Here is a 288,358-nt window from a genome sequence, read left to right on the forward strand (position 1 = left end):
GCATGTGGAATACAGCAGGAGTGAAAAAGCTTGAATGTACAGAAAGTCCTGTTGAAGTCACGGTCCAAGTCTAGCAGTGGAACACAGAACAGGATCAAGTAGCCTTGACCATGGTTAGAAATGTATTGATGATTTTGATAATCTAAGAAATACCGTACATGGATCAAGTACATTTATGTAAATTACACCCCAACATTACGAGTTTGAGATTAGGATATATAATCCCACATTTAATGGTTAAAAGTATAAGAACAGTAGCTGTAAATTTTGATGATTTTTTCACTTCTTGTTCTGCTACCCAAAGTACTGAGCTTGTCAACTCGGCCTGAACATGTGTAGACTGCATTGTTGTTGTTACGGTATTTTGTGCCTCGAAAGTGAGCTATAATCTTTTGCTCAAACTGTCCTCAAGGAATCTTTCAACCACTCTCTTTCAAAATCAAAAACAAAAATGGGCGTACCTGTGCAAATTTTGATACCAGAGAAACAAATAACCAAAGATTTACCGATATGTGAAATTCAAAATGGCTGCCAAACTTGTGTTAACTCCATGGAGAAAAAAATCAAATTTTTGATTTTTAAAAAACTGAGACAGTGACACTTTTTCTTTCACCAAGTCTTTTAAAATGAGCCTCCACAAAGTAGTAGATCAGAAAAGAATTTTAAAAGTTTGAGAATCCAAATATCTGTCCTCGAGGTGCATTCTACCTCAGCAAATGAACTTTTAGATTAGAATTCAAATGGAAACGTAACAGTGTATTTTACACATACAGACACTGTGTTGACAAGCTGAAATGTGGGTGGTTTCAACATCTTGGAGTAGAACAAGAACTTGCAGATGACTTCAACAAAAGAAAAAATAGTGGAAAACATCAAAAGTTACAGCTACTGTCCCTTCCACTGTGCAATCACAAACAAAAAAAGGACTGTAACAGAAGTCTGGGTTAAAATTACTTTTTTTTTATTGCATAAAATACAGGTTTGTATAAATATGAGTAATTCTCAACATGAAGTGTGAGTCTTACTTTAATACGTTATAAGTACATGTAACAGTTCTGTCAGAATTCCCAACACTGGTTCCTGTGAGAACTTTCCAAAACAGGGAGGATGAAGTAAACACAGGTCACAAGAAGAAACATCACAGATCACAACCTTTGTCTCTCAAAAAAGTGACAAAAACATCCTCTTTTTTCACAAAAAAGGGGGAAACTATGATAAAATATCCACCCTCCCTTTCCCTAAAGCTAACACTATTATGCCAAATTGTTAATTTTGAAAATTCTGATTTTTTGCAAAACATTTTTATGAGCGTCATTTTGAAATTTTATAACATGGGAGTTGTTGTGTCATGATTTATATAATGGCCAAAACAAGCGGCAAAAACAGTTTCAAACATTATGATGAGATCTCTTTTGATTGCTTGAAATTAATTTAGTAAATACTGGCAAGGATAATAGGATATGTGATAAATGTTTATCTACAATTACAAAACATATTTAATGAGATGTCTAAAGAAAATGTACATATCGTCTACTTGTTTTGATGAAGGCCTAAACTGATTTCATGTGTCAAGTTTTCAGACTTATGAAATGCTTTTCGTCTCCCTTTGTTCTCCGTTTTCACCGTGATACAGAAAAAAAGAAAATTGAAATTCTATCGTAATAACAGCTCGTTAAATCAGGAAATCAAAAGTCATTTTCAACATTGGCCGAATAATTTTAAACACAGAATTCACAGATTGTGATGGTTTATGGGTGAATTGACAGGAATTTCAAGGGCTGGGAACATACAGCACATGATTGCTTGACTTGTGACTGAAAAGTGAAAAATGTGTGGTGTAAAAGATTATTACACACAATTCTCGGTGACCATGCTTTTTTGTCATGCAATTTGCACTAATTGTGAATGCTGAGGTATATTTTGAAATGTTTTGAACTGTTTCCAATCAATTTTTTTAATGCAAGTTAGCCATATTTTTAACTTGCAAAACAACATGATGACAGGTGGGAAAGAAATATTTAAATGGAGCAGTGTACCTTTTTGACTAAATACTTATCATTTTTTGATACATATTTGAAATGAAATAAAGAAATACAATAATTTGTCCGTCAAAACAGATAGTACAGGCTAAAGGATATGTAAAATGAATATATTAGTGATATGGGTGGTGGAAACTGACAGATTAAACTCCAGTAACATATAGTCATGAGAATTGTTGAGAATTGGCAACTATATTCCTGTCATTTGCAGGCAAGGTCTGTGACCATGCGCCAAGCATTGGAGCTTTCAAAGAACACTTACACTACTGCTACAGCTAGCCTTATCATGAAATGTTCTGCACAGACTGTGACGGTACGACAATTAAAAGTCTAAGATGACTGTGCTTGTATCCAAAATCGAGCAATTACGCAAAAGATTGTTTTAGCTTTGCATATATCATAATTCGGCCAAAAACTGAAGTTTTCTGATGTGAAAGCGTCCCACTATCTGTGCACTTTTGTTTCACTATAAAGTCACCTGTAACAGAAGCGTAAGCCTTCTTTGAGTGCTGCAATTGCTTGGCATGGAGCGACGACCTCAGGAGGAGCTGGCGATCCTCTCCCATAATGCCTTGCAGATTTCAATTTTATATGTTTAAACATGCCATGTCATGTAACTGCACTAAATTTATATGTAAACAATAGAAGTTTTTAAAATATCTCCACGGTATTTAGAGTACATGTTAATATAGGTTGTCATTTAACTCATCCAAAATTTTATTCCTGTAGAGAGCAGCAAGGGATGATGGGAGAGAATTCCACCTCCAAAACCAAGTTTTTTAAAACTATTTGCTACATTTGTACTTGATATGAACTAATCGTTTTCTAGTTTAAACAATTTTACCTGATTTCTAACCATTGATGTGATAAACAAAGAAATCGTAAGATTACAAATGTATAAAAGGGTAAAATAGGAATAGCAATCATTTAAGATTTTGTAAAGATTTGCTTCTTAAACACAATTACGAGTTCTGATTTCCTTTATGTTGAAAGCTCATATACTGTAAAAATGTTAATTATTGGTAAGGATGAAATTTCATTGATTTTTGTCGGTAAATGATCCCACTGAATGTAATTGCGGTAAGTGAAAATGATAAATAACAATAGTTTTAATTGTTGTACTGGCAAATCATTGAATGTAAATCCTACTGAAGATAGATGGCACATTTAAATGGTGAAATTTGATCCCTGTAACAATCAACGCTTTTACAGCTTTTCTGCAGACTACAACTTACAATCAAGATCCTCAAAACAGCAGTGACTAGCAGAACTGAACACCTACACCAAGTCTTTTCATACAGACTATATCTGATAATTCAAGATACGGCAAAATTGGTCACTATATAGTGCTAAAAAAAATGCGAGATAACATTGCCATGCATACCGAGGCACAAAAATTGCAAATGTTCTTTGTTAAATGAAACTGGTAAAATATCTAGATGTCGACAAAAATGTATAAAGTTACATAAATACAGTGTAAAATTGACCAAAAAATATGACATTGTTGCAGTATTGGTATCAACATTACCATATTGAAATATCAACATATGAACACTGAGGTTTGTAAACCCCACCTTTCCAAAAAGAACACAAGAAATATTACATGATAATTGGGTTCTTACAATATTGAAGCATAAATGTTTGCCACCAATTGAAAATCATGTGGCATTTGGTATATAATTGTGGAATTGCATTTTAGTAATAAGGAAAAATAGATTGATTCAGGAATTTTTTTATAATTTTACCACAAATAGTAGAATTATCCATCTCTGGTAACAGCCATGACTAAATATAGCAAGTTTTAAAATTTTAAAGATGCTTGCATAGTCAGCGTTATGTATGTCTTCTGTGTGTTTATCTGCATATGTGTACACTAACTGTGGCATTAGTTACCAGACAACACAAATCTACAGTTTGCTGGCAAAAATTTTCATAGTTCAAATCAAAGGTCCAATACCTATCCTCCCTCAGCATTTGAAATAATTTCCACCATCAGAAAGAAACTACAAAATTGTCCTACAACATCCTATGTTGTTGCTAAATATTTACAAGAAGTTCATCTTTGCATACAAATCAGATTCATATAACTTTTTTTTTCTCACGTTCAACTTAATTACAACTTTAAATTACAACAATAAACAATAGTAAAGGTTATTATTTCATTGGTGGTAATAATTGATCAATTAGTGTATCAGATGTTAAATACGATGATATTTACTACTGGTAATCCTTCTCTTATAAAAAATATTCCAAATTTGACCATAATGGTTGCTTGATTTATTGCTTTTGATACAGAAATTGCTAAACTTGGAAATAATATTGCTGTTCAGCTACTATTTTTTTTGTTTTTTTTAATTCTTTTTTTAACAGTTGGAGCTATTGTCTGCTGCCAGTGAAATCCTCCTTATTGCACACAGACACTTTTTTCATCAGTTTTATATGAGAAAATTACTTATAATACATTACTACTAAGATGTTCTCAGCTAAAATAAATGTTACACTACTTTTTTTTGTTTCTTATTGTTATCTAATGTAATCATGATAACTTTTTGTAGTTTTACATGACAAACGAGATGTATTTTCTGGTGCAAATATTAACACCAACAGAGAGCATTTCCATCCCTTTCTTCCTTAATATTGAAACAAACATATCAATAAGATAATAAATTCTATTCAACACAGACTCCTTCAGTATGTACAAATACTAACACTACGAAAGGACTGGCCTAATTGTAATATTGGCCGAAAGAAAAGTTAGTTCAGCAGTATCAACTGTATCTTTGTACCGGTATGGTGTCTTTTTGATTAATTTTAGTAAAAAAATGTGGTATAATACTGAAATTGTTAATCATCATTAACACTATTGTAAATGCTGTAAAAAACATCGCATGAAAATGATTTCACTTTTCCAAAATTATGATGAGGCAGTATCTGAGCCTTTTAAGAATTTAAACAAAATACTTGTCAATTGCGTTCTTCAATTATACACCTAATCAAATCATCAGATAAAAATAACTACAGCCATCAGATGAAAAGGTGACAATGCTGCTCTCTGACAACAAGCAAATTGGTCCTCCTTAGAAAATTAACATGATCAGCCAGGGTACCGTTTCACATATCTTCATTTCACATATCTTCATTTATGTACAATATGTAGAAATATACCTTCAGTCAAAAAGTTTGCCTGAGAAAGTAAGCCCAAAACAAATAACTGTGTAGAGATCTTTAATGGCAACGGTTTAACACTTTAAGTCTAGTTCAAGAATTTTGTCACCGTTTAACAGTTTAAGTCTAGTTCATGAAATTTTGTCAAGCCAGGGAGGTTGGTGTTTTGGCAATCGTTTTTTTTTCTTTTTTGTTGTTTCATCACCTAAAATCTACCCAGAATCTCTGCTTATAAAAAATAAGGCATAATAGGTGTCTTCCTGAGAAAAGTCAATGCTGTTTAACTCAATACAAAATGATAGAATTCACTTGAAATTTACAGATGGGAATTGTCCTGGTTCTGTGGTTGCATGGGCAAATTGCTTTGCGTAGTGATGATGCTTGCCTGGTTACTTGGAACAGGTCCTTGAATTTGCAAAGTTGTATACGTAGGTTGCATGGCGACTGCTGCCTGAAGTGGTACTTGTACTGTTGGTGCTACCATCGGTGGCTGGACAACCTGCATCGGATAAAAGTTCTGCAGTGGGATGCCTGTTGGGTGCATGAACATGGGTTGCTGAGCATGAAAGACTGTTTGAGCTGGACTTGCTGCATACATTGCCCCTTGCATGACTTGACTTGTTTGACCTGTCGCTGGGATTGTTGTAGATGTTGTCGTCGTTTCAGTGGCAGATGCCTGCAACTTCTTCATTTGTTCTTGTAACTCTGACATCTGTCTCTGTTGCTCTTCAATCAATTTGTGTAATTGTTCTGGTTCCATTTTCATGTAATGCCCAACTTCTGCTGCATTTAGAGAGACTCCATCATCTACAGTTGGTGTAGTTGAGGTTGGTGGTGGTGGTAGGGTTTGTGGTGCGGTCTCTGATGGTGCATCATCAATGAAGACTGGTTTTGCATGCACAGTGACCATTTCATCTGGCTGATTAGTGTCTTTCATGTCAAACTGAGGTATCCATACATCAGAACTTTTCTCAACAATTGAAGATTCCACTTCCGTGACAGGGTCTTGTTTTCTCTTTACTCTCCGAACTCGTGTAGGGCTGCGCAACATCACTTTTACCTTTGAAATTCCTACAACAGTTGGTATCGGTGAACTGGAAGATTGCCTCTCTCCGTCTGACAGCACTTCATGGGATTTTGTGCTGCCACTGTCCACGCCAATAGGTGCAGCTGCAAAGGACAATGACACCATTGAATCATCCGTTGATTTGTCAAGGCCTTCATAACGTGGTTCAGCTTTCGGAGGCGATGACATTGCTACAACACTGCCAGATTTAGAAGCCCGCTTTTTACGAGAATGTTTCTTGTTTGATTTTCTGTCTGGTTTTGAGTCCTTTGGTAATACTTGTACATCTGCCTTTTCTTCAGGCCCTGAGGTTGTTCCAAGGTTCTTTTCAGCTGAAACCTGTGAAGTGCTTGGATCATCTGATGTCATGTCGCCATCTGTGTGCTCTGTGTTTGATTCACTGGTATCTTCATCCTTTTTAATACGAGTCAGGACCTTATTGGCAGATGCGATTAATTGCTCAAAATCTGAGTATACAGCAGATTCCTCTTTTCCGTCACTTGCTTGCTTTTTACTGGCATCACCATCACGGGTTAGGAGGTCATCGTACAGGGTATGTCTTCGATCACCATGTTTTGAAAGGTTGATACCGGCTAGGAGTGCTAACGTTCTTTGACGGACCTGGTGATATCTATCAGAGGGTGCAACCCTTTCATCACTTGACATGGGCCTGGCTTTCTGTCTTCTTTCTGCTGCACCAGGTCTCCTGGTGACTCTGGCTAAGGATGGAGTTTCTGATTTGGGCTCTTGATCTAACCTCTCATCTGCCTTTACACTGGTCCCATCAATGTCTTCACCTTTTGTGTCAGGTTTCACTTCAGCATGTGTGGCCTTCTGAGCATCATTTGCATCAGTTTTCTCAGTGACAGCAACTTGCAGTGCATCAGCTACTTTGATTTCAGCAGTAGGTACTTGTGTGATAATTTCCCCGGCAGGGATAATTTCATCTGTTTTATCTTCCACCATGGTATCTGCAAGATTATCTTCTGGTGTTGACTCTGGTTTTACAGACTGGCCATCTGCAAGACCATCTGACATTGTTGACTCTGGTAGCATTCCAGGCGCTCCAGTTTCAAGCTTATTTAAAGATGTTGGCTCAAGTGTCGAAGGTGCAGGAAGTTCACTATTATCAGATGAGATTGGCTCGGGTAATGCAGAAAGAGTTATCTGAAGATTATCTGGTGGTGCAGACTCTTGTGTTACTGTAGAAACAGCACTAAAAACAGGCTCTATAGATGTGCCAGTATTTTGTGACAGTGATATTTGCGCATCATCATTTGGTTTTGTTTCTTCTGTCGCTGATGCTTCCTTATAGGTCTCCAGGAGTTTTTCTAAATCCACATCAACTAAATCAGCGGACCATCTCTTTGGCTTTGGTGGTGGACTTCCATATGGTAGAGGCATATCTTGGACAACTTTACTAATATTAGAGATGTCAACTGCTGCCTCTGGTCCTTCTTGTACCTCTGCAATTGTCACATCTGTTGTTTCAGCCGTCTTACCCTCAAATACATCATCGCTCAGGTCAGAGTTGGGATGATTACCAGTTTCATTGGGTTTAGTAATTGTTTGGGCAAGATACTCATCAGGAATTGTGAATGGCTCAAAGTCAATACTGTCATTTGCTTCAGATAGTGCTGTTCTTGCATTAGGTGATGCCTCTTCATTTTTAAACGCTGGATTTTCAAGTTTATTTTGTGATGGTGGCATGGGTGCCCTTCGTTTTTTCTTGAGTGTTCCGTGTTGTTTTGCACTTTCCTGATTACTTTGCACAGGTGACGCCATGAGATCACTCTGACCTGACTGCAGAATAGACGGAGCTTCCTGTTGGATAGGTTCAATTTGAACTTGAACAACCTGTTTAATAGGTATGTCACCAGGAGTTTCATTCTTGTTTCCATGACTGAGAGGTGATGATTGTGTTGGTGGTGGTGGAGCCCTTCTCTTTTTTGTGCTTGGTCTTACGTTGGCTATGGTACCAGGACTTGCTGTAGTATAGAGAATTGGTTGTGCTTCAGTTTTTAAGGGTGTCACAGTTGGTTTTACACTTTCTTCATATGAGACGGGAACCACAGTTACATTGCTATTTCTGTCCATATTTTCAAGTGTCGGTTGTTCCTGAGGCTCAGCAAGAGTTTCTGATTGCTTCTTTGCCTTCTTCTCTTTCTTAAGCTTTTTGGACTTCTTCATAGAAGATTCACCCTTTTTGTCTCTTTGTACTTCTTCGTTGTCAGCCTCCCTCGATGGCTTCCATTTTAACATTCTCATAAGTGCACCACCTTTAAATTCTCTCTTCTTGCCAGATTTATCGTCACTTGTTGCTTTTTTCTGTGAAAGGTGTGGGGTGTCCTTGTTTTTGTCCTCATCTGCATCGCTTATGACATCACCAGCGTCAGCCAACTCCCCTTCAGTATATTTTGCAGTTTCAGCCTCAACAATAACTGTTTGTTCATTAGGCACTTCACTAGTCACACGTAATGCACTTTGATCTGCATTTCGGCTTGCTTCAGCATTATTATTTAGAGTGACATCATCACTGCGGTCATTCTGTTTTTCACTAGGTGTAGATTTTGACATGCTGAAAAGTTTAAAAGTTTTCTTCTCCTTCTTTGCTTTTGGCTGTTTGTTGTCTTCTATTGGAGTCAAAGTATAGCTGCCTTTATGGCGTCCAGGTCTTCTTGCATTATTGTTAGTGTTCTTATATTCGTTGTCCTCAGTTCCATTTTCATTAACATGATCATCAGCTTGAAAATTATCATCATCACCACCACCATCATCATCATCATCAATATTTTCCTCGGTAGTTTTATGTAGTACCAAAGTGATGTGCTCCTGTTCGGTATCTGATGGTCTAGGTTCAAGTGACATTGAAGGGCGTTTCTGTTCACAATCTTTTGATGATTCCAATTTCTCAAGAACTTCCTCATATTTATCATCTGCATCCACAACTGCCTCAACACTGATGGATTCTGTGATGTGAGGTTCAATAGCAATTTTCTCTTCAAGTTCACTGTAAAATGTTGATTGCAAGCTTTTGGTTTGACTCCTTACTTGAGCATCATTTTCATCTTGTTCCACTTTGTTGCTATTTTTGTCCACAATTTCTGTTGTTTTCTCTTCGTTCATAACAAGCGGTTCAGAATCCGAGGGTGCTAACAATTTCTCCTCACTACCATCATTATCTACAGGGTAAGTGGTATTCATTGCTTCGGTATATGTGACAAAAGTTGACTTAATGGAAATCTCTCCAGAAGTAATATCAACAGTGGTGGTTTCACCATCAGCAGCAGAAGAGCCTTGGCCATTTGCAGTAGAATCTCTTGTCACATCCTCTTTGTCAATTTTTTCATTTCTTTTTGCTTGAGGAATGGATGTTAATGGTAGTGTCATTGTTACGGTTTCTCCTGAGTGTACATTGATTTCTCTTGCAGCTGAGAAGATATCAACACTTTTTGGCAGGTTGCTGTTGTTGACACGAGTTGTGAAGGTAGTTGTCAATATTTCCTTGGGTATCACATCATGGCCTTCATCAGATACATCATTACCATTCGGGTTGGTTTGAATGCTTTCAACAACGTCATCCTGGAAATCAGCTGGGGGTGGTACCGGTGGCAGGTTCTGTATTTCACTATCAAAATTTGTAAGATCACCATTGATTTCTGCATTTCCATCAAGTGTCACCTGTTAGAAAGTCAAATATATGCTAATGATTATGTATGGTGCTTCTAACCTTAAAATGAAAGGAGACATTCCTGAGAAGAATTGTACATGTACTATCGGAACAAACCATGAAAGATATAATCAAAATAAGTGACTTGTAAAAGTTGGAAAGACGGAAACACTATTGGGAAGACTCAACAGTAGACATTGAAATGATTAGAGAAATACAATGTTCATGCACACTGCATCCTATAATTTCTAAGATGTGAAATATTTGTACCTGACATTGGCAGTCTTTTTGATAGAAAATCAATCATGCTATCATCACTACAAATGTGTTTAACCTAGCAATTATGTGCATATTGCAGAAAATCAATGAAAATGTGATTATATTGTCTCAGAAGTTGTAATTTGCTGACCCAGAGAGTTCGTCACCGGCATCCCTCAATGCAAACTGAGCTATGAAGTCCAGACATGTTTGACAGAAAAATTGAAAGCATGCCACAGTACAGGAAATTACTCACTGAAGCACATCCGCTCAAAATTGGCAATCATAGCGGGGTCAAATATTGACCCTCAACATTAAAGTAAAATGCTTACATATGTTATAAAAAAAGCAACATCACTTAAGAGTATTGTATTATCACAAAACATGATATCCTGTGTCATGGACCTTATCAAGAAAGAATTATATCTGATTGAGACTTTCACATCACATGTATCCTGAGATACTATCAAATTTAACAAATCTTAAAGCAAATGATGGGTGCCATCTCAAAGTGGACATGAAATATGTACAGTATGTTTCAAGATGTTATTTGCTCTTTACTATCAACCCTTCAAAAGTCAAAGGCAATTTTATTAATTGGATATGTACATTGAATTTAATTAGTGACTGACCTTTGGTTTTTCAAAGCTTTCTTTGAGAGTGCCTCCAGTTTGATCCACTAAATCTGGATACTCCTCTGTGGGTATTAGGGTATCTGATGTTGCTCCAAAGTTGTGGCCTTTAAGGAACTTTTTGAGGTAGTTACTGTTGACTCCTGGAGGGGGTGCTGTAGGAATAGGTGGTGGTGGTTCTTCGTCGTCGTCATCATCGTCATTATCATTGTCATTGTCATCATCATCATCTTCAACATTCACATTCAGAGCCAGTGTTATTTCATCTTTAGCATCATGTGTTTCTGATGTTGACAGTTCTGTAGGTACAATGTTTTCATTTTCAACATCAGCAACTACTGGAAGTGACATCTGTGACAATCCTGGTGATTTTGCTCTTGAGACCTGTTCAACTTCTGGGCCAATATTTCCTTCAGCTGTCTCAGATAGAATTGTACCAGTATCAGAATCTGGTAATGTAGTGATTACAGGAGCATTGGTTTTGATCTCAACTTTAATTTCTTGAAGAGTGTTTGAAGTTTCCATCGGTACTTTTGGAGATTCTGCATTTTCACTGTTCTCCGTTGCAAATGCAGCAGGGGAAACACCAACAGTGTATTCTTGCCCACCATCTGCCAGTAGTTGTGGTTGTAATTCCGCTTGAAGAGATTCTGTGGGAATATTTTCTTCTGGGCTGGATTCACTGACATTAACTGATTCTTCATTGGCATGATATTCTTTTGATTCTTCAGTTTCAGGTACTTTAGCAGGGTGAATGTCTTCAGTGTCAGGATATTCTACAGCCTCTGGAATTTCAACTTCTGCAGGTTCTATTTTGAAACTGGCACCAGTACGTAATATTATCTGGCCAAGCGCCTGTTTGTTATCTTCAGTTTCCTCTTCAACTGCACTGATGTCATGGTCCATTTCATTTCCTACTTCTTTTTCTTCATGGTGCCTTTCCAACGCAAGCTCTTCTAGCTTGCCTAATGGTTCTTTGTCATCATCAGCTTCATGTACCTCTGGCATTTCAAGTTCTGCTGACTCTACTTTGAAACAGGTATCAGCTCTTGCTGCCATTTGTTCAACAGCCTCTTTGTTATCTTCAGCATCCAATTCAACTGTACTGGTGTCTTGATCCATTGCAATTTCCTCTTCCTGTCTTTTATTTGCAGTTACATCAGCTGCAACTTCAAGATGTCCATCCAACAAAAGCTTGTCTGGTGGGCTTGATGGTTCCATGTCATTTTCTTTTTCTGTTATTTCACCTACAGGGACTCCAGCTGGCTGAATTTCTTCAGTGTCACGACATTCAAAAACCTGTGGCATTTCAACTTGTGCTTGCTCTACTTTGAAACAGGTATCAGCACGCACTGAAATTTGTCCAACAGCCTCTTTATCATCTTCAGCATCGACTTCAACTGCTCTGGTGTCTTGGTCCATTGTACCTTCCACTTCTTTTTCTTGATTTGCAGTAAAATAACCTGCAACTTCAGGTTTTCTGTCCAACAAATGCTCTTCTGGTGTGCTAGATGCTTCCATGTCATTGGCAGTTGCTGTTGATTCAGCTTCAAGGACTCCGGCTGGTTGAACTTCTTCAGTGTCAGGACATTCAAGAACCTCTGGCATTTTAACTTCTGCCTGCACTATGTTGAAACAGGTGTCAGCACTCACTGTGATTTGTTCAACAACCTCTTTGTTATCATCAGCATCCATTTCAACTGTATGAATGTCTTGATCTATCTCATTTTCTTCTTCCTTTTCTTCATCTGCGGTTAAATCTGCTGTAACTACAGGCTGTCCATCTGATGAAAGCTCTTCTATTGGGATAGATGGTTGTATGTCATTGTCAGCTTCCATTACTGGTTTGGAATGAATTTGCTCTTCTTCACTTGATTGTATTTTATCAGCTGACAATCCAGGGGATATGGTAACACTTACAGGTGGCACATCCCCTGGGAAAATGTGATCAGTGCCACCTGCTTCCGCTAAAAAATGCTGCTTATGTAATTTTTTTGCAGAGTCATCATCTGTCTCTCCTTCATCTGGTGGTGGAGGAGTTGGAGGCTTGTCTGGTTCAACATTGACAGGTATTTCAACTGCTATTGATGCTGCTTTTTCTCCCTTACCATCATCTGAAGTGTGAAGTTTGGCATCTAGTGATGGCATGTTGTCTTCGTTTTCAGCATCTATAGTGGGCATTTCGACATCCTGCTGTTCCTCAGTAGGCTTGTCCTCTTCCTGCACAGGTGCGCCTTGCAGTGTTGAGTCAGTTTCTGAAGTAACTTGTAGTTCTCCTGGTACTAAACCAGCATCTATACTGACTTCATATTGTGGAGAACTTTCAATATTGACGGATTGTGTTGGTACAATGCTAGCTTGGCTTATATTTTCTTCTACTGAAACAGAGAGTTTTTCTTTGTCATCTGCTTCAATCTTCTCCATTGATGTGCTGGCTGTCAGATCATCCATAGACAAGTCCTTGGACTTTCGCTTTGAAAAGAAACCTTTCAAACCCTTGCCTTCTCTCTTTTCTTCCTTTTTCCTTGTTTTCTTCTCTTTTGTCTCTGGACTTTGAATATCACTTGTGTCTAAAACAATAGATGTATCCAAATCCTCATCACCCTGTTCAGTATGATCGGTACTTGAGGAATCATTCCTCTTTCTTTTATGTTTCTCTTCTTTTGGTTTTTTCTTGAACAGTTTTGCTAATACACCTTTCTTTTCCTTTTTTACACTTGGTGTCTCAACTTCAATGGCAGTTTTGCCTTCATCAACATCCGGTAATTTGATTTCAGCTGCAGCAGGTTCATGTGACAGTTGTAGCTCCTGCTCCTCAGATTGAACTGTAGGAATTACTGGGTCCACAACATCATCAACCCGCAAACTTTCACTAGATTCTTCATCTCGAGGTAGTGACTTTTGCTTTTTATCTTCTGCTTTGCCTTTAAATAATTTCTTAAAGCCTTTTTGTTTCTTCTTTTTGTCTTTCTTCTCATCTTTTATCTTCACCTCAGGTATGTGTTCTTCAACATCTGACACTTTGGGAATATCAAATGCTGCTCCTGCAGTGATTCCACCTTCTACCTTTGTATCTAGGTCTTGTGGACTGTCTGTCTCTTTAAATTCTGCAGTCACATCAACAGCCTCCTTATCAACTGGTTTGGCCTGTGGCATAGTGACAACACTGACAGTTAAAGATCCATTGACATCAACATCTGGTGTCACTCCATCAGTGCGGTCATCTGAGACATCCTGGCCAGAAAGTGCAGTCATTACATTGTCATTTTCAATTATTTCTAATTGTTGTTCTCCTGTAGCAATATCTGTGACACTTGCTTCCATTGAGCTTTCACCTGTAGCAACAATGTATTCAAATCTAGGAATTTTATCTCCCTCAGTTCCATCAGTAGAGGGATCATCTTTTTCTGTTTCATATTCAAAAGTGTTCTTTTGTGTTATTTCAACAGGTGTTACTTGAACTGTGTCACTGACTTCTACTTTTGTTTCAGGTTCATGAGTTTCTATATTTGGTATGGCATTTTCATTTGATGCTATTGTAATGTCTTGAGGTTGATTCTCAACTGACATTTGAAAACTATTTTGAATGAGTGCTTTCATTTCTTTCATTGCTGAGTCAGTGTCTTCTGCATCAGATGTACTTTCACTGCTTTCTCCATGCTTTCCAATATCAGCCATCTCCTCTCCTGATGGTGTTCCAATACCTATTTGCACTTCCATCTTTCCTATACCTGTGACCTCGTCTGCTCTATTCAATACTGGAAGGTCAGCTGCAGTTGCAGTCTCTGCTTGCTTGACATCCATATCTAGGTCCATGCCTTGAACATTTTCTGGTAACTCTTCATCGTGTCTCAGACTTGTAGCTTGATGATCATCCGTCATAGTGTCATGAGGTTGAATTTGTACATCAGACTTTTCAACAGAAATATCTTTTGCCATCTGGGGAAGATCAGACTTAGCCATGGTGTCAAACTCTAATGAAGGAGAGCCTACTGCTATCTGCACTTCTGGCGATTTTGCATCATCATCATCAAGTGTCACTGAAGTAATGGTTGCAGCTTCAGCCAGATTTTCCAATTTGCCGTCTACAGGAACAGGTGTTTGTTTGATGGTAGGTGTATCATCTTCAAGAGATACTTCTGGTACAAGAGCATCAGCATCTACCTTTAGGTTTCCAAATGCGTTAATGTTAGTATTTTCATCCACTTGTAAGCCATCATCTATCTCTCCAGGTGTGACTTCTGTAGTTAGGTTAACATTTCCAGCTACTTGAAGATCCCCAGTGGTGCCATCTGTTACTGTTATATTGGGCAGTCCAGGACTTCCATCACTTACTGCCACATCATCTTTTGTATCATCTGATACATTTTTTGGCTCCTTGTCATGCTTGAAGAAAAAGCGAAACAGACCTGTACTGTGTCGTTTTTCATTATCTTTCTTTTGCTTTCCTTGCTTTTTTGTCTTCTCCTTTTGCTTCTTGTCATGCTCAGCTTTCTCCTCCATCAGATGTACCTGTGGCTGTTCCCGGCTTGTATCATCTCTTTCTTTCATATTTTCAATTGACTCTCCCTTTTTAAGGTCAATTCCAACTGCAAATGAGGATGCTCCCCCTACGAGTAGCTCTGCAGATTCTCCAGCCTTTTTACTCTCGGTGGGAAGTTTGCCTTCAGTGTCTACCTCTAAAGAATCTGTAATTTGTTGTACAGGTTCTTCAAGGCGAGATTCTTCATTTCCTTCAGTCACTGATTTGGTATTCCCAAAGGAGACTTTTGGTAGATTTTCTCCATCTTCCTTGTTGACTATCTCTTCATCTATCCCTACACTAACATTATGTGTTTTATCTTTGAGATCCTTGTCCTTGTCTTTTCCCCTGAACAACTTCATAAAGCTTCCCCTCTTCTCCTTTTTGTCTTTGATTTTAGACTTGTCATCTTGAAGGACTGCATGACCACCGACTTCAGCTGAAGGTAGTTCTACCTGTCGTGTGTCTTTGATTGAAGCTTTCTTATGGCCTTTCTTGTCTTTCTTTCCTTTCTTTTTCTTAGGTTTCTTGTCGTCATCCTTGTCATCTTTCTCACTCTCTTCAGGAAGTGCAATAGTAGTTTGTGTTGGAATTTGTACTTCGGCCTTTATGCCAAAGGTTGTGCCCTTCTCAGAACCAGGTTCTTCTCTGGAAGCCGTATCTTCATTTTCTTTCTCATTGTCAGCTGACAAATCAGTAGCTTTACCAACACCCGTAAGAGTCTCACGTTCATTAGTTTTCATTTCATCATCAGCATTGATATCTATTTGCCCATCTAGATTAATAGACTTTGTATTCTGATTATCAGAAGTGTCAGTGTTTACTGTGTGTGATTCTTCTTTTCCATCATCAGTAATTTGAGTTGAAAGGTCCAACGATACCGTCAAATCCATCTTAGTGTCATCTTTCTTCTGAGAGAGATCTCTTGTTTCATCAGTATCTTCATGAACTGGTTTTGACAGTGAAAAACTTCCAAACATATTCCCAATGTCGGTCCAAGATTCCTCACTATCACCGGAAATCAGTTTTTTATCTTCATCTTGATTTTTACTTTCCAAAGAAGGTGACTCTATGGTGTCTATCGTTGGAAAGTGTCCAATTATGGCAGTTGTAACATTTGCAGAATTGATTTCAGGTGTATCTGTGCTTTGTGTGTGCAATGGTATGTCTGAATGTGACTGTGTTAATGATACCGATTTTGCTGAGCTTTCTTTTACCTTACCAGCTGAGCTTTCTACGGTCACCATTTTTGGTTTTTCTTCCATTACTTGTCCTTCTGTTTCTGAAGAGAAAGAGGAGTTTACATCATCAAGAAACACATTCCCCACCCCAGATGTTTTCAGATTTACATGCTCAACTGTAGGTAATATAATTGTATCGGCCTTTTCAACTTGTTTTAAATTTGGATGTTCCAATGCATCAGAATTAATAGGCACTGATTCCAAAGATACATTCACATTAGTTTTGGTGATAGAAAGAGCACTTTCTGAATTATCATCAACCATCAAAGGATAGTTTTGTGTTTGTTCTTGTCCATCAAGTCCTTGACCTGGGATAGCAGATACCTGAAAAGAAATATTGTCAGTGCGTACTACCTGAGTCTCTGGGGCATCCTCTGATTTCAATTCAATACTACTGCCTTGCATGGCATTAATTTTATTCCAAATATCATCTGAATCGTCATTTTTCTTTATTTCTGGGAGCTCTATGGGCTCTGCGACTACATTACTGGGCACCATATCATTGCTTTCTGGTTGTGAAAGCTGGTCTTCCTCTAATGACAAGGAAATATCCAATTTGTCAGCATCTATTTCATGGTCTTCAGGTTCCATCAACTTGAAACCACCAAACGCTTTCATCAGTTTGTCATCAAACTCTTTGTTTGAGTCATCTGGACTGATAACCACCGAGGTTACAACTGTTTCTTCCATTTCTATTCCAGCATGATGTAATTTGACTTTGTCTTTTTCTGGAGGCTCATCTTCACTGCTGCTACTAGAACTGCTGCTGCTGCTGCTGCTGCTAGTACTTGATCGCCTTTCTGACTTCACTGATATCTTTGGATCATCAATATCTACAGCTGATTTTGGTAGATTGGTCAACCCTGAGTCAAGGTTTGCTATTGCTTCAAAATCTCCATCAGCAGAAACTTCAATTTCATTATCTTCTGATGGTTTAGATACACCAAATACACCATCTGCATCTCCAGTAGCAATGCCTTCGATATCAACGTTTGGCGTGTCGACTGAAATGCTTCCTGGTGTTTTTACAGCTAGACCGCCTTCAACACTGACAGATCCAGTCTTATCATCATCTTGGTCTTCTTGTTCAATATTTAATGTAACTTTTATGTCATGTTTGTCATCAGGCTCTACTTCAACTGTATGGTCCATCACAGGGATTGTTGCTGTGACGTCTGCACCATCTTTTGCCAAGTGTAACTCGTGATTCAGCTCTTTTGCATCAAGAATAGCTTGTGAATTACCATCTTGTGTGTCTGCTAACTCCAAAGCAATAGTAGTTGTTGGTAAGGACACCTCCTGGTTGTCTGGCGAAATCAAAACATCCACCACTTTGTCATCTTTCATGATGGAAACATTTTCATTGATATCCCCTGTAGTTAGCTTCTTATCTTTCTCCTCTTGGTTTTCTTCATCTGAACTACTGCTACTGTTACTACTGTTGCTTCTGCTGCCAACCATTTCAGTTAATTGATCATCATTTTCTGGCAAGGTTACATCATAACTGCCCTCCACATGAGCAGACAGATCACTGCTAGAAGCACTGCTGGCACTGCTACCACTTCTTGATCTTGAGTCCTGTTTCTGCAGCACCCCACCTAAACCCCCAATGGAATTCCCACTCCCAGGGTTGAAGTTATTTTCAGGTTCAATTACTGATGTTTCAGCTCTTGGCAACTTGCTTCCCACATTCACATCTAATTCTAGTGGTACTGCAGTGACAACTTTTACAGCATCTTTTTCTGTATCGTCGTCACCACCATGTTCACTATCTGAAGTGCTGCTGCTGCTACTGCTACTGCTGCTGCTGCTGCTGCTACTGCTACTAGACTTTCTCTTCAGGGCAATTTCTGGCATTTCAATGTCCGCATTGACATCAAGTTTGACATTATTATCTTCAATATCATTGCCTTCTTTAGTTTCAACAGCTGGTGTTTCTACACTTATCACCTGAGGTTTGTCTGACATATCAGTACCTTCTGTTGTGCTTAGGTTGATGGTTGGTGTTTCTGGTTTTGTCACTTTGATTCCGCCTAATGTATCAAGGTCAATATCTTTCTCTTCAGCAGCCTTGTCATCTTGTCCACTTTCTGAACTGCTACTGCTAGTGCTAGATTTTCTTTTCAGGGTAAAGCCAGGAATGTCAATGTCTACAGCACTATCCGGTTTCACAATATCTGCTGCACCTTCAATACCTTCTGTTTCTCTAAGCTCTATGGTTGGTGCTTCCGGTGTAGCCACTTTGAATACTTCTTGCATATGAGGTTCCACATTTTTCTCTTCAGCAGTCTTGTCATCATGATCACTCTCTGAGCTGCTACTGCTGGTACTAGATTTTCTTTTCAGGTCAATAGCTGGAATGCTGATATCCACAGCTCCATCTGGTTTCACAATATCTTCTACACCGTCACTAGCTTCTTTTACTTTGAACTCTATGGTTGGTGCTTCTGGCGTGGTCACTTTGAGTTGTTCTGGATTCTCATGGTCAATGGTTTTCTCTTCAGCAGTTTTGTCATCGTGTCCACTCTCTGAACTGCTACTGCTGGTGCTGGATCTCCTTTTCAGGTCTATGCCTGAAATGCCAATATCCACAGCTCCATCTGGTTTCACAATATCTTCTACACCGTCACTAGCTTCTTTTACTTTGAACTCTATGGTTGGTGCTTCTGGTGTGGTCACTCTGAGTCCTTCTGGATTCTCAATGTCAATGGTTTTCTCTTCAGCAGTTTTGTCATCGTGTCCACTCTCTGAACTGCTACTACTGGTACTGGATCTCCTTTTCAGACCTATGCCTGAAATGCCAATATCCACAGCTCCATCTGGTTTCACAATATCTTCCACACTGGCACTACCTTCTTTTTCTCTGAACTCTATTTTTGGTGCCTCCGGTGTGGTCACTTTGAAACCCTCAGGCTTATCAAAGTCAATGGTTTTCTCTTCAGCAGCCTTGTTATCGTGATCACTCTCTGAACTGCTACTACTGGTACTAGACTTTCTTTTAAGATTAATTCCAGGAATGCTGATATCTACAGCTCCATCTGGTTTCAAAATGTCTGTTTTACTGTTAGGATTTTCTTCTTTAAGCTTTATGGCTGGAGCCCCTGCTTCCAGTTTTAATTCTGGCACTGCTCTGATTACAGTGTCTGACTCTTGTTGCCCACTGTCACTTGGGTCCTTCGCTTGCTGTTTATCTTCTGAATCGTTACTGCTGCTTGTGCTCAATTTTCTTTGAAGACCAATCTCCATAGATGGCATTTCTGGAATATCAATTCCTGCCTCGAACAGTAAAGGTTTATCCGGTTCTGTAGCATCATCTTGTTTGGGTACAGTGACATGACTTTCTGGAGATTCCTCATTGTCAGAAGAACTGCTGCTCTTACTTGATCTCCGTTTAAAATGAATAGAGCTACTGAGTTCTGGTAGTTTTATTTTATCTCCATCAACATCTGCATGAATTTCAACTTCTTTGACAGATTCCTCACTACTAGAGCTGCTACTTGAACTACTGCTTCCCCTGCGTTTAGGCAAACTGACTGCAATTGGTTCTGTTTGATCATGTGTTGCCGTGTCTTCTACTTTGTTTTGAGCTTCTGACACGTCTACCCCAGGAGATAATGAGCCTGCTGGTGTATTGCTATCAACAGCAACCTGAAATCCAACGTCAGCATGGAGCTGTAGTTTGTTTTCAGTACTACTATCACCGCTGCCACTTGCAGAAGATTCAATGTCAATATCAAGCTTTTGAGAGTCAACTATTTCTGGTTCGTCTCCTTTACTTCTTAGTTTCTCTGTGATTGCTGATTCAATTTCACTGACAAAGTCCACATCATCATCAGCAGCTAATATAACATCATCGATGGGTGTTTCTATCACATCAAGTTTGTCCGAAAATGAGCAGATTGGATACTGTCATTGAGACTTTTACTCAGTGCATCCTTATCGACACTGGAAGAGGATGAGGAGGATGAAGATGATGATGAAGAACTTGAGGACCTTCTTCTGACTTTTGCATCAAATTTAAATGATTCTGTATCAGGTTTTTCATCTTTAGATTGAACTACATTATCCTGAGAAAAATCCGCATTTGTGCTTGCAGACAAGGTTATGACTGCAGGTGAACTCTCTACACCTGACGATGAGAGCACTTTTTGTAGTTCCAGACTAACTTCATGGTCACTCTCAATGTCTCCAGTATCATAGTCAAATATTGAATCTTCAGCGTTTATAGATAAATCATGTTGCGAAACATCTTGAGGTAGTTGCTTTCCTTCAACTTGTGGAAAGTTCACAATTTTGTCCTGAGTTGAAGTTGGAGAATCAGCTTCGCTCAACACAGTACCACTATCAATAGAGTCTTCTCTTCCATGTTTTCTTGGTAGGATGTCCTTTGGAAGAGAAGCACTGCGTTCAAATGTTGTCTCACTGGAGCCATCTTCTGATAGGAGGACATTCGGCAGTGAACTACATCTAATAGAGTCACTGAGGTCTGCATCTTGATTTGGCAAATCAGTGATGTCACCTGGCAGCATTGGTGTCTGTGGAGGATATGGTGATTGTGCAACAAACTCGACATCTGCAGCGGAAAGTCCCACTCTGCTTGGCCCTGACTTTTCCAATTCAAGTTGAACTTGATACCTTGCAGAATAGCTGAGAATGGTTAAGGCATCTTCATATGCTATGTCTTTGAAGAACACTCGCACACTCAGAATCTTGTCACCTGCAACAAATTAAAAGAACAGATAATCATTACATTGAATGAACTTTAAACAATGTAACATATAGCAAGTTAAGAATACACACACACACACACACACACACACACACACACACACATATATATATATATATATACATATATACATATATACATATATAGAACAATTTACAGTCAAGTGATAATCAAGAAATACAAGAACTATTCATGAACTTGTTCTGTCATGACTCAAAATTTAATATTACTCAATCATCAGACAAAGGTAATTCATGCAGTTGGCATTGAGATGGTAGGTAAATAATTGTAAATAGAGACAGGTATGTTGTTCTAATTTGGATATGCAAAGATTTTGCCTTGCAGAACAAGTCATCGCTGATGACACACTCCCCGCTCGCACTATTAATTGACATGCACATGCACACTACAATACAATGTCTGTGTGCCAAGTTTGAACGAAATCTGTTCAGGGATAGTTGAGTTATGGTTCAAAAACATGAAAAAATTGCAACAATTTGGCCGCCTGGTGGCCATTTTGGATTGTACCACGAAATAAGTTGGCGTGCATGTATATGCCATAGTACGTTATCTGTGTACCAATATTGAACGACATCAGTTCAGGGGTAGTTGAGTTATGGTTCAAAAACATGAAAAAAATCATAACAAAATGGCAGCTTGGCAGCCATATTGGATCATATTGCAAAATAAATTGACGTGCATATAATGCAATAGTTCTTTATCTGTGTACCAACATTAAAGAAATCGGTTCAGGGATAATTGATTTATGGTTCAAAATCATGAAAAATTCGCAACAAATTGGCCGCCCGGCGGCCATATTAGATTGTATCGCAAAATAAATTGACGTGCATATGTATGGCACAGTAGTTTATCCTTGAACAAAGTTTAAAGAAAATCGGCTCAGGAGTAACAGAGAAACAGCAGCTGACTGACGGACGGACGGGACCCAATCTATAAGTTCCCGCCGGACTGTGTCCGCAGGGACTAAAAACACAAAAACTCCATATTTTGAACCCTGAAAGAAACAGCAGATGATGGAAACACTGGCTGTCTAATTAATGATTGTGTAACAGTGTGAAACTTTGAGTCACAATGGAACAATTAAGGTCATGTTTATCACCCGATTCACTGAATTATAATATATATATATATATATATATATATATATATATATATATATATATATATATCAGCTAGTGTTTTGTGTTGGATAGATGGTTTATACTGAATCATACCTTTATCAACACCTCCTGATTTGTCAGCTGCTCCTCCTGAAGTCACATTATTGACAAATATTCCATCTTCTTGACTTCCAGCAATGTTCAGACCGAGGGAAGATTCCCTGCGGTTTTCATTGAGCAGCACGGTGACAATGTTTCCACTCTTGGTCCACTGCCCCGGATCCAAGTGACCATTTTGAACTGTGACCTGTGCCATGTGCTGTGACGTGTTCTCGTCGTCCTCCTTGAAAAAAATGAAAATGCACTGAGTATTCGTTGTTTTTTCCATATATTTTTACAACAAAATGTAAAGAACTGGACATAATTTGCAAAAGTTTACAAATTTCTTCAAAATCTTTAAAAGATTATGACATGGAAAGGATTTGTCTATCCCTTGAACGGCTGACGCTGAAAATGATCATCCTTTCCATGTTTACGGTTTCCTTTGACCTACACTAAAATAGGGACCTAGACTGATCGTTAAACAATTAAAAATAATAAATGAAATGACTGTATGATGTATTCATGCAAAGTTAAATTCTAAAAATTTAAAGAATAGTCAGATGGTACATGGAATGTAATCACAGATTACCTCCCTGAACAGGAGATGTTAGATTTAACAGTGGCAATGATAACGGTAGGAGTAGTTGTTTCTGTGGATGGTAGAGGTAATAATAATAATAATGCTGCAGCAGTAAGGGATATTACCACTGCTGCTGGTGATTGGCGTTGTAGTGGTGGTAAAGAATTCAGCAGTAAATTCTTGTCCTGCAAAGTTCATATTTTTTACGATCACATCAAGTCGGTAAAAATCAGAGAAGTGTAACATGTCCCATAATCGTATGATGCATTTTAATAAAAAGGAGAATATTTGATGGAGCATGAAAACAGAGATTCTACTGACATAACGTGCTATAACATATATCAAGTATGTGGAAATACATGTAGATTTGGCTCGATACCGCAGTTTACAAACTTGGCACATAAGGAGTTGACAGACCTGACAGTGAATGGGTTTAGTGTAATTACTCATGTACCATTTATAATGATGTCGTGATAGGAAAGTAAGGATATTAACTAGTAAATATTGGAATAATAAATATCTATGTTATGTCGTTAACGCTGATATCTGTGTATTCAAAAGACAGCTATTACAACTTGCAGTTGTGGCAATGACATGAAAGAGGATAAACACGAGGACAGTAAATTGGGGCAAGTTCGTAGGGCATATCAAAATTGAATCAGTATATATTCAAATGTATACATATTTAACAATAATTGTTTATCAATGCAATCGAAATTTGGTGCTGCAGCAATTATTGTAGACAAGTTCTAAAAAACATACCGCGAGCTATTAAGTTTTGAATGTTTATTTGCAAACCTATCCCACCTGCGTCTAAGCAGCCTTGCTACCAATAGCTGAGCTGTATTCTGCTCCTTAAAAAACTAAAAGGAATCAGAACGTGGCGGCCAAATCAAATACCAGACAACTGAAGCGGCTATTCTATTATTTTCTGGCCACAAAAAATAGTAGTATCAAAAATAAAGGTTTTGACAACAATGTCAGAAGCCAAAGAAAGAAATTTGTGTGAGCACATTATGAGAACGAAACATATAAAATTGGCCTGAAGCTTCAACATGCTAATTTCATCATCATTTGATCAATTTCAATAAAGGCACATCAAAGAAAATGCAAATAGGAATATGAAAGACATTGGATAAACAATTTGGGGAATAAGTTTTGAACACAAAACCTAAAATGCGCTTCAGCAAATTTGGCAATGTTTTGCACAAATCAGAATGTTGGCATACCCAGGAATCTATAAAGCCAAATTCGAGAGCTATTTGATGAGCAATTGAAGAAACGAAACACTTTCAATGAAAAGTGAGAAAACTGCCCTTAAACATACATGTATATGCAAATTTCATTATCATTTTTTAAAATCAATGAGTTCACCCGTAGAAGCCTACAAAAAACATCAAGCAAAGCTAGTGGATTTAGTAGTTTCAAAGAAGGCCTTTGCAAAGCAGGGGCAAAATATCGTAACAGCTTACATATGAAAATCCTATGCTTTATTAAGCATACTGGTTTGTAGCGCCCTATGATGGGGAAACTACTGGCAAATGTTAAGCTACCTGGCCAGCAATGTCAGAAAATGTTAGATCAAAAGAAGAGACAGTTGGCCGAAATTGCGCATGCAAACTTTATCATCATGCGAACAAAGTTCGTTTCAATCTTTAGTTGTAGAGGCTGATGGAGAGTCAACTTGTCTGACATACTCATTTTTGCCGCCTTTTGAACTAAAAGTGCTTGTCTTTTTCTCAAACAAAGCATATTTTCCATGATAAAAGTTTGCATGAAAGTGTTTACATTCGAAGGCAAACAAAGATTATCTAAGACTGAATTTCTGCTCCAGAGGTATTAATAAATGCAAAATATATATGTTTGTTTATGACATATTACAAGTCTGAATGTTTTGTGTGCTGGAATAAATAAAATGCTCGGATGTAATATTACATCTCCTTGATGTTTTGGTTATCCAATATAGCATAGAAACAAAGAGGTTTACACGAGGTTTTTATTAAAGCCATGCTGGTCGTCATTCTAAGTGAATTCAACGAAAGCAATCGCGGTTTCGTTAAAATGTACATCGCATGGTATGTTATAGCAGGTTTAGTCCGTAAAAATTTAAGTTGCAATCAGCACGCTATCCGACTCCATTTTTCAAATATTTGTAAAATGGACGCATTGGACATGTTAGACCTCACTGGTTTTAACCAACTTGACCAGATGGGTGACATATGAACAAGGCAGAACACTGGTTAAACTGGAGGTAGTCAATATATGAGAGGCGAATTGCTTTTCATTGCATTCGTTTCACTGCATTGCAGCAAAGCTTACATTGGAATCTATGTAGTACTTAAAAATTACTGAAATTTTATTTTGCTGCTTCATTGCTCAACACAAATTTTATCTTTCTTTGCTACTGCCACTGTATGACCAGACTGTTTCTCTATTTAAGGATGTAAAAATTCTCCAGTTGGCTTTCGAAAAAACAACAAAATGTATTTGCCTTGTGTGTAGATTTTATGAAACTGTGTACTTCTTGGATTGCCATATATTTCTAACTCCTTTGATCATGTAATATACCGTCATGCGCCTATGGCCTTTGAATTCTTCCACTGTAAGTTTTGTTCAGCCTCCAAACAATTTCAGAAACGTCAAGATTCATTTCCTGGTATAGTAATGTTATTCACTGCTCTTTCGTACTCATCAAACATCCACCAGCTTCGATATGCACGCCAAAATTCATGATTTTCACATTTCTATGATTCACATTAGAGTGAAAGTTGTGCCAAGTAAGCACATCTGCGTTATGAGGTGCCGTGACCAAAGTGCCAGTAGATAAAGACAGAAAAGGGAAATGTTCGTTGTCATCACTACCAAGCTCAGAAACAAAATAGCTCACTTGCGATGAATCAAGACACTTCACAAGTGATAGATATATAATCATTTGTAAAAGGCCAACGAGCAGTAATTTTGAATTTTGGGGGATTTTTTGTGTGTTTATTTTGAAATTCGGTTTCTCGTTTAACCCAAAAATCATATCGAAAAGCGTAGTCTTCAACTGTCACAACAACCTGCAGGAATGCAATCTTATACACTGTTGACAGCTGGATTTTAGTCGGGACAAGAATTCGTTCTTTGCAATAAGATTCCATATAATTGTACAAAATATGTAATGTTTGGAAGCTGGTACTTTAAATTTTAACATGCTTTAGGGAGAAGCAGAAGAAAGTGTACCTGTCTTCTAAATCAAATTATAAAATATCATCAAAAGGTAGACACCACGATCAGTGTCATAAATATATGCAAGGAAAGATCGCGATTTTGAAGGTATATATTACAGTACTCTATCACTGTTGATAAATTGACTGTTTCGAACTTGAGTGACACGTGGTACAACACAAGGACCAATGGAGACTGCAGAGGAGACAATTATTAATTAATTCTACGTTACAAGAAATATTTGACCCTCAACAAAAGACATGATTGTAACGTCGCCTATGGAGTGACGACATTCAAGGATGGGATTTTGATGCCACTTATATTATTTTCTTTGGTCACCTGTCGATAGGCATGATAAAAGTATCACGGCACAACGACAGCGGCAATGCCTGTGTACTTTGTGGACTCAAATTACTGTTGCAAAAAAATTACACATACAGCCCGCTTGTCACTCACTGGCTGCCCTACCAGATAATACTTTGCCTGCGCAGGGACGTAAAAATGCCGCCGTGACGTCATTCGTTGCGTAATAGGATATTTATCGGTTCAATCACGGAGATACCAGCTACACCTTTCTCGCTAGTCATATTGCAACCTAATTTAGTCGTAAGTGGAGCGCGCATGTGATGGATAGATTAAGAAAAGATTCATCGTACGAAAATTTGTACATCTTGACAAAATCATGCCATTCTCGCGAGCCAGAGCATAATTTCCGCTCCGCTGACCTACGCAAAAATCAAGCGCCAGTAGCGCTAAGCTGTTGCTGTAAAGAGGCATGTGGTTTACGACGATGAATCATGCCTATCTGAAGACATGAATTACATTGACCGATCGACCTGATATATTATATAAGGTGTATTTACAGTTTGATAACACGTGAGAATTCACTCATAATGCTCAACAGGCTGTAAATGCGATTATGTAGAACTTCGTCGTGAAATGTTACCGCAAATATCAGTGAGGGAGGCACACGCAACGTATAAAATGTTACTTACTTTCCATCACCGAAGACTTGGCAATGAGCAAGTACACCAAATAACCGAAAATGCCACGGTTTCTATGTAGTTCTTGTTGTTTGGCCATACCCTGCTCTATAGCTATCGGACCCTGCCAGTCTGTCTCATTATAACATCACACGGTCTCTTTCAACGCATGTGCGACGTAAAAACTTTCCTTACCTCGTTTGCGTGTACATTCTCTATGACGGCACTGGACGCTACTTCCATGCCTTGTTCATTGAGGCTTGACATAAATACTTGATAAGCCGTACACTCTGTATAAAGTGGAAGAAAAAGAATTGATTTTAGTGATCATAGAGGGCGTTTCGACGAAACTTTCGGGCGGCTACTGTGCAGCGGCTCGGAAGGCTGGTTACAATTTACGGAGACTAAAATTAAGACTATTGAGTAGCGAATTGACGGTTTTGAAATGTTTGTATAATAATACTGATATTCAGCCAACTGTAAGTTACAGACTTCCGAGGCGCCACACATTGCCAGTATAGCACTTTTTTCTTAAAACAATGCCAAAGATATTGTGTAGTCTACAACTGAAAAAGAGCTCCCATCAGTGCTGGCCAACGGGCATTCACCTCCCTTCGATATCGTAAAATTGATCAGTACACAGATAACCATTAGAATAATGGACACAGTACGGCAAAACGCAGCCGGCCGGATTGACAATACGTGCGCCCAAGCTCGTCTTTGCAGTGATTTTTCACTTTCGTTGCTTCATTTTATGTTAAAGACACGGTCACTCTACGGAATTCTGTAGAGTGATCTTGTGGTCAAGGTTAGAGGCGTTCTTCCACATAACTCATGTTGACAAGTTGAAGAAGTCTAATATAGAGGTGCGGGGACCACCTGTTGATTGGTGTTTCGTCAACGTGGTCGTTCCTCGGCCATTTACGTAATGGGGTGTGTAATTGGGCGTAACAAACGCCCTCACCATTCGACAATTTACCATTCCGTTTCACTTGAAAGCTACCAAAGAAAAGTTCAGACGAACGGTCTAATCCATAATCAATTACAATCTGTTACAGTGATTAACAAGCAGCAAAACCTAAACCTTGTTGAAAATCGCTCATTGTCCTTCGATAACGGGTCCACTATCCCTTTGAACGCGTTAATTTTGTTTTTGAAGTTTCAAATATGTCGCATGAAAACCAATCACATGACATAGCATAGTTGTGGGTGTACTGGTAATTGGTGGGCTTACCCTGTAGATCTTTACCATTCGTCTTTACCATGCATTTCGAAAAAAACCATCATTAACTTATGTTCAATAAGAAAAAAAATTGAATTGAGTGTTCTTCTGCATTTCATTATCTCATGGGAGACAACAAAGCAGACGCTTTTATCATGTTTCCATACAACCGTGGAAATACTTCGTCAATACCCGGTGACCCCAAAAAAAGAATACTTCACACCGGCGGATGAAGTTATTAAACCGCATCCTCGTAGAAGTCGTTGCCAACATGTTTGGTTTGGGTGACGCAAAGCAGGCAACATATTTGAACTGTCTCATTCCATTATGACCGTTTTACGTCAGCTATTTCGAGAGGAAGTGCCAATTGTTCTTGTCCACAAAGTTCGCACTGGTAATATTTGTACGCCACTAGTCCTTGACTTGTGTGCCGTACCATTTTCATATTATGCAACCTTGACAAGAAGTCCAAGTATTCACAACACACGCCATTTCAAGAAGGCGTTTACATAGGGAAGGCGTATAAATAGAAGCAAACTCCCTGTCTGAAACGTCAAGTTCGATTGGACAGTCTTGGTGACAGCCTTCTAAACTTGACATTGAGAGTACAGCCCGTAAAATGGTTTTGTATCTCGGCGTTCGACAGATGTGTAGATTCTCATAACCATGTCGGGAGTATGGCCCAAAGTTCAACGAACGTTTTATCAATTTTAGGATCAGATAGCAGCCTATATTCCTTACTGTATTACCTGACGTCACCAGGTATTTCACAAACTGATACTAATAATCATTTAGAGGGATTGATAAGGATACAAATCGTTTAAAATTTCCCCTCTCACCATGTTACAGGTTTGGTGTTGTTGTTTTTTTTTCGTGTCGACCCTCTTGACATACCACACGATATATGTCATACTTTATGGTATGTGAGAGTGTTTTGTCTCGGACGAGGGATATTGAGCACAGTCTCATGCAAATTACCGATCTACTGTTTTTTTCCCACCTTGACAGAATAAGCAGCTCACGAGTAGGTTAGGGCCAAAATTTTGCCGAAAAGCAGGCATTCGAAGACTGGGAACGCCAAAGTTGACAGCGTACTTGACGGGACAATAGTGACAAAAAATAGACCCCATTCCATGGATCCGTGCCAAGGCCCATCAACTTCCCGTGAGCATGGAGGTAGTAGTACTACTTCCATGCCGTGAGGGACTCAACAAAAGAGGGGGGTCAAAGACAGACACGTGTGGCAGGTAGCTACTAACGCAGCGCACGCACGCTGGTATGGAGGTCATGGAAGACACCCTCCTTTCTTTTCATTCCATTGAACAGTCTGGCAATAACCTTTGTAAGATGAAGTCAAGACAGACCGCCACCCATTCAGTGTGTGCTCTATTGCTGCATCCGACAACAAACACCTCCAAACTTTATGACCTGTTTACATATACACGTACGCGTAAGTGAAAAAGAGAAATCAATCGAGCCTGTGCAAAGACACTCTACACGGCAATTCGATATTGCAAACTTTCTCATATTTATTTCGCTGTTTTAACTAGCTGGTTCTCGCGCCTTCAGATTACAGCCTTTTTATTACGTGCATTTTTAACCGCCCCTCCTTCCCCTTTTATCGATTTTCCTGTTTTGTTTTGCATCTTGTGATTATATTGATATAGATATGCTGTCAAATGTCCCCGCCCTGCCCATTTTTCTGTCTGCGTCTCTTGCAATGTCCAGCTCTTAGAAAACAGACTCTATGTCAACGACTTAAGGACGCATTAAAATGAAGTAAAGAGCGTCAAAAAAACTTGTGTAGTCTACTTTCCTGACCAACATGACTTGAGTACGGAATGCCGAACAAGAACGCAATGGCCTTCTCAGACCATGATCAAACTCTGCTCCGAAGTCACGACGCCAAAAAAATATCCGAACATGGCTGCTGCAGGCGAGCAACTTTCGATTCGAACGCTCTTTAATACAAGGTCGAACACGTATCATTTGTTTCTGATCAGCCTCAGTGAATTTTTGATCAAAATTTAAACACACATGAATACAGATATCCACAGATATCGGCCAGTTTGCACAAGAGGCGTGTTTCAGGCCCGACATGTTAGGTAATGGCGACTTAAACCTCTATGCTGTGACATCATTGAGCGCTCCAACACCGCTTAATGTGTTGACTTACTCGAAGTTTGAAGTTGACAGATAGGATCGTACGCACTGACTGCGATCTAGTTGCCTGGTTGCAATCGCTAACCCAAATCTTTACTCAAGAAGTTAAAGTGAGGACGCTTCCCCCTTTGGACATAAAAAAATGTATCCTCCTCCTAAAGCACACCGTAATTACCTTTTTACGAGTTCTTTAGCGTTCTACCTATTGCGTAACAGCCTACAGATAATCCCATTATAAAAATTTACACCACAGTTAAATTTTCGCAAAAATATATGAGATATCAGGGTTTTTTTTATCGGCGATGGTCTTATTCTGATAACGGGTAAATCAACAATGTTAACTTGGTGACGTAATTGGTTTTCGAACATCGCCATCCTACAACTTACGTCTTCATTGTTGGTGATAATCAACATGTGCTACAGACATTGTACAATGAATAGTTGTACCAATGTAAGCACCATACTCCCAAGTGCCCCGTCGCTTATTTTATCGCGATATTAGTATTTCAACACCAGCCATTTATTTCTTTCATTCAGCGCCACTTGTTCAATAGGTACAGAGGAGGGGTGGGGGAACGTTCACTTCAAGAAATGGAACTACCGATATTTAGCAAATCGGGAGACTTGTTTGGTTTTGCTCTCTCACTGCACGCCGGCGAGAAACAACGAATAACTTGTTCGGCGTCAAAATACAGGGACCATAACAAAGGGAACCTGTGGTTGTTCAGTACTAGTTTCCTCGATCATCGACTCCGTGAACTAACACAATACAAATGCCTTCTTGGCACGTCTGTAGGAAGTAGCTCGCGTAACAAAGGCCACTCTTTTTTTTTGACTGGTGTAACGAAACACTCCACTCCACAATGGCGGACCCAAAGTAACTGCCGTTCGTCCCAGTTTAGACATAATAACTTCTTTGTAAACTTTAGAGTGGCGTGACGTGTTCCATCCTGATATCAACTCGATATTTGCAAACGGCTTTGATCTTGACATGAACTTCAATAGAGTCGAGGGATCACTTGTCAAATTTATGGGCTTAGATGTGTAAAGTTAGATAAACTTATAATGGTACAACATGTCGGACTTGACATACTTGAAGATAAGTGACAACATCGCGTGATTAGCTAAAAAAATCCGCAGTCTCATTTATGATGGATTTAGGTCGGCCTATTAAAACGACGACGATGGCTGAAGAATATGAAGCGATGCGGCGCTAATACAGTATTCATGGGATGTCGCACATGGGTGATATGTCAAGATCTGTACAACCTGCACCCGCATACTTGCCCTCCGCATTTCCCCCCATGTCAACCACCGCTCAATGTTGAATATCGAAGGTGAACCTAGATATCGGTGGTGACTTTGAGCCCCAATGTCGTAAAGCGGTATAGTAGCCACCTTGACCAAGACCGTACACCTGTCGCCAGCACACGCCTAGCGGTAGGTGTGTCAATGGAGGTAGCGCCTCGAAGGAATGCAAAAAAGGAGTGGTCAGTTGACAAGGTTAAGAGATCGGACCAAGCTAACCTGTTTTTCCGTCTTACCTGACAAACGAAGCCGGACTCTTAACTTCTGACTCTCCTCATAGTGTCATTTAAAACCCGCTTGCACCTGTGTCACCCGTTTTTTTCGTGGAGCTTCCTTTTCTCTGATGTGCACCAAACTTTTGTTTCGCGCGAGTAGGTGCAGTCGGATAATCAGGTTGTAAATACATGCATAGTGTTGGGGGTCACGTGACCACACGCTTGGAGAAACAAAGCTGGGGTTGGCTAATTGGTCGCGAAATTAGCGGCAAGTCACTTCAGAGTACTTAAGGAGGCTCACACCTTTATCTGACAGGTCGCCTGTTTCTTACACCAGAACTTTGGTCTGACCCTTGGTGATAGCTTCCACCGTTACCGAAAGAAACGCCGAGGCCGAGAGACGGGAAAGAAAATGCACAGCCCGGCTAGCTCGCCGTCGTTGAGTATGCATGACTACGTGTGGACTATGCTTTGATCTGGTCCTATTAAAAGCTATGGTAGAGTTGATAATTTCAATGAAAATCACTGGAGCAAATCTTTTGGGTCAAATCTAGATAATCCGACCGTACACACAGTCTTCATAAACCCCCGTGAGGAACTCTGAACCCAAGCGAAAATTCATCATTTATTTTCATTTGGAGATCGTTGTTGGCTTCGTTGGGTCGTCGACAGGTTCAAATCCCCGCTAAAGTGCCCAACGTGTGTGAAAATGCACGGAGAGTTAAGACTATTTTGGTTGGGCTTTTGGATTTTTCGATTGCGGCATGCGGTTTGGTTATGGGGGCATTAATATTGAAAATAGTATGAGTAATTTTGACCAATTAGGGCCTATCCTCTTGAATTCAACAAAAGCGCATGTCACAAATTACTCTAATATGAGCGGATTTGCCTGATATATCAGATACGACTTCCAACTATCCAACGCGGCTCTCATTCCATCGGCAGTGAACATGATTGCAAAATCGGCCATTTTGCCCCACTTCATGTGTACCTTTTGGCCGTATACCCCAGGCTAATCACTACCACCCCATCATACGGTTGACATCGCGTTCTTTAAGTTTCCGTCTCCACCGTTTTGAGGAAGATTACTCGAAGCTGCTGAGGAATTTTTTCCAATTGGGGATGCACCGAAGTAATCTGATTTGGCCGGGGAAGGATTACTTTCAAAAACATGTATGCAGGGTATAGGTGTGTCGACCACTGACGTTCTGACAAAAGTTACAACACGAGTTCAGTGATGAGGGTATGCTTCAACCGTGAATCTTAGATAAAAGCGTGCAACAGTCGTTGTTAAAATAAGTTTTCAGGTGCGTAAAAGAGTTCAAGCACGTTCACTTTCTTTGCGCGTTTCAGATAACTGGGCGAGGTGGTGCGCTGTCGTAGTATGAGGCTCTGCATCACCTCTTGCGTTTTGTAGAAACGCTGCATCGTTTCGAGTTCGATGCCTTTGAACGCTGACGATTAAAATAAAAAGAATCTTCCATACCGTCCCCTTTTCATTACGGGGTCTGTTAATTACCATTTCAAGAGACCAGCCTACGCTTAAACCATAGTTATTCAAATTTCCAGTGTCTGATTGCATGTTCAGAGTTGGATATTTACAGATATCTCTATTGTTCAGGGTTTCTTTTCAAGTCGCTGTTGTCACGTGTTCAGCCTGTGTATTTTCCCCACTCTCCCCGAGGGCACCCAGGACTTTGTCGCAGATATTTGAATCAAAATGGCGGAGCGAATTTAAAACAACATACTTCAACGAGGGACCATTCTTGTTGATTGGTGTACTGTGTCGACCCGTGCGACATGTACATGCCAGCGGAGAGCATCGAAGTGAGACAGGGGAATCGAATTGAAAGATAGTTTCCAACTTCTTTACTCGTAGTTCATAGCTGTCGGCAATAGAGCTGTTCAGTTATTAATGGCCGCAGTATCGCAGATATTTGTGCTTATCGTGCATGAATGTCGTTTCAGATAAAATCCTGATATAGTGCCTACACTCGCTAACTTCTCCCCGCAGGAATGACGATACATATTTAGCGAAGCACTCTGTCATTGAGCCCTTGAGGAGGCCGAAAAACGAGGTCAGTGATGCCATGCAATGCCCTGTCAAAAGTACAAATACACTCAGTTTGAAGTCGGACAGGCTCCCCGAATTACTTGCAATAAAAGCTATTACAACTACCCGTTGCTTTGTGCTGAACGTCCATGAACGATGCCGTGTTGGACACCAAGACTGCGTGCCTCACTTCAAGTATGATAAAATACAAACCAAAGCCTTCGGTTGCTTGAAGTTTTTATACATAATCATTAATAATTGCATTTGATAGCCGACACGTTATCTCAGTGCAATACGCTTGAAATGATTGAAACATTCCAAAATGTCAACGTGAAATATTTTGCACGCTACATTCAATGCAATAAATGCATTCTATGGCGTACTTGCATTCCTCTTCGTCCCTAGCAACAGTAAACGCCGGTATTTCTTATAAAAACTGACCCGATGACCGTCGGTGTGAATCAACGAAGACCTAACGATAAGTTACGAATCACGAAAATGTAGATTAATCAAAGGTGTGTTAATTGGCAAATGTCTTTGTTACAGGTGGTGTAAGATTTGCAAATCGTAGATTTTTGTCAGGAACAAACATCCAGGACAATGAGTCACGTACTGAAACGGGAGCGAATGCAAATATTGAAATATTGCGGATATTTGAAAGCACACAAGGACCCTAATTCTACACGGTGAATGTATGCGCTGCGATGCCAAAACGACGGTGTGAGTTTCAGAGATCTCCTTGAAAAAACCTTTGAAGCAGTAGAGATAGAATTGAATTGTGGGAAATCTCCAGTAGAAAGTTTTTCATCAAGGTACAAATAATGGCCGTTGTGGCCGGTCACGTTTTAGAGTGGTCCGCCGCGATTTGTGAAATTTTTGCCCAGAATGAGCACATAAACCCTGACTTTGTAATTTAATTTACGACGTAGGGCCAGCGGTGAAGCAGAAGGGTTTTACTGGGTCATCGGTGGCTCGTTTCGCCTGTTGTCCGCAGTTCGTAAAAGCAAAGCGCGACCTTGGCAGCGTGGTGACGTCGTCGTTTATCACGACACCATATCAGCAGAAGCATTTCGCAGTTATTTACACTTGGTCCACACCTTTATGGCCGTCGATGACCATGCTGTCGTTGTGAAGCAGATAACGTTGGAACGCACATCGTGAACTTTTTTTTTCGATATGGGCTAGCAGATCAGCTGCGGCGCTGAAGGTGTAGACGGGAGCCAACGGCAACAGGTGGCTACGTGCTCAAAGTCACGAACTATAGGCGCGCGCATACGCAAGGAACGATTGACCCAAACATAGCCTACATGTATACAAAACACGATATGTGTAATCAATACAACTTCCAACGAGATGATTGCAAGTAGCTCGCTCTGTTTAGCGCTTTACCAGTAAACGCTAGTTACCGATAGCTACAAAGGCAAGCACACTGCATCCAGATTGTTCATTTCCGTGTCACTCGCTGCGAAACTAGTTTTAACGTCAGTTCGCAAAATGTCCATGTGAACGAGCGATTCCCTAGACGAAATCATTACACGAAAGATATTCAAGCTGTGTATTGTATAGATTTTTCTCAGTCAATAATTGTTGAAGGACCGTGATTTACACATGCTTTGCATTGTCCAAATAATACTAATCAAACAGCAATCTTCACCCGGGGTCTACATGAAACATTTATCACGACATTTATTGAATCAAATCAAAGCAAAGCGGCATTTATCCCGACAAACACAAAACGCTTAGGAAACACGTCTACCATGTAGGCAAATGACACAATCTCCAAGTATGATAATACCAATTAAAAGTGCGCAGGGCTCTTATTTGTTTTAATCCAAGCGAGAACAAAGCGTGGTCGATATATGTTAAATTTCAAAAATGGGTAATTTGATGTCGTGTTTCTTTGCAGGTGGAACGATTGCTTACCAAAAGCCAAATGGTGGCGTTCAACTTATGTATTTATAACACTTTGACTACTGTAATTTTCAAACCGAAATATAAATGAAATAATTTACCAATTTTTGTGAATTTTTCTTTAAGAGTTTTTTTCAGAATTTTGGACCATATAGATATCACATTTCATCAGCTACATTTTACCAAAATTTTGGCACAAATCAGAAAAAATATTGACTGTGGTAAATTTTATAAAGGTGACAAAAATAGACTTTGGCGATCAAAGGTATAATATGAACTTTGACACGCGGTGATATCCAACTGAAATGCCCATGTATAATAAATTTACGGACTTGTTGTCAACATGTAAATACCACCAGATAAATCAGTGTTAATCTTCCACGCAAATATAACAAAAGGTTGTATTTGAGATCAGCGGTTTTACGATGTGGCCCAATGATGCTTACGCATGATGATGATCCATGGAGTAAAATTTAGTTTACCACTTTATAATTCACCTCATCGATACCAACAAACCTTACGGTCCTGGGCGCATATGAAATGTACAGGAGTTAAAACTCGTACCTATATGCTTAAAAACACTTTAACCGCGAGACCAGACAACAATCGCCAGAGGAAGCACCAGCTTTTTACTGAGGAGATGACGTGGGTTATGACGCTTGGAAACCCCCAAACACTTCACAACGAACGTTTCATAAACCAACATCGGGTTCTTAAATAGTTGAGAGGTGCAAGTGTGAATTTAAATCACAAATAAAAATTGAGGCGTTATTTTCAGAAGTCAGAAGACTCTTTCGCAATGTGACATCCCAGGCTGTTTACTGCACTGTGATTATCGAAACATTCTAAATTGTTCAGTTGGCAAAAATACCCCGTTCCTTTGGCGTGCAGATATAATACACAAAAGGGAGTTTTACATGAGAGAGAAAAAAACTCGTGTTATTTTAGGTTATACATAAAGCGGATTGAGCTTTTCGCTCTGTTGTCCGGGGATTCAGCATGACGTAAGGCCAACCCGGTACAAGTTGGTACACACCCCTACAAAGGATGAATTTTCGTCTTTAAAAGGCAAAAGAAACGGCAAATCTGTCCCCCTTGGGACGACCGCAAATGTGTAAGAAAATTAACCAACGATCACTGGGTATCATTTTGGTGTTTCTGTAATAATGGTGATAATGTCCCGATGATAGCGAAGAAACTGTCAATTATCGCCGACAAAGGGTATTAGCCCAACCCCATCATCCGCTGAATCCTTGCACAATTTAAGAAAAGGGGATTTAATTTCAAAGGACATCTTTTGACCGACTGCAAAAGCTTCGCTTTTCCTCTGGGCTGCCCTGCTGTTCTGTGTACGTCTTTGTACGATTCGCACTCTGAAAAAACAGTTTAAATGACATTTAATGGCTGCCTACGGGAAAGAACGACGCAACCTGCAAAGTAGAGTATCGACAGACGGTTTTTGTTGTTTAGCTTTTGGTGTAAAACGCGTTTCGGTATTTGGCAACTTTTCAGCGACTACGTGTTAATTATGAACAATAGACGCCATCGTAATGACAATGGAGTTACCGATGATGCCTGAAAAAAGGGATTCATTGTCTGGTACTCCAAGAACACGATTTCTTATTCTTGTCGAATGAATAATTACCGAGCGGGTATTGCGTCGACGCGACGCTGACAGACATACTTCAACAGGATTTGTTTGAACGATAAGACGTCTCGCTGAAAACAAAATCAAATCGCCAGCGAGAGTTACTATTCCGCTCACTTCGAAGCGAGCCTGAAAAAAGCCAATAACAGACGAAATTCTCGACATTTCATGTACAAGGTTGGCGCCAAATTGCCATCTTGTGAGTCGACCATATCATGAAACCACAGCGTCTAGCTGATGCAAATGCAAACGCCTTCAAGAGCGATACCAAGAAAGAATGCCCAATCTGGAAGAGGTGGTATGCGTACAGAAAAAAAATTCCTGTGCACACTTCGCCGTAAATCAGTGGCAACTATTATCACAGATGGAGCTCTCCTTTTCAGCGTGCAGCCTGTCAGATTTACTTGATCAGAACAAAACAAAACAAACTTTAACGTGGTCACCGAAGCGAGCACAACATTCGCAGTTAGTTTTAGAGTGACTGTAAGTGAAGCTGTTGTTCTTTGGAACACCACACCACTCCCAGTTTATCCATCCCATGCGGGGACCCTCAGAAGTGCCCGGGTTTCTTGACCACTGGACATTCATATGATAGTGGATGGAATCGAACTGCCTATAAATCACTACCCTGAAAGGCATACATACTCCACGGCTATGACGCCTTATATACTTTTATCTAGCAATTAGCAACTCTTGCGGAATCCGAGGTAAAGATATAGGTAACGGTTATGAAGCCAACAACAGAAGAAACCCTTGCCCCGGCAGACGTCTCTCTGCAATGTGAAGGTGGTGTTACCCGTAGCGTCGTAGCCGTCAGCGCTACCGGCGTTCACTCAAAAAAAGGTATCTGACACTTCTGGGAATGCGAACTATTCAAAAATGAACACCCTTTCCAATTTACCTGTCGATCGGTGGAGCGGAGACCACTGGTAAATACATACCTTGAAAGCTCTACCTGTTGACAAGTAAGAATTCCAACTAAGACATCTTTCCACCTTTTCGGAATCGCAACATGATTGGTATATGGCACGGAGATCTCGTCGGCTCCCTGGTGACGGGAAACTTTTACGCTACGGCGTACAACTCCATGCGCCGAGCAGGTTACACCTTGTCTGGTGGAGTTGGCTATACGATTGTCCGAGGCGGCCACCTCCCTAGATTCCGCAACTATGAATGGAATGGCTCGATTGTTTGCTCGTTTACAAATAAAAGCTCCGATTGGTTGATTATGCAGGCCAACCTGTGCAGCTCCCATTTCACGGGGGCAAAGGTAGCATTTGGTAGCTCAGCTCATTTAAATTCATGTGATCACAAAACAACCTTGGAGGGTTTTAACATACAGTGGGGGAGGGGGGGGGAGAGTAACCGTTCCAAAGACACGGCGAGAAATAGACAAGTGAAAACGCGGGAAAGAGACAGCGATTTGAAAATTCTTGTAATCTGTTCCCGAAAACTGTATATCCTTTGTCATGGGATTCCACCCACAATAGGCGAATCAAGAGCCAGGCAGGTGATTAAGTATTTTCGGATTATATTGAGTGAATTTTATAGACCAAGAATCGGCCATTCATCATTACAACGAAAGAATTATTGTTGTGGCCCAGGCTCTGCTAGCTACAGTATATGATACGATTAGACGTATTTCAGAAATAAACGCCATGTGTTTGGGGGTCAAGTGATAAGGCTCCAAAGTGTGATTGAACTGTGAGTCTGGCCATGGAAGCCTTCCTTAGTGAGTCAGTGAGTCAAGAACAACGCTCTCAGGCATTTGGTTTTCCTTTATTAAAAGTCGACAAAGAGCGTCTCTATGGTAACAAGGAAATGATGCGGAAAATAAGATGTGTGACATCAAATGCTTGTGTGCCTAAACAAGACTTTTTCCATGCAATTTAAGTTTTTGCGCTATTTAAATTTGGACATCGTGAACGGGCCTATGCGTCGAAATTGCCACAAATGTCGCGAAGAGTGGTTGCGTGTTCATTGCAAAAACTATTTGCAATGTTTGTTTGTTTGTTTTCTCTTTTCCATTGCGAATGATGTCTCAATTCACCGCCGCCATCCAGCTCCCACTGCTTGGCGAGGTGGAACTAACAACAACACACCTTTCAAAGGAATCGGAGTAAAAAAAGACGTAAGGTCATATGCAATGTTACATAATGGAAGAAAAGGGGTACAGGAATAGACGAATGACAATAAGTTTGTACTATTGTCAGCATCTATAAGCTAAGTGATGTAAGCAAGGCGTCTCACGCTGCAGCGCTGTCTGGTTCGCGGAGTACGCTCTGACTCGCTGTATACAATATTGGCGTGAAAACGCCGTCGATGTCGAAAATGTCAAGCATAAAGAGCAACAAAGCAACCAGAGTGATGAAGAGGACGCGAGTTCATCCACGTGATGTGCAGTGCTTCGTTTAATTGTGTTTCCCTCTTTTTCATTGTGCATCGCTCCACTCCTTTCTCATAACGTATGTGTAAGTTCGCAGTAAAAAGTACCGAAGAATGTTTAAGTTGTATAGCTGCAGTTGACCGCCCACACGTCGGAACTTGGAAAATAGCCAGGAATAACGGATGGAAAGGCTTCATTCCTTCGCTTTACATTTGCATGCATATGGTAGCTTTGTGATCACGAGTGCTACCGGCCCTCCGTTAAACAGTGAAAATCAGCCCACGCAGAAGACCCGGAATTCCGCATCGTCGATAGCTCTCCCTCCATTTCATTCACAGCATCACAGTGACTATACGATAACGCACAATTTGGTATAATCCATCATGTGTCTATACCTTTGTCTTCGCATACCGTAGCACTCCCGCATTGTTTTAACCATACTCGACGTTCCAAAATCTACCCCCGTGGTGAACGCACGCCTTTTTTTAGAGTTTAGTGGCCGGCAGTGACCCTTGACCGTACCTGTTGAATGGTCATTCGTCCTTGTCGAGCGCGAAAACGCGTCGTGCCTTCCGAAATTTTGTTCTCGACAATATAAAGGAATACAGTAAATACAAATTTCCGTCTCAAAGTGATGTTGGTAAACGATACATACTTCCCGTGGAAATTGTTCACCGAGAAGACAAACACGTTACCCTGACCAAAGAATATGTGATGAAAAAAGGAAACTTTTAGAGGGCCTCTATTTGGCGTTTGATTAACCGACATTTCAATTTAGGGTTCAATATTTGCCTATGTTCATACATTTTAGCGATGGACAGGTGTTTCCATTCCATGGGACGGAAATTAAATTGTTCCCTGTGAGAATTATCGTTTCATTTCTTCCTACCCAATTAAGATATGCCATATCGTGTACCTCACAAAACTGTTTGCGGACACCGCATTAATTAGATTGCATGAGTTTACGAGCGCTCGGAAGAGCTCAATTTACTAATACATTAACGAAAAGGAAATTTAAAAAAGCGCAGAATTGACGATTTATTTGAAAGTGTCTGGCACTTACACTGTAGCTAAAATGCTCCTTACAAATTGTATTTGAGCATTTCAACGTAGACAGTAGAAGCGAGAACTAACTCGTGAAGCCAGTGACTAAAGTTCGTTTCGGATCTTGATTGAATTAAAATTTCAATACCACCCATCCTTGGCTTTTTTCTCCATTAAGATTCCTTCTCATCAGCGGCAGTTGAGAATCCTTACCAAGAACCTGTCTACCAAGCACCGAGTAACTTCTGATTTATAGTGGGACTCATACGGCAACGGATGGTGCTGAGGGTACAGTCCATTTATTGCAATCGACCCCGTGTCTTTATGCAGTAAATAGAAGTCAAGACTCGAGACTCCAACAGACTGAGTCCTGACATCATAAACTTATGACCTATATACAAAGTTAAATTCTCAACGCGACGAAATCGCATATACCCATACAAAAGACAACCGCACTCATTTGCATAAAAAATGATACTTGTCGTGCATACATATATGATACATACATACATACATACATACATACATACATACATACATACATACATACATACATACATACATACATACATACATACACACACAGTCCGGACTGTGATAATACATACATACATACACACACAGATAGACAGAAAGGTATTTTTGAAATGGAGCCACTTTAACGAAGCACGCCGGGTATTCTTTCGAAATTTGGCAAGATTGTATATTTCTCACCACAATGGCACGCCTGTGCGTCACACACTCTAAGACTAATGTTTAACCGCATAAAGATTAAGCAGGTTCATTTAATGGACATTCTGACGTCAATTTAGAGTAGCAATAAATCCACGTAGACATAAATACTACGATATCCTACGACACTGTTTTCTTACAGATCAGAGTAATTCTGATGCTGATTTGATAAACTCCACACAGTATCCCGTGCGTATACGGCGCTAGTCTATTTTACTTCCATAGCATCTGAACAGTTGAAACGCTTGATCCGTCTCATGCCAAATGCTGCAGTTAATTGTACGTTAGTACAATTTTTGAGACCCGCGCACTACCGGTCAGTCGGTACGCTTTAGACCTTTTTCAATAATTTTGTCTTAATTACCAAAGTTCTTTCGTTTCCCCCGACCATTATGGAAATATTTTATGTATTAAACTGTCTGTCTTCCGCACCACTGTCTACAGTCTATTTTTATCTTTCAGTTAGTCAACATACATTAGGAAGGTTTCATCGTCGCGAATGATTCGCGACATATCGTATGGCCACTTGTCGCATGTAAAACTAGGTAAGGCCAAAGTGGGCAAATTCGTGGATTTGCGTCCGCGCATGCGTAGGTTTTCGGAGTTTTTACGAAAAAAAATGAAAACCATTATCGTAGAACTTTTCGTCTCTGACGGTATTCTGTAGCAAAGCTGAGCCATGACTTTCACCGCTGCAACACTGTTCCTTATCCAGAAGTCATATTACAACAATTGAATCACGTTGTGTCCTCTGGAAGCCTATAGTTACATGGATGTATAAAGTTTTAGGAGAAATACTCAATTTGAAAGCATACTGATTCGTGAGAAAAATTTTTCGTTCGTGTCGTTTAACCGATTACCCGCCTACCATTCGAATTTTTGAGTAGGCGTAAACACAGAATTTACTCGCTTTGGCCAATATGTCCAGCGGCACAGAGCTAGAATATGCTCGCTGAGAACTCTACATAAATTTTTCTACAAAACTTTTGATGGCTAAAAAGGCATTGTCAGGAGAAAAGACGTTCGGAAACCGACCTATCAACGAACAAATTATGTCATTTACCTAGTATTTGTCTTTCACGGTGCCCTTTACAATCGGGTGCCCAGATCTCACGATATGAGAAGAAGGGTAGCTGCTCAGGATCGACTGTTCTACCCTCCGACACACCCTACGGACCAGGTCGCCAGTCGTGTCATGCTAACGATACCTTTTCATGTGTATATGGCGGGAAATTAGGCCATCTTACGTTCATTGAGTTGACATAATAACCGAGTTTGAAATATGTTGAATATTGGACTGATCACAGTGCCTATACCTGGTCACATGCACTGGGTTATTTACGTGAACGAAGTCACGGGAGATGCCCGAGGGTGTTGATGCAACGACCCTGCCAACACATAACCACAATTGCGTAAGTATTTGTTGAAGATTTTTCACACGAAAGAATCGGCACGTATAGGGCCTGCACCCACAAAAATCTTTTTTCCCCTGTGTACCAGTGACTGCAACCCTTGATTTTGCTAGACTTCCAGAGGTCGAGATAAAAACGGGCATAACTGTTGCGGTGAGTTGTGTGGATTTGTTATATTTTCGCGCAAAAAATATTCAATTCTTTTCAGCAAGCGAATTACATCAATTGCTTTGTTGTTTCAATGCGTCTTTCTTTGCCTTGGCTGATCTTTAGTCTTCCCTCTCGAACGTATATCTTCAGACGCGGATGAACAAATTTTTAGGCTCTTTCCCGTTCGCCACAATGTTGGATTTCACTACACGGCCGAAAGAATGAAGCCAACTTTGCGCAAAACTCTATTCTGTCCACTTTCTCATCTCAACTGACGCTAACCTGATCACCGATATAATAAAAAGACGACGCCGTTTCCATCGGGAACAAAGATGTTTCAAGGTTTCTATAGACAAACATCCCTAAGCACCGTTCCTTGTCGAAATATTTGAAATATCTTTGTCGAAAATTAATCATCGTCACAAATTAGATTCTGTCTTTCAACTGTTTTTACCTGCTTTGACGTTCTTTTCTGATGTACTGAGAACTGATGGCAACAGGTAGATGAGTAACTCCGTCAGAGTTCGTTCAGAAAAACAAAAACAATAATAGATAGATGAATAAATAAATTGTTTAAGTCAATCAGACTTCAACTTTGAACCCCGGCCGTTTTTTTGGTGGATTGAAGTGGACCACCACAGTCCTCTTCCATCCACCAAACAAAACAACAAATTGCATTCTTGTAGGACAGTGCATGAAACGCATGGCATCGTCACCTGATGCAAAGAGTGTGTAGGAGTGGTTGGACTTGTAAGGTTTATCACTGGGAATAGTGAGAATGGTTCAAGTCGATTGGGGGCGTCCGAGATTGGTTCCTCGTGCACGGCGTACGTAATGAAAACTATGAAACGGCGTACGTGATTGGTCCCGGATGTATACGACGTGCGTGACTGGCTGGCGAATGTGATTGGTCTGAAGACAGCAGTGATTGGTTTCATGGGGACAGCATGAGCGATCGGTTCAACGTAAATGGCGTGCATGATTTGTTTCGACGGGAATCTTGTTACCTTTTAATCTATGGTATATCTTCTAAAAGTTACAATAAGAATTTAAAAATCTGTACAGTAATCTATTTTAATAGAAAGAAATAACCTGTTACATTTTACTACTCATTAAACAATACCCAACAAGAAAGAGTTGATAAAAAATTAAGGATCTGGGTGTAATGTTATTTTAGCGATTTGAGTTTTTTTCTGCTCATGTCTCTACCAGCATCAGTTACAGTAAGCTTTTCGCATGCTTGGTTTTATTAAACTTAAGCGCAATTGTAATACTTTCTCCAACATCAACTCCCTGAATTCACTGTATATTGCTTATATAAGAAGTATTTTAGAATATGCGTCTGTGATGTGGTCTCCTTGGCAAAAACAACAACAGGACATAGAGCGAGTCCAAATGACATTCATAAAGTTCCTTTGTTTCAAAACCAAGCATCCTTACAACCGAAATAATTATGAAGAATTGTGCCAGCGTTTTAACCTTTCGCCTTTATATCATCGGAGACGATTTTTAGATACTATATTTTTGTACAAATATGTCAATGATATGTATGATTGTCCCCAAATCATTTTTCGTATTAACGTAAATGTTCGGCCTCATAAAACTACTAGAACTCGCACTGTTTTCAGACTCACGGTTAGTAAACTCAATGTTTTTAAGTACTTCGCTCTTAAAATATGTATGGCCACTTTTAAATAAATTGTGCACTTCTAACCCCGCCATTGATATCACTTCATCTTATGGAAGTTCCAGACGCATGCTCAGAATGTCACGCTTAAAATTGTAGATAATTTTAATGGTTTCATAAAGTTAGTCGTCTGTATGTTGCTTATTGTTTTATTCATTTATATTTTATGGAGCCTGTAAATGTGACTTGTTCCCGTTGGTCTTCTTTGAAATAAATAAATAAATAAATAAATAAATAAATTTTAATTGCCCTTACCATCATCATTAATTTCAAAATTCACAAAAAATTGCTTCACTACGCTATTCCAACATGGTTTCTAACCCAATGATATGGTTTTTTATAGTATACCATCTGCACTACTAAAGCCTGGGACAATGTTTTGACGTTAACGTTACGGGTGCCACAACATTGTGTTCGTAAATTCCAACATCGAACCCAGTATGAACCACGTTATTGTCAAACTTATTACACGGTCGGCCTCGAACAAACGGTGCCATTCTGAACTAACCAGCTCCTTATTCACATGGGAGCAAGTGCACTGTGTGCTTTATGTCTGACGAACTGCATTCATCTCAACGAAGCTATTCTCATTCGATAACCCCATCGGTGATTTCATGCCAATCGCCGTAATATCCTGTTAATCTAGCAAAACTGCGACGGCAAAACTACGGTCCCTCTATCACATGGTGGAGGGAACTGTCGTTAAACCATGGTTGGGGAGGAACTTATGTTAGACACAACCCTCTCCTCATCAATATAAACCTACTTAAGGTAGTATGCGCCTCGAAAGTGAAAGCTTTTTTCAAACTTTTCTCAAGGAACATTTCAACAATTTTCTTTAAAAATCAAGACTAAAAATCAGGGGTCTCCGTGAAAATTTTGGCACTAGAAATACAAATTAACCAAGATTTACCGATTCTTGAAATTCAAAATAGCCGCTATCCCTGCGTTTACTCTATGGAGAAAAATAAAATTTTCGATTTTCGAAAAACTAAGACGGTGAAAAGTTTTCTTATACCAAGAGCTTTAAAATGAACCCCCATAAGTGGTAGATCAGAAAAGAATTGTAAAGTTTTAGACTCCAAATATCTGTCCCCGAGGCGCGTTCTTCCTTCATAAAGAACTTCCCGGTTTCTCCACAAGAGAATTTCGAAAGATGGGTCATCCCATGTTTTTCAGCAATCCATTCATATTAATTCATATTATTAACCGAACAAAAGAATAATATTTTCACCAAGAAAAATACACAAATTATGCATTGTTATGCAAATTGGTCGCCCTTTTGATTTGGAAGGCTGTGGAGAAAACTGAAAATATCACTTTCATTAGGCCTACAACTCCCGCCCACAATCTCGTCAAAATTAAATAAACACTGATTACACAGCGCGAAAAACACTCATCTCATCGAATCAATGGCATAGTTCTCACCGAACGACGTCACTCATCTCACGAAACCAACCGCGCTCTCTCATCATCCAAACCACACGGCTTCCACGGTACAGCCTGCTTACCATCGAACTACCTAAAATCATTACCTTCAAAAGTTGTCACTGCATCGCGCCGCCCTCCGGAATTATATTTTATTGTATGATCAGAATTACTTTTCCCGTGAAAAAATTGACCACTGGTGTCGTTCAAATCAGGCCATTCACATTCGTCACACCAAATCCTTCGAATTGTACTCAGAAAAGTATATTAAGGTAGTATGCGCAACGAAATTGAAAGGCGCCCACTTTTTCTAAATTCTATCAGTTAGAGAACTTTAAACCACATCTTTTCGAATTAAAGATAAAAATCAGGGTCACCGTGCCAATGTTGGTACCAGAGAAACAAACTACTTTAAATTTACCAACATTTGCAATTCAAAATGGCTGCAATCCCTGTGTTGAATCGGTTGAAAAAAATAAAAAAAATAAAGTTCGATTTTCACAAAGTTACGCCAATGAAAACGTTATTTACTCCATGAGCGTCAAAATGAACCCACACAGATGGTAGGCCAAAACAGTATTCTAACAGTCTTAGAGTCCGAATATCTGTCCCCGATGTGCATTCTAACTTAAACAGTACTTTTCGATAACGAAATGTAACAGCATTGATTTTTCAGACATCTGTCTGGTCAAAAATATTTAATATGAGAGTGATTGCAACCATCTAAGTGACCCAGATGATGACCGACAACGTATGAACGGAGAAGTCAAACATGGCAACGGAATGTGGTTGAGTGACTGATAGCCAAACTTATAATAGGTACATGCTCACTGTACATATACATCTTTACACAGCCATCGCAAATTGTCTGAGACTTTTATCTAACTGCTCACTGGTTTGCCGAGCTGGTGCATATGACTGAACCATGGACCATACACAATAAATCTATATATCATGCGTCGGATAAATTCTTCTCAAACTTTCTGAGCTACCCTTGCTTACTCAAACAAGAACGTGATTGATGTGACAATAAGCTTGCATATCAGGCAAATATAATAGTATAACAGAGATTGAACGAAGTAACGGTCATGTACCATACTCCGTTGATAGGGAAAACTTGTGGCGATATTGAAGTTTTACATCACATTTGGCCAATTACAGAACGTCACTGTACAATTAATTTATTATTTTAATTGTGTTCCAGTGGAGCAATTCCACAGACCTTTATCGATATTAGGTACTTTATGAACTTTGGCATGTCTTTCTCATGTGAACACTAAGCTTACATCCAATCAGCCCACAAAAGTCGTCTAGTCTTCTCGTGTGCCACTGAGTCGACGGAGCTCCGTCCATAGAATCCCCGTGACGAAGGGACTCTGATAGCTGTTAGAACCAACCTACCCTCATCTAGCAGGTATCATACAGCCAGCCTTCCCGACCTGCTAACGACATAGCAACCACGGAAGCTACTGAACGGCTACCACTGATCACAGACTGGCGTCCTCAACTATACGTCGCTCCAATCCAGACAGCAACAGGGCGCTCTTTTCCCGGTAACCATAGTACCCGGCCACATTTGCTCGAGGACCAACTGATTAGTAAAGTTTTGTTTGTAAGTGAAATTTCAATTTCCTATCGGAAACCGCTATGCATTTCCATCAAAACAGTGTTCATTATATCAATTACATACCCTGAGGCAAGTCCAACTACATACTCCATTGTTTTGCAAACAATGAACTCTTCAAATCAAAGATTCGGCTACAGTGTTTCATCGGTAGTTATTTGCGCAAACAATGAACTCTTCAAATTAGAGATTCGGATACAGTTTTTCATTGATATGTGTTTGCGTAACACCTCTATTTCATTTCATCCAGGGATTAAAATAAGCGATAAAACCTGCTGGACCAGAACTGCTGGCCTATGGAATCCAACTGCACTGTTTAGCATTAAACTTCATGTACTTCCTATTATCAACGACAAAATCAATACTTTAAAACACTGGGAAATGACATGATGTCCTGCCAGTATCACAGATCCATTGGCAATATCATATACTGTTATTTTTATAAGGTTATTGACTGCTTAGAGAATCAGACAGTGTGCTATGCCTGCAGCATAATTCAAAGTCATTTGCATGTCATCAAAAGCATAAATTGGTACTAATACTCCGAAATTAGAATCTCTTTCAATCTAAAATACATAAATATTTGTAAAATATGGGGGTCATTCATACAACTTCAAAAAACAGTCGGCTACAAAAGACGTCGTATTTTTTTTTATCTTTGGACGGCATCAAATTCTTCAAACATTTGACATAACTTCATGTTTCTTGTTCATATATCATTTCTATGATTTTTTTAACTTTTAATGGCGTTTAACGGCGTTTAAGAAGTATCGCTTAATCACAGAGTGACACTTTAGAGAACAATTTCAAGCATGTAACAAGCGGCAATATTCGTCCTTTCAATTCCCTCTACGACCTTTCCATTTACATATATGACCCCTAATACACACGTATAATAAAAGGATGATCATTGTAACAATTTTGATAACATTGTCATTGATTTTATTCCATAAAACTAAAATATTATCTTACTCCTCCCTTAAAGTCTTAAGAAGTACAAACTATTTCCGCCAACACGATTCATTGGGTATTATATGCCTTGTTATTGTTGAATGGCGAATGGATTCTAGTCTGGACCAGAATACAATTGTGAAATACATCGGACATAACTCGCATATACTTATGTTGAACTGCTATACTGTACGTTACAGACAGAACAAAAACACTGTAAATACCCTTTTCCTGCCAAGTCCATATTTCACCATCAAGTCAAGATGGTTTAATTAATGAAACACAACATATTCCATATGGTGTATTTAACATAATACTGTACATTTGAAGGCTGTTAAAAACATAAATACTGTAAAGTTGATTTTTTTGGACTAAAGATACTATAACATACCAAGCCAAGCGGGTGAAAATACGTCATGTTTGGGCTCAATACCGCTTTTTACTGACTTGGCTGATGGGGAAGTAATAGTCTTAATACTGTCTGGCAGGAAAAGGGATACATAAAAAGTTAGGGCTAAATTAGCTGTAAGTCCAGTTCTGGAGGAAGAAACGTTCAAACCAAAAATACTTCAAGTTGCGCTTAATCCCTAAGTGAATCGATCGAAGAACTAATCTCACTGTTACAGTAACGTATAGACAACGAATCGAGCACATCGACGTTCTACGTTTATGAACCGAAATAATTTTTCAAACACTGAATAACGTCATTCCCTTGGTATGTGAGCACAGTCCCCCTCCTTATGAAGGAACAGTGATTTAAGACATCGAAGGACCTATCCTTATAGAAGTCTTCTGAACCGATCAAATAGCAACAGCATTTTTTAACACTCCTACTGGCTAGACACACACGACCTGCAGCGCTATATAAATTATCCGTGGGGAGAAACGCCCGCCATGTTGTGTCTTGTTGCGCAAGTTATAATGAAATTTATGCGACTGTTGCAAATGTACAAAGTCGGAGACTTGGTCTGTCATAGAAGTAAAAAAACGTAATCGAGGTTAGCCTTGTAAAACCTCTGCGGGTCAGATGATTGTATCTTCACTGAATGTATAATATCTAAATATGCTTTGAGGAGGAGTTCTTAACAGGAAACTGCTATTGACATTAAAAGCAAAAAATATTGAAAGAAAAGTCATCAAAAGCTACAGCGGCTGGCAAACTTTATTTTGCCAGCCGTCCGATCTCAACTTATCCCTCACCGACCAAACGTATTCCCGTTAGAGGATGCTGCTGTTCTGCGTTGTGACAATGATTTTCACTCACGGATCGTGCTGCATTGCGCTTTTCACATACAATTCAGGCACTCGCTGGTCCCACAGTCATGAAACCACGATATTAATAATTCTGCACTGACTGTACACTACTCCAAAATCGATTTAGGGCCCATCCTCGCCCGGCGAGGTCGTTTCACTGGGATCATTTCAATGAAGGAACAGATTTAAAAAAAAACAGGCCTAAATCAAACAATGTCAAAACCTACAAAAGGAGATTACTTGCAAATTCTCCATAAATTAGATCATGCATGAACCCGGAACCAATCAGAATTTTCAAGAGAAATGTCGGTCCGACTCCAAAGAATTTACACGATTTACGGTCGTGAAACCAGTCTGTAAATGAAACAGGTGTGATATGTCACCTTTAACCCTTTTCCTGCCAGACAGTACCACTTGCCCATCACAGTGTCAAGTTAGTAAATAAAAAAGCGGTATTGGGCCAAAACCATATGTATTTTCACCCATTTGGCTTAGTCTATTATGGCAGCTTTAGTCCGTAAAAAATGTTTCTAGTATCTATGCTTTCATGGGCCTTCAAATATTCAATATATCGATCAAATACATCATATTGGACATGTTGTGCTTCACTAGTTTTAACCAACTTGACCCGATGGTGAAATATGAACTTGGCAGGAAGAGGAATAAGAGCAGCAGGTCTCCCCACGAACCATTCCTTCCGCACTAGCTTTACCATGAGGAACCAAAAAATGAGACCACTGTGCAATATCTATGCAGAGCATATTACAGTCTTTATTCTCTACAGAACAGATCCCGTCACTTCAGTTGGACAGTCAACATCGCCCAAAAGATCCAGACCATGGTCGTTTCCGTTGGAGCTACACATAGTACCAGAGGAAGAAATAAATGACTGCAATATTCACAAGAGACTACCACGACGTCCAACTCTGCTACTGAATGACATTCGAAAACGGGAAGCAAAATAGGATTTAAATCACCATGCACCAAAATAGTGCAAAAATCACAATGACAGCAAAACAGTATACTAGTAGTTCTTTCAAAACTCTCCATCGCCCTGAAGGAACCAGATACCTCTTTTTCGCGGGAAACAACACCTGCATAGTGCATATAACTGTCTCCATGAAAGTGATCTTTCAAGATAAGAAGACCACATTTAGCACTGTTTAAAACTCGGGAGTCATCGAAAATGCAACTAAATTATCCCCCACAAACTATACATCGTTGACCCATCAAGTGCGTTCACGCAATGAAAGCATAAAAAGTATAGTTGCTGTGTTGGAGTAAGCTTCTGTGACACCCATAGTTCAAGAAATCAACAATGCGGTATGATAAGAGCGTCATTCACACATATATAAGATGTTTACTTTTTCGCAAAAGTTAACATAATCTTCCAACTTTCATTTTGGTTCATTAAACTGGTATAGATATTTTAACGCATCGTTTGGAGGAAAGGTTATCCCCGCGTGCCTCGTGCACTGTGTAATTTCAGTCCATTAGGGTGATTCCGCTGTGCGGTTGTGATTATGGGATCGGTGAGATTTGTTTTAACATACAATTTCTTGACACTTAACTGCCCCTCGGACAGGTATATGTCCCATAAGCAGGGCAACAAGGCCGTTGTTGCTGACTCATCCGACCACGTTGTTCCTCGTTAATGCGCACTATGGGACTTCAAACCGTCGACTACTCGTCCCTCGGGAAGTTAGTGTTTGAAGTATAAAGAAAAGGGCCACGCCGTCCTTTAGTTGGAACCCTAAACAGAACGACTCGACTGACTCACACGTCTTTCACATATATAACAGATCTAAATCATCCGCCGACACAGGTATGCAATACCGAAATAAATCTTTAAATCTCTCGTGACTTTAGCTAGCTTGACAGAAGTGTCAATATTCGAATATCACGACCGAGTTTTTTGTGCGTGTTTGCCGTGTATTTAGATAAAGATGCCGTTGATTTCAAATCTCCGTGATCTGTAGGGACGATTAATCAGTAGTTTCCCGGTAAAACGCCTCAGGCTTGATGACAAACACATTCAGGCAGACTGATTTAAATCATGGGTGCTACATACACACGTGCCATCCGGGTTACGATCAAAGACGGCTCCTGCATATAATGGTCATCTATTGCACCCTCGAGAAAAAATTACTCACCTTGTTCGATTGTGACTTCATCTGGCTGCTCCGATACAATGTTAGGGTTAGCGATGGTGTGATTTGGTTGGTAGTCGCGAGCTGCTGACAAAACAGGAATAGAGATAAAGAAATTATGTTTTGACTTGTCAGGAATGCGTCTGTCTTTTATGAACAATATAGTATAAAAATCTTCATTCAAACTTATAAACTATAGACAATCAGACACAATGAGACACATACCACGAATATAATAATAATTTCAGTCTTATTTCAAATATTTCATGATGATGTGTGAAAGTTAGGAACCTAGCTTGTTGTTACAGACACGCATTAAGGTCAACTGTCTGGGGCTTTGCCCTGTGTTTCAAAGTAACCCTGAGGCACACGAAACCCATAGCACAATTGGCACTTTCAACTTTTCGCGTCCCTCCTCCCTTCAGCAGTGTCTTCCTGTCTGCATCTAGATCTGTTCCATTCTCATTATTCTAGGTTTTTTTTTTTCAATTTATCTCTCAAAACTCCAACGATGGATGACGAGAATCAAGGTACAAAAGAAGTTCTACTCTCCACCAATAAAAAGAACACCTCATGAATAATTTTGAATATATTAAAATCCGACGGGGCATGCCAAATGGTAACGAGTTGTGACAAGACATATCACGCAAATTATTCACATTGCTTCTTCAAAAGTATCTTGATGCTTACAAATGTCTCATCCATTTAATTTCTTCTGCAACTACGGTTTATTCAGCGAGTGAGACTGAATAAAGAGGCGAAGAAAATCGAAAGCAAATGTTGTCGACCTATTCAGTTCCTTGCTATCCAGCACACCATTCAACTTGTAGTGATACAACAAAATCACTGACAAATATAACTTGTTTCTGCGTCAGAATAACGTAACTTGATGTTTGTGCGATTTTCCCAACAAGGAATATTCCAAAAGGCTCTGATTGGCGCATGTAGAAGACACTGACAATATAGTCGAAAGCACGACATTTCCTGGTTTTACATAAAAACAACTCCCATAGTTCCCTACTTTGTTTGGCGAAACAACTAACAATGGCTTCTTTCCTTCTTTGAATGAATACAGAAGACAACCCTCTTCTTGTATAGAGCAAAACTTGCACTCATCTTCAAGGACAGACAGAATCGAACTTCAAGTTTAATGTTAACTTCATGAAATCGAATTATAAAGTTTTTTTATCGCCTTAGATTTTGTTCTGTGTTTAAAATGCAAAAGAGTGTTATCATCCCTACAGTAGTTACAGATATAGTGTATTGATCGGAACCATCTTTCGACACACACCGAACTTTACAGCCTTGTAATATGGACTGAGGCTGGGTCGATTTAAATATGTTTCGTAACCGGTATTGCTGCATTATGATGGAAAACAGCTCGCTTGTTCCGCGAGGGCGACGACGGCTCAAATTAAATTGTTTGAGTCCGTTTCTATTTCGCTGATGCTTTGCGAAAGCTGACACCGAAAGAATTTAAACATCACAAATACCTATGTTTGTTTTCGTGTTGTATGCCTATGGCTAACACATACACGTTTACCTTATTGCGTGTAATGTTCGTATACTCTCGTTTCCCACTATGCGTATTGTTATTGCCCCTTTTTGCGTCAAGTGGCGCTGTTTGTGTGTTGGTCTGTAAGCTTAGTTTTTGTTTGTTGTCGCTGATTTCACTCTAATTAACTCGCCCCGGGCGAAGTTCGCATGAGGATGTACTCGGTTATTACCGCGTGCACCCAAAATAGTTCTGACTCGGATGCACGCAGCACAGCAATTTATCTAAACATATTTGTTCAAGGTTGGCTGCTGTAAAAAAGGACCGATCCATTGTGCTCATAATGGCGGACTATATTTAGACGCCCATTTTTTCCCATAAAAATTTAAATTTTAATCCGACGTGACTTTGAACTCAACAAAAACAGCTATTGGGATAGAGTAAAGGGGTGATTCCGATTCGATTACGAATCAGAAGGGAGTTTCGACGGGTCAGAAGAATTCTGAAAACCGTGAGCACGCCCAACGAAGGGTAGCAACGTGCTAGTACCACTCGTACGCACCTCCTGCATAGTAATGCGTATAGCAAGGTCCTCGCAACGTGAAGGCATGTCAACGTCTGTGTTATCGTGACGCACATCAGACACATATGTGAGATGTGCAGGTAACTTTACTAGCCACTGTAGCCAGGTAAATCGATACCCGAGTACACCCGATTGTTCCCAGCGACTGTTTTTTGTAGCATGTCATGTGAACTTTGGGTATCATTTGTCGGCTATTATCTGTTTTGTTCGCGAGGGCTGAGAATGGCTGCTATACAGAGAGACACGGAAGCAGAACTGGCAACTGTGGAACGCACCTCACCCCATTAGAATTCAGTAAACAATGCGAACAAGCCACATGCATGCAACTAACGAACAAATGCAGGAATAATGCCCTTGTTCGACTTAGAGACTTTGTTTTCCACTAGATGCTAATATCAGGTGTCCGTTGGCAAAAAACGCTGCTCCGTCGATTGTCGTCTCTTAACGTGTGTGCGTTTTTATAACATATAAACACGGGTGCACGTGTTTCGGCCCTGCAGCTAACGTTATAATATCCAGACGACAGAAATCACTGACGGCTCCGAAAAAAAAATCTGTGCCGTCTCAAGGGCCCCGACTGTGTGGATTATTATTCGTCAAACAATGCTCTGAAAAAAGCGTGTCTGCATATTCAGCACTGACACTTAAATCGATAAAGCTATTCACCCTGGAGGGGCTTTTACTTAGCGTAATTTGCAAAAACTTTCTCCCACTACATTATGGTCTGCAAATCCCGACTTAAGAAGCTGCTTAGAGAAAGTGAAAGATGCTACCGAACGCATCTACTACTTGAAAGTGCAATACAAGTGATATGGGTAGCTGGTGACGTGCGTGTAGGAAGTAAACCTTGTTCAACTGTTGTACTTGTGTACAATACACTAAAATAGTTTTTTTTTTCCAAAATAAGGAAGGTTCGCGTGCCTTTAATAAACCCCTTTGTGGATGCTCTCCATTTCCGGGATATGTTGTGATAAAATTACCGAAGTTAGACCACAGACATACACGGTCTATCTGTGTCGGATGGTGGCATTGACCGGCAACATGGCGATCAGCTGACACACAAACCAAACACAGGTCTTAAATTTTTGCAAATGAGCCTCGTTTACATGCACTCACCCTTCACTCGACGTCGGTAGAGCATAAATAGGAAAATGGCGATGCTGACAATAAGTAAGGTGCCCAGCACACACCCAATCGCAACCCCAACGATGGTACCAGTGCAGTCTGACCCACTATCCTGGGTCTCCACGAGCTCGAACAGGCATATCAGGCAAACGACGAGGCCGGCACGGGAAGCCATTGCTGTGCTAATTTCAGGACTACTGTTATGCGGCTATGGGAAGTTTTTGAACAGGTCACTTGGTCACCACTGGCTGGCTATCCATTCGCCTTCATTCATTTTCTCGTTGAATAGAAATAGTCGGAATGCCAGCGGAAACACGCAGCTCTGAGCGCAAGGGCTTCCGTATTTGCATATGAAAGGCCCGATTATCACGGGTTGACTTTGGACAGGAGGGCCAGTTGTGTCTCTCGATCGTCCATACCATCCATCTTCACATCGATGACACACACGATATCGCACACATTTGACCCTGTCAAAGGTAAACGGTGATCGGTCACCCTCATCGCTCGCCGCGAAATTGCCCTTCAAGCTGGCGCTTCGTCGTAAACTTTACTTTTCTACCCACAATCCAACCACGCTGACCACCTGTTGATTGGTTTTGACTGCGGGGAAAGCATTGATCACGCCCTAATTGCCACGCTGCCATTTTCAGGCCTTCCCGGCCTGTCTGCCCTCGATGCGCGTAACTCCGTCAAACCGCACATCAGGTGTACACGTTAAAATGTGAAAACACCAGCCAGTGTATTCAGGTTTAATTTTTGTTTTCAGTAATGAATAACTCCATAGACGAAACAATTCAAACCTATCCAGACAGATATCTCATTATTTACAAGAATGAAAACGCGTTTTTGTTTCCCTATCACTATAATCGTGATATTGCTATTACGTGAAGAACAAGAAGTAATTATTTCAATATCAACCTCTGTCGTCATGGTACTTTGATATTTGCGAAACACGCCCAAAAAGACAACATCCCACACACTCAGCTGTTGCCAGACTGCTACGTCACACGGGGACGTTGTCCGCTTTTTTTTTTTACGCGGCAGATGCGCCGCACGCAAGGTCGGTATTATGACGTAACGACAAAAGCTGCCAATTCGGTTCCAAAGAAGTCACGGCACATCGGGAAGATGCCTTCAGAGAAACGTTTTGATGGATTTTTTGTTGTTAGCTTGACTGCATACCACACACGTACATGGTGGAATGGGTTCGGAGATCTCCAGTAGAAAAGCGGTTCATATTTGGGTGTCCGCCGAAATCATCTCGTCATTAAAACGAATCATACATGAGTAACAGTGTGAATATCATAAATTATCTCTCCTCTACTGCAAAGTGAAAGCACGTGGTTGTGCGAATAGCAAAGGATTACGGAGCTTTGAATAAAACATACTTTAAAAACTATGTTGATGTAGTAAATCCGAACTCTACTTTGGTGTTTTAAGTACCAAGCTGTAGTTCTATAAAATATTATTGTCTATCCATACTGTACCAAGCGGGCGATACTACTAGATGTCAATACTCAAGAATATGACATAATACTTTTACACCTAGCTTGCGCACGACAAAATCGATCACAATAGGGTTAATGCTCACACCTTATGACACGATGTTCAGATAATCCTACTGACGATCGATGCAAAAATAAAAGTTTGAAACATGGAGGTATACACTTGTGCTACTTCAATGGTTTGAAGAGCAGGGAAATCGTATCGGCGTGGAGTTGCGCAGAATCACGGACAACTTTTTCTCCTTGCCTGTGGCAGAATCGACCATAGACGGGTTGAGCATGCTTTGTGCAGCGTTGTTTACGTATGCAAATCCTTCCCTGGACGATCCTTATTGCCATTTCCATTCTCACTCTTTTTTCTTCCATAAGTCTGAGATCATCGCCAAAGTTGTGATGCAAGAAATACGCAGAGACACCAAAATCTTATACAAAAAACCTGCAAATAGTTAATAGCCGCTGACTGCAATATTTTACGCATTACTACTGAAAGATTAAATTTCATTCAGGGCTAGCTGAACCGTTTGAAAACGCTCCAGCTATCGTTTTTTAAAAATTAGGTGGGAGTTTCCTTTGCGATACACCCTGATGTTGATTCGGCTGTATCACGCAAAACTTCTTGCCCATTTCCTAAATTCAAAAAGTATACGAGAGCATAGACCCTCGAGAAACTCGAAGGTCTATAATGAGAGTGGCCATCCTTAAGGTAATACTAAGATGTATGCCACTACTGAGCAAATTTTAACTTGTAATTGCTGAACGATGGGAAGCGCAAAGTACCAGAGACTTAAACAAGAAGAACAGAATTTCGAAGAAAACTCGCATCTATCTTATAGGATTGAAACTAACAACGTTGTCACTTTCTCCCTTTCTTTTCAATGACCGATGAAAAGCTCAAAATGAGAACAGTGGACTGTTCAACTCGTTACCTTATCCAGAAGTCGGCGGTGAGGCGTTGTTTATGAAATCCGAGAATCTTTCCAACTAGACTGGAAATGTTGACACATTAGCAAACACAAGGAATGTTTTAAAATAATCCACAGTTAAAAAAAAACCACTTTATCTATGCTGGTGGCGAGATGCACCGCATGACCTGTGTGCCATACGTGCGGGCGCGTATATGGAGCACAGTTAACGAAGTTGTCGATGAGTTGGCAGTGCTTGGGGTGCCACTGGATATCGTTCAGGGTTTCGTGGTTAATGGGGTATTTGGTGTACGAATTCAAGCGTTATGTAGGTCATCGCGAAATATCGCCTTTCAGTTGAACATCGGAGAGGTATATCATGCACACACAATACGCCCAAAAAGACGTCTACAAAATAAAAGCTGCTTCCCCAACACTGAGAATCGTGTTTTAGTCATTGTGCGGAACCTGATAACATCAGATAAACAGTTAACCCGGCATGAACCCTGAAAGCAACTGCCCGGTTTCCTAGCAACGAGTACGGAACATAAGGATGGTTGCCTGGCAACTGGTGTCACCGTACGCAACGGAGCTGAATAACTAGTGGTCGATTGGGATGTATACAAGTTAATTCACCGAAGAAAACATTCGTACGATAAAGTTCACGGCAAAATGTAAATCTCGCCATTCTTCCAAGTCCATTTAATTCATATACGTTCACTCATTTTAAATACGCCGTAGGCGACAAGGAGAAGCTGTTAATACGGTTGAACCAGCGCCACAGTTCAAATTTCACAAACCTGTGCAAAAGTCCGACGAACAAAGACTTTTTGTTCTCGCAGGTTGTGTTAGAAGTAAGTCTTTCAGGGCGCTATATATAACACCATAGTTCTTTGAAGTAGGTCGTACGGTAGTAGTTCCGGACAGCCAAGCTTCTCATGTCACCTTGAATGGATTATTTACGACCGCCTCGTTTCATTTACTCCTTGCTTCTTCCAAACTTTCTTTAAAAGACTCTATTGTATTGTGTTGATGTCAATCTACCCTTGAAATTGTAAAGCTGTGTGCAAAATAAAAAAATGTTCTTGGTGCTAACGCTAGTTGATTCGTTTCTTGTCCATGTAGTTCTGAGTTCGCCATGACACATTTCAATATCAAAAGATGTGTATACACACATGTACATATTTAATATGAGTATATATAATGTGCGCATGTACCGTATGTGTGCAATCCATGTATGTATTTCACCGTATATAACATGTGTATATGTATGTATGTATGTATGTATGTATGTATGTATGTATGTATGTATGTATGTATGTATGTATGTATGTATGTATGTATGTATGTATGTATGTATGTATGTATGTATGTGTGTGTGTGTGTGCGTGCGTGCGAGTGTGTGCATACAAACGTATATGTGTGCTTTGTCATATATGGAATGCATGACAATATATACATATCAAGTATAATATCCATATATGAATGTGTATATATATAAATATATACATACATACGTACACACGTAGACACACGCATATATATATATATTATAATATATATATATATATATATATATATATATATATATATATTATACGCGCGTGTGTGTGTGAGTGTGTGTGTGTGTGCGCGCGCGCATGTATGTACGTGTGTGCGTGCCTGTGTGCATACATGCACTATATGTATGTATCGTCATAAATCGAATGCATGACAGTATATGCAAATCGAGTATAATAGAATTATAAACTACTAAGTATGTGTGAACCATGAAATGTGTGTGAAAATATATATACATTTGAATGTGATGTGATATGTTATGATATAATATGTCATTACTTAATATCACTCGTTCAAGGATAAACGTTACGATTTCGTCTTTTGCACTGAAGTTCCAGGACATCGGCAAACGCTTCCCGAGTAGTGAGACGGGTACCTTATAAACTGCAAGGCGGTTTTTTTTTATTTGGTGTTCTTTTCAAAGGGAGTGTTAATTTCACCGAACAATGAGCGGTGTCAATGTCCGGAAAGGAATCGGGGTCGTTTGTTTGGACCTTAATCTTCATTAGTTTTATAAAAAGGGGGCCCGTAACGTAACAGTCATTAACCTTTGTGTGGCAGCCACATACCAGTAAGTATCACACAACGGCAGACAATGTGACACTCACAATATTTGCATACTTTTTAACATACGTGGCACGACTTACGCATGGAAAAGTGCACCATCTTATAACAACGCGTCATGTTTTAATAGGGTACAGTGATGTGACAAACGAAAAGGGATGTTGGTATGACTTCATGTGACCGAAAACAGTGTTGAACTTCAGAATTGGCAGAACAAGCTGTGAACTGTGCCGTGGGAATGTAGTGCCTCTACTACACACGGGCCGCAGGTATAATATGGGCTTGAACAGAATTGCAAGATTGGGGGCTAGTGTGGTTTTTCGTTTTATTTATTATTTATTTATTTATTTATTTATTTTTTTTTTGGGGGGGTTACCATTTTTCATGCAACTGCTTTGGAGAGGGCCATTTCATTTCATCATACATGAATCGGGGAGGGGGAGAAAATCATTAATTTTTGTGCAAGGATATCGTAAAGACGGGCCGGCATTCTAGGAGTCCCCGTTGAAAGTGAATTCACAAAAAACACCATTGGAACTAATTTGGGATAATTGGGTCTTTATATTATTCAATTTTCTCAAAAGTGTTAGGTGCCCTATAGCTTAATGTTGCAATATTACAAATTACTCATAAAAACAAGAAACGCTGATGATGTTACACTTGCAGATTATATCGACATCACTTTACCATCCAATTATCCCAAATCAGTTCCAATAGTGTTAAAAGCAAATATCTTTTAAGTGTGTAAGGAAATTATGGAATGTCCACAAGAATGGATAGATAGGGCACAGCAGTTTTGACTGTCCTTGTCCTGTCAAATACATCCCCTGTATAACAGACCAAAAATACATGTACATGAATTTTCAAGGTATAAATATTACTCTAACAATTCTTTTATGAAGACTACTGTCCAAAAAAAAAGGAATCGTCAAACAAAATTTAAGTATAAGAAAATCACCTTTATTTTTGCACGAATAAAATAACCCTTTTTGAAGTCTTTGCCTCATTTCGCACTGAACACGTCTTTTGTATTTGCTGTACCATATGCAAAACAGCCATGGATTTTTTTTGTGTGTTGGGGAGGCCATTTTATTCCCCTTCCCCTCCGTTTGCTATGAGAGCTGCAGAACACTGGAATATCATTATCGGACACTATAAGATGTAGCACTAATCTTAATGTTTTTAAAAGTCAATTAAAAACTTTTATCGTGTCAAATGTAGAAAAATAACTTTTTATGTTGCTTTTATTCGTAGTTGTATTTCTTTTGTCCTCACAGTTAATATAGACTTTAACTTTTAGTTTTACTGTTATTGTTTAAAGGACCCCACGGAAGATTACAACCTTCTTGGGTCATCTCCCCGATCTGTGCTTTTAAATGGGAAATCCTTCATTGTGAATAAATAAATAAATAAATAAATAAATATAAATAAATAAATAAATAAATAAATAAATTCTTGATCAAGGAGAAGGGCGAGTTCACGATTTTGGGGCAAGCAATTGGGGGACGACCAGCGTTTGTCATGAATCCACTTCTTAAAAGCACCAGCCCCACCCCCTCCGTTGATTATGTTCAGGCCCTAAGTATACAGTCAGGGTAAGGTTTGAGTGTTCGCGTTAACAATCGAAACCATTAACCAAATGGTGGCGGGCGTTTGTCATGGTTGGACAGCCAATCTGTCGGTTATCGTCCCCATCTTCTTAGGGTCTTTCTACAAGCAGGTTTATCTCCTATTTGAACGCCGTGAGTAAAACACCGAAAAGTGTCTTTGGGACGTATCACTGCCACTTTGGTTCGAACAGGTCTTCCGTTTGCATCACTTTCGTCGAGGTAAGATCTAAGCAACTGTATTGCCAACTTCCTGAGACCAACAAGAAGGTCGAACACAAAGAAACTTGTGTTCTTGCAAAAATCCGGACACCAATATTAACATGTTTAGTATCCCCCTCCACCAAGGACCGCTAAGGTTAGGGTGTTCCAGTTACGTGAGGTCGATCACATCACTGTCACATGTCACTGACAAAGTAAAACGCGACAAGGTGTACACAGCTCATCCTTCTCCGGCAAATTGAATCATTTAATATTTTGGCACGTTACCCGAGGTACTAGGTGCCAAATCATTTATTCTTTGTACAATCTGGGTTCACAGGTATTGGTATGCAGCAAGCAAATGTTTTCGGTACAGTGAATTGAACTCGGCGGTCTATTATGCATGGACGACCATGCAGAGTACATGATGCAAATGGACGGAGAGGCATTTTTCTAGTTTTCTAAATCGACCCCAATCTACAACAATACTGGAACGACAGGTAACGTGTACTTTTCAAGCAAGGTGTGGTGAAAACACTCTCAAGGGAATCTGGGTTCTTTGTATAGGACTCTCACAGTAAAAGTGCCACTGAAAATGCAATTGAAGGGGCAGAGCGGAGATCACCAGGTAATGGCGTATGTGAGTGAAAGTAGTTGGTTGTGGCGACAGTAATGTTACAGGACTAAAATTCCTTTTTTCAAATGATCAACAAACATGGCTATGGGAGATTCTCTGAGTGATATTAGGATGTATCAGAGGGGTTGAAATCCCGGTATGTGGAAGTGGATTCCATAATTTTTGTCAGTGTTTTGGAACTCCTGAACATGGAGTGCATGATTTAGGCACAATCCAATTTCTCTTCAATCATGTGGCATTCATAATTTTTCACAAGGGTGGCAGTTATCGATGGTACTGATTTTCTGGGGTTTAGATAGCTACACAGAATCCAGTGAAGTCATGCCCTTTTCTCACTACACAAGGGCAAATCTTACCATAGAAAACAGGGTTGCGTCAGAATTGGGACACAACACGGTTTACGGAGCAATACCTGAATACACATCTTAGCACCACGGTAAAACTCTAGTAGTTTTAAAGCAAGATGTCCACATTTGCTGGGATTACAAGGCAGGAAACAAAATGTGCAGCCATTTAAAAACCATGCTGCCATCTTGTACCAACGAAGGGTACCAGAACTAGCTGGCTGCGTATGTACAGTTTGTGTGGGGGCAGAGTTTACACCAAGAGGCCAGCAGCATCATATTACAACAGTTTCTCTCTCCTTTGTCTAGTGACATTTTCAAATGAAGGGTCAACAGCTTTAACAATTATTTCCCCATTTTTGTTTTGTATGCTGACTGCAAGTTCCTGTTCTACTTCTCAATGCATACTGAAACACCCACATTTTAGCTTGTCAACACCGCACCTGTGCATTTAAAATGCACTGTTATGGTTTACATTTGGATTCTAGTCCTGACCCAGAGTTCACTTGTAAAACAAAAATAATACTGTCTACACATGTACATGCTGAGTTGACAAACTGAATACTGTGTATTTCTCAACATGCTTTGGATAGCAGAGAAACTCTATTTAACATCAAAAACAAAATATTGCACACAAGTCATCGTTGATGACACAGTCCCCACTTGCTAATGGGTACTTTGATTACAGGTCCTCAGAAAGGATAGCGTCCTCTTCATTAGGTGTGTGATAATAACACTTTTTAATAAATTCCCTTGATACATGTCTGTACATGAAAAAATCGTAATAAAATGGCCGCCTGGTGGCCATATTGGATTGTATCACAAAACAAATTGAAGTGCATATGTATGACATAAGTCAATGTCCTTGTACCAACTTTGAATAAAATAGAATGACACATGCCTGAGTTATGGCTCTGTATATGAAAAAATCGTAACAAAATGGCCGCACGGCAGCCATATTGGATCGTATCACAAAACAAATTGACGTGCATCTGTATGACATATGAAGTAATCCTTGTACCAAGTTTGAATGAAATCGCTCCAGGCATCTCTGAGATATCTGCGTGAACGGACGGACGCACGGACGGACATGACCAAACCTATAAGTCCCCCCGGACTGTGTCCGTGGGGACTAAAAATCATCAAAAGTCACAGCTACTGGCCCTTTAACACCCTGGGAGATAATGGGTTATGATGAATCACCCAAGCAATATTAAAACACACAGTCACACACGATAAGTACAGTAAATCCTTCACTTTATTTGTAGTCACACCCTACGGTGCTGCTGTTTCTGCAGTCTCAGAATCTGGTACATTTTCTCCGGAGAAAAAAAGTTCCTAAAATCTTTGGGAGTCTCCTGCACTGCCGAAATGTATGGTCAAGTACCCTGCACAGTGATGCCATGGTTACGAGAGCACGAAAATGCAATGGCCATATTCCAGAGTTTGAACGAGTTCAACGTTTCGAATTGGTGTTTGAAAAATTGAAGTCTGACATTCAACCACCATCCCACCACTTTCCTTGATATAATGAAACACACTGATGAAAAAGTGGATTTTTTTTTGGTTTTCAATGCAAGAAAAGGGATGATATGGTGGAGCAGGTCCTTTCTTTGAGTTTTGTTTTCTTTTTTAGGGGTTCTATTTGAAGACTTTTCCTTGATTCACTTCCTGGCCATCAAAGTCTCCCTCCTGCATGAAGTATTCCTTGACTTTCTTCTTGGTGTCTTCCGCATCCGGGTCCAGTTTGGTCCAGCTGTACGATTCGTAGTCAATCTGCCAGTCCTCAGAGAGCTGCAGGAAAACGAAAAGCGTTGTGATTTATACGACAGTGAGATTCAGATGATGCTGCTCTCCTAACAGCAGCTATGCTCCGGAACAGGGAGAGGCAAAACCGAAGTGTACTGGGTCCACTCCCTTCCAGTTTGATATCATCCTATGGGGCATTCTAGTATTTATTTTTGTGAAGGGGCTATGGCCAGATAAGGTGACTACCATGAGATGGTTTGTGGGAGTGACAGTAAGAATAAGATGTTTCACAACCATTTCTGACTTGGATAGTATGCGCTCGAAAGAGGCAGTTGTTGCCGTACTTGAAACTAAGATGGTTGTAGGACACACTGAAACAAGAGTGATGTGGTTATTTTCTGCCCAATACTGGCTTTGGTTTTTTCTCCATGAACTCCCTTTCACATCTAAGACCTTGCAGTACTCTGTAAAATGTTGCACTAAAATCTTGGCGGGAAAAATTACAGCACTCAAAGGGTTAATGACAAGTCACATTGGGAATGGCAGCTTCTTTTATCACTGACCCTTATCCTACCAATTTCATATCACAGGGTTTTCGTTAAGGCCGGTAACCACTGTAATTCACAAGGGTTCACCGCAGAATATCCATACTATATCATAAGCGGACAACAGAATAGGTCCCGGTGTTCCAACACCAATTACCTATCTGTAGAACCCTGATATGTTACCATCAGATCAAGTTGCTTAAGGTAGAATGCACCTAAAAGACAGATATTCAGACTCTCAAACTTTTACAATATTATTTTGGCCTACCACTTGTAAGGCTACTTTTGAAGCTTATGGAGTAAATAAAGTTTTTCACTGGTGTAGTTTTGTAAAAATCTGGAATTTTATTTTTACCGAAGAGATATACCACAGGGATGGCAGTCATTTTGAATCATGAAAATCAGTTTATATTGAGGAATTTGTTTCTTTAGTGCCAAAGTGTGTTCAGTGAGCCCCCGATTTTTTTCTTAAGTTTGAAAGAGAGTGGTTGAAAGTTTGCTGAGGAAAAGTTTGAGCAAAAGTTTACATCTTTCATTTTCCAACTACCTCAAAACCAGTGAGGCATAACATGTCCCATATGCTGCATGCTAACAAAAGACTTGAATATTTGATGGCCCCTGAAAACATAGACACAGTAAACATACCATGCCAAGTATGTGAAAATATGTATAGGTTTTGGTTCAGTACCACTTTTTACTGACTAAGCTAATGGGGAAGTGATAAGCCTGGCAAGGTAAAGACAAAACTTGACGACAGACAGACAGACGCACACACACACACACACACAGAATTTTTGCATCAATGTCACACACTGCAACATTTACCCATGCACTTCTCAAAGTTACAGGTTAAAGCTGTTGCACTCTAGGCATCTGTGAACTCTGCATGCAATATTTAATGTCACCCTGTGTAGTTCACGGCGGTGATAATTCATGAAAAGCAAAAAAGGACAGGAACAGTTCTAAAATGGTGCAAAAATCTATTAATGAGTTCCAAAAACATTTTTGAAAGTTCCTTGGAATTGTAGAATGGCCCATGATGCTGGAAGTCCTGACATTGTAACAGAGTTCGACATTTTTTGAAGAGTTGGGGTGCAACACTGGAGACTGCTGGTACATAAATCCCCAGAGATTTTTTACATTTTATTGGAGCAATGCTATTTTCGATTCATCTTGAGAAACACAAAAGGAAAGGTCACCAAACTCTTGCCTAGGTTCCCACTGCGTCATTGTCACTGACAATAACAACACTACAATGCATGAAACCGTGGCCGTATTGAAGCTGCAGGCATTTTCAAAGCACGCCATGCAAACACTTTACATCTCCTTGAAAAGTATGCCATACACTCATTTACACCGGCACAAATGAAATCAAGTCTAGTGCCACACTCTCACATCAATGACTTCAACAGGGGCAAATTCCACGACCATAGTTTTCAAGTGTCCTTGAGCAAACAAAATGGACACAATGGAAGCAGGCTGGGTGACGTATTTCAAACTTTCTGTCGAAAAATACTGTATGGGAATCTGCAGATGTCCAATACCATTAGAAATACGACTTTTTCAGTTATCAATCTCCTTATAGCAAGACATCAATCTCAAACTCCAGTCTCAAAATGGTTTTTCATCACAGCCACCTCAAAGTTAAACATTTGAGAATACAATTCAAACATTTAACAAAAGACACCTTGCAACTACTCTTTGGCGGGGCAACAAAGAGAAAAGCCAATAAAAAAGTATGGAATGCGGCATTATTTAACCAGCATATACGCTGATCATTGCCTTATTTCCAGTTTGTAAATGCTCACAGGGCTTCAAACTAGGTGCTTGAAGACCCACTTCACGGGAGACTTTTATTGCAGTAACCAGGAGTGCAAAGGTTTACTATGCATCCAGCACCTACTTTTTTTCATTCAACCCACTCCTCGAGTTGTTTACGTTGACACAAATGGTGACAGGGTCATATGGGGCAGTCCCTCCTGTCAAAAGCGCCGACAACCTGCAGTTAGAATCCGAGCAAGGTGCCACTCTTTTGGCTTCCTTGTTGTTAATCCATGAAATCTATAAGGCACTAAATAACAAGACAATCCCTACCTGTCCTTCAAAAAGCCACTTGTATTGTATCAGGCATTTAATGCAGAACGTTGGAAGCCGAAAGAATTTATTTAGACTCCCTTTTGCCCAGCTCCCCCCCCCCAAAAAAACCCCCTCTATCAGTCTTTCACAATGTAGGCTTTTGTCAAAAGAAATTCTTATGAAGTATTTCATAACAGAGTAGTTTATCACGACATGATTTCAATCAGATGATCTGAGAAATGTTTAAATTTAGCAGGCCGAAAATGTTCCGTCCTAATTTTTGCACTTTGCTCATCAAAAAAATTACAAGCATATCACTGGTAGCCAAGGTCACAGTGAGACTATTGTTTCTTCATTAATGTACAACCTGCAAGTTTATAAACAGAGCTTCTTATCGCCATCTCTATAGATTTTTTTTCTGTTTCTGTCACAGCACATGCCTCCTTCCACCAACAGCCACTCTTAGTAGCCGCAGTTATCACAATGACCTTGACAGAGTTGGCCAGGTAGGTAAACAACCTGGTTTTTGTTTTTCAACTCTACACTCAATCCGTCAGGTTGTCACTGTGTCACGAGAGGCATCCTGTAAGAAGGTCAATCAAGAACCGACTGACTCACAGAGATCAACTTATTAGGGAAGCTGGGCCAGTGGAACTGAGTGATAGATTTTCTTGAACACCAGCAAATTACTCATCGACTGACAATACTTGTGTGAGAATAGCTTTGATGTGTACCAAAGGCTTCACTGAATGTTGTTCCAATTCTGATGTTATTTCTCCATCCTTCCACCCCTATTTCCTGCCAATGGATTTGTCCATCAGTATCACAGGCAATGAGGTTGTACTCAAAAATGTACAAGTCAATATTGGGGATTATGGGAATGCTATAGATGATACACACACCATTTTGACTGATGATATTTGAAATTTCATCAATAAAAGACGAACATGTACAGGACAGCAATAAACCAGTAAATTGCAGATTGGGTGAGCAATGATCTGTATATCCCTTCTGTTCAATGTCACAACAATGAACACAAAAGTCTTACCAACATGGTAAATTGAGAACACAGGAAGGACACACAAAAGAAACTGGCTAAAGCCAAACAACCTGGTTTTACAGGTCCCATAGTTGACAAACAAACTTGACAGCGTTAGGAATTCTAATGACTACCACCTATGATGAATGTGCCATCGGGGATTCCTGGTGACCTGGTTTTTTTTTTAATCTAAAGATGACACAAATAGCAGCTAACCATTTTCAGAATTCCTGTTGTCAAGTCATGAAGTAGGTGACCTAGTTTCAGAGTTGACGACTTTACGACAAAACCACAGTTCACCTATGATAATACTGCCTTGGTGGCAACATGTGTTATGGTCTATGTATTTAGAGTTGCCAAGGTAAGGTACTCAGCAATGTATGTCTGTCAGACAGTTTATCTTAATAGCATAGCATTGTTCATGTGGTAAAGACATCACAGAATCAAATGCCAGAGCCAGGTTTGTTCTTCCTGAGTATGAGAGGTCCTCAACCCAACTACAAACAACTAAGCTTTCCAGTTACAGTGAGTGCAATCTTAGTGAAGTACTATCAAATAAAATCTGAACTGGTATAGTTTACTTCTCCAGCTGTAGTTGCGACATCAAAGAATGTATGTCACAACACACTGTAAACTACAGAGCTGTAGGGAGCCCTCTACAGTTCACAATAGGTGATGAGAGCTTTGAATATTCAATCACATGAATCAAGATGGCTGAAAATTACACAGGCTGTTGAGTACTTCCAATATACAAAAACATTTTATATCTAGTCATAAAAACGAGATTGATATCACTTTGGCACTTGAACTACCGAGCATCTGAGAATTAAAACAAATTTGCAGTATCTTTTTAGTGAGTGATAAAGGCTTGGTTTCAACCAGGTAGAAACTGCTTGAAAAATGTTTGCGATCACAAATTACTATTGTAGATTGTATATTGATTGGATATAACTAAATCTCTAAAATGGAATGCATTCATACATGTTGGCATTTTACAGAAAACTCACAGATATCTCATTTACTTTATCACCGGCAAGAGTTGGCATTTGGAAGCTAACAAGCACATATGGTCTTTTTCGTAACTTAAGGCACAATGCCCTCATTGACAGTTTTACGGACACTCAAATCATTACACTTCTGTGGTCTGCTGCTTGTGTGATACGTTATGAAGCATGTAGAGTGAATGTAGTTTACAGTCTTGTTTTTCGTGAAAATCAAAAGTTGACCCTAATTTTGAATCTTAAATGTCACCCAATTTTAGTTTTCTGCCATCCAAAACTTTAAACAGAGAACACAGACTGTTGTTGTCGCTCACTACAGACAACAGAATACAAGCTTCTCTGAGCCAAGTACGAGTAAAAGTTGAAAAGATTCAGTTTTGAGGCCTGCTTATTAGTTACAGCTTACCTCAAATGCAAGTTTTTGTCCTCTCCAGAACCAGATTCCAGATATCGTGCTCTTGTTACTCTCACCAAACAGGCATACGCTGGCGAATGCATTTTTGCGCAGTTTATCAAGGCGTTGGAACATGCCTGCAAAGAACATGAATAAAACGTTATGTAGACAGCGACAGCCAAGGTAGTGCAATGAATGAGCCACTTCAAATGGTTATTGAATTTATGGCCAAATAATAGACTGTCAACTTTCCTGTAATCTCAACAATTACAACTATACTGATAATGTGATATGGCACTTCTTACACCAACAACATATTTTCAACATCTTGCAGTTAGGGCTTTCAATTTGTATCGTCGATGCTGAAAAAAATCAAGGAAGTCTTCCCTACTACAATCTGTTGTTTATGTAATAAACAAAATAGGAAAACAGTAGCATATCCACAAAGTAAGTATGCATGCATGTTTGATCATTGAGGGCGCTGTTCTGACAGAATTTGGTCAGCTACAACACATACTACATCACACTAGTATCAGTATATTGATAGTCCAAATACAGTGGTCTGATTGGTTGAGATGTGATGGTAACTGTGCTATATGCGCAGTATAACATTACTGGAACATGCACAGGTACAGAAAAAATTCTTTTTCAACATTTAATGCCAAAAGTTTAATAACCTTTAAAGTTAACCACCCAAATGGTTTTACCACTCAATATTGACCTGTTCAGTCCATATATGCACTTGTTATTGCTTGTGAATATATGTCATGAACTTGTCAACATCTCACAGTGAACCCATTGCTGGGTGTGGTTTATTGCATACTAGTAAGTAACTGTATTATAACACCTACAATTGCATTTGCCAATGCTGCAAAAATTGCGGACTTATCGCCGGAAAGTAATGCATTACTGACAATTTGGACAAGACTCTTACCAATCCAAGTCTTAAATTTTCGCACGGAATTTTGAATTAAAATGCGACACACACATTTTTCTGTGAAGACTAAATGTCCTACAAAGTACACCAGACATGCTTCGGTAGAAACACACACTATGGCATAGTCATCCTGCCATATTTACATTCACATCTACATTCACATCCAGACATAGTATTCGTCCAATTACAAGCCCTAAGACATGGGGGCCTCCATATATGAGCAACCCCATTTTTTGAAAATCCCATGAAAGTTGGGGTAGGTCTTACACTCAAGCAGAGTGTTAGAACTGGACGAACACAGAAGCTTAACAATAAAGATGCCTTTTACTTTACTTCAGCGTAATGGATTGCAAAAGTGACTCTATGTTCAAATGTAACATTAACACAAACCTGCAATCAGATTACAACTCATAAAAGTCATTTTGAGATCTTCTGGATATTTGTACTCGGAGTACCAGATTGAGTAGCCCTCCTTGTCGAAGTGTTCCCAGAAATACGGGATGGCCACCGTGAGTGTGTCTTGGTTGGAATAAGTACGCTTGAACTCATCCATGTCAAACTTGCTGTTGATGGAGATGCAGAGAAAAACATGAACAAATCCCATCAAGGGCATAAAACTTTTCATTAACTGTAGAAATTCCTTGACTAGTGATTGTCATTGAATCAGCACTGACAAGACTGCAGAATGCTGGGCCATCACTAACCAGTGATGCATATCAACAATTCTAGGGGGTAAAGTTGCAACACAAAGCTGTGGGAGAGCCCCTCAGAAAGTAAATTATTTTCATAACAAAGATTGATAGAGTGTTCTTCTGGTGCTGGCTAATGTGCAGCATCTCGGAAGCTGTTATCCAATTGGTTGGCTGAATCTAACCATTAAAATTTAATTTTACAGACTCCTTAAGTTGCTGTGAATAGTGACAATCAACCAATCAGATATAACCTTCCGAGTGAGCTGCACATCAGCAGAAAAAACAAAAGTGAAAAGCCATTGTAGATATGATTGGCAAATGCCGATTACATGGTGCCCCAGCCACCACTACAATACACGCTACTAAGTCACCCAGTTTCTGCAGTTGTAAGGTTCACAGCCTCTTTCTAAACAACTGCTCATGCAAGAGATTCAGGTTTGTGACATCTACAGAAAGTCTGATTGGAAATTCACCTTTCTGGCAAATCTAGTTTATCAACAGAGGGTAATGAGACTGTCAAAACAAATTCTCTACAGACAGTCTCATCAACCTAAAAAAATATTAAATAAAGAGATGAGGCAAGTTTGTTGTTTATCGAAATCCTATTCTCTGCAGCATTGTGGACAAACTCACACCTATTTGACATTCATAAGTGTATATCAATACCTTTGTGGTAAATCAGCAAATGGATCTTTCTTCTTTTCCGCTGGTGGGGGAGCAGCGGCCTCCGCTTTAGGCTTTTCTTCAACTTTTTTCTCTTGTTTCTTTTCAGGTTTCTTCTTTTCTTCTTTCTTCTTCTCCTTCTTGTCTCCGCCACCCTGAAGATCCTTGAACTTTTTGGCTGAGATCCATAGGAAAAAAGGGTGATGTTAAAGCCCCACTTGCAGTATCTTGTAGCATTATTTTTATGATTTTACTTTCAAGCTAAAATAAGTTTATGAGAATGTACTAATTTAGGTGTGTGTACACACTTATTATTAACTACCCGCTGGGATTGTGTATGCAATTTTGAACAAGATAAGATTATACTGCAATTAAATGATTGCCCAAACATCAAATAGCAGCCACATGTGGAAAAGCAAAACCATGGATACTGTGCATATCTGCACTGAAATCTTCACATGAACTGAACAGAGTAGTCCAATGTAATGCATAGGGTGAATGTTTTCAATTGTGACATTGTATGTCTTGTTTCCTTTGTAATATTACCGGATTTTTCTGAGAGTACGCCCAGGGCCGTTAAACAGAAATGGCTACATTGTCTGCTTCACACCTGTAGCTAAATAACGGCCCAGGGCCGTAATTCGGTAAAAATTTACCGCCAATAAACTAAAAAATACGGGATTTATTCTCTGGTCGTTCTACGTCACGACAACCCGCGTCTATGTCATCAATTTTAGTGCGTCGGACCTTTTTTTTGTCGATCTTCGGTGTGCTCGAAAATATGTAAACAAACAACATGGCGGCCGATGTTTCTCCCGCGATCAAAAGTCATGTAACGAAATCGATATTTTCACAGACTACGACATTACTCATCCGAACAATGTAAACACAAGAGTGTACCGCCTGTATATTCCGAAGGAATTACGTGAATAATTTGCGGAAACAACGAACTCGAAGTTGGTCGCGTATACCGTGGGTTCCGTACGCATTGCAAACAGGGTCAGGCGCGACGTTTACAGTGTTCGCGCCGTCGAGATTCAGTCGATATTTGTTCCCGAAAAATAGCGTATCTTCGTCTGTGATAAATTTCTAGGACTATACTACATTTGAAATAGAGTATAACTTTGCGGAAGGTAGCCTACGTGTAGACCGAGAGCTGTCATTTGCTCCACACACAAACGAACGTGAGCGCTAACGCACACGACGGACGACTGGAAATGATTGACAACTTGTGCACGGCGTAGTGATATTTATTCCTAAAGTAGTTCAAAAGTTTAAACGCGGAATCGTCATGGAAAACTTATTTTATTTTGCAAAAAATAACGAATTCTTGGCTTGTGCATGTGATAAGTATATTATTCCCTAATATTTTTCTTCGTTCAGCTCGGAAAATACTCGTGACGTAATGACCGTGTCACCACTCGTCTTCGACTCGTGGTGACACGGTCATTACGTCACTCGTATTTTCCTTCGCTGAACGAAGAAAAATATTAGGGAATAATCTAATTATCACATGCCTCCATGGTTTGTCGAACGCATTCAAATTTAAGCGAAGAAAATCATCGATCAGATTTTGACGTGTGCACGTGTTCTGAGGTTGACCTAGTTTGTAAGTGTGACAAGTTAATCAAAGTAGTCGAACGTGTGAAAATAGATACAGTGTTTCACATTCGTTGCACGCAGAGAGGTCAATAATCGTAACAATTGTGGATCATACCATTTCTACTAGGGATTACTACTACTGTTACGTTTGTGAATGCAACAAATTTACGCGAAGAAAATCATCAGATTTTTGTATCAAAGCGAAAAAAAACCTCAAAAGTAATGATGTACATTAATAAAAAATAATGAAACAGAGTTATTTTTTATGATAGTCATTTTATTTATTTCACGATCCCCATCGTGCAGAATGGAAAATTCCTGGCTCCTGCTTCATCTGTCAATCATTGTTGGCATTGTGTGGCAAACTCTAACGTTGACTTTGCGTTCTTCTGGATCATTCCACCTGCATTTTTAGTAGCATAAATAGGGGGATACGGACATATATCGCCGAAGTAATTATCTTAGAAGTGTAACTTATTTTATTTTGTATGCTATATAAAACTTTTTGACCTTTGCTTAGGTAATTTTTTTCAAGGGGAGTCAAGTTGAAATGCCGTAGACAAAGGTTGAGATGAAATTTAAAATTCTTAATAACGGCCCACCCCCCAAATAACTGCCCATGGGCGGTTTTTTGAGTGGGCGTACTCTCAGAAAAATCCGGTACCAATTTTTGAAAATGGCAGGATATGGCCATTAGAATTTGAATTTACTTGTCAAATGTTTCACAAAGGAATGGTTTCCTAATGCAGTAAAATCCCATATCCTTTCGGGGGGTAGAATTCAGAGAAAACCAGGAGAGAATAGGAAGATATTCTGAGGTCAAATATCAAGAGTAACAGCTAGTGGTGCTTTAACGTCCAGGAGATCAGTATCATTTCCTACCGTTTCATGCACTGGATTTGTATTGACAGTTTGAAGACCAAAATTTCTCTTAATTCGGTTTCAAGCGACAGCATTTTCTTGTCCAAAATGCAGAAGACTACGCTTGTACAGCTTATAAAAAAAGCACAGCATTCTGATCACTGTCATGTACTAATCAAGTTCATGTTGACATGCTTCAGTATGCTGAGCTACTGAACACAATCTTTGATGGCCCAATTCAAAAAGCTGCACATTTGACTATTTACGGTATGAGAGCAAAGGCTTGCCTTTGGTGGCCTGCTTACCGTCAAACTGTGCCATCTTCTCACAGAGTTGAACGTCGCCTAGAACTTCCTTGAACTCCTTCTGGTTGATGAGTGTTGTAAACCACCTATTCACATTGCCATAGGATTGACGGAAGCCTGGTTCTAAAACCTGCCACAGCAGTAGAAAGAAACCTTTACTTACGACTGAATTAGGACCTTGCTTTGGTATCATAGTGCAAAAGTTAAAGAAAAGGGCAATCTGCAGTAATCTGTTAGCATTGTGTATCAATTACATTCTTTTAACTACACAACTTCATATGTTTATGGTTTCTAAACCTGTTTACTGCCAGACAATGGTATGACCCGGATTGTTTTCAACACATTGGCTGGTCCTATTATATGTCTACAAGGAAATATGAGGTCGAAAGGGCTGAAAACGTATCGAGAGAAGAAATTGTAAATATTTAGTAAACAATGTCAAGAGCAAGAGGAAGGTACATTTGGGAATCCCAGATCCTGCTACCTCTTTGGTGGTAGTCCTGCAGTGCCGTCTAAGCTGAAGTTGACATGCCACTGACTTAAGAAATTTCTCTGTGTTACAAGACGATTTTTACATGTTATAGCATGGCACTGCAAATACATTCCAAGAAAATCTGTAACCGACTCACAAACAGGGAAACCTGCCTGTATTTTTCTGTATAAATCTGAACCGGTGATAAAACAACTGTGATAAGAATATCTTAGAAGAGTCTCTACAGCGTACAAGATGAAAGTACGTTCTGAAGACAAATACTGAAATAAAAATTCTTAAGGTAATGTGACTATTCTGTGCTCTCGCTGTCGCTCGTAACTTTCGTAAATTACGAACAAAAATGAAAATTTACGAAAAAAAATGAATGCTCGATCGGCCATTTACGAACGATTTTTTTATTTTTTGAAGCCTGATTTTCGGTCAAGATTGTGAATTCCGGGGAAATACTGTCATACCTCGTCTTTCAAACCTACGCTGCCCCTATCATCGGCGCATTGACACATGGTGATAGCTGGCTTTGGACTTTGACCTGTAATAACATGAGCATGCGCGAAAAGGTTTCAAGATCCCCGGGTCTTGTAATCTCCTAGTGATGTGTCATGCATTACCACCCATCACGGTAGTTTCGAGACACCCAAACACTCACATGCTGTCAACTTTCCGAATGGACTGTTGAAGCGGATCGAGGGAAGCGGGCAGTTACAAATACTTTGGATTGATAGTATCCAGTTGGGAAAGAAAGTTGGGCATAAAAACGGCAACTGATATGAAAAAAATACGAAACAATGAAACCGCCGAGCTAGAAGAGATCAAGAACAGTCAGCCTGAAAGACAGTCGAACTACAGCAGAACTGCAGTCCGGACCGCGCATGGTTGAACATGTACTGCAAAGTGTTTTCTGTGCATGGAGTTCCACGTGGAAGCGAGCCGGAAATCTTAGATGTCGTAGATTTGTCATTTGACGATCTGCAAATTGAATTTTTCAGTCAGCTTGCCAATTTTAATAGGTTTCCTTCAAAATATTTTACAAGAAACTGTCTCAGCAAATGTTATGAATACTGATAGTTTTCTATGATCCAGAGAAAATGCTGTGCACAGTCCCATGACCAAAAGTTTATCCAGACAAAAAATAAATGACGATCATCTGCAGCGTTTTAAAAGTATAACTGTCTCTAAGAAAACATTAGCAGGATCACCAGTCTCAGTTTGCGTACTTAAATTTGATTGAGATGAGACAAAATTTGTGCGAAACCACAGACTGCCAAATGTTCTGATCAGTGGTTGTTTAAAAAGAACTTTAGAGATGAACATGGCATAATGACTGCAGCTATAGAGGCACCACCTAGTACCTATGGATGACATGCATACTTTAAAAGTAACAGAGCTTTCCAAATATGAAAAACAGGAGACAGATTTTCCAGCATCTAAAACTTGTGCAAATACTGATAATATTTGATAATATTAATGACCGCTTCATAAAATAATATATATAATCATCAACCACTGACTACACACACAAAGGGAGTTATGATTTGTGTCACAATATACTTGAACATGTTATGTTGTGTAATAAAGATAGAGTAACTGAATAACATTCATTGGCCGTTGACCAAAATTACACACTTTATTGAGACAAGGAAGAAATTTCAATGTTACAAGCATTCATGACCCATGATGTACTGTGTTATTCATAAATCTTTTGAAATGCGTATCAAAATATGAGTGTTCATTGTCAAAAAACTAAAAGGGATTTTTCATTTTCTTTTGTCTATAATGAAATCATTCATCATTTCTATCCCCTTAAAATCATCTATTGAGTACCAGAAGTGCTTGTTGAAAGTTGGTGGGTTCAGAATAACATAATTTGTGCTTACTAATATTTTTTGAACCCAATTCGTAAATTTACTAACAATTTCGAAAGGCCAGGGAGAGCACAGCTATTACAGGGTCCATAAACTCAAAGTAACTGAAAAGTCCAGGACTTTCGAGGACTTTTTCTGGCAATTTTCAATGACTGTTCAGGGTCCAAGATACACAAGCTCCAAGATACTACATTGTATCTATCATTTTACTTTCCAGGAGCAGGCAGACCTGCTATTATGGCTGTCATTCAACGACACGATAAAACCTGTAGGAAAGTGGCCAACAGACAGTAGATTAAAAACTTTGTAATTAATCAACATTGTACACATGTAGAATGGACTATTAGGTTGGGAAAAGGTAATACGATGGAAGGACAACTTACTTGTTTATAGAGCATGAGTAAATTACATGCTACGGCGATATCGGCCAGAGTTACACGCTCCCCGACAAGGTATGTCCTCGTTTTCAGGTGGTTGTTTAAGACGGTCAAGACGTTCTTGATGTCTTGTTTTGCACGTTCAGTGTTCTACAAGGAAAGAATATGAATGAGTGTGACTGCGCCAGACTGAAGCCGTTCACTGCTGTTTTCCTGAAGAGGTCACACCTCAATGAAATGAAAATGAAAATTTTCTAGTGCAAACGAAAACTTTCACAGGCAAGTAATGGATAGCTGAGACTGTTCACTGGAAGAGTAGGCAGTAGACACTTCTACAGTTTTATTAGCTTGGATGAAGCAGGCATGTACATGTGTGTTGGTGTAGAAACATTTGATGCTTTTTCTAGCCTCCTTACAAACATTTTTTTCTCAACTGAAAGGAGTTTTTGGGTGATTTGTTGACTGCATAACTAGCATACATGTTGAACATTAACCCTTAGTGCTGTAATTTTTCCCACCAAAATTTTACTGCCACATTTTGCCAATTTTTATGAATTTTTCTGAAATTGTTTTATAATTTTGGACCAATTGGACATCACATTTCATTGGCTACAGTTTATTATCAAAATTTTGACAAAAATCTGAAAAAAATTGACTGGAGTATATTTTCTAAAGGTGACAAAAATTGACTTTGGCGCTCAAAGGGTAAAGGACACTTCAGATACTGTCTTTAGCAAGTACAGACACTACATGTATACTTGCTTCTCTGTAGGATTTTCACACTCAACGAACAGCTGCCGTGAGCCAATATTTTTCCAGTCATGCCTATATCATGACTGGGTGTGCATACACTACTTCAACACACATTAAAGAAATCTTACCTGCTTGTTGTATTGCATAATTCCAAGTGTTGGAAACACCCATGTCGCCGCAGAAGGCAGAATTTCACCATCTGCAAAATTTGTCCACTGTAGAACATGTGCTTGATCCTTGACATTGGCACCTCTCAGAGTTTCACTGGCGACTGAGGAAGACATCAGACATAAACAAAGTTTAGCTGACAACTGCACCTTTTCTCAGCAAATATCTTTGCTTTGGTAATTCAGTGGCAACATAATTTCTCATACTGATTCTTTTGCTTTTCGATGCAAAAAGAGAATTCTGCATGCAGATACGCTATGAAACAAAACACTGTAACAATACGGCTCCTTCAATATGCTCAGGTGTTGTCCAATGTTGTTTTCATGACTTTTTCATGACTCAAAATGTAATTATGCCAAACTGTGAATGATCAGGACAGTGCCTTCATGGACCCTTGACGACATGTTACGAGAGAAAGTTTGAAAATATAGCAACATAATTTATGTATCTATAACTTCTATACACAAGGTGACAGAAATCATGCATTACACAGATATTTTGGTCCTGGGAATAAGTTTCAGTTGCAAGAAATGTCATAATACAAGTTGGTTGGCTTTTAGGTGAACTGGATTTTGACAAGTGGCTTGAACTTTGTGACAAAAGTACATTGCTAGTAAGTGATTTTGAGACACAAATGGCATTACTGCACTGAAACAAAGTAATCCAGGGATCAAGTGACTCCAATGTACCAACAGAAATTCTTGTCTTAAATGAGGTTAGGAAAAACTTGCGGGTTAGAGTCTCAACTATTGTACAAGCAATCTTCTACAGAACTTACCATAGTAAGCAATGGCATTACTCTCAAATATACAGGTTCCATCAGCTGCCTCAAATGCTGGGACCTGGGAAGAGTAAAATCCAATGAAAGTGAGACTTGGTGACATCCCTGTGTGCTGCAGTTGTAGACAATAGTTTTGACGTATCATTATTCATTAATGATTCTTGATTATATGAATGTGACAAGCGTGGTTAAGGACATCATTACGTTCTTTGAAGACCACTGACGCGCAGATCTGAAGCAGACTTCAGATTTGTCAAGTTGAAGTATTTGAATTTACCAATTTTTTTCTGTTTAACATTAAGATTTACAGTCACCAAGCATATCCATTTGCTTATTTTTGGTACTATTTGGTAAGATGTAAGTTAAGCTGTCGCAGGTTCTCAAAGCTCTGCTCCTAATTTGAATTCAGGTAGAAAAGACAAATGCAAATTATCTTGAAGAGGTCTTTGTTAAGTCAGTTCCAACTTGGAATGGGAGGGATTAAGTGCTCTGTATTTGTGAAAATTAACTGATGACAAAACAATCCAGCTGTAAACAGTATCATTGTGCAAAACAGGTTGATCAGTCAGCAACTGGTAGTACATCACAGTGCAGACCAAGGGCAGATTAGAACATTTTTTGCATTTCAAATTAGGTAGCGTCTGAAAGGAATTTCAAAATTTCTGTGTCGATTATTATAAATAATCTAAACAAACATATTTTTATCACTATGGTACTGATGCACGATGCTGTTCACAAATACTCTATAAACATGCACCACAACACTATGTCTAACAAGCAATCGAGTCGTTGCTTTCAAAGCAAAAGTGCAACCGAGAACATATTTTTTAAAGGTTGTTTCACCACTGTCCCTTCCCAATGCAAAGCAGCTAAGCACGGAGACGGTGCTTTCACAGATAAACACTGGAATTTGATTACAACCAATTTGCATATAACGGTAGGCCTTTCAGCAGATCGGAGATGAAACCTGAAGGACCCAACTTCATTGACTCATTCACAACAGGACTGCACAGGTTGGCAGGAATGACATTTCGTATTGCACAACAACAAAGCACTTTACATCAGAAACTCTCCGCAACAGACGAGTTCGGAACTTGTATTACGCATACCATCTGTCTGTAATACAGTACGGGTGTCAAGCACATCTAGTTATTTGTAAAGTTATACCTTAATTGATTAAAAAAACCAACTAACCTTGCCAACTGGAAACTTGTTTAGGAAGGCATCTGTTTTGTTCGTTTCGCCTAACTTGAATTCAGGTGGCTCCGATACAACTTTCAGTCTAGCACCGCTATACTCCGCGGCGATTTGGATCTTGTGAGCCCGGAAATTATCCGGATAAGTGTACAGTGTCTGTTGGAATATTGGAAATAATCAATTAGAGATGATATTTATACAACAATCTACAGTTGTACGGCAAGAAAACTCTCGCCAAATGCTAGATGGCCCAGATTCAACGTGATGAATTACACATTGCCGGTAAATACATACCCCAGCCGCCATTGCTGTTCAGAAAAGGAAGTGCCACATGCGCAGCACATGCTAAATTCCATCGCGCAGGGTCATACTGTGTCAACCAGGGTCATCAACCTTACAGGTGTCGTAAGAGGGCGTTTACTTGAAACAAAATGTGCGTCATACAACCATAAATAAGCTTATACACCCATCCTCGTCTTTGCAAAACGGTCGAAAGATAATATCTGAAGGCTAAAAGACATCTGGGATGACAGCAGAAATGCCAGGTTTGAACAGTAGGCACAAATTAGAGGAGGAACAAAGAAACATATGCAAAAGGGAATCAAGACAGAGTATAAAAGTCCTGGAAACAAATAATCAGTACAAAATGAAGAAAGCTATGATATCTGGACTAAGAGAACTATGATCTGACAAAGAGCGATGTCAAAACCAAATAACTTTATCGGAAATTGGTTTATAAGAAATGACATTAAGCCAAAGGTCAAATCGGCGAAAAAGTGGGCTGAGAATCTTACTTTCACCATTAATTATAAAGCTTCTTTACTCTGTCGTTTTAGTCAAGTTCAACAAGAACCGTTTAATAGCAACTCAGTGAATGATTTCAATTGGAAGACATTCCACAGGCCTAATCACATGAAGTATGGCCAAAACATTGAATCTAAGTGATTGGAAATGTCATATTTGTAGCCAAGAAGAAACCCTGAAATACATCTTATTTGAATGTGGATATGTAATAGAAATTTGGCAGAAACGTATTTCTCATTTTTTTCAGAAAGCACAACGTCAACAACAACAACAACAACAACAACACCAGTATCAAAAGATTTGCAATAGCAGGAATCGAAAATGACAACAACGCAACATCAGATACTATCTACTTTATCACTTCCTAACTGAAATTCGCAATATTAGAAACTCAGTTGCTATTGATGGAATTAAGGTTACCCTTCAATCCTATGTTATGCGACTCAAATGCTACATTCATAGATGAATACATTGTGTTTTAATCATAAGGCCAAAGTAATTAAATTCTTTGTTTTGCGTCCACTCTAAATGGGAAAAGGTACGCGTCTAAGCGGCTGAAAAACACACACAAGAAAATTAACACAATGTAATTTGATTGCAACAAATAAAAAATTGTAACAAAATTTTAGTTCAGAAAAGCTAAGCGGTCATGTCCTAAAATTTCCTATTCAAATACACTGTGTGTGTTTTTCATGAAAACCTTAAAAACCTATGCCGGTGAGGACGCAAAACAAAGAATTTAATTACTTTGGCCTAAGGTGTTGAACAAGGCTGATGATTTTATGACCAAGTTTTCAAGCGTTGTTAGACTTCAAGGAAATGGATGAGTCTTGAAAGCATTGCCATAATAATATTTTATTGTTTTTATTCTTCTTTCAAGCTAAAAGGCTACATTTTTAGAGCAATAACCTACCATCTTTACAGCTATGTATATTTGACTCTATTTGTTATTAGCGTTAAAATAATTAAAAATCATATAACACCAAGACCAGGGTCATTCCCATGTGGGTAATACGACTGTGCCGATACCAAGTACACAAACTTCATCATATACAGTTGAACATGTATGAATCAGGTCGTTCCCAGACCTCTTTTTAGGGTCTACGCATGTACCAAAGAACGGAATTGAGAAGTAAAAAAAAGAGAAACTTGAGAAAAAGGTCCTGGACAGTGTTATTCGATGAAGTACGCTTAGGACAACATGATTCTATTATTCTTCAGGTGAAACTATTATCGACATTGGCGGCAAATGGTAGTCGTGTATTCAGTCGATAGATTTACGGTCAAATAAACATATCATGCAGAAACTGCACTTCAAAAGGGCAACAGATGCGCCCGTGAAGATAATTTCCTCCGCATCACCATTTTGTTCATTTTTTGTCTTCTGAAGCTCGCATTTAAAATTTCCCAATCGCGTTTCGGTACCTGGCTTCTCCAAGTTCATGTTTCATAACATCACGATTGGACTTGTTGGGAACACTATTTCAGTGTTTTCTCTTGCAAACAACATTACATTTGGATGATTGGATATTACTGGAAATTTACTGACTTAAAACACTTACAGCCTCGCCCTCTGGCTCTGTCGTCTATCAAAAAAAAATCCGAAGCAAAAACATCACTGTTGTTCAGAACAGCTTTATTTTAGCGAGGCTGCATTTAAGGGTGGACCATTTGATATCCTGGGGGGTCTGGAAGATTTAAGAGGTTGCTTTTTTCCCGAACCTAATCCACTGTTCAATGTTTTTCACTCTCTGCTTACTGGTAACTTTTTTTTCTCGCACTCCTCATTTGGATACTTATTTTCCCAACAACAAATGTAGTCAACTACTATGTGTGGAGTAAAATGTTGCTGCGCGCGACAAAGGTAAAACAAAAGGTGGAATATAAATTCAATAATTCAATATATATATATATATATATATATATATATATATATATATATATATATAGTTTATAATTTTAGGGTATATTTTAAACATTCAGTCATTCTGTGTGTTAATGAAATTGTTGTCATGTCAGTTGTAAAATAGGAACTTAACAGTGTCAATTCTCAAGTTTGAATACAGTATTTTGAATGAGCTGTAAATGTATTCCATACTTTTTATGCATAACCAGATGTCAAGAACTGTTGAAAGAAAAATGTGATTGTGAAATATTAGTGCATGTTGCCTTCTAATGCTGAATTCTCATAGAGAAAACATAAAGATATCAGGAACTTGTCATGCTTTTAATATGAACTGAAGATTTCATAGTGATTAGTACACTTTGTAAAACAGACTTTCACTTTACAGACATCAAGATATTTCTAACATATATCTCTGATACATTAAGTACCGTGCCCGAAGGGCGCGCCGAAAAATATTAAACATCGAGATATCTCTGATATATATGTCTGATATATGAAAGTCATGCGGCTGAAGGGCATGCAGAAAAATATGTTTGATTAGAGTAACGCGCCCGAAGGGAGCGCCGAAAAAATTTAAACATACAGATATCTCTGATAAACAGGCATTACAATTATATATATATATATATATATATATATATATATATATATATATATATATATATATTGTATACATTTTGTATATATATATATATATATATATATATATATATATATATATATATATATATATATATATATATATATATATATATATATAATAATATATAGTCTTATTTATTAAAGTTTCGTGCTTGGAAGGGGCTCTGAAAAATATGTCTTGTTATTATTAAAGTTACGCGCCCAAAGGGCGCGCCGAAAATTTCAACTGAATGATGAAATTTGTGGCTTGCACGATGCATTTTAGGCAAGTATGAGCCTGTGTCAAAATTCAAATACACACTGCCCCCTATTTGACATTTCCAAAACATGGTGACCCCCTGTCACGAAAGTAAAAAACAGGGTGACCCCCCACGAATCCACAGCACCCCTGCCGAAGAAACTGACCAGTCCCTTTAAAACCATACATCTGAAGTTTTTCATTGTGTTACTTTTATGACAACATGACAATAACGGTTTCTTTGTCATATGCATGCTTAGTATTTCCCATTTTTTGCAAGCTGTCTAAATCATAGAATTCTCGTTTATAATTCATAATGTAAAGGACCACACTTCAGTCGTGAACAATCACAGATGTAATATGCTCTTATTATCTTGTATTTACATCCAAAATTACATTGTGATATCAAAATCTAGTGGAAAGAAATAAGCTAACAAACAGAACAAGAAGTTTAAAAAGCCAAAAGTTGCAACATATACTGACCACAGTTATACCCTTGAGATCGAGATAAATGAGGAAGATATTAATATCTAAATATAGCACTCCCCAAATGTATGTGGCCAAAGAACCATTGTGTATCTGACAGTCTTCAATTTGCGCCCGAAGGGCGCCCTGAAAATAAAAAAATGTGTTCCAGAAATTAACTTTTGATGGATTTTTTCCTTTCACCTTAGTGGGCCATCTTTTTTTTTCCTAAGCCCCCTCTGGCTAAATTTTTTTTCATTGACATTCGCTGGGACTATTTTTTTGAAAATCTTCCAACCCCCCTAGGATATCAAATGGTCTACCCCTTAGATAGTGAGAGGGGTAATCTGTGGAATGAAAATGATGAATTTTTCAGCACCGTAGCATAATACACAAATTTTATTAATATGACGGCATTTGAACAGCGAGGGGCAAGGGTTCACAGCCACACAGCTTGCGCCCTATAGTAGCAAAATCCCTCTTAGGTAGTTCAAAGTGGTTGATTCCTCACTGCAACGCTATTTTCCGTGTTCATCTCATTTTTGCGCAATACTTACATACAGATCATCAACGGCAACGTCGGCTTCCTCACTCTGAAATACCGCCGCCAACGGTTGCAATACTACATTGACTGACAATAGAATTCACACAAAATGTGTTGATTGATTGGTTGATTGGTTGATTGATTGATTGATTGATTGATTGATTGATTGATAGAGAGAGAGAGAGAGAGAGAGAGCTGTTATATAACCGGCCAAAATTTTGTTTTCGCTTATTTTCTAAAACTCGGGGTCACCATGTAATACTAAAATTCCGAATATGTTTACCTACAAAGCTCACGTAATGCTGTTGAGTACAAAGAATACTGAACAGTCCTAAACCTACGTACAAACATTCCTCTACCATGACAGGCAAGCTCGCTATGAAAAGCATGATTGTGATCCAATTATTGTCGCATTCATATGATCTCTCATGCACAGGCACATCGCTTGCTTCTTAATAGTATGTATTAACTCTGTATAAAAGATACGCCCTCAACATTAAGCCTCGGCCACCCAAATTCGGACCTGTTAATGTCGTTTCAACTCGGGTTTAAGAGAATTTGGTTGCGTTGTATAGTATCTATTTTTCTAGAAAACAGTAAGAACTTATCTGAGGTCTCACTTGATGTCTAAGATAACAATACCTGTAATTGCTTATATTACAGAAATTGTCAAGATTTCGTGAATGGCCATAACACCCCAATTATGCTCTCAGAGGATACATATTCAGCCTCTCATTTCGAGACATTTTGCTGGTATACTGCTTGTGCATATTTATTTTGAAGATCGTAGAGTAGCTAATGTTTTCACTGTCTCTCCATAGAGTTAACATGGGAATTGAGATAATTTTGAATCGCAAATTTTAGGTCCACTTTTGTGGATCATAAATTTGCACGGTGGTCCCTGACAAAAAAAAGATGTCACCTTTCCGATAAGATGTCGTTGAAACGGTCATAAATACAGAGCCTCGGATCGTGTGAATGCTGGCATCAATAATACGTGCGTCGTGAGACAAAATCTCATCCACCGTAACTATATTCCAAAAATAAACCTTGTAATTAACAGTGGTAGTTTTTTTCTTACATTATTCTTGGAACTGACAATAACGAAAGAGACAAGGTAAACACAGTATTAATACCAATTTTAGCATCATACATTATTTGATTCAGATTCATATATAGCTTTTCTGGACTATGTTAAGTGTGCTTTTCTCCTAAGTACATATCAGTTTTACATGAGTTACTCCTTAAATAGTGCAAGTAACAGTACCTTCCTCTTACCTGTAAACTTTTTAAATGTTTTGTACAAGAGAAATAAAACACTATGTTACACATTTACGCCCTTTTAAAGACAGATACTGAGACTATACGTCTTTTAACTTCACCACTTCACTTTGTTGAACAGCTCAGTGTATTTCTTGAAACATAGTATTATAACATAATCACGCTGGCCAGGAGAAGTCCGGATTTATGGTCGCACCAGATTTATTTTGGTCCCTTTGTTGTTTTTCTCGCCTTCTTAGGCAATCGCTTAAATTCTTACCACCACCGCCACAATAGCCAGCACTAGCATCAGCGGCCACCACTCCCCCTACCTCCACCATCACCAACAACATTTTCGTGGTCGTGGTCGTCGCCATCATTATCATCATCATCATCATCATCATCATCATCATCATCATCATCATCAACAACAACAACAACAACAACAACAACAACAACAACACTATCATCACAACAATCAATACCTCCTCTTATTCCCGATCCTGATCTTACTCCCCCGTCATTGACATCTGGCAAGAGTGTTATTATGATTGAAAATTCCTTGAAGACTGAATTGCTCTCGTGTTTTAATTACATTAAATTTTCATGTCAGTTAATCGTGCGAAGGTCTGCACATCCATTTACGCTTCGCAAAGTGGCATTGTGTGCAGTGAAAAATTGATATCATTCAATGGGGTCACAAATATTCATGTTGGACCTGAGAGGGAGAGCCAGTATGTTTCGGGCGAGCTCCGAGGGTGGATTACATCTCCTATTTCATAAAAACACTAGCAAGTCACCCTGCAATTCAAATTTATGTTTAGTCCCTATAATGTAATAATATGAAGACTGTAATTTTCACTTATTCGAATTTTTACAATCAGCTTTCTGAGAGTCCGACGAACCATGTTCCATATTTAGTGAAATTGCATTTAGTTTGACTTTACAAAATTGTAGTTCGAATATTAGGCAGTGAAACAATTGAATACTCTCTGCAATTAATCATGGTTGAATTGGCAATATCGCATAGGAAATGATATATTCCGGCGCATGCGAAGTTGTTAACCAGGATCAGGAGGGATACACATAACCTGTGCATCGTTGAGAATAACGGCAACCCCTGCTCACAGAATAGGATAACCCAAATTTCCTTTTATGGGGTTAAAGTACCCGGATGTAAGCAGCCATTACTGTACAGCCTTACGGGTACTCGACACAATCGTTAGATAGAAACGTTATTCCTCGGATAGTAGTTTACCAAAAAGTCATCCAAAATGGTGAGTATAAATTTAGATTATTCATTTAGCGTTCACGCTTTGAAGATATCCACAAGGCCGCTTCTTTACCGATTAAAATTCTAAAATATTCAGACGAAAACAGAATCGTATTGCTTGATAGCGTTTGTTTTCGTTGAACACAAGCGATCTCGTCTGTGTCATTACCAGAGAGTGTGAATCGATCGTACCTCTGTCCTTGACGGTATATACTGTGTCATAAAGCTCTCAGGCACTTGAACTAGGAAGAGCCATGTGCAGCGAAGACCAACATCGAAGCTTTAGAAAACCAATCGTGTCTGTACAACAGACCATGGAACAAACATTGAGAGCTGAATGAATTTTTGCAGCAGAAATGTGAATTCAAACAGACACACATATCGTCAGCTTCTCAACATGTCTTTTGCTGAAGAGCTCTCTAGCTAAGCCAGTTGTTCACTTAATAGCGTTGGCAATGTAGCATCCACGTATAATATTCCCTCCTTCATTTGTTGACATCGAATAAACAATGTTTAGTGTAGAATTTACTTGAAGTTCCCATGCAACTACATTGTCGACATGTCACATGTGCCCAACGAAACATATTAAAAAACCCAGAGCCGCACGCAACGACTGTTTGAAGAAGCGACTTCTGCCAGGCCTTTGGAATGAAAAACCAACTCGACTGAGTCGAGCTGGCATGGCAGACATTGTCAACACTGTGCAGTTGTCGATGCCCAAACAACATGGCGGCTGAAGTATTTTAGAGGAATTCAAAGATCGAATTCAGTTTACCAAGTTGTCTGCTTCACCAACCGTATTCTGTATTTATCTCTCCAGGGAAACGAAGTGTCGCTTCCGACGGAAATGTGTTCGCATTGTAAGTATACGGCACAGCCGTTGACAATTCATTGCACTTTGCAGCTACGACTTTCCAGTGTATGTGTAATACCAACTGGCATCGAGACAGCGGGATACTTTTTGATCTTTTACACGGAATGCTCACCAATCGTATAAATATTTATTAGGTTTTTGCATAAGCAACCTAGTTAGCAATGGTGTAGAGGTGTGAATACAATACAAAAATCAAAGTTTAGTTTGTAATGCAATGAAGATGCCACACAGAAAAATTGTATTCATTTCTTTTCATGAACTTAAAATTATAAACAGACAACCCCAGTACATCACAGAAAATTTCTGCCCAGGAGTTCTCTCTTATCTTTCTTGCTTTGAAAACACTGAACACCCAAATGGCACCCAATGTAACCTAAGGTGGAACTCTGGGTCTACATTGTCTAACTCAATGAGATTATTCAAGGGCATAGCAATAAAAACCACATTCCCAGTGTTTTGGCAAGACCTTGGCTAGAGTTTTTGAAAGGGAAACTTTGTAAAATCTTGTGTGTTTGTGAAACTGTATGATTACAGTGAACGCAATACAGCACAGTTACAATGGAAATCACAATGCAGGTACAACAAACCATTTGATGTTCAGTCTGATGTGTGGACTCCACTACAAGTATTGACAAAGCTGAAATTATTGCCCACTTAACTTTCATATATTCACATGAAATCAAAAGAGATATATTAGAAGCTGCTGCAGTCTGTTTAATTTGTTTTTAATTCTAAATTTGGGCTAAGTTTGTGTTTTTTGTGTGTGTATTTGCAAAAAGTTAGATAATGAGCAAGAATGCAAATGATGAGACAGACCTTGTTTCACCTCAAAACCTCAAAAATTTTATGTACATCAACAGCTATTAATAAGTAATTACTTTTTGTACAGGTTAATACCTGTTTACTTATGCTTAACAGTTATCTAAAACAAACCATCTTATCTGTAATTCACAAATGCAAACTGCTGTAAAGTTGTGATAGCATGACAGCTTATCACCTCTACTTCACTCATGTTTTTTTTATTGTGTTCAGGGTAACAGAGAAAAACATACTTGGTAATGTAATTCATTAAATTGCATGACATTATAACTAAATTTTCTAATATGTCACTTAATTTACATGTGTAAAGGTTGTCTTATCTCAAAACCAGGACAAATATTTCAGTAATTTTAATCATAACAATCACAAAACAAGTAATTTCCCCTGTAAATTCACATGTTAGGAATACATTGGTCATGTATTTTGAAATAGCGAATTTTCATTTCTTTGTCTTCATTCTTCTTTTTAAGGTAGTATCGCCTCGAAAGTGAAAGACTTCAACTTTTGCTCAAATTTTCCTGAAGGAATCTTTGAACCGCTCACTTTCAAAACCAATAATAAAAATTTCTGGTCACCGAGCAGAATTTGGTACAAGAGAAACAAATTGCCACAAGATTTACCAATATTTGAAATTCAAAATGGCCACCATCTGTGTTAACTCTATAGAGAATAAATACAATTTTCGATTTTCAAAAAACTAAGATTGTGAAAGTTTTTCTTACTCAAAGAGCTTCAAAGTGAGCTTCAACAAGTGGTAGATCCGAAAAGTTTGAGAGTCAAAACATCTGTCCCCGAGGTGCATTCTACCTTAACCTGCAACTCTCTGTCCAAATTTGCTTCAAATTTTTTTGTGTTTACCATCTTTCAAGTACCTTCATGGGCCTGTCTGCAAACATGCTTGAGAGAATGTTTCTGGGTAAGAAGAATGTCATTTATCCAATTAGTAGATCATGTGATCACAAGTATTGTGGCACAGTAATCATGTTGTCCACAATTTGTGTCTGTTTGGGCATGTAAACACATCTGCTTTTTAATCCTTATCAAAAAATAAATTGACAGTTCATTTGAGAATCGGCAGTAGTTATGACTGCCGTAACTGTTAGCTGGAAGGATTTTTACCAGATGTATAGATCTGTACAGTGCATGCGGCTATGCAACTCTCGAGTCTTCAGTGCAGAAAGAAACTGTTCCACTTTTGTTGCTTTCCTTTAATTCAGAGTTTTGGACAACTTCCAATTACTGCAGAACAATGCAATCAATAATGGAACACCTTGGTACTGAGATTGTTGCCAGGTTGTGTCAGGTGAAACTCTGATCAACAAGTGGTCCGATACCAGCAGTCCCCTGCTGAAACCACGTACCGGCATATTTACCTCTTAGGAGCTTGGCTATTCTGTAATTGGCTTTATGGGGGTCATTCAATTTGTGAAACCTACAGACTTTGTAATGTTATTCATGAAGGAACAAATTGTCAAGTCTTTCATAGTTACAAAAGAAAGTCCCGTCCTTGAGTTCATCTGTGAGAAACATGTCAGTCATTCAGGCGAATGCCATTGATCCCAGAGAAAGGGAGATCAAATATTCAAGTTGGTAGCATGTCAAAAATTTACACTCGCTTGTTCTATTGTGTGCTTTTGACAAAATCAATAGCAGGCGTTTTGTATTTGTGTCACCTTTTGCTATTGTATGCAAGAACAGAAAGAAAATTATCAGGTGCCAGATGAATGAATTATGGAGGAGAGTGTCCCCCAGGAAGTTGAGACATTTTTAGCTGTCCACAGCAGTTGTCAACAGTTAGGCTTTTTGTTTGGAGGATATTTTATAGCACAGCTCAATGAAGACTGACGGATCATTGTAAAATCAGTGAATAAAACTGAAAAAGAATAGCGGCACACAGAATACAACCGAGGTGTCCACCCTCACTATGTCTTAATAGTCAACCGAAAACTGTTTTTTTTATTTGTTTATTGGTGTCGTTGTTATTGATTGATTGGTTTCTATTGACTGTGCAGTTTGTGTCTATGCCCTGCAGTGTCATGCCAGAGCAGTTGTGTTTCACTGAGGTTAGATAAATGTGAACACCCCTTAACCCCCAGACAACAGTGCTGCTCTCTTTTCATGGTATTGAGAGAGAGAGGGGTCCCTGACTGACTACAGTAAGTGCATGGATAATTATACCAGTTGTATTTCTTGTGCGCCCAGCCTTCCATAATCCATGACCTGCCTTTTAGCAGTTGCTGGCATGAAAATAAAAAAAATACCCCGGGCAAATGAAGAGACTTTAACAGATGAACACAAGTGCTGATTTGGCTTGTAGAGCAATCTATTATATAAGAGATATTACTTGAGGAGGTTAAAGTACAACTTTTCTTTTCTGAAATCCTCTGCTGGCATTTCCAGGGATGTTTATTGGGTTAACTCCGAGAGATAAAAACCAATGACAAATAGTTGTGAAGTAGTATCAAGTGGACTATGAGCTCACAAAATAGTCTGCAATGAGACGATGTATGGAAAGGATTTCAAAACAATTGTCAATGTAGGACCAAAATCTATATCATACTAGTATAATGAAATAAACTAGCAGGGGGGGGTGTCATTGGTTTGAACGTAGTATGTAGTGGGTGTCAACATAGTTGGATAACCTCATTCTGAGTGCTTCAAAGTTTACAGACTTTGCAAAAGAACTTATACATTCACTTTAATTATCTTGCAGAAGTGCCTACAAATATAAACACTTGATAATACCTTAAGGGGTGTCAGTAACCATTCCAACAGCAGAGTCGAGAATTTTGTATTTCAACATGAACTGCGCATAGTGACTGTATGGTACATCTGAATGATCATAAACATTTGCTAGACATATAAAGCTCACAGCCAATCTCAGGTTTTGATTATCATGTCATGCCTGTATACTTTTTCCTTTCAGTCGATGCAGATGAAATTAAGAGATTAGGAAAAAGATTCAAGAAACTGGATTTGGACAATTCAGGGTCACTGAGCGTAGAAGAATTCATGTCATTGCCCGAACTCCAACAAAATCCCTTAGTGCAACGTGTTATCGATATATTTGATACAGATGGAAATGGTGAAGTAGACTTCAAAGGTAAGTCTTTGATTTTCAATGCAAGAAAATGAGCTTCCACACAGTGTTTCAATGCAGTGTTAATTATGGAAGTCAAAAGCCTACTGGAGAAGAAAAACAAGCAGTGGTTTGATAAATCTGCCCACATGCTGGCAGGTTGTGCAATAAATCATCTGAGTGCAGTAGCTCTAGATGATAGATCAGTGAACTCGTCGCTTTGCGAAGAGCATAATGGTAAAATCGCAGATGTCAATCATTCCATTGTGACATACCCATGTCTGAATCTGCTGCATGTGTTTAAAGTATCTCTGCAATAAACATATTCAGTGTCAACCTACTTACCCTGTATTTTATCAGGTTTGCAGGGGGCTACAGGTTGTGATATTGATAAACACAGGTTTATTCAATAAATCAACTCAAACGTCCCTGCCATGACAACCATGTAAATCAGTAATATGTCTAAATATTTTCCATCCAGCCCGGAAAAGCAGGTTTCCACCTGTCACCAGGCAGATTCAAATCTGATTTATGGCGCTGTGAAATGAAACCTCTAACGTTTATTTCCTTGAGGCCTGGAATCAAGTCGGCAGTGATGTGTTGATGTGCAGGATGTCAGGCCTTGTTTACTGTGGTATAATCAACCTTAACAAGAAAGTGTGGTAAAGCCCAGTGTGTGCCTCACTTCACATTATGAGAGATGGCAGGTTGTTCAATCATTGATTTCTATTGATTTTTTTTTCTCTTTTCACCTCAAGAGAACTGTGAATAAGCCATTTCAGCTGTCATATTACAATATACAGGTGACAATGGTACCTGCTCTTCTCTATTGATACCATTGTACATTGGCGTTAATCCTTTCATTATTTATGGGTGCATATTATTTCCTTCACCCTGGGAGAGTCAGATTTATTTTTGTGGACATGAACGTGAACTTCCTGCTGGTCGAAGTCTTGCCATGTCTGTGAACCTTGGCTTTAGACTACTGTACAGAGTACATGTTTACAAAGCTAGGGCACTAATTGAAGGACAGCAATTCCAGGAAGACGTTTACCCCCTACTTGCTTTTCATAAGAAATGTTCCAGGATGTGTGCCACCTTGGTTGTATTATAACAGAATAAGCGATGAATTCAGTGAGGTACTTCTGAAATAAATTTTTCATGAAGTCGGTCAGAAGCTACCGAGTGGTTGCTTCATCACAGCAAGCATGGCTTCCATCCTTATAGCTTGTCATAAGTGTAAGCAGATTGTGATCTCTTTGTTGGAAAAATGTATACCATATTTATCAAAATTATCAAGGTATGATCTCATGGAAATAAAATATTGGAGAAGTAGACCACCAACCCCATTCTCCAAATCCCATAACATATTTCTAATGTGTGTTGGAAACTGGAAAAATAAACATGTTCTGTTTGTTTCTTCAAATTGTAATCTTTTCAAACTAGTTAGCATGTCTCTGAGGAATCATACACTGCACTAATGACATATTTTACCCTCTTGGGTTCCTAGTTTTCTCGATTCAATGTCCTTAAATCCCAAATATGCAGGAGAATACATGCACTTTGACAAAGAGGAGTTTCTGTTAGGGTCCCATCCTCAAATAATTATAATAAAGAGATGGCAATAATACTGCATGCTCTATGAATACCCCTTGAATATCTGTGCTACATCTTTTTTCATATCTAGGTAATGAGAAAAAATGACAACAAGAAAATGTCTGTTTTGACTGTGATGGATCACCTTTACTGCTGCTGTCTAGCAACCAAATGCAGTAAATGGAAACTTGTACTTAATTTACTAGCAAATTAATTTTTCAAACTGCGGATTATTAACCATGTCTTACACACAAAGAGACTTCATAACGGTCTGATGAAAATTCATAGAAAAGCATTGTTACAAAGTCACTAGTTGCCATCTTGTGACTACAGGGAGGTCGTCTCTTTCATTATGTTAGCCATTCTCTCAAAGGAGAGTATATGCTATGGATAATCATATTTTGACACAAGAACCGGTCAGTGATGTAGAGGTCAGGTTTCCTTAGCTTGACAGATAATGTTGTTTTTCTCATCTTCCTGTTAGAGTCATTCTTTTAGGTCGCCACTTCCTCTGCCTCCCGGATGACCATGTCAAATTTCACTTTCATGATATGTTGACTTGGAACTGAAACAGCCCAATTATGTCATAAGGAGTCACATATTTCCATATTGGACTCTTCTCTGAATCTGGAGTTGCAAATTTCAACACTGCAAATTGTTGCCTTAATAGCCAATGAAGAAGGATGTACGTGGCTGTCAAGTCAATGCCATGGACGCAAATCATAACTCGGTGACCGCAGAGCAGGCAACACGTAGGCTTAGAAATTGATAGGGAACTGTGTGCGCATTTGCTAATGGTGATTCAGGTACGTTGAAATGGGCATATGAGAAGTTTGACCGCATTGTGTCATGGCTCATAGCTATATGAAGTACAAAATAAGACTCACTCATGATGCATTTAAATAGACTTTAACTGTGAACAATTTCATGTGATCAAAGTACCTGTAGCTTAATGCACGTATTAGAAAGAGTGATTACCTGTAGCAATAGACCCTGGCTGAACAGCTGTGCTCCAAATCAGGGATGACGTTCTTTTGCCATACAGATTAACACGTTTATTGAAGGCAATTTTTTTTTTTCGGCGTTCATGTATTTTTTGCCTGCAGTGCTGGCAGATACGACAGTTCTGTTGATTGCGAGAAGATAAAGTATTACACTGATAGCAAAGCATAAAAGCTGTTCAGCTATAGAGCTGTTAATGGGCATCTTTAAATGCCTGCAAACAGGCACAACTGCTGCTTATTTTCAACTCCAGTCTCTTCTTTTTGCGTGCGGTATGTACGATAAGGTTTTTTTTATTTTGTCCATGAAGCTTGCAAGTCAATTCTCTGTACCGTGATATGTATAGTCAGCCGCATTTGATTAGGACAGCATTTATTACCAGGTACTGGTAGATAATGATTTAAAATTTTCAGTTCTTGAATATTATCAATAGAATTTTAATCCCAATGAATAGTAATGAATAGAATCAACCTAATCTAGTGAAATTATCACTCCTGAAAAGGAATTTAGTAATATACCTCAATTGCAACCAAAGCGTTGTCTTCTTTGTATCGTCAATAGTGTTAAAGGTGAAAGGATTTTAAGTACAATGTCCTCGATCTGAATCGGGTAGATTTTATAATTCTGCCGGTACTACTATGAAATTCAGGCAGGGACTCTCCAACACATAGGAAGCTTGTCCCAAATGAGTTAGATTTGAATATTCTGTCTTTTTTTTTTACTCTATGTTAATTTCTGTGAATAATAATTGATGAGTGGAAATGCGGAAGTCTTGATAATTACAATATCAGACCATTATTCAATATGAAAAGCTGCAATATATAAGATTTATTATACAATTCTGTAAATTCTGTGGGGGAATTATGTCTAAAAATTATTCATTGTATTATTTTCATGATGTCGTAAGTGGTTACAAAAAGAAGTTGGCGCATTAAGTCTGTCTATTGTGTAGAGACAGCACTTGTATTCACAACTCAGTCAGATGAAGTCAAATCCTCTGCAATTATATTTGCATAATAGTTGTACATAACCTGGGAAGACTGAAGGATACTGGGCCCATGCTCACCTATATTACAATTAAACACCATCTTAGGGGGTATTTTGCATTTATTCATCACAAAAGGTACCCTTAGACAAGCACTAATTAATACCATGGGGAAGGTGGTCTAAGTAAACTTCAGGTAAGCTGCGTGATGCAAAATTCATCGTCTCCATTTACACATGCAGAGGCAATCAAGAAATGTTTAATTCAAAGAAGTGTTAGTTTAACTTCAAGTGCTGGTACTTGTAACAAACTTCACTATGGTAGAGATAAAATGACTTAATGAATGGAAAAAAACTTTGTTGTTACAATTTTGTTATCAATAATGGCCACTGTGGCAGACACTAGAACCGAACTGAAGCATGTCAAAAGGTGAGTGTGTGGTGGCTTATGTTGGTCAACTGTCGTGACTTAGTTAAGTTATTATAAAGCTTATAACATGACAGGGAAGTAGGCCAACAGGCACTTGAGGTAATAATCAGTGTATATCACAGTTAGCCATGATAAACCCCCAGTCATAAACAGTGTATAGAATCAACATAAATATCCTTTTGTCTTCAGAATGTGGGTGATTTATGTCCAAAATGTGTGACAGAGTCACTGTCCTACATCCATCTGCTTACAAGAATACATGAATGATTTTTTGGTAAACCCTGATTTGTTCTTGAGAAGCATACCAGTCTGACCTCACTATGCCTAAATTTTAGGTACTTCCTTTCCATCAAGTATATCTTTTGCTAAACACAAGAAACTAAATATTTAAAAAACCTCTATTCTTCCCCATGGCAGTAACCTATTAGTCTCTGTTTCCAACTGACAATAAATCATTGCTTGTCCAATAAATCATTGCTGCATAGCTGTCCAGAACAAACTGAGTAGGGAAGAAGTTAAAGTTCATCGATCTGCGTTTCATTAATTGAAACAATAACTGTCGCATGGCCATGAGGAAAAAAAATATTATGCGGTGAAGGAACAAGAAATTCAAAGGGGAACAAATTTGATTTTTTAGGTGAATTTGACCTGTAAATACAGTTACTGCAGATTTATACAATTTTTCACAACAATAAATGCATTTATAGCACTGCTCAAATTCAGTAAATCTAAGGCATTCAATTGCCAGAATGTATGATAAATGGTTTCCTGCAATGACAGTTAGAGAAGAACGTAAAGGTACAGTGTTTTATGTAGGATTTTTCATGTTGTATTCAAGTTTGCCTGGATACGGTATTTTGTGGAAGCCTGTCATAGATCACATTTGTATCAAAACATCCATGAATTCGTGGCGTATAATGACTCAAAGCTGTGAAAAAAATTGTCTTTTATGTTGTAGTTCATATCAATTTCCATGACATAGCATATTCAGTGAATGCTTTTCAGTGAATATCAATGTATAGGGTCTATAAAAAGAATACCGTGTGGCCAAAGCTCTTGTTATGATATATTATCTATAGGTACTGCTATATTAAATAATGCTTTTATTTATTGTTAATTATTTTAAGAGTTGTGCTGGGTTATAATCTAATTCATAGTTGCCCACAAGTATTTGATTGCTGTCAGTTTATAGCATAAGCAAATTGTAAATCCCATTTCCAGATGATACAACCAGCAGTGAAATCAGTAATTCCAAATGCTGAGTACACACACTGGGTAGTGCTTTTATCATCTCATGGCAATGTCTATCATCAAGCACTCAGGTAACAGTATTGGGTACAAGACATTTTCATATGCAACATATTATATCTGTGCTTCAGGATTTGGTACATGTATTTCATAGGACAGCTTTCCAGCTAAAGACATGAGAAATGGCTTGAATATTTTCAAAAGGTTGGTATTTTTTTTACCACAAACATTAGATCATTCATCAACAAACTACCTGCAGAATAACCATTGTCTGTCAAGAGATTTCAGGTCAACCCCGTTTATAACATTTTTAGCCGTTTACTGCCAGTGTGAATTCTGCCAAGACTCTGTTGCTTAGCAACAGTCCAGCAGTCCAACATGCTTTGCACCAAGTGCATATGTCCTCATGAGGTGACGCCAACACTTCCTCATGAAATTACTTTTTTGTAGACTTTTCAGATGTGACTTTGCCCAGCTGTACACACAACTTTCCGTGAATGTCTTCCATTTTGCAATAATGATAAACTGAACAGCCTCTCACAAGACAACATGTTGGGAAAAGGAGAATGGTACAGATGACTCTGTCAGACTTCCTGTTTCTCATCATTTTGCTACCAGTGTCACTGAAAGGCACTTTGTTACCAGCAGAACTTCATCCATGAATTGATAACGCCACATAGGTAACAAAATGATACATGTACGTACAGACATGTTTTGATGGGTTTTCGTAAACTTTGCCCTGCAACTGGAATTTATCAATCAGAGTTCAATAGTTAATACCAACACCTAGTGACATTTGCATTTGCTGTAAGTAGCATTTGTTTCAGTAAGCTAATGTTAGCACAATTCTAAATTGCTGTTTCCTGTTTGTATTTGCCTGGTAAAATTTCATAACAAATGGCCATTTTAGTGTAAACATATGGCACTTGAAAATAAACAGGAGGTTGACCCAATATTTTACTTCTTAGGGACTTTTAATTCTTGATTTTCTCTTGCCTTCACATGGAGGGGTCTATTTCGCACATAAATACAAAACTTGGCATTTCTGATTTTAAACCTGGCACCACATACATTTCAGCTCAGCTGGAGTGATTATGAGCAGAATCCCTTGGAACTCTGTCGAATACAAATGAAGAGCAAACATATTATGACCGCATTTTCAATACCATAGCGTGGCAATCACAATCCTTTCACTACGGACTTTTGATGACCGTCCAGAAGTCACTTGTCAACAAGTCATGTTTCATGGAATGAACCTGATAATCCCGACACACACCATTTTTTTTTCACCCATTCCAATCAGTTTTCCTCAACAGATATTTTGACATGCAGTGAGTTTTACCCATGAGTTGTTTATTGACAAACTTCAAGTGTGTTCAGTGATGAAATCTCATGATGTCGAATTGTGGGGTAGCACACTCAAGTCACGTAGTTCCTCACAGTATTCAGTCTATAATCCGCAGTCTGCGATTTTAGTAATGATGTTTGCTCAAAAATATCTGACTTTGCCCAAGGTTTAGGATCAATTTACCTGAGCTTCTGTAAGTACTGCCCACAACACTGAAAGCTAGTCAGCTAGGAAATCAGACGGGCCAGCTGAGTGGAAAAAATCTCAAAAACAGTACAAAGTCAAGATTACAGCAATAATAATGTTAAGTGAATTGTAAACTCTGGGGAAGTGTTAGAACAGGATGTCGGTTATACATAATAATCATAGTCTCTGACATACAGACTCATCAGAATAGATTTTTCTCATATTTTTTGATAACTTATATCAAGAGATAATCAGTTGGTCTTCCCGGGCATTTTTTATGTGTAAATGGGTAGCTACAGAGAATTTAGTAATGACAGTGGCACTGTACCAAAGTCAGACTTACCATAGTCCTGGCATATGTCTGTATGTATTGTGCACTTTGGGGCTTCAAATCCACACCTTTGAACCAAAAGACAAGTTTTGAAATTCAGTCCTCAAGACAGCATCTCATGTCATCCAGCCTATGAGGACTTAGTACAGCAGTTACTCATCACCAATAAAATATAATCCATAGACATACAAATAGAATTGGTACCTTGCTACATTCAAAATTCATTACTGTAAAATAACACATTCAAGCGTTTTCATTTGATAGCGAAGGTAAGAAATTTGAGTAATTTTGCTAAACATACAAATGTTAAATGGAATATTGTCAGATTTAGTGCAACTTTATCAGGAAAGAAAGTCAACTTTTGTGTGCCATGATGTGATAAATCCTATGAAATAGACAATAGCAATGGAACATTTTCATACCGTAATTGCGTATCATATTACAGGAAATCCTTGTTTTGTTGTGTGGATCATAGAGAAAGCATCTTCTGTGAGTTCAAATCAGAAGTATCACCAAGTTATCAACATGTAATACTCAGTCATCATATAATGATTTGCCAATCAGATATATTGTTGGCTTGGTGTACGCATTACAATCAGCAGATGACCAATATAACCAAATTGCTTGCAGTCATAAAGATAGATGTGCAAAAATCATAACAACCAGGCTTTCAATTCTTCTGCTGTGTTTTTGTATTCCTTGATTGTGTATTCATGTCTAATTGCGAGAGTCATTCTTTGTGTAAAAATTGTTTCAGATATACCTTCACATCAGACACGTCGTTTCAATTTTTGTGAGTGATGGATGCCAGAGTTAAGGTAGAATGCGCCTTGGGGACAGATATTCATACACCCAAACTTTTTCAATTCTTTTCTGATCTACCTCTTGTAGGGGTTCATTTTGAAGCCCTTCGAGAAAGAAAAACTGTCACCATCTTAATGTTTTGAAAATAGGAAATTGTATTTTTCACCATTAGACTTAACACAGGGATGGGTGCCATTTTGAATTTTAAATTTCTGTAAATTTTGGTAATATGTTTCTCTAGTTCCAAAATTTGCAAAGTGACCCCTGATTTTTAGCTCATATTTGGTTTTGTATATAAATACCAAAAGAGCTTATATGATGAGTCGGTGGCATCTGTATGTCTGTATATTTGTGGGTATGTATGTGCGGATGTATGTTGGTCACACACAAAGGCTCCCATACCGCCAAAGCTACCAACTCAGTATTTGGTGTACAGGTAGATGCAGGGGTTGTTTTATTCTTAGCTTTGAAAGTGAATGGTTGGAAGATTCCTTGCAGAAAATTTCAGTGAAATTTAAAGTCTTTCACTTTCAAATAGTTCTTCAAAATGACAGCGAAAACAAGATGTGTTCTAAGTAATTTTACATACAGGGGGCAAAGTGAATACCTCAAAATACTCAGCAATTCATTTTATGAAATTACATCAAAAACATGCTTACATAATTGCTTTATTCAAATATCTGGCCATCATTGTAAGCAAAGGATATTGCTGTTACAATCACATCATTAACAGCGTGACAAGGCCTTACGATGGAGAAAAATTGCAAGATGTGACAAATCCAATACTGAAATAGTCAGTCATGAGATCACTAGTGCCATCAGAGTGGTTGAACACAGTCACAACTCCGCAAAGCAACACAAAAGCACTTTATTTTATATGAAAGAAAACTGACCAAAGCCAGCATCCCTGACATTTAAAATCCCCTGCTCTTGTGCGTGCTTACTTCTGCTGTACAGCTACTCATGGTAACGGTAAGTCTACCGAAATACGAGCACCAGCTTGTGGTTATCACATTTGTGTTGATTTGATATTAACTATTCACACTCATGAATACTTCATAGCTGTTTTATTTCACACCAAAGTGTCAGCGTAAGTGACTGTAAACTATTCTCACAAGAATTTAGATTTAATTTCATATGTGTAGAATATTGAAAGTATTTGTTAAACACAATTTGATCAATAATAGAGGATATTAATTCACTCACAAAACATCGTTCAGTCATTATACATGTATGTTGATGTGTACCATTTCCACAGATTGCATTATTTCTGAAATAACAAACTAATCATAGTTGAACAAATAGCATTGTATTATCTTTACCAGTGCCTCTCGTATGGCATATTGAAATGAAGTTTATTAGCTTAACTATTAAGAAGGCAGATATTATCAAAAACATGAAATTTTTCAATTCACTTTTGGACAGTCTAACTGCTTTCCATAAACCTTTCCTCTGATATGTGTACTCAGTGTAAAGATTCCAAAACGTTCCTTTTATTCATATTCATTGAAATTATACCAGTATTAGCAAATGATCTGTAAAGGTTTTACTTGCTTTGTATAAAGTATATTGTCTCATAAAGCACTGGTCTCAGAGCTCTTACGTGTGATTTACGTGTGGTTCTGCCAAATGCACTTATTTTAGCTTTTCATTTGAACACACTTATTACAGCTTCAGAGTGGTCCTGATCAGAATTTTTTTTTATTTTTTGGTCAATTTTATTCAAATGTTTTTCCTCTAAAAGTGTTAACCAATAGTAGTCAAAATTTGTTTGTATGATTTTCCAGGGATAATGTCATTCAGTTTGATTTCAAGTAGTGATGACATTTGCATATTTTGAATTTTTAAATTTTTTTCTTACTCTTGCATGATGTTCTTTAACAAATGCTTCTCTGAAACTGTGTCAAATACCAATCAAATTTGGTTTATAACATTTCAGTTTATCTAGTCAATATTCAGAATTTTTGATTACTTGTATGTAAAACCAAGTGATTTTCCTCACAATATTGAGAGAGGCTATAATTGCCCCTTGGGTGCTAGCAAAGACATATGTTACCCACAGCATCTCATGGTCAATTCTATTCTTGCAGTCATGGATACATCTGCTGTTTTGACCATGGACCAAATGCCATATTACTAGTGTAAAATTGCATCATCAGTGATACTGCAAACAGGTTGTGGTGAATTATACCATTAAAGGATATATTCACCTGAATATCACTTGTCCACTCCTACGGCTCTACTTTTGCTGGCAACAGATGTGCCAAAAGCATAAATGTACACACTTCAGCTTCCATGGTTTATGCCAGCTCAGAGGCTGTTCTCTCTCTCTTTAGTGTATGCTCCAAGTACTGTAAAGTACTGCAGTCAATTCTTACATGAAAAAAAAATTCTCTGAGGGTCAGTTCATTAGGATTCAAACAAATTCAAATTGCAGTAAAGAACAACACTCACTGTATCTGAATATGTGTAAAAATCAAGCTGGTATTGTCGAATAGAGAAATTGGAACAAATGAATGCAGAGAGCCAAGTGATAACAGTGATGGGTCAAGTCATAATAGAGAGGAGCAGTATGTTGATCTATTTCCCACTGCAAGCATATGGTGATACAGTAGCACATTTGGATTTTATGTGTGTGCCAAATTGTATGCCAATGTTTTCATGCACAAACAGAGACCCATTATGTATGACCGTTCCAGGCGCAGCGTTTTGAGTGTGTTTGTGGACGCGTTCTCTGCAATATTCTATATTCAGTTAATCTGAGTTACATATTTGGAATGGCTGGCATAGTTTGCCGGGACTGCATAGAGGGGAAGTGAGTTGATGTTGAGAACAATGCCAGTCGGTATTTGCAGAGGCAATGTGACACCACAGCTGAGTTTCATCTTTCGGAGCGGCCTTCACAGTCCATTCCCAAAATAAGTAACATTCTTGGAATTTGTCTGTTGCGTATCTGCAGATGGTGACGTTCGTTGCGACAATGTGAGACAATAGCAAATGTAGTGTAATTTTGTGTGTTCTTGTAATTTTTAAGAAAATTACCAATTTCTGCCCGAATTCGATACCGGAAAAGTAGCATAGTCAATAGAATGGTTGTCATCATTTTGAAAGCATTTTGAGATCAAGGCTACCATAAACATAAGGCGAGTATTTTTGGAATGCATAAATAGCTACTCTGTAGCTCATTCTGTGATTTTACTCAATTTTCAAAACAGCGTTTATGAACAAGGAAAGGTTCAAATTTAATAGTGTCACTCAGCTATATATGAAATGACGACACAACCATGAAATGTAAAACGTCATTCACGGAAATAGAGAAATAAATGGAATGTGCATCATGAATAAGATGCTCATGATGGCGTTTTATTAATTTAAGATGCGTTGTAATACACAATAAATCAGCTTGTGTTGACAACAGGAATAATGAATGCCGGAAATAATCAGCACAACCAAAACCCATCATCTATGTTTTCTAAAATAGCCTGCCAAGAATCTTCAAACACAGTACAAGTCACTCCTTTCTATCATGATTTTCCTTCTAAATGAGAGCGTAGAGCTTGTCAAAATTTGTCATGTCTGACAAGTGGGGAAACACATTTTATGTTGCTTGATGAATAATTCATGACCTTGCCTACAAATGAAAAAATAATGACGAGAAGCCTCTCAGCATTTTGCAGAAGATCGACACCACCGTACAGTTCACCAAACTATTAACAGCTTTTGTGCCCAATATCTCTCAGTAAATTGTTTGAAAACAAAAATTGTACTGGCACTGAGTAATATATCCCTTTTATCTTATTTTTAGAGCTTTTAAAATTGACAGTGTACATGTACAAGAACTGGACAAAATACATTACGCATCATACACCTCATCTATTATATGCTGCTACCATTTCAATTTGTTATGAATGAATCATTTTAAATTTTTGTTGGAAAGAAGGAAAGATGAGGGAAAAAAATCGCAGTTGCAGTGTAAAACCAGGAGACTACATAAAATACGTGCTGAGTGTTTTGTTTCAGTTTATAAAAAATTGTAAGAAATTGGTCATAAATGAGAAAAAAAAACACTTCAACAAAAATAGCAAGAAGCAGATTTTTGTGGAGTGTTTCTAAATATAAACTTAGGTTTCCGTGACGCTTTAGCAAGGCGGAAGTTCAATCCACAATATAGTTATGTTGTTGATTTGATAACTAAGAGTGCATGTCCCTGTTGCCTGAAGACTGATACGTGTGCAACCGTATTAGAGCCACCACATATCAAATGCTTGGTAGTATACCATGTAGTGTATCTGCACAAGCACGGGCAAAGACAGAGACAGTGAGACAGACCGTATGACATAGACTGACACACTGAAGTTGTTCCCCCTCATGCTGTTCTCATTGCGTCTGCCACTTTGAAATTGTGGTAAAGTATGCTGCAGTTTCTGTCGTTGTTGTGGTTTTATGATGATGGTACCTTCTCAACTCAGTGACAACAGATAAATGAACCATCGCCAGCTATGGAGACTCTTCTCTGAGGAAAGGATTTGCTGCGAGGATTACTGTTCCTCTGTTTAAAACATAAAAGAGCCTCCTGCAAAGATATGCCGACGTCCCCCGTAATTATCTGCACCAGGGTGTATTAATTTCCATGACGATTGTGCAATTTGGAACAGTGAGGCTTCAAATAATGTACATGCAGCATAGATGGCACAGACAGTACTGTATCTGCATTGTAGTTCAATAGACACAAGGCCATTCACAAACGGGTGTGGAAGATTCCATTTACAAACTGCCATGGATTACAGAGTCCACTCATCCCTTGAGTGAGCTCTCTCTCAAAATATGCTCAAATGACAGGGGCAATGTGTAACACATTTGCTCATTAGATGCATTTATCGGCCTGGCCACGGCAAAATGTACAAATCATTTATATATTTTCAGCTGTGCATCAAGCTTCGTCATTAATCAGACGTGAAAATCTCGTACTTTATACTGGTATCCATAATTCAAAAATATGTTGTGTCACCTGAGTAGAAACCCCCTTTGGGTTGTGAAGACAAACAGATGGTTGCCATGGCAATTCCAAGATGGTTGATGTGTGCGGCATTGATTGTGTACCGGTAATTGACTCCAGTACACAGTGGACTTTGCCGACCTTTGTGTGTGTGTGTGTGCGTGTGTGTGTTTGTGTTTGTGTCAGAAAAACCATGTGTGTCTCTAATTTCTTTGTTTGATTATGCATTAGGCACCGAACTGGGCGTGCTAAAGAGCTCAGAAGGACAAATTCATTAGACAAGCCTGTCAAACCCATGCAACTGGAACAGATACAGTCATTTTACATGATACTACTGCCTTTTGTCCATGAATGCTATGAAAAAAATGGCAAGACTAATGTTGATTCCCCAGCTACATTTTACTATTAACCCTTTCACCACCATGGTTTGTCCCAAATCCATTGTTTTCAATGGTAAAGTTGGACCTGTATACAGGGAACTGGGGGTGAAAGGGTATGCTGCCAAGCAATTTCTGTTCTTTCCCCTTCAACCGTGTACATATTTTGACTACTTGAATTGCTGCAGAGAAACACAACTGTCAATGCAGGGAGCAATTTGTCCATCTAAAAAGCCAGGAAATGATTTTCAAATGGAAAATTACCAATGCTGGTATTGCCTCATTGATCTGTTGGGACACCTTACAATATTGAGAGTATTATCGGCAGAAACTTCAACATTAATCGCCATAGCAACACTGCTGGTTCCACAGTCTCCATTGTGTGATTTTTTTTAGAAAAACCCAAAATACACAACAGGCGAAGGAAATGATAGCAATCAAGTAGGGGCAATATTGACTTGTAAGTATTATAATGCTAAATGGCCAATATCTTAGCATTGATAAGAATTCTGTTAGATGTGTCTATTGTGTAATGGAGTCTTGAGTTGAATCACGTGAAAGCTGATAAGGCTGAACAGAAACGCATCCATTTGCATCAATCCCCAATTGAGGAAAAGAAAAATTTCTCTAATATTTCGTACATTTGTTTTGTATTTAGAGATGACTTGGGGTAGGCGTCGCTTTCCTCCCTTCACCCGTAAAGAACTAACCGTAGATTCCATTTATGTCCACACTTTTTTAAATATTTGAATTTCTTCAAATTTTGAAATAAAACAACTATCCAGTTGCAGGGAAAGAATGAAAAGATCATTAGGAAAATCGCTTCACGTCAAGGCAATTAATCAGAGAAGTACTGTTTCATCTGGCTTTACGCAGAACTGAAAAGTGACATTTTTGTGACCAGTTTCATGTCAAAACACTGCTGCATTAGAGATATCAGGCTGTCAAATACAAATTATACAATAAATATTTGAGAAATCACGTAACAATTAGCCTAATTTGGAATAATCTCTTTCATAAAATTATTTTCGGTAAACATTGACACATGACTGATGAAGAGAGGTCGCTGCATATAGTGCCAGGTCATGTTTGAAACTTGCTCCAGAAATATAGTTGCCTGCACTCTTGAATGATTTGTCAGGGCATTGCATTATTTTGTATTCATGACTTTTGAAATGTCAAGCAGATGACTCCATCAAGGCTGTGCTGTAAGCTACGCAAAGATGAATTCAGAGAGAGCCGGCAGTAATTGGTGCCTATGACATTTGTAATAATGTAATTTATGCAGAAATGCTGCTTGTTGGGGAAAAAAATCTAAGCCAAATATGGAATTGCGAACACAGGTGAACATGCAAGGTGTTAGCTGTGAGAAAAAACTCATTGTTAACACAATCTTGTGCTACCGTCCCCAAGGACACAGAATATTAATTGTGTACGGAATCATTATATTTACATCAGGATAATGACAATGATCAATTCAGCGTGTTTCTAAAATTAAATCATGTAATTGCTGCTTGCTTTAAGCTTGAGTGTCTCACTTTATATCCGTGCAGCTAGTATTGTGTGATGCTTTGCTGCCAAGGCCTGTTCACTCTCGCAGTGCAAACCTTGTGCCTCCTTGCACCATGTACATGCCTCTGAATGTCTTACCTTTGCCATCCACTCTACAGAGAACTTTCAGTGGCATGCCCCATCGTGTCTCATCAGGGATATTGTGGGCACATTGCACTGGCATCTTGGCCCTGCACCATGGTGTTTGGTCATGCATAGTAAAATTTAGCTTTGTTGTCATACTCATTATCCAGTGCATTCAGAGGGATGTAAGTACTCCAATTTATCTTATTATGTTCAATAACAATCTAGTAAGACATATTAAAATGGGGAAAGGGGTGAGAATAATGATTCGCAAATTTTTTACTCTGGCTACAATTTCATATAACATTTTCATGTATTATCAATATAATGCATAGACTGAATGTGTATGTTTTTTCCAGAAATCCATATTTTTTCCCTGTAATGCGAAAATTTGATCCTAAATAACATATATTTTAAACAATTATTAGCCAGCATTGGTTGTTACACATGTTAGACATTCAAAAGGATGTATGCACATATATCTGTCCAATCATCTGACTGAAAACTGTCCATTCACAATGCTCTATACAGTCTTGTTAGCTGTGAGTTGATTTGCCAGAAATTGCATGTGCCCCAGGTCAACTGATAACACATAGTGGTGATGTTGTGGAGTCATTGCCTGTATACGTGACCAGTTCAGTGTATCGGCCTGGCCAACTGAATTGTAACACATTTCAGTTTCTTAGGCAACAAGCAGAGGTGGTAATCGCTTCATTTGATTTATGAAAATTATCAGTTTGTTCATGAGGTGCATGCACATCTTCATTTATTATCTACATGTGTTCTGTGACACAGCCTTAGTAGTACTCAGCCATACCATAGTCCCCGTGCGTTACAAACAGCTGCACAGTGCAACTGGATTCAGATCACGTGAATCATATTTGCAATGGATGTACGAAAGTAGTAAAACAAATAGTAAATTAAGTTACAGTTAGGCTTTACACCACTTGTGTCGTGTTAGGATGTACACGCCCTAAAAAAACTGGCAGTGGGACAAGAAGAGAAAAGGTCATCTTCCCAGTATTGACTTGTGCTGCTTGTTGTGCTGTCCATCCCCAGCGAAGGAACGTCTGTGATTGAATGCTGACAAGTCATTGGTCAAAATATTGCATAAAATTGCAATTGCATGGTCCAGTGAACAGCTAACCTTTGCATTTTAGGCTATGAATTATGTTATGAAAGGAATACCCAGTGCAGGGGGAAATAAAACACCTGTGTTGACACACCCTGATTTAGCCGTTAAATTTCTGCTTCATAAAAAATTATACAGGGAATTTCTAGGATCACCAGTTCGCACATCAGGTCATCTGTGTTTAAGTGAGGCCCCATGGATTGCAGTGTCTTTGGAGTCTTACAACTAGTACCGAGTAACATGCATAATATTTGTCCAACCCACCGATCTTTTACCTCCTTTGCACAAGAATTAAAACTAAAGAAAATTGGGAGTATTAGCATCATTTTACAGGAAGTTACCCCTGCAGTGACATACAAACATGTATTTTGTATCAGAGAGGATGGAAAAGGTGTTTTTGAATGTTTATCTACGCGTGATTATCTTCTGCCATCCGAGTAATCAATTTTTGTCACCAAGAAGAAGAGGGAAATCAGTCAATGTAAGATTCCCCACCATGATACTGCACCGATGCGTTCATGCATATATCATGTTTTAAAGGAGCAATGGAGCATTTTGCATGCCAGTTACTTCTGTCTTTTTTTTTTTTAATCTGAACAAATATATGACTGCTAAACAGCTGTCTAAATATCGGTAACAGGTAGACCAGCCTACTGTTGCATTCACGCAATCAAGCTCAAAGTTTTTTGCCTGGAGTGCATGGAATTGCTGAAATGTCATGTAGGACTGTGGAGAGGCCCTACTGGCAAGGCTAGGTAAATATCCAGTGTCACTTTCTGTTGCATGGTGAAGTGCGTTTACACGAGCCAGGATCTCACGTGTAATCTGCTGTAGATTAACCCTTTTCCTGCCAGACAGTAATAACTGTATCACTTCCCCATCAGCCAAGTCAGTAAAAAGCGGTATTGAGCCAAAACATGACGTATTTTCAACCACTTGGCTTGGTATGTTATAGCATCTTTTGTCCAAAAAAAAATCAACTTTACAGTATTATGTCTTCAACAGCCTTCAAATGTACAGTATTATGTTAAAATACATCATATGGAATACGTTGTGTTTCATTAATTTTAACCATCTTGACCTGGTGGTGAAATATGGACTTGGCAGGAAAAGGGTTAAACTGTCAAGAGTTGGATCTCAAAGGAAATATAGTAGCTGTCTGCCATCTACAAACATATGCACACCCCAAGGCTTTATAATTTTATTCCTATCCAAATTTCATTTATTAATTTATATTTCTCTACTTAGTTTTTGAAATTCTACAACACTTACATGTGAATTTCATATGAATGTAAAAGAATCTAGTCAGAATCTAGCTTTAACATGTACTGTTAAAATGTGCGGCTTTCCTGTTCAATACAATTCAATTTAAATAATTTTCGCTGGCCATCCATATCATAAATCAAACTTAATATCAAAGGTGCATCGTATGGATAAAAGCTGCATGATTCGGAGGTTTTGTTGCCCTTCCTCAATATGTACCTCCATTGAGATACGGCTGGTTCTTAAAAATTTGCAACGACGGGTATTTTGATATGACAAATTTCATTGATATGAATTTAAATACCGGGGTACTTCAAATTACATTACCTAGTCCAAGGATTTTATAGCCCAAGGATTTTCTATTTATGTGGGGACTAACGTCTTTGATTTATTAAAAAAATTGCCACAAAAAAATGTAGATTACACAGACACAGATTTATGTGTATGATTAGTATAACAATGTCATTTTAACAATCAATCAAAAATCTGTGACATGATCACGTAGAGCTGATATATACCGGTAGTCATAGATTTGCCTGTGTTTGCATTGTCCTGCCTGCTCCAAATGCATGTATGATATTTGGCAATAAGATTTGATTAGGAAAAAACTGTATTGGGATATGAATGAAGCAACGGTGGCTCAGTACTGAGACTGTTTGAAGACTTTTTGACTGGAGACACAGAGATTGTTTTGGCTCTATCTCTCCTTGTCAGTAAAGAAATCGCACACAGAAGCATTATCGCAGGTGCTAACCCCGTCAGGTTAAGTGTCTCCCAGATAAGGAAGCATTGCCATGCCAACATAATCTGGTCTCTTTCTCTCTATAAACTTAGCGCGATTGGTGATGAAATTTCTGAGAGCCCTTGCCTTTCCCGACACATAATATGCCTCAGTACTTAGCACTGATTGGCATGGACAGCAGCTAAGAAAGCCCCAGTGTAAGTACCTGTCAGATACAAGTGAATCGTGTATATGCATCTCTTGAATTATTCACCAATGTTCGTGTCTCATGATCGGTTATATTTCTATTCCATCTGATAATTGCTCAAGCCCATTGCAGGAAATTACGATTTCCCACAATTCACAGCTTGTAATAGCGTCCAGTTTACGATGTTTGCTTTTTTCGGCTGCTTTAAAACGTCTACTTTGAATAGAATCTGTATTTTCAAATGACGGCTCCTATCAGCAACATCACCCACATAATGTCATTTGGTACTGTAATTTTGCTATCTCAATAAAAAAGTTATGGCTTCAAAAGATCGTTAGATTAAACAGAACTCGGCATATCAATGAGAAATCCATACCACTGTAGTATGAGGTTCAGTTGAGTGTTATCATTTTGATAAGATAAAATCATATCTGTACAAAAAATGGTTCTGTTACTCTTGTTGGGTATTTAGCCATAGGGTCGTGACCTTTCAGTATTAAAGGTATGTGGAAGAAAATCCATACAAGAGAAGAGGTTGGATTTAGGGCTTTGCCATCAATTATCAGACATGAACATCATCATTGCCATCAGGAAGGAAAAAAATTAGTCTCTGGTAAACCGGATGAACACTCTTCTGCCAGATGAACACTTCTGTTGACTGTGTCTTTTTTTTATGCTCATGAGTGGGGACTTATGAAACAACCCAGTTTGATCCCTTTTGCTGTGCTAGGTTATCAAAAATGAGGTGAAGGGTACTTGAGTTGTTGCCCCTCTAATGATAAATTCTTCTCACTGATCTTTCCACTAACAAGAAAGGCGTAGTTTTTGTGCATGAAATATTTTCATGGTCTTGTCTATACACGTTTAACTGAACAGAAATGTGCACTCATTGGCGTATATTTTGTTGATCCTCAAGCAGGCATCCATAATCAAAGAAATACAGACTTAATGCATGGAATATAATATAAGTCGTCATTTCTTTCAAAACATGCACAGTTCTTAATTTCAGAAATTCAGTAATTCAATGTGGCTTGGGTAACAGTCAAACAGGCTTCTGTCCCACACAGTATGTGTTACAGTCTTAAAAGTTATGATGATTAACCATTGACCTGAGTTGAATGAAATTTTTTTCTCAAACATCTTCTGTCTGTTTATATTTACAAAGCTGCCAGATGCATAAAATCAATTTTGTAAGAACAGTAGTATTGAGTCAGATGAAATTGTTTGAACAGAAAAAGGTAGTATTTCTGTTTATTCAACATTGAACTGTATAATTGAATATGTATAAGCAAACCTGTAAAAATTGGTCACTAGTTCTATACTATAAACAAGCACTATATTTGCTTGAAGGAAATCTGGCAGTATCAATTCTGAGCTCCTGTAAGATCTCAGATTGACATTGTATGGATATTGGCTAAGCCTGGTATCAGGTCTCAGGTAATCTTGAGGTAATCGGTATTAGAGTTTATAGGCACGTGTACTGTACCTGTACTAAGGTTTTTACCTGCACTGCAGGGTTATCAGCTACATGTATGTGTACACACTGCAGGTTGCCACAGATTTGTTTACAAATGCCCCACTCAGTAGTGACTCTGCTCACTGTATGATTAACCATATCAAATGAGATTGTTGGGCCGTAATCATTGCAGTAGCAAGTGAAGAGATGGATGCTAGTGATATAAAGCAAATCAGATCAAAAAATTACCCAATTTGTTAACCCTTTGAGTGCCAAAGTCTATTTTTGTCCCCTACATAAAATAAACCCCTGTCAATTTTTCTCAGATTTTTGTCAAAATTTTGAGAAAAATCTGTAGCCAATAAAACATGATGTCTATTTGGTCCAAAATTATCAAAAAAATTATAAAAGAATTCATAAAAATTGGTAAAATTTTGCACTATAATTTTGGCGGGAGAAAATTACAGCACTCAAAGGGTTAAATATGGAGCATTTTCTATTTTTCCATCAGTGTGGCCTTGCTTAAGACTAAGAGTGATTTTGCTCTCAGGAAAATATTCTTTCTGTGTGAGGAAAAGAGGAACATAATGCCGGGAATGATCTTGTCTCTTCATTGAAGGAAATTATGTACTTATTGGTCATTAGAAGACTGACCTATCCTTTAAAATAAGGAGGAACTATGAATATGCTTCCAACAGGTGCACATGTGTTGATTCATATTTACCGATGCTTTCTGAATGACGGCAATGAATCTCTGGAGACATGCTGCTCTGTTTTATAAACTTAAGAGAGTTTTGAAGATGATTCAGGACAGGAGATGTCTTCATCAGTTGAAAAAAGATTTGCAGGTGATTACATAATAACAAGTGTTATTTCCTTTTTGGTCCTGAATGCTGTACATATTCTAGTCAACTGTGAGGTTTGTTTGTAGTGTTATGTTAACTCTATTTATAATGTACATGTATCATGAAATCATAGATCAGGATTGCTTGATTTTATCCTGTTACTTTTGTGCCAGTTCTTTGAATTTGTTCTTGCTTTAGATTTGCGACATCTTCAGGAGCAAGTCTTATGGAGATTGAAGTGCACATCTTGCACTTTTCAAAAATTGATCACAACATACCTGTGTACACATCTGGTATCACTGACTTTCGCCAAAGTGAAAGGTTTGCCAAGAGGCAAAGACACAAAGCAACCATTCAGTATTTTAAAAGATCAAAAAAAAGGTAGAAGATGCTGTCAAGCATCAAGAGGCCATACTGTGTGTAGCTTCTGCCAGACAGTGTCAACTCAAGAATATGCTTATAGCTTTCCTTATTACATCCATAACTTTGGTGACAATCAGTGTCACTTGTGAGCTGTTATGGAATATGATGGAGTTGATTTTAAGTTTGAATCCGATAGCTTCTCTGTGTGTCTGTTGGTGTGCTCATCTATGGTCCATGTTTACTTGTTCCATTGGATTACCTTACCCATGTTGTACATGTAGGTCAGCGAGCTGGCCCGTCTTTGTAGTTGAACATGGTACACAGGCAGGTCAAAGCTGTTGTTGACAGAGACTCATTGTAGCAACTCACTTTACTATGTGCAGCAATAGCTTTCCCAAATGAATAATTTGCTCAATTACCACACGGTGCCAACAGTTCTTAGTTTCATTCACTACCTCAGAGCTGAGAACCTTATCACAACACGGCTACAACCGACATTGAAAGCAGTTGCACAGAAAGAAGAAAAGAATGCTGAAATCTAGATATTATTTAAGTTAAAGCTAAAAACAACTGCTTTGATGCACTCAGAAAAGCCAAACCATCACAAATCAAAGTGACAGACAAGAGTATTAGGGAAACAACACTTCAAGTTCAAGAATGCAAAGTTCAGTAAATTAGTGAAGGCTGGCTTTGAATCTTTATACACGCATTGACTGCAGTAGGTTAGAGAATTAAATTTTGATATCTGTGATCATGTTTCCCGGAGGGTACAGCAATTATTATATCCAGAATCATGACATTTAAATTGATAATGTGGAAAGGACAAAGGGGTATATTGTAACTGGTTAGCGATACCATGTTCCAGATGTAATAAAAATTGCCAAATAATTTAAAGGGACGATGAGGTGAAGTCGTCTCAAATAGAACACTTCATATTGGCTACAGTCAGCGTCTGAATGAGATGTTGTGACCCATGGATTGAAATGATTTAATAACAGCTGGAATATTCTCTACAGAAAAGAAAGTCCAATTTGGAAAATTGATACTCATATGTTATTCAGTCCCTGATTAATTTAGTGATCACGTTATCCAAAATAATTTGCCAAGTGCATTTTTTACTACAATGCGGGTAAATTATTTGAACTAACAAATGAACAAGCTGAAGGACTCGTCCTCTTGTGAGCCAAATGTGTATATCTACGAAGCCTTACATAAAAGTCCTAATGAACATTATTTGTGCAATTCTGTCTGTTCAAGGAACTCTTAGTCTTAAAGCTTCAAATAGCATTTATGTGTATGTGTGTGTGTATTCAAGGAGGTTAATTCACAGGATATTGTTGCGGCCTTCTGTACAAAACAGACTATTCACAAAGGCAGCATCATAAAGGTCATAATCCCTTCACTTGTCCATTAGTGTATATTCTTACCCCACACAGTTTGCTGTTTTCATGACCCTTACACCACCTTTGCATTCTGATATTTTGGTTGGTATGGATCCACCAGTTTGATTGAACGCACTGTCACCTGCCACTTCTTTGAGTTCTGTTCCGTGTTCCATTTTACTCGTGCCAAAATGTCGAATGCTGTCCGCCCAAAATACCAGGATATGTGAGGTCATGTAGAGGTCATGAAAATGTGTAATTTATTATGTTTCTTCCTTGTTTTTTTCTTCTGTATCCCTACCCAATTTCTCCCTTGACTCTGAAGATAATGTGTTAGCTTGATTCACATCATGCTAGCCTGGTCATCACAGTATTCTGAAAATGCTTTAGTCAGCAGGGAATATGATTTCTGTCACCAGCCGAGGTTGTAGACGATATCTGCGAGTCATGAAATATACATCTGAGTTCAAATGCTTTACTTAGTTTATACGACAAAAAGCTGCTACAGCTTTAGGGTGATCAGATATACATAAAGAATACTATCATCAGATACAAGTTATCTTTACAGCCTTATAACACAGCTTTTGTAGACTGAGGTGTTAAAAGGGCAGAAGAGGCTGACCTTGGTGCGGCCTGTTTTATGTACTACTGAGTTCCACAAAGACTGTAAAAATGTCATAACATATCACATGTACAATGCCATATCCCTTTAAACAGTAGTTGTACTGCAGTTCCATAAAAAAAATGTTTGATGGAGATCAAATTTTACAGCTGGTTGGTTGAAAATAATAGCCAAACAAAGACTTTTTCCAACAAAATGACATCAAATTTTTTGCCTTTTGTTAATACTGTTACAAAATCATTAGCTCATAGATAGCAATACATTATGTATGTGTAGCTACCAGTGAGAACAGGAGTTTATTTGTTCTGTGCAAATGGAGATAGTTAAGGTTCATGATAATATCTATTATAAGTCTTCCTTTATATTTTTCTAATCTGTGCATTTATCTGTAATTTCTGGCAGTGGGGTACAGTAAGGTCAAGGCTGAATTTGTATAATGACATGACTTGAAAAACGCGCAGCCACATTAACAACACCACGTTTTTAGTGAAAATGTTGAAGAAAAGAATGATCAAAATTGTTTAAATTTTCTTTGACTAATTACGACACTGAATTGGCCATTGGAAGGTGTTACAAGCAGCTGTTTGGTGCAATTGATAACCAAGATTCATGATTAGCTAGCTTTAACGACATGTCATGCTGCATCGATAATTATTTGAGTGGCCATTGTGATATAAATAAAAATTTTGATTAGATCTTGAGATGAAATGGTCGATATAATGGCAATTTGAAGGTAGCTAGATGAGACTAATTGAACATCTTTTAAGTTATTGTCAGCAAAGCAACATATCAGAGTGTCAAGCTGACATGATTCATTTGAAATGGCGGTGTACGGGTCATTTAAATGCCAACGTTAAAGGTAGGATGTAATGATGAATATTTGATCTGAGCTGTCCTATATACCAGCAGGTTTTTTTTCCCCCCTCCACTGATCTCATTTATCACAAAGTCGCTCAATCATGGGTGTTCGGGACGTATTGTTGCTTTTTAACATAATTGGTTATGGTGAATCCATTTAACCCTTTCACCACCATGGTTTGTCCCAAATCCATTGTTTTCTATGGTAAAGTTGGACCTGTATACAGGGAACTGGGGGTGAAAGGGTTAAAAAGCTGCTTGCAGATATGTTGCATTATAGATTCTGAAACTCATCTACAAAATTTCCTGTTTTTGTCATCAGAGGAAGACAGGCCCCCCCAACCTAAGTGTTTTATGAAGTCCAATTGTTGTCAATGGTATCCTGATTTATTACACAACCAGGACATTTTCTGTGGACGGAAATTTTAAATAAAGACTGAAAATATTGCATTTTTCCATATGGGCATTTGTTCATTGCTGGCAAGGGCGCTTTAATTAAACCTGCATACTGTGCAACAGATTTGAAAGTAAATTTGTCATTGTTAAGGTTGAACTGAACATGACACAGAAAAAAGACTCAGGCAACTCCAGCTGACAACACTGCCTCTGAACTGCCAATTTAATTTTTGTTCCCAGTATTGGCTTTTCATTCCTACCAATATTTTACACGTCATTGTGCGCAGTGTGTACATTCCTCCATGCTAATATCAAATATCCTTTTGGGCCATCAGTCACTGGAAGTATATTGTACTGGGGTTGATATTGATGGTCAGCAAGGCTGACGGAGATTGTAAGTGTCGGAGATCATGCTGTCAGCAGGTGGAATTTTGTGCAAAGAGAATAATGGTTAACTAGTGCAGAAAAAGGGGCCCTCTAGTGCCGATAATTGAACTGAGCATGATTAATTACTGCAGTGGGCTTTCATTGTAATGATGACCTTTGAAAATGTGTTGCGAGGAAGAGTGAAGATGGGATTGATTGCCATGGTGACCAGCGGAGGCTTTTGCTCGCTCTGTAGATGGGTAGCTGAGCAGTCGATGTGGGTCAATGAATTACTTGTGGAAGCCTGTCAGTCTGTACATGAATTGATTACATGTACCCCGGTGCAGGTAGCTGTCGAACAGTTGCAGGCTTTGCTCACAGTAACAGGCTCAAAAACAGCACAATCCAGACCTCATCCCATGGTTATTTTGGGGACGGAATCGTAATCATTTGTTTTAACATAACAGTAAACCTGTACATTGCCTTTTGAATTTCAATTAAGGTGCTAGTTTGTGCAGGTATGGCAGTGTCCTATATCTTCATATTCTGATATGGTACATGTCATAGCCTTGTTGAAACAACCTGTCTATAAATAAGCACCAACAGGTAGCCTTGTTAAATGCAAACACTCATAAAAGCTTGAGTCACGATTTTGTCATCATCAAAAGAGAAGTGTTCCTTAAATTCATAATTACCTGGTAGGATGGTTTTAATGACTAAAAGTATGTATGTCCTGAACTGCTTTGTCTAGGGCAGTCATGTACACATATAAAACATGAGTGTACCACCGAGGAGAGCCCCTTAGTAAATGAAGTCACTTTGCTGTAAGGCATATCCATTTGACCAAATTAAGGCATCACTTTCAATTTCTACATGTGGAGTGTCTTTGTTTACAGTGTGATTGTCCGTGACAAGTCAGGCTGCCCCTCCCTTTCTCCCTTTTTTCACCATCGTTTTACTTGTGTTTGTGCCGTTGTCAACATTTCTGTGGTGCTCTGAAAGCTTGTCATTCCTTCATGTCACCGTGTTTGCTCAGCCATTTTACCTTTGCCGTGCTGGGGACATACAAGGCCCCACCCAGCCATTGAATACCACAGAGTTATGCCGACGTTGTGACGAGAGCACATACAGCCCAATGTTTGATGGCATGTAAGAGGTTTTGACCATCTGTTCATCATGCTTGCTTATTAATACATCTGTTTTCCCAGGTACATGAACTGCACCTTTAATATGGCAGTACTGCTCTCAGGTGACGTTACCATTTAACCTTTTAAACTCCATAGTACATGTACCATTGACGGTACAACTACTATGAATGCAGGATTCATAATATATAATATCACTACAAAGATATGGTCCTTTAGCAATCCTTTGAATGGAAGCATGTTGAAGTGCAGAATAGGCAATCTTGTCCTGCCAAAACTCTGCCTGGGTTTTATATTTTATACACTTCATATTTTATGAAGAAGTCAGTGTGATGAAGTATCGGACTGTTCGTGTTTTGTTGCTGCCTTCATCTGAACCTATCAGGACCAGGCTCTTTTCTTCATTCAAGTCTTTACTGTTGTGTACAGTGTAAGACAATCACTGATTGGTCCTTTGGCTCGGCAAAGCATTATGTGTGGAGGCATGGTACTGTGCACATATGTCTTCCTTGGGAATGTGTTTTATTCCAGGCAACAAAGTGAATATGCTGTGGTTGAAATACATCCACATTTGTCGGCAACAAAGAAAATAGCCAATTGTTAAAATCAGAACCCCTCACTCAGGTCAATATGAAATCTTGTTATGAACTTACTATTTTCTTTTAGTAGGACCAAAGAATGATTTGTAGTGACAACAATAAACACATAGCAGCAGATTCAGACAGACTTTATGTGTTAACTCTATGTTCTATGTATCAATGTAATAATTAACACTTGTAATTCCCCCGCACCAAATAACATTGCCCGTCCTCCCTATTTTTGTATTCATTGCCAACCCAAGTTAGGAAGTTTCGTCACTGTTACCATCTCTTTTCTTTTTTCTTCCTGGTGTGTTTTTCTTCCGTGTGCTGAGTGTCTATACCTAAATCCAGGGTCCCTGTTTGTGTTGAAATGATGGCCCTGCAATCATATGAACCGACAAAACCACTTCCAATACTAACCAACCCAAGTGATGGTGTAGAATTCTGGATTATTTGCTGTGCTTTTTTTCACCCTGTTTGTATTGTGATACTGCTATACAAAATGAAAGCAGGAAAGAAAAATGTTGATAAACTTGAATCCTTGGTTACAAGGTATAACCCCAGCTTTTTGTCAATCAGATGTCCATGTGCATGGATGTAAGTGTTCGGTGCATCTGTGCCACAAAAATGTGAGAGACTAACAATTTAGTATTGTACATGTTTTGACTGTTCTGTGGATGCAAGTTGCCATGAGTGCGGTTGTCATTGTCTTTAACTATCTACTTGGTTTTCATATTTCTTTTCTTTTTTCAGAGTTTATTCAGGGTATGTCCCAGTTTAGTGTCAAGGGTGACCGAGAATCAAAACTAAGATGTAGGTATCACCCCCCAAAGCAACCTGGTTTGTGTTGCCCCCCGCCTCCCCCCTCTGCCCACCCCAGCCTGCTCCATCCCCAATGTGTGACTTAACATGTCTTATGATCTCTTACAGAATTCATTCAAGGTGTATCACAGTTTAGTGTCAAAGGAGATAAGGAATCAAAGTTAAGATGTAGGTATTTCAGGTAGTACAATGGCCCACCTGGCAAAACGTGTATGACCACCAATCACATCATCTCTACCATCTGCTTTCCACACTTGGGACAACCAATCACCATTCTTGTCTTATGATGTTTAAAGTAATCAGAGCTTTCTCATTTCTCTATTTATCATAATTGCTCTATATTTATTTCCATGTTCTGGCTTTATTTCTCTCTTCCCATTTGTAAATGCATGTCCTTTACCATGATAACCGTGTCACCACTGTTTTTTGCTAATTTTTGTATTTTTTTGTTAAGTCACACACAAATTTTCCCATTTTGAAACAAAGAGTCCACCCTGTTGTTTAACTGGATATATAGAGTGTGTGAGTTTTATAGGCTTATTTGCAGGCAGCCTGAAGGGTCTGCACACAACCGTTTTGTCAATAACAGCCGGATCAAAACAAGTGTCGTCAGGTGTTTTGAAGTGCTGTTCAGTTCGCAATATAAAATGTGATGGAGCCACGGTTTCTATTTCAGTCAACGCAGAGTATATTCAGTGAAGTGCCTTTATCTGAATGTGTAAATGCATATAATGGTAACTTTATGTGAGGAGCTCAGTGAATGTAGGAAAATTTTATCCATAATATTTGACCAGTTTTCAAGTTCTGTGTTTATTCATTGAGCAGGAAGTGTGTCATCCTGGCATACATTTCACCGTATGATTTACATGTAGTTGGTCTTTCTTTACCAAGCTCTTATAGATCATTGTTTTCTGTGTACATGTATTTCACAGCGGTGTGATAGCCTTATTTATGAAACAAGGTGTTCAAATTGTTTGTTTGTCAGTTTGTAAGGGTTTGTCATTTGTGAACAATCCAAAATTACCTCACCATTGCCATGTACAAGAAGTAAAAGTGTTCAAAAATTTGCATCAGGATGTCAAAAGACAGAATGTGATATTATATGCAACACATTTTTAGATATGATTCTTTATGAATATTTCTGTATTTCTGTGAATTTTAAAATTGTTTATATTCAAGTGATAAACCACCTCAGTGACCGGTGTACCACATGATTTTCATGACTTAATGTGTGGGCAAGCGATAAGAGTTGTACATAATATGGTGAACTGGTCAAACTTGAGAGGTATACTAGGGTGGTTTATTGCCATTTTATTATAACAGTACATTGAAAATTTGGCGTTAAACATTAAAGAAGGGATTTTCTATAAAATGAGAGCTCACGCATGTTTTAACTGGTATATTGCAAATATAACACTGATTTTCACATCTCAACAATCAGATGACTGTATATTCGCCATCAATGTACTGGTATAATGTAATGCAAATTAATTCCTGTAGTATGCATCTTGTGTAACTCACAAGAATTTTAGGAATCTCACTATCTTTCTCCCCTATTAAGACAAAGTCACCATCATTTGACATTTATTTTGTGTATTTTCATTGCAAAGATTTCTGCAATGCAGTCTTCAATCACAACCCCTTTCACTCCATTTCCCTGTCCACTCTGCCACAGAAAACATCGGGCTTGGGCCAAACCATTGCCATGAAAGGGTTAAATGTGAGTTCTCAGTGCCTGAGTGTGTAAATAAGTACTTCCCATTGGTATCGATGTATGTATATCAAAAATGCAAGTTCTTGTGTATACTGGAAATTGCATCAGTAGTGTGTCAACAATGATACCATCACGTGAACACAACGCATATCATCTATGGTGCCTTAGAAAGAGATGAATGCAAAGTTTTGATGACCAGAGATGAAGGATATTGAAATCAATGGAGAAGCATGAATAAATATCGTACATAAAGCAAACATGATAACCAAAATAATAACAAATGAGGTGACTCATCTTTTTAATGATCTGCACACTTTAAGTTAGAGATTCAACAGTTAGAATCGATAGCAATTTTCATTGCTGAATAAAATCATTGGTAGAACCAAGTATGTATTGTTTATACCCAAATGACAAGGCATCAGTCTCTGTAACACGGTGGTTCAGTAGAACGACTGATTAGGACAGCTTGAAATTGCAACATATGCATGTAGCACACAATTACTGCATGATACACAAGCTCAGCTGTTTGGAAAAATAGTTCAAATTGCCCGGTTTCAGAGCTGATAGAGAGAGAGTTTTACACCGCAGGGACTGTACCATCTTATGATGAAGGTGAATCTGATTAAAGTCGATGCCGAGTAATCGGTCACCCCGCAGTTGTAGCATGATGTGAAAAAAATGAAGTGCATGCCCTGGGTACAGTGTCTGAGGCACTGCTCTGAGGAAGTGAGAAAGTTGATTTGAAACAATTTTCGTACTTTCAGAATTACAAACTAGGAGGATTCTCAGCCAATGTTAGATGAATAAGCTACTCTCCTTTGATTTGTTGAGAAGTGAGATATTGCAACAAATAAGAGCACATACATGTATCAGAATATGTCAACACATGAACCAGAGAAGTTATGCACATTTTAGGAAAGGAAATTTTAACAACATTAAAAAAATAATTTCAGGCGAGTTTCATTTCACTTTCAGTTCAGTCATTTCCTGTGTATAAGGTTACCTTCCTCCGAAGCCCATCTCAGATACTGTTGTAATGACGTTCGGCAGTGTTAACTTTGTATGTACATGTAGGCTGTGTATGTGTGTGTGTGATTATGCCTGTTAAACAAAGAAATGTGGACTTGGATGTCACAGAACATAGTAACAAACAACATATCGAATGTTTCCTCGTTTGTTAAAAAAAAAACTGAAAAAAAAAGAACAAGCAGCGGTGAATCAGGCTTTCAGAATGCATTTACAATATTGAACTATCAAAAATCTTCACCTGCCTGTGGTCTGTTTTTTTCATCTGTCACTAAATTTCATTGCATGATAAACTGTTATGGTGAGGAATGGTCTTGCATGTTTCACGTCTACTTGCTCTTACACGTTTGCTTTTTCCCTCTTTTTATGATGCGTAGGATGTGTCATCATGTCAGAGTCAGATTTCTGTGCTTTTCTGTTTTTTCCACCAGAATGTGTGGTTGGTGCACAGCTTTCTGTCACTGTCTTGTGCACCATTACTACATTAACGGTTTACTTAAACTTAAGTGAAAGATGAACAGGTATCATTGCTGTGCAGAAAAAATTCAGACGCACATTGAAAAATGCAAAACTTTGAAAAATGAAAGTTATCCACGTCAGGCGGAAAGACATGCAGATTAATATTGTCAACCCAATATCATTATTACTTCTATAAAATCAACTGGATTGATAACCAAAGAACTTCAAAAAATCTTGGAACATGGTTGCAGGTAGTACGTGAATCATGATTTCATAAGTAGACTCCATAATTTCAATGTTATCGGGGATCTCTCAATAACTTTGTTTCATAACCTTCCAGTGTGGAATGATTGTTAATGCATGATATTTTAAAGTGACTATCATCTTGTATCTTCATGTATGAAAACAGAACCATCTTCTCAAAAACTATGAAAAATAAAAACACAAGAATCAGGTACCTTGAAAGAAATCCATTACAACAAATGGATGTGCTCTCCGATCACATTTTAATGACAGATCGACAGTGTGAAGGATTCAGTAATAGTTGCTGAAGTTGGGCTGTAACATCAGTTACAACCTTCAAAACCAAGCCCTCAATAAAATTGTTCAAGTAACAGTGTCATAATACACTATTGCTCTTTATGTTAGGCGTTTAGATCTTTATAAACTTTTTCTGCTGCCAGTGACAATTGCAGATGTAGTCCTGTCTTACGTTTGTTTTGCAGCAAATATAGTTCAATCATAGAAAAGTGCCATGACCGATACCTTTCTCTATAGTTCCAGTGTTATACTGTCAGAGTTCAAGGTTGTTGCAGCTTGTAATTATTCACATGAAGAGCAAAGTGTGCCTGCAAAAGGGTTTTACAACAAATTCTATGTACTTCTAAGTAATGAGATGTTTGCTCCTAAACTGTCCTTCCTTTCTGCCACAACCATACTTCTACACACTTTGAAGTCACCACCATTATCTTGTCACTGAACCACAGCAATGTTCAACATCCCTTGATACCTCCCCGTCTAATGTCACCCATTTTGATATTGCAGTCGCATTTCAAATCTATGATATGGACAAGGATGGCTACATATCAAACGGCGAACTATTTCAAGTCTTGAAGATGATGGTGGGCAGCAATTTAAAAGATACTCAACTTCAACAGATAGTGGATAAAACTATCATCAATGCAGATACAGACGGCGATGGCAGGATATCCTTTTCAGAATTTTGTGCAGTAAGTGTACACATTGACTTTCTATAATGTCCATGCATAAGTACAGGGCACTATTTTACAAGTGTTATAGCCACAAACTGATGACTAGCCGTATTTTCTAACCCTGGGTTGGTAGCTCTGTGGTGGTGGACAGAATTGTCCCCGAGGTTATCGTTTGCCCAGTTAAAGCGATGAATTCATTTCTTCGCTTCGATAAAGTTTGTATGTGCGATGTGTGATAGTGAGCATGCGTGCATGAGTGCTTCACGAACTCTACAACGTGTGGAGCGGTCTCAGTCAGAAAAATGTAACAACTTAGCCGGCTATTGAACCACTCTTTTTTGGGAGAGGAGATTTAGCCGAGCGGTTCTCTCTGTGGCCTCTCTGCTAGGCGACTGATGCCGTATGTTGTGGGTTTGAACCCGATTGAAAACTAGCCGTATTTTCTACCCTGGGTTGGTAGCTCTGCTGGTGGACAGAATTGTCCCTGAGGTTATCGTTCGCCCAGTTAAAGCGATGAATTCGTTGCTTCGCTTCGATAAAGTTTGTATGTGCAATGTGTGATAGTGAGCATGAGTGCGTGAGTGCTTCACGAACTCTACAACGTGTGGAGCGGTCTCAGTCAGAAAAATGTAACAACTTAGCCGGCTGTTGAACCACTCTTTTTTGGGAGTGGAGATTTAGCCGAGCGGTTCTCTCTGTGGCCTCTCTGGCAGACTCTGCTAGGCGACTGATGCCGTATGTTGTGGGTTCGAACCGGATTGAAAACTAGCCGTATACACAATACACACGTCATCAGTTTGTGGCTATACCACCTTTAAAATGATGCCTTTTGCAGTATGTGGTTGATTTCATGGTGAGTGTCTTCTCTAAAAATCCTGCATATCTATGATCAGAAGCCCTAGTGACAGTAGTATGTTTAACAGCATAGCAGTGTGTGTTCCTTATGGTTCACAATGTTTTCAGCATTTTGTTGCCCATACCAACCATAGTTTCTTGCTCTCTTCTCATATGCTTAGTCGAAACACCCTGTGCTAAGTGTGTCAACACAGCCTGTGTATGTGTGACAGGCATTATTGTTGTGACATCCTTTTCCCCTTGCTCTGTTTTACGGTGCATTCATGTACAGTCTATGTTGACAAGCCAAATACATGTATTGGGTATCTCAGTGTGCTTTATCATACTGCTAGACAAAAAGAACGAAATCCCTGAAAATGGTGAAAATTCAGTTACCTAGTAGCTGTGACAAAGCAGATACGTAGCTCTCATTTAGCAGGACTGCGATGCCTCCATTGTTTCATTTGTCTAAGACACAGAGTGAATGATGCATATAAAATTATAAATTTTCACAAATTACAATCACATAATCATAAATCAATGCTGAGGTATACTGAAAAGTCTTACAATACAATACAACGTGGGTGAGGTAGTTCTCTCATAGCCGACATTCTGGCAAATTATCAGCTGTCAGAGCAGTTACGAAGAAATAAGAAATGGATGCATCCACGTTAATGTCAATAGGTGACTGGTTTGTGCATCGTTTGACATTTAAAATAACAGGTTGAAATAACAGGTATTCCAAGGTAGGAAATTTGATATGCAGCGTGGTTATAATAGTGGGAATAAAGAGAAATGTGAACAGCTGAATCACGTCGATAAGAGAATGATTTATATTAAGAAATAGTGCGGCAGCTCAGGAGAGGAAAGAAGAACAACAACCAGCACAGACACTGTAGTATTTATAAGCTACTGATCTTGTTCCTGGCAGACATGTCATCTGTTGACATACTTTCAGAGTTCAGGGGGTTTCATCTGCGGCAATTGAATGCGGGCCGTCTCATCAAATATGACAGTGTTGCATGTACACTGTGAAACCTAATGTGTCATTTCATTAGAGCAAGAGCAGGGAGTCTCCACACTTTTTTCGGAGTGAGATGCCTGCCTTTAAAGAGTTCCATCAAAGCTCATCACTTTGTTAATGGTATTGCCCGCCGATACAGGGCGTGCCTGCAGAAATGGCCCAGTCTAGGTGTATGATAATCATTTTCCATTCCCATGAGAGAAGTAAAAGATCCAGGCTCGCAGCGAATGAGTAGCACGACAAATACTGACACTCACATATATGTAAAATGTAAAAGGTTGTGTACACACAAATCAAATTTCTTCAAGCGTACATATACATATATGTCTGTGTATACACATATCTGTGCATGTTTGACATTTTAATATCTTGAAAGTACTGGTAGCTATACCATTTAACCATGTGTGCAGCCTCATCAGAGCCGTCTTCCCTGTGGAATTTTCATCTCGCTTGTAGTTAGATTCAACTAAATACCTGCAAATTACACATTGCCTACATTTTGATGCTGTGGTCACAGCTGAGCCGGATTCTTTTCCTGAGAGAACAAAAATACAGCAATTCGTTGAGCAGTTGCAGCATTTTGCATTTCACCTTTACATGAAATATAAAACGATCCATTTCTCAATGCAAAAGGCCGACCATGTAACTGAACATTTCACCGTTTCTTTTCTCTCTGTTTATTTTCACAGGTTGTTGGAAACACAGATATTCACAAAAAGATGGTCGTGGACGTATAACAGAGCTAGAAAGTAGACCCCATTCATTTCATCCCATCTTTCCTTTCTAAAAAACTTTAGTGTTTTTTGTGGAGTAGGTGTGCATAAAACTGAATTTTTCCAAAGCTGCAGTGCAGTCTTAAATCCTTTTTCCATCATGTCTAAATCAATTAGGAGGGAAAAAAATAACAATTTTGACTATTATCCCAATTCATAACATTGTCTCAGATTTCAATGTCAGACTTCTTCTTCATCGAGTATCACTTTGGCAATCCTTTTTCAACATTTTTTCACATTTTCAACATATTTATGGAAAAAAAATACTAAATTGTTATTGTTTAAGGAAGATTTCAGGGTGTATTATTATGTGAGTGTAATTTAACTATAAAAACCAAACGAAGGGCTGTTGGTAGAATATTACGTGTGATATTTCCATTGTACAATTTATTTTGATGTGTTTGCACCATTACCAAGTTGAGAGAAAAACCTGCTCTGTCACTCTAGGGGAGCAGTCCTGAGCACACCTCGTTGGATCTCATGTGTTGTCACTGTTTATTTTGTTATGTTTGTTTTTTCTGTATCTAACAGGTGAAAAAAAGGGAAACACATAAACTGCTATATCCAAATCCAATCATGATAAACTTTCAAATTTGGTTCTCCCTGTGAGAACAAGTGTACAGTAGACCAGCAATAACTAGAGAGGAGCTTCAAAACAAATTCATCAGTTTCTTTTTGTGTATGTTTATTTTTTTCTTGCAAAGTTTGTTGCTGTATTTATGATGATGTCATAGCTGCCACATGGTATAAATGGCATCGTCATGATGAGCTCATTCATCAAATATGACTTTTCCTTTTTGCTATATTTTAAGACCTTTCCATCAGTTCGTATCTCCCCCGTTGTACACTTTTAGGGTACTGTTGATTTTGATGTGACATCGGAGAAACATGTACAGATAGACGTTACTCTGAAGTACACATACCATTTACATCTCTAACATTTTTGGTCGTCAGGGTTACATGCTTACAGACAGCCGGTTTTTACATCCATGACAAAAAACTCAGTCCATTCTATTCTACTTAATCTTCTTACTCATGATACCCTTTCAGTACCTGGGTGTACTTGGATAAACCTAACAGAGTGCAGGAGTACTCTCCTTGTAACATTACGATCTCTGGAACGTGATGTCCTTGACACTGAGAATCCAAAGAAGATTACAACAAATGTTTATAGGGATAAACATTTAAGTTTGACTATTCTACTTCCATACATGGAAGAATAAAAAGAGACATTCCAGAATCCCAGTGACTGTTAAGCCCGTAACATCTCTTTGTCTGAGGATCAAATTTTAAAAACAAACGTTGGAAGTTTCCAGTAGTCAAATCTCTTTCCTCCAGTATTGCTTTCTTATTGCATAAACTGTTCCGGCCCCCTTTGAACTTTGAGAATCAAGACATGAACTGATGGAGTAGGTTAGTACAAACTTGTACAGTCGATATTCTCTTATTTTGTATTACAGAGATACGTTGTCTTTTCCTATTCATTTTTTTGTACGGACAAGTTTTTATTTCTGATGTAACCTTGATGTATAATACCCCATGGTTCACTCGTTTATGGATTTTGTTCAGAGAGTTAACCTTTTCCCTCATGTTTAAGTTGCTGTATTTTCTCACTTCAACATTTCTTTCCTGAAAACGTTAAATAATTTTTGTGCTTAGGCAGGGATTTGAATACTTACCATGTTGGTAAGATTTGTTGTGTGTCATAAATGTGATCTACTTAAGAACAAAGAACCCAGGGTTAGGTGGTACAACAAAACTACCCAATCCAGTTTAATTTCCAGGTCACACGGTCTTCTATGAAATTTCACCTGTTGATAAGAAGTATGTTGTCGAGTTTTAAATTTGAAGCATCTCTTGATCAAGGTCTGTTTATACTATACCTCTTGTTTTCACATTTTGCTTTGTGCCGTTAATTGTCCAGTACAAAACAAGCGAGAGTGTCATTTCTCTTCTTGAGACAGTATGTTGACAACCCATCTTATGCAATTTTCACACATATTTGCTGGTTTATGGAAATTCCATCTTGTGTACAGCTCATTTCGAAATCTCTGAAAACCAAAAAAAATATCTCAACATTCCCGTGTTCCATCTATGTTTGGTGTTAGAGTGTGTCATGGAAAAGTGACTGCCTAGCTTCAGGGAAGTGACGGCAGCACTTTGCCAAAGGTTATCTAGCAGTTCATCTGATATTCACAGATTTCATATAATTCTTCTAATACTTGGTTATGTCAAACTGGAAAAAAAAAATGACAGAGCAAACCATGTCCATGGTACAGTGCGTAATCTTTGTGTGTAAAGGTCTGTAGTAACTTCTGTGTGATGTTCGGCCGTTGTAGTTTAGAATGGACATATATTTGTGCAAATTGAAACATTATGGTACAACTCTTGGCCAGGTCTCTTACTGTGGGTGGCAATGTTGCTTTAGTTCGGGGAAAATATTGTGTTCCAAGTCATTTGGAGATGAAATTTGATGAAAATGATGAAAAAATGCTTTTCATACTCTAGGAAAGTTTTTATGGAGAGAGTGCCAACAGTAACAGTAGATCTGGTTCCAACTGTTACTTTGCAGCTGTTCTGAATCGGTGTGCTCTTGTGTGCATGCACTCGTGCACAACTGATGTGAAAATTAACTTGCCATTTTGAATACTTGTGTAACTAGCAGTTGAAAGCAACTGTGGATCTGCAGTCAGATGAACTTGATGCTCGTAATCGCCTCAACTTTAGGGGGTTCAGAGTTCAATTTCTGTCAGTCACACTTCATTTGAAAATGGAGCGCATTACATCCATGGTAACGAAGTCCTCACTATACAGGCTCATCAGAGCGTATCAGTTAATTAGTGAGGAAAAAACAGCCTGAACACAACTCTCATAAGAAAAAACAGGTCTAGTGGGCTATCACATAGTGTAGCTTCCGACTCGGTTCCTGCTGTTACTGATGGATGAGAACATCCAGAGACTGAGGGAACAGGACCCTGGTATTGATAAAGGAAATGCATTCAAATATTGTCCATTTTGTCGGTATAAATTGTCTGGTGAAGTGTATTTGAACTCCCTTCAGTGTCAAGTCTCTCTTTTTGTCCATCTCTAGCTGTTCATTTGATGTTAAAAAATAAATAAGACGTAAAAAAAAGAAAACCACCATAACAAATATACAACTCATGCAATCATGTAGTCAAGTTTGTACCGAGGTGCAGATTTTTGTTGCTTTCAAGCTGTCGATCTGCAGCACTTGCCCAGAGTTCTGTAATTTTCACCCAAGTTTGATGTCGCTTCAGTCTTATACTTCTGTGATCGTCTTGTGAAAGAGGGATATTTTCAATTAAGAGTAAGAGGATGAGGTGATTTTTGTTTGTTTGTTTTGGGATTTTTTGTCGGTATATTTGGTTTATTTGCACAGAAACACTTACAAATCCTTCATGTCAACGTTGGAATCGAGATGTAGTCCACAGTCATATTTTCATGTGCTATATTTTCCATGAGGATGCCAAAAAAAACATATAAAAAATATTAACGAATGAAACAAGCACACACTTGCTACTCAGAAGGAGAAAAATGATAGGTTTTTGTGTACGTGTAAAGTAGCCTCATCATGGTTGTGACATGTCTTTACAGTGCAAAGGCACCACTGGTGTGTCATGTAACACCATGCCTGTCTACTTCTGAAAATTTGCATCAAAGATTGCTTGAGTCCTATGTGGATACCGTTTTGCACATTCATATGCTTTCTACTGAAAGCCAGTTTTTTTTTTGTTTCCATTTTTTTTTTCTTTTGTAGTAATGCATAATTTATTCTTTTTTTTAAAAAAAAAGGTGGGATTTTATTTGTTGACTGGTCTTTGTAAGAGGCTGTACCCCTGGTTGGGACAGTCCATTGTATTGTGATATCCCAGCTTAATTATTGCAGTTTTCAAAATGAATATTATTGTTTATGATTATTATTTCTTTGTAAGTACAATGTTATTCTACATACCCAGTGAAAGGGAATCCTCGATACTATAAGGTTTGTAAACAAGGATGAATCTTGACAGTACAGGAGAGTGCCATTTTTGTGGCAATTTTATCATTGTTTATGCCTTAGAGGTCAAAAATCATGTACGCGGGTTTCTTTGAACTCACCAAGTGTACTCCAAGCCAGTAACAGTTATGATGTGTCAGACTTTTTTCCCACTTGTACAACAGAAATGAGATTTGAAGTGTCCCAACTCTATCCATAAAAGTGTATGAAAAGAGATAGTGTCTAACATGGAAACCTTGGTAGAGTACGCCAAAACTGAAGTGCTGCTTGCAGCTCTGTTGCAAAGCTGTCTGTGATTGGTTAGGTTCTTTCTGTTTCATTGTAAAGACCATTCTTAATCCCATAACCAATGCTATTATCACTCCTGGCAAGCTGTGCTTAAGTCAATTACTGAACTATACTTTTATGGAATGGTGGGAAAAGAGTTTCAAATCGCACATGAAAAAAGCTCCATGGCATGTGAATCCAAGTGAGACAATATGCTGTGTGGCAGCATGTACATTGATTGATGGGATGTAAAATCTATCCAAATTCCCACAAACAGTTGCTGTCAAGCTCCTGCCATCTGAGCCAGACACATTTATTTGAATAATTTCCCAAATGATCGTACTGCCAATCTCATTTCTGTTGTCCAGTGTTTACGGCTTAGTGATCCTGCCAGTGACACTATTGCCAATACCGGTAAATGTCAACTTTTTACTCTTTTTTTAAATTGTTATCAGAGCTGTATGTCAAGAAGTCTTTACAAAGCTGTCTGTCAATTATTTTTTTCTTAGTAGGAAGCTTTACCGCTGTAAAGATGTTTATAATTATTAAATGGTTGACACATTTTTTAAATCTTTGTCAGCTTGTATGATTTTGGTCCCCACTAAATCCAGGGGGAGGAGCGGAATGGGCTCCATCAGTTTGTACATCAATTCACAGCCATTACTCTCACACACTACCGATTCAGTCAAATTAATATATGGACAGTATTATTAGATGGATATGAACATCAATTTATGGTGCGATTTGATCCAATATGGTCACCAGATGGCCGTTTTGTTACAATATTTTCATGTCCATGGCCATTAGGCCTACACATGCCCAAACTGATTTCACTCAGACTTGGTTCATGGGCAATCTATTGTGACATACATAAGCTTATGCATGTCAATTTGTATCACAATACAATCTAATTTGACCAACATGGCAATGCCAAGGATTTTGTGCAAAAAACTTCTCACGTAGAAAGCCATCACGTGACCTGTTCAAACTGATCCAATTCAAACTTAGTACAAGGACACTGTATTGTGATTTCATCTGGCCTGAAAATTTTTGTCGGGATACAATCCAATATGGCCGCTCGGTAACCATATTGTCACGATTTTTTTTGCAGAGTTGATTGTTGAGAGCCCTCTGTGTCAGGGGGTAGATCTCAGAGCTCTCTGAAGTCATATTTCAAAAGAAAGGGCGGCTGGCTGACAACCAGAGCTTAACTTCCGTACAAGACTCAGTTCTCACATATATTTACAAAATTTCTTGATACGACTGTACTGAAGTATAATTTTTTTAATTGTCCCTATTTGAAAATTTGTAAGGGACTTGGTGTAAATCAAAATGTCAACACAATGCCAATCCCACCATGTGCTTGCCCGTGCCACTCCGCCGATGAAAGTGTAGTGCCCCAACTTGTTGACCTAGGGGCCTACATCGTTTTTTCACAATAAAATTTACTGTGTGCCCCATTCAAATGAACTTCAATTTACCATGAATTTGTGAAAATTTGGTCATGATATATGATCCAACACGGCCACTTCATGGCCATTCTGATTCTTTAACGTGCTGAACCCAACTCCTGTATAGTTAGCGTTGTTTTTCCTACAGAGGGCGCCTTTTACCTCTACATATCTCTAGCGGCGTATTGGACATGCTCTCAGAATGAAAAAGGCGAGCGATGTAGGCCTACTAGGTCCTCTGGCGAAATCGCGTGGTGAATACAACTTTCTCCCGCTATGACATAACCAACGTGTCACAAAATTTTACAACATTCATTCAAGAGGCGCTATAAAGGATAAACATTCGGAAATGTTAAATCGGCATGGGTTATGATACTTAAGTAGTAGATTGGGGGAAAAAGTATTTTTTCAGGACATTGCTCGAACACTTTCTGCTATCGATAAAATTGTAAATGACGCATTTCTGTTTTCTATATTTGCATCTGACATAATGATCTGGCTCTCCTAATACTTTCCAACGTCTGTGTACATATAGATCGATCCAGAAAAGAAGTGATACTAAAATATTTTCTTCTGAATGTGTTTTCATTTTACCGTTGCTTGTTCAAGCCACAAAAAAAAACCCGTTCATAGATAATATTTCATTTCTATGATGAAGGCATTCAGTCAGAATATGCATACTGCTCCTCTTGAAGATACCTTGTCAGTGTCCAGTGTGACTGTGTAGGGGGGGGGGGGTTCCCAACATGGTCTGTCTGAACCAACAGGTACTAATCAGTATGGCTACTTTACGCACATCTTTTCAAATCATAAGCTTATCGATCTGTGCCGAAAAAAAATGCAATTCATTATTTGTAGACTGTGCAAACATAAATTCCAAAACGTTCTGCACGGGACGAGAAAGATAGTGTAATCTAGGTCACTATGTCCATACCTCTTTTATTTATAAGCAAGCAACGTTTTCCATGACACAAAGTGACCGGAGCAATTTCGTGTGATTTGTACTGACCTGTAAGTGTGTGATAAATTACATACATGTATCTGTACAACAGGTACACAACTGCAAACGCTGTTATTAAACTTTATCTTCGAGTTTCATTTGTTCGATATTACCGTAGTCCATTATGAATTTATGATACTTAAAATCTGCATCGCTATTTTTCTTTCCAAATCCCCGCCTTTCAGTCTTATTATTTTCAAGACCCTGCTAATAAACCCTCAAATCTCCCGCCCTCCTCCTGAGGGGTTTATGAACGCAGCCTAACAAAACACTTTGGCGGACACGTGTATCCGCGCACCCGGTCCCTGTCTCCTAACGTGTATAAAAATACGAAAGGGCATTTTTGGTCGAAATTATCCCGTAAACGTTAAAGTGAACCTGCGTATAAGCCTACATTATATTTGAAAATTTCATTTCTTTATTTTCTATTGGCCAATGAAGTAATTTTCCGTATCACGCTTAGGCACACCTTCCCCAACTATGGGTAAGCGCGTGCATTTTAGAACTAACTTCATTCACAGTCGCTTGGTGGGCTATTCAGCTCTGGGACTATTCGACCCATAGACGAGTGTACAGAAGCGAGAAACACCCCCTCGCTTCTGTACACTCGTCTATGGGTCGAATGGTCCCAGAGCTGAATAGCCCACCAAGCTACTGTGCTTCATTCTGGTCACTACGCGCGCTGCTATCATCAAACGTTCCATTCGTAAACAAAACAAGTAAGAGATTCGAACGTCTCCTCCGTTCTGATCGTACGGGCGACAGGTACAGTGAAGTTAGCGAAATCGGGTGATATTTCTCAGGGTTTCATATTAAACTCCAGTCTTGACTAAGCACATTGTCGATGATGTCTGCGTTTTTTGAAATATGAAAGTGAACTGAATATAAATTAGATCGACATAGGGCCTATAAGCTAAGCCTGGCCGTGATCCGTTGCCCAGGTCATTTCATCGCAAGATCCTCACAAAATTGAAGGCATAATATTTCTTTCAATCGAGCTTTTTACTAATGATCCATCTCCCTGTCGGTGCAATGAAATTTACGATAAGTTACACCACGCCATTCTTCTTACACCTCGATTTACGCCTCATTATTTGTTAGTCTGTGTCACGTACATTGCTCTGCAAGTTCTACATGTAGGCCTAGGCCTAAACAAATTACGTCATGTATATCAATATGCGACGGGATACGGTCATCGTTTTTCCGAAAATTAAAAACGGCAACAAACATTTGATATTGGATGAATTTCTATCACCAAATCTTTGCACTATATCTTAACTACATATTTATTATTCCATACGGTGTATGATAAAACCTTTACGGCCGTGATACGGTTTTTGCGAACCTCGGTCGCAAGGCGTACGGGCCCTCGCGCACTCGGGCCCTTCCGCCGTACAACCTCGGTGCGCAAAAACCGTATCAGGACCGTAAAGATTAAGACGCAATCCCAATACAATAAACTACTCGCTGGAAACCTCAAAAGTTTTTATTGGGAAATTCCGAATGGACTAGTATTTTAAATCCCCGGGGTTGAAAGCTCAGACAACTACTTAACTGATGTCTGAGCATCGCGAGCCAAGGCATTGTAGAAATTTGCGAAGAAGATGACACAACTCAAAACGTTATAAATCACCTTAGACATAAAAATTATGCATTGTAACTCTACACGATCTCAACATTCTTGTAGAGTGAACGCGGAATCATTCTCGGCATCTTTGAGCAGTACAACGCCCTCACAGCTAAACGATGAATAATCTTGGGAATGTCCATTTTGTATCCCATTCCACAATCGGCACAAGGTGAGTAGGCCTAAATCTAATTTCTTTTTTCGTTTCACACCTGTAACATTTTCACGGATTGCACTTTGCTGTTACTGTTTCTCGTAGATGCATACATGTAAATTACTTGGACGTGTCAAAATGTCGCTAATGATGAACATACTATTCTGTCAATTCCGTGTAAAACCAGCCTCTCCCTCTCTCTCTCTCTCTCTCTCTCTCTCCACACACACACAAACACATACATGCACGCATAAGATAGATAGATAGATAGATACTCACATTACATGCATACGTCTACTATGTATATGTATACGTCTACTATGTATATATATCTATGTATATATCTAGGTATTATTCAAGAACTTTTAGTATTTTTGCTTCGGTTAGAATCGCAAATATTATTCCAGTCAGTTTATTATGCCCTAAATCTTTTCAAATTCGCATTCCACCACCCCTCCATTGTCCTTGTGACTGAAAGCGAAAGTAAGGTTTAGTGATCATTCTGCCGTTTGTGTGTGTCAGTTCGTTCTTCCGGGTTATCCTGTTTCGTGGTCTCTGAACTGTCTGTGATATGAATAATCATACTACACCATGTTGCGTTATTGAAAACTGTTGACGCAAAATTTATTGAGATAAAAACAGTATCGCATTGATGGTGCGATGCTCAATCATAACTGCTACAGCTTATGTAATAAATGTTACAAAAATGGCCAAAAAAAGTATGGACGTACAGAAATTGCATAAAATCATCGTTGAATATTTGTGACTGGACCGCATCGTTGTAGAGAGTCCTTGCGACGAATTCTTCAGTCAAACAGAATCAAACATCCCTTTACTAAGATTTTCCGGAACAAGGCGATTGTGAAACGTCTAATAAGCCAGGGTTTCACATTGTAAACAACGCGAGGTAAATCCTATACTGTTTACACGAGATCGTGTTAGAACGAAGAACAGCTCGAAAGTTGGTTTTCGACACACTCTAAACGCATTGAAAATAAAATAAGACAGTCATTCAAATGTATTGCCTTGTTCATTTGTATTGCCAAGTTTGTGATGTATTTACTAACTGGGAATAGGTTTGGGGGTCCTTGCTCCTGTCACGTGACGATGAATCTACCATGTGATTGGCCATTCCAACTGACAAGCGAGTTTGTAATCATGGAAACAGATACTCGCGTTCCTGAAAACCTGACGTGGTTAATGAATTCGGGTCATTCCTTGCTGTAAGTTTAATACTGACAATGTCGAGAAAAGAGTAAAAAATCAAACCCATACTTCAGTGAGATCGTAAAAACTGATCTTAAAAGAGAAAATGAATTGGTCAAGTTCGGTTTTATCGGTTGACCTTGAAGTCTGACAACGTTGCGATATCTGCGAATTATACAATGAAATTTCGGAACCAATGGCGATGCAACCGATAATACCTTATCGCCCTTGCTTGGAAGGATTACGGTAAAAAACTGATTTCGGACTAAATACAGAAAGTCCATTCTAATTATACAAGTCTTGAAAGTACGGTATCTTTACAAATATCTCGCGACCATTTCGCAAATCGGAAAGTGGTCATATAGTATCTCGAAAAGTTACGACTTTCATTTCTAAAGACTGAGAGAACTCGCATAATCTTCTGTTTTATGATAATGTTTTGCTTCAGAATAATTATTACGCCTCGCTGCTTTGAGAAAGCTAGCGTCATGCGGTTCATGGATAATTTAGACTTAGATATTTTCGTGAACGAAGGAATTGAATGTAGGTGCAGAAAATTACACACACTTATGGCGATATTTGTTCTAACTATACTATAGGGTGATTTAAAATTTTTCAAACTTTATACGAGGTAAGATTAGAACGATGGACATTATACAATAGGCCTAACACGTGCAAGGGTTTTTGTGCTTTTCAATTCTGACTTGAAGTGTATGAGATGGCAAGATTTTAATTTCTTATCTTAGAAAGGGCGGAGATTCTGTTCAGTTTTATTTATATTATTCATTGTCGGGAGGCCTTCAGCTCACTGCGCCGAGCAAACATGGCTAAAGCCATGTTTAGAATATCGTACTACTCTACGAAATGGAACTCGAAGAGGCTGCCTGTTGCGAGTTCGCTGTTCCATTCATAAAGTTTACCACGCATGCTCAAACAGCGAAGTCTCAGCCGTGCAGAAAGCGCTTTTCATGTTTGTAAAAGCGGAGTGCAGATATTATTATGGTAGCCGAGAAGTTGGCAAGTTGTCGTAACGTACTCTTTCTTGGACATATCGCCTTTTCAAAATTGCTTTTATCTCGTCCTCGTTCACGCTGTTCGTTCAGCAAAACACTTGAATCTGTAAGTTTACTATCTGTTCGGTACAGTTGAGAAGGAAGTTCGCTTGAAAATCTGACGATTTTTTCCGCCGTTCACAGCTTTTGTCCAATCGCGCGCGGTGTCTCCGTTGCATGTCCGTTATGCTTGGCCCGTCTCCGAATCGTCCTCGATCGCGGGTCGAATTATTCGTCCGTCCTGCTCGACCTTGACGTCACTGGATGACCCATTCAATACGAGACTTTGAAGTCAACTTCAAAGTTATCATTGAACGAGTCGACCACTGCGGACTTTTAGGTAGCCCCTCATCAGCGGTCATTTTTTTATCCATTTGGTTTGACATCTTAGTGAAGCGGCAAGGTGAAACACGGCTGACGTTGACACGCACATGCGTATGCAGTTGTCCAGACCCCAACCTGTCACTTCCAACCTCTTTGCTAAGATCTCAAACCACAATGAATGCACTCAGTTCACCAGAGAGAGCCCTGATTTCTTTGGTCGAAATTTTGCCTGCGATTTATTGTGGTGTTAATCTAAGACAGAACTACGATGCAATTCTCGGGCTTTGTCACTCATGGCACTTGGAGCATTGTTGATGGTCGTTGGAAGACAAAGTTGACACAGTTCGCTTTTTGTCGCTTTCCCCGTCTCCCGCCTTCGCCTTGCTTTTCGACTTCTCTTTCTCCTTGCGAGTGGACTGTGAACTGTCCGGCAAGAGTTCGCTGCACTGGTGACCATGGATACAGTCTCTATGGCAATCTGATTTGCCGCCGGAGGTCGCTGTTGTAGACCGGTGTCCCCGACGGTTGTCGTGGTTGTGGTGCATCCGTATGTGTGGAGCCGACAATTCAGCTATTGCCATCCCCTTTTTAGAAATACTGGGGAAGCAGAAAAAGAAAATAACAGCGAGTTAAAACTAAACCTCGCGCAAACAAGAAACTAATTATCTTAAAACGCAGCCATTAAGGTAGTTCGGGCCTCGAAAATGAAAGACAACTTTATTTGTTGAAACTTTCCTCAGGCAAACTTAAAACCATTCTCTTTCAAAGTAAGAATTAACATTATGGATCACCGTGCAAATTTTGGAACAAGAGAAACAAATTTCCCAGTATTTACCAATATTTGAAATCTAAAATGGCCACCATCCCTGTGTTATCTCTATGGGGGAAAAAATTCCCGAGTTTCACAAAACTAAGCCCGGTAAAACTTTATTTACTTCATAAAGCTTCAAAATGAGCCCCCCCCCCCCCCCCCCAAAAAAAAGTGGCAGGCCAAAAGAATGTTGTAAAAGTTAGGGAGTCCGAGTATCGGTCCCAAGACGCGTTCTACTTTAATAGCGTGTCCAGTAAAACTCACATGAGTTTAAATCTCAAATTAAAGATTACTCGGTTTTGCTTGAAGTTTACTGTTAGACAACTTTTGCCGAGTAGCCAGTAACTTAATCACATTTGATGTTTAAGTCATCACTGATCACATACTTATTATACCATAAATTGAGGAAAAAGCAAGTTAAGTTTATTTTGCCTGTGTGTCTTACTCTTGGTTTCTGTTGGAGCCAGGTACCCAGCCAGGATTCTTTCGAGAAGAAAGTGATCGGGATTTTTACACCACTAATATCCGGGAGATATGGTGCACATTTGTTAAATGACAGTTTCAATGAAGCAATGATGCGACATTTTAGATACCACATGTGTTCTGTAGACAAACTGTCCGTTACACTAGTACTAGTGAACGCCCGTTGCTGATTAGAGCATATTCGGTATCAAATCACCAAATTTAAACACCTGATGGGAAATTTCGTCACCACTGACTGCCACCGGTAAAATGTTATTTTTTTTCGTGAAACGCGATTTTGTAGGTATTGACAAATAGAACACCACCAAAACGTGTGATTCATTAATTCATTGTCAAAAATCCCCGACTTTTACAATTCACATTTACTTTGTACAGCAACTTCAGTGCACTGGCACACATCGCACGTAGCAATGCTTTTATTAGGCCAAGCTAATTCTTATGCAGTAGCGCCCTCACACATGAAAGATACAGGTGAGAGGAGACACATCTAAAAAGAGTCTTTTTTTAATATTTGTCACGGAGACATACTTCACTTTAAAAGCGACAATGGCATGTGGAAGTTGTTACGGCAGTAACCACCGGGGTTTACTGTAACAAGGCGACTGATATATCAGTAAACTTACTTCATTCTCGCTGCCGACCCCGGCCAAGGGTTGACTTTGCTCTTGATAGAGGCTTTAGTGTAGGGTATCTCCGGGTCCGGATCGCCGTAGTGTAAATCCTTGACCAGTGGGAAAGTTGTGGTAAAGAGGTCATCGACGGCCAGGTAACTGAGCTGTAAAATACATTCGAGGTCACTCGGTGTTGTATTAACTAAGGAAAGGTGATTGTCACTAATAGATCTCTTAAAAGCTCAGGAATGCGAAAATTACTCGAAGGGAAGTGTTTCTCTGTTAAATCCTCCTAGATGCCAAGCATAGATCGATCTAAGTTTGCGAAAAATGGGGATCCGGGTTCACAGCTGTCGGAAGACTAGATTGAAAATGTTATGCGATTCACATTATTTCACGTCTACTTCTACGCAAAAGTGAGTGAAAGCGAAGAAACAGGTTAGATTTTCGTTATGATTTGTTAAGTTCTTGTCAGTCTCTCGCCCCTTTGATATCCTGCCCATCGGGTTTTATGTCGATATCCTCACCTGTAAGTTTCTGTCGACGATCAGGTTCATTTCAAAGTCATCATCATCTTCACCGAATGGATCCATGATGTCCTCAGCAACCTGTAACGACAGCAAGAAGTTTCACTGTCACACCCAGAATGTTTGTTCTTAACTGCTCTTCGACGGAACCTTGCAAGCAAGCGCCATCAACGTTTGACTCAAGGGTGACCCGGTCGTCGCAAGCACAGTACATCTCATCGAGTAGAGTACACAGATCGATAGTAGAGTATACAGATCGATAACGCTATACAAGCTGTCATAGTTTTCCAATTCATGAGAAACTGTAAATCACCATGGGACATAATCTCAGATTTTAAAATCAACCAATAAAAAGAATAAATGTAGCGCCAAAATCCATCTAGGGTTTTAAATATCATAACCCTTTCTTTAGGCGAAAAAGGGTGACTTTCAAGACTCTTCGGATTGTAACAAGAATCGTCCGCGCGGTTATACATGTATACGGCCAAATGGCTAAACATGAGACCCGTTAAGGTAGAGTGCGCCTCGAGAACAGAAATTTGGACTCTCATTTTTTCTGGTCTACCGCTCGCGATGACTCATTTAAGGTAGAACGCACCTCGGAAACTCAAAGACTTAAACTTTTGCTCTAACTTTCCTCAAGGGATCTTTCAATCATTCTCTTTCAAAATCAAGATAAAAAATAGGGGGTCATCGTTCAAATTTTGGTACTAGAGGACAAATTACCCAAGATTTACCGATATTTTAGAAATTCAAAATGGCCGCCAATCCCTGTGTTAACTCTATGGAGAAAAATAAAATTTTTTGAATTTCGAAAAACTAAGCCGGTAAAAAGTTTTCTTTCACCAAGAGCTTTAAAATGAACCCCACATGTGGTACATCAGAAGAGAATTGTAAAGTTTGAGAGTCCGAATGTCTATCCCCGAGGTGCGTTCTACCTTAAGGTAGAACGCACCCCGGGACACTCGGACTCTATCTGTCTCTATCTGTCTATGGTTCGACAGATAAACTCTAGTATCAAACTTTGCAAGGTGAACCCCGACTTTTACTCTTGATTTCGTCTGAGAATTGTTAAAATTTTATGGAGGAAAGTTTGGGCAAACGCTTAAGTCATTCACTTTCGAGGCGCATACTACCTTAAAAAGATTTGTCTGTGTACCAAAACATTTTGGCATGCAATCAAAGTGCAAATTAAATATCAAATGTTCCATAAATCTCGTGGAATTGCCAAGAAACTATCAAAACTTTGATAGTTTTCATTGAACGGTGATCGGATTTACACATCTGATGTATCCATATGTAATTCTATAATGGTTCGACAGATAAACTGCATCAGGTTTTAACCAAGACGCGGGGCTTTTATCATCACATACGATGACTTATACGGCACAAAAGCATGTATTGTAATTTATAGTTTTGGCATTAACGTTTCTTTACATTAAGGTATACTAAATTTAAATATTTGTAATTTGGTGCTTCAGGTACAGCCTAGCCTGGAGTGGGAAAGGAGGAATTGTCCTCCGTTTGTGCATGCTAATCCCTTTCAGAATACAGGCCCTCTTCACACCAAAGAGCATAAATCTCTAAACAGTGACGCGGTTTTTTAACAGTTCTTTAGGAAAGGAAAGCGGCTTTCCTAATATGTTATGTCGTTAATGAATATGGCATATTGTCAGATATTTGCATCGTCGTAAACCATACGCCTCTTTACGGCAACAGCTTAGCGCTACCCGTTAATTTTTGCGTAGGTCAGAGGAGCGGAAATTATGCTCTGGCTCGCTAGAATGGATATTTGTGGATTAAGATTATTCTGTTGTAAACACCGATGATAGTGGTGGTGGTGGTGGCTGTGGTGATGATGATGATGATGATGATGATGATGATGATGATGATGACGACGATGATCACAATAGCCACACTACCACCATAACAAATACAAACCATCATTATCATCGTCATCATCATCATCATCATCAACATTATTACCAACGTCTAATGTATAATCATAAATGACAGCGAACATTCTATCGGTGACATGACAATGCCGAGTATTTTCATATTCTATGTCACTATCTAAACCATGGAATATACAAGATCCGACGGCTGGATCTTGTTGTACCAAAATGAATGGACGAAACAACAGGGTCTAGCATCGCAGGTGCACGGAGGTGACATTTGTTTCCGGTATCACTACCAAGTTTGGAACGCTTTCACTTCACAGAATGACGACCCCCGAACTCGTGAGCCTCAACTCTTCCACGATAAAGCACTTTAAAAGTATGCATTATTGATGGAGAGAAGGCTTGGGAAATGGTGCCGTACTCTGATATGAATGTTTAATAGGAAAATAGAGGATGGTGTCTAATGAATTGCTCATCTATCATGTTGATCTAGTCACATCATGCGTATTGGTGGAAACATTCTTCAATACTTGCCTGAGCAAAGCAGATTTTGTATGGGTGAGATAGAATTATTTTGGAATAAAATAACGTAAAATTTTCCAAAAAATACATTTTCAAGACTCACCTTCAACCATCCAAAGTAGAATAAGAATTGTAACAGTGTAAATACAGGAATGTAGAGATCGGCGCTGTTGGCTTTGTTGTAGCCGGCTTCCGGATCCAAGTATTGCCTTCCGAAGAGACACGCCAAGAAGTAGGTGTACACGGCTATTGTTACAACCTGGAACAAATCGTCATTGAGTGGTCATTTTCGGTGCAGCATTTCAAATTGTCACCAATATGATCTGGTCAACAGTGTCAACGAAATGGCGAATTAGCCTTTATTGCATTGCCTGTCTCAGTGTAATTACTGACGCAGAACCGTGCACTTATGAAAAAGCCACAGAGCGTTCGTTCACCCAAGTTTAGTGTGAGGGCGCTGCCAGTCACAGGACTACGCCATCGAACGATGTGGGCTGTTCACGAGGAGGAAAACCCTCTGACATGCAGTTTGGGTAAGGTTTTCGATCCTTGTCTGTGTATAAAGACTTCAGTCCGAAATGTTGATTTGATTACAAGAAATCAATGGACACAAATGAGATCGTGAGTACAGTCTGTCGGGGGAAATTTAAAGTCTATTCATGTGGCGTAATTTCCCAACCTAATTCGAAGTTTGAGTTCCGCGTACGATTGTCAGCAGTATTCGTGTCTATCTAGCTTTCCTGGTTACAGATGAACACCGTACAGTTTTGTTTTTTTGCTCTCTCCATCATTTGCCTCTCCTGCGACAAGTTGAAAGTTCACATTTCGTCATCAACTTTAATCAAACTTCCATTTGTTAATCAACGAAGCCCCATTTATCAAGTACAGAATGCCCGACGGGCTCATAAAGTTGTATCTCCATGTCTTCCCCGATGACAAATTCGTTGATAATTAGTATGTATTTTTTGTCTGCGTAGATTCGAACAAAGCCTGAATGTGAATATTATGATCATTTCATTCGAATATTTCTGTCTAAATTTTCTCGTATTTTCTTTATATTTATGGAATGTAATACTGTAATACAGTTTATCAATAATGAATGTATGGATGCCGCGAGAGTTCCGGTTAGCAGTATTAATTGTGCGCGCGTCGTTCCCAAGATATAAACCAGTGACAATCAAGGTTTCTCGTCTGCTTCGACGGGGCGGGAAATGACCAATCACCATCCAGAATATAGTGGTAAAAGTATGTTTCGGATTTGAAAGCGATTCCCGTTGCGACATGCTGGGAATTCTGGGATCTCCAAAAATCGAAGAAGCATGTACTTCACAGCACCCAGTGCAGCCTTTAGTCATTTCAGTCTATAAATAAGCAAGATCAAACAAGCGGGTCATGTAAACTTTGCAATCTTTTATGCAGCGTATACGCTTTGCGCTTTACATTGTCGTATGGAATCATAGTATTTCCGAAAAAAAATTATCACAAAGTATGTGAGTCTAACTATCGTATGGCACTGCTTACTCCGGTTGTTAGAGCTCGAAAGAGCCCCGCATGAGTAAAACACGCTTAAAAATATTACCTGTGTATAGACGAGAGGAACGCTGACCCAGTCAAACCCAAAAATTCCATCGCACTGGTCGTGGAAGTGGTTTACTTCCTGCCAACAAGGAGATGAGAGAGAAGGGTTAGAAAAATAACTGAGGCACCGCTGAGCGGGAGTTTACCTCGAGGGTCTGTTCATAAATACACAATTTAATGCTCTTTGGAAGAACGCATATCCACAATGTTTGCGACTGATATTTTTTCGCTTAGAGATATTTGCACAACCAGAGTTGCTTGATGTCCCTCTATTATAGAGTTGGTGCGATAGAATAAAGTGGGTGTTTGGTAGCGATTAAGATCTGTAAGTACTCTTCCCTGGAACATTCTGAATTGTCTTCAAGACAGACATAAAACCTTCAACGACAGCTAGAGACTTTCCATTTCAAATTTGTGAGGAAAAAAACAGAATCACATGATTCGTAGTCTGTTACACGCTTCGAAGAAAGAAAATGTTGGATGCGATTGGAAGGACCTGATGTTCTGTAAATGACAGACATCTAGATGTATTGAATACGTGGCCATCAAGGCTAGGCTATAGGTATTTTGATCAAAACGTCGATTTATGCGTTTGGGTCACGTGTCATTTATCGCTGGAAAGTTCCAGGGGTGCTTTTCATATATCGATACTTCTTCCGCCGATACAGTTACCATAGCGACAGAAATGCGCGATTATCACCAAAACAACCGGCCTTGTTCACATGAAACATTCAGTTCCGACCTTCAGAAATCAGACGTAGTGTCTCTGCGGATCAAAAAAGCGCGTCTTAGCACGGTACAGTATCTCCATGGCGACAGACGGCACTTCTTGTTATAGGAGCCACCCCAACCGCACAAGGTCACCGAACGGTGCACGCTGACATCGCCGATGGCGATACATTAAGATCAGCTATTCGGTCGTAATTCATCATTGGACGAACCCATTAACTTCCAAGTACCGCGCAAGTCAATTTCGTTTGCGACTGTTTTCGGCAATCAAGACAATTTCCGCAAAGAACGGTACAGAGGAATAAAACTCACTCTACTCCCGCGGTCGTAAAATTGCCGTAATTGCGCCACTCTCACTTTCTACATTTTATCGGCATTCACCGTTAATATAGGCGTACAATGCAATTATGGCTAGATCAAAGTTTAGAGTTCATAATACAATAAAGTTGTTCAGATTGAAAGGCAGTTTTAAAAGAGGCATTTCCTCTCTCTCTTTCTCTACTTAAGACTGAGTAACAGCTCTCGTCGATGATTTGCATAATAATATACCGACGCTTGCTTTGTATAGATACACGCCTAACAGGTGAGCTGCCACCGCGAGGCTGATTAAAGGCAGCTCGGTTGTCTAATAGAATATTATTACATCTGAAAGAGGTTATTGCACTATAGTTTGTCTGGGGCTACCCTGCATTAAGAAAGTATTATCTTCAGTACACTCATGCAGTCTAGACTATCAGACTATCAAAATATGAATACATATAAAGCCTATACAACGCCAGAAGATGATGGTGAAAATCCGAATTTTTGTAGACATAACATAACCCAAAGCGATATCAATGTTGTGTTTAGTATAGACACGACGGTACCCTTGCATATCAGCAGTGCGTTAAGGGGACCCTAACAAAACCGATGCTGTACATGTGAAGATATATTCCAACGCAGAAGAAAAGAAAAACAAGTTTATCTGTATTCAACTTAATTCCCCTCTTCGTTTCCCTTCCTTCGTGGCATATCGATGACCAACGATTGATTCCGAACGTGCTAACTTATCCAAGCCAGGACAGCTGGATTGAATGGGATTACTGAAAAGTCGCTGCAAAGCCAAGGAAAGTCAAGCAACATACTCAGTGATATGTGCTCCCCTGTTGGTCATTTCCGGGTGCGATTTATCTTTCACTTAGAGTGTGGTTCACGCTCGAACGTTTTCGCCTCTGATAAATGACTTGTATATCAGAGTGCAGAGGCAATGCACGGTCTCTGACTCTCTGGTGAAGATAAACCACACTTCCAAAGCCTGTAACTGTCGCCATAAGTTCAGGGTCCGTTCGGGGGGGGGGGGTGGTTATCGTAGTTGTGAGCTCAGACTTACTGTTTGTGGTTTTTTTGGAGGGGGGCATGCTAACATATGATGAAACGTCGAGACAATCTATTAAATGTCAAGAAAAATATGAAATCATTTCTTGATTTGTTACCTTACCTTGTACAATCATAGGGGAGTGAACACAACAGCAAGTTAGACTTGGACGGAACCCAGTAATTTGCAAGAGTACCCAGTAAGATTAATATTACTGTTATATATGATACTAACTATCGTCTCTCTCTCTCTCTCTCTCTCTCTCTCTCTCTCTCTCTCCTCTCTCTCTCTCTCTCTCTCTCTCTCTCTCTCTCTCTCTCTCTCTCTCTCTCATTATATATATATATCGTTTATTAACCCATATATATATATATATATATATATATATATATATATATATATATATATATATATATACACATACATACATACATACATATATACACACCATGGCAGATATCATATATATATATATATATATATATATATATATATATATATATATATATAATTGTAATGCCTGTTATGGTGAATTCGTTTACATGGTGTTTTATGCTTTTGATACGTATCGTCACATTTTCCGGCAAGTTGAGTTTCCGACAACATATCTCTTTAAACATGGCGAAAGTCGAGAAGACTGGTCGATATATCTCTCTCTTGCGATACCTGGCCTGCGTGATCTTATTGATCATTAAGCTGAGCTAATAGCGTGTGGGGTCGAGAGATCACCCTGCGGTCAAGGGTCACAAGTCGCTAAGTACGTCACCAGGCAGAGAGTATCATCTACGAATTCAACGAAGAAATACTAAATACTGTTCAGCTATTCGGAGACTCATAATTCGTTTAAGCGTAAAACACAGAAATATTTTCTGGGGACTTTCCACTCTAAACATATACTGTAATTGACACTAACTGTGGCCATGACCACGGCATCTGCTGCCATGGTGATGACGACAGCATTGGGCTGTATTAAGAGTAGCATTTTCTCTGACCACAGAATCAGATCCGTGAAAAGTGAATCGCATCATCTGCTATTTGCTATTTATATGTACCGACATGCCGCACCTGCCTGGAGACATAAGTGATGTGAGCAAAGTTTTCAATCGTAAGAAAGAAAGCTTCTACGCTGCCGTTCATGAATGTGTTATTAAAAACTGTTTCGTGTTGGATGAGTTCACTTTATTTTTTTTAGTTTTAAACAAACAAATGCAGAAGAGAAATGCTAGGCATCGTCTGATCAAAAGAAAAACCCGTGCAGGGCTCGAAATTCTCGCCGCCCGACGCCCGTGACAAGTGAATTTTGAGTCCGGGCAAGTGAAAACAACATTCTCCCAGCCCGACGGACAAGTGAATTTCAATGAGGCCACTGTACGTATGCGCTGCCACTCTCTAGTTCTTTGAGTGTACCGCTTTAGATATGGCCGGCCGATAAAATAGCTCTGTTTCTACTTGGTTACAAAATAGCACAATATTGACGTCTTTGCACGATGTTTTTTTCTTCTGATGAAATCATGTCACCATGCCTCCTCAACAGAAAACTACAACTTACAATAAAATGTTGTAAGGTGTTGAAACAATTTACCCTCCTTCCTACAAAGTTGCGATGTATTGAAACACTTTACTCTCCTTTCTACAAAGTTACAAATTCCCTGGTACGTGAAGTAAACATTGTTGCTGTTTGATTCTGCAATCGCGGTCCCTCAGTCCCTCATATAGACGGACCGTGCTACAAAACATCATGGAGGAATGATGAATACACTGAGGCTTGGCTTTGCCTCTGTGAGTCCCGCGTACCGGTCGTCCTTTTTAGTCCAAGTTTTATCTACTTTGCTTGAATCAAAATTTGGCCTGCAATTACTCAGTTGATAGTAAAAACCATTATTTCAAAGGAAACTTTCAAAAACAGAGTCAGAATACAAGGGAAAAGGAGAAAAATTTGAGGTTTTCTGAAAGGTCAAATCTGGGTCATCTTATGTGATGTCATCAAATGAAGACCCTTTAAGTACACAATTATGGTTCAAAAGAAACCACCTAGGAGGTCCAATAGGTACAATCTTATGATAAAAGGTAATTTCTTGTGCTTTCCAATTTAATGGCATTTAGCTTGACTGTCAGTTTTAAATTAAATTTTATTAACAGTTATGGCAAAAGGGAAATTGTCAACAGTATTTGCAGTAAGCATATCCATTTCAAATCATCACATTAATATTTCTGCAGAGTCCTCCAGTTTAATGATGTAATAGTGAACATCACTAGACATTTCTTGATGATATCAAAATATCAAATGAAAATGTTCCTGGGCTACAATGTTATCATTATCATTAAAACTATTATTACTCTTTAAAACATTGGGAAATGAATTGAACAATATCAGTGTGTCTTGTTTCAAAGGATACTTATGCTGAAGATGCTATTGAGCCTGCTTGATCACAACTATGACACAACACCACAATACTTGTATACACTGTCACTATGCTACCGAATGCTTTCTTCTGCATGGAAAATTTGTATTTGTGTGGCTAACAAAATTTACATCATGACTTAAAGAGTGCATAAATGTGCCACATAAGGTAGTAGAGCTTGTAGTGTATATGTATGATAAGTTGTCATACTGTGAACACTAACTCAATGCTGCAGAAGTATTCTGTATCTGTGGTAATACACTTCACATTGCTACCTGATTTTTAGAATTGCCACCTAATTATTTCTTGTGGCAAAAGTTTACCATCAGAAATGAAAAAGTATTTTGATCCCTTCAATGTCATAAAAACACAGATAATTAATGTAATAAAAACTAAACAAATATTCTTTAATGTAAAAACTATCATGAACAATATACAAAACATCTTGATTTGTAAAATTAGTAACTCCTGAATGCTGAGAAAGCTGTTGCTACACTTGAGATCATAAACTGTTTAAAAGTTGCTCAAAATGGCTGCAAGATTTTTTATTTGGCTAAAGAGTTGGCTAATCATTTTGGTGACTTACGGGAACCCTGCAGTTTATAAAAATACCACGTGGTAGCAGTAAACTAAATGATACTGAAAGTTTCACATGGGCACAATTTGACACAACACCGCTGGCCCATTATATACTTACCCTTAGTGCACCTACCTGACTTGCCTATTAAAACCAGGTACCAGGTCATGATGACACACAATGACAATGTACCGGTGTTGTTTTATTGAAACATGTCCCCCCCCAAAAATTTAATTGGTCACCCATTAAGACCTACTATGGGTCACTGTGTCCCCATGCTAGCAAAAGCTGGCTGAAACACTGTGTATGTGTACGTTACATAAGATATTATTTTTGATACACAGAATAAGGACACAAATTTATCAGTAAGTTACAGCTATTGTTTCTTTACAATGACATTAATAAAACCATACATATTTACTCTTAAAATCATCTGAAATTCAGGGCAAGTGAATTTTTCTTCCGGACAAGTGAAATTGAAAATTCACTTGCCCTATGGCAAGTGAGTTTTAAAAAAAATTTTCGAGCCCTGCCGTGTTTTTTTTTACATCCCATTCCTCGGGTTATGTTTTCGATTAGGACGAATCTGCACTCAATATTGAGTGTCAATTCGTATAAAACTGACAAATGTCTGTCACGCGCCCTCCTTGCATTGCGTACCTCTGATTCTCGTTAGTCTCAGTTAGATCTTTGCGACCTGTCATTTCAACCAATTTGTCGACTCGTTTCTGACATCCATGTTAGTCACAGATCGTAAATTTATAAATTAAAGGACAACGCCTTTGACGAGCTGGCACACTAATTTTCCCTGATGAAAGACTAAGTCATAATAATGTTTGGCATTTTGTACCAATCCTTACGCTGCACATGCATTAATCTTTCGCATTTGTTTTCAACTTACTTATACAATGACACTCTCGGACAGAAACGTCACAGCATGGAATTCTCTCAAACACGTTCTGATGACGAATCCCTCACCTGGAACTTTTACATCCGGTCTTGAACTCCCTATGTGTCATTAATTATAAACTATCTTTTAGCCCTGCTTAATGTTGTCAACAATCATTGGACTGTGAAATTGTAATTATAATGAATTTGTGACGGTAATAGCATTCCTTAATTCCTTGAACGAGTGACGTGCTATTTCGCAGTGAAAAGTTTATTGTCAAGTATTGTGGCCTATCACCAGTTGTGCAACAACATACTATTTGACCTACCGATAATGCTTGTTTAAGTAATATTAATCTTGAATGCCGAGGTATACGTGTCACCGATTATTCAAAACCCGTGGGAGACGATATGGCGTACTGGCGACCGGCAATTTACTTACGGTACGTTCGTTGCAGTTTACGCAGAACGCCAGGTACAGCTGCCGATACCCGAACAGAAGCAAACACATCTGAAGGTGACGTAATGTGACGACGCTCATTATCGTATTTAGCGTACAATACGGCACGATTTGATCGCCGGGGGGGGGGGGGGGGGTGGTTAATGACGCGAAGTGGAAAAATATCACTTTGAGTTTGTGAAGGAGCAAGCTACAATAGTAATTATTTTTGTACACATATAAAAGACCTGGTTAAATGAACCGCAGAAAAGGAAACGTGCAGTTCGCTTTCCAGTCTTATCGCCATGGAGACTTTCCTAAAATACTTCAAGTAGTGTTAAAAGCAAGGACCGCAGATGCCATTTTGCCCCTTCTTGTATTCTCAAATCCTGATAAAATATTTCCCTTTCGAAAAAATAAGGTTGAAACTGTTTTTCTCTCGACAAAGATGGTTTTCCCGATTACAATCCTTACTGCTAGGTGAAATAGACGGTAGAGTACAGGCTGATGTGTTAGTTTGTATAAATCCGACCCATTACCAGTGTGTCTCCCACAGGATTAAAGTCAAACACTTAGGTTTCTGTCTGATAGTGCAGACTTTGTAGGCAAGATAAGTGCTGGATTATAGCCTTAACTTACATCTATGATACTTTTGACTGCAGGAGCCCCAGCTATCCGTCCTTCCATCCTGGCGCGGCGAACGAGGTTGATGAACCAGATGCACGGCACCCAGTACTTGGCATGCTGGGAAGGTATCTCCTCGTAGGCCTTCCTCTCCTCTTCGGTCATAAAACCTGGGAAAAACGTTTGAAATTCAGAAGAGCGATGATATTAAGTGCAATCGAATCAATGGTTTTAAAATTTGGGTGCATAAGTGTGGAAATACGGAAATCCCCACTTCAGTCATTCTGGACAGCGCCATTAAGGGGGATATGGTAGATTTGTTCCGGATGGCATTCGTTAAAGGCTTGATTCATCCGTATTAGGAAATCATTTGGCTAGCCACGTTCCTCGGGACGCTAACCCGAGGAACTATTTTCATTAAAAATAAATGTTAGTCACAGATCATTGCTTAAAAATGTATAACATCTGCGCTTGCTAGCCAAGCGGTTTGTTCGGTCAGGGACCCTTCAAAAAGCGATTTTGCTTTTAATTTTTACCGTTTGCTCGCTGTAAATCAAGAGAAGACAGAAGTAAGTATTACATTTGTGTCGTTACTCGGCAAGACGAGTTTGGCGGGAAACTTATGAGTTGGGCTGTAGATAAGGTAACTTGGATTACAGGAAAAGCACGTTTATTTCCCAAGCATTAAATAAAATTTATAAGGGACTGGTCAGTTTCTTCGGCCTGGGGGGGGGGTGGATTATTTTTTGCCGACGTCAAAAAGTGGCTGACCCCCTATTCCAAATTTCGTAAACACGGGGACCCCCCCCGCGACAACGGTAAAAAAAAGGTGTACATAAATTATATATATATATATATATATATATATATATATATATATATATATATATATATATATATATATATATATATATAATATATATATTTTGAATGAGCTGTGAATGTGTTTCACACTTTCTATGCTTAACCAGATGTCCTGAACCGTTGTACAAAATGGATGTCAATCATTAATATCAAAGAGGAAAAAGCAGTAAATCAAAAATTTTGATGGGTGTTAAGACTTGCCAGCCATTCAATTAAATCTCCTGAGGAACCATAGAGAGGCATTTTAGCCAAATCTGATGTGTGCAGTGTCTGAGAGGAACTTTTCTTTTAACATTGAAACCATAAAAGCAGAGCTAATAATGTGAAAACTGCCTATTTTAACTGTTTTTTTGGTCATAAAAACATCTTTCTACCGAAAACCTAAGACACAAAGGAAAATAGTTGCATCAATGAGAAGGAAAGATATCTTGTCATTTTTCTATCTCTAAAATAAGTCACTGTATCAAATATATGTTGTGAAATATTTGTGCATGTTGCTTTCTCATACTGAATTCTCATAGAGAGAACAGAAAAGTATCAGGAATTTGTCATGATTTTCATATGAACTGCAGATTTAATAATGGTACACTTTCACTTAGCAAACATCAAGATATCTATGACATATATCTCTGACTTATCAAAGTATGGCGCCCGAAGGGCGCGCCGAAAAGTATGAAACATCCTGATATCTCTGATATATATGTCTTGCATATTAAAGTCATGCACCAGAAGGACGTGCTGAAAAATGTCTGATATATTAAAGTAATATGCTCAAAGAGCACGCTGAAAATTTTTAAACATACAGAGATCTCTGATATATGTATGCCTGATATGTTAAAGTTGGGTGTGCTGAAAAAATATGTCTGATTATTAAAGTTATGCGCCCAAAGGGCGCGCCGAAAAATGCAACTGAATGATGAAATTTGTGGCTGACACGATGCATTTTAGGCAATGATGAGCCTGTGTCAAAATTCAAAAACACACTGACCCCCCCCCCTATTGGGCATTTCAAAAACATGGTGACCCCCCTATCACCAAAGTCAAAAACAGGGTGACCCCCATGAATCCATCGCCCCCCCAGGCCGAAGAAACTGACCAGTCCCTAAAAGAGGTACCCTGAGCAGACCCCTCGTTGATAACAGTACCGAGGGGCACGCATTTCGTTCCCCTGGAGTTATAACCTATAAAATAATGGTCCCTGCACAACTGTTGTGATTGGTTACTCATGTGAAAGTGAGGTCGTGGGAGGCACTCTCACATACACAGCGAATAATATTCCAGTGAGTGCACCAAAGAGGGGAGAGGAGGGGGAGGTCGATTTTGCAAAGTGTCAATGCTACCCTGCTGGTATCGTTATAGACCGGCCTGAACCATCCATTATATACGCAACCGCCAACTGACGAATCAGGATGCTTGACAGACATAAAGCTAAAAATTGCGACTGACTATTCATTGCACACCCTTCAAACTGGCAAAGAAAATTTGGATAGAACGTAAAATATAGTGATGAAAATGACTTGCAGATGCGATGGAGCGTATTCTTGTGGCTGTGGTTGTCGGCATAATCCATCTCCCCGCGACATTTGTCAACACTGAAAAAGTACATTTGCGATGCAGTGATTCCGTATCGTGCCCACTTAAAAGATCACAGGAGGCCAGGTGAAAACGGATCATTTTCCAAGCCAACAGATTTGATGTGTTCTCACACGGTAGCAGCACGCATGGCGAGGACGAGAAAACCGCATAATTACTTTTCGGGTCAGAGTGAGAAGGGAGGATCAAAGATCTTTGCAAAGAGTGAATCTACAGCAATCCACTCTATAAGTTATCTGGAGATGCGCATGCAAAGCTGAGAACAAATCGAAACTTGTTATCGCTGTCCCGGAATTCGTAAATCGGCTAGTATTTGTCCACCGCTGCGATGACTAATTCAGATGTAGACCGTCCACTTAAAGGGATACTCTGCACAGGCACGCACGTCAATAAAGTCTGGCGACGTCGTACTCGAGTCGAAACATGATAGCATCGTCGTTTTTATAGATATTTGATGAGTGTACAGTTAACTCCGCAAGATGGGGTTGACTGGGAGTTCCAACGCGTTGGCGGGCAAAGGATTCCCATAACGTTTATAATAAACAGAAAAGACTGACTGCGTCAGCGCCGATTTGGTTTCTTGACATTTCCATCTAAGATTTGCCTTGCTTACAGGCACGTGAGTTGCGTAGGAACGTGGCTGACGGTCGATTTTAATTGAAATAGATCGATATGGAATGACTGTCTGAGGAGAGCTTACTACACAAAGTTTACTTTTCTTAGTCACAACGCTACGCATTTAATTTGAGCAGAAAATAAGACAACATCACCTTCGCAAGTCATTCTTGAACTCATCTTCATTACGTCTGACTTTGTAGTCTCTGCTTGTCTCCTCTTTGCTGAAACTGTTTTCAGAGGGCGAAATAATTACCATTCTGTGACGTCATTTCACTCAAATCGACTGCTGCATTATGAGAAGTTTCCATAATTGCTCCAATTGCTAAACGAGTGTACGCGATTTTTTTTTCTGTAGCACTAATCTGAGCTGAACACTACTTTGGAACATAATGTATGGGCGCAGATAATCCGATGACGTGGATTCTTCAGGTTGATAAATGACTAAATGGCGTCTTGTATTGCACACCGTGCCAGTCCTTTGACAGCAGGAAATTTCTCGCTTTCAGTGTTTAAGTAAATTGATAATGTGCATGAGGCGACAGCAAACTCCCAAACTGAACAATATGTAAACTGAATGTGTTTCCGTCTTATAGGGAGCAAAATTACTCGTATTCTCCTTACACTGGACATCGTAGTAAACCGCAAAGTGTAGTACTTGTATTGATTTGCCCACACAACATAGATTTAGTTGAAATATTCAGTTTTCAGTTTTTGCGCGCTTTTTAAAAGCTTGGCAAGCCTACTTTCTCCCGTTTGAATGGCAGATAGTCTTATAAATTAAATTTTAGAATTATTGAGTAGACGATGACTACAACGATATTTTTGTCTAAATATTACCCTTAGGATGGTATAACCTCCCATCCCCCATCCCCGTGTCATATTTAGCCAACACTGTCCATGGGTTCATTAATTCTAAATGATGCTATGATAGATAGATTCTCTTCGTGTCTTGATGATGCTGTGAACCGATCGAGCGATAATTGACGCTGTATTTTCATACAGGGTTGCCAAACTGCCAAGGTTTGTTCAATGTGTAACTATTCAATCGATTTACATAACATTCTTGCTAGCAAGGGCTTCAAGATTGAAAGTCGGTTTATTTACAATGTGAGGGAGATTTCGTAGGGGTGACTTCGGAGGAGACTTGGAGAGATTTTAATGAGATTTATCCGCACTGTTCTCCATATCATAAATTTGTCAAACAGAGAAATCTACAGTATATATATATATATATATATATATATATATATATATATATATAGACAGGATAGGTCAGGCAGCACCAACTATATATTATCCGATATGTAACTATATATATATATATATATATATATATATATATATAATATATATATATATATATATAAACAGATTACTTCAAGTACAAAGTAATGAAATCTATTACTAAGTTTCATGCATCTTGCAATCCTCAGATAGAGTGAAAGGATTTCTAGCTCGACACTCTTACAGATAGTATTAGGACGAACCATTCTATTTGTAGGTAGTGTTAAAATTCGATAAATAATATTTGTTTTGGTGGCGACATTTTGAAACCAACTCAGAGCGTTTGTTTAACAGTGTAGATTTGTCAGCATTGATAATGTGCAGCTTTTCTGATATACAAAGATTACATCGCTTGTTCATATTAGAGTAGCTCAATGCTTTATCAATGATTGACCATGAAATGTCAAAGTCTTGTCCCTTATTTCTTAAGTTCCATACATATTTTGATAACTCGGTGTCGTTTTGTATCTCTCGTTGCGGAACGACTTCATGTGATTAGCGTAGCGCGTCTTGAAGGTGTTATCAGTGAGGCCTAACACCTTGATCTCAAAGATTCCAAATTGATGGAAACATATACAAGCATGAAATTTTTAAACACAGTAAAATGTTGAATTTTCAAATTTATGTAGAACAAAGACACACTACGCCTGTAGCTTCAAACATGCATATGTATTGAGCAGCGACTGTTAGTAGATATCTGTATAAAATTATTCCCAAGGAACATTCCTATTCATTCTACGTTATTCAAGTACATACTGCTCAATCAAATATTTCTTAAATTGTTCACCATACTGAATGCTTAATGGACGAGACCAGAAGACCACGTTAGGATAAAAATGTTTTGAGGTTAGGGGTCTTGTGGTTAAGGGGTTTCGCCTTCAAAGTTGCCGGTTCGATGACAAACGTTTATTTTTCATAAGCGTCAGAAATAATGATAATACCGGTAGTAATGAAGGACCATATTTTAGTTCTACGCATTAAACATATGTAGCAATGCCGTTCAGTATGATCAGTGATTCTACAAAGATCACAACGATTAATCATTTTGTAAATGAGAATTAATTGGAGTGTCCAAGCCACGCCCCTTTGACCATAACCAGTCTTGGCCTTCACCAATCAGATTAAGCCTACTGTGGTACCTACAATATTTAAAGAAAAATGCGTCTAAGGGGCATGTATTCTGGCACTCAATTTTTTACAATCTTACCTGGTCTACTACTTATGGACTCGTTCGCAGATCTCGGAATAAATGTGGTTTATAAATATGGCTTATTTTCTGAAAATCAGAGCTATAATTTCCTCTTAGAGTTAATACAAGGATGGCGGCCATTTTGACTTTAGAGTGTCGGTAAATTATAGGCAATTTGTGTTTCTCTGGCACAGAAAAAAATCGCACGTAGACCCCCGATAGAAAAGTTTGAGCAAATGTTTAAGCCTTTCAGTATCGAGGCGCTTACTATACTCTCATTGAAAGTTCATCGGCATTTCTTTCGGTAACTCATTGAAAGGCAGAGAGCCAGTGATGTAGCGCTTTGACATAATAAGCTTGCGTATGTTACCATAGAACCTAAAAAATGAACAATCCGATGTCAAATGCGTTGCGTAACGGCACTTGAATGTTAACGCATAATGAGTCAATATGACTATTAAAGAATAGGGCGAAAGAGGTATTGCTAGGCTAATACAGTTGGAGGACAAAATGTCATAGCTTTCAAATCCACGGTAATAATCTCTACACTATGTTGGGTCAAATTCGGGGGATTTTTTTGGATGGTGCGACGAGTCGAGCTACAGTGACTTGAGAGATTCATTAGTATAAGCCCCAAGCAACGGAGCGGTTGGCGCTTCTCAGCATTCTGAAAACAGGCACGATCAAAGCAAATGCAAGCATCCCCTGAAGCACGGCCACTAGAAATCGAAACCACAAATCGAAGCCCGTTTGTTCAGCTTCACCATCAGCGCCTTTGACACACTCCGAAGGACTTTTTGCGCATTGACTCGATAGCCGCAGTGACCGAGTGTCAGAACGGATTCGCTGTAATGGCTTGGCTTTTTCACGGTCCCTCCACAAAAATATTTGTGGAGGGACCGTGCTTTTTCACGGTTTGTCATAATCTGACGTGACAGGTAATGTCAGAGATTTACCAGGGAAGAGTGTTTACTTTTAACTCGGCTACGATTGCATATGTCAATCGCGATCACCGAGGTGCAGTCGACTGCAAGCCTGATGGCAGCTAGCTCCATAATTACAGGGGGATTTTTGTTCGCTCATTTTAGGTACATACCATTACTTATTAACGCATAATAGCCACCGCAACACGCTTAAAATGTTACTCGCCTGAGAGGTCGTCTAAACCTTTTTTGCGGCTTAACTTTTCATGGAGTCTAAATTTCTCATGAGGTTTCGAACATGCACATGCTCAGTAAGTAAAACCAGATATGAACTGAAATGCTCCCCTGTTTTCGTGTATATTGCAATTGTCTGTAAATTGAAACTTTTGCCAAAAGATTCCAAAGTCACTGAAATTCAACACTATGAACAATATTCACAATTGATCATTTCCAAAAACCATCAAGTAGACAAGTATTTTATTAGGTTAAATGGAAGTACGAAATTGTTATTGTTGTCATTGTACATTCTATCGCCAATTTACATGGCAAGCGTAATTGCCTTTGGTCAAGTCCTTCAAGCTTTGCATGCCAAGCTGAGAAAGGTCATTAAATATGCAAATTATAAATTAACTGACGTGAAAATGCAAAATGTCTTTAGCTAGAATTATATAACTTAATCATCAATTAACATAACACTCTATTCAACTTTGGTCAAGTCCCTCAAGTAATCACTAATTTGGAAAAAAGTTCATTAAATATACAAATTACCAATCAGCTGACATACCAACTTTAATCAACTTTAATCCTTCCAGTTTAATGTGCCTAATTTGGAATGTTCATTTACAAAATAAAAATTATCAATTAGCTTACATGAAAATGTAAAGTGTCTTTCATGTCATAGTGTGTTCAATGTGAATAGCAAGTTTCGTCAACTTTGATCAGGTCAATCCCGATGATGAGCTGAAGCAAAATGCTCAACGTCTTGCAAAAATGTTATATCATAGTATCTTCAAAGTATACACAGCCAGTTTCGTCAACTTCGATCAAACCAATCCAGATATATCCTAAAATTACAAAACAAGTTTCATGATGTTGTATCATACCTACCCCGACGTATATAGCAAGTTTCGCAAACGTCGATAAAGTCAATACAAATATATATCCCTATTAAAAAAGTTAAATATGCAAATTAGTAATTAGATGATCTCAAAATGCTAAACCGGTTTTTATTTCACAACATACTATCTCCAATTTGTATAGCAAATTTCGTCAGCTTTGATCAAGTCAATTCAGATACATGTGTATCCCTAACAGGGAAAGTTTGTTCAATGTGCAAATTAGTATTTAGCTGATCTCTAAATATTAAAGAACTTTTGTTAATGTTATATCATAGTATATCAAATGTATAAAGCAAGTTTCGTTAACGTTGGTCCAGGTAATCCAGATGATGTGTATCGCTAATTATGAAAGTTTATCAAATATGCAAATTAGCGAGTAACTTTCATGTCACCCCTTAATATCTTTCATGGTTGATATATCCAAGCGTGAACAACATTTGTAGAAAATATCATTAAATTTTATGTATTCGTTCTTAATGTATAATACACGTTTTTTCTACAACCATTAACTATGGAAATATGCATAAAATATGCAAGCCACATCCACCAAAAACTAATTAATTCTTGCCTTTTCCAAACAGAATGTAGATAGTAGATTTCCTTCAACTGATCCTATCCGCCGTTCTTGAGATATCGCGCCAACAGACAGACACACAGACACACGGACACACAGACATCGGTTCGACATTAGCTCACGTGTATTAACACGTGAGCTAAAATGACAGTAAGCTGACGAGCGTTGACTTTATATGGTTTTCGACAGAAAAGGCGAAAAAGGGAAGAAAATGTGTAAGAGTTTTGGGGGGTTTTTTGGGGGGATTGGCACATAAATAGCTTATCTTGTGAAGCAAAATAACGAGGAAAATCTCCCGCGTTAATGATTTCCCCCCCTGTGACGATATGTTGGGTTATTTGCATGCATATTGCGTATGCAAAATGCAAACTGCGAAGTTAACGTTCCAAGTAGCATATCCGTGGGGACCCATACGGGAGTCAGCAATACATTCAGCAAGAAAATACCTATAAGTGCCACGCGAAAATTCCGAAGGAACCCATTCAAGAATTAGAAGCGAGTTCAATCAAACAAGTCTCTCGATGAAAGCATGGGATAAACTCGTACGCTGGGGAGGATTTCTTTTTCCAGCGTTTCGGATGAAATTGATGGATCCGATACGTCATCAGCGGGCGTAGACGGGGGGATTCATCGCAATGCGTGGCACGATTTTCAGCCACTGATCTGAATCATTCATGGCGAACCGCTCGTCTGTGAAAGCAACTCACAACCGATGCCTTGCATGATAAAAAAAAAAGAATTGGGTTAAAGAATCTGCTTGATTGAGCTTTCCAGACTAGATGTCCAGAGCTCGCTGGACAAACGATGGGCAGTCAAGATCAAATTCACTAGGAACACCCAAATAATGACGTTGTGTTGTTGTAGAGTATCAAAATGCATTGTACGACTGTTGACGTGTAGATTACAAATGTGCTGTCGGAACGGTCCTAATCTGAGGACGATTGCAATTTCCCTGAAAACATATTTATCTTCAAAATAAAATATAAGGAATAAACAAGAAATTATAAAAAACAAACAATTAAACTATCAAAATAAGAACAGTTGTTTGAAAACCAGGAGCATCAAAATATTACCCTAACCTTATCATCAACGCAGTTCTAAGGGTATCTCGAAATCATGTAAATTTTATTTAGTTTTGTATTTACAGAAGTGTAATTTAATATTTATAGAGTGGGAAGCTAAAACAACGGACGCTCCATTCAATTCTCAGCGTTATTGATTCTGTATATTTTTGTGAAATTATGAACATTTTATCATCTAATTATATTCAAGTTTAAAGAGCGTATGTACAAAACTCGACTTGTAAGTAACACTGTATTGATCATCACACAAGTGGATTTCTAAAAGAAAAGGAGACGAAAAATGGGTGAGGGATTTTTAGCAAATGGCTATCAAGAAGAAATAACTTACCAGCGTTGACCACATGGTCATTCGTTGGAAAACGTTTCTTGACACTCTGGGACACAGCACGGAAAAGTAGAAGGGTGGACAGGTTGATGTAGCGGACCATCGTCCGACGAAGCAACTTGCCTTGTTCGTCCACGCCGTCGACGTGCGCGGCGACGTTGTAGACTAGCCGGTCGGGCCAAGGGATGGCGAGGAATTGCTCCCACCAACGATGAATGATGACGGACACATAGAAGCCGAGGACAAAACTCACGGGGATAAGACTGCTGAAGTCGTTTGCATAGATGCATATGGCCTCGAAAGTAGTTCTCTGGTCTCGATTCAATGCCAGTCTGTACACAAGGCTTATAATCGTGTATGCCCCAAGAAACACCAAAAACTCTCGCCGCAACAGCTTGTAGACGCTGCCTTTCCAACGAAACAACACCTTGAAGTAGTTACTGACTTCTTGGACTTTGGGCTGAAAAATAAGAAAAGGTTTTTTCATCGTAGGATGCAGGAGGATGTGAACCAAGGCCATACACTCCGATGGACGATGTCACACTGAAAAGCATCCGTATACTCCGACTGAGGTCACCTCATGGCGGATGCAGAGCGCGCCAGGGAGCTGCAGCTGGACTTTTTTCCCGTGCTCACGTTTATGACGGCCTGAATGGTGCACGCTATTTTACTCGTCAATTGCCTTCCTGCCTGCTTGCCTGATAATAATTTGCCAAACCGACGTACACCCGAGCGCCGTCTTAGGGAGTTTGCATCGAATAATTGACGGGTGGTTTCACAGGAAATTGTAGGTTGGGACACGAAGAATAGCACAACCATATGTGGAAGTGTTCCACTCTCAGGCGATGATGAAGTGGCTAATTTTCAGGTTTCTGCCGCTTTTCAGAATTTGCGGAGATGCCAAAATACTCGTCCACGAGGACGTTTTAAAGCGAAAACATCCTTTCACTCGGCGTTAACACAAGACGACGTCACTTTAAGTATGTATGCGAAGCAGATTTCTCTGTCGTTTGAATGTCAACGACAACTGCCAATATTTAATAGATGGGAATAGTGATTTACGCTCAAAAATCCTTGGGCACGGCCATTATTTTTCATACAGAGTGAATTTGTCAAATAATTTACAGGCTAATGTACGTTCTCCATTAAATGTAGACCAAAAGGTAATGTACTTTTCACGACTTCACGTAGAGCGAGAGTAATAAACACGCTAGATTAAGGAAATATGGATAAACAGGTATATAGTTTCACATATAGGTTTGATTAATTATTTAAGCTCATTTCCCATAAACAGTGTTGCATGGTACGACTGCTCATCTGTATTAGTTCTTCACCAGCTGACACGTGTCATGTGACGTCACAGTTTGCTTCTACAGATGGACAGTAACAACCGTCCGTTGTGATTTACATTTTTTCGGATTTACTTTCACACAGAACAACAAGTACATTTGTCGCCTATTTGCCCTAAATCGTAAATAAGATAAATCCATACAACGAAAACATCTTTTGGGATCAAACTGGACGCTATTCTGAACGAAATTCAATTTATACTTTAGTTTCATTAATTTTCACCGAATCTGAGGTAAATACGCGAGCGCACAGTGCGTCCATGCGTACACAAAAGCTAATTAGTAGGAAATTAGTGAAGGACGACAAAGTAAGTAACAAGAAAGATACTGTATTTATCTACGCAAATAACTCGTTCCTGAAATGACTGGTAAATTAGTAAGTGAATAAGAAAACAAGTCAGTGAGCTTGTGAGTGGGTAAATGAGTAAATGAGTGTGTTTGTATACCTACATATACATGTATGTATGTATGTATGTATGTATGTATGTATGTATGTATGTATGTATGTATGTATGTATGTATGTATGTATGTATGTATGTATGTATGTATGTATGTATGTATGTATGTATGTATGTATGTATGTATGTATGTATGTATGTATGTATGTTTGTGAGTGTGTGTGTGAGTGGATAAGGCAGTTAGTCGGCCTATCTCTGTCTGTCTGCCTGTCTCTCGGTCAGCCTGTCTCTCTGTAATTAAGTAAGCAAGTAAGAGACTAAGTAAGTAAGTAAGTAAGTAAGTAAGTAAGTAAGTATGTAAGTAAGTAAGTAAATAAGTAAGTAACATATCATATGGTGTGTTACTCTGGAAATGTCGGCCTTAATAAAGTTTGAGTTCTTGTTGAGCTTTAAATCCCGTGAATGGCATGGGAATTCCGAGATCAAAAATCAATGAATTTGAATGAATTTGTATATCGACAGAATCGCTTAGAAGTCAAATACTTACAAGCGCATACCCAAGGGCATGACCAACAAAACTACGATTTGTGACCGAAGAGTTGATAAAAATCGTTTGTCCAATCGGTTTCAGTAAAACAGTGGTGGCTTTTGAAACCCCAGGCTGATATACCGCTTGGAAATCCGACGTCACATCGCTCTACTCGCAATGCATATACACGACATTCACATTCAACTCACAATTTTTTCCATCTACTAAAAGATACGACTCCGGTACCACAGCCAAAAGACGCTTCAACCGATCGCTGATGGCAATCTGTATAGTTATCTCTGGGTTCTATCTTCGGAAAACGTAAAACGAGATGAAAAGGGACCATGCCTGACTTTTAAAGGTTTCCCAGTAAATGAGTTTCCTCGCGACGCAATGGAAAGCACACCCTGCGGTATTGTCTGCGGCGATTACACACTAAACCAGCGGATTATACTGCAACAACGCGAATTAGTTGTCGAAACGGCGTATTTGTTTGGGAGGGTCGTCATTTTAACTGCAAAAGACGAGAAGTTCGGTGGTGCACATTTTATTTGGCAAGCCATTACGAGAAATAATGGCTTGGATGAAATTTAAACATGCATTCCGACACCAACACAATCAGAGTAAAGATCTTTGCGAGTTCTATTACGTTCGTCGATGATACGATTTATGAAGGCCCTGCGTCCCAAATGTAGCTTGGCCTCTCGAGCCTCACCATCCCAGTCTTTTGTTTGTGTAATATGGTCTAGATTTGTTCGTTTTGAGTACTTTTATTAAGCCCATCGTTACTTACGCAGTTTGGGGGAATATAATATCTATACGGTGGCTTCGTGAGATACAAGCTTGACTTTGATAGGAATATCGAAAGATGATGTTAAAAAGGAAGTAAGTGACAGGTGGCGATATGTATTTGCCTACGTAGCTGACCACAAAATGTACAGACACGTAGAGTATGATTCTCTATGACATGAAGAAATCCTCGTCAATAAAATTCTCCAAATCCAATGAAAATGAAACGCAGTGGTTTGAGTTGTTCAGGGACTGACCCCTCTTCCACCAGGACGGGGAGTGGTGGCAGTGGTAGTGGTTCACAGCGATAGCTGGAGGCGTCTCTGTTTTGACCGGTTTGAACGAGATTCAGGCTGCTTGAAATTGTGTCGATTTGGAGCTACTACGTCGTCTGCTTGTATGACGTCACACCCGTGTCTCTCAATCACAAGCGTTTCCATCAGAACTAAATCCTCGCGTCCCCATAAACTGCAACGACTGAATTTGACAAAACACGCCTCATTAGTCAAATCCCACATCATTGTCTTAATCTAGATCTCCTTTCGCCAAGAAAAACTAAATGGAACAACAAGGACGCAGGCAAATACTCCATAGCGTAGTCTCATGATAGTCGTTGTCATGAGTAAAACGTATGTATGTATGTGTGCAATTAAGGTACGATGCGCTTCCGGAACGTTTTTTTCGGACACTGAATAATTACATTACTTTCCTTCTTGTCTTCTTGTAAGAACTCACACGGAAGCCTGTGAGAAAATGAAGTTTCTAATCTCGGTTTTTAGAAATGGAAATTGATTTTCCCTACAGAGTTAACACAGCGTATAGTGGCCATTTTGAATTTCAAATATCGACAAACTTGTTGCAAATGTTTCTTTTCTCTAATTTACAATTTTGCATGGTGACCCCTCATTGTTACTCTTGATTATGGAAGAGATTATTTTAGTTTTCTTGAGAAAAGTTTCAGCTTTCTGTTTCGCGCTGTGTATTGCCAAATTACGAGACAGCACGAAAAAGAACTTTTGGCTCTTTGACATGTGACGTGAAACGTATTGCCTGCAGCTCACTACCCAGACAAAATCAAAACATTTATCTGAACGAAGACCGACTTGATCAGTTAAATTTGTCGACAATGCGATTCTCCTTCAATGTTAATGTTAGGATTCATGCCTCTGAGACTTCAAATGCAAACTGTCCATAGAGAAAATCGCTTCGCCCTCACCACTATTTTCATTCCGGATATTGATCATTCAACTAAAGTTATTGGTGAAAAACACTTGTGGGGTTTGAAGATATATTTTTGATAGTGTTGTCTAGCACGTTTGCTTTAATATTTTCGGTGAGATGCAGTTAATTTCATATCGTTACCTAACACGAAATATACAACTGATGACAAATATGTGTACACATGTGGCACTGCAAAAAAGACTAGTTTATTAAACGGTGACTGGCAAACTAATAATAATTTATGCTGTAATATTTGCTACTCCCTCAAGTCAGCTTGTTATTTTCATACAATGACACACTGTGGGTGACTTTGCGGTTTATTTGATAGTTCAGATGACGCCAGACTATTCGATCTCTCGATTGATTCGTCGACAATGGGAAAAAACTCTGGCAACGAGAACATTGAAGCGGCGACTTACGTACAGAGGAGCCTTCAAGTGTTGAATGTTTCATACTGGCCGGACCAAAACATACCAGCATTTGCAAGGCCAAGTTACTTGCAATTTGCAAATTGGCTGACTGTTTTGCAAGTCGTTAAGTCGTTAAGCTACCTTAAAAACACCCATCACTTTTAATAGCCGAATCGCATGAACAATACCGAGAATATGTGGCCAAATGAAAATTAAATGATTCATGGTGTGTCGTCAGTTCGCAACAGATTAATTAAGATAGTTTTCAGGTGTAAATGTTCTCTGTAACAGATTTCTCTCGTATTTTAGGATCTTAGAGTTCTAAAAGTTACTCAAAGACTTTTGCATGATATTTGACCGGCCAGCCCATCCTATCAATGAGCAAGACAGAGAGAGATCAATACCTATTTCAAGGTACTGCAAACGAATATGGCAATTTTTGCTAGACTACAACCATCTTGCCTTCTAAAATATGATATCTCCTCATCTTTTAATTTTGCCACACAAGCTACAGCTAGGTAAAATTGAAAGTTCACCCAGGGGATTCAGAAAGCAACAGTGCCATCAATCAGTTACGTCATGCCCGATCGTAGAAAGTCTCATCATGGACGCAGCTTACTGTACATAACTCGAAATAACTCGAAAATCACATATATTCACGATTCAAATTTAGCGAGAAGTCGAGGTTGCACTCGCAGCATGACGGTTGTTGATAACACATCAGTTGCCGAACCTAATACACTAAATGCACTTTCGGAATCATGGGAATGAATAACGAGGTCACGTGACGAAGGTGACCCTTTATTGCTAGAAATAGATACATAATATGGTGAATAATTAATGAAGGAATTTTGTTGAACAACTCTTTCTAAGGGTTTGGATTTAGCACAGCGATTTTGAATGCGATTTCCCAGCTGGGTAGCCAGGTGCTCTACGCTGTGAGTTCGAATCCAACCAATAAATTACTAAATTGTAAAAATGTTAGGATCAATCATAGTTAGGTAGGGACAGTGTTGAAACTATTTTGAGATGTAATAAAAGTACAATGATAATAAAATAAAAAAATAATAAATTTCCCTTTTATCCTATACTTAGTGACCCATAAGTACTTCAAATCTTGTTAGCGACACAGGCACAGGGAGACATAGACCGAAAGAGACACACAGGGTGGGGAGAACTGCTTAAAAGTGATGTGTAATATGTGTCACATCCCCACCTATTTTTGATATTCGGAGATCGTTGAACGTTCAAAAACAGGGCTTTCACAAACAATATATATATATATATATATATATATATATATATATATATATATATATATATATATATATATATATATATATTATATACATATATATATATATATATATATATATATATATATATTATATTATTTGTGTGTGTTTGTATGTATGTGTGTATGTATACAAAATATGTTGAATAATTCCACTCACAGCCAGCGATCGGAGATGACGCCTCTTCATGTCATACTAAAAATACTGCAGAGCAGGTTACGATCCTTATCTTCGGCGACCGAGTGAAATAAGACTGAACATTTAAAGCACAATCTTCCGCCCCATCTGGAACAGCCTGTGACTCACTGACTGTCTTGCATGACGTTTTTCCCCTGAACAGAGTTCAAAGGTCTGTTCGGATCAATGTTGCCCTGATTTGACATGGTGATGTAAACTGAACTTAGCTAATGAAAAGCGATAGAGGTCAACCCGGCCTGCACCAAAGCAATTATACTTATGCAGACGAGATGGGCAACAAACGAAAGCAAGGTGTATTTGAAATGTTCGGTTTTTGAGATTACAGGAGCCACCACATACTACCACTGCGATTTTTTTCCAGTTTGATTCACATGAATATGTGTTAAGATAATCTCATCAGCTGGGCAAGTTAGTTAAACAGACGTAGCATAAGATTCAGACAATTTACTTGAGATGGTGGCCATGGAATTTATTGATTTTCAGAATATGACCCCTCCTTGGTATTATTTGCATAATGACAAGCGGTGGATTGCCATCCTTGCATGAGGATGTGCTCATTAATAGGAAATCTCTGACATCACTCCCTGATAATGAACCTCCAAGTAGCTAAATATCCATTCCTCAAGGTAGCTGATAATGAAGAGCAACGAAACTGTGCAACTTCATTCGGTATTCTCAAATCTTATTTTGTCTGATATTGCCGAGTGACACTCAAGGGTGTTTATAAAATGCAGACTTTTAATACAGCTATTAGTAAACATCAAACTATAGCATCAATCGTTTTCAAAGAGACGCCGGGGTTCAACAGTGACAACTTAAAACATGCATGTCTACCTAACTAGCGAAATTTGAGCTCAATTCTGTCTTGTATGAAACAGGCCCTTGGCACTGTACAAGTGATTAAAAACCCCTGACATAAGGGCATGCTTGCCTAATTACTCATCACGCCAGTACGTCACAATATGCAAATATACTATCCATCAAAAGTTGTACATAAAAGTACTGCAAAAATTTTGAACGACAGCAGAACCCTGGGACGATTCTTCATCGAATCGTATAAATCGTTTGATGGATCGTGTCCAGGAAGGGAATTGTAATACCTGTCTGACTCAAAATTGTTGCAAAATTTCATTAACTTGATGGCGCAGGGGATAGAATTTGACGGGTCACTGGTTTTAAAGTTATTTGTCGATACAATGCTTTGAAACGTATTTGGCACTATTCCCGTTCTATTTCATTAAGAACTTCTTACCCGCCATGTAACTCCAAATTGGAGGCTATCTCTTTTAATCTGACTAGCTCATGCAGCTTTTGTATATGTACGGCTCTGGCAATCCTCTGAAACACTTGAACAGCTTCGTTTATCAGTTCTTCGATTCCTGTCTGTCTGAACTTTGACCGGTCAGGGATCAAACGGTTGCTGTGACATGAATTCGATGTTTATCCTTTTTAATCCTAAAAGTTTGACTCTGTTATTGATATTGATACAGTCAAACTCCAAAGTAGCTATTTAGATGTCATCTTAGTTATGTTCAAAACAGGCGGTTTTGGAATAAAGTGTCTCCAATTTATACTGATCGGCAAATAATTCGATTTCACTTTCTTAAAAAAAGCGCAAAATAAACACAAGGGTCACGAATGAATACGATAGATAATGCAGGAAATACTCTATTTGAACATTAATCAACAGAAAGTTACGGAGTAATTAAATGTCTCAGAGTTAAATGGCTAAAACCATTGCTGGTTGAACCGGTGTTTAATGATGAGCATGTGTTTTTAATTGTCACGTGCAACCCTCCGCATCAGAGATGCCATCTACAGTAAAGATGAATTTAGCCCAATTGATGAACGCTATCATGAAAGAGAATATGACTTTACTGGACCATGGTCTCTTACATATAGCCTACAATTTAAGGTAGCCATAGACACAAAAACACGTGAAGTCCAGTTCAAATTGCTTTATCATATTCTGTACACAAACTACGATCTTTACAGAAGAGGCATGGACCAATCACCGCATTGTTCATTCTGCCAAAACAGCAACGAGACACAAGATCATCTTTTCTGCACCTGTTAATTCACTGAGACCTTCTGGAATGAGTGTTTTCGCCTTTTTCGAGGAACCTCTCAGTTTGTTCACGAGACACAACTTAAAGGAAGTGCTCTTTGGTGTTGACGGTTACTCTTACATTCATAATCACTTGCTACTTTTAGCCAAAAGACACATCTATGCCATGAAAATGAAACAGAGTAAACCACTCTTTGCAGCTTTTATGTTGCAAGTGAAATTCAACTACCATCTAGAGTAGGAAATAGCTCTAGAAAAAGACAAATTAGAGAGGCACTGCAGCAAATGGATTTCAATTTTATACAATGACATATTGTAGATAACTCAGCAGTGTACTTCATTTTAACTTAAGTTACTGTTACTAAAGAAAATGTTATCAATAAAACCACTTAAATACAAGCGACCTAGCGGCCGATATAGCTCCGCGTGTTTATGTAGAGAATAACTATTTTTGACACATGTTGATGAAGAAGGAGGAAATCTTTGATAGCTCAATGCAGTGGCCAGAAAAAAGTGGCTAAAATAAGCTGCAAAAATACACAATTGAAGATTTCATCATACTTTGAATATATCACATCGGATCATCCCTAGGAACATGTCAACCAAAGCTATCTGATGAGTAGTGTTTTGAGAATAAAATTTTCTGACCAAAAATGGCAACAATTGCCCCCCCCCCCAAAATAAAAAATTGCAGATTTCATCATAATTTCAAAAGATCAAATTGAGTTCATCTATAGAAACCTGTATACCAAATTTCAAAGCTGTTAGACCAGTACTTTTTGAGAAACACATATTTTGACCAAAAATGGGAAAAATTGCCACAAAATTCAAAATTGCAGATTTCATCATTATTTCAATAAATATCATGTAGTTCATCTATGGAAACCTGTATACCAAATTTCAAAGCTATCAGATGAGCAGTTGTTGAAATACACATTTTTTGACCTAAAATTGCAAAAATTGCCCCAAAATACAAAATTACAGATTTCAGGAGAAATTAAATATATATTACTTAGCTCATCTGTAGGAACCTGTATACCAAATTTCAAAGCTATCAGACCAGTACTTTTTGAGAAACACGTTTTTTGACCAAAAATAGCAAAAATTGCCCCAAAATTACAAAATCGCAGATTTCATCATAATTTCTACAAATATCATTAAGGTGATCTGTAGAAACCTGTATACTAAATTGCAAAGCTATCAGATGAGTACTTTTGGAAATACACATTTTTTGACCAAAAATGGCAAAAATTGCCCCAAAAATACAAAATTGCAGATTTCATCATAATTTCAATACATATCATTTAGTTCATGTGTAGGAACCTCTATACCAAATTTCAAAGCTATCAGATGAGTAGTTTTGGCAATACACATTTTTTGACCAAAAATGGCAAAAATTGCCCAAAAATACAAAATTACAGATTTCATCAGAAATTCAATATATATTACTAAGTGCATCTATAGAAACCTGTATACCAAATTTCAGAACTATCAGACCAGTACTTTTTGAGAAATACATTTTTTGACCAAAAATGGCAAAAATTGCCTTAAAAATGCAAATTTGCATATTTCTTCACAATTTGAACAAATCTTAAATAGATCATCCCTAGGGACATATGTACCAAATTTCAAAGCTATCTGACCGGTAGTTTTGAAGAAGAAGATTTTTAAAGATTTTTTTACCAAAAATGACAAAAATTGCCTTAAAAATACAAATATGCAAATTTCACCACGATTTGAAGAAATCTGACTGAAGTCACCATAAGTAAACTGCATATTAATTTCAAAGCAATCGGACAAGCGGTTTGAGAAAAGAAGATTTTTTTACCAAAAACACCAAAAAATGCCCCAAAAATACAAATATGCAAATTTCACCACGATTTGAACAAACTTAAGTGAGGTCACCCCAAGTGAACCGCATATAAAATTTCAAAGCAATTGGACTTGCGGTTTCAGAGGAGAAGGCAATTGTTGACGGACGACGACGACGACGACGACGACGGACGACGGACGACGGACGACGGACGACGACGGACGACGACGGAAAATCAACCTATTTGATAAGCTCCGCGTCGCTGACAGCGGAGCTAACAAAAAAAAACTAATTTTTTAAATTTAAAAGTATCATGTCGAGATCATAAAGAATAGTTGAAACTCTGGGAACAACTGATAAGCCCGTCGCGAAGACCACAAAAATAAAACTTCTCTTGGCTCGACGTAACTTTTTTCTGTTAAAATTTCTTACGTATGGTGTACGCGATGACGATTACAGGCGCAAAAGGCATCGTAGGTTGAGTGTATAGAGCCCTAGGTTTGACATTTGCTCGTCTCTAGTCGATCGTTTATTTCCATACCCTGCTAATTTATTAGTTTGACCACTACAAGATTCCGCGCTTCATGCTTCAAAGACGCGCGGTGTTCTGTAATCCTGAGTTACCGAGCCCCGACAAGGCGGCCATCTATCGTAATCGAAATCACTTATTCATCGTGATTTGGCGAGAACTTCGTTAATGGCCAGTGGCAGCATGGACTGGCCGAACTCAACGCCATTGTCACTCAGACAAAACGGAGAAATATGTGTGAGATTAGAATTTTATAGACCGGAGAAGTTTGGCCATATCTACTGACGTGAGTTGTTTCCCAGCGCGTCTTAAAACTAATGACGATTCATGATTTTGGTAGCTGAAACACTATAAAAGCAGTGATGAAGATATTATAAGGTATGCACAGCACATCTTATAGTTTCTGTGTCAACATGAGAGTTGAATCTTACGACTTGCTGGCATAAGCTAAAGCTCTTTACAGTTCACCAAACAATCTAAAACACAAGGCTTTTTCAACGATGTCAGGCGATGGTGAAAGTTATAAATAGCCCGGTCCTGTGAACACACTGATGTTTATCTGCATGGACGCTGCATGTATAGGAAATTTAATTTTGTGTAAGTAACAAAACTATGAGTAGATAATGTTCTTGTAGCAAAACCTATATGAAGGGAGCAATTCTCGCTCCAGACACATTTCTTTTGAAACTAATTACAAAGTGATACCGAGACCAAGTAGAAGATCGTCGGTCATGTACATGATCTATGTCTTTGTAGAAATAATTCCAGCTCGAGAGGAAGTGCTCCGTGTACCCGGATTCTTTACCATGTCATATTCAATAAAAAGCGACCTAACGGCCGATATAGCTCCGCTGTGTTTATGTAAAGAATAACTATTTTTTGACACATGTTGATGAAGAAGGTGGAAATCTTTGATAGCTCATTTCAGTGGCCAGAAAAAAGTGACTAAAATAGCTGCAAAAATACACAATTGAAGATTTCATCATAATTTGAATATATCACATTGGATCATCCCGAAGAACATGTCAACCTAAGCTATCTGACGAGTAGTTTTTTTGAGAATGAAATTTTCTGACCAAAAATGGCAAAAATTACCCCCAAAAATAAAAATTGCAGATTTCACCATAATTTCAATATATCATTTATTAAAATAATCCCTTGGAAACCTTATACCAAATATCAAAGCTATCAAACTTGCAGATTTTGAGAAACAAATTTATGACCAAAAATGGCAAAAATTGCCCCAAAAATAAAAATTGCAGATTTCACCATAATTTCAATATATCATATATTAAAATAATCCCTTGGAAACTTATACCAAATATCAAAGCAATCGGACTTGCAGATTTCGAGAAACAAATTTATGACCAAAAATGGCAAAAACTGCCCCAAAATACAATATTGCAGATTTCGTCATAATTTCAATATATCATATTTAGAATATTTGTAGGAACCTTCATATCGAATTTCAAAGCTATCAGACAAGTAGTTTTGGAGATTTACATTTTTTGACAAAAAATGGAAAAAATTTCCCAAAAAGTACAAAATTGCAGATTTAATCAGAAATTCAATAAAGTTCATTTGTAGAAACCTGTATACCAAATTTCAAAGCTATCAGACTAGACCAGTACTTTTTGAGAAACACATTTTTTGACCAAAATGGCAAAAATTGAAAATATTTGAAAAAATCTGAAATAGATCATCCCTAGAGACCTATATACCAAATGTTAAAACTATCTGACCAGTAGTTTTCAAGAAGAAGATTTTAAAAGATTTTTTGACCAAAAACGACAAAAATTGCCTTAAAAATACAAATACTCAAATTTCACCACGATTTGAACAAATCTAAATGAAGTCACCCTAAGTAAACTGCAAATCATATTTCAAAGCAATCGGACAAGCGGTTTTAGAGAAGAAGATTTTTTTACCAAAAACAGCAAAAAATGCCCCAAAAAACAAATATGCACATTTCACCACGATTTGAACAATTTTAAGTGAGGTCACCCCAATTGAACTGCATATGAAATTTCAAAGCAATCGGACTTGCGGTTTCAGAGGAGAACGCAATTGTTGACGGACGACGACGACGGACGACGACGGAAAATCAACCTATTTGATAAACTCCACGTCTCTGACAGCGAAGCTAAAGAAAACGGTTGAATCATGACATATAGATTATATGCATCGAAAAGAATGTGAACCCTTTACAACTAAACCAACTGATGGAAGCAACATCAGCATTGCATGTAAAAAACCCCTAAATATTGTAGTACCACAAAAGACATATGAAAATGATGAACCATCCAAGTAAATTTGCCTAACATAAATCATGTTTTATGACAGCTGGCATTGTACGTGCACATTAAGAACAATTAAAGAATGCGCTGCTGTTTGGTTAGAAGCTGTCGTTTCATATAATGCTTTCCTTTACTCAGCTATTCAGTGTCCGTTATAGTCACAAGTCTGGTCGGAGCACATCATTAAAGATGTGGACGTTAAACTACAAGTTAAGTACGAGATTCGCGTTATTAGAATGTTGTGTTATAACGCTTACATAAGTCCGTTTTACCAGATTGATAACCAATTTATATCTCGACCTTGCTGGAGTTTTAAGACCAACTTTGGTAATAAAGATCAGTACGAAAAAGTAACAAAGAATCTATTCGACGTTTTGGATTTGTTTAGGTGATGTTTTCAATTTTCCTTTATTAGAATGTTCAACGATCATACCACGAGCTAACTTAACAACAGCGAACTCGTTGAAAAGAAAATTACTCGGATAATGGGGAATGTGATTTTTATTCGGTCATTTATGACATTTTATTTTCAGTCTTGACATCTGCTAAATTTAGTTCTCTTTACAGACGATGCGTGTGTCAACGTTTTTCTCAATACTTGATGCCATGCTTCATCACCTCACATTCCGATCGTTCAAAATTTAACGATCCAATCATTTTTTACCTTTGAAATCACTTGAAAGCTATTCTTAAGTAAATAATCTAACTTGTACAATTCTCACCATTACCACTCTCTTCTCTCTCACTATAATTATTGTCATCGTCATCACCGACAACAACAATGACATTTACTATGATTAAAATTATCATTATCCTTGCCATTATAAACGCAATCTTACTCATGTTTCTCATGTGATCAAGCGCAGTTCGCCTCTGAAATAAGCTGTGACGCGGAAGAGTGTGTACAGGATAATAATTGTGAATCCATAATATAAGCTGTCTTCCGTCATACATGCAAAATCAAAGCGAACTTGACGTGACGTCTTTCATATTCACGTTCTCCATTTCCTGAGAATGACAAGAGTCTTAAACTGTGCCACGATTGACGGCATTTGTACGTCAAGGACGGAAACTGATACACAAAGCACCTGACTTTGTACCACGTGTTCAACCTTTACTTTCACTTCCTTGCGCTGATGATCAGTATATGTCAAAGGCATATCACGCAATACTTCAGAATGTGTTAAGAGGGTTCACCTAGTACATTTTCAGTAAATGATAGACGGTCCATTTTTTCACTTTTTAAAGCTCAGTAAGAGGTTCTTCTTTCCTGTCACAATACCCAATGACTAAGTACTACATCTAATTTTTCATAGAGATTATTCATGGTAATGTGTGCCATTATATTAATTGCTATGCATTCATGCAATTATTTTAAATGAATGTAGTGATGAGTTGCGCAGTCCGCAGCTATTGTGGTCCCGAAGTCATACAGGTAATTACACAGAAGCTGGAAATAGCTGGAATTAACAGTCTTCATTAAGCTCAACTATTTTCCACTATTAATTCACACGCATGAATAATTCATGATATTTTTAGCATCATTGAAATATCTCGCCAGGATTTCTCTCATTTTTAGATGACTGACTGCAGTCAACAAACACTTTCAGGAAACGACATGTACCATTTTGTCATGCAGCTACCTGACAAAATTTCCTAATATGCAAACTGTTATGGGAGTAAGTGTAAGATTCTGGAAGCTATCATGCTACTTTGTTTCATTAGAAAATCTATTTTAGGGTTCCAGAAGTTGAAACCATTTTAAGTGTCGCGACGTTGAAGAAAATTCCGATAGTGCAATACTGAGTGCAATACTCAGAACTCTTTGCCTGAGATGAACGAAAATTACCGAGTGCAAAGAGGTCCCTGCCTTGGTGTTCTTAAAATGTGTCGAGATATCATCAAAAATGACAAGCGACATTTGATGATTCAAAAACTTTGGCATTTATTACACTTGGTGTTCTTGAAGTCAGATTGGCGAATACACGAGGAGCAACATTAATTTGCGAAATCGTTCCTTTCATTTGCGACTTTTTTCGTCAATTCGCAATTGGGCTATGATTATCTAACCACTGACACACCATTAATTTCAAAGTGAAAAAAGCATAGTGCAAAATTGCCATGCCAACCGATGACATAACTTCTAATAAAGTGGGCACAATAAATGATTAAAGAAGTGGGCTATGTATATATACGTATTTACGATTTGTCACAAGAGGGCGCTCCGTAATGTTTTTGACCCGAGGTTTGATCTCCGCTCTGCATTGTGCATATGTCAAAGCATAACTTTTGTAATTGCCTGTTTAATATTGTTTCAAATGCTGTAAATTTTGCGATCCGATTCGAACTCACAATGTATGACACCCAGTCACCTAGCGAAGACATCGCAGTCAAAACTATTCGGCCAAATCCACCACACTTAAGAGAGAGGTTCAATAACCGAGCTAAGTTTGACATTTTGAAGTGTTTAAATTTTGCTCAGACTTTCCATAAAAAGAAGTTTTAAACCATTCCCGTTCGTTATCAAGAATAAAGACCAGGGGTCCCAGTGCAAAATTTGGTACTAGAGAAGCAAAAATACCCAACATTAACCAACACTTACAATTCAAAATGGCCGCCATCCCTGTGTTCACCCTATGGAGGAAAATAAAATTTTCGACTTTCACAAAAATAAGCCGGTGAGCTTCACAATAATTCCCCTAAAGTGTTAGACAAAGATGGCATTGTAAAAGTTTGAGGGTCATGAAATCTGTTCCCAGGACACACTCCACCTTTCAGTTCGTGAAAATTTATACTGTTTCTCTGTTGAATGTAATACAAGTATTTAAAATCTCAAGGTTTCGAGTTAACGATTTTTGTGATAACTATCTTATCGCGTGTACTGAATATGATATGGGTATCATATTTAGATAGGAAAAATGTTGCTATGGAAACAAACGTGCTTTCAGGAGTAACCCTATCGATGTCTATCGACCCTGTGAATTAGAAGAAAAATCTGAGATTTTCATAACCGATGTCGAGCCCCTTCTTTGTTCAGATCGTTTCCAGTCTAGATATCAAATTATTAAATATTTGATTGTGACCTTGCAGCACATGTGCACACGATCTGGGTGATCAACTTGGTTGATAAGGAGTTCTTGAACAAGAATATTACAACAAATGATATCATAGCGCAGTAATTATGTCTTCACCTTACTGTTTGACAATTTAAAGAAGGGAAAATGCGCAACTGCCTGATGTGAAAGGAGTTCAGAGGCAGATACGTTGAATGGTAGATGGAAATTATTTAAATTAAAAAAAGGACGTTACTTGAGTTTCCGACACACAGAGGCTAAACGCGAAGTGATATAGATGCAAGTCACAACGGTTGAGTCGACAAATGTGGCTTGAGGCGTCTCCAAAGATTTACGAGAGAATAAAAACCTTTGGGACTGCCGCTGATCGCGCTCGCATAGGCATTCACAAAGACAGAATCAACCAAGAACATCGCAATATCGTTCAGTATGGCTAGCTATAGAGAGACGGCTTCATCATCAAAGTCAGCCGGGTTTTTTTTCCATTCTTTGCACATTGTGCGCAGTGTAAATTTATAACAACATGTAACGCGTGCCATTCATGAGGTCGTCGCTATCTGATCAGAAATTGCAGCGGACATTAATGATAGCGGACAGGCCGAACACGTCATGTTTAAACGTAAATGGAAGGACTTGGAAGTGGTACAATTTCTGCTGGACACTCGCGTTTCGCTATATGTTTAGCTGTAACAAATCGTGTTTATTGGAGATAATCAAGGATTATGCATGTACAATTTTAATCACGGTATTTACATTATAATTCCACACATGTTTGGATGAACAAAGCAATGCCTATATTATCGTTTGTACTCGTTTCAAACCTACACACACATTTTGAACAACCGCAAGGGAGTGTCCAGATATTTACTTCGGTTGGGGGGGGGGGGGGGCGAGGATTTTCAGGGGCCATCAATTTACCGCTGAAGAAATCTAGGGGGTCATAGAAAAAAAAAACACCAGTCATTTTTGGAGGGATGGAGAAATAAAAAAATAGATTACAATGCAACACAAAAGCACACTTGCAATTTCACCACTTCTCAATGTAATCTGTTCTCATACATGTGCAGCAATTGTTTCTCTGTCACTATTACTGTTATCGAAAATACTTTCTCAGTCGACAGTTTCACTGCCGCTTTCGTTCCAAAGAATTCCTATAACACTTCATCAGAGTCACCCACTGTCCGTTTCTGACCCATCTGTTATTTCAGCGCAGAATGTAGACCAACAGCGATGACTGGCTGTCTCAAAACTTGACACTGATTCTATAGATAATGACAGCCTGTCCTTCTTACAGTGAACCCAACAGTGTCAAAGGTCACACGGACGGTATGGTTGTTAAAAGTGAATAGGGTGTTGTAGAGGACTCGATTAGGTTCTGGGAAATTAATTATCAGGGGTTACCTGAGAAACTGTAGCCCAGGTGTTAAAAAACTGTAGCCTTGACGCCCTATGCCTTTATTCAAGGAATTTTCACTGGGATTTCATTTTTTGATGGGACAAAGTCTTTCACCTTTTTTCATCAAAATATTTTCTCGCAAAAAGTGACTGTTTCTGCCATTCTACTCTTTTTGTACCAGAATGAAACAATTGTAACAATCTGATGATCTGATTGTTCAACACCTTTTCAAAAAAATAACATTTGGCTTGGCTTTCCAATCTTTTATCATTCACGTAGAGCATTGTGAGCAACACTGGAACATACCATGATTTTGCAAATGAATTTAACTTGACATCGCCTGACCGTCTGACTAAAAAATTAATACAAAATTTTCCCGGACTTACCAAAGAAACCTTGTAGAGCTTAGGTTAAAGGTATACTGTCACCTGTTCCAATTTTGCCACAGTTACCATGCAAAGAGAAATTCTAACCAATCACAGATTTTAAGGGGGTGGCCGCTTTTTGAAAACAGCGCCCTCACACGGGCATTTTGAATACCAAGGAACATCCCTTTGACCATATATGGGCATTTTTAGATTACAGATGACTGTATACCTTTAAACTAAAACCTTTCTGAATGCAGCATGTTATTCCATTGAAATATCACTAAATTTGCAGAAACTGAGTAAAATACTTCACGGCTGGTATACCTGTCTCATCAAACACAGGGATAATGACTGGACTTCGCTCTCAAATGTCCGCCAACAACTACCGTTTGTACCCGCCACAAATTTCAGATATGGAACTGCACAGCATGTAGAGCTTCTTTGATACACGTTTTTCATCTCGGCTATGATTTATTAAGCTCGGTTACCCCTAATTATGACAGTGGGATATGAAAGTTGTTATTTTAACCGTACACAGCATGACAATGGTAAACTGCTATTATAATACTATACCGAAAAACAGCTGAGCTCTCAGCAACTTTGGTTCTTTAATTATGTATGCAATGATCGCTTTTAGCGCTTTTGTTACATGTTTTTCTTCAGTTTCTTTCCTCCCCTGAGTTATGTTGAAATTCCCAATTTGCTGAAAGATTGATTCGACAAATAGAAGACAGATGCAAGGTGATGGATATAACCAAAATGAACAATACCTATGACAAATGTTTGTTATATCTTTGTTTATGAAAATGACAGTAATTTTTTGTTCCAAAGTTTGATGAAGTTATCAGATTGTGAATGTATGAATGCGTGTTAAGGGGAGAGGATATGTAAAAACAATAATTTTAAGGAGTCGGATACGTTTTTGCCGTAATTTCATGGGAGGATAAAAAAGCACTTGGAAACTAGAAAATCCTCCGTGCCCCCCCCCCTTGAAGTAAAGTCAGGACACTCCCTCATAAGCTTATGTATTACAGTCGACAAGTATTCCTCCGTCAAAGATAACATCAAAGACAAGAGTTTGTTTTAAGTCCATTTATAATTATTTGTGTACCTTCGTGTATGCAATGTTCGATAGAAGCATAAATAGGGTCTCTACTTCTGTGATAACTTGTATGACACCATGTGACCTTCTATTCAGGAGTAAGCCACACTTAGGGACTGGTCAGTTTCTTCTGCCGGTGGTAGGATCCATTGGGTCACCCTGTTTTGACTTTGGTATCGGGGGATCATTGTGTTTTTGAAACGCTCAATGAGGGTGTCAGTGTGTACGAGCCCATAATTACATAAAATGCATCATACCAGCCACGAACTGCATCATTCAGTTACAGTTTTCGGCGTGCCCTTCAGATGCGTAACTTTAATATATCAGAGTTGCAAATAGAAAGTCTGTTTCCCAAAACGTACTCATCATCATGTAATCTGCAGTTCATATACAGAGGCTGAGCAAGACAAAAACCTGATCCTTTCTGTTTTTTGTATGAGAACTCAGTATGATAAAGCAAAATGCGCTAATATTTCATAGTACATTGATACAGTGACATATTTTACGAATAGAAAAATAACAAGATATTATTCGTTGTCATTGATGCAACTACCTTACTTCCTGTGACATATTTTCAATGGAAAGGGGTTTTTTCGTGAGTAAAATGACAGTTTACAATAGGCAGATTTTGTCATTATTAGCTGTGCTTTTATTATTTCAACGTTTAAACAAAAGGTCTTCCAAGAGTACAAGGACAACTATTAAAGTACAGTTACAGACACATAATGATTTCTCACTGAAAATTGACTTATATTTCTAAATTATTATGAAAACACAGAATTTAACTGGTATTGACTTAGTTCTGATTATGCACAGAAAATGCGATAGAAATTCACAGTTTAATCAAAATACTGTATCCCCTTAAAATTGAAAATTTGAAATTCCTACACTATAACTGATAACAATTTCACCAAAACAGAATGACAGAATTTTAAACATAACTTTTAAATATTACCTTTTTACTTTTGCCTCTAGGAGGGGTCATCTTTTCGAAAGTTAGAATTGGGGGCGGGGGTTAGCCTGTTGGTGTTTTTTCGAAGAGGTGTCAGCCACTTTTTGATGTCCGCAAAAATAATACACCGCCCCTAGGCATAAGATACTGACCTGTCCCTTGTTCTAATGCACTTATTATCACCAGCAAAATGGTTTACTTTAAAGCTAAACCTTGTTGTAATACTGAATTTCGTTAAGTAGTAATATGATTTGCTTAGGCTTGCTGCAATTTTTGGAATTGGAAAAATACTTATACAGAGTATAGATTTAATTTCCATATCCACGTAGATCTATACGAAGATCAGCCTTCTTGGAAAGACAGAATTTTCGGTAACGTATCCAAATCTAGTTCAAAAATCCAAACCTAAAACTTGTTGTTCTGTACTCAAAAGCAAATCACGCGAGATTAGGAAGACGGTACAGAGTCGTGCGTGATTTCAATGACGTCATGCAATTCAAAATGGCTGATACATTTACGCTACGGAAAAATAAATAGACGTCACAGAGGCATTGGATTTCATGTACTCCATACTGGGAAACTTATTCTCGTTTACTTTGGTTGACTTAATAGCTTTATTCAGACCTGTCTACAGTATTTCAGAAGGGAAAGTTAGAGAAACACACTATGTTGCGGACCTAAGCTGGAAATCTTCAAATGCATTCCATCTTGTGAGAATTCTCTGATGAAAACCATTATGTGAACCAGAAAGTGAACTTAGGACATTCGATGTAATTTCACTGCTTCCTTAAACTCATACCTTTCCAACATTACGACGCGAAATGTTCTTATCACACGGCCCGGAAGTATAGACAGCTTCAAATAAAGTAGTCCGGGGATTTCATAGAGTGTCTGACACAAAGGCGTTTCACAGAATGGCTTCTGACGCGCTAGGAACTATGGGAATGATATCATTCAAAAAAGAATCCGCGGACTAATAATATAGAAAAGGCCACCTGAGCAAAGGAAACTAGTTCGTCGGTTATCAGGAAATTACGACAACCAATGAATGCGTGGACCTAGAAGTTTTTTCACAATTTCCGATTAGGTAAGGTAACACGAGATATAATATTTCTGAGCTTTCACTGCTCACTCATAGTGCCCCATACATATTTGACATTATCATGCAGTGGCGTTCACGTAAGCGTGCAGAACAGGTCTCGAGTTAACACAAACGTGACATCTCGATATATTGCCCACTTAAAACAAACCAAAGTGCCTGTATAAAGACGAAAATTGTAAACGTACTGCACTCTCGAGAGCCTTCATTTCAGAAGTTATTGAACAATTAAATCTTATCTTATGTATTATTTATAGCTACATGAGGGTTCAGCTGTGAATGCATTTAAAACATTTAGAGCTTTCAAATCTTACGAAAGGTCAAGGGTGAAGAGGAGAAATTTATCACGTTATGTTCGGCGCTCTAATCAGATGTGTAATTTGTGTATATCCGAGATTTTTTTGTAAATTATATCGTAATAAATGCATTTGTCGTGTATCAATATGTACAATAATGGCATTCAATGAAAGTTTAATATTTACGAAAGGCGCCTGCCTTCGTCCATCGCGCAACGTACATGATTGTCATCAGTATTTAAGTATAATTTTACGAAAAATAAAAGCAACCTGAGCTCGAGTTCCTGAGCGAATACAAATCTGTGGAAAATAGAGCCAAAGGCAAGGACAATAAGATAGAGCCTTGACGAATTCAATTCTGACGGGAAATGAAAATGAAAGGACACGGGAAAAAAGGGACAGTTGGAGACGCTTAATTTCCTCCAAAATATTCCCATCAGCGAAGATAATTGAAAGAAAAAAATATTTTGTCATGGAATGTTCCGGACATTCACTCGCTGTTTAATAGAAAACTGAAAGTAGTAACATCCGGCGAAACCTCGAAACAAATACACGAACTTCCGCCCTCTAATTTCTACTTGAAGGGGGCATCGCGAAAACGCCCCTCCAAGGCGAAGCGCGCCGTCACCATGTCTACTCGCACGACCCGGGGAGATAAATCATGGGAACCGGTTGCCATGGCAACGATTCAGCCAATGAAGTTTGATAGGATCTGGGTCCATGTTTTATGAATTGCGAGATATTACCGTGAGAAATCATTTAAATGGGGTTGGCTTGACAGGTAAATTAGTTCATCTCTTGTAGTCGTCACGGCGGCGCTGGGGTGAGGCTGTTATGTCGGTTGAAGACTGCCAACAAAAAAAGACTTTTTGTGTTGGCGAAATCAAATATAGTCACGGAGTCCACAATCCTTTGCTAAGCGCGACGTATATACACTGTGTAAAGGCAGCTTTCGCCCCAGGTGGCAACTGTATGGTAGTCCATGTTAGAGTTCAATATACAAATATTTTCGAATCTGCTCCGGTTGCTGAAGACAAAGCAGGCCTGTGGCCTCGATGGAACGGCTCAATACAGTAGATACTAAGCGCCTTTGTATGATTTTCACAATATTGTCATCGATTTGCGGTATGATTTTCTTTTCAAAATAAACACAGCAAAGGATGTAATTAGTAGGCTGTCTCTCTAGCACGAATCCGGTTATTACGGCACAAATCTCGTTGAATATATTTAACCAATGTCGTTTTGTGTTTCGTTATCGTCACATTGCTGCCTACAAAAGTAGCGTCAAGAGGGGGGATACTCTGTATAGTACAACAGCCGTGAAACTTCGAACATTCGCAAGGCGTACGGCAGCAATCTTGTGTGTTTTGGCGTGAACCCTATTATGCGCCCCTAAGTCATGCATTTTTATGATTGGGTCTGAAAACATCTGACAGCTAAGCAACGCCAACTGAATGCAAAATGCGATGCCTAGCTTGAATTGCCCCGATAGCTGGCTTTGCTCAATTAGCGAGTGTGAATCCAGCTCTGTAATTCGCCCCCCTGTTCAACGCCAATGGAACGCACGGCTGGTATCGAAGATCAGATGAAGATGCGAGATAAAAATAAAGCCAATATCATGGCGGCATCCGTCTAGTCTGCCCTAAACGGATACAATGAACAGATGGCATATGGAATTCGGGTCGCGAAACAGATTTTAGCAAGGCAAGTCGATGAAAAAGCAAAACATACCGACAAACGTCGACAAAATGGCCATAATCAGTTGAAAGGGGAATTTTAGTGAGCTGGCAAGCAAATGTCTTGATGTTTTTTTTTAATTCACTAGTTTGCTTGAGATGTGCCGTGGGATATTCACTCGCAATCTGAACAGATGAACCACACAACCTTTCAATCGGCGGAGGTGAGTGCGAGGGTCAGAGCCAAACGTGATGACAAAGATGCAATTAAAAGTGAAAGAAAGTGAAAATAGCTGCGTACATTCTTTCGTCAATAATCTCTGGGTCGAAAATCACACCGCAAATTGACAATAAAATACTGAAAATATGAAGACGTTTTCGCCCGTAATTCCACGATTTGTCCTTTATATACTACGTTATTACACGTTTTGCGGTCAATCGATATACAACAAGAGAGAGTGGAGGGAGGAGAGAACTCAGTGCCCCACTGTGTAAAATTACATGTATTTGCCTTACCCTTTTTAAGTTCCGCGTGGAGTATTTCAGCTTCATAATTGATCAGAAAGCACGTTTCCCGTGAACCAGCCGCCTTCATTTCACGCCAAGGTTATACCCACGAAACAAACATTCCATGTTGGCGTTGCAAGCACAGCCTCGTCGGAACAACTCTCTATGTCCTCCGATACGCTGTGTGTGGAAAGTGAAATAATACCATGATTGGTGAAAAGATAGACTGTTCTCTCCTGTCCCGTTGGCTGATAACAGTCGCGAGTACCTCTTGATTAGGACAAATTAATGCGCTCAACAGGCGCCGTGCATAATTTATGAAGGAGCGTCGATTTCTATAACTAAGCCTTGTGCATGTATCGTAAATAAAAAGAGCGGTCCCACTCACGGAAAGGTATAACAGTTTTGCCAACATCGCTTCCGGGACAGGATCACGTGTGCGAGAGATTGCACTCTGGAAATGGAATTATCCCGCATTCCACCACAGTTATATTACAAGTAAACTCAGCCTGACGTTATGTAATAATATAAAAGTTGCTAAATTTAACATTTTCGCGATCTGTTTTCAATCGGGTGAATGGCCCTGTGCTCACATGATAACATGTCGTATCTGCAGCTACATCATTCTATGATACTAAATATCCTCATACTTATACTTTGATGAGTAGTAGAATAAAAAAATTAAAAAAATCAAATTCGGGCAAGTAAGTGTTAACCTGCAGTATTGTGCCTATGTTATACGAATTGTATGAGTCCCTAGCAAGGGATATGATTGCAAAAATCAATTCAAATATGAAACCGATAAGAAAGGGTAACAGAAGATCATAAAAATATTACTCTTATCTTTCGTATTATCATCAAAGAGAGCCTATACCCTCCGTAACCGTCAATGTTACCGAATTGTACTCCCCCTCCATCCGCCAAATATCCGAGTTGCTATAAATGACTGTGTGGAAGTGCCGAGGTTTGGCATTCCATATTCCATAAAATGCATTTTAATTATCAGATTACCTGTGTTCGCTGAATTGGAAGTAATAACACCACCAACGGTCGTGTTCTGTTTATTTTAATTCATGTAAATAATTCTGGCCTAACAAGTCACGTGGGTGCAATTTTCCTCTCAGAAGTAATTCACTTTTAAATAGACCATTAATCATTATGTCGTTTACGAAAGTATCGCAAAACATACCTTCTGCTCCCATTTGGCAAAGCTAAGACAGCCTATGCGGTGTTTTTTATCGCACGCACTTTAAATGTTTCTTGTCGAATCACAACGATGTAATAAAATACAGGTTCGCCAAAAAATGGCGTTGTAAAAAGAACTATTTGCGACGTGTAGGTTGACAGATTTTGACAATATGCACAGAGTGTGCTGTGCCACAGAGGTCAAATTTTGATATAATAATACAAGCGAGGTAAAGAAAGGAAGCAAAATCGACGTCATAGAGAGGCTCGTCGGATTGGCGGTATTCACGGAGAAGAATGTGATTACATGCCGGATTAAAAAAGGCGGAAGCATATAGAACAGCTACAATGGGCAAAATGTAGAACACGACCAAACGATGATAGAATGGTTTATAGTGAATATAAGAAGTTAGAATTGCTTGATAGGGGAGAAATTCTATTGAATTTTTTTATTGGCAATGGGTACGTAGGTCAATTTGAACAGCCATCGTAGGTCAGTGAATTTGGAGCATTTTTGAAACGCAGTTTTGCGCGAATTCATAGGTCTGTTTGCATAGCCTGAGAGAAAGGCTAATCGTTTACTTACTTGTGGTGTTGTCTGCTACAGAATCGCGATGCATAGTGACGTTATTCTTTGAAAATCCCGCCGACTTGGCCAGAACTGTGCCTGGTAACAAGATGTCTTTGCCTAGCTAAATCCTAACATCAATTACACTCTTCTTCTGTATTGTGTTGTGGTTGTGGCTAGGTCGACATCTTATGAAGATAGGAAACTGATTGTAGTGTATAGTTGTAAGGGTGGTGTGATAGATGCTGCTTCACCACATCTCGACACTGCGGATATTACACTCGTCCCGAAACCGGAGGCAAAGCCAACCCTACGGGCTTGATGATTTTAATGCTGGCGACGCTGTTGATCGTGGTGATGATGATAGTGATGATGGCAGTGATGACGATGATGAAGATGATGTTATGATGGTGTTGGTGGTGGTGGTGGTGATGAAGACGGCAGTGTTGATGGATGCTGGTTGTGGAGATGATGATAGTAGCACCGAAACGCCAGAGTCGCTGTTCACCTTTGTGACATCGGCAGTGACGTGATCGGTGGGCCCTGTTATCCGGCGAGAACGCACGAATTAATCTTCACCGAGAATACCTGAGATGCCTTACCTATGCCGCGCGACTTGCCGGAAGCAGATCAGCATGCATGATCCTAAAATGACTCCTCGCCTTCACGGTCAACCTCGTTCACAGTATCAATTTACACAGCACTCACGCTGTGAATCACATCCTCGAACGAGTGCCTCAATCTCCTACCTGTAACCGTATGTATCGATAAGCAACTGTCTATTTAACCTTTGAATTCCGATCATACACACGATCTGATGGGCATTTTACATCACTAACAAAAATGCCGAGTTCTAATCCCGCGGACTTGTTCAACAGAAAAGCAAACCTACCCTGCTTGCTCCTTTAAATCTCGCGGGACAGTCACACATTGATTTATATTATTGTAATGTTTCCACATCAGGGAATGGAATTTTTTTCCATGGGTTAGCCTTGAACCGGAACGCCCAGGTTAATCTGAAACATTTCCATTTTCCACCATGTGGTTGAATACAAATTGGATCTTCCAGGTCTCGGGACATCTAGAGAATAAGAATTATCACATTTTTATGCAATGATGAGGATCACTTTAGAAAAAGCCAAGATGCTCAATTTGCCAACGTGGTACAATGGTAGTAATAAATTGCTTGTGGTTGTCAAGTTGGAGACACGCTATTACGCTTGCAAAAATGCGTGACCTGTTGTAAAGAAAACGCGCGAGGAAACCGTCAGTGAACTACTGGAATATGTTGTGTTGAGGAGACTATCTGTCAAAATGGCCGAGTTGAAATATTTAGGCAAACAACAGTTACTCCATGTTAATTCAGCGTTTAGATGGTGTCACCGGCTGCTCAGAAAATGTTCGCCCTTTCAGTGACGGATTACTACATTACCCTTTTATTTTTCCTTTTCAATCACTTTTTTTATCTTGACAGAACATCCCCGTTACTGTGACAACGGCTAAGTAGTTGAGTGTTCAAGTGAGTTCTTGAAGCGCGTGGGCGATTGTCATGAGCAAGACCAAGTTCAACTAACGGTTGTCTTATTCTTTGGGTGTGTTAAATCTGGTGTCCACAATTTTGACAGCAAAGTAAAAAATATTTTGGCATTTTTTGTGTAACCTACTGCATACCATATCTCAATTTTCAAGGAAATAATAAAGAAATTTAAAAGGGATCAGTTGACGCAACACTAAAGGCTGTGCACTGCATGTCTATTTATAGAATCGACATTAAGTCAATGTTTATTACTGATTGCTCTTTATGTAAATTTCACTCAAATAAGCAAATGCGTGTGACCCAGGCCACCGATTAGATGTGGAAAACTGTTTTTTTCTAAGAAATGATATCCTCGTGTTGTCGTGATATAGACTCGCTATTAAAAACGCCGTTGTAACACCACAGAAGCACAACACGCCGTCAAAGAGATAAAGCGCAAATAATCGGGGGATTGCAGGTACTTATGACGAAGTGCGGCTTTCCAATCGGATGCATTTATGGGATTGGTGGCAACGGCCTGCTTTTAAAACAGGCAAGTGTTAGCTTAATGAATAAAATGGGTTAGCCAGCACTATTGCAAGGCCTATCTGTCAGACCTATTGTTAGCATGTTGTTTACCACCGGGAGTATATATGTTTAAGTATATATATATATATATATATATATATATATATATATATATATATATATATATATATATATATATATATATATATATATATATATATATATATATATATATATATAATGTTTACAATGTGCCCTCCCGGTTATCACCATAATGGCTTTATGGCAACCTCTGAACTTTGGCACAGAGAGTACGGTGCAAAATAATTGTTTTGTGTTTTCTGTTGAACAAGTCCGCGGGATTAGAACTCGGCATTTTTGTTAGTGATGTAAAATACCCATCAGATCGTGTGTATAATCGGAATTCAAAGGTTAAATAGACAGTTGCTTATAGATACAAACCCGCCGGTTACAGGTAGGAGATTGAGGCACTCGATTGAGGCACAGAGAGTATATACATATATATATATATATATATATATATATATATAGATATATATATATATATATATATATATATATATACACATATATATATATATATATATATTCTATATATATATTCTATATATATGTGTGTGTGTGATCGTGTGTGTGTATTATATTGAATATATTTAATAATAAATGTATATCTACTTCAAGTAATTTATACGTATATGTGTATTATATATAAATAAATGGAGATACATATCGCATACATTTATTCATTCATTAAATACTCACTTTATTTATCAAGTCGGGAGCATTTGTTTCGTCGAACTCAGGTGGGTCATGCATAGTTAACATTTAATCAGGACACCACATTCACTCGCTGACTTGAGCAAAGGCCACATGAAGGGACGTCGGCAAAATATTGACTCTGACTCGTCTGAAAACACACTGTATAGTTCACTGCCCGGCTGTGACGTCAAATGTCGATTTTTTTTACATATCCTCATTTATAAATTTCGATATCACAAGTACCGCAATATTTTGTCTTTCTCTACAGGGGTGCCTGAATAGAGTTGCATGATAGTTTCCCCCAGCTTTTAGTGTCGAATTAAAGACCAGGCGGCAAAATAGTAGCAAGGTGATTTCTGGACCGATTCTTTTGCTGTATGTGTATGGTTTTCGGGTCAATAAACTCTAGAGTTTCAACCCGGCAAGATGTAAGCTTATTAATTCTCACTTGATGCCAGATATTCACTTAGCAAGTACTGGTCCAGCTGACCAAAAGCTAGCTCATCATTATAAGTGCCATTACTTCAGAGATCTCACAGGCACCGTCTATCCATACAAAATGCTGATGATCCACTTTACTTTTACTCATGCAGAACAAATAAGAAAGAACACAATATTAAAATAATGCGTACCCGAAAATTAGCAAGATACATTAATTTAATTTCTGAGCTAGTAACCTTACAAAATTGTTTTATCTCGCCTATGTTCTCCTGAATAGTTTGTCTTGAAGTGCTTGTACAAATATTAGTCAAGGGTAAAAGTGTGCGACTTGAATTCCATAAGCAGGGGAAAGTGTGTTCATGGCAAGAGAGATGAGAAAAGTAGGCTCTGAACCATTCATCACCCCCACCCCCCACCCCCACCCCAAGCGTACGGTGTAGAACGATCATTCTTTGCCGTCTGGCAATAAGGGTACTATGCATGTCAATAAACACGAACATCATAAAAATTATTTTACCTTTAAAATGTTCATTGTGTGTATCGTAAAGATAAAATAGCGGTTTACGTTCACAAAGAACAGAGAGGTGCTGAGATTTGGCCTCGGGTTGAGGATTTCTATTTGTCAGTTTTTAATACTTTAAAATGTTGGCTAAACAGAGAGTGTGTGAAATTGCAATATTCTACATTAAAATATCATGATTTGGTCAAGATCGGAAAATCCAAACTTAGGGCTGGTCAGTTTCTTCGGCCTGGGGGGGGGCGGTGGATTATTTTTGCCGACGTCAAAAAGTGGCTGACCCCCCTATTCCAAATTTTGAAAACAGGGTGACCCCCCCCTATTCCAAATTTCTAAAACAGGGTGACCCCCCCCCCGGGCGCGACAAAGGTAAAACAAAAGATGGACATAAATTATATATATATATATATATATATATATATATATATATATATATATATATATATATATATATATTATATTTTACATTTTACATATATTTATATTTTAAATAGTCATTCTATGTTTTAGTGAAATTGTTGACATGTCAGTTGTAAGATAGGAATTTCAAAGTGTCAATCTTAAAGTTTAAATACAGTACATTTTGAATGAGCTGTATTTTGAATGAGCTGTAAATGTATTTCACACTTTCTCTGCTTAACCAGATGTCCTGAACTGTTGTACAGAAATGGATGTCAATCATTAATATCAAAGAGGAAAAAGCAGTGAATCAAAAACTTTGATGGGTGTTAAGACTTGCCAACCATCCAATTAAATCTACTGAGGAGCCATAGAGAGCTTTTTTAGCCAAATCTGATGTGTACAGTGTCTGAGAGGACCTTTTCTTGTGTAACATTGAAACCATAAAAGCACAGCTAATAATGACAAAAACTGCCTTTTTTAACTGTTATTTTGTTCATAAAAAAGCATCTTTCTACAGAAAACCTATGAAACAAAGGGAAATAATTGCATCAATGAGAAGGAAAGATATCTTGTCATTTTTCTATCTCTAAAATAAGTCACTGTATCAAATATATATTGTAAAATATTTGTGCATGTTGCTTTCTCATACTGAATTCTCACAGAGAGAACAGAAAAGTATCAGGAATTTGTCATCCTTTCATATGAAATGCAGATTTCATAATGGTACACTTTCACTTAGCAAACATCAAGATATCTCTGAAAGTATGGCGCCCTTCGCGCCAAAAAATATGAAACATCCTGATATCTCTGATATATATGCCTTGTATATTAAAGTCATGCACCTGAAGGGCATGCTGAAAGATGTATGATATATTAAAGTAATGAGCTTGAAGAGCACGCTGAAAAATATTGAACATACAGATATCTCTGATGTATGTATGCTTGATATGTTAAAGTTGGGCGTGCTGAAAAATATGACTGATTATTAAAGTTACGCGCCCGAAGGGCGCGCCGAAAAATACAACTGAATGATGAATTTTGTGGCTGACACTAGCATTTTAGGCAATGATGAGCCTGTGTCAAAATTCAAAAACACACTGACCCCCCCCTATTGGGCATTTCAAAAACATGGTGACCCCCCTATCACCAAAGTCAAAAACAGGGTGACCCCCCCCCCATGAATCCACCGCCCCCCCCCCAGGCTGAAAGAAACTGACCAGTCCCTTAGATCAGAAGGTGTTCCTGGTGGAATTCTGCTCCATTAGAAACTGAATGAAGAATATACTAGTAATGCTTCAATCAGGTCACCAACGTAGGGGCAAGTATCGTTTCCAGTCCAAATGGCATGCCGATACGAGCTAGCTATGTTGTCCCCTTCTTTAACGCTGAAGTGCATCTCTTCATTACGATGCCAATCGATGAGAATAGTCCTCCGTCAGCCCATGGCGGCAACCTATCGCAATATTCAAAGTACTCGTTGATAAGATTAATTCGAAGGAAAGCCATACAGTGAGAATGTCTGCATTTTCCGTAATTGTTCTGTTTTTAAGTACAATTATTTTGATTCACTCCTGAAGATCACGTCGATATGCCTATGGTGCTCAGTTTGCCAAGATTGTGTATGTTTTCTGTGATGTCCAATGTTATCGTCACGGTTGAATTTTAGTCCAAAATGCAATTTGTTTGTCGACAGTAACACGGTACATTGTGTACGCAATGTATTGGCTCGGGGAAGCTTGTAATAAGTATAAATTTCTGAATGAATAGCGTAAGCTACAAGGAGAAGCGCCAGAAAATATCTCTTTTAATATAATATAAACAAGGAAAAACTTCCAAATATTGTCCCTCCACGGTAAATGAGGGAAGTGTCTCAGCAACTTTCCAAATGCATAGGACGTATTTTCTAAGACCGGTGTTGCGATCTGAAGATCATTTCAACACTTTATGAAGACTGTAAAAAGGCCAGGATAATAAAGAAGAGCATTCCCCGTGTGGCTTAGATCTCCATTGTAATGTTTTTCTGTAATGTTGTTCTGTCTTGCCATTTAAGATGGTTTCTTTATTCTCTCTCCATAGTTATAATCGTAAATACAATAGTAAGTGTCATCGTTGACAACTGAATTTCAGTCCGAGCGGAAATTTATTTGTCAACAATTTAATGATAAACAATATTGTGTGTTTCAATCAACACGCCTTAGAAGATAGGTTAGGGCTGTCGAGAACTTTTTTATCTTTTATTTATTTGGGTGTGACCAATCAAAAATAGCAAACGTAAAACCCCAAGACTCTAAACTCAAAAAAACATTGTCAAAATGTCATGATTTTTGCCAACAAATAAATAGGGTAAATATGGTGGGTCGGATTACCAGAAATACATCATTTTTTAAAATTTGGCCTGGTTGAGGGAACGGTCTTGGCAACTATGCACGGGACGTTTCGTCAAAGACTGATGTTTTGACCAAAATATAACATCAATAATTTATCAAGACTCTTGAGTTAATTGAGAAAAGGACAACTATGTGGCTTAACCGAGCATCACTTTCATCAAATGGAAGGAAATTGCTTCCAACACAGCCTAGAATCGCAGCGGACGAACCTGCAGGGCTGACAAGATCACTTGTTCAGCACGCGAACGCCCTAGAAACACTTCGTCATTCTAGCGCAGACTCCAGCGTTAATGAGGCAATGGCTCTGACGGTAGAGTGTTTATTTTCAGCAAATAGCTGTTGTTCTGCTATTTGATTATTAGGAGGCAAAGGAGAGACAATGCAGCCGGAATGTAAACATGGACGACCCCTCCACTGTAAAATTGATCGACGTAAAATGCAAATATGCTCTTTTCTGGCAGGGAATGTATCGTTGTAGTGAGAGCGAGAGCAGCAGGGGATGTAGTGGCAGTTAAAGGAAACGCCAAGTTGGTGTCAAGGGTGCCTCTGTTCTCCTCCTGAGACCACGAGATGACAATGTGTAAATGTAGTAGATGGATGGCTGAATAATTGTCGCCTCGCAAGGCCATCCCAGAATGACTTGGTCATTATGGAAATTACAGCGTGAAAACTCCCTACGATACAGCTGTGTATATGTGTTAAAGGGGGCCCCCGAACGCAGAAAAGGTTTTCAGTAAAGTGTGAAAAATGTGCCATCAAAATTTCAACTTTACAATCCAAGGGAATTCTACACACTGAGCAACATGATTTTGTCTGAATAGTTTCTGTATAATTATGATAACTTCGAGTTATAGAAATTTGCAATTCATTCGCAAGGAATCCAAGGTGAACATTCCCCGAGAGAAATAACTGCACGTGACTCTGAAAAGGTCGAGAGAGCGATCGATGATTTTTTTTTTATTTTCTACACAATTTCAGCTTGTGAATATATTCTTAACTCTGTTGGTGTTGGTATAGCTTGTGCACTGAACACATGGCTTTGTTACACCCTGATACGTATTGCCGCCAAGCTATTTCATCAGCTGAGGAAATATTTCGCAAACGCACGAACTCGAAATAGATGTGGCATCCCATCAACATCAACAACCAAAGTTATGGTCATCAAATGTATGTCACGACGTCGTTAGATTTCATCGGGCACAGGACGATGTTGTTAAATTCCGCTGTGTAGTCAGTCATGCCAATAAGTTGAAATGCAAATACGTAAAAGGTGACGATTTCCATGCGCCGTCATATAAAGGGCCAGTAAGCTATTACTTTTCTTTTTTCACATTTTTTGTCAATATGATTGTAAGGTCTTGTTTTACTCTCAACACATGCTATTTAGCTTGTCAAATCGGCGTCAATACATGCAAAATGCTCTGTTACTGTTTACATTTGAATTCTCGTCCGGACCAGAATTCGCCGATGTTAACAATAGCAATGCAGTCTAAACACGTACAGGCTGAGTTGACGAGCTGAATGCTGTTCGTCCCAGCATGCTCCGGGGAATAGAACAAGAAAGCGTCGTTGACATTAAAAATGAATATAGTAAAAAAAAAACCATCAAAACTTGCAGCTATTGTTCCGTGAAATACAACATAATTGACACTGAAATTGACAAAACTCGGAATTAACATCATAGTTTGTCATTTATGTAGTTATTTATTTTAATATGTTCATTTATTTGTTTATTCTCTCTCCCACTTTATTTAAAGTGATATGGAGTCTTGTGTACACCTGGAGAAATCGCATCAGATTTTGGAACACATACGATAAAGCAGTCTAGGAGTGTCAACATTCAAAAGTGTGGCCCATCGTAAATTAAATTACCGCTGTCAGAAACAGTCAGCAGTATCTGACAATAAAACATTCTTTCACTAATGTGATTGCCCGACCAATGGTTCGAAAATAAAATAAACGTTAACAACCTGGAGAGCAAACCAGGCTCTATCTCTTCCATCATTACATTACTCCGGTGAGACGGAGATCAGAGAAATTAAAAACTGTAAAGTCTTGGATTAAATTATCTTATTTGGGTCATCGCGGAGTCGCCAATTACATTTCAACTGTCAAATCCGTCAAGAAAATGCCAATATAGGTTGGTCGCATCACGGTCTCACTTGCACTTTCAGTCTAGGCTCGTCCCCGTAATCCCATGGCATCGACTTGTGTTTATATCACAAGAAACAAGCGACCCCGAGGTTGTGAGAATTAAGTATTTTGTTCCCTTGAACAGCGTGTTTGATTTTTTGAGTGTGTGAGGATGCATGGCATTTCACGACGCAGGGTCATTCTGTGGTTGCTACACAACCACCCTCCAAATATCCACTTCGCCGGTCAAACTTGTAGCAATTACGATGTGGTACGCAAATAACACTAATTAAAATATGGTATGCAAATAACACTAATCAAGAGTTCTTCCGACTAATAAGTCATTAAAAGGGCAGGCCATTAACACGCTTGCTTTCCTTCACCTTGATACAGATATTCAAAGCAAGTGAAAATAGCGTTGTGGGTACACTCACATTGAGTCGTAACATTTGAACTTGGCCGGCTTGTAAATATTATCCGCACAACTCCCCTGATTTAGGAGCCCCATGTACACGCTCACGTTACATTGTCACGTTGTTTAATTAATAAACCGACCTAAATTGAGTCGAACTTGAGAAGATGTTACTAAGGGATTAAAACTGATCGCATTACAGGAAGTAGATGTGCGACAATGTTCAGATCGAGGCTACAGAAATTTCGAGGTTGAATTTTAATAATGCTCCCCACATGTACAACAATCAAATTCAAAACAGTGTTTGAATTTTGATAGGTCTGCAATGGTTTCAACCTTCTAAAAGTTTGAACAATACGCACGTACGCAGGCTGTTTGGTTTTCATAAATAATAATCTTGTTTTTAAAAAAGCGAATATCGATAAATATGTACAACGATCTCAGTGGAAAATGAAAAACAATGAACAAAAACCTTTTTTTTATTTCATCATAATGATAAAAATTTTACTTATGGCGCCGCTTACGGCCTGATGGGTAAGGTTCTTTCTATTACTTTTAGTAACGGAATAAACTGCTGTTAGTAATAAAAGTCAACCATCACTGCGTGTTTGAAAGATAAATTGCATGAATTTGTATTATTGCTGCTTGAAATGAAATCAGGTAAAGTCTGTTGCTCTCACAATCGTTCTACTGTGGTTCATTAGGAGAGCCTTAAAGAGACAAAGTCGCCGTGTTCGGCATTAAATCTCTCTATCATGTAAGAGGTCACTTGGTTAGAGCGATGGAACATTCTGAACAACTAAAACAGATATCAGAAACGATGACACATTCCTTCAATCTACTATATGATCATGCGATAACAATTGCTCTCCTGAGCTACGGTGTCATAAATAATCATAACAGTCACGAGTCGACATAATGCCAGTTGCCGCTCGATTTTAAACAGGTTTTGTACGAAATAGGGGAAAAAACGTTAATAACAGCGACTTTGTCCCTTGTGTGTAAATACTGAGTGAAATGACGCGTCCTGTCAAAATATTATGATCACAATAAAATGAATCAGTACATACGAGGTAACTTGTCTGGAACAATTGAACAAATTTCTTTTGCATACTTTTTAAAAATGTGTCATCCAAGTATATTTTCGGACACGTTTGGCAAAATATTTGTGATGCAAGTGACAATATTGTGTGTGTACGTGTGTGCTGCGTGCAGTGTACTATTTAATGTCGATGTGTGTCCCTGTCTGTGTGTCTGTGTGTTAGGGGTCATGGTGCAACCGATGACAGCTACATATTAATTTGCGAGACTGCGAATATCATACAGTTCTACGTTCAAATCTTCTCATTAGAAATACTTTCACCTGTTTCCCTTCAATAAAAAATTCTTCACAACTTTGAACTTGAATTCACTTAAATTATGTTTCTTCTAAGAGATACGTGAGAGACTTAAATCCATCATAGTCAAGTAAGATATTGCAACATGCCAGCTTTTGGTCGAAAATTTGTCGACTGGCGAAGGAAGATATTTCCCCAAACACGATGACAGTCACTGAAGAATTTTACAGGTGAATCAGACTATCGAAGGAAGACTTAACAGAAAGAAAATAGTTTTGATACAGAATGTAGAGAGAAAAAGCTTCAACCAAAGCTGAAAGACTCACTTTCACTGGCTTATATCCCCCATTGTATGTCTAATACTTTTGGCAGAACAGTTCCACAAGTATACTAATTGTATCTACATGATTTCATTGTTAACAATTAACGTTTTAGTCTCTACGTTAAAACCCTAGTAGCTTTAAATCTTCACAATTTTTGTCACGATTTCAGAGCAAAACCAAAGCAATGCCATGATATTGTGCTCACTGACAGACGTGCATCTGCTCGTCACTGCATTCGTATTATTAATGCATCAATAAATTTGAATGTAGAAATCATTTCTTTCAAATCATTTCTTTCGGTGCACCCAAAATATGGCGGCCAATGTTTTATGTATAGTTTACTCGTTATATTCATTCGAAGAGGAAATACTACAAATTAATATGAGAAACTGATCTTTTGGTATTAATTCACCAAAACTTCACTAATTTTTTTATTGTTTTAGGGAGATATTTTGTAATAGCAGTGTTAGTTCTAGAGTGCAGTGATGAGGGCGTTGTTCAAATGGCAGTTAGATTTGAATTTCCAAAATGTTTTCTACATCGATAGGTCGATAAGTGAACACATGATCACCGACATTGGTTATCGTACTTAAAAGAAGTAATACAGAGGTCAAAAGGGAAAATAAAATGCATGATAAAAAATATGCATCAGAACAGCGTCACAAGGGCTTTAAAGGGTCTGAAAGTTCACTAGAACTGCTTCACAAGGATGTACACATTGCATAAGATAAGTCTCACGGTAGCAATTGCAAACGTTTACCATGGAAATCACACGAGGTTTTGAATATTACGACATCAAACGTACGGCTTTAACGAAAATGGTGAGTACAATGACAAGAGATCAAAGAAAAAATCAATTGCTTATTTTTGAAAGACTTGAATCGAGTTTCCATTGAACAAAACTATAGACGGGTAAACCGACCATGGTGAAACGAAACAGAACTTGCAAGGTTCCTCTCTTGAGGGCGCTGTCCGACCACTCCTGCTACCGACGAACACTGTTGCACTCGCGAACAGTACGTTATGCACTGCGGATCTGAAATGCCAATCGTATCTGCATATGTATTAGGCATATTATTTCTATATCAATCCAGCTATGTCGGTCGGTACACACTGAAAGTTCCCAACACCATTACGGTAAGGCGTTTTGCTTAACATGTGTACGTCAAATTCCGTCCAGAAGTCTCCTACTGTTACAAAATTTGCTATAGGCCTACTGATAAACTTGAACGGTAAATAATTAATATGCATAAACTTCATGAAGCTCGTTCGATCATCCGGAACAACGCGAACGGTATATGATCTTGCTTTGTCGGTGAGTCCCCCTCCCTTCCTTGTTGACGAATGACAAATTTAGGCTTTGGCATCAATATTCCTCATGAAGCAATTGCAAGTTACGTACAACACCTGTCCTGGAGGCGAACCAATTTCCAGATACTAAAGAGCACCGAGCCCTTGCCTTGATAGGCGCGAGTGCAACCTAGGCGTGTACAATGTCAAAGAACACCGGTTATAATATTCCTCCACACACATTGGACGCCAGTTGCGTTGAAACTCCTAAAATATTTCTTCGTGGACAATAACAACGTGAACGCTGACGTACTTTTTCAGCTTTACGTACACTTCCTTTTCTATATTTATATTTATACATTCGTATCCAGTTAGGGGGTCCAGCAGACATTCTGTACAATTTTCAGCGAGTCTTTTACAGGCCTGGCACCCTTAGCGTGCTACAGATTGGTTACCGTTACAGTGCAGCCGTGTATATCTTGCTTGTTATCTTCCACAACATCAAAATCGGCAACCACCTTTGACGGGCTCCCGCTTGTATTCGATGTTCTTCTTGGATACCGCGTCTCTGCGGTATCCTCGAGGTGTTCGTTTGAATGATGCCTTTGAAGTATCGGAGACGACGCTTCCCGGCCGTACTCTTTACATCCGCCCATCTCTTCGTCTTCCTCGTCCTCCGACCGCTCGAGGGCGTTGTTCCGTCTCCTCAGGTAGTTATTTTCGCTCTCGAAATGCATGTCTTTCTTTTTCTTGGTGTTTGTCACGATCGACTTATCCGATTCCGTCATCCTGGGTAAAGAGAACGCGTATGTAGTGAGTTAGCAACCTTCGGTGGGTTGATAATGTATTTGGAATGTACAACTTTTATATATATATATATATATATATATATATATATATATATATATATATATATATATATATATATATATATATATATATATATATATATATATATATGAACCGAATTGTCCACTGATCATATGCAAAAGTGGTAAGGTATAGTGGGCTTAGATCTCTAAATAATTCGCTAAACTTTTTTTAAACTTATATATATATATATATATATATATATATATATATATATATATATATATATATATATATATATATATATATATAAGTTTACACCAAGTTTAGCGAATTATTTAGAGATCTAAGCCCAACATACCTTACCACTTTTGCATATGATCAATGGTCAATTCGGTTTCTCTGGGAAGTAAATTGTTAATGCAAAGGTGATGGATGGTACCAATAACGGTTTGATCTCAGTCAAGATATTTCATGAATTCAGTGTACGTTGCTGAACAGAAAAAAATATTCCGAATGACAAGCGATTTATCAATGTACTTTTGCAATGAGAGGAAAAACAGTGTGATATACCTGACTCTGTAAGCAGAACCCATCCAGGGATCGGTCTTGGACTTGAAGGCTATCTTAGTGTATGGCAGGTCAGGGGTCAAATTGTCCCAATATTTGTCCTTTTCTAGTGGCATCTGCATGCTGAACACGTGATCAACGATTAGATAGCTTACCTTGACAGAAAAAAAAAAAAAAAACTAAATACTTTAAAATGATACCCACACGCTGGGATACCGGACAGTTTGGTTTGCTGTTCTGCTCAACATTATTTGTATCATAATACGTAAGACTGGAAGAGAAACTGGAGAAGTGAAATGTGGTTTGCTGATCTCCGACGAATCCGTTCAAATATCGTATCTCTACATTCTGAGAGCAGTGCACTTAAGTAAACAGCCTTACGAATCTTGGATCCATATAAACGTGGCTCAATGCACGTTGGGGCACATATTCCAGAAGATAACAACCTTTAAACCCTTTTACTCTAAGACATATCAAACTTTATGAGGCGTAGCTTCTTGAAATAAAATTCCATGTTCTGATACGACACTTCAGTTTCATCGACAATATAATTATTGGCGTTCCACGACCAACTCTACAAAATTTGGAAATACCGCGATTAGGTAATATAAATGCCTGTATCATATCTCTACAATATACACAGTACAGGTCGTTCAGTTTTTTCTCTCCCGGCTGAAAGAAAATAGCTTTCAGTCTCGCCATTGCTTGTTGAAAATTGTTGTAGGTCGGTGGGTTTGTACATGGACTTGTCACGTGACCGGAAACACGCAGATATTTTGTCTATTCCCGCCCGATACCTTTATCAAAATCAGCTTCGCTTCTTGCGTTGTTTGGTCAAAATATAATATTACAAATATATTGATACGCTCCTTTGATACTTCTTCCGTGGATTCGTATCTCTCCTCATCGCTCGGACTGGCTTTTTTGAGTTCCAAACTTAAAATTCGGATGATTGAGAGAGATTCTTTTAAGACAGCTTACTTTTTGACGCAAATTGCTTGACACACATTTCCCGTGTGTGTCACTTTCGTTTTGGTTTTCGTGCAATGAATTTCTTGGTGAAATATTTTCACGATCTGTCTCTTCCGTCAATAAACATTCGGTTGAATTTCTCGAACTTGAATTCTCAAAATGATGATTGATAGTAAAGGGGTGCTAAGAAGTGCGTTAGAGAAGTGCCCTTTCCATATTTGGCAACTCAATTCAGACTCGGTACACTCTTGAAAGAACCAAAAATTAGCATATTTTTGCATATTGTAACGTTCCAACTTCATAACTTTATTCGTTTGGACTAGTCTTGAAACCGACAATAACCAAAAACTTTCCTACACATTGAAGATGACCCATGACCTTCCGAAAGCGCAATTTAGCCGCTGAGCCTATAGTGCATGTTAGGTACACAGCTCCTAGAAGCTAACGTACTTGGAATCGCGTCATCGACGACGCACAGCCATTTATGGGGCACGACAAATACCATCCATCAATTAACATGTCGCGTCTGGTTAACATACATTTACCATCAGTTAGCTGTCGATACACGCCACCTGCTCGTTTGAACAACTTCGTTTTTTTTTCGGTCCGCTGATCCATTCTCGAATAACGCGGAGTGTGAACAAGTGCAATAAATGGAACTAAGATCTGGTGGAAAGTATTAACAACTGAGAACCCTTAATTGTGCATTTACGTCACCTAGTGAAAATGTTCAAGATACCTGTAGGTTTCTGTCCACTACCCAATTCATTTCAAAGTCGTCGTCATCTTCGCCAAATGGATTCATCAGGTTTTCTGCCACCTAGGAGAGAGAGAGGCGTTATAAAGCTAAATAACATGGGCCATCTTGTCTCTCGGTGAAAAATAAAAAACATGTGATGTCAACTTCTTTTAATACGCGTCGCTCGCCAATTGTGTTAAAACAAGTATTTTGCCAGAAAGAAAAAGTCGTCGAAAACTTCTAAAAAAGTAATTTACAAGTTTGTCGGACATCATAAAGTAAGATTAAATGTTGCAGCTATGAACAACGACTCGTTTGATACCGAGAGACGACAGGATATCGGCCCATAGACCAACTGAACAACGGTCACAATAGCATAACTTCTAGAATATTAAAGTATAGCCCGATTAATGACTCAGTCGTATTTACATGTTTATTTAGAGACACGGTGTTCACACCGTTTGGGCGACGCGCTATATTTACGGAGCATTCTCCGGTCACTGGATGGTGAAAGGCTGATCGAGTTCAAAAGTCGAAATTTCAAAAATGGTAGCCACGTGACAAATGCCAACAATGTACCAGCACTTTTCGATTCAAACAAACAGCTGTGCCAGCAGTTGTGTCAGTATCATGGATAAGCTGGAAATAGCTACCTTATTCATTTTCTGTAACACGACTATTCAAAAGAAAACACCATCGACACTGGCAGTAGCGTCGGAAGACCCCGCTCTGCTGTCAATGGCTGCACTCACAAAAATCAAGGGTACTGTCAGTATGTCAGAGGCCACGCTCCCTGCCCTAAATAGGCAGAATTGTTTTCAAAAGCCCTTTCCAGTAATTTATGTCTGAATTAATTACAGGTTGGACTCTCTAGTAAAGTACATGAATAATGCCCATATGCAACGGTTTAGGCCTGAGATGCTTCATGATAAATGTCATACGTACATTATACAATATTACATAATCACTATTTGATCTGAAATTTTTTCATATCATCATTACTATATGTACGAAGGCCGTTTGGATCGGTCGAGTGGTTTGGCGGCCATACCGGCTTTTGTGAAAATTCTATGATAAGTAAAGGCATAATGTTCAAAAATCTTCTCCGAAACCAATGCACCATTTGAACTGAAAATTTACTCTATATCATTCATAATGAGTGTTCTTTCTAGTTTGCGAAATGCATTGCGATTGGTCACGTGGTTAGGCAGCCGGACATTGAGCATGAACTGATATTAAGAATTCTTCTTCCCGAGAACTGACAGATTGAGCTCAAATTTTGCACAAAGGATACCAATTAGTCAAGTGGTTGGGTAGCCATATTGCCTTTTAAGAAAAACCTACAATCGCCATAAAACAATATATTGAAAATCGTCTTCATCAGAACCAACAGACCATTTCAGCTCAAATGAACGAATATGGTACCACAATATTTTTCCAAAAATCCTAGATGACCTTAGCCTAAATGACCTATGACCTACTTTCAATTATCTCAGAAACTTCATGTTCTAGAAGTTTGTTTGTTTTCTTAGATACTGACCAGTTAGGCACAAATTATTTTCTCCAAAAATCGGGATGATCTTAAATGACTTTGACCTACTTTCCTGTATCTCAGTAACTACAAGAGCTAGAAGTTTGGTGTCTTTTGTATATTGACCAGCATGGTAACAAAATTTTTTCCAAGGAATTGAAATTGATCTTGAGTGACCTTTGACCTACTTTTACTATCTCAGCATCAACAAAGGCTACAGGTTTGATTAAAATGTCATCATGTCTTTCTTAATAGCTGGTCCTAGCAGTAAAGGCAACTGCTTGGGGTTGTGTAGCCTTAATTTGTGTTATTATTCATAACGCTCTGCTTGTAGAATCGAGCACTGCTGCATATCAGACGAGGACATCTGTATACTTTATTTAATTTGTGTGTGTATATATATATATATATATATATATATATATATATATATATATATATATATATATATATATATATATATATATATATATATATATCCACACCATGAATTTTACGTAGCAGCGGTCATTCAATAGAAGTTGTGACATGTGTTACCAGTGCACAAAGCATGGCTGTAACCCGAACGGTGTTATGACCTGACGCCTGTAAGCCATGGATCATTCAACTTTTTTATTGTGCTTACCTTCAACCATCCGAAATAAAACAAGAATTGAAGCAGGGTGAAGGCCGGTATGTAATAATCTACATTGTATCTCTGTATATCGGCTGTGCTGACCAGTCCCTTATCGGTGCCCTTGAGGTCTAAATACTGTCTCCCAAACAGGCAGGCCCCGAAAAATGTGTACACCGCTATTGTCACCACCTGTGAAGGAAAAGAAAATTGGAGAAAACTTCGATCGGTTCAGGGAAGAAGGAAGACGACTTGATCATATTCCACCGATTGCTGTACGAAACTGTCATACCCTAGTCTAGTTGTTGTAAAAGATAAAATATGTGTACGTCTTCAGGGTTCATCGGCGATACATGACGAGTGCGCAAGGTATTTGCATACAACTTTACTGCCTTCGCCGGCGCAACCCATGTTGGAGCTGTCGGTACTATTCAACAGATACAGACTCTTTTAAAAAGGATAAGCGGTTTATTTTCACAATGGGTACAAAATGAAGATTTGCCTGGGAAATCCTACAGGCGGAAAGATTTTGAAGTGTCAAAATATGTTTACAGTTATCAAATGGCCGCTTCGGTTTACCAGTGAGATATATGTTTGTAAACAGAAAACCTGCGGGTGCGCAAGCGCACTGAAGGATCTGCGGATTGCAACGTGGGACGACAGTCTACTTCAATACACATGTCACGTCGAGAAGTAATAATTACGATATCTTCAATAAAATATGACTTTTATTTTGTCGCCTTGGGGGTTATGATTTCGATATTTTATAGAAAACCGATGATTAACTGTCAACTAGATTATCAGGCGAACTGAATCGCAGGGCAAACATCCTCGCCGACTTGAGAACGGGTGTATGATGACTTGTGGCACAATTTAACCCTGCATCTGCGACAATATAAACAAGCCCACGTCAGGCCTCTTGCGCTATCTTGCGCTAAACATTAACGCCAAAACCTTTCAGATAATATAAGAGATATACCTGTATCTACGTTTTGTTTCTTTTGTTGTCATTTGAAGATTTGCATTTCATAAAAATGAACAGAAAAACGCATAAGTGAGCCTTGAGTTACCTGTGTGTAAACCAAAGGTATTGTGACCCAGTCAAAGCCATAGAGATCATCACAGTGGTCATGGAATTGATTCAAGTCCTGTCAAAGATAGAAAAGTGAGACAGCATATCTTGTTTTAAAAAAAGACACACAGTTGGGTTCTTTATATAGAAATATTGGCAAATATATCATGGAACTGTGTCTGAATATTCATAAGTGTACACTCATGTTTAAATATATGGCACTCGTGTGAATAAAATGCAACATGAATCTATCCATTTGTATCAAATATACATATCTCTGAGGGAGGCCCGTGAGGTGAATAAATTCACTAGAGAAACTAGTTCACGTGATGAGTTGAGCTGTACAGGTATTCGGCTCATGGTGAAGATCTGCAGCATCTAAATTAAATTCATGCATTTGCATCTCCCACGCAGGAACCGTAATTAGACATTTTCAGAAAGGGAAAAAACTGAATGAAATAGGATTGAATAAATATGACATTACATCCGGTATTAACACCAGGAAGAAGCCGCAATTCTGAGAAAAAGAGTTGGGGACAAATTTCAACGGGTAATTAATTTTTTTATACCTGGAGGATATTTTAGAGTGTGACTATTGGAAATAGTTTAATGTTACAACAAAAGCGGTTGTTTCAATTATTTGTTCAGTAAGTTCGTTATAGAGAGTAATGAATGCTGTCTAATGTATAATTTATTTGTAAACAAGCGTAGCAGTAAATGTACTGTTTTTTATGCTGCAACGTTACCAGTTAGCGCTGTGGTTAGAGATGGTGAAACTTATTACATTGAAGGTCCGACAACAAAAAGGTATGGAGATGAATAACTCATACATGGTTTTTGCATCGCATTTGCTATTGACTGTGACGGCATGCAAATAAATCCATCAGCAACAACTGCGACCGAACTGTATTCTCGTCACAGTGCATTCCCCCGGGGTGATGACGTCATTGCACGGATAATTCACATTCGCGGCATGACTCTTCATTAATGCCAATAACATGACGTTTCATTCACGGTGTTGCGACAGAACATATTGAGGCCTCTCGTTCCTCAAGTCTGAATTTAAACTCTCTCTCTCTCTCTCTCTCTCTCTCTCTCTCTCTCTCTCTCTCCTCTCTCTCTCTCTCTCTCTCTCTCTCTCTCTCTCTCTCTCTCGCAATATCATGGCTTACATCAACGATTGTTTTGGCGGCCGGCGCCGACTTGATTCTGTCGTCATCTACTGCCTTTCGCACCAGGTTGATGAACCAGGCACACGGCAACCAATGCTTTGGATGTGGCGAGGGAATATCTTCGTAAACTCGCTTTTCGTGTTCCGTCATGAAACCTGTCCGACGCAGAAAAGATGAGGGAAAATACGAGAACAAAGTGAGAAGGGATGGCATTTACTGTGACAAAAAAAATGACCCGGACATCGGATCACAAACACGCGACAACCATCGATTACGGAGTGTAAAAGGCTAATCTGCTGTCCAACCCTTTCTCGTAAATCTCAATGAGGAGTGAGCTCCTCTCGGGAATTGATAACGGAAAAGTGATTCTAGCGAGGTTATCTTGGGGTCCTCTCGCAGATAGGGTATCCGAAACTAGTCATATCATAGTTTATAAATTTATACATTACTGCGATTCCGGGTTAAGTGATATATGAACTTTTTTTCCTCCACTTTTGATTCCCATAAACATTATCTTGCAGAGGAATAAAATACTGTTGCCATGGGGTACGAGCCATTTCTCAACGCAACGTTATTGCAGTAATTTAAAATTCTGACCACTCTAAGTCACCCTAAGTGCGTCATCATTCCGCGTTCGTCCAGACCGCGTCGACTGCAGGTCTTTCAAACCTAGGGTTGCATATATAGCTCCGGCCCCTTGTCCGGTACCCTCATGTTATGAGTTCTGTCCAAATTTAGTTTGAATAGAGACTGACGTAAACATATGACTGCGGTATACCGTACTTTGAAATTGATGGGATGCAATCTTTTGGTGGCCTCACAGTCTTTCCGCTTGGGAGACGCACACACTTGGGACTATATGCGACGTGACATAAATATGTTATGCAAATTATGCCTGATGATCCGGACAGTAATCGGCAACAAAAACTGATGGGCTCGGAAGATAGGATCGAATTTGAATCAAGTATGAGAGGATATTGATCAAAATAATTCCTTCTTCCGTATCGCTTGAGACAAATTACTGCTCCGTCCGAAACACCAAATGTGCAATTATAAAACCGATGTGAAAGTTCCCAGAATTGTCTCTTACCTGCATCTACGATATAATCGATTGTAGGGAACCTCTTCTTCACCGATTTACTGATAGTGCAGAACGTCAGCAAGGCACCTAGATTGATGTAGCGGATCATCGTCCGACGCAGCAAGCGCCCTTCCTCGTCGTCCCCGTACACGTTGGCGGCGATGTCGTAGGCGAGCTTGTCCGGCCAGGGGATCGATAAGAACTGGTCCCACCACCGCTGGACGATGATGGAGACGTAGAAACCGAGCACGAAGCTGATCGGCATCATCGAGGTGAATTCCTCCGCATATATGCAAAAATCCTCGAAAGCTCTCTTTTGCGCGTCGCCGAGCACATATCGATAAATCACGCTTACCATCGCATAGAGAAAGCTGAACATGAGCGCCTCTCGCCACAGGAGCTTGTAGACGCTACCTTTCCATCGGAACAGCAACTTGTAAAATCCGCCCAGTTTGGCCTGCAAGGAGGAGATACACCGTAAGCAACAACGTTTTACCATGCTATACATTCCTCTCCACACGCGAGGCATGCATGCAGCTTTTTACACTACGGGAGTGCCAGACTAAAATGTGAGCCACACGAACACACACACTCAGCACAGAATAATTAATGGCCGGGATGTGTCACAATTTGCATACAGTGAAACTACACGAATGGAAACAATGCACGTACGGGCCGATGTGCAGTGCGCAGCATCGACGCTTTGGGAGTCAACAAGAGTTAAGGCACATAAAAACTACTATCAAAGCAACTGTAAAACGTTATGCATAAAAAAATCATAAAGAGGAACGTGCAGACCTAGTTTTCTTCTAAGCACAGAACTACTCGTATCTAAACTAAAAAGCTGAACAAAAAAAAAAGAAAGTCGTTTTTTATCGTTTCATTTAACATGTTATCTAGAATACTATATACAACCTACCATCAATCGAACCTGCTTACATGTGAGTTCTCCCTAGGACAAAATGAATCGCAAAAATGTCATCCTAAAACACAAAACACTGCGTGCATCGAAAAAAACCATGCCGTTCGTGGAAATTTTATCACATCATCAGCTTAACTAACTTTCGATAGTCTAGCATTCCTGGAGCATGCCGGAGAAATCGTGGTGGACTCCACCGTAACTATGCGTGAGAGAGATAGAGAGAGAAGCAGACGAGAACACGGTGCGTTGTCGGAACGATGAAGATATTTCAGATCACAAAGGATGTTGACTTCATAGGAGAGACGTATTACTTCTAAGTTCTATGCACAGAGGTACCGTGCAGAAACACACCGTGGTTATGACAGCGCCACCAACGACCAAAATTGATAGTTCTACCCCCTGGACGGACTGAAGTTCGTGAAACGTTTCGAGAGAGGGAGATGCGGGCGGTATCGATGTCAGCGATTAACCTAGTCGATGGTAGAACACGGAGTAAATACGGAGGCCTTCACGTATGAAGGTAATGCACGTTCTAATAGATGTTTAATGTACGCTATCCTGCAGATACTGATCGTCAGATGGCGTATATGTGCACATGATTTTCATCGGAGCACATACAACAACACCGACTCGACAACTCTATGATTTCAGTCTTTGCTTGGACATGTAACGTGACAAATTATAATCATACGACCATTTATACGAGAAAAGCAAAATCTTGTTTCAGCTGTCATCAAATGTACTCTAAAGCATGGTACGTTACGGACGAGAACCGTAAGTAAAGTTTCGTCTTCCCACAGCTTTTCACTTCAAGTTGTTTTCTTCTGCGTGAAACACCTACACTTAGTACGATGCGTCGGCGGTCTTCAATATTTTTAGCACGGTGTAGCGTTCAATCAATGTTTGAGATTTCATGACTACGTCAGGGACGCCGTAGAGCTAACATATACTGAAGCTGCATAAGCTTATTACCGTAAATTACTGGTATGTTACGACATGCCGTTACAAAAATCATCTATCGTCCGTCCATGTCTGAACTCTCCCAAAGGTACTCTACCCACACAGCAGAGAGGTTGAAATGTCATATTATGTTAGTTTTGTGCCAGTTAGGCCAGTTGATAGAGGAGAAAAAAATCTAGGAATTCTATATTTAGTGGGTCATTCCATACAAGGGATGCAAAATAATTGAAAGCTTTTTGCGTTTGTTTGTGTCTTATTTCCTCGGTAGTTTCGGTTTTAAAAAGAGTTATAAAACTTCAACAGATTTCCCGTGTTAATGCATATATATTAGTCGTAGCGAAGTGACCTTTACTCTATGTAACTGCGGCACGGACGATATTTGAGTTCAGGTCATTTTATTTCATCCGGGCTTGTATTTATTTTAAACCGTCTCGGAGCAGCTGTGCAATCGTTCTCCACACACTTTTTCTAAATGACTTGTGCGCTGGCTGTTAGTGCTTAATTACTCTGTTTTGTTTGCGGGAGACGTCTCTTTTAAGTAAGGCTGTCGAGCAAATCTCGGACCCTACAATTGCAGACTAGACGGTCAAAAGGTAATCTAAGTCCACGCCATGTGACTTTTGTACACTGGGTTATTATGCTAACTTGTATGCAAATGCCTTAGCATGCTGTCTAATTGGTACGATTTCTTAATATATATATATATATATATATATATATATATATATATATATATATATATATATATATATATATATATATATATATATATATATATATATATATATATAACACAAATATCGTCATTACTTCAAACACAAAGTAATAATCTTCAGACAGAACAAGACTTCCGTCTGAATATTGCAGGCCGTGATGACGTCAATCAGGATCACTGCAATCATATTTGCTTCGGCTTCGGCTTGTCTCTAAATTCATTTTGTGTGTGTGTGTGTGTTTTAAATGCATCATAAATTAAATTCAAAGGGATTCCACAGTTTGCAAATGACACTTTGTCTTTAGAATGCGACCGCTTCCCATCGCAACTAACCAAGCTTACGGGATGGACTCACTTCTTTCGAAACATCTGACATCATTTCTACGTTGAACAAGATTGGAACTAATTTGGGATGATTGGGTCTTCATATGTTACAAATTTCTCAAAAGTGTTAGGTGCCCTATAGCTGAATGTTGCAATATTGCCTATGTCTAGGGGTTGTTATCTGCTTCAATCTTGAGTTGAATAATCGCCCTGGTGAGCTGTCTTGCACATGCAAGCGTCGAATGGTTCCTCCACTGACGCTTCATGTTCTAAGTTATAACCAACCGTCACGAAGGGATTTGGATAAATGTTCTAACAACTGATAATTCTGCGTCTGCGTGGTAATAAAACAAAACTATATACATCTGCTATTTCCGGGTCGTCTCTCAAACTCGGTCTATGCTGAGATTATGTTGCACAAAATGGTTTCTGTTCGTTCACTTTTACCGGACCATCACAAGGTATCAACTTCCAGAGAATTCGAAGCGGGGATGGGCGCGGGTGGGCGCGGTTGAATTCAAAGAAGTATATACAGTATATATGTGTATGTAGTAAATCACTTACTGAAGGAAGGGTGCCACGTTCAACTTGGCAATATCGCAATTCATCGAAGCCTAGTGCAAGAACGATATCCGCTCTCTAAGGTATCAAACCCATCTCGGTTGACTGGTCAGCCTACATTACTTAGCCCCGTTGTCCAGTCAATCATCGCTTCATACATGATATACTCATTAAATCTTAATTGAAAAAAAATCAAACGATAAGGCGCACCCTGAGATCTAGAGATCTGTCCCGTTAATAACGTCCATGTCTCTGTACAGAGTGCAGTGCAGGTTGTCATTTTGACCTCTCCCGTACGGGTCAAAGCTGAACCTCTATGGTGTCTTGCTTATGTTTGTTACTGTCATGCCTGTGTCAGCGCGCAAATAAACACATACAAACTTGTTCGTACCAATTACTATACGTATATTTTACTTTTGCATACTCTATGCGATAAACCTGTGAATATTGTGTAGATGATACTTAATAGTCACCAAGTTAAAGTCACTCAAAACCAAGGTCTTTTAGATGTTCAACTTGAACGATATCGGCAGTGTTGTCATTTTGACAATTAAAGCGCGAGGTTATGGTACTCTCTGCAATGTGTATATATGGTATGCAAATTTGATGGTAAAGATTAGTAATAAAGGGCTGACTGCGCCTCTGCTCGTGCGCCGTATGGTTTTTTTTCGAACTGAAATATTAAGAGGCAGTAGCTTCGGCGCCATACTGTGGACGGAATAGGAAGATATAGTAAAAAGAATGTATTGTTAACTCTCAAAAATCTTCTGGAGCATTGTTATCAAAGATGTACTGTCAGTGTCGCGTAGATTAAGACGACTTTTGTATGCCATTGACTCATATAAAACGACGAACCATTCGTCGATATGTTACCTGTATATGGCTCAACTTTATTACAGCGGATGTGGCACCATAAGCGCCCTGATCACTCAGCACTTTAAATATGAAATGAATTAAACAGGCTTTGACGACAATGTCCATACAAATTAAAACATTGAACATATTCCCCCGCGGCACGATAAATTTGAACTTTTGTTGATCAATGGGCCTTCGCACACTAGTCACTGTTCAGCCCTCGCTATGACGTCATGTATTCATTTGTTCAAAACTGAGACACTGGCACAATCAAACAAGACCGTTGCTTGTTTAAATCATTGATAAGTGAAAGAAGGGGGCGACAAACACAAGTGAAGCTAACAAGCTGACGTAATTACTTGTTTCGCACAGCTGAATATTTCAATGGCATCCCTTTAATTCGTGACGGGATCGCTGTCTCTGAAGGCCCTCCTGTCAGAATGAGAAAAGATCTGAAATAATTAACTCATATAGTTCTTTGTAGCACTAACAGTTTTTTAATGTCGATACGGACATAATTCACAGATACGCTACGCAACGGCAGTTACTGATGAGTTGAAATGACGCTCTGTTGAGCCTAAGCGCTCAGTGCAGTCCTGTACGGGGGTTCGGCGTGATGAGAACTTATTAGTTACTTATTAAGACATAAAAAAGAGCTGGCCTGGAACCGACAATTATTGCTACTTATGCATCGTACAATTCTGTCATGTCTCCGCCTGTTATTCAAATAATATACTATTAGGAAGTTAAGATTATATTTGGAATGTCTCGCTATCAAAAGCTTGGGAGCGAAGTGCCGGGTAACAGCTGACAAGATGAATGCCTAAGCGGGAGATGAAGTCATATAAAAGATAGATTAAAAATTAACAAGAAATGGACGTTTGATTGCATTTTCATAAAATAAAGATTGATATGACCCGTATCTTTCCCATCGTGGTTGAATCTCGTTTCATTTCTGGAAAGCATGGACGTACGTCAAGCCATCGTCATGATATACGAGCGGCACGCGGAGTTTGATCCTGAATAATGACTCGGAGGTGGTGTGATTTTATGGGGTTTTTTTGCAAAAACACGGGCGCAAAACACTGAAACCTGGTACCCGTGGTCTGAAACCTCCCCCTGGGACGTCACGATATAAATATTGGAAGACGAGAGTGATATATGCAATATCGCAATATATAATTCAACGTGAAATAAATGTTACTTTAAAGTAGCAACGTGCCAGGGGTTTTGCATAATTTATGGAGCTATCTTTATTGCTGTAGTTCGGGATTACATCTTTCAAATAATAAGGGGGCATTTGAGCTTCCGGGAACACTTCCTTCTGAGCTAAAGTGACGTGTGTATCCATTAAACAGATCCAGTTTCAGAATGTCTCTAACAACAAAGACATTAAACTTTTACCCGTTGAGGAGTACCGACGCCCTATCCTGCCTGTCATGACTTTATACTCGGTGATTCGAGTCACATCGCTCAACTCGCAAACTGTTTGTACGAACGACTGCGGACAGGGGCTTCTGGGAATACTAGCAATCAAACCTACGATGTTATTTTCTCTTAAACTGCAGATGAAATATATGATTCTGTGTTACAGGCCACAACAGGTCGCTCACCCCGTTACGAATGACGGAAAAATCCCTGGATACATTGTTAAACTCTCACTTCTAAAGCATGACGTTAGATTGGAGCTGTATTTCACTACCACAAAATCTACTTCAGGAAGTCGTTTCCCTTTATTGCTAGGATAGGATAGTATGGGCAGGCTATCTAAATAAAACAATCTACCATTTAATATTTTTTTAAATAATACATAATATGTAACAAGTATGACCACAGCTAGCGCAGCGCGGCGTTACGTATTGACGTTAGTGTTATTATTCCCATAGCATGCTAATCACTACAGTGTATGTTCGTTCGCTGCATATTTTTGCCATATCTAAGTGCTATAGAGGTCGAAAGGCTGCCAATTATTTTCAAAAGCAACAACATATTTAAGTAACTCGACTTGAAAGTGCCAAGCAATAACGTTGACCAACAAAATCAATTAAAACGGGCAATGGTGCGGAGGCCCGGAACACAGAAATGCTATACTAAACAAATATTAGTAATTGCCGCTGGTGGCGTTCCGCGGCCGATTTTCAATTCTCGCGTAAGTTAGCAGAATTTAATATCGCGAGAGTTGGCTTTCTTCAAAATGGCGGCCTGCGGCGATAGCGGAATGGCTTTTAAGTGATAAAAAATATTTATTTTACACTATGAAAATTGATGACATCACAGGATTTTACAACTCTAAACTGATCTAATGATGTAATTTACCTGTTTTAATTGTTTTTCGGGGGGTCAGCTTTATTGCTCGGTATTTTCAAGTTAAATTGCTGAAATCTATTGTTTGGGAGCTGTCATCATTTACGACCGGGCATGGTCGGAGGAATTTCATCGGAAACTCCGAATTTCGAGTACCCCCCTCCGCTAACCATGATGAATTTGAGTAACCCCCTCTCTAACACAGTAATTTTGACTGACCCCCGCCAACTTTGAAAAGTTAAATATCAATTCAGGTAGGCCTACCCTGCTAGATTGTCACAGGTTAAGCTTATCTCATGACAGTGAAAAGTGAAACCAACAAAATGAAATTCAAAGTCACAATAAAGTATAGATATAAAAGCTCACACTAAAACCAGTATCCAACCAGTATAATAGTATTAATTTGGATGGGTATCATGATAGGGTTTTCACTAGGATATCTGACTGGGTAGACTTTGAAAGTTCAGGGGAGAACACGCGAGAGGGTGAGGGGAAAGTGTCAGAGGTGTATCCCCTATCTTGCTTGGAAAATATTGAGAAGTTTATGAGTGCAATGGTGCAGTCTGAGTCTGTTTTCTTTAAACGGGTCAAATTTGCAATGAAGTCGTGTGTAAAGCTCAAAATCATGGGCTAATGGATAATTGAATGTAAATTATCTCAAAAAGTAGATTGGGAACATCCATTTTACAAGCTACAACATGTGTGCTTTTTAGAAAATGACAATATTCTTGGTATTGGGTAATCCCGCCTTAAAAGTCTGTACCTGCCACAGTCAAACGTTTGCCAACTCTTTCAATTAATTTCTTCTTCTGAGAGTACTTTTGTCTAGTCAGTGGACACATCCTGCTTTGTATATTATTATTATTATTATTATTATTATTATTATTATTATTATTATTATTTATTATCATTATTATTATTTCTTCCTCTGAGTACTTGCCATTGCTATGTAATGTAGGCAACATCTACAACTAAAGTGTTTGATATAAACAGTGATACAACAACATCTGGGACAAAGTAATCGTAAAAATAATCAAGACAAGGGCTATAAAACTGATCATTTATAGTTGACATAACAAAAGAAGTATTTTTGCTTAATAATTAACTTTTCTTTAGAAATTTACAACCCTATTTGTTCATTTGTACTTGCACAGTCGCGTGTGGCTCGATACATGATGACTGCTGTGTGGTATGCATAGAATACATGTATACCACACAGCGGCCGCCATGTATATAACCACATGCGACTGTGATTACTAGCCTTCCCAAAAATGTGCCACTTGCAGTCCCTGCAAAACATGTTTTTTTATGGCCCCTTAATTGTAACTCTGAAATGTTTTGTTATATCATTGATTAATTGTTCCTGCAAAGTGTGATAAACTTGTCAGACTGTGAGTGTCTTAGTGCGTAAGCACGCGTGTATATATCGAGGGACCACTGAAAAAACCTGGGAATAGAGGGGGCCCATAGATTTTCACCAAAATTTACTAGGGGGACCATGGAAAAATCACCAGAAAAATAGAAATCCTAGGGCCTCCGGCCCCAGAAGTAAATTCTGAACAGTCCCTTGCTCATCGAACCCCGGCATCGAACACTATCAGGTTACAACCTGACCAAATGTTTTCGTCGCCGATAGATACAAAACGAGGTATATTTTGGCATGTTGTAAATTCGTGTAATACTTGTATAACAAACTGTTGTAAAATAAAATCAGTATGTTTTTATTGTTTTGAGTATGTATATACGGTGTTTAATACAAAAACATCAATGCATTATGGGATAACAGGGAAAAGGTCTGTTTGGAATGGAATGGAATGGTATCTCTATATCAACGAGTTGGAAAAGAGCGCACTTCCGGTCTTTACATGGAAGCGGCCATTTTGACTAGTTTGTCACGGATTACGTAATAAAAGATGTTATCTAGCAGATATCATAAATGATAATGGGTTTTGCTGACAAGGGAATCTATCTGCACTAACGACGGTTGGAAATTTAGTCTAAAATAAATATTTTAGATCACTTTAAAATCACGAAGAGCTTAATCACGCCATGGTCTAAAAGCCAATTCTGTACAACGGAGTTGGGATTTGGCCAAGCGGCTCTATCTGTTGCTTCTCTGCTAGGTGACTGGATACCATATGTTGTGAGTTCGAACCCGATTTGAAACACCGTAGTTACCCATAGCTAATTACTGTTTTGGGAATGTGCTGTATATTTCAGTATGGGGGCTAGACGAAGGGGGATTTGGTACAGGCGGGATAAGCGCTGCGTCACTTTGCTTCTAAATCATTTCGACGGTGCACAATTACTCAAATTTCTTCAATGGGCGAGGCAAGAATATCTCGTATTGCGCAGACACTGCTACTAAATAATCGGGAGCTTTCATTTAGTAGGGTACTGCACCTTGTCTTATGGCGAAAATGTTCATGGAGATATGGAGGATTTGCCGCGCGTGGTCATGGTGGTATTGACTTCTGCATAAATGTCTTAGGCCTATAATAGCGTATGAATTAATATATATATATATATATATATATATATATATATATATATATATATATATATATATATATATATATATATATATATACCGTACTCTCTGTGCCCAAGTTCAGAGGTTGCCATAAAGCCATTATGGTGATAACCGGGAGGGCACATTGTATACATTTTGTGTATATATATATAATATTATATATATATATATATATATATATATTATATATATATATATATTCCCTATTATCAAGTGAAATGTATACAGAGAGAGAGAGAGAGAGAGAGAGAGAGAGAGAGAGAGAGAGAGAGAGAGAGAGAGAGAGAGAGAGAGAGAGAACACACACACACACACACTTGGGAGAGCTCCCCTGTTACCAAATGAAATGTTAATGGCCGTCACCACACAGCACCATTACTTATCACTGTAATTACCTCGGCTTGTCTGTTTAAATGGGCACAGTACTTAATCACGTGATGATGACTTCACTAGGAAGAAAAACACCGAGCGTCAGAATTTGTCGAATATATCAGCTACGATCGAAAGACAGGTGAGAAATAGAGATGTATGCAGGCCATTTTGGAAGGACACAAAATTAGACACAATATGTTATATCGTTCGACTTAAATGAGGAGTTATCGTTAACCTCGGTAACGGTACCCTCGCATAGAATGAAAGGTCTCCCCTTTTTTATGGATGATAAGGCCCTTTACACGTGACTTGAATTTTACCTTTCATCTCCTGGCTTGCAAGGGACAATTTCCCGGATTATCGCAGTTCAAGATACAAAATTTGTACGTTAGACGGGGTATATAGGTGGTTTTAGCTAAGTGAAGTTCACTTATACGTCTGACCGCAGGATCTAATTTTTGAAGGAAAGACAGCACGCCTTGTTTTACTCCAAAAAACAAATGTAACGGAAGAAATATTGTAAATTAAAAGTTGATAAATTACACTAACTAGCACTGTTTTATGGTTGTCAGTAAGTGCTGTTACACAGCTACATCTTGATGCTTCATCTGTCTCGGTCAGATACCCGGGGGGGTAACTCCCATAGATGGCTATACGGGGAGGGTCCGCGCGAAAGGGGTCGTTTTTTTTGCACTGTTTGGTATCAGAAAGGGTATACTTTTCACGAGGTGTTGGTATGAGAAAGGGTCCGGTTTTAAAGACAAACTGACATTCGTTAAAAAATCATGCTGTCAACACTGGAAACCCATGTATCTACATCCCAGATCTACCATCAATATTTCCGATCTGTCGGTTTGACTGTTGGTACATGTAGCCTACCCCTGGTACGCAAGGCGAGTGAGTCGTATCTGTATACGTATGGTATTGTATGGTATCTGTTGGCGGGGTAGCGTGAGTTGCTATGCGGGTCAAAGGTCAACCCCACGCTACGCTGCCAAGAGATAGCTACGTATACGTTTCGACAACTAGGTATCAGCAAGGGTAGGTTTTTTGCTCAAAACTGGTATCACAACAGTTTGGGTTTCCATGTTCGTGCGGAGCCCCCCCCCGTACCATTAGCCATGGAGTTACCCCCCCGGGTCAGATATCAAACTCTGAGTTGGTATTTTGATCAAAAGTAACACAATCTGTTTGTAAATTGAACTTTTGAGAAGGTCGTTAATACTATTTTTAGCTCTGTTTTACGGCTTCAATTTCCCTCCGATAACACTATTTAGTGCAGATCTGGACAAAAAGACTCGATATTTGTACGGTACACGTTGCGTTCTAACAAACTATTTTGTGTTTCAGTCTGGTTCACTACCGAGGAAGTTCTCTGTATAGACATCTATGAGAGAGAGAGAGAGAGAGAGAGAGAGAGAGAGAGAGAGAGAGAGAGAGAGAGAGAGAGAGAGAGAGAGAGAGAGAGAGAGAGAGAGAGAGAGAGAGAGAGAGGGAGAGGGGGGAGAGAGAGGTGGAGAGAGAGTGTGTGAGAGAGGAGGGAGGGAGGAGGGGAGAGAGAAGGGATATTATTACGGAGGGAGAGGGCGTGTGTATGTCTGTAAGAGAGACGGGGGATTGATAAAGATAGATTATTAGAGAAAGGCAGAAAGGGGTGAAAGAGTGAGAGAGACAGAGTATGCATGTATGTATTTCTATCCCAGGATTTATATGCATTTAATTCGGCGGTTTTCCCCGGGACTGAGTTGTTCATTAATTATGCACGCAATCGCTCGATGACGCGTGTGATCGCATCACTGTTTCATCATGTGTGGGATACCTTATAGAGTACACACGATGAAAACGACATATCATCGATAATGACAGTTTGATATTGAAATTTTGCACTGGGGGAATATGAATATATAATTACAAATTGTCCATTGCTCGAACCGTATAATGTGAAAAAATACACATAGGCCTAACACCAGTGAGATCAAGCCGTAGTCCAAACTTTGCCTATGTGAACTCTGAATTTTTCTAAATTGTTTGTCTCCTGCCATGACTGTACTCATCAAGAAACTACAGAAGAAGTCATGGATAAATCCCGGGTGAACTTCAAAGCGACATGGAACATTTCTTTGATTTGCAGGTTGGAAATCGCTGGAATATCTTTGCTTTGTGACATTGCGTCATAGAAGCAAACTCATATACCTCCTCAGAGAGAGAGAGAGAGAGAGAGAGAGAGAGAGAGAGAGAGAGAGAGAGAGAGAGAGAGAGAGAGAGAGAGAGAGAGAGAGAGAGAGAGAGATTTTGTGTCGCTATTCCCTAAAGTGATCAGGAAGTAGAGGGAAGACCCAAAAAATGGGGTAAATGTTTATTAATGGCAAAGGGGAGTTGGCCTTTGCGACCGTCGTGCGCTGTCAACAATTATCTGCATTTTCTGCGAGGCATGTCTTCCACGATGAATGAAGAATCCGTTATGCGCCATACACCAGGGAATGATAATATCGAATATTGATAGCATATCATAAATTATCTGCGCCCTGTATAACAAAGCAATGCAGCGTTAAAATTATACAACTTCGGGATAACAAATAAATAACCTGTATTAATTATGTTTGCATTCGATTTTACTTTTTTAATTTCTAAAATTACTTTGTAAGAGATAATTTGTGACAGCCGCCACCCCCCCCTCCCAACCCAATGAAACTCGATCAAACGCGATCAAACTCGGTATACCAAGCCTATTGTACTGCCAAAATGCACAAACGTACATGTGGCATGAAACCCGCAGAACAACTTACTGCCACGTAATGTTATCCAGAGCGAACTCTTCGGCTGACCTTTCGGCTGCCGTACGGTACGATGCCAATGTGTGGAGAGGTGACTGTCATCGATATGAGAGTCAAGGTTCAATTGACACAAATGATTCATCAAAACTGGGCAAGCCGGCAAACAGCCTGTGACAAAGCGGGACACATATACGCTTTGTAACAAACAAAATATATAAATAGATGTGCATAACGCTCGATTGTAAATTTACAGCTAAGGAAACGAAAAACTACCTCAAACGGGTCACCAATTTTAGAAAAGTTTCACAGACATTCAAATCGCTGGTTCCATATGCCTGTGTTATACTGAATATCCCTGAATTTAGGAAAATACCCACAATATCAGCAGTGTACAAAGACGTTTTTGCGGTCAGGAATTATAGCGAAATAAAAAGCCAACAGTGCTCCAACAGTGGTCTCTCGCCTGAGGTAAATTCTATAAACAGGGGATGCATTCCAATTCAATTTTACTGCTCTGCTGTATGGCCAAGTCATCTATTTTACAGGCAATATCATCATCTAAAGTGATCGTACAAGTTTTAGAGGTTTTTTTTATGATCCGACATGCTATTAATTTTTCCAATAGACTTGGCCAAGCGTAGCAAAATTCTACATAGACATGGTATATTTGTATTGTTCTACAACTTTCGACTATATGCTTTGCGGCAGATTTGTCAAATAGATGCCAGTTAAGCCGATGCCTGGGCCCATCGACGCAAGACGTCTGCAAGTCGATGTAAACACATCCTATACCGCTACGAGGTGTCATATTCACATTTGTCTCAAATTTGCCCGGTAACATCTGCGACGATGTGTGCGTTGCCCGATCGACTGACGTCTATTATGTCATTTGCCTACGACAGATGCTAGTCATTTGCACTTCAATAAAATGGCGTTGGAAAAGTGTATTGAATACGCAACACTCTAAACACCCATCCCCGTTATTTAGAATTTTGGTCGCGCATGGTCTTATGTGATACTCGCGCAGCAACGAACTAGTTCTACTTTGCAAGAGGAGAGAATAATACTTACGGGGGTTATCGTTTGTCAACAAATATCATCAGGGTAGCAAAATATTAATACGTGCGATCGCAAACCCGTCTATTTCAAAATAGGACCAATTTTAGAAGCATAATAGCAATCGAGTAATGTGAGCAATTACCAAGGGTATCTGAATTCGATTTTAGTGGGTGCTTACTATACATGGCACCTTTCATGATATGTAAGAGCGGGTTTTGTTCAATATGCCTGTAACTTTTGCTAGCTTAGCATCATTGTACAGTGTCAACGCCCAACATACAATACTAGTATCAGCTGCTTTTAGACCAAGCATTGTACGCGTAAAAACAGGTTAGCGGCCGTGGTAGTTATTTATAGATCGTGAGCGACATCGTTTTCACTATGGAAAAATTACGAATTATCGTCTGAGTGTAGCCTACGTGTGTTTTCTAGCGTTTTTTACTAAGCGTTTTCGTTCGATTATTAAGGGCAGGGTACATGTACACGCCGTTGTATGTGAGACTAAGATGTAATCACCGACCGCGGACGCCTGTGAATTGTAATCACTCGACTATATACCGTTTTTTCGACCTGTCGCAGGACAGTGTCATTTCGCGTGTAAACATAGAGAGTGTCACCTGCTTCGGCACATGCACGGCTCACCATCTTGTTTCCGCGCCAATTCGTGCGGAAAGTGCGAAACGACGTCCGCGTTGGGAGGAAACGATGGTCTGCCGTCCAATGCGAGAGGACGACTGTTTTGTGCACAGCGATGGTCATCAAAAATCGGTCTACAATTTGATAAAAAATAGAATCTCACCGTTTCTATGTTCTCTTTCCACTCTCCTGGATTACACCTCATCAGGTGGATCGGTCTGAAGACTTTAGACGAGCGAGCGTCCTCCGTCCGACGTGACAGTACGCTTCTTTGGAAACTATTTTTCGAGCTGTTTCTGTGCAGTCGGCTAGAAATTGCGCTCATCATCCTCGGAGGAAGTCAGTGTGAGTTAAGCAATCTTACCGGCGACACATCTCTAACACGATAGAGCTATTCTGACCGAGGCGACTGGGCAGCTAACGGACAAAAGGATTATCAGAGAGCGCTCTGACGAGAGCTCCAGGCGGTACGTTTGAATCTGTTTTTCCTTTTTGATGATCTCGTAAGATGCTAGAAAAATTGCGACAGCTACAAGTTGCAGTCAGGCGACAAGTCCCACAAGACAGATTCTAACAACAGATGACTTGTGTACAGTTTCGATCAATATGCGAGACGGGTCCGGTACAAGCTCGCTTGTGCAGTCTGCGGTTTTTTCTCTCTCTTCTCCGGGATCAGCAGCAATTCTCACTCGGGTATATCAGAGTGATAGGTGTGTGTGTACCGCTATCATTCCACGCCACACGACAGATCCGAGACAAAGTCCGCGTCTTCAGACAGTCCTACCGATTATAAACCGGCAATTAAATTAATTGAATTCGCTTCTATTCCGAGGCGAGGAGATATTATCGGGTGCTCCCGTATTTGCGTGTCAGAGGGCAAACTGGCATTAATGAAACTGGGAACGACACACGCAAAGGATCGTGGTACATTTTCTTGCTCAACTTTCTGAGCATAGCCGTGTCTGCGGTACCAACGCTATCTCATATTTTCACCATTCAAATAGCAAATCCATGGAGAATATTGGACTGCCATTATTGAGGCGATGCCAACGATAACAGCAAATTAACGGGGCATTTATGTGAAGTCGAAAAAATGGAATGGAATGGACCGAGAGCATCTTGGGGAGAAGGAAAGAACATTTTGCACGGCTAAATAATACACACCATAAGTAAAACATTACCTAAATATTTTAATGACGATTATGCAAATTGCAATATTTAATGGGCATATTTGATAAATTGTGCTTGTTTGCTGTTGTCTTTAATATATTTTAATGACATGAAGGTCGCTCTTAAATTAATTTAATCATTTTCTTGTGCAACAATTAAATTAAAAATTAAAAATTAAAAATGATTAGTTGTGCCGATGCATTCCGCTTTCGTCACCACTTTGACATGGGCACGCACGGTTAGTGATCAGAGCCTTGTTATTCATGAACTTGCACGCAGTAAAACTGATCAGTGAAAGTATTCACTTTGGCAGCGAGGGCACTGACACGCTGAGAGATGTGCCTTCAACCGTCTGGGTGCGAGCAGAAACCAATTAGCCCCTAAAGTTGTGTCCTACGTGTCGGATTATCAGACTCAATGCTGGTTAATTTCGCTGAATTGTAGTTTCTCCCTCCGAATTCATAATTCGGATGGAAGATGGCGGCCTCTCACAACTTGTGTACCGGACATGTTTACGTGGTTGCAGTTGGATCGACCGTAAGTTGTGTGGTGTAAAATGTGAATTGTTGAAAGTCCCGTGTCTTAAATTCGCGATACTAAAAAGTTGCAAGGATAGTGTTCTAAATCAGAGTATCAGCTGTACATTTTGTAATCGCAACGAGGAGGGCGTGACAACAACGAAACAAGTGCTGCTGCACAGTCATCCGAGTTAAGTTAACCCGGCGGACAGAAATTACAGGCCGGCGTTTTCAATTTCGGGGGATGGGTCGCTATTTTCCGTGCAAGCATTTTTGAAGGGTCATGAAATTTCAGGCATGCCTTTGGGAAGGGTTATCTTTTTTGCGCAACTATAAGAAGGCAAGATGTGGCTGATATAGTACTTCACCCAAAACTATCAAATCATATTACATCAATCGGGGGTCTATTGGTCAAACTACACGTATTAACAAATTTCTCCAACAAAACATTCTATATCTGTACATTAATATATGTTTGATAATACATGCAAATGTACTTTTATTTGAAGTGAGAGGTAGAAAGTGCATGTATGTACAAGAAATTTAACGAGTGGATTTCATCAAGAATGTTGATATACTACACATAGTAGTCTATAAAAAACTACGAACAATTTTTTCCAAAATAAAACAAGCGATAGACTTTTGATGATTGATATAAATGTACTTGATTAGAATAGGATGATCACAAGTGCACATGTATACAAGAAATTTACTTTTGGAATTTCACCGAAAATTTTGGTCAAACATACATGGTAGGTTATAAGATAACTATGAACATTATTTTTCCAATAGAAAACAAGATAAATGTCTGACAACTGACATAAATGTACCTGATTAGAATAGGGTGTTGAGTGTGCAGATGTGAACAACAAATATGATATCGGAATTTCACCCAAAAATGTTAATTCCCTTCTCATGGTAGTCTAGGGGTAAACTATTAATATTAAACATTTACCCCCACAAAACTTTACATCTGTGCATATATATGTATATATTGTAAATGTTGACTTTAAGGCTGTAATGAGTTTTTGGGCATTAAATAATAGTGATCTCTGTACATATCTAAGCCAAATCATAAATCAAGGTAAACGTTACAGCTATTGTCTGTTTTTGATCTTGAATTGCCAACTGTACTTCAAGTAACTGATAGAATTATATATTGTGAAGTGTGATCTTTTATTCATCGAAATTCTTGAAACCTTTCGATAAGTGATTATTTGTAAAGGTTAAAAAGTATTCTTTGAAGGGTCAAAGGTCGAATGAGAAATTATATGTCAATTAAGATATTATTGAATCAGATATAGACCATTACACGCACTGGAGAGGGTCACGGATTTTTGCGCATGAAAACTAGGGAGGATTACTTGTTTTCTTGCAAAAATTTTGAAGGGTCACTATTTTTCGCGTAGCGTCTTTTTGAAAAACACTGCCCTTTGTAATTTCTGTCCAGTCCCTGAAACCTTCATGCTCGTCTCAAGCTACCTTTGGGAATCGTTTTCCAAATCAACAACTGTTTTGTGCGGCGACATGGTCATTTTTCCTAATAAATCCATGACAAAAACTAGGCAAACTAATCATGAACCATCCGAAGTTACATTGGTCTAGGAGACTGACATTTTCGTCAGCTTCGCAGCTCATCGACACGCGTCTGTCAGATATCGTTTGTCATAGCGGCTGAAAATGTGCACACGACTCGATTACAGCGTGTGGAAGTTGATTAATTGATGAATGGCGACTGGACTAAATGCCTTTATAGATAAACATTTATACTTCTCGCAGGGACCTGCTGAGTATTAACGCTGAAACAATGGTGATTAATTGACAGGCCGACATATTATCTCTATTCTCAATTAAATTCGGTCGCTTCTTCACTGTCTCATCAGCACAATTATCTGATGATCCGACCATTGTTATATTCTTGTTGAAGTCACATTTAGTCCATGAATCAGTTCATTAAGTCACTTTTCGGACATTTTTAGACCCTATTAAGACAGACAAAAGCCAGATTCAGTTCGGTCGCTCCTTTCCTGTTTTCTCACCATTTACCGAACCATACTGTCCCTACGTTACGGACCATTCATTCGTTGTCAATCGGAAAAATTTCCTTAAATACACACTTCGTAAATCAGTATTGGTTATAAAACATCTCTCATTGAGGGTGTAATTGATGATGTGTTTGCTGTAAGCTTCCGAGCTGGCGTCTTCACTGACATCAAACAGATGATAGGCTGTTACGAGGCAAACCTGTAACACGATTGGAAGTAGTTTTGGAGAATTGGATCTTTATATTTTTCAAATTTCCCAAAAGTGCTTGGTGCCATAATAGCTGAATGTTGCAATATTACAAATTACTCATAAAAACAAGTCAGATGAGCTTACATTTGCAGATTGAATCGACATTAGTTCACTATCCAATTATCCCAAATTAGTTCCAATCGTGTTCTGTTTATAATAAGTATGATTGTCTTGTCACGCGAAGAGGGACAGTGAACGGATTCGGCCCGCCTCCTCCAATTTGCGCTTTTTTATGTAGTGCTGCTAGATTACGTTTGTCGTTAATCTGTGATACAATTTTGATCGAAACGTACATACTGCTCGTAATGGATTGTAAAAATACACCCGTTTGTGATGGTGATTTATGCTTAGAGGTCAACAGCAGTACGATGATTACGACGTTTAGTTATAAACGCTAGCGGCTGGGACAGAAGAAAGACATAATAACAGTCGACTACTTAGCAATTAGTGATAGAGTTTGAGAGTTATTTTTAAATTATTTTGTTTTAGTATCATTAAACAAGCGTTTTATTACACTGTGTCTTGTGTTAAAACTATTTCCTTTTTGATTTTTATATCTCATTTATGTATATTTGATGCGCTGACATTATGAAGAGTCTACCTCAAGCTTAATTGATTAATCTATGTTCCTGTTTTGTTTATCAACGATTTCTTCTCAATAACACTGAGCAGTCTCTGATAACAGCACTGAAAAGCGCAACATTATGATCAACACCGGTGAGCTGTAACTGTTATTGTTATCGTTATGTATATTTTGACAAGTCAATTTAATGCAGGGATTTGGCTCATTGCGACATAATACCAGCTGTATATTAATATTTCATATTCATAAACTACACACAATATCCTACCCTCGTTCAGGCCATATGTCATACTGTACAAATCACGTTCCACGGTAGGTATGTTAGGTTGCCACATGTAATGCCAAAAATCAACAGCATCTTGTACCGTATAATGTCTTTTTCTCACACTGAAATGCTTCATTCACGGTCATTTATGTCCCTTGCACATGCCATGGCCAAATATCAAGTTTGTCACCACATTTTGAGTTGCACAACTCGTAATTCACATGTCTTCCAGACTGAGTGTGCTTCGAAGCTTCCTAAACACCTCCGGAGTGAAAGCACGGGTAAAGCGCACTGATCCCTGTGCCTATTCAGTAACCCCTGGGACGCATCGACAAAAATTGCGGCTTCCCGCATGTATTTCGATGAATTTTTAGTGCACTTGAAACTCATAACAGACATTTCCGACTTGCAAATGGTTTGCATGTTCAAATTTCATGTGCGAGACAGTGTGTATTATGAACTATAAAAGAGCCAAAGTACAGCAGGGGAAACATTAAACTGGTTTTTTTATTGTTGGTTTAATTAAGCTCACTAAATGGTATTTTATTGGCACAGTCGTCAAATTTTAGATGACTGTGGAATATTTTTGCTACGAGCGCCACAGTTCAGAATCACTAACGACTGCCTTACATAACCAAGAATTAAATTCATCAGCTTGATACATGTATTTACAACCGAATCAAATGCTTAAAAAAATTGGGTAAATTTTTCTAATAATTTGCCAAACAAGTCATATGCAGATAATCACATTGAAACGAAACATTACAAGTTTATATTATTATTTATCGACACGTGCCCATGGTTTTGAGCGGTATCGGAGATAGCACTGTAATATATCTTAATGCCTCTTTAAATAAGAAACTTTAAATAATCTAGTGCATTCAAACAATGCCATAAAGTACCAGTCTAATTCTTTGAAAACTGTAACATATGCCGTTATTTAAAAGATTGTTTGGTGTTTATTTGGAGCTCAGGTCACACAGAAACAATATAACTCAAACTCCACAGAATATCACAGGTGCCAGTTCAGTGGGTGGTATCACATATATTGATTGATAATATGATATTAGACGTTCCTCGCATATCTATGCTGTTTTAACTATATATATTTAGGACATAAAGTTCTTTTAACTATTCCTATTTCATTTCAAGTGGGTCATTTTTTGAGCCTAGTACACGAATGTAAACGTAAAAAGCGATGGAGGATGATCACCTGACAGATGAGCTGTTTGTGGCGGCTGCGTAAAACGAACAGAGTTCTTGGTATGAATCGCTGTCGTGCACGCTTCAGTCACAACACATTTACCTCTTTTCGTAAAATGTATTTTTTTTAAATACAAAAATGGATATCTCCTCCTCAATTGTTCGCAAAAATTTACGGACAGACTATAAATTTAGGTATGGAAAAATTGAGGGATAGACTTCAGTCATCTTGCCATCTTGTTTTCGAAACATTCAACTTAGTCCGGTAAAATTATGACCCGGCATTTCAGATTTTACAAAGGACTTATTCAGATGCGTCCGTTATATCTCATACCACTTAAGACGGGATTATTCAAGGTCATTTTTTGTGAAGACTAGGTTATCATATACATCAAACGGATAATATGCTTGCTATACTGATACATGCCGAGCACTTAATCATTGGCGCAGCTGATCATCAAACTAACGCATGCGTAACACTGTCCCTTCGTTTTGGAGCAGACCTCCACCCCTCGTCCAAACAACACCCTTGGGAAATACTTTCGCTATACAACGTATGATTCTAATGACGCGCGGAGAACGGATAGTCGGGTGCAGTCTTCCCTACCCCCCAGACGAAGGAAATCCTCGGTTCTCTTAATCGAGGCCCCTCAGATGAATACAGCTTTAATTGAGAATGAAGCTGTAATTATAAACAAAAGGATGCAGCCATAAACCTTAATAGCATGCGTACAAAACGTCAACTAAAAGCTGAATAGTCAAACACTCGGTAGCGACCGGAATCATTGAAACATATGTCGCGTACGTGATAAGGAACTTAAGTTCAATATGTTGCATGTTGCCAATCATAATTTGTTGAAGTCTGTTCCATGTCAGCGCCCTGGAGAACATTTATTATCAAGTGGGTCGACCTTGTGCAGAACCAGATCGGCAAATAATGTCATTTATTACTGTACATGTTCCAACATTGCGACAGGAGGACGTGTATTGGCAAGTACTTGTGTATTCCTATCATCTGTAAAGTCCTGTCGCTATATACGTCCATCCCAGGTACTGTGCTCGGGTTGCATACAGAAATGGGCGTACCTTGACGGTGCTTCTTGTCGTCACTCGTGAAACTTTAAATTTGGCACTTTCAATAAGATGAGGAAAAAAGAGAGTTACAACGACATTATGCGATCGACTAGACTTGGTTCAAGTCGGTGAATTTTAAAAAAATAAAATCATTTATAATAGTTTCTCTTGTGTCTTTCGTACAAACCTATCCGGAATTTGGCAGCTCACGCCAGGTTTTCCCAGCGATTGAATGCGTCACGTTTGAGTCTGCGCAGTAGTGAGTTAGTTTCTGCCGGATTCCGGGTGAAACTCCGCTGTATAGCGTTCACTCCACTCATCGCGTTCACCCTACTCATCGCGTCCACTCACGCGCGCGTTTCACATGAAAGCAAAATACAAATCATTGCGTTTACTCCACTCAAACATTCACAAATCACAGACTTGAATCAAGTCTAGCGATCGACTTTCAACGTTAAGTATGACAATCATACAACACAGAGACGAGGATATCCGTCACAACATCTAGATTTAGTTGGGATGTGTCAGCGACGGCACAAGACCGTATCTCTGTGTGTTCAGCTGTTTTCCTGAGCAACCCCCCCCCCCAACTTCAATTACATATACTGTGCCACAGTTGCATGTGATCATTGTGCGCATGCGTTAGCCAATTCCAATTCCATTGTGGAGGGGGAGTATATGGGTGAGTCGCCAGCGATGTTAAGGAGGTGATATCTTCACCAGACGAAAAGTTGAAAATCAAGTTTATTACAGGCAAGATATCACACAAATCGCCATTAGCCCATCTCAAACCACGATCTAGAAGAATATAGATCTAGCAATGGCCCAAATAATTCTCATTCAGATTGAATGCATATTTTCCCAAATGAATACATTCGTTTATGTAGTAAGCAAATATATATATATATATATATATATATGTATATATATATATATATATATATATTATATATATATATATATATATATATATATATGTATATATATACATACATATATATGTCTGTCTGTACTGTATGTGTATATATTATACATACTTCTTTGTGTGTGTGTATATAGATAGAGATATAGATATATACACACACATACATACATATATACATACATATATTTGTGTCTGTCTGTCTGTATCTATATGTACATATACATACATACGTATATATGTGTCTGTCTCTGTCTGTCTGTATATATATATATATATATATATATATATATATATATATATATATATATATATATATATATATATATATATATATATATATATAGATAAGTTGTCTGAAGGTTTAATGTGCACGGATGTGAACAGTACTGATCATTCACATTTGCAGGCTATTGATACATGTTATAATAGTATTGTGGATGCCTTGAATAGTGCTGCAAAAGAAACCATTGAGTGTAAAAGTCATCAGAAAATTCATGTTGTGCCTGGGTGGAATGATTTTGTAAAAGAGTGTCACGACTATGCCCGCTCCATGTTTTTATTGTGGGTCAATGGGGGTAAACCTAAACAAGGACCCCTTTTTGAAGTCATGAAAACCTCTAGAGCTCGTTTTAAGTATGCTTTGCGTGCTTGTAAAAGGCTTGAAAATCAAAACAGGGCTGATAAGATGGCAAACAATCTTCATTGTCACAAACAGAAAGATTTCTGGAATGAAGTAAGAAAGCAAAATAGCAAGAAAATCGCCACTTTCAGATACAGTGGATGGTGTAACAGGCGAGAGTGAAATTGTTAACATGTGGCAGAAGCATTTCAGTGAGATTCTGAATTCTGTCCACTCTCAGTCTGGCAAAACTGAAATTGATGAGAAAATGAAATATGTCAATTTTTCTTCTGATATGTATGTTTCTCCAGAGGAAGTACTTAATGCTATACAAAAGTTACCAGATAGCAAGACATCTGGTATTGACAGAATTACCGCTGAGCATTTGAAATTCTCAGATTCCTCTATTATTCCTGTTCTGACACGTTGTGTTAATGCGATGATTGTCCATGGTTATTTGCCAAGTGAGGTTATAAAGGTAATCTTAGTCCCCATTATCAAGGACAAAACTAAACTTACAAGTGATGCCGGCAATTACCGTCCGATAGCATTAGCAACTGTTTTCTCGAAAGTCTTTGAACACATTTTACTGTCACGTTGTGAGGAATTTATTAATTCACACTATTTACAATTTGGTTTTAAACAAAAACATTCCACTGACATGTGTTTATTTGCATTTAAAGAAATCGTGAGTTATTACACCAGTAATGGAGGACCTGTGTTTACTTGCTTCCTTGATGCATCTAAAGCTTTTGACAGAGTTAATCACTTTAAATTGGTCAAAAAGCTCATCGACAGGAAGGTTGCTTTATATGTTGTACGAATATTGTACTATTGGTACAGAAATCAACTGTTTTCTGTGAAATGGAGCAATGTTGTATCAGAGTGGTTTTCTGTTTCTAACGGTGTAAGACAAGGGGGAGTGCTCTCTCCGTATCTTTTTAATGTCTATATTGATGATCTCATCAATGAGCTCTGTAAATGCAATGTTGGCTGTACTATGTGTGGTGTCAGTGCTAACACTTTAGGTTACGCTGATGATATGACTTTACTCAGTCCAAGTGTAAAGGGCTTACGCCATCTTCTCAGGATATGTGAAGTGTATGGCAAGGAATATGATATAATTTATAATGCTAATAAGACTGTGTGCATGCTTTTCAATGGGAGGAGAACGAAGATTCCACGAATACCCTCAGTAAAACTTAATGGTAACAAATTGAACTTTGTTTCTGTGCACACCTATCTGGGACATGTAATATGTTGTGATGGGTGTGACAACGAGGATATCGCAAGACAGAGACGTGCTTTTTGTGTAAGAGCAAACATGTTACTCAGACAATTTAAAGTATGTAGTCCGAATGTAAAGAAAGCATTATTTATGGCATATTGTAGCAATATTTACTGTTGTAATCTTTGGGTGAACTTCAAAGTTAAAATGATGAACAGCTTTAAAACTATGTATAACAACGTCTGGAGAAGACTTCTCGGTCTTCCTCCATTTTGTAGTTTATCAGCTATGTTCGCAACAAACCATGTCATGTCTCTAGGTGAAGTTATTAGGCGTAATATGTACAGTTTTAAGTGTAGGCTTGAAAAGTCATCAAATGTGTTACTTGCTGCGATCTGTTCATCAGATAGAGTATCAAATAGTATATTCTTTAAGCATTGGAGAAAGCAATTGTATCTTTTGTAATTTTTTTTTTGCTCTGGTGTGTATTTTTTTTTCCAAATTGTAAACTTTTGAGCAAAAGCATATATCCCAGGGACTGAGAGAATTTTTCAGGTGATTCCTTTTGTATTTTCCTTATATGGACATTTCAGTCTGAAATAAAGAACTATTATTATTATTATTATTATTATTATTATTATTATATGTATATATATATATATATATATATATATATATATATATATATATATATATATATATATATATATATATATATATATATATATATATATATAGTCACAGTAACCTCCGGGCATTTAGTCTCGAAGAAAAAGTGAACTGCATTGGCTTTTGTTTTCAGTTTTCCAAAATGCAAAATGACTGGGCAAGACAAGTGACAACCTTTCTATGCCTGTACATTAGCAGAGCGTTGAGATAGCATCAACGACAACTCACGAGGGACGATGTTACTTTTACTTTGTTATCTCCTAAGGCCATCTGTGAGTCAAGAAATGTGCATTGATGCATAATTGCGGGAGCGAAATCACCAAATCTGAACACGTCAATCGTGATCTTTTCCACGATTTTGATATTCATTGACCGTGCCGCATAGCGATGATGACCAAATTATTGGGGTTAAATGTCTATCGTTTAAACTGTACACGGTTTTGACTGACGCCGGAACTACCTACTTTAAAAAGCGGCCATATTTGATTGAAATTAGTTGGCGGGATTAATAGTCTTAAGTAAACCTGATAACAATTTGCTTATTGCAGAACTCGAGTCTTCGACAAGTTTGATCATTGCTTATAATATTTTTTCCAATGTGTGTTGATCCATTTTAGTGCACATTAAAATAGCATTTCCAGAAACTGAAAATAAAGAAACAAAAGTATATATGACATTTTATTAGCTAAGAGAAAGGCCGCTTAAAAATAAATAGCAGAGAAGAATACCTTTCTCTTACCCCTGGCCTGTTTAAATGTTAGTTAATTTGAGAAAGTGAGTGTCTGTGAGATTCGTTCCTAAGCTGGAGAACAATTGAATAATTGTCAGATGTGCCAACCTCCAGAAGACACGATGTAACACAATAGCTGTAGAAATCTTTGCACGAGTGTTACTAAAGTTCTTGCGTGGCAGCTCTTTATCACGTGATTTTTTATCAATTTGCCGATAACTTGACAGCTATAACATGTCAGATGTCGAAACAAATTTCATGAGTATTTTTATTACATACAGTGTATACTGGGGCGGGTTTACTCGAAATCGGCGGCCATAAGTAAGTAGTGGCTTCGATAAACATAAGTTTATTTTTGTGAAGGCCTCAACTTGCGGAGTAATTTTTCGCGAAAAGAGTCGAATCTTGGAACCCATGTATTTGCAGAATAAGCCTCGTAAATTCGTTAGCAATGATATGTCTTTAACAATTTCTTGCTTAAATGACACAACGTTTTCGCCACCGTGTCTGGGATTAGAGTCAGTAGTACTTGAGTTCAGTTGCAGTTATATTTGCAGACCGTATCAGACGTTATGATTTAACCATTTATTTTAGTTTGCCAATAAAAGTAGACCAAATTTATCATGTACGGGCGAAATGAATTATCGGACAGAGAGAAAAGTACATCATCAAAGACGGGGTTAAGTATGCATCCGCGATATAGGACGAGCGTTTTGAGAGCAATGTCTGATGGCGTACTTCTGTCCCGGGAAATCTAGAGTGTAAAGCATCCATTTCCAAAAAAGAAAGTAAAGTATGCATTTGGTGATAGAGGGCGACCCACAGTCAAAATATGTGGCGCGTCCAAGTCCGCCTGAGCAGGAGAAAAATGGCAATTCAAATCACGAACAGAGAAGGCGAAGTGAGCCCTCAGCAGTCAAGTACCGAAGTATTCGTGCATGTGAGATTCCATGAAATACTTTTGGCGGAAATGACGTTCACGTGGTACTAACAGAATACGAAAGACGGGTGCGTTTGAGACACATTCGTGTTTCAAGGCATTCAGGAAGGTGAATGTTTAGACCCAAAGTCCACATGGTGCTCACACATTAACATATATTGTTTTGTAACATGTGCGAAAACGGAGAAACTCTCGGAGATAATGCACCATTTTAAACTCTTTTTTTCTTCGACTATTCCAGCACTTTTATTTCTCCATTTCTCAAGAAAGGAGCGTTTTCAAACATTTCCGACAACTAGACAGACGTCATGTTGAGTCGTAATAACTAATTTCTGTTGAGTTCTCTGCTGTGCATATTTCTAACTTCTTCTGAACTCGTCGTATAATTGCTATTCAATGCTATGTCTACCTATAACTTGGCTGAACAGGACATAAGTTAACACTTTACACGTAAATGACATAACTCTTCACTACATTACACATTACAACTACAATATTCTAAACTATATCTACACTACACTATAGTTATGACATCAGACCACACTGAACTAACATCTTATAACTAAAGTTCTTCACATCTCTTACGTTTTTCTCCTCTAAACACCACACAACTACAACTATTATACAACACTACGCACTAAAATTCACGTCAAACCTATCCCATATTACACCGCAATGGAATTCAAAATCTCTGACCAGCATTAGCAAACGCAAACTCTATGCAAATCTACCTGTCGTAGAACTTCGTCTGATCAAGGTTTACATTTAACCAAAGAAATGGCACTTACCTTCCTCCACCTTTTAGGAGCATACCTCATCTTGTCTGTAAATAGTCGTATAAGCCTGAGAAACCTGTCGAGAAGTCCCATACAGTTGCCGTAGGGAATTATTTGGTCGTTAGAGTCACCTGACACGGCGTCAAATCATCGGAGAAGCCGCCGTGTTTGTTCAGTCACAGGAGATTAAACGGCCCCGTCGCCATGGCGTGAAAATATCCGCGGTGCAGGAACGAAGCTCCCTCCCCCCTGAAACATAAAAACAAAACAATGCGATGTACGTATTACTAACTGTAAATTGGTAGTGAATAGCTCGGAAGGGGTTCGAAGTTATTCGATTTTAGTCGCTCGTGATTGTCTTTGGGTTGATCGTTGGGCTAACTAAAACTTCATGGCGATGTTGCTGTACCTGCGATGCGGCGTACCGAAGTTCCACTTCTCTCAGTAGCACAGACCGATATATTGAACAACAGGCGAGTAAATGACACGAGTGAAAGAACAACCAATATGACAGATGTAGACTGCCTCATGGAAAACACCGTTTGCCATAACAGCGAAATGAAAAAGAGAAAGCTGAAGGCAAAGCGGCCAACTTGAGATGGGCGAATCGTTAAGTGCGCTGGAAAGGCAAATCACGGGTTTATACAGTCGAGAAACCAACCAGTGCAGTGCGCAAGAGAGCTGGGAATACAATATTGATGAGATTTCCACATTACGTCAGCACACGGCACCCAATTCTGTCGTCGAGATTGTCCTTTCAACATCGTACACACATCGTGTACGACCATGAAAATAAGAGGACCTCGGGGTCAGGGTTTAATTCGCCTCTCGCTCTCATGACGAAAAGAAGTCCGACGAATGCACAAAAAGCAATTACATTCCCTCGCTATCAACATACCGAGAGAAATTTCACACGGCGGAAAAAGTCTATCTCGTTTACCTCCGATGATGGTGTAATTTCAATTTTCATGGATAATATCGTGATTGTAAGAGGAGGTCGAGTGCGGATATGCACTCGGCAATATCCTTGTCTATGTTGTTCCGAGTCTATTTTGTGTTTTAATGGAGCCACAGCTGGTGAAAGGTAGCTTGACAAAACCCGTAGAGCGGCGAAATTGCCTAACGCTTCAGAGTCAGCGTTTAATGAAGTCTTCAAAACTTTACTTCATAATGGCGCTGTGGGTGTAATTACGAGAACTGAACCGTATGTGGCCATTACGGTGGGTCATTCTAGGGTTGTGTCTCGCTATTTATTTTCTCAAGCAGGTAGCTTAATGACAGAAATGGGAGGTGAATGCAATCACCGAGTCGGATGCACTGAGGAGAATTCCACTTAAATTGCGGGGAAAAGGGCAATCGCATCTGCCCATGAACATCGTAGTTTTTCGCGAAATTACGACGCGATCCCATCATTTAAGTTTCTATAGTACAGCGATTTTGATGCTACCACTTTTGGCAAGGACGCCCTCAAGTTTACTGATTGCTGTATAGTCTTCCAACGAAACCGATTTGAGGATAATTCAGCAACAACAGCCCAATCAAGTGATTCTTTTTTGTTCTCGATGTCTGATTTGCTTTGATGAACTGTGTGGAAAGGCAAAAAATATTAAACCCCACATCAGTTTGATTGACATGGTCATTAGCACCACTTTGAGATGATTGCATGGTAATGAACGATGAACAAAAATTTGTACGTTTACTTGAATCAAGTTCTGAGGGCTTTGACGAAAAATGATAATTGCATCTTTTTTTATCGACGAGTATTCTTCACGAAATGAAGCAATATTTTCGACTTTTTATCGACATCCAATTACGCTAAAACGGTTTCAATTAGTGTTGATTATAGTCGTCAGTCCATATATAGAATCAAATTCCGTGATGTTTCATTTGTTGTTGCTAAGCGTTACGCGCCACGGACATTATTCAGACAGCGGCAATTCCATTATCCAGTAATAACCAACTTGTAAGGTCAAAATTAGATCTAAAAACCAACCATCCTTCTACTTTAGTTGCTCGCCCTTTCGGACGAAAAGCCAGATATGCTTTTGAGAAGCTGTTTCACAAACGTCATAATCTTCATTAGCAGCTAGTGCTAATGTCGCATTTGTCTTAATTTGACGTATGTCGAAGCCCAGCTGTTACTTAATTCCTGGGGAAAAGTGACAAGCAAGGAAGCCTGCGGTTCAAACTTTATCTTGGGGATAAAAATCGAGGCGCAGGGGGTTACAGCGTGCAGCTGTACACTACAAAGTACGGGTGAAATGTTGAAAGGCAACGAGTAACATTGATTAGGTCGCGGAAGGTAAAACGAAAAGTTTGATGTTCTTTTAGTTGAAAATTTTCAAAAAAAGTATTATCTGAACGTAAGAGCAGCTCTGTACGATGGTTGTATTGCCCTTTACTTGCGCCTTGGTCGTCCGATACATATGACCCTGGCGTGCGAATTGTGGTTTTTTCATCCACTTCGAGGCCAGTGCGTCAAACACACGATTATTGTGACAAACACGGCCGAATGTTCTTAACCCTTGTTTAATTAGATTTGGTTGAATTCTTCTTATGCCCATGCGGGTGGATTACTTAGCAAGGAATTACCATCTCTCTAGTTATTTTGTCGCATTAATTTAGAAAAAAAAGTTATCGAGGACTCGGATTTGCAATTGGAAAGCAATAATCGAGTGAGTGACGGCACACCAGGGAGAGAGGGAACCTTTTGATTTCAAGTGATGTAGTTGTATTATTAAAAAGCAGTGTTGGCATGACGTACGAACTGAACGAGGGTAAAGTTTTATGAAAATCAGGAGTTTAACCTTTTGAAATGCCACCACATTCGTTCTCTCTCTGTGGTTGTATCCCGTTTCTCTCTCTCTCTCTCTCTCTCTCTCTCTCTCTCTCTCTCTCTCTCTCTCTCTCTCTCTCTCTCTCTCTCTCTCTCATCTTCAGCTTTTTCCGCTTGTATTGCATTTAATGAAGAAGATGATAATACCTGCAATAATCGCTCGTGATGTGTCATAAAAAATTAACAGGCACACTTCATCTACTTAGCAGCTTTTGATCGCAAATAAAAACCCAGTTGTCGGCACGCTTGACGCATGTGCGTTTGACCCCACTGACAGGGGACGTGGCGGGTCAAATGATGCACAATAAGTTGTCATTCCCAGTCTAATTACAGAAATTACAATAATCAAAGATTGATGAAATGTTCCTCGGGTGAAGGTGATCTTTGATTATCACACGCGACATCGCCAAAAAGGCTTTTTAGTTAAGAATTGCTGTCTTGTGAGAAAAGCTGACTGCCGGCGGCAAGTTGTATATACCTTCCTAAATGCGTCTAGGTACGGACTGTGGTTCAGAATGCTTCTTTCTCGTTTCTTTATGACACGACGCCCCCGCAATTCCTCATAAATCGTTGCTAAAAGTTGTCAAAATTAACACGCTTGGCTAGCTGGCCCTCGAATACAGCATATAAATTAATTACTAACTTGTCGGGGAAAAACAATTCAATGTGTCGTCATGTACGGTAGAAAACCATAACTCATGGCCTAACCCAATCATTTATTTATCCGTCGGTGAATGCAATTCTTAAAATATGAGAATGCAGCAAAATATTGCTTGTTATCAGACCTGAACAGGGTGTGTACGCATGTTGGAAAACTATGGTACATCTGCAGCCAACGGTTAATCGGTAGACTTGAATTAATGGTTTCTTAAGTGAGCATGTGCACGTGTACCCATGCACGATTTCGCGACAGAGTAAAACGTGAACAGGATTGGACATAGCGTGGAAGTCTCGAACGGCAAGCACGGCCGTTAAGGTAGAATGCGCCTCTGGGTCAGATGCTCGGATTCTCGCTTTTTTTACAGTACTTTTCTCATCTATCGCTTGTATGGGTTCATTTTGAAGCTCTTGGAATAAATTAAGTTTTAACTGTTATACTCTTCTGAAAACCGAAAATATATTTTTTTCACATAGTTAACACAGCGGTGGCGGCCATTTTGAATTCAAATATCGGCATATTAATATTCAAGGTACCTTGTTTTCCAAATTTTGCACGGTCACCCCTGATTTTTGTTCTTGATTTTAAAATGGTTGAAAGTTTCCTTCAGAAAAGTTTGAGCAAAAATTTAAATCTTTCACTTTCTAGGCGCATATTACTTTAACTAACATGGCCTTACCTCACGAGCCCTTCGGCAAAATGCGAAACAGAAGAAGGCGATAATATCACGTCACGTGACTCGTCAAGCTCTTATCAGGTCACGTGACTCCTCAAGCTCTTATCTCGTCTCCTGTCGACGGCAGACATGGTTTCAAGAATGTCTCGTTGTAATCTATACCGAGGTGACGCAGCTGTCCAGAATGAGCGCATATAGGCGCAAGAGAGAAAGGAACGGACTATATATGTCAAAACAGCAAATTGAATTTGATGCAAATTATTATCACCTTGATCGGCGTTGACGTAACGCTTACATGGACAAATATTTCGCAAACGACGTATCGAAAAAGGAGCAAACAGCGCATGTTCCGTTTCAATGAAAAACAAATATCGATTCTGTGTTTACTGTAATATAAGGATATTATTGAACAAGCTATCCTTCAGAGCTGGAACACAAAACTGCATTTCTGCTCGGTGTCTGTATTCGTGTTGGGCGTTGTGTTTGCGCGGCACTGCCTACTATTTATACTATGATCAGTACGGGTCAATTCCAAAATTGGCGACACTATTATACCATAATATTTCTTTGAAACAGTTTTCAGTGAGGGGCCCGTGAATAATTGCAAACAATTCATCACGGTGAGGGGGTGGGGGTCGGGGGGTTACATTTCAATTATCGTGAGCAAAGTTCACTGCCGAAGTACGCCGAAGCGTATGATAGGAATTGACGATGTCATGCCAGGGCTGCACAGCGTTGGAACAGCTGTTGAACCCACTGCCCTCAAAACGCTTCTACACGGATTGTTCAGATGGCGTGATATAAAGATTTTGTCAAGAGCATGACCCGGGGAGTCCAGGCCGTTGAATGTTTGATCATGAGTAAAATTATTTAAATCAATGGGAAGATCTGGACGCGGTTTGTCATGCGCTGTAACTTTTAACCGTTTTGCGATATTTTGTTACGAGTTGCAAGATTTTATTTCACTTATCTCCTCTTGGTTTGTAAATTTCTAACTACATACTCTCAAATACGGCTCCAGTGAACCAAGGGTAGGGCACTACCAAAGGGTAGTGCAGAATCTGCCGATGTCATCGGGATTGTATGTAGAAATGAAAGAAAACATCCTTGTAATATCGTCATTTTCTCAAACTCTCACAAAAGACTCGGAATGAGAAGTAATTTTGAAAAGTACGTTCAAAAAGTGGTGTCACCACGCCAGATTTCATGATAAAATGACAAGATTATTCATTTTGGCGAAATGGAACGTGCGAAAATTTGCTGACTCTGCAGTGGTTTTCTTTGTGCGTTTTAAAATATATACCTTTTTGTGCCTTAATTATATAGTCTGCAACATACATTTTTATTCGTGCAGTCTAACTGTCAACTTTAAGTAACACGTTCAAATTCTTCTCTGCAGGGAAATTTTTATGCATCAGCAGCCTCAGTGTCAGCTCCCTGCATGTTTGAGGTCCACAATTTATCATAGTATGTGCCTCAGCAAGTCGTCTTCTTTGAATTTGAACAGAACAATTCGATGAGCTTTTTTATAGACACTACGCCAAACAAGGCTTATACGGCTGACATCGTGATGAGCAATGGAGGTTTGTGTTCGGGCGCCAGCTTTTGAACAGCAAGGACTTAGGCGTTGTAAACTGGCTCCGTCGAGTCAACTTCGATGTTTGCGGCGCTTCCCGGAATTCCGGCACTGACAAGCAGACTTTTAAGGTGAGTGGGTGCCTTTTGTCAGTTTGTTGCAACGGACAAGACTCCGTGACTTTCCTAAAGGACGATTTCTTTTGTCAGTTCACCTTTTCGTCATAAGTGCCAAACGCACGAGTGTTCCATGACACGCTTAGTAAATACTGGCCGATTACATGTTCAGAATCCAACTCGTATCTTGCACTTAAAGGTATCACAAGCTATAACTTCCTCTCCAGTATAGCATTATTGGTATAATCTACGTCACAACATTTGATTCTGATTGGTTGAAATCTTGATTTTATTTCGTTTCATTTCATTTCATTTTATTTTATTATCTTATTAAACCTTATTTAACGAGGGTAGCAATGTAAGCTTCAGTAAAGGTGCTTATCTTCCCCAGGGCCCTAAATTGAACTTACAAGCTGATACAAAGCAGAACTACATGAAACATGACAATCCAAGCTAGCACAATACAACGCAAACAAAAAGGTGGAGTGAACCAGCGCACAAAAGACAAATGAACGCACACACTAAATGACAAAAACAAATAGACAAGAAAACTAAAATTAGAAGCATTTGAATATTCCCAATGAGCTTTAAGGTAAGTTTTAAAACTAGTCAATGAGTTATAGATCTTATATTTACAGCAGACGTATGAGAAAGTGGCACACCAAATTAGGTAATTACCAAGCAACTTGAGCAGTTTGCTATATGACCATGGACCCTCGTATAACCTGGCATTTACCTAGGCAAATCGGTTTTATTATCTAAAGACTGATAAGGAATCCTCTAAACTCAGCAGGCAGCTCCTCCACTGAGTAAACTGATATGTCTACACTGGAAAGTTTTGAAAGGGGAATGAAATATCGTAGAGTGTAAAACATGATCTGTTGTGGTCATTTTGCGTCCTGCCTTTCCTTTTGTATCGGAATTACAACTACAACAAATTGTGTTTTATACTCTTCAATATTTTATCCCCTTTTCAAAACTCTCCAATGAACTGGGTGCTAGTCGAAATGGTTTGCTCCAGAATGTAAATTAACATTATTCCACTGTTTTGAACTATTTACAGCAAATCCAAAGCGGTAAAAATCCTTATTTTCACGGGAACCACTAACAATTTTAACCCTTCAATGATAAATTTCGGTAAAAATACTTTTCATGTATCACGGCACAAGATTATTTAAACACTTAAAATCACATAAATGTTCCCATAAAATATTCTATCCCGTAGAGGCATTATATGTATTGTTTTAAATAAATCCTTCGTTGAAGGACTGTATTTTGCATTATGCATAACTCTAATAGCAGCTTTTGAATTTATACATAATTTTCATAAACGGTGATGCTCCCCATAAATTACAAAAATAATCTAAGTGGTAAAATATAGCTATTACAAAAATGTTTCCTTGTATTCATAGGTGGAAAATTTCATATTCTCCTGAGCAAAGCAATATTACCATTTAAAATCTCGTCACAATGCAGTTTCCATGTCAGATTTTCATCGACAAGTGTGCCAAGAATCTTTTCTGCTTTCAATTCTTTTTCGCCAAGTTAACAGTCTAAAGTTTGTTTATTTACATACGTACGTATTTGTTGCATCGTTTCTATCATTGTTTTGTCTTGTCATAATTGACGGCCATTCTATTTTTCTTACAGCATTCTATTATTCTTACAGCAATTACAAACATCATCTAAGTTAGAGTTCGGGGTCATTTCAAGTTCTGGAATACATTTTGCACTGGTAGCTACGGTTGAATCATCAGCGTGAAATGAACTTTTTGAACTTGTCAACTCTCTTAAAAACTTCCAAATCTCATGAGTCTTGTGTTTGTTTTCTAGTTTCATAGAAATCTTTCTTTGATGATTTTAAAGGCCTGTTCACCTTATTTCTCTATATCTTACACTCATCATACTTCCTTTGAGACTTAACCTAGTCAAGTTGTTGAATGACCCGCACAATATTCATTGTTAACCACCCAGGTTGCATAGCATGTTTTTCTTTTTCCAAAGGCGTGCTTGTCTAAAACATCCTGGTATAATTTACACCACGCATCCAGGTTATCATTGGGTCATCACAAATATCAAAGACAGATCACAGTAATTTCTCTAAATCTGCAAGGAAATTAGTCTGCTCTAAATTCCTATAACAGATATATATTATATAGTGATAGGATTAGCGTGAAATGAAAATTATTGCTCTGGACTTCCTGACCACACTGATTGGGTAATGGTGGCTAAGAGTTTCACATTTACCCATCTTACATTATTACATTATTAACATATATGTGATCAAGGAGTGTACTAGATGTGCCCGAAACCCTTAATGGATGTGTTATTATTTGAGTAAATTGAAAAGAACTGATCAAAGCCTACCATTGTGGTATTTATTTATACCTTCCATTAAATCAATTTAAAATCCCCTAAAATATAAATCTGTTTCTCTCCATTATTAGTTTTTTCTTATTGCTTTTCAAAAATTGGCAACCACCAGTTTAAATCGCAATATTGGGGTCTATATGCCACCGCAATGAGTAAACCTTTTGTTCTATAGGGTAACTGACTTCCATCCATAGAACCTGTATCTGGTCACCTGGAGATCAGGTCGTGGGCTATGAGGTTGAGACTATGTCTACAATACATCAATACATTGGACACCGTGTATATCAGTTTTCAAGCGCATTGCTTGCAGCATAGCATCGCATAGTTTGCATTTGATTGGCCATAACTTACGCAGATCATGCCAGATGTCTACTGACGTTTTCAGTTTTCCCCCGAATCATTCAACACCCTTTTGCATTACCCACAAGTTTACTTGTCAATGATTTATACCGATGAATACTTCTCGTTTGGTAAGTAGTTTTCTGGTTTACAAAATTATAAATTGGAAAGAGCCAAAACGTAGCATCATGTTATGTTAAACCGAAGTAAATTCTCGAAAAACCTGCTGACGTTGAATTCCGAGAATAAAGCTAAAAGGTGATCTCTAGTTAATAGCTGCAAATGGCCAGGCGGAGTGGTCAATCTCTGTAGAGTAATAACGTGGAAATTCCCTTCGTTCAAGCAATTTGGAAATATTTTTTTCTTCATTATAGCAAAATAGATACAGAAGATTTCCCTATTTCCTTTCAAACTATATTGTCGTATAGCTGGCTAGAAACTCGCTGGAAACTTTCACGAGCGTGCCATCTCATTCAAAACTATGCAATTTCTGTGCACAGATAAGATGAATTTTAGATGACGCAAGAGTTGCAGGTACAGTCATGCACTGTTTGCTATCGGCAGCATCAAGTGCTGGAAGCCAGGCACATTAGTATTCATTTCATGTTACTGAGTGTTGTTTTACTATGCAAATCCAGAGTTAATGACGTTTGCCGTGGATCGTGCACTATTTACTCGAGAGACCGAATTAAACCCCGCACGTACAGTTGTACATAAACCTTCGTTTCTACGCGAAAGCTCATCTACTCCGTTCAGAGACACTCGACATTCTATCGAGTAAGTCTCTTTGTTTAGCCTTGGGAGACCGAAGGGTATTTGAAATAGCCAACAATAAATCTAACGATGGCCATTTGAAGTTCCTGACTGCTGTATTGAGAAGAACCGACGATTCATCCGATGATTGACAAGTGCATCAATACGTTTCTTGTACGACCTTGTTTAACATTTAACTTTATTGCATTGGAAAATGTTAGATGTCCATTGTCTGCCTTCTTATCCACACCTGCCTCCTCATTTATCATTCAAATTCCTTCTGAGTGAAATCACACCGACGGATTGTCGTAGAAAATGCTGAGTTTGATCTGCACCTGCAACATCGTAATTTTGTCATGATTTTTGTCAGACACTCCGGGAAAACAATCAGCGCCAGATTTGACATACGAGAAAATGAAATCGTTTATTCGAAGGATCAGCATATTGTCTTGACACACTGTTGGTTTTGAATTAGTATTTGTGAGTGTTGACAAGGTACCTGAACATTGCACAGATTCCCTCCAAGGCCAGTGTTAATGAAATCTGATGAAACATGTCGACCTTAAAACTCGTTAGCTAGTCTGTTGCTCCGAGCATTTTTGCAGTTTACAATCAAGCACAATGCCAATTCTGTCATTGTCTTAGAGGCAATATACAGTGTCCTAGCTCTTCTTCATGGGATACGCCCTTTTTGTACGGATGTCGACACTTTTTAGATATGAGCCACAAGTATTTTCTATTTTCCAGCACATTTTGGTAGGTTTCAAGGATCTCTTCGCTCTTTGCGAGTGAGAACACTTCCCTATGACCACGCACATTGACTAGATAGCTTTGTGTTCAGGCAGTTAGCTGTATTAGTCGATGCATACGATGGGTGTGGCGCAGTGTTTGAGTGGACAAACCTCGCCGACCAATACTCTGGTGAGACGTACTTTGAGTGCTGGAATCGGTCAATGCCGACCAGTTATACTGTGAAACATAATGATTTTCATCCAAACGTGCCAATTACACATAAATACGGGAATACAGATCAAATGTTCATTTCTGCATATCATGTCATCGACTGGTGGCTTGAATTCAGACTGGAAAAATGGACTTGGTTTTAAGAATGTTTTTATAAATTCGCTTTAATATAGATCTCAAATAAGTCTTTTGTCGATACTGCATCCGAATGTATCTGACTGACTTCCATTTTAGGCCAACATCAGTAGCAGCATAAGATATTTTCGAATCCGTAAAAAATGGCCTCGGTTCATGAGAGCGTTTACACAGCTAGACCCTATCTTTTTGTATTGTAACTTCAGGAAGAGTTGGGCTTTTCAAATTCTTATTTAACATCCGACAAGTAGGGCATGGAATGAGATAATCATCAATTGTGTAACCATATAAATCAGCAAAATAGAAAATTGAGCTTTTTCTACTGTAGTCTGTTGGTTTGATTTATGTTGTAAATCATAACCTTCCATAGTCTTACCTATATCTATCATATCACAATTGAGGAAACAGGTATTAGTTTTGACAAGTTTTTCGCAAAAGAAGTTTATATGATTCCTTACAGAGAAAGTTAATCCATCAGAAAAAAATCTTGCATGATTTAAAATACATCCATAGACGTGTATGACAGGACAGTGTACTTTAAAACGAATTCCTCGATTTTACCCTTCCCCTACCGCCACAATAAACACCTCACATATCTCCAAACACCTCACTCACAAGAATCTTACATCATCAAGCCAGGCAGAAAACGTCCCTGCCCAATCACCAACCTATGCAAATGAACCTCCCTCAACGGAGACGATTTAATTCGCTACAAGTCTCCATGAGACTATACCCCCAGGCAAACCTCTCAGTATAGCAATTGGAAGTTCAGAACTACTTTAATACATCTGCAGATGGCGTGGTTGATGATGCTCGGATGAGGTATTTAGGCCTTTTATTGGAAACTGCCTCCCACGGGGTCATCAGGAATTTCAGACAGGGTAAATTTAGAACATTTTGCTCGATCCCGGCGAGTTAAACTATTTGAATTATTCATTGTGGTTTACTGTATTCCAGGTGAGGGAATAATTCGCTAATTTCTATTTTTTCCGTATACCTCGGTAATAATTGCCGGTTTTTCGAGTGGCAAAGAGTGTTCAGTCGCCGCGTTGTCTGTGCCAATTTACTTTGCTAAATGCGTCACTTGCCCAGATCAATGAAACAATATTACACGGCTTAACATGCTAGGCCGTACCACGTGCACGGTGTAGAGGTACTTGTAACTAACAAGCAGCGATGTCATGATCTCTGCTTCCGTTTCGACGGGTTGGACGAAATGGATTACGGCCAGGTACGCTGTAAGGCACGTGCAATTTCTTTCTACCGCAACACTTCTAAAAAGAATGGAGAAGGGGGAACAATATGTATTTAGATATCGCATTGAATGAATAAATTACCTTATTTTTAAAATACAATGACTTTCACTCAATTATATCCCCTTTGCAAATTGCTCCAATAGAGAACATTCTTTCGTATCGAGGAGAATACAACTCTGCCTGCCGTAAGCAGTGACCCCTTCTCCCAAAGGCGCCGCTCCGATCGTATCTCCTTGAACTTGGTACCATGGCCTCGACCAGGGAAATGAACTAATCTTGCATGCCTCAACATATGCTCCATAAATTCAATTTATAAGGCATAATCAATTTAACTGGTATTCGTAATGAATTTATCAGCACGATGGCATTCATATTTCATTGGGGAACCTAAATGATGTCGGCCTTGGTGATCAGAATTAGTTCATGTCAAAAACTCAAATGAAGAAAAGTGATGCCCGTGTTGATAAATAGGAAAATAACCAAAGGACTAAACATAGATGTAAATTACCAACTTGTTCAATTTGCTATCCCTTCACACTTCTAATTCAAATCAACATATTACCATGGACAGAACTTGCAGTATCTCCCCGTTCCCTTGTATATGTCTGTTGATATTATAGGCTACTAGACTTAGAAGTTTCGTGAAATTCATAACGGCTGCTTTAACAGACTTCCCTGAAGAAAACGCACGGGCAGAACACTTTAGATTAAACAAAACACGATTGAAAATAGTTTGGCGCAATCGCCATGATCGCATAGCGGTGAAAGGTGAGAGAAATTTACGGGTCTGATTTTGTAAGTGCCTTGATAAGGACTTTCCGCGTGGACGAAAAGGTCATTAAATGTTACTTATAAGTTTTTTTTTTCTCATTAAACCAACTGAAGTGTTATTCACAATCATACCTTTATAAGATTTAAAATGGGTGGTCTGAAATATTAAAAAATATTAGGCCTAAATACTTCTCTGTAACATGCGATACCTTGAGTACAAGTAAAAATGAACCATATACGCATCAGTTTTATTTTGTTTACTGCAACGAAGATAGTTTTACGAATGTTATCAAAGCAGACTATTTTTAACAGGAAATTAGCGTCATTAAAGCCTATAGCTGTGTAACCCCTTACCCTCATCTTTTGAATGGAAGAGTTTGAGTTGTGACCTGATGAAATTGAAGCCATGGAAAGGGATACGCAGTGAACTCGAGTAGTAGGTAGCAAACATATAGTTGATGTGTTCTCATTTTTATTGTTGATGTGTTCTCATATTAATATTAATAATATATATATATATATATATATATATTATATATATATATATATATATATATATATATATATACACATATCACAGGCTCTCTACCTGCCTTCCTGGCCTGTCTACCAACCGCCTTTACTTCCCGCCTTTTTACATCTCTTTCCCTACGTCTGTGAGTTGTAATGTCTGCTTCATGTGAATAAATCACAGAACAGGTTTTAAACCCATGAAGAAGTTATTTCGAGCATACCATGAATCTATACAAATATCGTAGAGATCTGTTTCTGCTAATTAGGTTCACTTCATTGTCTCTCTGCTGAACACTGGTCGCATGGTCCAGAAGGGTACAAGTTTTTGTTTGATTCTACGGGTACAGCAAAATTTGTAGTCGTGAAGTACTTTATTTACTTTTGTGCGCTTCGTCTTCTCCGCGGTTCGCTTCCATAAAGCCTTAGAAATTCTCTGCCGAAAGGCACAGATGCCGTAACTTGTAATAATTTTTTTAAATACTTTTGTTTTGTATGCCAAGTGGAAGTTCTTATTTTACTTCCAAAAGAATATTGAAACACCAACTATTTAGCTTGTCAACATACATTTGAATTCCAGTCCTGTCCAGAACTCACTAGTAAACAATAACAACGCAGTTTACACATGTACAGGTTGGGTTGACAAGCTTAATACTCTGTGTATTCCAACATGCTTTGGAGAGTAGAGCGAGAAACTATGGTTTGGTTGATATTAAAAACGAAAATAGTGAAAAAAATCATCAAAGTTAGTATTACTGCATGGCAGTTTGACCCGTCAACACACAACATCGCATCCATACGTGTAAAACCACTGTTACTGTTACATTTAAATTCTAGCCCGGGCCAGAATTCACTTGCCAAAACAACAACAATGCAGTTTACACATGTACAGATTAAATACATCAAGAGTTAAAGCTTATTCCCTTTTGGTGTGCATGAAACAACTCGATATGTGTGTTGACTGTTCGATCACATATCACAAAGTCACATATGAATGGTATTCCTCATTCCAGGCTTCGAGTCTGCACAGCTGCCTCCAACGCGCGTCAACTATCCATCGGCTCGACAACAATGCAGGCAATGCGACGTCGTTCAAAAGGAGGCGAAACGGTCGGCACTCATCTTACGAGAATGACAGTTAATTGGAATTCGATGGGTACACGGGTGATTTATTGCGAACCACTGAAACTCTCCCCCTCCTTTCACTCATTGCCTCCGACTAAAGCAATTCGTTAGGAGCATCGCGTCTGGTCATCCTTCGCTCGAGTTGCAATGAATAAATTGGAATAAAACGTACGATCGTTTGCAGTGTTTCGTGACAGAGGCGTAATTAGACTATCAATTATTGACATTCTACCCAGCCTTTCTGCGCAGGCTGACCGTGTCGCCGGATGAGAAGAAACCCGGAACACGCCGGAGTCAGGCTGTATCGTGAATGAAAAAACATTAAAACGTCAACGGGTATTCAAGCAACATTAAGTTTCGCCGAAGGTGATCTTTGGTTCATGTTTGAAATGTCAATCACCAGCTGATTTCACAAGTTTTTAATATGCCTGCACATAGAAATGCGACTGGGTCGGTCACACATCACAGGAAAATTGGCACTCACTATGGATATTCCGAGAAACCTCGGGGCACCGGCTGTGTTCCTTTGAGTAGAGCTTTTTTCCAATTACAATTATTGATGTCGTCGCTTCGAAGGTTTTCTGAGTTTCCGCTCGTTAAGGTCGATCCGCTGCGAACATTTCGAAACCGCAAACGACGACATGCGTTAAAGCCTGATGTTCCGAGACTGTGTAAACATCCATTCCAGCTACGGATTTTCAATTATCGGGTCGTTTTCTCGCGACAACATTATCGAACGGGCCTTGTCAAATGGTCTGCGGCGGAGTCATTAACACAGCCGTGTGACCTTCCGCTTGGCCCGCCGTGCTCTGTATAATCAATATACCTAGAACTTTATCCTGTCAACTTGATTGCTACATAAATTCTTACATTGATTCGTAAGTTGGAAGACCATAAAATTGCGGAGGAAGTGGGAAATGAGTCTTGGAATACTAATTTAAAGAATATCATGTCTTAGTTCCAGTAATTAATCTTGCAATTCTTGCTTTGCCAAGCTTACAGTAATTTACATACGAAAGCTTTATAACTACGAAAAGAAAAGAAGTGGAATTTCTCCCCGCCCCTCCTGCCGCAGCCCTCTTTTTTGTCTCCCTTCGTCTGAACACAGACAAGGAGAAACTTGTCTGTGGTCGGAATGCCTCTAACTCTCTTCTTTCTCTCTCCCTCGGCCACACACACACACACACACACACACACTCTCTCTCTCTCTCTCTCTCTCTCTCTCTCTCTCTCTTCTCTCTCTCTCTCTCTCTCTCTCTCTCTCTCTCTCTCTCTCTCTCTCTCTCTCAAGTATTTCTTATTCTGCATCGCTAACACTTAACACATAGAAGCCTTTACAGAGAAAGATTACCTTCACTCGGCCCGGATGACGCTTGGTTTCGCTGTATAGGCCTTCAGCGTCCACAGCCCTACTGAAAGGCTCGCTTAATCTGGCTAGAAAACACGATTCATCCCCGAGGAGGACAATTTACCGTGGATACATCAACAATGGGTTTACGAAATAAATGAATTTTATCGACGAATAGCCATGGGAACGCCAGCTTGGCTGATTGGTGAATTATTAAAGCGTCCTCGCTGACGTAAATGATCGACACGTCTTATGATCACGTGGGAAGTTTAAGCGGTCAAAAACCATCAATTTGCTTACTGTGAGAGACGTTCTTGAGAATTGCGAAAATAGAAAGCCACTCGTCGACACTGGAAGATTTGAAAACTAGGGGGAGAAAGCGTTTCGTCACCGAACGACCTTGTCGCAAAATTGCCAGTGTTTTATCGCTTGATTGTCCCAACCCGAGCGTATAACTAATAACATGAGTTAAGTTTTCGCAGATAAGACTGCGCACATCCGAGACGCAAACTCCGTAAAGTGCACCCGTCAGAGGGGCATAGTCCGTAGTTATGGAAACGGATTAACCTCAGAGACAACCTCTTACAGGATAGAGTTGATAAAGATCATTAAACCACACAATAAAAAGAGGTTGTACAGCTTTGGTGACATTTTCATTGAGAAAGATCATGGTGCGTAATTGATGTGCTGTGTCAGCCTGTGAAAGGCAAAGACAAAGATCAGAGTTCAGATCTGTAAGAAAAGACCAGTTCTAGGACTTCCTTGCCGCTAACATTTTGGCGGATTTTTTATCATTGATCAGAAAGCGACGGGTTGTGTAAAAAGAATTCTGACGTAAGATTTAATCTGTCGCCCACAGATATGCCTCTTTTATAAGTACATCGACCCTGCCTGAAGAGGAAGTTCGTCAAGGCATTGTATGGATTCGTGATTTTCAATACCTGACTTTCGAGTGGAAAATTATTTCTGCGTGATAATAAATATGACTGATCGAAGATGTGGTTTATACAGTGTAAAGCGAATGGGCATTACATTTTATGGCCACTGAAATCACTGAAATAACTTTTTTACGTATTTTCATCATTGTGATATGAATATGAATGTAATCTAGGATATTACTCTCATTCTTACAAATTTAAAGATTTTTGTAGCTTAAAAAATCTGATTCTGAGAGTGTATCGCCGCCAAGGACCACAGTGACAAGATGCAGAACACTAAAAAGTGTATGACCATGAGAAAGCGCTCCTATCAAGATGAGGGGCCGTGCGCAAAGCGGCAGTATCATTCGGTATTGTTCGCTTATTGTTGTCTGTCTTCTTGTTATTATTGGAAACCCTATCACGAGTTACTAACGCTAGGCGTTTTAAAGTAGCATGCACCTCGGGGACAGATATTAGGACTCTCAAATTTTTTTAAAATACTTTTTTGGTCTACCGCTATTGTGGACTTATTTTAAAGCTCTCGGAGTCAAACGGGGAAAGTTTTCACCGTCTCAGTTTTGTGAAAATTAAAATTTTACTTTTCCCCGTAGAGTTAACACAGGGATGGCGGACATTATTGGATTTCAAATATCGGTAAATGTCGGGTGATTTGTTTCTCTAGTAACAAATTTTGCACGGTGACCCGTAATTTTTTATTCTTGATTTGGTATTAGGATATGGTTGACCAATGACCAGTGACCTTATCAACCATATAAATTTTCAGTCTCAAGTGACCACCAGTTATCGAATTGGCACAAGGCATATGTTATGCCCGTGTCATACAGACCGGGACATCCCTCCGGAGTCAGTTACTGTATTCATTCTGCAAAAGTCTACAGACCCAAAGGGCAAGCTCAACCATTCCATTGTGTCGGTACAATGAGCAATTCATTCGAAGTCTGTTTGTTGAAACTCGGTTTCCGTGAACAGTTGAGAAAAATCATTCCAGTAATGAGGGGTGCAGACAAAAAAACCTAGTGGAATCTATGAATAACAAATGTGATTGCTTGTCGACAAAGACCTTTCAATTGTATCGTTTGACAGCTCCTTGTCGACCCGACCGATGATATCACGACATACGAGACCTAAAGCAGAAAAAAGTACAAAAACCCGTGTCCCATTAACAACGCATCTACTATGACAAAACAATATTTCGCAGAATAGCTGACATTTCTCAGCGAGAAAGTTGCCACCACAATGTTCTACAGAACATTGCGTACTAGAGTTAGTATTCTATAATTGTATGACAACCCACCGGGGCGAAACATGGAGTTCAAAAGAAAAGTTTTAATAAATTTTGCAAGTTAACAACCTTTTGATAGTTGATCAATTTGATATGAGCGTGGGTCAAGGTTTCATAAGTAATCTAAAAAGGGTATTATCTTGTTATTTATTCATTTATTTATCATTTATTCATTTGGATTGGTTGATGGATGGGTGGTCGGGTGCTTCTTTTTCTGTAAACATAGCAAAATGTTCTAGCCGCGTTTATGCAGCGAATTCAGCTGTAGCAATTTTACTTTCCGCTTTCAAGATGTTCGGGTCAGGAATGTATAATTTACAATTTGAACTGACGATTTAACCACAGGGACGTAAGTTTGCAGGACTATTTTCAGCATCACTAAGTCAGAAACTGCGTAAGCTGGCTGCTGTTCATCCATGCGTGCATCGCATCTAAGTGTTTAATGTGTCTGTTATCCTGTCCACGTTTAACTTAGTAATTACAAAGCCATTATTAGTTTTCGGTGATGAGCCGGAGACCAAGTCTCCGAATTAACGGCCCTTTGCCCGCATTGCCACGTGAACACACCATCGTAAGGCTGCGAAGGAGGTGATTTAACTGTACCGGCACAAACCGTCGGTTTGACGTCAGGTCACGCCGTAGAGGTTTTGTTACCCTTTCCCCTTATGTATCTGCCGTGTACTACGCACAATAAAGTATCCCATGATGCAGCAGAGAACATCCGGGGCACAACACTGAACTCCAGACAAATTAATTGAAAAACGTGTTGTGGCCTCACTGATAAATCGCTCCGTACTTTTTACGCTTTTAATAATTTCACATTTATTCGAAGTCCGTCTGTTAAAATGTACTTCACCGACTTATTTAGCCACGCTACAAGCGATACACTGTTCGGTATTTACAAGGGAAAGGGCTCGGTGACGTAGATGTTGCTTTTAAAGTCCGTTTGATGGCTCTTTAGTGTGTGCTAAATACGAGCGATATCAACTCCTGTGTTTAGAGAGCTGACGTTTGAAAGAAAAGCATGCATGCCTGTGATGTGTAGTCAGAGAAGAAATCTGTACATGCAGTTGGTACTTGAAAAAAAATGGTGAAGCTGGAAACCAAACATTTACGAAAGAAGACACTTAATTGGCCTCGTTTAAGAATCACGTGCAATCATCTGGGGTATAGTTATAGTATACTGCATGGGTAATGGAAGACAAATTTGTTTGAATGTTATATGTTCCCCTTACATGATGGAAGTGTCGCTAGAACGTACAAATTCCACATTTCCTGCGTTGCATCGTGATGAAAATTGGACTCTGCTCCGACGGGGCAAATACAGTATAAACTCCATCGATCTCACAAGCTAATATAAAGTCGAATAACTCGGGTTTATGGTAACTAGCGTGTTTTATATCGATGAAACCTTTTTCAATTTCGTCGGAAGTTATTCAAAATTGCTTTTATTTTAGTATTACTGTTCATGATGTCTAGTCTACCGCACTGTATCTACTTAATGTTAAATAGACGAAGTGTGAATTTATTACAGTCAACACAAGTTCTGACCGAGGAACAAGTATACTTCTGTATCCCTCAACGCTAAGTGCCCTTGGCAAATGAGTAATCTATTCGACGATGGACTTGACTGTGGTGTTGAAGAGGACAATTTATTGAAGGGATTGTGTTCGTTGCCTAGCGACCGTGGCAAACCTTTTATAAACTCACTTTTATGAGAAATTGCGCGTTGTAACCACACATTATTATTCTGTGCGAGTCATTACTATACATGAAAAGTTGGATTAAGCTTTAAGTTTATGGAATGGACTCTAAAATTGCAGCGCGCAATTAAAGTCCACAGCCCTTTCCTGAAAGTCGGAATTATTTCGGTTTGAACTTTGCCGAATGGCCGTCGACGATGACAGATGAGCGATGAACAATTGAATAAAAAGCAATGAAAGAGAAAAAAATATTTCCCTAAAGGCTTTATTTTGATCAGTAACGGTAGAGAGCTATATAGGCTGGGTTGACAATGGTAACCCCCAAGGGGATAATGCCCTCTCATTCTGTTTACTTACGCCCCCCCCTGCCATTATGTTTTCTAAGGCCACTCCCATTTTGTTTACCAATGTGTCCATTTAAAGTGCATTCCTTGGCACTATCAAAACCAACAATATTTCTGTTTTTTGACAGTATTGCGATATTTTTATTCGGTGTAAAATGTGCTGAGAATTTGAAAGGTGCTGATACTGACTGGACCGTATCATTGAGGGAAAATCAAATCGAGGCTGGTGGATAATGTCTTCCAAAACTTTAAATTTCCTTTATGTAACTGTTAAGGTTCGGAAGGACGCCGCCTGATACATATGCTTTGATCAGAGTTTGCTTCTAGTGGGGAACTGAAAGTATCCGTCTTTACTACTAAGCTTACGTTTTAAAACCTCCTTTCGCACAACAGCAATAAATCGACTTCTTAAAGAGAAAAACCATGACCTTCCCATGGTTTTACCGAAAAACATAAGCTGCTTGAGCGCGCGATGATGAAATTGTTGAACGTTGATATTCGAACGGTTATACATTTAATTTGCAAAATAAAAAGCCCTAGCGTGTCATTAACGTAGGATTATACCGTGGCCGTGATTACTATAATCTATCCAACTTTTTACAAACACAGGACGCAGAATTCCGTGTAATGAAAAAAGTGGTTTATTGACTCGACATTTTTGTTCGGAAGGGTTGTTCCAGTATTCGTCATCCAGTTGGTTGACACACCTCTTGTGGTTGCCTATCCCGAGCTGCAAATGCCAGACTTGCGTGACCGGCATCACGTCTTTCCCTGTCCGTCCTCAACAAACCATTGACTCGATTAACACTTTAATTTTTTTGTGTGACGACGGCTCGCCGCCATAGAATATATGATTAAACGCAATTGCGTCAGCATTCGGGAAGTCCGGTATGAGTCCAAGATGTCGCGTACCACAAACTGGTTCAGCTTACATTTCATAGTTCTGTTGGACAATCCTTCTAAAGTCGTTGCTTTCACGGTATTAATTGAGTGCAGCGAACGGTTTACATTTTGTTAAAAGCCTTTTCAAGAAGTAAACTTTAATAATTGACGAACCCAGCGCTAAAACAAACTTTTAGAATGAAAATTGAGATAACAAGAAAAGCAGTGTGGGCGGGTGCTTTAATGGGACACGCGATGTCCTTGTCTGAGAAATGTCTAAATTATTTTGGCGACAAGAGGCTTTACGTAACACAGACTTACACAGCGAGTCTTACATCTTTATACATGAACTGTGTCTGGCGCGTGATGGAGGCACGTCTATCTCCACGTCCGTTTGACGTCTTTACGATCTCGACAAACCTGAAAGTATGGTGGTCACGTGGTCGACTTGGAAGGAAACGGTCCATCATCCGGGATGGACTTGTGGTTGATCAGGTGTAAAATTCAGAACAAATGTACGCCAAACAATCGACCACTGAACACTCTTGCGCTTAATGTGATTTTTTATGGTGAAACGCTTTTTGGTAACCTGTCAAAAACCATTCCGCTCCGATGGATACAACACGCCTGCGAATAGAGAATGTTATTGCGTGGGGGATTGCTTAAAAGCGACACTAGTCACGTGGTGTACATCCTTTTCTGTACTGTCCCAAGATATCGTATTTGAAACCCCTTTCAATTCTTTCCCCCTCTATTTCTTATCCACGGACATGTCTCTTCATATTCTCTCATGATGTCGCTGCCTCGGTTAATTCCCCCGCATCTCTCTGACATGTCTTTTGACTTTTTAGTCTCTTTCGCTCCTTCTGATCATCTCACTCGATCTGTTGGACTCATCCATTTCTACTTTTTCTGACGATCTACCCATTCAATTTGCTTTCTTGTGGAGAGTATGTGGTTTGCTGGAACTACCGGTGCCCCCCCTTCATGGCAACTCCCATCTGTTTTCACAAGCTCCCTCCCATCGACAAACTGCGCATCAGACCAGATAATGCCCCCTATCCTTCATCTCCTTATCCAAAATGAACGTTACATTTCTACACCCAAATAACTCTTCCCTACTCCTTCCCATCTGCTTTCCTACCAACTTATACCTACCCACTGACCTATTTTACCTCTCTTCCAACTCGCCTGCCTAAATAATCCATGTACCAACTTACCAGCCCACTTACTGCCTACAACAATATTGTAAGGGTCCTTCTGTCATGTCTCCACATATCAAACCGCTGGTCTTAATATTTTGATTATTCTTTTCCATCTTGCTAATTTTGTCTTTTCAACTTTACCTGAATTCAAATGCAAATTAATCGACAATTTTGTCTTTGAGGGCAATTTACAGCGTAATTGAGGACATATGTTCTTTAATTGCCATAAGGGATATCGCGCTGTCAAGTAGTGTTACTCTCAGTGGACTGCGTAGCCGTCGTTGCGATACAGTAGTCAACGTCTCAGTGTTGCTCTGTACCACACCGAGTATACTATTCGTTTTGCTTTATCTCTACCATGGTTTACAGCCGTAGACGCGACTTAAACCAATTTACGCAAACAGCTCCAAGCCATGCCTTAAGAAGCCTCGAAAAGGCAATTTGCGAGCGTACGTAATTCATCCGATCTAAACAGCAGTGGGCGGCTCAGTTAATGCCATATTCATGCCACACAATCTGACGCTGTCGCTTTTTCCATTAAAAGTTCATCGATTATCTTTAAATTCATCCATGAAATGTGACAATAATAACTGCAGCATCGTTAATATCAATAAATATGAAGTTGACGATGTTACACGGTTTTGACTCTTGTTAGTTGATGACTCTCGCATGTAAAACAACTCAATCATATAGTACATTCGCACTGTCTCGCTCATTACTAAAGTACAAGAATTAGTTCTAGTGTTGAATTCTCTGATCTTTTAGATACGATCCTCGATTCGTTTCTCTATTCCACGTTATTTTGTTTTCTGTGCGTGTATTTATAACGGTGTCATGGCCCATTTGCTAATGTTGCTTGTTTTGTGTTTCTGCAGTGAGGTGTTTTAAAAATCGTCGAGAGCTGTACTGATACTCTCGGGAAATAAATGCATCACCGACGGGATTTCTGGATGTCAGCCAAGCCTGGCACTCTACGGTTTCTTATGAAAAAGGATGGGCCTGACTAACACGGTTAAAATCAAAATTGGGTACTCACGATCACAACGGATGGAACACCCGGTTACCGTCGAGAGCAACCTTTAATCCGACGCTATCCATCTTTTGCGCCACTTATAAATTATTCAAGTATTTTACTGACAGACACTGCGCTCGAACGGCAGGTAGGTAAGTCGTCTGCTTCACGTGATGTTGATAAATTATGAGTAAAAATAACCTATCCGAGATTGCGATTTCTACGGCAAATGGAAAAGTAATATTCCAAAATGGTTACGAGACGTTTTCTAACACTGGTAATTCTTTGTAATTATTCTAACTGTAGCAACAACATGGACAGTTTTATCCTTATTACCTCATACATATATTTTGAAAGTGTGACCGTAGGAACAAAACATGACGGACCAAGTAAAACTTTCTGGAGGATGTTGAAAGGCAGATAATTACACATATTTGCTCTCGATTTTCCTTTAATGCGCCAAAAATCCTGTAGAAATGTTTACAAAAAGGAAAACTGTATCAACGGAATGTTTTGCCCATTTCTCTTTTTGTGAAACTTTCACCGGTAAAGTTCGGTAAAAACAAATGTAAAATGATGTTTAAAGCTGTATTTTTGTCTTTTCCCTTGTGTAATCAAATTTAGACCACACTGACTCAAAAACTATTGAACGAAAGACAAAATAATGAATGGGTATTTTTCTGAATGACAGCGACCACGACCCGTTAAAATTGTTTAAATGTACCTGTAGATATGCTTTTTAATAAGAAACGCGTGGTTGCATGACAAAATAAAACCATGAACATTGTATTTTCTTTGCTACATGAAAATTGTATTTCTTTACTAGATTTCAAAATGACTTCACGAAATGTATGTGGACTGAGAATGAGTGGCAATACGGTAAAGGACTTTTGCCGATGTGAAAAGTTAATAATTACATGTAGTATCATTCATTCGGCGCCATTGCTACTGTAAGCGATGTCGACCTAGTCTTCGGTGTCTGTGATGCTAAATGGGCAAATTTCTCATCAAGCATAATTAATTGAGTTTACATAATTATCTGCATTCATCGTTTTATCGGATTTCTGGAACTCTCAACGACCTCTCATCATTATTTTACAACGAACGTGACAAATTATTGCGAAACCAGTATTGTAAGACCCTCTCCCCTTCAACTTATCTGGTGCCTTTGCTGCTGCATGGCTAATCCCCAGACACGAGGGACTGCTACAAGGCATGGTCGTATGGGACATTTATTTGATACTCGCCATTCGATAGGAACAGTACTTGGTAATCTGCCATTATCATACATGTATGTGAATACATGTGAATTGAACGGCGGAAAGTAAAACTCTTTCAGATTATCATGCTTGTGTTGAGTCTCGATACTCCATTAATTGTATTCCGTTTCCGTGGCCAAGCATAAATGAAGCTTGTATGTCTTACAAATTCAACGCTTTCGGGCAGTACATCACTCGCATCGCCGAGATAATTTGATCAGAGAATACGTGATAAATAATAATGCGTTCCATATTTTCTGTTCTCTCCATCAAACTGTGCTAGAAGGGGTCATTGGTATCCCTAGCATATTGCAGCATTGTCTTCCCAGAAGGATCATGGCCATCGGCAACACAGAGTAGCGATGAGCGTGAATATGAACATGATAGCTTCCCTGATTTTTCTTCCAAGTTGCCATTGACAACAGCATGTCCACATTGGACAGCGATGTAGATCCGGCACCGGCGTCTGCGCGTTCCCAAGTCGAAAATTTCGCTCGCCTGCGAAGGAACTGTCAAAATCAGTTATGACTATTAACAGGCCTGTTATCTCGTCTCCCGTGACATATCGTTTGAAGAGATGGGCAGGTGCGACTAGATTGAACCCTTAGCGCAGGTCACTGCAAGCTAGTACATACGGTTTTCACAATGTGTATTTAATAGGAAGTAGGAAAAGATCATATTATGAAAAAAGCTAAATGTATGACTATGCTAATACAAAATATGATTTATGTAGGGTTATAATCCGTTACGACATGTTTCTCAACAACAGACACGCTGAAAACTTATCTTCGCCGGGAAACAATTTTCAACGAGAGATTCCTTGTGCAAAGATGCTCACGCTGCGCTGAATTACACAATTCTGCACACGTAAAATTTCTGACAAGGCGTTGCCTCAGCGTTTTACCTTCTTGCCAAAGGAAACTGAGACGCGAAACAGCAAAAACTGTAACGTTTTGGTAAATGTATGAATCCCGGTGAAAACAATGCATGGGAATGATTGGTACGAGCGACTGTCCCGACAGACCATGTTACCTGCAGTAGGAAAGCGGTTTGCAACAAACACAAGGCAGTATCACTGCAAATATGCTGTGTATAAGATGTTTACTTCGAACTTAACCGACGTAAAGCAACTTTTAGTTATTGGTGCTGTATGTTTTGATTTGGCATAGCACAAGTAGCAAAGACACAACTTGGGGAGGAGCGCATGCGCGGTAACGGACTTGCTGAAATATTCAAGAATAGTTCGCGGATGCGCGGCGCCCTCTGCAGAGAACAAATTATCTCGGAATGTAAAATTGTCAACAGTATTAGTAAAATTTACGCAGCGCTGCCTTCAGTTAACAAGCAGATTTTATTTTAAATAATGAAAATATCGGTAATGACGCCAATGCTAATTTTCATGTCGATTATGATGGTTAAGACAATGAGAGTAAGTATTATGATATTATAGTGTTTGATATATTCTTTCATTTAATTACGCATCGTTACGTCACCTTTTAAGCTGCAAACGACGGCTTCTGAGCTACCTAACCGTAAGTGATAGAGACTGTATTTCCACTCTATCTAACCACGTCTGGTGCCTTTTAAAAACCTTTTAGAGACGTAACTATCGTTTCCAGGCAAGCTGGCTGCAGCTGTAAAATTGCTATTCCCATTTGTCATGTGCGAATGACATGAAAATTTGACCCCGAGTTTGTTCTATCATCTATGGGAGAAGGCATAAACTATAAGTCCTCTACGTCAACGTGCTGCCGTATTCAGTAATCGCAAAGCTGCAGTAACAACGAAAGAAAAAAGTCTTAAATTGTCCCATTAGGCGATGGGACGGAGGAAGGGAGCACTAAAACCTATATAGACATGACACCTTACATGCGTGACCTTGTAACTATGGCATAAACTCTGCCTATATAGCAGTGTTGGGTGACTCATTATCGCCCTAAGACATGTTAACGATCTCTTGATCACGCCAGGCACTTTGGAAACCGTCGTCCGTTACAGCTGGCTATACAAGCGCAGTCGGCGACACCATCTTGTCCAATGACTGTGCCTCAAATCTCAACGAGAAAGTCAGGCCTGGCTACTACAGCTTGATATTCAAAAACCGTTCATATATACCTACGAGGGAGAGATGCTCGTAAAAACATGTGATTAAATTCCGTTATCGGTGAGTCGCTAAATGCCTACAAATGAACAATTAAACGCCTGGGTTATATTAAATACAACTTTGAAACCATTCGCATTTGCACGTAAAATGTGAGTGTCTTTTCCATGGCCGCACACAAAGCATGAGATGGAGTGGTTGAACTCTTTTGATTCATTTAACTCCATCCTGGCGGTATCTCGTATCTTCATATAGACAGCTAGTGACGATCGACTACAAAAGGGGTAATTTGGTGCAACAGATAAGAGAGTATGATTCCATACACCACATCTATATTACAGACGCCAAGCTGGGTTAAACTGTCTTCCCCGGGGTAAATGAAAACGATCGCGACATTTCACCAGGCTTCAGTCAGATTTAATCCGCCTAGAGTCAGGATTGACCGCTTTCTTTGAAGCCGTGACAGACTGATTTTTTTTTGGTGCGCATGTTGAAATTAGCCCGTGGTCTTCTCGATCGATTTGGATTTCCTGACGTCGCCCTGGTAACACCAAAATAGAATTTGCTATTTTGATTGATAAGATTACATTTTAACGAAAGAGAGTGCTTAAAGCCCTGGGCTCCATCAAGAACGGATAAAAACGAACCCTGGCAACCGTATTCAACCGTCAATCGAAGGTATTAGAGAGAAAGCATAAAGATATATCAAAGCAAATGAGCTATCAATGAATAATAACGAATTAAGCAAATGGAACAGGCATGAGTGGTTTATTCCTGCATTTAGCTGCAGCAGATTCATTAATTTCAGAAGCGAGTCTGAAAGCCAGTTGAGAGTAACTTCGATGCATTGAATGAAGTCGTAGTCCCGGAGGAAGCAGTAATTTGCATAACCATTGCGGAAATTTGCATATCGTTTGCAATGTCGTCTGCTCTTAACAATCGAGAAGTACACAGATTTGCTGGGAGGAAGGCAGTCGTTCGTAATCGCACTGAAGCTAGAGATCAGATGGAGGATAAGAGCGTTACATGACGCGTCTCACAGAATGCCTGCATCGTAGTTACGGCGGGATTAGGGAACCTCACATCATAAAAAAGACTTAATCGGGGGTGTATAAAAGCGTATATCCTCTAACGGCAGGCGCATTACTCTGAATTACGACATGTCGAAAGCGGTTTGAATGTTAAAAGTGGCCAAACTCGGTTTAATACAATAAAAATACGATTGCCCAGGACACCATGTTCAAGCATGTCGACACAGGCAACACATATTAGAAATTAGAATAGAAGAAAAAGCAGAATCTAGGACTGCATGTCATTTTAGTTCAACATATGTGAAATATGTCCTGCGGGTCTTTTAGGGTCGCGGCGGAGTTCTAGCGACAGTGGAGAAGCAAACAGCTCCTTATTTACAAATTTATTTATTTACATATTTATTTATTTATTCATTCATTCTTATACAGTGTTAATGGTATCCGTCAATGATTAATTTTCATCGAGGCTCAATACATTACAAGAACTCGTAACTTCAGTTACGTTATATAAGCCTGGACAGTTCCGCATTTTCAAGTAAATTTCGACAAAACTGTTTTCTTCTCGCGTTATTGTCGCACAAACAGAATGTGCGAGCTTCAAGACGGGAGCAGCAACAAGGGAGGTTGTAAACATTAAAAATACCGTAGTTACTGTGTTTGATATTGATGTGTAGAGTTAGAACCCCGCTGGTTTGGTCTAACGAGTTAATGAAAGGAGATGACATTTGTCAAGAGAGGATGGGATTTGTTTTCATTACGCATTGCCTGTCAAATGAAGATAATATGGTGTCAACATCTGGTTGTGTCAGCATCGATTGACCTAGCAAGTGATGAATTGAGCGGATTTAAAGTGCCAATGGCATTCTAAAATAAGCTGGTAAGATATTTGTTGTTTGTAAGCGGTGGCAGCAACAAGCTGACAGGTGGCGTTCCGTCGACGGGTTTTTTCTGTCGATCCAGTACATGACCTGACTGACTGACGTCTTGGGTGCAACTGAAACTCAAATCTCAAAGTGCATATCAACCACTCTTACTTCACAGCAGCTGTCGTTGCAGTTTGGCTTGTACTCTCGCCTGTCGTTTGGATGCGGCTGAAGCGATAATTTGCCATTTCTTTCTGACTTGACGTGCAGCCAACAACGATTTCAAAGCGTAGCTACCCTCCGTACAAGGCTTACAAACATACGATAAAGCAAGTATCTGTTGCTCTTCGTACGCGCGCCTCTCCTTCAGTGTCACATTTTGATAACGAATTTAATATCACTCAAATTTGCGCCATTTTCGGTTACATATCTCATTCTTTCAATCGTAAGTACTGACGGTCATGACCCCAATTTTAACTTTTATTGGTTGAATAAAGAATCACTTATTTTATTAGGGTGCAGTAATAGTAATCGTATACTGCTCAAGGTAGAATTATAGGTCGGTGGCCCATTGACGGTGGAAGGCGCCTCGGGGACAGCCTTTTCGAACCTAGAAACCTTGCAATTTTTTTCCTGCTCTAAAGGTTGCATGCACTCATTTCGAAACCATTAGGGAAAATTGAATTTCATACGTTCTTTTTATTTCAGAAAATTGAAAACATGTTTTATCCCGATGAGTTGACCAGGGCAGTGGCGGCCATTTTGAATATCAAAGAAAGTGAGCGCGGGTAAGGCCAATCTAAAACTTTGTCCGGTGATTCCTGGTTTTTATTCTTGCTTATAAAAGAGAAGAGTGTTAAAAATTTCCCACAGAAAATCATGGGCCAAATTTAATTAGATTTTCGTGTTTTAAGTGAACAGTTGTCGTGTTATTGGCTTCCACACTGTAGCGTCATGGAGGTAGCACACAGACTGCTACCTCCATTGCAGCATCTTATCTACTCGCACTACCTTTTTCATTTTCCTGTAAACTAAGGGGCCTCTTTCTCGAGTCTGACGGTTGTTTTGTTCCAACGTGCTGCGACAAGGTCCATTCAGTGCGATTCCTGCATTTTATTTACGATTTAATAATTCCAGCCCTGATTGGAACGAGGCCCATGGGTATCTATCAAAATATAGGAAGTTTGTCAAACCACACGAAACCGATTCTAAAATCATCTTTATCGTAATTTGTCAGAAAGCCAACGACTATTTCAATTATGGATATCGAAAACTAGACGTAACGCTACAGCGTATGAAATATCCTAGAAGAATTTTTTGCGTATTGAATAACGAAGACGAACTACTGCATTTATTCGCTCGCTCTACCTGCGTGGGTGAATTGATTGTCGGAAATGCGGACGGTTATAAATTGGTAAACCGTTTACGCCTGCGAAGAATAAATAATATGAGCGCGAAAACGTTGGACGCCTGATTGATTTGTTCCGAGTCGCTTAGCTTTGCGGTAATTTTCCTCGCGACTGAAAAATGTCTCGATTAGTCAAATTTTCAGAACCACCCTACATCCATAAATTTACAAGCACCATAATTTGTGAGGATAATTTACGCTTCTCGTATAAAAAATACGCTATGCGTGTCGATTTCTTTAAAATTCTGCTGACGTCACACGCAACCCGCATATGGCTTTGGAATTACGTAATATCTATGCTGGATTTTTCCCAGGGCATCGTGCTCCTTTATTGGTCAGACGGTGGTCAACGGTATTGCACAGGCACGCAAGTCTTGCATGGGCGGCTCTGGCAGTCTTGATGAAGTAGTCGTGGAAACCCACCTATCATCCGCACGGGATGATACACATATATTCGCTCACGTATACACTTCATTACTTCTCAGTCTAATTTACTTGTCATGAAGAATAATAGCTTAATAAACTGTCGTATAACTAGTTATATTGTAAGTCACCTTGACAAGGTCAAGAAAGAATATTGCGTTGTGTCCGATGCAGCAAATACGTACAACTTCAGCGAGTGCCAGTGGCACTGTGCACTATATATATATTTCTCCCTGTTGTTTTTTTATATATCAGAGACCATAGTCATACGATCTTTTTCCTCGGATTTATTTTGACTGGACCTTGGAAAAATTACACCGATACCAGTCACTGAAAGTCATGGAATCATGCCACTTACACGAAACACACCCTGTGATGCAAAGTTAATTTCATTACGTCACATCGAATAAGAATTGAAAATGGATATTACCTCAGGACTTAGGAGTTTCCACCACTCTTGTGATCACCAAAGGACCCACCATTGTATTTCACTACCTTATCACGATGAAGCTCTGTGGCAACGTGTCAGCTCCGTGTCTGATGCCTTTCTGCCAGAACTGGCAACTTTATCTGGGGTCCTTGATAGATTTGAAATTAATGGCGGTAGATATTTCAATAAATTTACATATATTACGCATATTAATTTCAGTTTTTAAAAATCTCGCAAAAAAGGTGTAGCAGTGTAGTCAATATACTTGCTGAAATACCGTTATATTCCAGACAAAACTATGCTTTGATAGAAGTGCAAGGTAATTACAGTGGACAAAGAAATAGCTGGAAACTTTCCAATCACCACAGCGAAGCAGTAAAGAATATACTTCATAAGGTTCACGCAGCGCTAATAATGGGAAATGAAAGCTACTTGATTATTCATTGAAAAGAAATTTTACCGGGTTGTTCATTTCAATTGATGAAACAAATGAGACTGAATAAGTGAGACGCGTGTAGGCCTACCTGACACAAATGCAAAGGGCGCGGTGTGTTCTGGGTCAATTTTATCACTGTTGAAGAGACTTCCATCGCTCTTTTAACCCAAATTTTCTGCTATTATGATGATGGACATCAGTGCCGTTGACTGCATTTTTCGAATTGCAGCATTTATCTGATGACAAATGCATGTGTTGTATGGCAGGTGCAAGTCTACCAAGTCATACAGCCAATGCGCATGCTCGCCGACAACAACACACCGTTTCTTTGTGCAGGGCGCGCATATAAGCCAGATCGTATTTTTATGGCGCTAGAAATGGCGTGGTACCGGGGAGGGGGGCAAAATAGTTTGTACAGTCAGTATACTACTGCATAGGCATTGGAAGGTGTGCCACTTGTCCAAAATAGACGGTACTCACTGTCGGGTTATATCTGGTGTTCGTTCTCGCCCGACATTGTGAACAAGGAATATCCTATTTTGGCCCAGACAGGTCAGAGATAACAACAGCAATAAAGTATGTTCGATCACAGTCACCCGTTTTCTAAAATTCCCCTTTGCGCCTACACGCCCAATAGACGTGTGTACGTATCCCTGAGAAGAAAACATAAGCTTTTGTAACACACCTCATCCGCAGTCTGTGTTCTAATTCGCCAATTGACAGTCACGTGGGATGCGTTCTTTTTGTGCTGATCCACGTAAACGACGTCATCAGGCATCATTTGTCGGAACTGTTGCCTGCCAGGCATCAGTTCCGAAAAATGATGCCCGCTGACGTCAAAAAAAACATTGGCGCATGCGCGAACTGGAATGTAAACAAAGATGCCGTCTGCGGACAAGCGAAACGATAGTCGAGAAATTTCTAGGTTTATCCTACTTTCTGAAGAAGAACTGAATGCTCTGGCTTCAAACAAGGACTCGAAACGAGCAAAGACGATAATCAAAGGTGCATTAAACGTTTTGCAGAAGTATTGCGACCCTGTCGGCAAAAACTTTTTCTTGCTGAACCACTCCAACATATTACATCATGCGACAACTTTTGTGTATGGTACGTGCTTATTTATGACTACGGATGAGGTGTGTTACAAAACACATATTGACTGGCCATTAGGGCAACAGCATACGTCTTTAACCCCTCGGGCCTGTGAGTCACCCCCAAAAACAGACTGTTTCCCTCGGCCTACGGCCTCGGGAAACAGTCTGCTTTTTGGGGGTGACTCACAGTCCCTCGGGGTACAGACGTATGCTGTTTCCCTCATGACCAGTCAATATGTGTATAATGTGTGTATCTGGCGTGTAGGCGCAGAGTCGAATTGCAGAAAACAGGTGATTGTGGGTCTGATCTTACGCACAGCAAGTAACGCTTATCAACAGTTATCTCGCCCTGCCCTGGGGGAATTTGATCATGCTGATTTGTTGACTGAAGGGGCCATATTTACTTGTGATAATAAACAGTAAACAGCACCAGAGAACAACAACAGGGCGATAATTTCTCGGCTTTGTCAAAAGCGCATCTGAGAGAGAAAGAAGGTAGTGACACAAAAAATATCTTGAATAATCGATGCCGCCAGGCATTTGCAGACAGTAGAAAACGAGAGTCATGTTCGAAGAACAGACGGCATCCGATATTTGACCGAAACCAATCTATACAACTGTAAGATGTGACCTTTGCATACAAACAACCGAGGAGAAGTCACGACACAAGCATCCGGAGAAAAGTGAGGCTAAACAGTGAAACAGGAATGAATGCGTACGTATTTTCAATTTAGAAGAAACTAATCATTGCTTAGAACGAAGGCCGGCATTAGAAACCCAACAGAAATGACAGACACATAGAAATGTTTTTATATTGGAGAAACAGATATCCGGACAGCGAACTGGAATCCACAGCTGATTCGGAGAGATAACTATCGGACTGTGTGGCTTGGGTACGGTAAGTGACATCAAAGGCGTACATCCGGATCCAACTTCACAGACACGAAGAATTCCGAGTTTACAGCGTATCGACACGGGTTTTGCATGGCACACAGTTTTCCTATAAATTATGGATCAACGCGCTCTTTCTATAAATGCAATTAACTTGATTAAATGCGAATGAGGTCATCTACATAAAAGTGCTGAATACTTCAAGTTTGAAATAATCAGCATTTACATTCTCATCCTGCAAGACAGCTGGGTCTTCGTTCCTCCAATGCGTGCGCTATACAATCCTGCCCGTGTGTAACTGGAGCATTTCGTCTGACTCGAGAAAGTGGCACCTCACACGACATGTTGGGAAAATCAATTCAAGAGCGAACGGCAGGTCATTTTCATGGACATCGCATTTCATTTAACCGTAGGCTGTATCGTCAAGGAGAACTGGTCTTTCCGATATACTGTATTCGAAAGAGCAAAAAAGGCGCAGTTACCGAAAGCAATGGACCAGGTTTAAGGCAAAACATATCAAAAGTACTGCCTGAACCATCCTTCAAGGACCCTTCTGTTGTGGAATGACGTCGTTGACTTATTGACAGAAGACAGTCTCTTTTGCACTTTTTGTGTGGGAATCGGCAGTTTGATATATATGCTAAATGGAGGTTGAAATTGAAATATGACGAATTACGTGGGTCGGCTGGAGAAAGAAGCGGGAAAAAATCGATTGTAACAACCACCGTGTCTAATTTCAAGGTTCCATTTGAGCAGAAATCTCGTGTTACATAGGAAAGGAAAAGAAATCAATCTATGCCTGGAAGATATAATGGCTAATGAAAGATGGATGACTCTTTCCATACGATGGGAAGGAGGAGGTGAAACTAACGAAGCCAACATTATTTCGAATTTTTGAATTTGTTGACCAAAGAGAAGCGCCTTATGTTGTCGTGATGGTCTTCAGCGATGCTGAATGTTCCATTGCGGCGAAAGTTCCGTGTGAACGACAATAATTCTGGTAACAATAAATGAAACACAGAGAATATACGTGAAAACTTTGCATGTCCCAGGAAGAAGGTCGCCAGACTGTCCTGAATGCCGTTTTACGGTAAAAAAAACACTGACATACATCAACATACCTATAATGATGTGTTTCGCTTAGAATGAGGACCTCATACCGTTCTTGATACACTTTTACACGATGAAGATTCAACCTTATCTTGCTTTTTAAACGAAAGATCACGTATTATTAACGTCAGGGAGAGGATATCATTTGACCAAAAACTTAAAACAGGAAGATGTAAGCATGCCCTTGCTAAAAAGTGGCATATGTCATGAAACTTTTGGTGTCCGCAGATCAGGAACTGTGTCAGTCTGTGAAACGAATCCGCATAGGGGTCACAGGGTAGACAGGAGGGGCATCAATAGCAAAAATAGTCCGACACTCGCCACAATCGGTATTATTAACTATGCAGTTTTAGGGATTTCACATCTTTCAATTGTAAAAATGTATAGACGGCTCATTATACGACTGTATGATTTGTCTTTTGGAAATTTTGCATATTGTGAACATAGAACGAGATAAGGATAGGAGACATGTAGGAAAATAAATAATGCATCTATACAGTTTCAAGGAACTAGCTTTGTATCTCAATTTTTGAGTACTAAAACAATGCTTCTATATATCAATTTTATATCATATGTTTTTCTTCTATGATGTAGAAAATTGCTCAGGACAGCTCTGGAGCAGACTTCTTTCAAAACTCTACAACAAAGCAACAAGTATTGGTTTGTTTTCTTCCAAGGGGGAATTTCTGCAACAATCGAGCATTAATTTGAAGACAGTGGCAACGATTCTAATTACACGCAAGCAATATGTAGTTTTCGATACACTGGAGATTTCCCTGAATAAAGTGCCCACTTAAGTACAAAGAAATGATAAAGATGACATTTGTCTAGCGTGAACCCAGTTGCAGATTAAATGTCTTGTAAGTGGCAATTAATTAATGCCGACCATCAAACGGTTCTTTTTCATGAAGGTAAACTCTGCACAAAGACATGGCCTTGAGTTTTCCTTTTTTAAACAGAAGGTTTTAATTAAATCCATCTTCAAAGGCTCTAATTAAATCCATCGTCCTTGACGACCGTTTCTCGGCGGAGTATCCTGGTACATTGTATTGCACCGACCGAAATGACCGCTTTTTCCGTCCTCGACATCGCGCGTTTGTGAACGGTCGATACAATGCTTTGCCACAGATCAAAATACAGGCATCTTTTCTGAACAACGCTGCGCTGTTCAGCTAGCTTAATGAAACAGTTATGACATCATAACATTGAAGTCTGCTTTATGGACACTTTCAACGGATGGATAACAACCAGCTATATTTAGTAATGTATACATTCATCATGATTGACTACATCTAAAACAAACATAAACAGTTTTGTGCTCCGGTTCTTGAAATAGGTACTCTGTAAATACGAACGAGAAAAAAATCACACTTTGCTGATCTATAAAGGCGTAGAAGTGTGTGCATATTACCTCCCTGAGGCGAGAAATAACCATGTATTCGGAAGAACCTGAACACACGTTGATTGTAACAAAGTGTTTTATCTGACAAAATGGAGTTCGAGAGGTGTTGACAAATCCACTCTATCTTATACTATATCTGACGGATAATTTATTAGACATTGATCTGTTAAAGATCCTTTCTCCGAGGGCTCGAGAGAATCTGTCGGTATTAAAATCAAACAGTTTCAGAGAGGTTAAAATGTCACCGCTTACCTTGCCAAACAGCCGGCCCGGCCACAATTTATTGGCTTTAAACCTTGCCTCACGAGCAAAATGTCGACAAATGTTTCTACGTTGCTATTTATCATCGTATCCCATGGGCCGTGATGGCTATTACTTTAACATAGAAGTGAAACCGTTGACGACACTTACAAAGACCTCAATGATGCTAAGTCTGATCGCATGCAGTCCCACCGGAGCCTTCTGCAAAATGCGACAACCTAACAAATTGTTGTATTCTTCTCCTATCAATGTGTTGCAAGGTGAATGGGGTTGGGCCGGGGAAGGGGGCTTTGAAGATTTTTGGGGGAAGGGAGGTTCCGCCCCTTTAGCAAAGGATGATAGAGAAATAAAAAAATTCCATCAGATGTGAAGTAAAAAATAACATACAGGCAGTTACTTTAAAGGTAAACAGTCGTCGGAACTGCGCATGTGCGAGTTTCTTGTTTACAAACAATGTATTTCGTGCACGATATCTCGATGCAACTCATCATCATAGCTGCAACATCTAAATTATACAATGTAGATTATGACAGACATGTTTTAACTTTCATCAACCACCATCGTACCTTGGATGCAGTGTTTACATTGGTCGTATGGGTCCCATACGATCTTTCAGCGCAGTTCCGACGACTGTATCCCTTTAAGTCTTTACCCTTCATTTTCAGGGCGCCCCATTTAAAATTTCTGTAATTTTTGGCGTGTCCTTCGGGTACACCATTTTCATAATTCAATGTCTGCGCGCAATGCGGGCGCCCTGGTTTCCTAACATCTTTCATTTCGGCGCACTTCTTGGTTATGTTGTTATAACATCTGAATTCATTACATTTAATTTCATTGATGCCTTGATTTAATTTTATAGTTAAACTCACACCTTTGCTTTTTTTACATGTCCCAAGTTTTTTTTAATTTGAACCATTAAGTATAGCTTTATTCAATTGTTGTGCTTCTGCTACAGTTTCTCATCCTTACACCTGAAAATATCTTTTACAGTTGAATCCGCAATTCCGAGCTTGTCCACATAGCCTACTCAGGATATCGTGTGTCCACTGTTGTATTTTACAATGATGTGCCAGGCTTATCATGACTTGTCATCAAAAGTATTTGTTGTACATAAAGTGGTTCCCTCACTCGCCACAATAATTAATGTTTTTAGGACTTTTTTAAATTTAAACCAGCTCTAAGCACACCATTTGCAATGCAATGTAACGAGGCTTGAACGAGGGTGTAAGAATTTGCCGTAAAATAGACCTATGTCACGATCTCAATCTTCCTCGTCCCCCCCTACGGAATATCAATGGTCAATCCCTTAGGCAGTATATCAGAAGTGGACACTCCGAAGATTACTACCTATAAGGTAAGCTTGTCGGAGATGAAAAACGATATATTTATTGGCCAGTCTTTACACGGCATACTATTAAATGAACACACTTTAAGTCAGCCTGTATAGAAGATGTGTTACAGTATCCACCCGAAGCACACCTGATCAATGAGCTGATATCTCTATCAAAGCCGCACACTTTACATTCAGCCCACACTTGACTTTCAATGTATAAGTGTGGACATTACTTGACTATTCACGATTGAGGATAAGACCAACGGTACAAATAAATGTGATATCTAAAGTAACCAACATATTGTACACTATCTTAAATCTGCAAAAACTTTCCAGCGCATGAAAAAAGTCCTGTGAAGTGGGGGTTGCCCATTATGGGACCTTTCTCGAGGGGCTGATGCCGTAAAATGTATAATATGAAAATCTTGATCTACGTACCGTATTTTCAGGAGCTGTGTAAGAGTTTAACACATACGTTTTGTTGTAGTTTAGACCTGGAAATGTTTTTCTTTGACACATAGATGCAAAAAAACGACTACGGTAATGTATCCATGTAAAAAATGCATGAGATGATACAAAAATAAAATGTTCCTGAAATCCGCCCTGAGGTTAGTATATATGGCACCCTTTCAGAGCATTAACGTCGATTTTTGTGAAACTGACTTTCTAGTCTTATTATTGCCTTTCAACTGTTTAATAGCTGATTCTGTTCACGTCTTCCGAGAAAAGGTCAAAAGGTCACACTAAGCGTATGCACATTACAAACGTGCTACATTGTGAAATTTTAAGCAGCGCCTGATAGTAGGGCTTACGCGACACACCTTAAACAGGAAAAACAATGTCTACCCAAAACACATCGATTGACCGACAACTATTGCCATCATCTGCCTAATGATAACGTATTCTGTAGTGAAGTGGAACGAATGGTAAAATTTTAATAAAATATTTCATAAATATGATGTAACAATGCCATCATCTGCCCTATGGTAATTTATTTCGTGGTCCGATGGGACGCACTGTCAAATTTCATAAAATGTCTGATAATAATTGGATGTTGACAGTGCAGCATTTGTTAGCAAATTGATGTAATCGGCTTTCGCCTGCTTTTGAGACCTCTAAGGAAACAAACTGTCCTACCCTATCGATGAAAATTCAACGATGATTTCATTGTAAACCGGTAAGGTGCGTCTAAATACGAGCAAGCACCGCAAGATTTTTCACAATCTTGCTCAGTCGACTCACAGTGCTTAATCCGATGCTGGTTTGATAACTGGAACCACAAACGTGCAAAATTCCCAACCGACATCAGGACTACGTAACTGCTTCAAAAATACAAATTGCCCTGTCGTGGTGATGTTTTCAAGTCTTCATAAATATTCATGTCTTTTCTTTGTATTCATACATAATTCTACGTGCAAGATAGGACTTTTGAATGTTTTAGCAGGGTGTAAAAATTGCTCCAGCGCTTGAATTGCAAATGTGGCACACTCTTGTATGAGGAAAGAGAGATCTCCAAGCAATTCAATGCGATTTAGTGATGAGTGTAAGATAAGAAAAGAGCGCTCTCAAAAAAATGTCATTGCTGCTGCGGGGGCGGACGGCAGTGTGATAAAATTTATTGTCTCCTTGCATGGCAAGTTATCGTTCCAGCCACTGAATAAAATGTTTTTTAAATGATTGACAAGAGATGTTGCCATAAAAAATTACCAGGCACCATTTTCTCGCTATTTTTTATAAACCTGCAACATCATTAACGGCCCGGTCCTGTTAACGTTCATCAAAAGCTTTAAGACACCTGGGGGGTAACACTATTTCTGTGTATGCAACCACATTCTATAGGCCGGATCTAATTGCGCTCAGATATATCGGAATTGCGGAACAAAATTGTAATTCTCGCGAGATTGGGCGAGACTACGGAAAGACATATTGCGAGGGAAAAATATGATATACATGCAATGCCAAACTTCCAGTGCCACTGAAAATGTGAAGATAGCTGAACAGATCTACTGAAGACAATAAAAAATACACATTGGTGAACAACTGAATGGTGACGCTGTATCTGTTTATGTGTCTTGACCTCTGTTGTCCTGGCCCCTGGAACAGAATAAGCTGGGCTAGCAGAATTTCAAACCTATCGGGTGACGCGAGCATGCGAAAGCGATTGGTATTCAAAGCAAGCATATGTAAGGGCCAATCGTGCAAGAACAGCGTGTTTGAAGGAGAGAGTATAGTATGAAGAAGTGCCTGTCGGTGAGCCACAATCGGCATCGTTACGGCGCTGATATGATGTGGATTCTTTCAGTATCCTTCATTTTTTTAAGTACATGATTGGTAGTTTTCTTAAACTTGTACTTCAAACGAATTCCATCAACCGTTGAAAAAAAACCTGGAGTATGTTTTTTCGCCGTCGTGTTGAAGTCAGTCGCCACGCAGTAGTTGTATTATTAATATTTCATTCGACTAATTTGCCGGGAGCTAGTACGTCGATTATCTCGCTAAATGCAGACTCATTCCACTTGTTGTTTTCAATTTAATCACAAGCCCAGTAAAGGAGGCGGGAACTCAGCCGTTTCTTTTGTAATTCACGAAATTGCGGTCGAAAATTACGATGAAGCTGACATTTCGTATTTATATCGAATTGACACAATTTCGGTTCGGTCCGTTGCACAGTAACAACAGAAAAACAAAGCAACACGTTTGCACAAACATATAGAAATACAAGCATCATGGTTGTTTTTTCTCAAGGGTCTGTAGTTTATATAGATGCACACATACACGTGCATAGACGCCTGCATATGAGCATTTACAGAAATACGTACTTACTTATGCCTCGAAACACGCGTATCTATGAATATAGATAAATGCATTTATGAATATAAATAGGCAGACAGGCATGCATGAATGCACGTAAGTAGGTACGTATATACGTGTATACAGACAAACAGACACACAGACATATATACATATCATTGTAGGCCTACATACATGCATGTAAGCATGCATGCATGCATAGTACCTACCTACCTAGTAGGCCTACCTACCTACCTACCTACCTGCAAATCAACGGCAGAAAGGCATCGAAAAAACAATATCGGATCTACTTTTTCCGCCTTCCAAACCGCACCCGCCTAAAATTTGAGCCCCTCACAGTTAGCAAACAAATAACCGCTTCAAAATACCAATGAAAGCTATGTACGTACAATATGCTGTGTTTGTGAATGTATACCATCATTCTTTGCAGAAGCGGTAGCTAGATGTAATCACGGGCACTTAGAATGTTCAATGTAGAGTAACGTAATAAAGGGTATGTTTTTAGCGTGTACCAACCAAACCAACCGCCTGTGGGTGTAACAGGCAATGCTGTGTTTTTTAACATCACCAGCTCGAATACTTTCTGTCTTGTACGGCTTTTGTAATCTGCAAACTGACAAATATTCGGAACTTCCTCAACAATGACGAGCGGAATATAAACAGACAAGTAAATGTTTTTGCGTTCAGTGGTTTATAACGAGTTGAGTAATCTACCAAACAACCTGGACAGTCTTGAGTTTTTGCAATTAAACCCTCACTACTATATTAAAATATCTGAATCAATAGTCGGCAACTCACCCTTGAATGTACCATTTTACGCTCAAAGAGGACGTAGCTCTGTTAACTTCGTCAAAATAATTTAGTGTTATGCGTCAAGTAAATAGTGTACTAGGTCTGTTGTAATTTTTTTTAGGTTTCCAACTTAGAGTCTGTGTATGAAATGGGCGCGACGTGATTTTGAAAAATAAGACTAGAATATAGGCCAATGTCATTACTAGATTGGTGTCCATTTTAGTACTATTTTGATGGTATGGTATTTTAAATGTCATATTTTGCTTTGCAAAAAAACATGCATTACCGATTATATAATGATTTTATCTGAAACCTTATCGCTTGTACACGTGTAGATTGATAAGAACTCCAGTAACTTGTGGAATTTTAAGCACAATGTGCTTGTCTGGCCTTAATGATTTTGATGGAAATTTACGTTATGGACAAATTTCACTGTTGTTTCTCAGTTATGACCATAGCGCTCACTAGTAAACACTTATAGCCTGGTCATGAGGGCTATAGCGCCCGTCTATTACCCCGAGGGGCCGTGTGTTACCAGAAACACATCGCTATTCCCCGAGGCCGTAGGCCGAGGGGTATAGCGATGTGTTCCTGGTAACACACGGCCACGAGGGGTAATAGATGAGCGCTATAGCCCGAATAAAGACCAGGCTATAGGTGTTTTTAAACACACCACATGCTCATGTTGTATTGTTATATAGTTTTTAATGTGTTTTGATATTTTGCACCGCAACAATCCATTGTGACAAGTTCACTGGGCGATGTTTCCACAGCGGTTTCAGTTGTACGTGGTACCACTTTCTTTCAAAAATATTCTAAACATACCTAGCGACATCCTTAGTTGCACTTTAATCTTTTCCGTCGATGAGCTGTTCAAGTTCCTACGCTGTTGGAATGTTGGAAAATGTTGGAAAATCTGTTTTAGAGAATGTGTCGTCACCTATCCCGGACGCACATCACGTTCTAGTCACCCGCCATTGTTGCAAAGATGCAGACGACACTACGGTCACGTGACCAAGCACTTTTCCAAATTTGGTCAGGACTATTTCCCTAGGGAAATAGCTTTTCAAAAAATGCCCTCTGACGTCACTTTTGTCGATCCGGTGGGGACTAGACGTATCTATTTTCTCGTCACGTGACGTATTCTGGCGAATCGCGACAGGGAATGAGCATGTGGCGTGTTATAACAGAGACTACTGTCCGTGATAATAGTGATGGATGTTTAACTGAAATGACATTCAATTATTGCGATGCATGGTCGGTCACTAAAAAAAAGGACTTTTCATGAGACAAAAATGAAATTGACATTATATTTTTATGAAAGTATTGTTTTCATTCTTGTTTAATTTGATATCTGTGTCAGTGTAATCTCTATAATTGTCTGACTTGCATGGGTATAACAATCTGAGGACCCTCGCTGCTGTACTAGTAAGAAATTTACAAGGCACCCCCTGAACGACCCCTCTCGTGTTCACCCTCCGTCAGTTTTGCTGACTTCCTAAGTGAGCGCGCAGAAGTGCATGAGTAAATTGCCTACGCAGAAGGGCGAATGGATGATGGATAATTATAGCAAGAATCATTTATTTTGACAGACGTTTAAATTAAGACATATTTTAAGTTCAAGTAGATCAATAGCGAATACAAGCAAACTACATTTTTAGTAATTTTCTGAAACGATGTGTTAGTCCTAAAGGTCTATTCAAAAGATAACGTCTTAACAGGGTCAATTACGACGGAATAGCGAACAGCAGGGAGGTCTGCAGTTTTAATACTGGTATATGTTAGCCATAAAGCATCCGTCAGCTTTCCTGAATTATTTATGTCTGTCGATGGTTTCTCTGTTTTCAGCCTTGATAACCTTGATACCATGGCGATTTTGCTGTTTGCGTTCGGGGACAGTAGACCTCGATTCGGCTGATTCGGACACAGAAAATGAAAACATAGCTCTGTCACTGCCGCCGGCGCCGCTTTTTTTTGACCTTTGACCCATTGGTTTAGAATTTGAATCCCGACACACTACGTTGCTAGTTTCTCCTCTTCATTTTAACTGGGTTTTTTTCTTTGTACACTGTAAGCTTGAAATAACACGGTTGATTTAAGTGTATCATTGCTAGTTGTGTAAATTATTGCACACCTACATATAGAAAAATAAAAAGCTCTCACCTGCTTAAGGTAGTATGCGCCTCGAAAGTGAAAGACTTAAACTTTTGCTTAAACTGTCCTTAAGGAACTTTCAACCATTCTCTTTCAAAATCAAGAGTAAAAATCGGGGGTCACCTTGCAATTTTGGTACTAGAGAAACAAATAACCCAAGATTTACCGATATTTAAAATGGCCGCCATCCCTGTGTTAATTCTATGGAGAAAAATAAAATTTACGAATTTTAAAAAACTAAGCCGGTGAAAAGTTTTCTTACACCAAGAGTAAAATGAACCCCTACAAGTGGTATATCAGAAAAGAATTGTAAAAGTTTGAGGGTCCGAATATCTGTCCCCCGAAGTCGGCCATTTTTCATGAATTTTGTTTGATATGAGATACTACTTATTTCGTTTGACATGTTGAAAGATACTAAATGAATGGGTGACCATGCATATATTCGACCCCGGTTTTAGATATGATACATGAAACCATTGCGAAAATGAATTAATGGTCATGACCATTAATTCATTTTCGCGATTGTTTCATTTAATTTGTCTAAAACCGGGGTCGAATATATGCATGGTCACCCATTTATTCAGTGTCTTTCAACATGTCAAACAATATAAGAAATATCTTGCATCAAACAAAATTCACGAAAATGGCCGACTTTGTCCCTTTAAAAATTGGTGATTGCTATGTCAATACATATGCATAATACAATTTTGGTGAAGGTCGCTGGGCGTATTGATATCGAGGGCCGTGTTTACACATCACCCACCGGACTACTCTGGGCAAATTTACGACGGGATAATTTCTACCTATTTCCATCCTAACCGACTTATTTTCTCTAATATATGTCGTTATACCTATAGATAGTATGGACATAAATAAAGATGGATAAAGGATGCGACGTGTCATTGGTTGGTGTGGATACACTACATAGAACTCGCTATGCAAATTAGTGCGACATGGTTAAACTTGCTCCACTATAAGTCTGTGGTCTTATTATAGTTTTAATATGTTCGATGATTGTCAACAAATTTGTCTTGTTTTTATTGTATGAGTGAAGCAAAGCCATTGAACGCTGCGTTATCGCTTAAACGTGAAGAAATCGCTTGGCGAGTTACTGAGATGAGCAAGGTCGAACGAAACAGCAGAGTGAAAAAAACCCGGCGGTTAATAAAATATAAAATACGCAAACAGAGAAAAGTATGTAATGAAAACGCGATTGGTTTTTAACCAGGGTTCACTTGACATACCGCTACTGTCCGGACAGCTGTCATTTTTTCAGGACGTTGAATGTCCCTCAAATCCTGAGAAATTCGCTCGCTGACGCACTGGCGATCGAATGTCCACAAGAAGCAGGTCGCACGTGACCTAATAAATCATGCGGCATGGTGAAAGGTCGCTTCTTTTGAACAACGCGATCCACGTATGGATGTATTCGTTATATTACGACTCTTTTCATCATCATCATCATCATCATCATCATCGTCATCATCATCATTGTTCCGTCGGGGTATGATTATGTCATACGTAATTACAAATGGCAATTACCGTTATGAGGCCCAAATTTGCATGGTTTCATGATACATGTAATTTCCCCTGAGATGTTAAATATAAAATTTAAAGTTGCGGCCATACGCTTAAAGGCCTCGCTATGGTGTAAACAATGGACGGTATATATATATATATATATATATATATATATATATATATATATATATATATATATATATATATATATATATATATATATATATATATAATATTATATATATATATATATATATATATATATAAATGTGTGTATAATATAATATATAAGCTTATATATATATATATATATATATATATATACACCGTCCATTGTTTACACACACAACGAATACTGGGTATTTCGATATAGGCAGTAAGGAGTGTATGAGAAGATGATGTCATTGATATTTGATATTGTCTGGAATAAATTTATTATGAATTTTTAAATATCGATTACGCCATGAATGTTTAAGATTCGTGGTAAGACAGAGCAATTGACCAGTGTTTATCTCATTTGTCAACCCTCTTTTGCGAGAAAGCAAAAATGAGAAAAAAACGAATGAAAATAAACGAACTGGTGACGACCCCGATGTGAGAGATATCTGACATCTGAACGCTCGCATTCTGAGAAACAACGTGAGTAAATGACATCTGTCATTTGATAACAAAGGAAGTCGGCTATGATTAATGGCCTAATTACACAGCTTGCTGTCACGATGACAATGCAAGTATTTCGAATACATCACGACCAATGCTTACTGTGACAGCCACGACTGATATTGGCTCCATATCGGTAATATTTAGCAAAATGAAGATATACGCACTTCAACCGTGGTTTTCGAGCTCGAGTACGGCGAACGTTGCATCATAACTGCTACTATGTTTTATTTGGAGTAAGTCCACTTTGTCATTTTGTCATTTTGAATCTATTTTGAACAGCTCGCCTTCAAAGATCATTAAAAGAACTAAAACTCCATACTGCACTGGAGACCAAAGAGACGTGTATTGGCACATTCTTCAATTCGCCATTACACCTCAAAGGGGTTCATAATGCGTCAGCCTTTGAAGAGATGAAGTGGATAATGATGGCGAAACAATATATACATTAATTAAATGGTGGCCATTTATAACATCTATAAACAGTTTCAATATAATCTGCGGGTATTCGATTGACTGTGTGACCTTGTTATTAAAAATGCGGGGTGACGAGCACTACAGTCAGAAGACGACGAAAGCAGATCTATTAGACACAGAATGCCCCTGCCAATCCGTGACCAAATACTTAGCAATACACAACAACGCAAATCCGAATCACAAAAACGTATCGGTAAAGTTGATATGCGCATTGCGCAGAATATGGATGCCATACAAGTATATTCAACACGATTGGAACTAATTTGGGATAATTGGATGGTGATCTGCAAATGTAAGCTCATCTGCTTTTCTTTTTAAGTTACACACTTGTTTTCATGAGTAATTTGTAATATCGCAACATTCAGCTACAGGCAGGGCACCTAACATTTTTGATAAATTGAAAAACATGAAAATCCAATTATCCCAAAGTAGTTCCAATCGTGTTATTCTGTTCATTGATATTCATGCTGCTAAGAATGATAATGGTGAATCAAACGAACATTCAATTTTAATCTGAGAAAATGATATAACATGGTGTATATCTGGTGAAGGTCAGCGATTTTTTTTTTGAAGGTTCTGGAATAAAGAAGATACTAGCCTTATTTTGTTGTCATTGATTTGACCTCCCCCCTCTCTTCACACTCAGAATGTCAAACCCGATCTGAACCATCAGTTCTCCGAGGTTACCCGAATAGTAACATCGCCATCTGCCCTACACAACGTGTGCGCACCGTACCGTTGAACAGTGTTTTCCATAGGGATTGCATTGAAACCGATAGAGAATGTTTCCGTATATAGACACGGTGCAGCACCGGCCGACATATTGACATATCGCGGAAAGCAACGCCACAAGGCGAGTAGTATACGTTCCGTGCATATTTATTCGCTTCCAATGTCAAAGTCACCTTACCCTATACGCGTAAAAATGCTACAACCTCATTCGAGCATTTTGCCTTCAGAGCAGTGGAAATCTACATTTTTGTTTAATTTTTCTAATCTCCCTGCTTGAAGGACATCTGGCGAAATAACCGATTTCAGAGGCCACTCAAAGTCGTTCAAGATTGAGTCGGAGCGTAGTTCCATTCAGCCGATTACAAACATTGGCAAATTAATTATCATCATTAAAGAACAAATGGTTAATATTCATGACCATGCATTGAGTGATAACTCAAAATAGAAAGGTGAAATTATGCACATTGTTTTCTTCCATTAGACACACAGTGTATCTTTGCCAATATCAAATAAAAGAGGCTCTGTTTACCTTCTAACCGTACGTTTCCCGACAGGCTCGTGTTCCCGAATCAATATGAATCAGCCCACGACCATCTAACGAGTAATTGTAGTAAGGGTTTTGGCGTCTGGGCAGGCTATGTGTTCGATTGTTATTTATCTGGATCACACCCTACCACCATCCGCTGCAGGTCTTCATCCGAACACATCTGACTGGGCTGTAACAGCTTGTCGCGGAGAATGGACGGTTCGACCCCGCACACTGCCGGGTTTTTTTGCATCAGATCAGGTCCTATCCCTACAGTAGGCGGAAGGGCGGGACGCGCGGAGCCCGGCGAGCGCTCATATCGCCGGACGCGTTACACTCGCCGTTCGCTCGGTTGTCACAGAAAGAGTCGGTCGGCCGAATTCTCCTTAAAAGATAATAAATATGGCGTTTTGTGTGTATGCGCGTCACGTTATGTGTTATACCCACGAGATCGGAAGCTGTGAGCAATTAACTTTCTGGATAGAGGCCCTTTAACTCGCTTGATGTTATCGGGACAACCTGTTTATGTCGCGCGCCCTTTTCTTTTGTTTACTATCACGTCCGTTATGACCACTTAATAATAATACATTGCTGCTGGGCTAACGAAAAGCAAAATTAGTGCCATTATTAACTCGCGAAAGCCTCGAACCTGAATTAATTCATTCGGCTGACACATGGTTTTCAGGGGGTGCGTGTACTATATGCTGTGTATCATTTACGAACGGACAGGGTTGTCGACAAAAGTACTGGGAGATCTGAGACGTCAAATAGCATAAGATATACATTCTTTTGCGTTTAACACAATATTATGCATCTTCCGATCGTAACACTTGAGAAGGGGCCCTAGCCCGAATAATATAGCTTTGGCAGCGTAGATGATGAAAAAATTATCAAACATAATTACAATATCTTGTTATTATTCGTTACAGAAACCATACATACATACACACACACACACACACACACACACACACACACACACACACACACACACATATATATATATATATATATATATATATATATATATATATATGTACACACGCCACACAACGAATACTAATTAACGAGCCGTGACCTTGACATCGACGAAATTGAACGCGATGTCATTTCGGCGAAGATGCAGAGCCCTGAATTGGGATGCTTCATTAATAAGCTGAGTATATTAAAATTTCGTATTTATGCCCCAGCAACCGCCACTCAATCGAAGGTATAATTTACTACCCAATAACACAAGACATTAATTTCTATCTCTCGACAAGCCACGTATCGAAAGACAGACTACATGAGTATGTTTTTCACTCTATTTCGGACGATATTTCCCTTGTTCAAAACGTGAAAATACTGGCTGCATCTTCAAACAGTTGTTTATCTATACTGAAAGAAGGTTTCGAACTGACATTGCGGCACCAAAGAGAAGAAGTAGATCACGTGATACTAGCGGATTCTTGGCGTTCTACGCCTGTCACTTGAGAATTGCGCTTGTTAACGATCGCGCATGCGCGTCGCCACCCCCAAGTTCTCAGACAAAAGAACAAAGAGAAGGCATAATGGCAGCGTGGACAAATTCTTGATATTGTTGTGTATTGTTTATGTCTGATATGGTTCATGATTTATATTATAAGTGGTGTTTGTGATTAAAATGCACCTCATCATTTGATGACGGCAATTAAAGTTAATGACAAATGCCTGAATCGTGATAAAGAAATAAAATAAGGGATACACAACTAATCCTTCATAAATACACATGTATGCATGCGTGTATACGCATGGATAAATACATTCTGCATTAATAAATAAATTTGGTATTCATAAATGAATATATATATATATATATATATATATATATATATATATATATATATATATATATATGCATGCATGCATAAATACATATATACTTACATAGATAAATAATTAAATACGTAAATATATATGCATATTTATACGCAGCGTTTTTGTTAAAATTAGAGTATATTTTTCGTACATATATTCGTTACGTTGTCAATATGCTTATATATAGTGTACATACAATATATAGAACATTTTATAGTTATTTTAAAAGTATACTCTGTATGTAAAAAATATGTATTGTACTTTCAGTACATGAAATGTAAGTGACACAGACATATTATACATGTATATACACTCACGTATTTGTTCATATGGATAAGTGTTAATTTAATGATGCATGTCTACAAATACGTACTATATATACATATGTTTGTATACCTACATATAAATGTATGTATGTATGTATGTATGTATGTATGTATGTCTGTCTGTATGTATGTATGTATGTATGTATGTATGTATGTATGTATGTATGTATGTATGTATGTATGTATGTATGTATTTATGTATGTTGTATGTATGTATGTATGTATGTCTGTCTGTCTGTATGTAATGTATGTATGTATGTATGTATGTATGTATGTATGTATGTATGTATGTATGTATGTATGTATGTATGTATGTATGTATGTATGTATGTATGTATGTATGTATACATATATATTAACATACACTGTGTGTATGTGTGTGTGTGTGTGTGTGTGTGTGTGTGTGTACATATGATTATATGATGAGGTCCATCCAGAATTTATGTAGTTCTTTTATTTGAGGACGTAGAAGAAAATGTTCCGTTGAATTTTACACGTCGATCAGCATCCCTAAACCCTCTGGCGACAACATATCAACTTTTCTATTGAAGTCTCATGAAGAAGATCATTTTTACATTCTAAAATCATGCCATGTGTACGTATGAGGGCGCAGACATACAATTTTGAAGTGCTGGCCATGCATGACACACATGCACCTGACACAAAAAGGAAGTGTGTTCAAGCTATGACAGAGAACACTTTTTCTGAGCTTTGACGTGTTAAATGATAATACCGGTAATGATTGGTGTTGAAAAGTACACTCTATTGTGATAAACACACATAGAAGAGAACTAAAAATTATAGAAATAACGGACGACGCGCTGACCATTAACGATTATTTATGGGCAAGGGCGAGAGTAAAGCCAAAAATTAATGGGCGAGGCTTGCCGAGCCCGTTAATTTGGCTTTCCTCGAGCCCGCGCCCATAAATAAACGTTAATGGTCAGCGCGGAGTCTGTTATTTCCATTATATTATCAATGAACACGGAAAAACTGTCAAAATTTACGAAAATTTCCCGTGCGAACGACAACGGGGCCCAAGAACCTGACAGTGAGTAGTGCGCGCGCTGCCAAAATTTTGCAAATCCGAATATTTCTTTTGAAAAAAAAAAGCGTCAGAAACTTGGTCGACAGATGCTCCATTTTATTTTGTAGTTGATTATGAATTTTGTACAAATTGCAAGTTTCGTTTTAGCTGTAAAGTTTCTATGTTTATGATATTATTCATATTCACGGGCACGAAAACAAACCATTACTGTGTATTTGTGGGCAGTCACGTGGTTCAGCTCGACCAATCAAAACGCGATGGACAGGGCATGGTAATAGAATGACCGTTAAGGTAGTATGCGCCTCGAAAAAAAGAAACACTTAAGCATATATTTCTGCATAAACTTTCCTAAATTAACTTATACAACCACAATTATCAAGTAAAGAATCAAAACCAGGGGTCACCGTGCAAATTTCAGTACAAGAGAAACAAATTACCTAACATTTACCAACTTTTGCGATTCAATATTGCCGCCATCCTTATAGGCAAAAATAAAATTTGAGATTTTCGAGAAAAAAAAAACTAAGACGGTGAAAATATTTTTACTCCAAGAGCTTTAAAGTGAGTCTCCACAAGTGGTAAATAAGGAAAGAATTATAAAAGTTTGAGAATCTGAATATCTATTGCCGAGGCCCGTTCTACCTTTACATTGCATTGTGAAAAGCACAAACAACTACGGGCCCCGGGGCTGAGCCGATGTTATGGCATGTCTTTAGTAAAGTCCTTGGCAATGATGATCATCCAGAGAGGAGCCCCTATTTGCCGTACATGAAAAGTTACACTGAATAAAATGTTCATAGCTCAAGTCAAAATGTCTGCAGAAAGATCGAAATTCGAGGTTTTCAGATTGATTTTATGCTGTCTCTCTTTTTTCCTATGGTGGAGTGAGTTCCTCCGTGGCTGTTGAAAGCGTAGAGTAGAAACAATATGACTGTGTACAAAGGAATACCGTATGCCATCTAGGCTGCCACGTAAACGCCAGATCGTGTCTCTATCCATGGCATATTTAAGCGAAATTAATCATGTAAGTGCACTGTTAGTTACAATGATATATATCCTGCGGGTACATATTCGATATAAAAGTAATTCGGGCGGACTGAGAAAGTAGTTTCTAAAATAACCGTTGATGGCGTTATCATGACTTGCTGTAAAAAAAACCAACAAATCATATCATGTGACGGGAGACTCAAAACTTTATTTAAGGATCCCTTGTCAAGACAAAGTTGGCGGTTTCCCTTCAGTTTTTTTATTCATAACACCTATATGATAAATATCGATGGGAATTTTCAATATCGCGCCTCAAACTCTGAAAATAGTATACCTGTAACAGAGTAAATTCAGTGACGAATAGTTATGACACATCCATAAATGCATGATGGTCTAGGTGTATAGTGTTTTACTCTATGCCTCCATCAATGCATTGAAGTGCGTCCTTGAAGTAATAATTTCATCTTGTGAACCTTGTACTGACTGTTACCCACGGGTAGCTATGATACTATGTGCAAATAGCAGGAACTACTGTTTTTTCCCACTAGTTTGGAGAAAATTGACACTCACATAGGGCCTATTTCTCTTGTTGTGTTTCAAATTTACGTAGGCCTAAACCAACATGCATTGTGGGAAATCACTGTGCAGCGCACAGAAAGAATCGGCTTTTAGGTGGAGTTCACGTAACACAGTCACCATTACTGGCAACAGAACTCTCAGAAACTGCTAGTAAAAGTTCACCAAGTTATGTTCACAGTCACCGCTGCGATCGTCTGCTCCTAGTCCTTTGTCAGTCATGACGTGAAATACTGTAGGCCCATGGCATATTATTGATATGTTATATTAGTTTCGTTAAATAATGGACCCTAAAAAGATGGTAAACCTAAATGAGACGAGAAGGAGTTTGAGAGTATGTAGGCCCTAACTGTCCCTTTTCTCTCTAGATACCAAAAATGTGGACATCTAAAGGCGCGAAATGCAAGTTTGGCCCCTAGCCAGTGTATTCAGAACGTTGAAGAGAGCGTCAAATTGAATTTGAAACCTTATCGATCATTTACCACTTCCTGCTGACGTCGATGATGCGTCCTTGAACAAACTAGGTTGTGAACTGATCAAAATCTCGTGGTATACCGTCGTTGGGGGTGCTTTATTGCTTAAGTAACCACTTTTTACGACCAGGCCCAGAAAATGAATGTCGTGATGTATATCCAGTGGTGATATTTTGACTCTCTAATTTTTGGTTGCACAACATAGAATAGACAACGTTGAGGGCGTCTTAATTCCACGTAAACTTCTGTCGACAGATATGGCGAAAATTGAAGTATTGCTATTAGTCAACGGTATATGTCAATTATTTAAGATGTTATCACAAATACTAAACACGATCGGAACTAATTTTGGATAATTGGATTTTATATTTTGCAAATTTCACAAAAGTGGTAGGTGCCATATAGCATAACATTTGTAGATTAAATCGACATTACTTCACCATCCAATTATCCAAAATTAGTTCTAATCGTGCTACTATCAAATATTAAAGCCATATTCAAAAGTTATACAGAAATACACTCATGAAAATAAAAAGACTCTGCATGTCTGACCAGTTTTTGCCAACTGTCAGGATTAACAGGGCTGTCGACCCTTACGAATAGTCGCCCTTACGGGTGCAAACTCAATAACTGTTGGCAATTTTCCATAATCATTTCGTTTCCAAAGCAAATGTTTTTCTCTGAATGAAGTTTATAAATTTGTGAAATCGTCCCGTTGATTAAAATTCCACAAGCCCTTATCGTAACCATGGAGATAATAAACAGATACCGTAACTAATGCAATCTTGGAGGGTGCAGTGCTGCATGCCCAGCGTTCACTTGAAATTGAAAATCTCTCTCTCTCTCTCTCTCTCTCTCTCTCTCTCTCTCTCTCTCTCTCTCTCTCTCTCTCTCTCTCTCTCTCTCTCTCTCTCTCTCTCATAATTCGGCCTGACTTTGTTTTAAAATCAGTCCGATGTCGCTTACAACTTAAAATAACTGAATTTTATTTTTATTATCCTTCAGTAAAAGATGTTTCCAACAATATTTATGACATACAATAAACTGAACACATTAAAATGAAATTGCTGTTGTATTGTATGGTGTCTTACTCTTCATTATATTCCCAATAAATACAATTTACAAACACAATAAAACTGACCGCATTTTTTCTTTCCCCCTTGTCCAGAAATATTGTTCATATGACGACTGACTGGCTCTCCATTATTCATCGATCCAAATATGGCGTATTTGCTCGATTGATATACTGTTTGCTAAAAAAGGGACCGTGGGTTGATTGATTTAGCGACAAGGTATGGTTGTTCGTTGTAATATGTGGACCGTTAAAGGAATACTGTCGTCGCAACTGCGCTCAAAGGTCGTATGGGACCCATACGACAAATGTAAACGTATCCAAGGTACGATGGTGACTGATGAAAGTTAAGATATGTCTATCATAATCTACATCGTATAATTTAAGTGTTATGCAGCAATGATGATGAGGTCTATCTAGATATCGTGCACGAAATACACTGTTTACATATACAAGAAACCCGCGCAGGCGCAGTTCCGACGATTGTTTTTCAATATTGTCTAGCATTCCCTTTCAAAGTCCTGAAGTCACAATTTATAACAGGGTGTTCATTTATTTCGTGATTAAAACAATACTCTTTACTCCGACAGTGACCTCGACAGCTCGGATATTTCTTATTTGCCCATCCATCTCCGTTTGAATCCACTTCCTTCGTTGAACTTGTGTGGCTGTCTCTCACCTTTTCAAAAACCATCATGCCGAAAAATGGCTACGTGTCTGAGGAATCTGATTAACTTCCTTTCATTTCCAATGACAGATGACAGTTGGTCGAGTAGGACGACACAGTGTCTGGCTCAATGTATAGATGATTCATTAAGTTTGCTTCGATGTGGTATTGCGTCACCATCTATATGTTATCAAATAAGCATGATGGAATTCCCTGTAAAACATTTTGCACTGAACCAAATCGTCGGTTAAAGATACCACTCCATACATACATTGATAATATATGGTATAAAATAGATTTACACATTTTCTATCATTGCTTCGGTTTGCTGTATACAAACTGTCCACCTCGAGCAATCATTTTGGTGATATTAAACATCCTGTATTACGCCCGATGACTTCATGGCCATGACGGTCTCCACTAACGCTGCAAAGGAAATTCTTTTCTCGTCCATTTTCTCCCGCGCGTTTGCATCGCTATCGATGCACGGCACAGACCTCCTCCGCGTGGTTTTCAATTTGTTCTCGTTTATTCCGAGCCAACTCGACAGTCCTTGTTTTCCTGCAGTCAGGCTGTTTTTCCTCTGGTACAGCGGCTTCGGCGCCACTGCTGCCAGGTCCCTAGGCGCGCCCCTTTGACGACCATCACTGAGACCCGCGGTGGTTCCCAAGTTCTGTAGGCTGTTGCGCCTTTCAAGCGAAAGGCGAACGCTTTCCCGACCAGGATTGTCTGTGATGAAAGTTGTGGAGATAATTTCCTTCTTTTTCTTAAATGCTTTCCACTTGCGTATGGCAGGTTGAACCTTCATCCTTGTGATCAAGTCAATATCGGGCAGCTTGACGGGTCGGGACGGCGACTTAACAGAATTCGCCGACTCCTCACTGGGTAGCCGCTGTCTCGGTCGGGCAGAATCTTCAAACTGCGATCTTCGTGAGGATATCATGGAAAGATCGACAGAACCACAGCTCTTTCTCCTTCCGTTCGAGTCGTCTGATTTTTTCGAGGGCTGAGATTTCGATTGACTCGACTTTTGTTTCGAAACGACGGAATCTTCCGAGAGTTCTCGCGCAAAAGTTCGTTCACTTTCGGGTGCCTCCAACTGCGCTAGGTCCAGAGATTTTCTTCGCGTGAGTTGCCTCTGCCTTTCGATGTTATCCTTTGTAATTTGTAGCTTGCGCAGTTTCATTCTCATCAGTTTCTGCTCGCTGGCAAGATCCATGCTGGCGAGTTGGTACTCGAGCACTATCGCGCTCTTGTGTTTCATGAGGTT

The 288,358-nt window shown here is 39.0% G+C and overlaps 7 protein-coding genes across 16 annotated transcripts in view; 1 reads left to right on the plus strand and 6 right to left on the minus strand.

Moving 5' to 3' along the window:
• Nucleotides 1–5,338: 5,338 nt before the first annotated feature.
• On the minus strand, nucleotides 5,339–19,848 carry LOC139149633 (titin homolog). Its single transcript, XM_070721469.1, has 2 exons — nucleotides 10,831–19,848; nucleotides 5,339–9,951 (listed from the first exon to the last, which is right to left on the minus strand). Exons 1-2 carry the CDS (start codon nucleotides 19,846–19,848, stop codon nucleotides 5,521–5,523), a joined length of 13,449 nt encoding a protein of 4,482 aa, XP_070577570.1. The 3' UTR covers nucleotides 5,339–5,520.
• A 614-nt stretch (nucleotides 19,849–20,462) lies between these two features.
• On the minus strand, nucleotides 20,463–56,297 carry LOC139149634 (uncharacterized). Its single transcript, XM_070721470.1, has 5 exons — nucleotides 55,848–56,297; nucleotides 52,657–52,737; nucleotides 27,511–27,605; nucleotides 22,558–22,786; nucleotides 20,463–21,310 (listed from the first exon to the last, which is right to left on the minus strand). The coding sequence occupies exons 1-5, from the start codon at nucleotides 56,029–56,031 to the stop codon at nucleotides 20,463–20,465; spliced, it is 1,437 nt and encodes a 478-aa protein (XP_070577571.1). The 5' UTR covers nucleotides 56,032–56,297.
• Nucleotides 56,298–64,416: 8,119 nt separating this feature from the next.
• LOC139149636 (elongation factor 1-gamma-like) lies at nucleotides 64,417–81,065 on the minus strand. The gene is made up of 10 exons (XM_070721471.1): nucleotides 80,966–81,065; nucleotides 80,669–80,827; nucleotides 79,472–79,535; nucleotides 78,654–78,796; nucleotides 77,779–77,922; nucleotides 75,041–75,170; nucleotides 72,276–72,450; nucleotides 71,308–71,480; nucleotides 69,993–70,117; nucleotides 64,417–64,970 (listed from the first exon to the last, which is right to left on the minus strand). The coding sequence occupies exons 1-10, from the start codon at nucleotides 80,975–80,977 to the stop codon at nucleotides 64,818–64,820; spliced, it is 1,278 nt and encodes a 425-aa protein (XP_070577572.1). The 5' UTR covers nucleotides 80,978–81,065; the 3' UTR covers nucleotides 64,417–64,817.
• Nucleotides 81,066–87,680: 6,615 nt separating this feature from the next.
• LOC139149639 (calcineurin subunit B type 1) lies at nucleotides 87,681–131,568 on the plus strand. 2 transcript variants are annotated; one of them, XM_070721476.1, is made up of 6 exons: nucleotides 87,681–87,807; nucleotides 88,624–88,663; nucleotides 92,423–92,599; nucleotides 119,604–119,663; nucleotides 123,916–124,100; nucleotides 126,630–131,568. In XM_070721476.1, exons 1-6 carry the CDS (start codon nucleotides 87,805–87,807, stop codon nucleotides 126,675–126,677), a joined length of 513 nt encoding a protein of 170 aa, XP_070577577.1. In that variant the 5' UTR covers nucleotides 87,681–87,804; the 3' UTR covers nucleotides 126,678–131,568. The 2 variants fall into 2 exon arrangements, with proteins under 2 accessions (XP_070577577.1, XP_070577576.1); XM_070721475.1 differs by lacking the exon at nucleotides 119,604–119,663 and adding an exon at nucleotides 119,781–119,840.
• Nucleotides 131,569–135,828: 4,260 nt separating this feature from the next.
• LOC139149640 (bestrophin-3-like) lies at nucleotides 135,829–186,609 on the minus strand. 2 transcript variants are annotated; one of them, XM_070721478.1, is made up of 9 exons: nucleotides 186,551–186,609; nucleotides 184,205–184,375; nucleotides 160,832–161,288; nucleotides 151,274–151,428; nucleotides 144,247–144,324; nucleotides 142,771–142,926; nucleotides 140,245–140,325; nucleotides 139,730–139,881; nucleotides 135,829–138,409 (listed from the first exon to the last, which is right to left on the minus strand). In XM_070721478.1, the coding sequence occupies exons 2-9, from the start codon at nucleotides 184,238–184,240 to the stop codon at nucleotides 138,100–138,102; spliced, it is 1,425 nt and encodes a 474-aa protein (XP_070577579.1). In that variant the 5' UTR covers nucleotides 184,241–184,375; nucleotides 186,551–186,609; the 3' UTR covers nucleotides 135,829–138,099. The 2 variants fall into 2 exon arrangements, with proteins under 2 accessions (XP_070577579.1, XP_070577578.1); XM_070721477.1 differs by having other exon boundaries at nucleotides 185,967–186,605.
• An 8,829-nt stretch (nucleotides 186,610–195,438) lies between these two features.
• Nucleotides 195,439–280,579, minus strand: LOC139149641 (bestrophin-4-like). 7 transcript variants are annotated; one of them, XM_070721479.1, is made up of 10 exons: nucleotides 280,107–280,579; nucleotides 233,597–233,833; nucleotides 207,494–207,526; nucleotides 206,584–207,031; nucleotides 205,494–205,648; nucleotides 204,320–204,397; nucleotides 203,262–203,441; nucleotides 201,106–201,186; nucleotides 199,398–199,549; nucleotides 195,439–198,803 (listed from the first exon to the last, which is right to left on the minus strand). In XM_070721479.1, exons 2-10 carry the CDS (start codon nucleotides 233,675–233,677, stop codon nucleotides 198,455–198,457), a joined length of 1,557 nt encoding a protein of 518 aa, XP_070577580.1. In that variant the 5' UTR covers nucleotides 233,678–233,833; nucleotides 280,107–280,579; the 3' UTR covers nucleotides 195,439–198,454. The 7 variants fall into 7 exon arrangements, with proteins under 7 accessions (XP_070577580.1, XP_070577584.1, XP_070577581.1 ...); XM_070721483.1 differs by lacking the exon at nucleotides 207,494–207,526 and adding an exon at nucleotides 263,904–264,051 and having other exon boundaries at nucleotides 280,107–280,297; XM_070721480.1 differs by lacking the exon at nucleotides 280,107–280,579 and adding an exon at nucleotides 263,904–264,051.
• A 5,731-nt stretch (nucleotides 280,580–286,310) lies between these two features.
• The window catches only part of LOC139149643 (uncharacterized), a 13,740-nt gene continuing 11,692 nt past the window's right edge, over nucleotides 286,311–288,358 (minus strand). Inside the window, exon 2 of one of the 2 annotated variants that reach the window (XM_070721486.1) lies at nucleotides 286,311–288,358. This exon is cut by the window's right edge and continues 179 nt beyond it. In XM_070721486.1, coding sequence (XP_070577587.1) covers nucleotides 287,459–288,358 — 900 coding nt within the window. In that variant the 3' untranslated portion in view covers nucleotides 286,311–287,458. The other variant, XM_070721487.1, reaches the window with a different exon arrangement.

This window comes from Ptychodera flava, chromosome 14, assembly GCF_041260155.1.
Source record: "Ptychodera flava strain L36383 chromosome 14, AS_Pfla_20210202, whole genome shotgun sequence".
Lineage (NCBI taxonomy): Eukaryota > Metazoa > Hemichordata > Enteropneusta > Ptychoderidae > Ptychodera > Ptychodera flava.

Excerpts from the sequence above, each read along its gene's own strand:
- LOC139149640 (XM_070721478.1), bottom strand. The coding sequence starts at position 184,240 with ATGAAGCTGAAATACTCCACGCGGAACTTAAAAAGG. Across the intron at positions 140,326-142,770 it reads TCTACTTTGGATGGTTGAAG|GTTGCTGAGGACATCATGGA; the intron begins GTGAGTCTTGAA and ends CTGTCGTTACAG. Across the intron at positions 139,882-140,244 it reads TCGTCGACAGAAACTTACAG|CTCAGTTACCTGGCCGTCGA; the intron begins GTGAGGATATCG and ends TGTATTTTACAG.
- LOC139149633 (XM_070721469.1), bottom strand. The coding sequence starts at position 19,848 with ATGCCATCTATGGAGATTGGTCTTCAAAGAAAATTGAGCACAAGCAGC. Across the intron at positions 9,952-10,830 it reads AAAGCTTTGAAAAACCAAAG|GTGACACTTGATGGAAATGC; the intron begins GTCAGTCACTAA and ends ACTTTCTAACAG.
- LOC139149636 (XM_070721471.1), bottom strand. Across the intron at positions 70,118-71,307 it reads GAGTTGTAATCTGATTGCAG|GCATGTTCCAACGCCTTGAT; the intron begins GTTTGTGTTAAT and ends TGTTCTTTGCAG. Across the intron at positions 64,971-69,992 it reads GACAAAAACTTGCATTTGAG|CTCTCTGAGGACTGGCAGAT; the intron begins GTAAGCTGTAAC and ends GTTTTCCTGCAG.
- LOC139149641 (XM_070721482.1), bottom strand. The coding sequence starts at position 220,917 with ATGATGAGCGCAATTTCTAGCCGACTGCACAGAAACAGCTCGAAAAAT. Across the intron at positions 203,442-204,319 it reads TACCTTTGGTTTACACACAG|GTGGTGACAATAGCGGTGTA; the intron begins GTAACTCAAGGC and ends TTTCCTTCACAG. Across the intron at positions 201,187-203,261 it reads TTTATTTCGGATGGTTGAAG|GTGGCAGAAAACCTGATGAA; the intron begins GTAAGCACAATA and ends TCTCTCTCCTAG.
- LOC139149634 (XM_070721470.1), bottom strand. The coding sequence starts at position 56,031 with ATGGCTTCCCGTGCCGGCCTCGTCGTTTGCCTGATATGCCTGTTCGAG. Across the intron at positions 52,738-55,847 it reads CTACCGACGTCGAGTGAAGG|CTCGCGACTACCAACCAAAT; the intron begins GTGAGTGCATGT and ends TTTTGTCAGCAG. Across the intron at positions 27,606-52,656 it reads TGAAGTCACAATCGAACAAG|AGTGTACGGCTTATCAAGTA; the intron begins GTGAGTAATTTT and ends CACTTTATACAG.
- LOC139149639 (XM_070721476.1), top strand. Across the intron at positions 88,664-92,422 it reads GACGGAAATGTGTTCGCATT|TCGATGCAGATGAAATTAAG; the intron begins GTAAGTATACGG and ends TTTTCCTTTCAG. Across the intron at positions 119,664-123,915 it reads CCGAGAATCAAAACTAAGAT|TCGCATTTCAAATCTATGAT; the intron begins GTAGGTATCACC and ends TTGATATTGCAG.